The following is a 245,201-nucleotide window of genomic DNA, read 5'->3' on the forward strand; positions in this document are numbered from 1 at the left end:
GGTCAAGCGCGGGCATTTTCGCATACTCATTGTCATCTCCGAAACCTCCATCTGAAGCATCTGAGCCGAACAGATCTGCGTCGTCGTAATTGTTCACATTGCCCGCATCTGAGCCGAGCTCGCTTCCCGACGGGCTTCCCGGTCGATCGGCTGCTGCACCTCGCCCGGGACGACGGACAACATCTTCATCTGAAGAGGACATGTTGGTGTGATGTGTAGTAATCAAGTGTGTTAAACCAGGTTCCGGGGTCGGCTATCAGTTGCCGCGTGAGAAGAGCACTGGCAAGTCAGAGCTTGTGTATAGCGCAATCTTGCAATTGCGTGGCTGGAAAACTTTCAATCCGGGTCTTTGAACGGAAAGCTATTCCGAGTGCAAGCCTGAGCTGGTGTAAAAGAGGAGTCACTCGAGGGACGGAGAATAATGCCGGACTCCGTCAATTGATCGTTGTAACTTGTAACTTGTTCCAGCTCGGAGCACTCCCGCTGAATTGAAGCGGAACAACTCAATGATCCCGTCCGAGCCCAAGTAGGCTTAGTGGAGGGCGGCAGCTCGACGGGCCAGACCGAATGAGGACCGAATGAGGGACTCACCCAACTGAAACAATCGCCCCCCTCCCTCCCAATCACTCACTCACTCCATTCATCTCTCTTGTCTCTCTCTCTCTGTCTTCTCCGTCTGGGTTTCTCCAGTCGTGATTTATTCTTCTGGATTGCCGTCGCTGCTCTTTCGTTTCTTGTTCCTCTTTCCATCCTTGCCTCTACTCGTCGCCTGCCACTTTAGACTTCGTCATTTCTATCATTTTCCCCGTGTTCTCGAGCATACACCGCTTTCCATCATGGCGACCTTCTTCCAGAGCGTGTATGTGGTCCCCCTCTTCCCCTAAGAATGTATCCCGCACGGTCACTCTCCCCTGAAATTCCCTTTGCTGCAGCATGGTCAGAGGCATTCGAAATGATTACGCCCCTGGCTTGCTTATCAAGAGGCCACGCCATGCGCTTCCTCTTTTGATTCCATATTCCTCGGGTTTTCTTTTTCTTTTTATTATTCCACTTGAATAGTTAAAGCAATGGACACTGACCCGCGATTCGATATGGTGTATAGTCGCCAAGGCTTTGGCAGAGGAGGCAATAACAAGAACAACAACAACAACGCCCCGAAGATGAATAATGGAAGTCCTGCTCCGTCCCCGACGCCTCAGGGCCCTCCCGCCGGCCATGTGCCCAACTCCCCGTCGCTCACTTCGAGCTTCTCGGTTGACACCTCTTCCGCCTACGACCCCGATGCTCCCAAGTACTTTTTCCAGGAGAAATATGCGCCCTTGAATGTGAAGGGCAACTTTTTGACGTTGTGTGCCTGCCCCAAAAACGTGGAGTTGGGCGAATGGCTGGCTCATCAGAGTAAGCGGACCAGCTAGCGCTGTCTCTTTTTCTTGCATGGTATGATGCTGATGGTAAATCAAATAGTTGTTGAACAATATCGCCTGCTCCACGGTATGCTCCAGGTCATTCAGGAGGTCAACAGCCTCACGGGACTCCCGATCTGCAATGAGAACACTTGCCCCACCATGTCCGCTGGTCGGTAAGTAGAACGCGACTCGTGACAATATCACCCAGGTCTTATCTGACTGGCATCTCGTTCAACAGATTGACATACACATGGCTTGTCGATGGCCGTGCAGCTAAGATCTCGGCTCCCAAGTTCATCAACCGCGTGGAGAAATGGATCGTCAGCAAGATCCATGACCCCGTCATGTTCCCCACGGAGAAATTTGCGGGCATGCCGGAGACATTTGCGATCAACGAAGTTGGAGGCGCTAGCGCTACTGCTGGAGAGGAATGGATCGGCAAGTCCAGCGGCTTCCCGCAGACATTTTACAAGGATTGCCAGGGCATTATGAAGCAGATGTTCCGCTGCTATGCTCATCTCTACCATGCCCACTGGTTGAACCCTTTCTGGCACATCAACAAGCACGACATCCTGAACATGTGCTTCGTCCACTTCGTCACCGTGGCGAAATACTACAAGCTGGTATCCGACAAGGAAATGGAGCCTATGCAGCCATTGATCGACCTGTTCATCAAGCAGCAAAGAATCCCGCCGGAGGCCCTTTCCGGGGGTCACTGGGGCCAACAACAGCAGGCCTCTAGCTGAGCTAGAGGAGGCCCGTCCCCTCTCACTTGTTTCGACTAGCCTCGCAATTTGTTCGTCTTCTGACCTGGCGTTAGAATTCGGTACTTCCCACTGTTGCACGGCCATGGGATTGTCTTTGGCTGGCCGCTCCATATCCCGGTGTCTTGCGCATTGTTTTGCCAGCCAGGACGCGTAGATGATACCACATACGCACACAACATACACAACACAGTTGGCGTTGAGCATTTAGCATGCGGTGTGAATGTTTATTCTCACTATTACCTTTGCATATTATCTTTCCTGTCTTGTCGCATCGTCTGGCCACGCAGTTGTTATCATCTTAGCTTAGATCAACAGAAGTGCATCACGATTCGGATGGATTTATCTGATGGAAATACCTTAGCGTGACGTGGGGAATTAGTTTCAAGCCACGGAGAATGAGAATCATCAAGGATACACATATCGTGAAGAATCATGTAATCTGGACCGGCGCGGAAGGTCGAGCTCTGATAGATGTGTGGAGTATCGAAGACAAACCAAAGCCCAGGGGCCTTGACGAACCTGTCGGCATGACGAAAATATAGCAAATATTGTACCGGGGCATCTTCACGGGCATTTCTCCATGCCAGTGTGCTGCTGCATCTGAACGTCTATGTATGCCTATTCCAGGCGGCGATTCGTTGGAGCTGCTCAGTTGTAGTGAGCAAAAGCGCTGTCACTGTCGATGGCTTGGTTAAATAGTACAGTTGTACTGACCTTAGTCGCTTGTTCCAGTCCTCAACTACCCTCTTCCTCATCAACTCACCCTACGGGAGCAGATCTGGAAGCTTCATGCTAAGCGAACAGTCTATCGACCACGCTACTTTTGCAAGATGGAGGCGGGACGATGTCGGGCGTTGCGACGACAAGACGTAAACCCTCATCTTTTCCATGCCATGAGCTCGCACTGGACAGACACACGACGGAATCTATTGGCCACGCAACCACGTCCTCGCCAGTGAGAACTGGAACTTCCTGACTAGGACCAACTTCTCCCTTGCCAGGTGGGTAGATGGAAGTTGAAGTTGGATAGAAGGCACATGACAGAACCTGTAGACTTTTCTCTCCCAGGTCCTTATCAGATTGACAGGCATAGCCGTATGTGACGTACACTGTCTTCCATGATGAGAGGGGTCTCATTGGTAGTACATAGGAACACAGAGAGATGGATATCCGGCTGTTATATGGGCAAACTCAGCTAACATTTGTCTCATAGACTACCCCTTGGGTTGGCTTTATAGAGAGAAAGGAAATAGAAACTAGTGGTGTAGGGGCACTTTCTGAGCTGTTTGTACTGTTGCTATGTAACAGTGGAGATCACAGCTGAGCCAACTGCAACACTACTAGCATTCACTACCCCTCTGTGCTCGGATTCCCCAAATAACCATGATGTCGTCCCTGTGTTTCTTTCATCTTGCGGTTGGCCATGCGGCCTCCCCTCTGCCGCATGGATCTCGTTGTAAAAACACGGTTGGGGAGATTGCAGCGCAGGATCACTGAACCGGAGAACCTCACGCGGGTCTATCGCCTTTCGACCACTCTATACAGAGAGTAGAGAAGCAGGCTGAAATGAATATCCTCACACACTGACTATCGTAGATGATCCTTTACTTTGTAGTTGATGTTTAGCTTGAAACTGAACTTTCATGTCCTCCTTGATATCTTTGTTAGTACTCGTATCTCTGTTAACAGATGTGAGTGAATCTTTACAGACGTCTTGGAGAAGATCCACATCCTCTCACTTCTCCTGATGCAGTGTGAGAGATTCTTACTTCGTGACTACTCTTAACTTCTCTCTCTTCTTCCCCCTCCTTTACCTCTCCATCCTCAACACGCCTCCAAGCCTCATCCCCCTTGTCCTCGTCGCGGTCCACCAAGGCTCTTATATTCAGTGTGCTTCACAAGCCTCCCTTGTCTCTTTTCTCTTCTCGTCAGCTCATCGAAGCCATTGAAGCATCTCACAACAGTGAAACTCGTAAGTGTTGTTCTTATCGGCCACGCCATGGGCGTTTGTTTCCTGTGTTTCCCTTCTATTATACAGGTCAGTGCTGACCAGCCGCGATAGCAGTCGATGGCTGATATTCCGGTGGCCTCTCGACTGAGAGAGGACAGGTCGCCAATCTTCACGATGAAGCATTGGCAGATGGCTAGAAGGAAGTCATGGTCTGAAGAAGACACGTCCCCTGAGGACTCACCGAAGACGCCCTTGAGCCCCGATGGTGAAGGCTTCAAAGTGACCCTGGTGAATCTGTCAGAAGAAAGCCTCTCGAACGTCCCAGAGACAGAAGAACTCATTGAACGCCTTGATACTGAGTCTGAGGGATCTGAGGAGTCTGTCGTGTCCGATCTGAAAGAGAGACCTGTTCCCGGCCTCGTGCTTCGGCCCGGTTGGAACATCCTCGACTATCACCTCTATCTCCTTAGCAACGAGCGTGACCGAGACGAGCACGTCCGAAAGAACAGTATGTACATTTTCGATGGGACCGAATGTACCATACGTTCCTATGAAGAACTCTTCGATCACGAGGTGCTGGCTCCTTTCAATGTCGGCGATGATCCTCAGCTGGTGTTCAACATCCTGCCCATCATTAACCGGGACGCCTCGGAATGCCATGCAGGCTATATCCTGGGGTACAGTCATGTGAACAAGATGTTGTATGCTCGTTATTTTGAGTGGATTCCCCACATCGAGGACCTCGACTTTGTGTGGCAGGATGGTTGCAACATGTACGAGGTGACAATCTATGAATTGCTTGGCCTTCTTCATGATTGCTTCGTTCGGAAAAGTTTCTTCCCAGGCGAAGGCATCTTGAGCGCTGGTTACCAGCATGGTCATCACCGCCCATCTCGAAGGTTTGACGACCCCGGAATGGAACTAGTCATGACCACCCTCTTGTGCCAATGGATCAGGGATGCTGCCGACCCGCTGTTTGGTCCTGCTTACTTGCGAATCGGTAACCTCAAGGAACAAGCCGCCTACTACGAGCAGCAATGTCGCTTGATGCTGCAGCGCGCTTCGGCTAGAGCGTGGTTCTATATCCGCGACGGATGGGTTCCAGATGATTTGGCACGCAACTTGGAACTCAACGCGTGGACCAACGATCTGTACACCTATTGTGATTCCATGTACGCAGAGAATGGAATTGATTGGCCCGCCCCTAGCTTGAGGAAATCATCCGAGCTTCGAGAACAGTATGTCGAGACTCACAGAGCCGAAAACTCCGCCGATGTACGTTTCAACAAATTGTTTATCGCAGCGGGTGACAACAACCCTAGACCCGAGAATGAGGCACTTGAGGAGCTTACAGCCATGATCGGACGGGAGCAGGCGCACCACCTGCTGGACTGCGCCGCTAGCCAGTGCCTGGACAATCTCGTGTCGAACGAAGGCGAGAGTGATGATCATCACAACGTCTCAATAGAGTGGCTTGCCCGTCGTCTCGCATATCTCACATTGGACTACCCTGAACTGGATAGCCCCACAAACCGCAGCCACTTTTGCGAGCTTTTGATGAGAATGGGGGTGTCCATGCAACAGCAGCCAGCGGAACATCTGGCCCAGTTGCCGGATTCTCCGCTCAACGGCGACTTCTGGAAATTGGTTGTCGATTCGTCCCAAGCTGACGCTTCGAGCGCTCGTCATCTTCTACCTAGCCCAGTCATTGATTAGCGAGACTGGAGTACACCAAGGACCTGGAAATATCTCTGTAACCCGATCGATGACTGGTGGCTGCCGCTTTGCCTTTTTCAACAATATCTTCTAGGGCCCTGGATCCGTCTGGTCTTCTGGTATTCCTTGATGACCCCTCACCATTTTTGTCAGAGTTTGATATTTTTCCTTGGCTCGGAGTTTCCGTCTTGTCTTAGTCCTTTTTTTTCACTGATTTTTTTCGCTTCGTTTCCACGTCTTCTGATTGCTTCGGCTCTTTTCTTTTCTTTTGCGAAATCTCACTCGACATCAAGAAGTCTTCTTGAATTGTTCCTTGATTGCAGGAGTTCAGCTGGGAGAGATGCAATGAGTTGTCGTCCTTACATACTTGATACCCCCGACCCCCACGCCCCATGCCCCATTACCCACCACACATCATCCGCTTGAGCCCTAGGCAAGCCCTGGGCAAACGAGCAGCATGTCCGACAGCATTTTACCCACTGTTCCGCCACGGACGCAAACCCCCGTTGGCCACCCCACCCGTTCAGATCGCCGGCGATCTGTTCATGATCTATGACCCTTGGGGAAGGAAGCTGGTGCCTTGGCCTAGAGTCTTTGAATCTCCCCAATAACTGGAACAGTCCGAGTCCTTTGGTTTCATGCCCCTGGGGAATTGAGCTTTGCTTTCAGTTTTAGGTAGAAGACGAGGCAGGTGCTGAGCGAGCAAGTGAATGGAGAATGAATGGAAAGAGGGTGGAGATAAGAATCTGGATGCACCAGACGAAAAAGAGAGAAAAAGAAAAGTTGCTTAGATGACTAGGAGATGAATGGAATGATTCCCTAGCACTGATGAGATATGATTGATGTGATGATATGACTCTGATGATGTCCAATGCTCGTGTAATGCCTGCTTCATGTGGAGGGTAGATCGTGTTCCATCAGATGGTCTAGGGTAGACAATGTCATACATTAGGTTCAGAGCAGGATTGTGCTGATTGTAGGATTGGTGACGACAGGGCATTTGTGCACGTAGCATTCTTGTAAGAGGCATCGGTTCCGGATGATGGAGTCGATGGTAGTAGAGGGGAGGAAATGTGGTTCCCGGTGGTTAGTTGGACGGCCGAGGGCGGAGCGGAAGGATGGTGATTACCTATTTAGGAAAGCAGCCTTTCCTACCTCACCTAACCTGGGATACGTAGTACTACACCCATGTACATGTACATAGTAAGTACAGTATCACTTATTGCTTTCTTGTAAGTAAACACATGAGGATCTGAGAACCTATGGAGAAGCACATGCACTAATGCCTCTCATACTCTCAGTTCGAGTGGACAAGCTGGGTATGAGCATTCCTCAGTCCGCATACAGGACGAGTCGATAGATCGCCTTTTCTTGCTCAAGGACCTGACTAAAACGATAGGCACGAACTGATTAGGGCAGCAAGTAGCAGATTAGGCCACCGCATAACGAGGAGTATAAGTTACAGACCGTACATGCAAGTAGGGGGGGGGGAGATTGCGATCCACAGCCACAGACTGGAACCGAATGTGGCTGAGACGTGGGGCTGATGAGTAAGTAGTCGGTCTCGGCGTCATCAGTCCTGGCCCAATCAGGCTCAGTATACAGCGCTGCATTCCATTCCATTCCCATTCTCTCAAAGACTGGATCAGATCGGTTCCCAGACGGAAACCCACCCTCGGTTATAACTGATCACCGATCACTGGTACGAACAGTACGAAAGACACGAACAAACTCAAATGTTGGAAATGATTTTCGGTTAATACCGTGGTTGCGGCTAGGATGATCGTGAGGCCGATGATGCTGCCGCTGATGCTAAACTGATGCTGCTGATGCTGCCAAGATGCTGCTAGTCACCAGAACCGACAAGCCAATAACCAGGAACATGAAAAAAATGATAATGACCCGTGCAAGGATGGGGGCCCTCTCCGTCTTGGTCTCTTGGCCTCCCATAGGGAAAGTCAAGAGTGAATGATGGTCTCGCTGTTGTCCCTCTTACTTTCTGTCTCTCTCTCTTTTCCTCCCCCCCCCTCCCTTCCTAAGTTTCTCAGCCCTGCAGCCCTACTGATTGATTCTGTTGTGCTGCTCAGTACTCAGATCCTCAAACAAACTGAATGACTGGTGCCTTAATGCTACCTGTCGCCGCTCCTTTTGATCTTTGCTCTCCTCCATACTAATCATCTTCTTGACCTTCCGGGACGCGATACTACTGGCCTTATTTGGGATCCAATCTTCGTTCTTTCTACCACCTCCCCCGCCCCGTATCCCACCTCCCCCCTTGACATCTTCCAGGGGATCCGATTTACACCGGAATCCAGGTCTCCCTGTCCTGCGCGCAGTTGTTATTAATCGTCTAATCCCTCTTTCTGGGTCAACCTCTTCTGTCACTCTCTTTTATCTCCTTCCATACTTGAGAACTATCCTGGCAGGTTATCGATACTTACCCCGTCTGCACAACTCGTCGCAACCTCCCTCTAATCTGTAATCACCATATGATACACTGATTTATCCCACTTGTTTTTTTTTTCTTTAATATTTATTACCTATTTTCAGAAATTATCCCCTTGCTGCTTAGCGTGTTGACCAAACTCTTGAACTCTGGTATCTTTGGTATTACCCCGTCCGGCCCGTGACCTCACGATGGCCTTCCAAAGTAAGTTCCCACCTTCAACACTGCCCGACACGCGCTTCAATACTAATGCTGTTATACTAGCCAATGGTGCAGCTCCTGCTGTCAATGGCCACTCTACGGCTTCCAGCACATCCGTGGACGTCATCTGCGGCCCCCTAATTAACTTCAAGAATATGGATGTCACTGCTTCCTCCTCCGTATGGCGAGGAAGCATTCTGATTGTGACTAAGTCTGGGCAGAGCCAGCCTCAGCTGGTGATGCGCCAAGCGGGCCCGGTTGATAGCAGCGGCCGAGCTTCTCGTACTCAACCCAATTCCCAACGTTTTGTGGCTGATGGACTTCGTCTATATGAAGATCCCGAGAAAGCATTCTGGAGATTTTCAATCGCCATCGCCTTAGAAGAGTACGAAGCACGCTGGGAATACACCATCCCGGGGTTCCAGTACGCAAATGGCGAAGAGCTTCCTCCGCCTTGGGACTTTGTAGTGCCATCGGTCCACCAGTCGATGCGTCTGATGTTCCATTCTTGCAATGGCTTTTCCGTCGGCACCGATATGAACGCTTGGGTTGGCCCCAATTTGTGGAAAGACGTTATGCGCGTGCATGGCCAGAAGCCCTTCCATGCCATGATTGGTGGTGGTGACCAGTTGTACTGCGATGGAATCCGCGTTGATGGACCCCTAAAGGCGTGGACAACCATCGCAAACCCTCACAAGAGACGGGCGCATTCCTTTGACAACGACTTGCGAGCCCAATGCGATGAATACTACTATGCAAACTATGTCAGATGGTATTCCATCGAGCCATTCAAAGCCGCAAATGGCCGGATCCCACAGATCAATATTTGGGATGACCATGACATCATTGACGGCTTTGGTTCGTACACAGATCATTTCATGCGCTGCTCCGTGTTTCGTGGGATTGGCGGCGTGGCGTTCAAGTATTACTGCTTGTTCCAGCATCATATCGCGCCGCCCAAATCGACGTACACCACAGATGCTCCGCAAACAATGCATGCTGTCAACGGAACTGCCGGTGCCGATCCGAGACAGCTGGAGAACACCTACGTGTTAGAGGGCCAGTCGGAAGACGATAGTTGGATTGTTGGTAATCGCCCCGGTCCCTACGTCGAAGAGAAGAGTCGAAACCTTTACATGCGTCTCGGCAAGCGGTTTGCGTTCATTGGCGTTGATGCGCGGACTGAGCGCACGCGGCACCAGGTGAACTACCCCGACACATATGATCTCATTTTCTCCCGCCTCGAAGCTGAAGTCTTAGCGGCCGAGGGGGGCATAAAACACCTGATTGTGCTACTGGGAGTTCCAATCGCATACCCCCGACTCGCATGGTTGGAAAATATCCTGAGCTCTCCTCTGATCGCGCCAATCCGCTTGTTGAATAAGCGGTTTGGCTTTGCAGGTGGTCTATTCAATCAGTTTGACGGTCAAGTTGACCTGTTGGATGACTTGGATGATCACTACACCGCACGCCAACACAAGAAGGAACGAAGGATTTTCATTCAACGTCTACAGGACTTTGCTAAGGCTCACTCCATTCGTGTGACGATTCTGGGCGGAGATGTGCATCTGGCAGCCATCGGTCGGTTTTACTCCAACCCGGCCCTCAACCTTCACAGCGAACTCGATCCACGGTATATGGTCAATGTTATTAGCAGTGCGATTACGAACAAACCTCCTCCCAAGGCCGTGGCCAATCTCTTGGCACGTAGAAACAAGCTTCATCATCTGGATCCCCACACGGATGAGACATTGATGGTCATGTTTGATCGACAGCCTGGTGGGCAGGAGAAGAGCGCCGCGTGGAATAAGGTCACGATGCCTTCGCGAAACTTCGCCTGCATCACTGAGATCGAACCCCTCTACACTAATGGAAACACTCCAGTGGCTCCGAATGAGCAGGCCTCTTCGTTTCCTTTGGCCAAAGATGGTCATTCACCTCTTCACCAGGGTGAAGCTGACGCAGGCTCTAGTCATCCCGCGGCAGACGGGTATACTAGTAGTGGCAGCATGCCCGGAGGATTGGACATTACGATCCGAGTCGAGATTGACCCACAGAACAGAGAAGGGGCTACCGATGGTTACGGCTTTAGCAGTAAGTTTGTCTAGTAGAATCGCCAAATCGACCCTGAATGGTCTTGCTGACAGGTCACCAGTTCCCGCATTGGCCTACGACCCTTCGAAAGACGTTTCTCGCCCCACTTCTCGCGCTCGCTCATTGCGGCCTCAATCCCTCCGTCCTCCTTCACGGCAGTCTGCACGGCCTCAAACCGCCAATTGATCGCTGAATTGCCCTTTGCGTGAATCATGCGAGATACTTGGAATACTTTGGCCCGTTCCCCTTCCTGTGCTTTTTATCCACCATGGTGGGCCTACCTTATAGCTGAGTGTTGATGTAGGATAGTTGTTGCTCCGCTTCGTCTGGTCCTCTTTCTTGATTCCCCGATGTATGCATTTTAATCATTACCTTTCTACTTTCGAATACCAGAATTTTGAATATTCATGATGACAGTCTTTCATCTTTCATGTTCATTCACTTTACAGTTTGAGGTCATTGATTCATCCCCAGGTTTTGACTCCCCTCGCTTTCCGAAAGCAATATAGTGCCATAGTGGCTGGCTCATTTTGCCATACTCTATAGCAGACTTTGCCCATTATTCGTCTTCGCACGTTCTCTGATGGACTACAACAGACGTCATGATCTCCACGAGCCATTCCAGGTTTTGCCATGCACAAGGAACCCCGCCTGCCAAGATTGAAGAGCTCTCTCTTCGAGTGCCTCGGAATTCTGCAGCTGAGATCAGAGCCTAAAATCATGGAAACAGGTGAAAGCCAGACCGCATGAAAACCAGGCAGAAGCAAATACATTCGTCTTGGACTGCAGCTTATCTCAAGTGTTCGACCAATCCCAATTCTCGCTGCAGCTAAGCTACAGGTTGCGAGTGCTTTTCGGTATTTGAGGCATGGAACTTATGCAAGGGCGGCCGGTGGAGTGCAGAGATATCACGAGCGGCACCACATAGCGAACGTAATGGGGAATTTCGCCTTCCGTGTCACATCGAGATCGTTGCCTCCTATTCAGCCCTGCAAGGGTTATCCCAGTACGGCGACTTTACTCAGCTCAAGGGGCAAATCCAAGGGCTATGGATATCCTGAAAAGAACCGAGCCAGAGGACCGAGTGTTCTTCGCATCTTGCGAGAAGAATCACGCATCACGGGCACCGCAACGATGGGAACCAAGAAGACGGCAGCATCGCAAGATGCCTCTCAGGACAAGGTCGCAGAGCACGGCGCAGATAGCAACTCCGACGATGACCGACTCGATATCCTCGGCTACAAGCAGGAGCTTCGTCGCAACCGTTCCCTGAACACACTGCTCTTTCAATCGCTTGCGATGGCCGCGATTCCCTACGGCGAAGGAGGTCCTCTCATGGGAGCCATCTACGGCGGCGGGCCGATGTCAATTATTGTCGGCTGGATCGTCGTCTGCGTCCTATACCAATGCGTCGCCCTATCTCTCGCCGAGCTCGTGTCGCGATACCCGACGTCCGCGGGGCCCTACTACTGGTCGCATCAGATCGCGCGCGATCACAAAGCCATCATCTCCTTCCTCACCGGCTGGGTGTGGATCATCGGCAACTGGACGGCCATCCTCTCGACCAACTTCGGCTTCGCATCCATGCTGTCGGCCTCGATCTCCTTGGTCCGTCCCAGCTGGGACCCGAACAGCTGGGAGCTCCTGCTGATCTTCTACGCCGTCTGCGTCGGCACTTTCCTGGTCTGCACCTTCGGCAACCGATTCCTTCCTCACATCGACTTCCTCTGCACGGTGACCACGGCGCTGACCATCATCGTGGTGCTGGTGGCCCTATCCACCACGGCCGCGACCGGCCGCCACACAGCGGCGTATGCCCTGGGCCACTACGACACGCACTTCTCCGGCTGGGGCGGCTTCACGTTCTTCATCGGCCTCCTCCCGGCCGCGTACACCTTCTGCGGCATCGGGCTGGTGACCTCGATGGCCGAGGAATGCGTCGCGCCGGCGCGCATCGTCCCCCAAGTCCTCAGTCTCAACATCCCCGTGCTCGGGCTGGCCGGCCTGCTGTTTATCCTCCCGATCTGCTTCACGCTGCCCCCGATGGACGAGATCCTCGCCGCGCCTGCTGGTCAAGCGCTCCCGTACATCTTCCACCGGGTCATGGGCACCGCCGCGGGGGGACTGGCGCTGACGAGCCTGGTCCTCAGCCTGACCCTCTTCGGGTCGATCAGCGCGACCGTGGCCGGCTCACGGGCGGTTTACGCCTTTGCGCGCGACAACGCCGTCCCCTGCTCACGCTTCTGGGCTCGCGTCCACGACCCCTACGCCTTCTTCGCCACCGCCTCGGCCTCGTCGTCATCGTCATCAGACAGCGGCTCCCACAAGAACAACCCCGACAGCGTCCCCTTCAACGCCCTCCTCGGCGGCACCATCCTCCAGCTGCTCCTGGGGCTCATCAACCTCGGCAGCACCAGCACCTTCACCGCCTTCGTCTCCGTCAGCACCATCGCCCTCTCCGTCGCCTACGCCATCCCCATCGCCCTGAGCCTGATGCACCGCCGCACCGAGGTCGCCCGCGCGCCCTGGACCTGCGGCCCGCTGCTGGGCCCCGTCGTCAACGTGCTCTCCCTGGCGTGGATTGCGTTTGGCCTGGTGCTGTTCAGCCTCCCGACGGCGCTGCCGGTCACGCCCTCGTCGATGAACTACGCCGCCGTCGTGCTGGTGGGGCTGTGGGGGTTAGCGTTCGCGTGGTACGGTGTATATGGACGTAAGGGTTCGTTCTTCCCATTCCCCCGACCCAAACCCCAGCCTCCCCCGCGCCCGCCTGAACGAAATCTATTCTCTCCCTGCGCAGTAAAGCTTCCACATCTCCAACCCCGATTGGTCTAACCTGTGGGTGAATAGTGTATAAAGGTCCCCCCCTGGAATCGACCGGGCTCCGCTCGTCGGAACTCCAGACTATCTCCTAGCTTCAGAACTATAGATGCAGGAGGTTTGCGCTTGGGGTCTGGTTCGATTTGATTTGGTTTGGTTAGAGGGGTGGTAGGTAGGTATCCAGGCCATGCGATTCCGCCTCAACCACACCACCAAAAGGGAATATGCGATGCGATGAAAAAGAAAAAGATATAGATCGATAGAGATTGGGTCTGGTTTTGGAGTTACGGTTTGTTCTTCTTTGAATATTGGAAATCCATTCAGCGTATGCATAACCTGAAAAATACATGTTGTCATGTTTTCATCTTTTTTATGGATGGGGGATAGATTGGTCTGCTTGCCAGAAGTAGGGGTGAGGGTGTCTCTCGTGGACCATACACCAGCCACTGCAACAGAACGGGAGTTGGATCAGTAGTGTACTGAGCTTATTCTATGCAAGCACGCAAGGAGCAGTAGAGTGAGTGTATTGATCCTTCGAGTGACATTATGAACCAAAAGGGCTTCAAGGTTCGAACCGCAACGCACCGCCCGCCCTCAATCCTACATCCATCTCTATCATCCAACCAAATCATGCATTGGAGTACAGTACATGATACAGGATACATGCAATGCCCAACGGCGAATCTACCTCTCCTCCAAAGCCAACCAATAAGTGAACTCAACCTAAGAAGTCGAATCATCCCGGTATTCCAGCTCCCTGGTATTCCAGCTCCCCGACTCTTGAACTCGTCGCCGAGTTCTCGTGCCCGGAATCGATACTGTTGCTGTGCCCGCGCCGTCGCCGGGGCTGGCCCTCGTTCGGGCCCGAAGGTCTACGCAGGATGGTGGTCGTCCCACTCCCGCTGCCACTCCCACTCCCACTCCCACCACCGCCAAGCATCTCCGCGGGTCTGCGCCGCCGCACGACCTGGTACCCTTTGTCCAGCTCGATCTCGATGGCGCAACGGACCTTCAAGGCGCTCACGGCGGGCCAGACGCCGCGCTCGCCCTTGCGCGACCAGTGCGCCAGGCTCTCCTTGCTGGGGTTCTCGAAGATCTTGGTGAAGTCGCGGAGGGTCAGGTCGGGAACGAGGGTGATGCTGGGGCCGGGGATGGATTCCTCGAGGAGCAGGCGGGCCAGCGGCGTGGGGAGGAGGCCCATGTAGTCGAGTTGGCGGAGGCGGTGGCGCACCTCGCCCATGACGAGGCGGGTGAAGTAGCGGATCGGGGGGTTGGGGTGGTCGCCGGGCCGGCGGATGAGGAGGGTGCCGCCGTCGGAGCGGAGGAACGGGATGAGGTAGGGCCGCGCCTGCGAGACGATGAAGTGGTTGACGTTGAACAGCTCGGCGATCCGCGAGAGCGGCGACTCGCCCTCGCTGTACTGCACATGGCGCCAGGAGGCGAAGGTCGCGTCCTGCGAGTGCGGCCACGGGACGATCGAGCCCGTCTCGTCCTTGCAGTAGATGGTGACGGGGCGGTAGAGGGAGGTGTTGGAGGCGTTGGAGGCTACGGCGGCGGACCAGATGAGCTGGGCGAACCTTCTTGTTAGCTTTTCCATACTCCCAAATAATCAAGTGAGCTGGGTGGGATGTTGCGGGTACGTACCACGTTTGGTGCGGTGAGATAGTTGAGGAGATTCGGCGTTGCGTTAGTGTTGGATGTCGCGACAGTGATGTTGAGGATGCGCTTCGATCGGGCATATGCTTCTTCGAACGTCAAGTCTCCTAGGTTGGCCCGCACGCATTCCTCCAAGACTTCGGCGTCAAGAAAATAGCCCTTCTGAATGTATCGCTTGATGCGCCGGAACAGGGTCCCCGCCCAGTTATCGCCGATGTCGAACGGCAGCCATTGGGTTTCGGAGGAGGCGTCTTTGGCCCTCCGACGCCGATCGAAGGCGCTCAGATCGATGCCATCGCTGTCGAGGAAGGTCAACAGCTCATCCTCCGTATGCACCCCAACCAGGGCGGCGATCAGGGCGCCCGTCGCGGTCCCGATGATAATCCGAGGCAGAAGGCCTCGTAGATGAAGAGCCTTGACAACGCCGAGGTGACATAGCCCGAAGATCGATCCGCCTTGGAGCAGAAGCGTTGTCCGTCCAAAGGCCTGTCGAGTGTCATGCAGCAGCTCGAGCTTCGCCTGCGCTCCAAATCCACTGATGTGGACCGGGGCGGTGGGAAGCGCCGTCACCTGCTGAATGGACAGTGCCACCTGGGTGATATAGTCATCGATCAGAAGCTTGGTCCCCGCGTACGCCTGTGTGAACAGCTTCGGTGACGTGATGTTGCCTAGATTGCGAAGCAGTCCGGATCGGAGTAGATTGACCAGCGTCAGGATATCCTCGCCTTCGCGAGCACTCATGAGAGCCTCTAATCTCCCCAGGATCAAGCGGTAATCGTAATGGCGGCTGGTGGGGTTCTGGCGCCTATTATACGCTGTCAGTGACTAACCTCCGTGCGCAGGCTAAAGTGGAGCGAGTTACCAAAGATCCTTACTGAGGATTTCGTCTAGGTCGAAGGCGGCTTCTTCCCATTCCTCGTAGGTTGTTGCAGTAGCGAGCGCATCGCGCAGTCGGTTCCGGGGAGACCGTGTATTCCACCAGGATAATAACCTCTAGGCGGAGAACGTCAGTCTAATCAATTTTAGAGCAGAAAATTCCAATGGAGTATTATGGGGATTGATCAAGCACACCCGATGGGATTGGTGCTGGTTTGAGAGACTATGATGCCGACCATGGGTGAGAAGACATTGAATAGCCTACCTGTTGCCAGAACTGTGCGACGTCTAGGATCATACTGAAGATGGCAGCGAACAACTCGTAGATCACCGCCCAAGATGCCATGGTGAATGAAAGGGGAGGGTAGGGGAGATTTTATCACTGGCAGGTCAATCGAGAGGGGGAAGAATGACGGCACATGTCGAGACAAAACGCCTAACTGGTGCTTTCACATGCTTGATCTCCGACGAGGTCAGGAGGATAGACAAGTTAGCAGCTCAGCAAGGAAAAGAAGCAGGGATTCTTGATCGGAGCCAGAGCCGGTGCATTCAATGCCTTTGATTTCGTACAATAAGGTCGAATCTTGTCGCGAGGAAAAAGAAGAGATGTTGGGAGTGAGAAGCACAGAGGAATTGATTGACTTTGGCGGGATGATGACATACTTGGTATAAGTTAGTTAATTACTCCCCGCAAACGGTGCTACTATATATATATCCACACTTTCTAACCACCACCGCCACCACTGACAGGGGGTGATACTACAAGGCTGAAATTACAATAAAAGATATTCTCGAGCTCAGGATTCATATGCAAATGCAAAGCCTCCATACTTCCAGTAGGGCGTGTGTTGTGATCCAATGGCCTGTGATCCAATGGCCCAACAACAGTCACGGTGGAGATGCTTGCAAAACACGGGGTAAAAAGAACCTGCATTGGCCAAGGAGAAGATGTCGTGGAGAATTGGGGTACATGAATTAGAACATTCTATGGCCGAACTACATACGAGCCTAGGCGAGAGTCACCCAAATGGGGGATTGCACTCTCCTCGAGACAGCAGAAGGCGAGACCAAAAGATTAGAAGAAAAAAAAAGGCCAACCAAGTTTTCGAGTCTCTCTACACGCCACGCTTCGCCAGCGGAGTAAGCAAATGCCAGACAAACCCCGTGGACACGTTAACTGGGCATTTGAAATTCCATAATTTTGGGTTTTAAATTTCGCGTTGCTTCCCTATGCAAGTAGGCGAAAATGTATTCTTCGAACATTCCTTCACTACCCACCAAGGCGGACATTTCCAACCGCTTACTCCTCGACAATGTTACCCCGCTCCGACACGTACAGACCGTCAAGGAACTAGGAAGCAAGAAGGGTTAGTAGGGAGATCGCGCTACTTCGGATAGGGCTAAGAGCCTGCTGCTCCAAACTCACCTTACGGATATCCTTGTTGCGGACTCTGCAGATCTGCTGGATGTCGGCAGCGCTCTGGGAGACACCCTCAAGGGAGTTACCGGAGAGGACGAGCTCATCCTTGACGTTGGTGGAGACGGCGATCTCAACACCGGGCTGGGCAGTCACGCGGCGGACGTACTTCTCACCCAAGAAGTTACTAAAAAGGAATCCGTCAGTCAGAAGATTCCTTCAATACGCATACAGCGACAAGCGACACAGCATTGGCCCCAGGACTAGTTGGAGCAAAAGTCCACCATCTCAATCCAACCAGCCCAGTGACTCGCCGCAATGTCGCAAAAAGGTGATAGTGCCATACCGGATCTCAACTTCGACCTGGCCGGTCTCGGCGTTCTTCTCAAGGTTGACGTTGATGGGAAAGTGAGCGTAGACGTAACGCATCTTGTACTTGAAGCCCTTGGTGACACCGATGATCAAGTTGTTGATGAGGGTGCGGACGGTGCGGAGGGTGGCGATACCCTTGCGAGCACCGTGGTGCAGCTGAATGCTGATGACATTCTTCTCGGGGCGGCCGAAGGTGACGGCGATGTGAGAAAGGTCCTTAACGAGCTTGCCTGAAGGAGAGCGGAAAAAAACTCATGTTAGCGGCCGCTGGCAGTCGCACGGCACGACGAACGGGCCCAGAAGCATCCAAGCCAGCGCTGTAGAAGGTCTGTCTGGTCCGAGCCCATTGTTGAGGATGTGCGTGTTTGTTGGTGGAGTGGTAAATTGCATACCTCGGGGTCCCTCGACGGTCACAACGCGAGAGCGAATGTGAACCTTCACTGTACGACGCAAATTGTATCAGCCCCAGTTCTTTCACACAAACACATAGAAATAGTCGCGCAAGTCTGTATCGTCTGATTCCCTTCCCGCCGCGGAGAGACAGGCATTCTGATATATGCATTGGTTCCTCCTCTTGACTCTTCTTCATCCTCTCCTGCATTGACTGATTCGTAGTTGAGTCGGGTGGGCGCACATCACTGTTCCTCTTTTCCCTGGCTTTATCCCTCAATGCATCATCCTCTCCATGCCTGTCCCTCCGGGGGTGTCCTTCCTCTTCCCACCTCTTGCGAAACCAGCGGACTTTTGCGAAACCAGCGGAGTCGAGCATTCAGGAGAATGCTCAGGAATAAATCGAATTTGCTCACCATTCTCGGGGACGGGCAGCGTTTCCTCGGAGTGAATGTACCGCATCTTGACTGCGTGGGCTGTGGTGTGTCCGAGGGGGGAATTGTCGATATCGTCGTGCGGTCGGTCGTCGAAAGGATCGAAATTCCTCAAGGCAGACCAGAGTCGACAGTGGTGGAGCGAAAATCACGGGTTGTGCGTCGCTTACGGCTCAATCTGGTTTAGGTCTTCCCGCCTAGGGTTGCCCACTTCGGGCTTAGTGCAATTGCTCCCGCCCGGCAGAACAGCAACAATGGAACTGGTCTGTGACTGCTTATCCTTATCAGTCGGCCGCACCGAAGTACAGTATCTTTTCAAGCTTAAACATTGATTTTGATTCATTGCAGTTGTACTCCGTACTCATAACTCGAATTTTGGTCCTTCAAATGGATGGAAGCTGTCAGTACAGCTCTCGCTGTAGAATTGGTCTCTTGAACGTACACACTGGCACCAAGCTACCCAATTACGATTAATCATTTCCTATTAATTATCACATGATCCCAATTATGTACGCAGAATGAAATGCATAAAAGTCCTTATGAGCTTTTTCCGTAAAGAATCCTCAAATCGGTCTGTAACCATGACCTGTCTGGCAGCGATAACCAATACGGAATGTGAAACACACAATCCCCAATGCATGCATACCGTAAATAGATCGAGTCCAGATGCCTGAGTCAAATCGACAAATAGCTTTCCAGTTCGCCAAAACAAATCTAGTCGCTTGAGTCCTTACGGTGGACTTCTTGGACCCACTTACCACCCAGGTCCCTCAAGGTTGATGTCAATTCGTCGCGCCCGTCGAGGGCCGTCACGTCGTCACCACCCCCAATACTCTTGCCATTGACCAACACATTAGGGACAGTCCGACGACCAGTAGTCTCGGCCAACACGGCCTGCAACATCCGGCCATGGGGATGCTGATCCAATTCCACGACGAAAGGCGCAGGGGTGATGGAGTAATGATCCAGCAGAATGGACTTAGCTTTGGCGCTGTAAGGGCAGTACGATTTAGAGAAGATGATGACTGCATTGAGAAAAAAAGACATAGCACATCAGTAATCCATCTCCTGCGCATATCAGAGGGCGAAGGGGGAAACCACATACTCGGAGCCCGTTTCAGGATATCATTCAACTCGGCCACTGCATGCGCATGCGCTTCCGCCTCGGCGTCGTCCTCTGCCTCGACCTGCTGCGGCTTAGACTCCTGCTGCTTTGGTTGTTCTTGCTGTTGCTGTTGCTGCGGCTGCTGCGACTGCTGCTTCTCCTCCAGCCCCTCCTTCTCCTCCTCCGGTTTCTTCGACACGGTCATCTTAGTCCGTCCCGCGATCGGGATCTCTTCCAGGTGGTCTGCCGGGTTGGCCTTGGGGATCGCCGGTGCGATCTTATCATCGGTCATGGGATGCTTCAAATCTTCCTTGATGGGGTTGCGGTTCGGGGCGGGGATGTTGGCTGCTGCGGCCTGGGCTTCCTTGGCCTGCTTTTGGGCATTCATGGCCGCCACGGTGGAGCGATAGAATTGCTGATTCTGGACACTCCGGGCGTCGCTCTAGAGGCGCGCGTTGCGTTAGTCAACTTCGCTATCTTAGAGGCAATTGCGCCCACGAAAGGGAAAAGGAATTATACCGAGTAGTACCAGGCCACGCCGAGGATCACCAGCACGGCAATGACCAAAAGTCTCATGCGCCGTTGAGAGAACATCCTGAGGCGGATTGTACAATGGTAAGTCGGCAGGGGAATCTGACAGCGACGCGATCGATAATCACGAGTAGAATATATGTCCAGCTGTGAGGAGAATGCTTGCTGTCGAGTCAACGAGCTACTGTGCGCATCAGTGCTGGGATGGTTTAACAGTCGATGTGTCGAGCCGACAAGTCATAGATGCAGCTCCAAGACCAACAATGGCTGGACATTGGGCGAGAGCGAGAGGTTAGAGATTCCTGAAGAAGATGGAGCAAGATTGGAAACAGGTGGCAAAGTCAATACTAATAGACAATGCTATCAGTGAGAGATCTAAAAATACGCGCGACCGAATAACCTGAAATGTCAAGAGGTTTCTCCTAGTGTAAGGGGGGAAAGGTCCCATAAGGAGTGGGGAAGAGTCGAGGCAACTGGCAAAGACAAACTCCGGCCTCGCCGGCGCGGCGCTCGGACGGGAGCCTCCGAGCCTACTCTTTACTCATGTGAACACGGCAAGAACGGAGCAAGTATTGTTTCTTCATGGCGAGTCCCATCAATTCTAACCTGAGTTATGCTGAATTATGAATTATATTATGAAATAGTCATGCTATGCTATATCCGGGGTATGTAGCTGAGTGGTATCATGGTTACAACAATAAAAGAAAACATTCAATCAAAGCGTTACGTGATGTCTTTCTTGAGACACCAACATATGTGAGGGCATGTAGGTAGATGCAAACAACTCACGGGTGCAGATCAGAACCAATATAGATCTGGACTGACATGGTAAGATAAGGCCGCTTCGTCATCCCGCAGACCCTGCAGCGGTTCGACTGAGCAATTGACGGGTATTGTGGTGGTGATGATCCTCGTCCGAAAAGCGCAACGTTTCTCCTCCGTTTGACTGGCCTTCGTTTACTTCTCCTTTGTCGCGCGATTTGTCATGGGGATCATAACAAAGATCCAGGAAGTTGGTAAGGACCCAAGCCATCATCATGCTTGAACTGCGATGCCTGAGCGCGTCCCAATAGTCCCTCTACGCTTGCCTTGGACCACAACCATCCAATCCTCCCACTCCTTGGCAATTTCCATCAGCACGTTGCCCATCACCGTAGCTGAGGCCATCAATCCGTGCCCTTCTCCTTCAAGCACACGAACTTCGCAGCGCCGCATAGTCTTCCCCAGCCACTTGACATTGTCGACGGGAACGCGAGTATCTCTGCTACCATGGTGGATCACCACATTCCGAGTGATGTCCACATAGCGGAATCCAATAGGTTGACGACGTTCCAAGCACACCAGTAAGTCCACCGCCGGGTTTGCGTTGGTCGTTGCTAATTCCCAGATCCTGTGGGTGAGCCGATTATCGTAATCCACCTGCCGTTCACGATCTTGAGATGCAGCAAGTGCGGCCTGGTTCGATAGATGTTTGTCAATGGGATGGCCTGCTCCTACGACTATGGGCGTAGGCTTCTTATTCTCAAGGCCTTTCAGACCGCCTTGCTGGTGAACCTTCCCTGGAAGCTGTTGGGGCTTGCTGAGCTCGATAACAGCGGAGCTTAAGATGTCTCTCTGTAGCGCTTTGCGCTTGGCTCGCCGAGGAGATCTTGGGAGACTGGAGGTGAGACTCGCACTTGCTGCGCTCATGAAGCTGGAGTTCGCGACCTTAAGGATCGATGTCGGGAGCGCTCGGAGAATGCGTTGGGTGTAAGGGACGGCATTGGTCGGAACTGGGGCCTTCAATGAGCCAAAGCTTGATAACTGTGAAGGAGGGATCCACGGAGCTAGCAGATGAATTCTCCCTCGAATATGCTGTGGGATTCTCAAAGCGGTAGCTAGCGCATAGATAGCTCCAGCGGAGTGTGCCATGATCGAGAACTTTGTTACTCTGAGATGATTACATACTATCGCAACATCATCTAATCCATGTCAGTCGGCCCTTCTCGTGGAAAAGAGAACGCTCACGGCGTGATCGGTACATAGCACTCACCAGGCCAACTAAGAGGGGTTGCCGGTTCGTTGATGTAAGGTGCGCTTTCACCGACTCCAGGACGATCCAAAGTGACCAGGCGAAGCTTGAGAGACCTTGCCAGCTCGTCATAAAAGGCCATCAGATACCTCGTCAACCCCATGCCGAGGCAGCAAAGAACCACATGACCATTAGGGTCTCCAACCTCTGAAAATGCTATAGAGCGGCCTGACGTGGGGTGAATGACCCTCTGGGTCAGCTTAGCGGCCGTCACATAGCCTTGAACTGCAAGGTCGATGGAGTCAGCGCTGGACGGGCGCTCTTCTACGGCGGTATAAGCTGTAGGGGAACTCGCGCTCGATAAAGATCGAGTATGACGGAAGGGAGACGGTGAGTCGGCCATATGCCTGTGCGTCATTTTCTCAGATGGGTCATGTTTGTCGAACGAATGGATGGATGTAGTGGTTGATCTAGAGGTGAATGGGGGACTGGTGGAGGTTGCAGAGCGGCTTTTGCCCGTTAAAACTGCTGGAGCTGGAGCGCTCTCGTCAAAGCTGAAGCGAGATATATGCCCCGCTTGTTGTAGATCGGTAGTTCCACCAAGTCCCGCAGAGGCCAACGGCTGCGCATCTTTGGCAATGGGCTCTTTAGGTGAGTTCAGGGAGGCGTCATCTAATTCTAGCTCGGTCTTGATCTTCTGTTGCTGGTCCTTTAACTCTTGGATTCTCTTCGTCACCTGATCCGAATCACTGCCCACCCCTGAAACGGCACTGTCCACTTTCATCTCTCTGCTACTGGTAGATGAATACCGGCTATGGCGAGTAGAAGATCTTCGGTGCTTGGAGCTCAAAGAGAAACTATGTCGCAACGATGATTCGCGGGTGGGGATATTGCGCCCGCTCCCAATGCCACCTGGAGTATTGGGCGTACTCTCTTGGTTGCCCTGCAATGAGTTGCGTTCCTTGCTGGGAGGTCTGCTAAGTGAAGAGTCGGTAGTGGTCTCAGTTGGGGATCGAAGTGGCGGGGCACGTCCTTCTTCAACCACGTCGGCCATGGAATGCAGAGAGCGTACACTCGCCCTATTACGCGGTGTATTTTGTCGAAACCCGTCGTTGAAGCTGCTCGTTTTGCGCAATCGATCCAGCTGCCGCTCTTTCTCGCTGGGAAACTCTCGCGATACTCGCTTTAAAATGCTGACTTGGCGTTTGAGGCTTTTCTTGGATCCGGACGAGGCGACACTATTCGCAGTTAAAAGCCGCGGACCTGGCTCGGCGGTGATTGTACCAAAAGCGGAGTCTTCATAGGCCGCCTTGGTGAAGGAGCCCCTTGATGTCGGTCTCCCTGGAGACAAGGGCGAATCGAGGGCAGCTTTGTGTTTGGGGGGTGGCGGCGCGCGGGCCATGCGAATGATCGGAGCAACTGCTGCATCATCTGGATGCAGAAAGGGACCCTGTGACGTCTCCACGGGCGGCTGAAACGCCCCGAGACTCAATCCGAGTTCATGCGCGCTGACCGGGCGTTGGTCCGGAATGTGATGTTTCTCGGGGGCGAAAAAGACGGGCGAGTCGAGATCGGTCTTGGTGTCAATGCGCGGAACGTTGTCAAAGTGCGTCTGGAGAGGTATCGAGATGGTCGACAGAGACGAGATCAGAGAAGAGATGACTTCCGGGGAAGCTGGGTCAAAAGCTGGGGGAGGGCTCGCAGCGAGTGCGCGCGACGGAATTGACTTGCGACGCATGTCGAGCAAAGCCGAGGGTAGGAAAGGGGCATCATCAACTTGGGATGTCGGAGAATGTTCCGTGCGATCCATGGTGGACATTGACAGGGACAGGGAATCTTGCCTGTCCAACAGCAAGTTTCGGCCCCAGCTAGCCAGAGACAGACAGACAGAAGACAATCACCGACGATATATGCGGTCGATGGTAATACGCGCTTGCATGATCCAGTAAGATGGCAGGATAACGTCTGCAAAGCTTAGTAGCTTAACGGTTAAAATCAATAGACCGCGGGCGCTTGACGCATGTGCCAGTCACCATGCAGGCAGGCCCCGAGGAGGGGAGTGGGAGTGGGAGTAGGAGGGGAAGAGAGGGGGGTAACAGTAAGAAGGGCAGTGGAGGATCCAGGGCGGTCCTATCGCTGCCCTTGCGGTATGCAAGCCCAGCGGCCCCCTTGCCGAATGTTTATTGTCTGGAAGGTCGATCTAGACAACCAATAACTTTGTTTGTAGCACAGTTCAGGCACAATTCAGCGGAGACGACAGGGAGAAGTCAAGATTTCTGCGGATAAGAACTATTGAAATTAGACAGTAAAGTGAGGGGGAAAAGAAAAAGAGAACGGAAATAGAAAAAGGGGAAAGGATCAAATAGTTGGTACAAGAAAGAAGGGACGGACCCAAGGAACGATTGCAGCTCGATAAAAAGGGTACTAAGCCCGAAACTGGGAAGATAAACAACTAGCCTGCTGTATCGCGATGATCTGAAGGAGGTAGCGAAGTAGAGAAGAGCAACGCAGAGCGCACGCAATCTAATCTACTGGTGGTCTGGGAAAAGGGTAGAAGGGTAGAAGGGTAGAAGGGAATATGTTTTATGCTTAAGACAGGAAGGAGGGAGAAGGAGTATGATGGAACGATGGAACGATGGAACGATTCCGGTGGAGAACAATATAGAGCAGTTGGTCCACTGATCACTTTTCTTTTCACTTAGGATGAGACTTGCATCATATAGACTAAGTTATCCAGCAGTTTCCTCTCCACTGTATGTGCGTGCGTGCTTTATATGCACTGTATATAGCATAAAAGACTCCCTCAAAAAAAAAATCCGTCCAGGATGGCAAATATGGAAAAATAATAGGTACCAGGCTAAGCTAGGGAAAGGAAAGGAAAAGGAAGACGAGCAGAAGACCAAGCAAAAGCAATCATCAATGGTCTGCGGGTCTCCCGCGGACAATGGGTGGAAGGGAGAATCCACTCCTTCGATCCCACTGGGTTCTTTTCCTTTGCCTTCCTCCGCACTGTTCGCAGATCCAAATTTTCTACCCGTATCAAACTCATATCTTCAGGGGTACAGTCCCTGTGGTTCAAACTCTCTCTCTCTCTCTCTCTCTCTCTCTCTCAGTCTCGGAAGGAGATCTGTCTCTCTTTCGACAGTGTCGATGAAGCACTCAATTTCTGCAAGAGTATTTCCTCGACTCTGGTGATCACAAGGCAAGGTCGTGTTTGGCACTCATTATCGTCCAGCCCGGTCCAAGGCAAACGGGATCCATCTTTCTCGGTAAGAATCTCTAAACGCGGAAACATAGAGACGGAGATTGTGTATGAGGTCCCCACCGAACCATCACAGGCTTGAGCACGAAATGAGGGTCGGTTGTTCTCGATTCGCACTCTCGGTATCTGCGAATTAAACTACGCTCGTGTTGGACCCGAGGCAAGGATGATGATTCTGGCCGCCACTCCTTGAAGCTGGATGATTACTCCCCATGCATTCCTTCGTGATGCATTCAATAATGCAATTGTCGTAGATTCAGATAAGCTAGGAGCTCCATATACAAGAGCGTTGGGGCTATAGAAATTATGCATAGCGAGTGGATGTACGGAGTAGGGTCGTCATCGTTGATTGCCGATGACCCCATGCCCAAAGGCTGGGAGTTCCATGCGACGAGATCACCGCGGATAGTTTTGTATTGTCAGTAAGGGGATACTTGGACAACACAGCGAACTACTGGTATAGTTATATGACGAGGAGATGTTGAATCAGTGTTATGGATGTCAATCTTGCTTCATTAGTAGTCGATCCTCAAAAGTAGTGTCGACGATATGAGAAGTTTGTACAATATTTGCCAGAGCGATAGAATATATATTATCAGCGATCAGCCCCCGTGTGCAAAGTACGAGCATACGTCACACTTGAGACATTCGAAAAAAATCATCTACCAGACGTAAGATATCTCGTCGGACCTGACCTGGAACTTACGGACCCTCTCCTTACCCATCTGGGCCTGCCTGCTATGGTTGCAAGACCATGAGGCACAGTAAGTGTATCTAGTGTGTGGTGGTGGAGGAGGAGGTGGTGGTTGTGAAGTGTTGCGACAGTGTTGTTATCTTGCGGCGGGAGGACCAAAAGCGAGCTTGGCATATTTCGGGGGTGGAAACTCATCTGTCCGCAATTCCTCTCTAACGTGTAGGAGCTTATTCGGGTGGAAGCCCACAACATTGGATCTGGTCTACAGTTCTTCTTTCTATTGTATTCGATTCTCCGCTTCTTACACTATTCTCTTGCTTGGTCACACCCAGCGTGACCTTGAACTTCCATTCCCAATCAGATATGCGGTGACCGGCGATACAGAGAAAGAGCACCTGTCCGCAATGGACGCCTACCCCGAAGACTACGTCACCCACAACCTGCCCTTTATATTGCTCTCCGGTCTCGAGTCGGGATCCGAGGAGACGCTAGAAGATACTCGAACGGACTATCCTTTTCTGCATGAAAAAGGTGCCAGAATAGAGTCGGATCTTCCTTCGTTAAGTGGTTCGGTCGCCGAGGAATTGCGACGTGTACTACTCGACGAAGATGCATCGCGTTTTGCAGGGAGCCCCCGAGAGGAGGGACATATAGACTCAGCAGGAGCCCAGTACAAGATCAATAGTATTGGACGGGTGAGCCATTGCAGTACGGCGCTCCCAGCCGTGCCCCTCCCTCCCCGCGTCATCTCCTTGTCCCTCGTCTAGAACTGTCAAACAGACTGCGCGGAAAGCTGCAACTACCACGCAACTATGCCCCTAATTCACGACCCATGGGCCCACCGCCATGTGCAAAAACTTGGTTAGGCTGATACCCATCTAGTCTTATAGATTACCTCCGCGCAAAGCTGATCCCCCGCCTGTGTCTCCTCCTCCGAGTCCTGGAGCCAGTCAAGACGATGATGTACCGCGCGGAACATCGTTTATACTTCACTCGCCGATTTCACCTTTGACTCCCGCTTCACCTACTTTCCCTGACGGTCTGCTTACGCCTCTATGGGTCACAAAACACCAAGGGCTTGTCCCTGCCGCGGTCATCAACTTCTTTCCGTTCTGCGCGGACCTTAATATGAGCTCCCTGCGTGACAACCAACTCAGAATCGAGATAAATGAACTGAAGAGGCAATGGCAATCCTCCGGCTATAAAACGCGCTTCTTAGTTGTTCTACTGTCCGAAGATAGCGAGGACAGTCTGCACAGGGATGCCGAAGATCGGGTAGCGAGCATTCGGAGAGCAACCAATCTGGATCAGAAATCACTTTTCCTGCTCCCGTCAGATGCCACGCCTATGGAATTGAAGGAGTTTGCCGTCTCTCTATTATCTCATCTTCAGCCATCTGTGATAGAATATTATCGAGATCTGTCTAAGCACGCCAGGAGAAAGCGCAATCGAGGAACCACCCCTCCCCCAACGGCACCGCCAACAAGCGGCACGTCCCAGACCTTATCGAGTCAAGGATGGAATGTAAGGTACGAATTCAAATTGGGAATCTTCGCGGAATTCCGCCGGGAAATCGATGCAGCACTGAGAAACTACGAGAGCGCGTACGAAACTCTATTCGGCCAAGAAGTTTTTGAGTCTATCGCTGGCTGGAATCCTCGATTCAATGATGCACGTTTGCTTGGGGATGCTCTCGCTATACGCATCATACGCTGCCTTTTATGGACGGGCCAGACTACCCTTGCGGTGCGCGCATGGGGCAATCATCGAAGACGCTCACATGACATCCTTAATCGCCGTGGCAAAGGAACAAAAAACTATGGATGGGAAGCTTGGGAGGCTCGATGGTCTATGGTCATGGCGCAGCTCATACGCCAGGCCAGCATCCCTCAATTTACCTCAGTTGGTATCCCGCAAGATCAATTTCAGCAGCAATATTCGATTTTTGTCCCCCTTGACCCTTCCAATTCCACATTGGACGCTGAAGTGCCGTGGGAACAGCTTCATCATGAGGGCTACTGGTTGTATCGAGCAGCCAAGCATGCTAATTACCGGCGCATCATAGCCGAGCAGATTCCTGAGGAAGATCGGATGCCGCCCGGACAGTCTCCTGCTTCCCAGATAGCGAATAAGTCTTACATGTATGACACATATTTGGTACCTGAACCCCATGTTGAAGCACCTAAGTCGGGAACAAGCGGCTTCGATCACTCTGCGTGGAGACTAGATGCGCTGAAAGCAGCATTGGAAGAATTTGCTAAGCGTGATCAGCTACGAAAGACGGAAAGCATCACCTTGGAGATAGCAGAAGAGTATATGCGCGTGGGTTCATGGCAGGAAGCCTATTCGATTCTCAAGCCGTTGTGGCCAACCTTGACATGGCGACGCACAGGTTGGTGGCAGCTCATGGAAAAAGCCGGCTGGGCTCTGAGAGAAAGTGCCTCGCACGTGAATGACGCCGAATTGATGTTGCGGATCGACTGGGAGCTGCTCAACAAAGGTAAGAAAGTCCCTAAATTAGATCACATGGTTAAAATCAGCTCTCAAGCTCGCTATCATCTAGTTTATGCTCACCTTCTGATTATCTACTAGCTTTCACATCCCGGCCTGATTGGCACTACGATATACATAAAAGCCTAGAAGATTTTCCCCTGACGAAACTAAAGCCATCAGTTGCTCTGCTTGCAGAGGATATTGTCTCGTGCGGTAAGATGCAGCTTTCGGGATTGTGCGATCTATTGTGCTAAGATTTGTTCACCAGTGACGGCGTCGTTCGTTTTCCAAAAGCCAGAGGGCAATGTTGGCGAGTCATTGAAAGGACAACTTGTTGTGACATCATGCGCTCACGCATCCTCAGCGCCCATCAGATTCTCTGAGGTCAAAGTTGCTTTCGAAGGTTGCCTGCGTCCAATCAAGCTCCAGTCAGTCAACGAGGAAGTCGATACCGTGACGCAGTGCACAATATCGGCTCTTTCACTGCTTGATCCAAGCGTTTCGGCAGACCAATCGTCTATCCTGTCACCTACCAGTGGCCTGAACGCGTTGACTGGCATCGCAGACCTAACTATTGCTCCATCGCAAACAAGGGTGTATGAGTTGACATGCATCCCCAGAGAGGCGGGAGAATCGCGCGTGGCTTCGATCACACTAGTAATCGACGAGGAGAAGTTTGACCTTGCAGTTGCTATTACTGACATAAACCCGCCTGAATCATTTTGGTGGCAGACTACCTCGAAAGGACCTACCCGTCGTCGCGTCGGCAAAGGTCGGGATCCTGGCCGGTGCAAGATACTTCCAAAACCGCCGAAGATACGGATATCCGTGCTGAACATGCGCGATACATACTACACAAATGAGGAAATAATTCTCAAGATTGACCTCCACAATGAAGAAGATGAGGCTGCAGAAGTCTCAGCGGAAACGAGACTCTTTGGTCACCCAGACTCCAAAGCTAAAATCCGCTGGCTAGATGAGACGACATCCTCCGAAACGCCGAGCTCTGGTCAGAGTACACCAATTGAAGGGGTATCGCATTTCATCAAACGGCCAATAGGTCTGATGGAAAGCTCGAGTCACCAAGAGTTGGCAATCGTCCTAACCGACACCAGTGATGCCTCGAATTATGATCTCGACATATCTACTGTTTACAACCTCGTGTCGGATGTCCAGACACCCATTATCGCAACAACGCGGGTCAATTTGTCCATAATTCGACCATTCGAAGCTAACTACGAATTTCTCCCCCGGCTCCATCCCGAGCCCTGGCCGGACTTCTTTACTGTTGATGATGACCTGCTCCCCAGTGGAGAGGTTTCGACCCCGGGGGGCCTCCAACAGCGATGGTGCCTGAATTCCAAGGTCGTCTCTTTTGCCTTGGAGCCTCTCGTTATTGAGAAAATGTCGGTTGTGATGCTGGGACTCGGTGGGGCTTCGACCTGTCATATCGGCTCGGAGGAGATTGTTAGCCCCGAAGCTGTAGAGATTCAGCCCGAGGAACTTCGGGAGTCCAATTTCACTCTTGAAATCCAGAAAGAGATTCTCGGCGACCGACGACCCACTTCCCTGAATTTGGCGCTTGAGATACACTGGAGGCGCAGCGCAGCCGAAGATGATGGTTCTAACCCGGCTACTACCACTTCGACCCTTGCTATCCCTCGATTCATGATTCCGACCGGAGAGCCTCGAGTGCTGGCCTCAGCGAGACCTTCAAGTGCTCTTTCCGGCCTGATTCACCTGGAATACACCTTGGAGAATCCGTCGATGCACTTCCTCACTTTCAACCTGACCATGGAGGCCAGCGAAAACTTCGCCTTCAGTGGACCGAAGACGATAGTGGTCCAGTTGGTGCCCTTGAGCAGACAGACAATTCGATATAACTTATTGGCATCAAAGCGAGGATTATGGATCCAGCCGCAGCTTGTTGTCGTCGATACATACTTCAACAAGACTCTTCGAGTTCTACCGACGGAAGATATGCGCACGGACAAGAAAGGGATTTTGGTCTGGGTAGATGCTGACGACTAGGTCCAGCTATGCAATTGATCTATGTGGATTGATATATGAGGTAGCTAGATAGAGAAGATTGATATTCAGGTTAGCTCAGCGGAGAATTGTGCGCAGTACGTCCAGGATGATTCATTTTGGACACACTGCGGAATGTGTATAAATCCGATCTGACGATGAGGAAGCTGACGATGACGATGACGACGATGACCCTGTAAGATACAGCCATGCACGTGATCCAAGCCCTTATCACGCATTACCCGCAACGGACTAGTGGCGGCGATCGGAGCGACGCCCGCAGCTCCCCATTCCGTTAAGCGGAGAGCGAGTGAGCGAGTGAGCGAGTGAGCGACTCTCTCTCTCTCACTCAAGTCTCTCTCTCTCTCTCGGAAGAGCTGCGCAGATTCCCTCCTCCCACTTCGCTCTTACAACCTCCCCATCTTCTCACGCTCGCTCCTTACTTTCCGGCGACTAACCGGTCATTTGCCATTTATTTTCCGCCTCTCGCAGAAATCTTTCCCACCAACACCATCGTCATTCCAGACTCCATTTCCTTCCCCTCTTCCTGCTCGTGCGGCTGCTTGGTAGTGCGACTGCTGTCTGTTCGCTCCAATCGCAGCCATGACCCAGCAGGCTTTAATCCTCGACACGATCCTTGGCATGAAAAGGGCCTTGCACAAGGAAAATGATTGTATGTCTACCTCTTCCAGATCTCGGTTTTTTTGTCGTTGACAACCTGGCTAACCCTCCTCCCCTCTCGCTATGGTAGATTCCGGCCCTGACGATCCTATCACCCAACCGACAAACCGAGGCAACAAGCTTCGGGCAAACGCGAAATTCGTTCGAGAGGGAGCACTAGGATATATCCATCCGGAGGATCTTTACAAGCAGGTGAGTCGTTCTTCACTGCGTCTCCTCTCTCTCGATCATCGTGCGTCGAATGATCGTGAGCGATGGAAGGCAGGATGGACACGGAGAGAGCGCGAGCAAACAGGCTGACCGTCGCTGGGCCTGGACTTCATAGAAAATCGAACATGGAGGGTTCACGCGCTACATCCTCCAGCGAAATCCGGTGCGCTACGATTCAGAAGGCGATGAACTCGACGACGACGACGAAGATTCTGAGGCAGATGCCGCGGCAGCGGAAGAGAATCCATTCTCTGAGATCGCGCTGGAAAGTGAGAGACTTCACCCACCCTGCCTACGCCGACCGTGCGACAGAACATGAGTGGCTAATTGTTTCCCTCCGTTTGTTCTCAGATTTTATGTGTCCGTTGAAGCATCCTTCTGAACTCCCTACCCATCCTTCCATGTCGCATGCCTATACCTCGAAAGCAATGTTGCATATGACCCAAGCAATTGAAGCCAAACTTCGCCAGGAAAGAGCATTGTTATGGCGGGCGAGAAATCTGCACAGGCAGTTTTTAGGCGATAGTTCTTGGATGGCGTGCGGTATGGTTGAGACGTCGGCGGATCGCTGGATCTTTGAGCCCCGAGTGGCTAGCACTACGCATAGTCCGTCTTTGAATCAGAGCGGACCGAACGGCACAACTGCACCACTACCGACAAGCAAACCTACAATGGGGACGGATGGCACACAGGGAGCCTCGTCGGTCACAGATGCATCACAGTCGTCTCATGCCGCTCAGAATGAGACCTCGCAGTCTCAGCCTGCTGCTGACGAAGACGTGGAGATGACCGATGCCCAAGATCACCGCGCGAACCAGGTGCATCACCTCCCAAAGCTCGACCAGACTAGGGAACCTAAATCGGAAGAAGTCGACACGCCCGTTGGCGACCTGCCCCATCACTCGGAAACAACCAAGCAAGAAACACAAGTAAATGGTAGTCACCTTGCGAACGGCACTAAGATAGTTGAAGATCAGCTGCCTGATTCCGATCGCACTCTTCACCGGGAAGGGAAGGCAGACTCGAACAGCAATGGTACCGCCAGTGTTACACAGCCAGACCCCGAACATCGACTCGATGCTGCGGGCGACGATACAGATAAGGACGCAGAGATGCAGGATGATGGAATATCGCCGGAGCCTCCTCGACGCATGACAACACGTGCGCAGACCAACGCTGCCAATCCTCACCAGGACGACGAATCGGGGCCTCTCTCCCCTGCCCCATCCGATGACACTCTGGGCAGCCTACCCACACCCCACCCACTGTTCCTCGTTCCCGAGTCTGTCCGACCCGACCCCAACTTCGGCCTACCCCCCAACGAAGCCGAAGACACCCGCCGACTGCTATGGTCCTATGTTCAAAAGCAAGAGGAGACCGTCCGCGGCTTTGAGCACATGCTGGACTGCCTCCTCCGCGCCTGCCGCATGAAGGAAGACGTACTTGAATGGTGCAAAGCCGAAGGCCACGTCGGCGAATTGAGCGACGGCGAAGACTGGTACGACCGTGAGAAATGGGGTCTGGCCGAAGGAGAGGACCTCAAGAAGGGCGCGGACGAGGACGAGATCGAACCTGTCGAAGAAAGTCGGACGTCGAACAAGAGAGGCAGAGGTCGACGAGCTTAGCCTCTTTCCTCGTCTATTTGCTCTTTTCTCTCTCACGGCCGACCTCTTCTTTTTCACCCATCTACGAATGCAGCCATCGATTCTTATATTAACATCATCTTGGAGAACCCATAGCGCGGAGTTGGCGGCGTTCAAACTTTTTGAGGGACTGATATATCCATGACATGATTGTGGACTGAATGATGACCAACCTTTTTCTTCATGTTCCGATTCTCTGCAAGGTTTGCATGTAGCGCACAAGCACACTGCATACACACACCACATACATACATATACTTGATACCCAACCCCCCAATTTACCTACCCTCCTATCATTGATCAAACTATTTATCACGGAGAACAACGGATCACTCAGTAGCGTACGGGCACATGTCAATTCGTACTCACTTTTTCGAGCTATACAATCAATAACCATGAGATCTAGACCGAAGCTCAGAGAAAGAAAATACAATAAAAGAATAGAAACAATTTTATCTCCCCGGGTTTAGTGTAACTCTTTCATCCCCCGCTTAGTCTCTTACTTCCTGTTCGTATGGGCGTCGTCCGACGCCGTTGTTTTCTGCATATTATGTTTTTCTGTTGTATGTATGTCATTTGAGGGTCGAGGAATGGTAGTCATGTATCGTTGAGGAATACTGTGGGTTAGGAGGGCGAATTTTCAAGTCCTCTGGAAGGACTGCCCGGCAAGGCTGTCCGAGATTAGGGCGGCAGTAGTGGGCAGGTTGATGGTGTGGTGGTTCCGAATTCGTGCGAGAGCGAGAAGGGGCTAGTGATATGTTGAAACCGCCTACAGCTCCCTTTAATTGGCGCGTTGGGGGAAAGAGAGCCGCATCGCATTCCGCATTGGTTGATGTATGTCAGTGCCAGGAAAGCCCGCGGTGGGAGGGACACCGACCCCCCCCCTGACAGAACATCGAATATCGAAGTGCCTCTGGAAGGTACTGGCTGAAGTTACAGGTTCTTCTTGCCGCCTTGCTTGCCTTTGGCACGCTCGCGCTCGCGCTTGGCGTAGATTTCGGCAGTGAAGGGACTACATGAGGATGGTTTGTGGTTAGTTGGGTGATTGATAGCGGAGGACCAGTTTTGTGGGGGATATCTCTCCAAATCGAAAATCGCGTCTGGGCTGGGAGTGTTCGAGTGGGACAATGGGGAGGAAGCCTGGGGTTCTGTCGCGTTTGGAAAAGTCGAGTATAGGCTGGCTGATAATTCGCGTGGTATTGAGGTCCCCCGAGCATGTTGTATGAGGAAAGCATGTGGGGGAAGGGGGTGGGCTCGGAGAGAACAGTTGGATGAAACGGAAATACTTACTCCTCCCATTGGAGAGCGAACCAGTAGAGAATGAAGACTTCGGCGGTCAGGAAGAGTCCCGCGACTTTACCTCTGTACAGGGCTACACCCAAGAAGTTGAGGGTGCTTCCCCAGTACATCGGCGAGCCGGTGACGTTGAAGGGGAACCCAGTAACGGGAGCATCCATGAGGATTCCGAAATAGTCTCCCAAGTAGGTGCCGGTCACCCCGAGAGCCCACATGCTGGACAGGACGAGGACCGAGCCGATTGAGAAGAGAAGCCCGCCGAGGACGGGTTGGTGCACTGGGGCATAATAAGGCTGGTCTGCCAGGGCCGTTTGGTAGACGTGGTCGCGTAGGATTCCAATGCCGAAAATGGTGACGGCGAGAAAGTAGCAGCCGTAGTAGGGATTACCACCGAAGATACGAGTCAGGAAGTGATTGCGATATTCTACAAGACAAGATGAAAATGAGTTCCAGTCATTCTGAAAGGTCGCATAGGGGTCGTAGATCTGTGCGAAATCTCGCCAGGCTGGCAGGCGGACCTGATTGATTGGGGAAGAAGTGTGGGGGACCAACCAGCACGTGCAACAATGCTGGATTTGAAATTCAAGTCAGTCCAATCGATAGAAAGCTCAGAAGAGAGAAGTTCTCATCGGCAGTACTTACTTCCAAAAAATGGGGTTGAAGGCAATGGACAACGCAGCCCCTACACAAGAGTGGAGTTGAGAATCACATGCGGGGGAGAACCGGGGAAGAACTCATTGTCAACATACATTGCAGGGATGGTTGAGACAAGTCGACAAAGTTGGATAGGGAGGCCATATTGCAGAAGAAGATGAAACGTGAGACACAGAATGTCAGCTCCGAGAAGAAACAGAAGAGTGAAGAGGAAAGGAAGTGAGAGAAAGAGGGAGAGGGAGAGAGAAGTGAAAGAGGCCGAGGAACAGGAAAGACCCAAAGAGATGCGGTGGTGGAGAAGAAAGAATCCCAAAACGGCATGACGTCGTTTACTGGCATCTCTACTTCTAGGCTCCGAGGCCCCAACGCTTTTTGGTCTGCATTTGTTGATGCCGTATGTGTACATCGTAAGTCTCAGAATTCTTCTTTGTGACGAACCACTGCAATATAGCCTGTACCGATCCATATGCACTTTCTATGCTTCAGATGAACTATGCCTCCTGTACTGATTGTCTCTATGTTTGTGACCAATGCTTACTCCAGCTATGTTGTTGACAATACTCCCAATGTAGTAAAGCCCGTATTAAAGGTACAGTATTGTAACATGCTCTACCATGGAAGCCCGGACTCCGGATTAACCAAACTTCCTCACCGCCTGCATCTTATCATCCCATCGTTCCATGCATTATCTCATCGTGGTCAATTTAACTTGGTTATCTCGACCATATCATAATATCCCCCTAATATTGTTTCACTCTGGGGAAGCTAGTTGAATCTCCAAAAAAAATCATAAAGATCAAGCAACATGTCAACTTCTACGTCTCCGTCTTGTTCTTGTCGTGCTTAACCCGGCATGGCAGTTCGACTGATCCGGGGACAATGGCCCTCAAGCGTCAAGAGTACTTCCTGCTGGCCATCGGTGCTTTCATAGCTTGGGGATTGGTCACCCAGTGGCTGCCTGTGCTCAGATACCTTGTCCATGCACTGGTGCTAGGTGTCTTGCTCACTTCAATCACACTACTTCTTCTTGTTTGTCTTACAACGCGACCTACAGCCTATGCAGCTTCCCCCGCCCTGAACAAGCGCCCCGTCGCCTTCCTCACCCGCCGCCATTGGGACCAAGAAGCGCGAGGTGTCCAGAAACGTTCAATCTACAAACCCGATTCGCTCTACCCTCAGTCATTTGTGGTCTCAGAGGGCATTGACGAAGCTCTAAGTCTAGTCACGCGCGATTTTGTCGCATCATGGTATCAACATATTAGCCCGAACCCCGCCTTCGTGAACGAGGTCGACCGAGTGATCCGAACCGCCGTTGAGAACCTGCGCGAGCGATTGCTAGCAGAAGATTTAGTATCACTTCTTGTATCTCGAATATTCCCCATAATCACAACCCATCTGAAGGAGTTCGATGTCGCGGAGCGATTGGTGCGGGGAAGAAATCTTACTCGGAATGTTACCGAGTCGGACGAGCTGGATCTGGCCATAGCGAGCAAGTATCGGGAGGGCAATATACACCCGGCAGCTAGAGTTTCCTTGTCCGACCAGAAGCTCGTCGAGCAAGAATACCTCCGCAAGATCACCGTGGGGTTGTTGCCAAAACTGTTTCCGGCGTCGGTACTCAATAGCCGCATTGTGTCCGTCATAGTCCGAGAAATCCTCGCATGCGCCGTACTGTATCCTATAATTGCGGCCCTTTCAGACCCAGACACTTGGAACCAGTTGGTGGAGGCTTACGGGCGTACTGCCATACAGGACCGAAAGACGGTCCGAAAGCTGCGGGCGGCACTAGATGAACACGCCTCACCAGCACCAAGATCGAAGCGCGGGAGTCAATTTCCACGTCTAGGTCCTCATGATTCAGAAAGAGCCTTCGAGAGGTTGGTGCGAGCGATCCGGCGCTGCGACAACATCTCCGATGCTAGACGGTTCAGAGCCCTCATTGTAAGCCAGCTGAAGCGCGAATCTATGGTAGAAGGACAAGATGCGACCTATTTACAAAGGTTGGAGACGGCTAAGAGGGTTCTGGATCAAAAAGTAACGAAGCTTTCCACGCCTGCAGGGAGCCGTGTCTCACACGCCTCGGCGGCAGCATCCCACTTCCGGCTCAAGAACTCCGCCCCTCGTGAGGCATCGTTGGTCGACGTGATGCATGATGCCTCGGGACTCTCTTATTTCATGGAGTTTATGGACCGTCAAAAGCTGATGTCTCTGGTGCAGTTCTGGATCGTCGTTGATGGGTTCCGCAATCCGCTGGAAGATGATTTCGGGGACGAGGACTCTCCAACCTCAACATCGTGGACGTCCACAGACCAGAATGATATGGCATTGATTAGCCAGCGTTACCTGAACAAACCAGAGTTGAAAGTGCCGGAAGAATCCCGTCGAGCAGTAAAAGCGTTCCTCAACGCAGGCAAGCGAGCCACTGCGGACCAGTACCGTAAAGCACGGACTGTAATTCTAACGACTCAGTCTGCGGTACTCGAGGAGCTCCAGAGCACCTACTATCCCAAATTCAAGAAGTCGGATCTCTACTACAAATACCTTGCGTCAGATGAAGTTTCACAGTCTGCGTCTCATGTGCCTCCACAATCCCCCAGCACCGCTGATCTTCCCGAAAGACGACCGCTTCCTCCGCTGTTAACCCGTACCTCCTCACAACCAAGCGCCAAACCCAAAGATCTGAGACGTGCAGCTGTGTCATCAAGCGATGTACGAAGTATGGGCAAGAAGCTTGATTACGATGACTCTTCAAGACGTTCATTTGATTCTGAAAGGTCAGCTCCCTTGTTCGACGACGACTACGACACCGATCCCCTTGCCATGTCGACCCAGAGTCTTGGACAGGACTCGCAGAATGGCGACAATGAAGCGAATCAGAATCAGGTAATCGAGACGATGGAAGCTGCCTTGAATGATATTATCACAAATCAGCCCGGAAACAGTAGATTGGAAGATTTGAAGAGCGGAGAGTCATCCCCAACGCGCCTGTCAGCCGGTGATCTGTTCCCGCGCTCTCCGCGCAGCTCGGCCGAGTATGCTCGTGCGGAGAATCGGCTAGACGAGCGGGCTAAACCGAGCATTGCCTCACTTGGACTCATCGATCGATCTTCGCGGCATGGTGTCTTTGACGATGATCTTTTCGCCGACCAGCAGAAATTCATCGAAGATGAATATGAAGAACCTCTGGGATCAGACAAAGACCCGGCGGATGAAGTTCATGAAGCTGCGCCCGGAGACTTAGGACTGACGGAAGCCATTGAGGCGCTCACAGTTGAGATTGAGAAGCTGGGATCGCAAGAGTCCGTGGTCGACACTCTCACTCGGAAAGCCGAGCTCACAAACAACACCGCAGAATTGAGGATTCTGCGCAAATCGAAGGCGAGTATCCAGCGTGAGATTCACCGGAAAGAGATGCAACGGCAACAGTACATCATCCAAGAGAGCGATAATAGCTTGTACGGCCGATCAACGGTCCGGATCAAATCCATCGTAGTAGGGAAGGAGGAGGATGGTCGAGAATTCGCCATGTGTAAGTCCAAATCATGCGGTCCTTTCATAGACGTCGAGACATCGAACAACGAACTGACCAACCCGAAGACGTCATCGAAGTGCAAAGAAATGCCGGGGAGCAAATGCCAGCGGCATCCTGGGCGGTTGCGCGTCGCTATAGCGAATTCCATGAACTTCACACCAAACTACGCATGAGATACCCGTCCGTGAGGCATTTGGACTTTCCACGCCGCCGGGTGGTTCTGAAGCTCCAGAAAGAATTCCTTCAGAAGAGACGCCTAGCCCTCGAACAATACCTGCAGAAACTGCTCCTTCTCCCTGAAGTCTGCCGCAGCCGAGACCTGCGAGCATTCCTGTCCCAGCGAGCAATCACGCAACGCAACGAGACGCAGAGCTCCCGTGACGGGGAGACCAAAGACCTGGTAACCCGGATCTACAATTCCGTCGCCGACGGCATGGACGACTTCCTCGGCAATTTTGGCGTGCTCGACCAGCTCTCTACGGCCGGCCAGAACCTCATCTCCGCAGCCACCAACACCAATCCCAACGGCAACCTCAACACCACAACCACAGCCAGCACTGTGCCCCTCTCCCCTGAAGACGCTGTCTCCGCCGCCGAGGCCGAGGCCGAGCTCAACGCCTTCGAGGACCGCGACCTCGAGCCCTTCATTAAACCCATCTGCGACCTCTTCCTCGAAACCTTCGAGCTCAACAAGGGCAATAACTGGCTGCGCGGGCGCGCCGTCGTCGTCGTCCTCCACCAGCTCCTGGGCGGCACCATCGAGCGCAAGGTCCGCGACGGCGCCCGTTCCCTCGTGCAGGACGACTCCATCCTCCGCTATTTGGCTCTGGCCAAGGACACTATGTGGCCTGGCGGGACCCTACGCCAGAGCAAAGTCCGCACTCCACCTGAACGCCTCCGCAGCCGCACCGAGGCCAGCCTCGTGCTGGCGACCTTGATACCCGACCTGGCGGGCAACGTCGTCGGGCGGGCCAACGCGCAAGCCGCGGCCCGGCGCATCTTCGCTACCTTGAACAACCCGCGATTGAATGTACACCTGGTGTTCACGATCTTGGACGAGATCGTGCTGGTGTTAATCGGAGGTGGGGGTGGTGGTAGTAGTAGTGGGGGTCCTCTCGACAGCATCGGACGCGGACGTTAGACCCACTCACTCTCCATAACTTAATGTCTCCACACTTAATAATGCATTGACGATGACTCGGACTGTGTTTGTTGTATACTTATCTGCATTTGGACTTCTGCACGTTTTCGAGAAATCTCCCCACGCTTTTTTCTCTATCAGTTGCCCCACCCTTCCCTTTCTAATCAATCTGCCGCTGCCAGTTGCATTTGGGTTTAGCGGGCGTTTTGCTTGCTGCATTGTCGGGCCATCTGAGGCTTTTCTTTTCTTTCCTCTCTATTGTCGTCTGCTTCCCCGTTATTGCAAGTAAGCATGTTTCTTTTCTTCCGTTTTGGTGGTTCGTAAGCATGTTTCTTTTCTTCCGTTTTGGTGGTTCTCTGCCTGCATCTAATGCTAATACCTGTGGTTCGCACGGAATGCAATGCATGGTTATGGTCACGGGTTAGATGGATCAATTGTTTCGTTCGTTAGGGGAAGGCATCAGGGTAAATACCGCTTGCATCGTTATGCATAACGACAGATGTAAAGTAGAAGTACATAGCTGAGGTGCCTTCAGATTGTAAAATGTGGGCCAGTGGCGACTGTCTATCACCGTCCCAGGTTATTTCCACCGCTTCCTTTACACGGTAAGATATGAGGCTCTTATGCGAATGCCAATCATGAGTCGTGACAAAAGCGGCCGATCTGAAATTATATAATCCAGTTCTACTTTCACGTTCTCGTACGGCCTTACTGGGTACTGTGTACATAAGGTACTCACAGCAGGTAACTTAGTTGAGGGAGTACGCAGCATGTTGAAGGAAGGTGGAGACTACCTGGTAGCGAATGGACTAGCGCGTGACGCTACGGCACTAGCCTGAGTCTTAGCGATCGGGAATACTTCGATTGTAGTCTATGCCTAGTTTGCCTAGTTACAACCACAACTAAAACCACAACTACATTACGAAATACGTGTCACGGTGGGTGATTAGCTTACGTCTTTCGCGGAAAACCCAAGCGGCTGGTTTGGTCTGGTATGGCATTGGAGTGAAAGTAAATGATGGAAACTTGCGGGTCGAAATGGATTGTACTGTACAGTACTACCGTCCATTTCGACACCCAGTCAATCAGTCAATTGGAAGTTGGTGGGGTGTCACTTTCCCTAGCTCTGTAACACCACGTCGGTGACCCCATGAGGAGCCGAGACACGTCTTTGACGATCGATCATAACGAAAGTGGCCACAAGATTGCACCTTGACAAAAAGAGAGAGTATCTGGAAACACGCGAACATAGAGAGGGTTTCAAATTACAAAGGATTAGATAGCGTCTCCGTCTTGCCTCCCAACTTAACTAACAATGCCTTTTGTCTTTCTCCAGGTACCCTACCACAGATATGGGGGCAGTACACAAGAGAGAAGTCAACCGGACTAACAACAAGGGAGGGGGGGGGGGTTAAGACAGGAGGTCATGGTGGTTCGTTACGAGAGGGTAGAGAAAAGGTGGGTGGGGCGTTACGCATCAAGCCTGGGGAAGAGACCTCTATGCGTCCTCGTTCTTCTTCTTCTTGGACTTCTTGCTGCTGGGCTGGGCCGGGGGACCCTGCTTGGTCTGGTGGACAATGAGGCGTGTCCAGCACTCATCCTTGTCCCACTCGAAACCTTTGAGGTAGGGATCGGTCAATACGTCGTCAGACTGCGTGTGGGTTAGACAAGAGTGTTCCTTTGTACCTTCGTGTGTGAGTGGAAGAGGGCTGAGGACCGACGTACCTGTTTCTTGAACTGCTTGTAGATTGCGTCCAGCGCATCCTTTATCGTGACGCCCTTCATGTTGCGGGCCGTGACCTCCAGGCCCAAGGGGAAGTGCAGGTCGATCTTCTTGACCGGAGGGTTGACGAGGTGGAGTTTGAGGATGTCCTTGTCTTCGACGGTGGATGGGGAGGTGTTGAGCTTCCTGTTCGTCGACAACGGTGAAAGGTTAGATGGAGTGGGACATGGCTTGCTTGATCTTGATGGAAGCGTGGTGATGGAAGAACTCTTACCATCCTGTGCGTTGTGTCTCAATGGGCAGGGTCAATTCGATCTTCTTCTCCTCTGTTCGGACGGTTAGTGAGTGAGCGGAGTGGGCAGGTGAGGTGGAGAGAATGTGATACGCACCGAGTTCCTTGATGTTGTAGACGCCGTCCGCGGTGGACGAGTGACGTCTGTGCTTGGTCTCCTTGGTCTCTTTGGTGTCCTTGGTGACCTGGACTGGTTTCTCGTCCTTGGCCGTTATCGTCAGGCCAGCGACGGCGGAGTCGACCCTGGTGAGTTCTTCTGACATGGTGGACGATGGTATGAGTTTGGAATCACTGGGCTGGTGATATGAAGAGTCGTTTGGTTAGTGATGTCGATGACGATGATGGAAGATGGGACAGAAGGAGGGTGGTTCAGATGGATGAAATGGACTACGACTCCGAGAGCTTTTAAGCTACAGAGGGGAGAGAGGATCAAGTGAGAGGAACGAGGGACAGATGGAATGGGAATGAAGTCAAAGGAAATATCAGGACCAGGGTCAGGGTCGAAAGCTTACCGAACAGTGAATTGGGTGGAAGTAGCAGATGGAATGGGATGGCAGTGGATGAGAGATGGAGAGAGAGAGTTCCAATGGATGAAGTAGGAAGAGAAGAAGAAGGAGAATGGAAGAGGCGAGGGGGAAGTCCAGGAACTTTAAGAGGAGTTGGATGGAGCGGAGGAGAAGAAGAGAGTGGAGGGTGGGCAGGTGATCGCACTGGTTCAACCACTCCCCAGTTGGCATCAAAGCATGAAACCTCTGGGTTCCATGTCTATTGCTCCCATCAACGGGTCATCTACTGATGCGTATACTTTAGTATACCTATAATGTATAGTGTACGGTATGGTACATGCATTGTAGGTAAACATAGGCCCTATGCAGACACTGCAACATCATATCCATCCAAAGAAACAAGCCCAACAACTTCAGCTACCGTCACACAATTCCACCTTAACCCATTACCTGGATGTGTGATCGTAAGTTGTTGTACTGGAAGCCTGGAGGAGTAGTGACTGTACTTCCATCTACATAGTAGTGAGATCACACGAGCAGCTCCTGACGTCGGAAGCGGCCACTAAGAGCTTCCCATTGAACTAAGAGCTGCACCCCGCATTCCCACCGCGGGCGGCTTTGCTCCACTTCCATCGGTCTCGTCTCATTCATTTACTGACTGATAAGTCTGACTGACACTGACACTGACACTGACACCGAGAACAAAGTACTTTTTCCCACTCGACGTACCAGTCAAATCTATGGTTACTTCCACCCACCCCGGTTTTTTACATGACACCACCAATCCAATTTCCAAAATTCACCCTGAAACCAGAGATCTGCTCTCACCCGCTCCTCTTTCCAACCCACCCCCATGTTCCGATTGATCATGATCATCCTTTCCCTAAAAAAATGGATGACTTCATTGTCTAAGTTGCGTGGTTTTCCATCACCAAAATCCAATCAATCGACTCCTGCTTTCCGTGGTACAGTCCACCCTTGGTTTCCGGCCAACACGTGAGCTTAAACGGGACGGGGAGGGGAGAGAATGGATTACCCCCACGACCACGACCATGCCCACGCCCACAAGGGACATTCAGGCAATAATGGTAAAGTGAAAGGAGAAGGAAAGTCAGGGATGCATACTTGGTCGGGGACTGGGTCCCTCGATCAATCATGCCCGGGAGTGGTGGTGTGATGTGTGCGCTGATACCTCCCCTGGCCTGCTCCGGTACCTTCTGCGACAAGCTCCGCCCGGGTCTGGAGATTCTCCAGAATGTCAATCCGAGGTCGATCGTATGGTGAGGGAGGTCTACCATTGGTCTGCAGACTGCCTCAACTTGCAGCACCGGGCGGGGTTTGTCGGGAGCTACGAATCACGACCAGCGACACCTGCGGTTTTACCCCCGACGCTGTCGCCATCCTATGTGCATTGTCTGGCTGGGGGCGAGAGGGGAAGAGGGGATTCTGGACTCATGGCTGGGTGCCTGTCCCGCATCTCCGTGTAGGTGTACAACGCGTACAAACGGATGAGTAAACCTGTAGACTTTGAATGGTGTCGAACAGTGGCCGTCAGCTGAGATGACTGTAAATCTTGTAGCTTGTACTTTGTACAAGAATTAGTCCTCATGAAGGACCGTACCGATATCAGCCAGCAACAACAAAAACAGCATACATTGTATAAGAGCAGGGTTTGAGACATCAACAGTCGAAGCAATCAGCAATCACTCGACCATCTGACCACCCACCGTCCATGCATGCATGAATTGGATAGATCTCTACGTTTTCCTCCAGGCCACTTCAGGCTATCGACTGCCGCAAGATCGGCTGAGTCAGCAGCTAGGCCGGGCGGAAGGCGGTGTGACTCGGCAGGATCGAGGATATTCGAGGATTGTCTTGGAGTCTTGCCCGGACCGACATCGTCGAAAGAGCCTCGCTTCTCCGTCAACAATTCCAGTGCTTCGCTCCCTAGCGCCTTTTTTGTACAACGAGCTTTGCTCCTGCTCCTAGCTTGCAAAAAAGTCAAGCGAGCAAGAATTGTGGAAGCCAATTCTTTGTCTTCATCAGTCGCCTGAGAATCCTTACCTCCAGATTCTGCCGACCGCCAACCAAGCCATCGCGTCTGCTTTTCCTTTTTCGTCTCGCGTATCGGAGCTTTCGCTTTCATCGCCTCCGGCCAAATCGCCCCTTACCACATAATAGACAACCTCCGGAGTTTCCGTCGTCATGTCGCTTTTCGGTAATGTCGGCGCTTCGTCGTCAGCGGGTGCCTCCAACACCACAGGTGACATCTCCAAGGATGTTGCCCTGAACCAACCTCCGGAAGATAGCATCTCGGACATTCGATTCTCCCCGGCCGCTGAACACCTGGCTGTCGCCTCGTGGGACAAGAAGGTGCGCATTTACGAGATCAATGAACAGGGACAGAGCGAAGGCAAAGCTTTCTTCGAGCACGAAGCTCCTGTATTGAACTGCTGTTGGTCACCGGTACGTGAAACCCCCGTCCGCGCGATTGCTTCCTCCGACTCGCGCGACTAAACGCTTACTGACCCTGCCCTAGGATGGAACGAAAGTCGTCGGCGCCGGCGCGGACAAGGCGGCGCGCATGCTGGACCTGGCGTCGAATGCGACGACTCAAGTGGCGGCGCACGATGCGCCGATCCGCAGCTGCCACATGATCCCCAACCCGCAGGGAAACAGCCCGCTCCTGATTACGGGATCGTGGGACAAGACGATAAAGTACTGGGATATCCGGCAACAGACCCCGATCGCGACGGTGGAGTGCCAGGACCGCGTGTACACGATGGACGTCAAGAATAAGCTGCTGGTGGTCGGCACGGCGGACCGGTACATCAACATCATCAACCTCGACCAGCCGACCAAGTTCTTCAAGACGATGCAGTCCCCCCTCAAGTGGCAGACGCGGGTAGTCAGCTGCTTCGCCGACTCCACGGGTTTTGCCGTGGGCAGTGTCGAGGGCCGTTGTGCCATCCAGTACGTCGACGAGAAGGACTCGAGCTCCAATTTCAGCTTCAAGTGCCACCGCGAGACCCCGCCCAACCAGCGCGACATCAGCAACATCTACTCGGTCAATGCCATCTCCTTCCACCCCGTGCACGGCACCTTCAGCACCGCCGGCAGCGACGGCACCTTCCACTTCTGGGACAAGGATGCCAAACACCGCCTCAAGGGCTACCCCTCGGTCGGCGGCACCATCTCCACGACCGCCTTCAACCGCCAGGGCACCATCTTCGCCTACGCCGTCAGCTACGACTGGAGCAAGGGGTACTCCGCCAACACCCCACAACTCCCCAACAAGGTCATGTTGCACCCCGTTGCCCAGGAGGAAGTCAAGCCCAGACCCGGTACTCGCAAGCGGTAATGATTTAAATCCCCTAGTAAGTCTGATGCCCGGGAAGAGAACGAAGAAGCATGGGAGGGAAGGCCCGGTGTGCAGCAATGTTTTTGGACGCATATGTGCGTGTCTGTGGGCATATCGGGGGTCGTTATCTCGAGATCCCCGGAACAAACAACAACAATTTCGATGTTTGAAAAATGAAACGCACGGATTATCACGGTCAGGCCTTATCACGCGCCCCGACCCCTCCCTACCCTTTCTCCATATTTTATGTATGTCTTTTTATCATCATCTTTTCGTGTTCTGGGAATAATGCATCTGAGCGGTTCATTTCAGGTTAGAAATGGTTCTTCTTGAATTCAAAAGTTCGAAGGTAGTAGGAATGTAGTACGTCTGAGTCGTCATGGCATTAGGTATTTTGTAGAGGATTAAAAGTTACGCGGCTGCGGAGGGGATTCTAGATCTTTTGTAGGAAACTCGACATCAATATGTCTATCATGAAGAGTACTGAATAACATCAGTGGGAGACCCATGTTAAATGCCTCGACGACTGTTTGTTGAAAAAAGCAACCCCAGATGGAAGAACCCGAAAACCACATGGGTCAGAACACCTCAGGCCACACACCCACACACCTCCCTTGCCTCTACCCTACCCTACCCTACCCTACCACTAACAATGAAGGAAAACCCGAAGAGCTATCCACGACTTTAAAGCAAGATGACAACAGCAAAAGAAAAGTAAAGAGAAAAAAAAACTTGGAATCAATCTACATCATATCTCGTATCAACTCTGCGCATATGTATATGGACCGAAATGAAAAAAAAGGAACAAAGAAAAAGAAGAAGAAAAAGGCTTCTAATCCAACCGCACCCACAAACAGGACACAAGTCGCTCTAAAGGACTTGCAAGAAGAGACACACAAAAAATGACTTCCAAACTTTCTTTTCCCGGCGATTCTTGAATGCTCTCTAAGGTTTGATTCGGAAGGAAGGCCATTTAAGAGGTGGGAAGAGTCACCTGGGCGACACCGTCGGTGACCTTGTCGACGGCTTCGGTGGAGGACGAGGCATCGGATTTCTCGACACCACCTTTGGCGGAGGCCTCGACGGGTTGGCCGCCAGCAGCAGCAGCCGCGGCGGCGGCAGCCTCCTTGGCCTTCTTCTCCTTCTTCTTGGCCTTGGCGGCGGCGTTGGCGGCCTTCTTCGCGGCGATCTTGGCGGCTTCTTCCTCCTTCTTCTGGCGATCGGCCTGGGAGCCGCCGAAGAGGTCACGCCACTCGTCGGCCTTCTTGGGGTCGATGCGGGAGAAGAGGTACTGGGCCTTGCCGATCTTGTGGCCGGGCTTGACGGCGTCGGGCTTCCAGCCGTCCTTGAGGTCGTCGAGGGCGGGGATCAGGCCGAAGGGGACGGCGAGCTGCTCGTTGATCGACTTGGAGGTGGCGGGGAGGTAGGGGGCGAAGACGCTGGCGAGCAGGTGGATGAGGTTGAGCACGGTGCCGACGACGGCGGCGGCGCGCTCGGGCTCGTTGGCGATGAGCGAGTTGTCCAGGCGGTTGGCCTGGATCAGGCCGTTGCCGATCTCGGCCAGCTTCATGGCGCTGACGACACCGGCGCGCAGGTGGGCGCCCTCCATCTCCTCGACGTACTGGCGCAGCGTGGCGGTCACCTCGTCCAGGGTGGGCTGGAAGGACTCCGGCACGGTGAACTCGGGCACCACTGACCCGTACGAGGCGATCACCAGCTTGATCACCCGGTTGACCAGGTTGCCCAGCTTGGCCAGCAGCTCGCTGTTGTTGCTGTCCACGAAGGAGCGCCACTCGAACTGCGTGTCGCCCGTCTCGGGCCGGTTCTTGAGCAGGTAGTACCGCCACACGTCGGGGGGCACGCCCGTCTGCTTGGCGTTGTTGCCGAAGACACCAATGCCGCGCGACTTGCTGAACTTGCCGCCCTCGTAGTTCAGGTATTCGGTCGTGCTGAGGTGGTGCAGCATCGTCCACTTGTCGCCCGTGCCCATCTGGCAACCGGGGAAGATGACGCTGTGGAACGGCACGTTGTCCTTACCCAGGAACTGGTAGAGCTGCACGTCCTCCGGGTTGCGCCACCAGAGCTCCCAGTCCGGCGTGTAGTTGGCCGTGATGGAGGGGTAGCCGATGCACGCCTCGAACCACACGTATAGCACCTTGTTCTCGAAGCCCTCCAGGGGCACGGGCACACCCCACTTCAGGTCACGGGTGATACCGCGGTCCTTCAGACCCTCCTTCAACCAGGACTCGGTGATGACGCGGGAGTTCTTGGGCCAGTCGCCCTTCTCAATGGCCTTGGCGGACCATTCCTCGATCTGCGGCTGGAGCTTGTCCAGGAGGAGGTGAATGTGTTTCGTCTCGCGGCGGACGGGGGTGGCGCCGTCGAGCTTGCAGCGGGGGTTGATGAGGTCGAAGGGGTCGAGGAGGTGGCCACACTTGTCGCACTGGTCACCACGGGCGTCGTCGTAGTGGCAGCGAGGGCACTCGCCCTCGACGTAGCGATCGGCCAGGAAGGAGTTGTGCGTCTCACAGAAGGGCTGCTCGGCGGTCTTCTCGGTCAGGTAGCCGTTGTCGTACAGTCGCTTGAAGATGGCCTGGGAGATCTCGGTGTGGCGTTTCGTCGGGGTGCGGCCGAAGTGGTCGAAGCCAATCTCGAACCACTCGTATACTTCTTGGTGGATCTTGTTGTACTTGGCACACAGCTCCTCCGGGGTCACCTTCTCCTCCAACGCCTTGGTCTCCGTCGCGGTTCCGTACTCATCGGTACCACAGATGTAGAGAGTCTGGTGTCCGGCGGCCTTGTGGTATCTGGTTGACTGTCAGGTTAGATCGAGAAAATCAGGCAATCGATGAGTGGGCGGGGGGGGGGGAGAAAGAGGGAGATAAGAGGATGAAGGACAAGACGGACCTGGCGAAAACATCGGCGCTGAGCACGGAACCAACGATGTTACCCAAGTGGGGGACGTTGTTCACATAGGGCAGGGCACTGGTGACCAGGATATTGCGCTGACCCTTCTTAGGAAGGATTTTGGAATCGTCGGACGCCATTTTGTGGAGGGGAGAGAAGGAGGGAAAGGAGGACGAGGAGGGGAGGTGAAGATATTGGCGGGGTAAAGTAAAAGTTGCACGCCGGAGCAAAGCAGAGCAGTTTGTGTCTCTGCGCCGCTGCCGGAGGATGATTCATCGCTTCTTCCGATCTTTCTTTCTCCGCAGCGCTTGCTTATCTATTTATCTGTCTACCAATTCGCTATCGTACCCTTCGTTTTATTCCGATTATTTTTTTTCTTCTGGACTGCTCTCCGCGTCAATTATTCTCCTAGGTTGACTTCCTTTATTGCGTTCTCTTTATCTACGTTCGACCTCGTTCAATTGTCTTTACCCACGACCTCCGGCTCTCCCCCCACCCATCAGGAAAAAGAGGGGAAAATTCAATCCGCAATGGACGGTAATCTGCTTGAGAGTCTCCTGGACCTGGAGGAAGAATTCTATCAAGAAGGATTCAACCTGGGCTCCGCAGATGGCGCCTTGGCTGGCTACACCGAAGGAAGTGTTTTCGCCGTCGAGAAAGGGTTCGAAAAGTTCGTCGAGATCGGAAGACTGTACGGCAAGGCGTTGGTTTGGGCTCAGCGAGTAGCAGACTCCGACCCGTCGGTCTCTGCCAAGGCCGTTTCGGAGTCGCAAACGGAGGATGGGACGAGTGACAATCCGGGCGAAGGATTGCTGGACCCATCGCTTTGCAAGGAAATGCCAAACCTGGTGACGAGCTCCAGACTGGCCAAGAATCTCGACACGCTGCTCGAATTAGTCGACCCAGCTTCTCTGCCGATGGTGAACGACGAGGAGGCCGTCAACGATGTGGACGAACGCTACAAGGGCGCTGTCATGAAAGCCAAGCTCATCCAGCGTTCGCTGGGCGAAAAGGAAGACAATTCGGATATTCACCCGGACGCAAAGGAGACGTCGACTGCATCTGCAGGTGACGGAACAGGCAGCATCGAAGACATCAGCTCGTTAAGTATTCGCCATTGAGGACCCTCGTTGCTGCAAGTCTGCACTTACCGTACGACGGATTGCTCTGCAAGGGATGTCGCGCTTTTGCCTTGGCAACGGATCGTTTGCTTTACCAGATCGGAGTTACTCCGAATCATTTGCTCGATCTGCCAAGTTGCAACTAAACCCCCTCAAGCTAAGACTCTTGATAGTCCACAGTCTTACTGTGTTGTGGTTAGCTTGGGTGAATAACTTCAGATACTCGGGCGAACCGCGAGGCCCGATCCCTCGCCACGCATCCCCGCAGCCGAGGTTTTCTATTGTATTCCGGATCGTCCAACCCCCCGCCAAGTCGGTTTCTCACCCACATTTGGCCCTTCTTCACCCCCACGGAATTCTCTCGGATACAGAGAAGTGGGTTCATCGGTGTCGGTGCTGATCCCAGGCACCATTCTCTTTTTTGGGGTCACCCCTCCATTTGGGGATGCATGGTCCTCATCTATAAGTACCAGCCTTGGCCCGCTCAAGTCTATCAGGTTCAATGCCATGAAATTGGATGTTCGGTCTCTCAACGTATAGCTGGGACTACCACTTTTGTTGTCTAGTCCGGTAGTCATCATGCAGTCGATTCTTCTATCTTTAGTCTTCCTTGCCCCCGGACTGGCTCGTGCCCAAACAGGAGTCACACAGCCCATCTCAGAGGACTGCGGCCCCTCTGTGGTATGCATTAATCGCTATGGCAATGTCCTACCGTGAGTGACTCGTGGCACATAGTCCAAATGTAGACAGCCCTTCTGATGCATAATTAGCTACCACTTTTTCCGCAATCTAACTACAATGGATGCACCCACCACGTTTGGTGACACCACAGTAGCCAACGGTACCAAGCTGAACGACATCAAGTCGGCCGCTTTCATTGTGTACAACAAGGAAAAAGGTCTCGAGGCTTTAGGACCCAACCCCAGTTACGAGTATGTCTTTGCGGTGAATGAGGCTGTGCACGAGGCTCCTGTCTATGTAGCGTCACAGAACAAGCTGTATTTGTCGCAGCTAGCTCCTCCCACTGGCTATCTACCGCAGCTTGTGGTCGACCTAAACCAGGATCCCCCCACATTGTCCGAATTCCTCTCCGATCCACCGGTATATGCCCCTAATGGTGGTACGTTCCACAACGGCAAGATCATCTGGGGTGCTTCTGGTGGCAATAACTCCATTGGAGGTTCCGAGCAGCGCGTGGGATTGAGAACCCTGGATCCAGAGACCAATAAGACCGTCAGCTTGGTCAATAACTACTTTGGCTACTACTTCAACACGGTTGATGATCTTGCCGTCCACCCCAAGACGGGAGATATCTGGTTCACCGATCCTCGTGAGTGCACGTCACACCCTTCCTCACACATATGCTAACTGTTTCCAGAATACTCTTGGTTCAATTCCCTAACCGATACGCCTCCTCAGCTGCCCGCTGCCAGCTATCGTTACAACACTTCTTCTGGTGCAGTTGTTGTAGTCGACGACAGTATCGGGCAGCCGAATGGTATCGCTTTCACCCCAGATGGTTCAATCGTCTACATTAGCGACACAGTTGCTGTCAGCGCCCCGGTCGACCCGATGTATGGCCATCCAGGCAGTACATTCAACACGACTCAGCGAAGGTAAATCATCTCAACTCTTCGCTTATCACTTGCTTCGAGTCTCAGGTAACTGACATGATACCCATCAGAACCATCTATGCCTTTGACGTCAGCCAGGACGGAGCCCACGCCTATAACAAACGGCCCATCTACCTCGCACCTGGCTTTGTCCCCGATGGACTGAAAGTGGCCGCAAATGGCTACATCGTTACCGGCTGTGGTTACGGGGTGGACGTCATAGATCCATCCGGAGAATTGCTGTTCACCATCCAGACGAATTACACGGTTCAGAATTTTGCCTGGACGGGTCCGGAATTGAAGACGCTGTGGCTGATGGGGAATGGGGGGATTAGTAAAGTGGAATGGGACCTCGCAGGACAAGAGCTGAAATAAGTCGGGGTACTGGAAGTCTTGCATGAGGATCGTTTTTATGATTGATGTCAATTATGCATGTGAGTTGAAGGACTGGCAAGTACTGCTCCTAGATTACAATGATTTCGAGGCATGTATGCAGTGCATACCCAATTCGAACGTAACCTAAATTTGTTACTCGATCACTGTGCGGGGCACCTGCAGTTGACTCTGGTAGGAGAAAGACGAGCCGCTTTGATAACTAGGAAGGTAGTAAGTAGTATTACTAGTGGTAGTCGTTGCAAACCGAGATGGGTGGTTCTGGTTGCCGTGGGATTGTCAGGGTGGGATGTGGGTGTGTTCGTTCCCACTTGTACTGTACTGGATGTACTCTGCATTGATGATGCTTCCTCATCGTTATATACAAAAGTCGGGCATTTCCATATTCTGTACAAATTAATTCAGACGAATCGCCAAACTGATATGTTCATGCACTGGAATACATTGAGACATGTATATAAACATCGCTGCTTTCCCACCTGTCGTCTCCCGGACCAATCGAGATCTCAGCTAATCGATGCTGACGCCTATAAAGATTGTTGGCATAGCTGAGTAATCCGGCTATGTGATACAATGCGGTTACTAGGCTACTTTACATATCAATATCTTAGATAGTTTAACAACCAAGAATCATACCAGATATACATTCAGAACCACCACAACTCAAATCGCTTTCAAATATAAAGTGTCATGGTATAACCCTCGGTACATATTCCAGCTGCTAACCACTGCATCATTGGCAAAAGGACTAGGATATAAAGCTGATGGCTTTATACTGTGTATACTATATAAGATTATGTTAATTAGAATTCAGATAGGTTTTTAAACAGATCAGATTCTAAACAGATTTTTTGATAGATTTTTAGATAGATTCTTAGATACATCCTTAGGATATTCAGAGTTAACAGGAGCTACACGCACATACTCTAACAGTACGGCCCTCCTTTATTCGGTCAGCCTCTTAGCCGAGGGGGTACCCAGGCAGACACACGGGTATCGGTACAATCTCATATAGCTAGCCCAGTGGTTGGGGGATCGATTTTTGTACATACAACGTTTTGAACCCACAATCGGTGGGTATGGCTTTACATCATGTCTTTACATCATATCATAGTGTAACCCTGAGTAGGCATTCCAGCTGCTAACCGCTGCACCATTGGCAAAAGGACTAGAATATAAACCCGACGGCTTTATACTGCATATATTATATAAGATTGTATTGATCGGGATTCAGACAGGTTCTCAGGCAGGTTAGGTTCTTAGACAGGTTCTTGTATAGATTCCCAGGTAGGTTCTTAGGTAGATTCTCAGGATATTCAGGGTCAACGGGAGCCACACGCTCACACCCTATCATAAATATTCACAGCAAATGCCGAGTCATATTCGAGGTTTGAATCGTGGTCTCCGGGAGGATTAAAAGGGGCAGCAACAACCAGATTTAAACCCTAAGTAACAACATAAATTACGGTCAGCCCTGCCTGGCCTAACTACTTCCCAATAGACTCACATCTTGTCGTTTGCTATTTTGCCATCGCGGAGGTCTGTCACTGAGGAGCTGTGATGCACTTTGTCAGCCCGGCATTTCCCTTCTCGAATATTTCCTTGTATTCTTGTGTTCTTCCAACTCACCGATCGTTTGCCCTGCTGGATGCTCTGGATTCATAGCTGTTAGATATCTGCATGGGCATCTATTTGGGCTTTGATCCTCTTCATAACAGCATCACTGTCAGCTTTCCCTCTCTAGCGTTGTCTTTCGCTTAACTCACTACCAGTCGCTTATCAAGATTGGCTCCTTGATCCACAGGAAGAGCGGCTGCGAGCCCGCAGAGAAGTGCCAGCAGAAGGGCTGGCTGCATGATTTTGGTGAAAGCAAGCTTGTGATTGTTGGAGATTTGTGGTAGGCAAGTGAGTGGAAGAGAGATGAAAGAATTGTCTGTATGAACAGTGGTGCACTGGCAATTCGAGAAATATGTAGGAACATTCAAGGCATACTTATACTTGCAATTCTTGAATTGCATCGCACTGCATCTCGCCGCTTTGGAAGCGAGTTGACCAGCACGCTGTTTCATTTATCGAAATCATACTTCCACTCGCGCATCCACGCCAAATCACCATACCTTGCATCAATCACACAACTATCACCAGCAAGCGACCGGAACGGGCTGGATCTCTTCGCCGCAGGCGGGCGCTCTCCCTGCCTGAGCTACGCGGCCACGTACCGGTGAGTTCTGCAGACCGTATCCCAATAGACTTCGAGTTCTCGACCAAACTTGCTGGATTATGAGATAGATACTCTCGCAAGCGGGCTGAACCGGGTAATCAATCGTTAATTCGAACGCCAGTGCAGAATAATCTAATATTGAGCGGCAGGTGGCTGCATCTCGGGGAATTTCCCCCAAGGATCGTCACCCAACCAGAGATGAGCCGCCACTCATGTCAGCGACAAGCCATGCTCAGCTTCTTTCTCATGGTTATTCTTGGGGAAATGCATGACTCGCAAGAGGCGGAGCGTCTTGCCGCCCTGAGGATTTAACATCTGTGATCTTTGGTTCCACTGCAGCACCGCGGCAGCATCAGATGCGGGCATCTTGGTATGGCTACAGTACTTCAATTATTGATTTGTGATGGACGTCTGAATTGGCACTTGAATGCAGCAAAGCAGGTCCTGAAGAGGCAGTCCCGATGACCTTGATAGGAATGTCGCGTCTTAGCATTTGCGTCTACTTTGCGTCTACTTTATGATGCCTGCTGTCTACGTTGGTCCGGAATGTTGTCTCCCGCTTGACTGAGAGGGAACCCCGTCAGCATGGCAGTCTCAATTTCCTGGTTGGTATTCCAGCTTCCACTGGGCATCTGCTTGACTCTAATACTGCTCGGACAAATTGCATGCCGACCGTGGAGCTCTGCTTCCCCAGACTTATCGAGCCATCTAGCAACGAAACAAGAACAGGAGAGACACAAGGTTCCTGACTTCATCGAGTCATGGGAGGCTTACAAGAACTATACCAACCATCACAGGCTTTTTCCAGGTCACGCCAACCGCCGAGCAACCATTGACGTTCTCCGGTCCCGGGTCCCGGCATCCCGAGTCCAGGAGGACGACGACCCAGACCAAACCACGATTTTCACCGATGGATACCGGTTAGAGATCGATCAGCGAGGGATCCTGGGCCATGGGGCCAGTGGCTACGTCTATCCTGGCATTTTGTCTTCTCTAAATCTCAAGGAGACCCAGGATGTCGCCATCAAAGTCTCACACCGTCCCCATCTACTGTGGGAGGCTCAGCTAATGGACCTCATCCACGGCGATCACCTGCTCCGTTACCTGGAGATCGTAACCATTCCCCAACCAGAAGATGACAAGGCCGCCGATGGGCTGGTCTACGCGATTGTCATGCCGCGCATGCAGGGGAGTCTGCATTCGTGGGCGGCCGGGCTGGCATGGGGGGGAGAGCAAGAGCAGCAGACTCGCTCTGCTATGCTGCAAATGTGGGAAGGCTTGGTCCAGCTGCACGCGCAGGGCTTTGCACATTGCGATGTGAAGCTCGCGAATATGGTGTACAGATGGAACGAGACGGGGGACATTCACGTCCTCCTCTCGGATCTGGATTACGCGACCCCTGCCCGCGAGGTAAGGGGTAGTGCGGGGACTGTGGGGTATTTATCCCAGGGTAAGTCTTTGAAATCAAGGGATCGGAAGCTCTACTGACGCGGCAGCAGAGGTCTTACTCGGCAAGAATCACGATCCCATGAGCTCGGATGTCTTTGCCATGGCGATGTCGTTTCTCCCGCTGGTCTCCAGCAAAATGTTGTCTGATGGGGACTTTTGCATGCTGGTGTGGAAGAGTGTGGTGGATGCTGCGAAACAGTCGCGGGTCGAAACCACGCTGCTTGATTTGTTTGGCAGTAGCTTATCTGTGAGGCAGGCGGAACTGTTAGCGAAAGCGCTGTGCGAGCAAGAGGGGGAGGACGATGGCACATGGAAGCGGCGCATCACAGCCAAGGAGTTTCTTGGTGAGTTGCGAGGGATGATGGATAGTGGGTTATGGTGAGACTTGTAGTGTGTTCCACGCCAGTGTTCCCAATATCACCTTTCAGATACCTATACTAGGTTCCCGGAAATGAACGGGAAAACCCAATCCATGATCCATGATCCATGTACCACTAAATGCGGTTATTATCTGTGTTGTTTGCATGAATCTACGGTACTGTACTTGACCAAGTTCCATACCCGTAGTTACATGCCTGTGTGGTTCATCCACTCACGCCTCTTTCACATTCACATCCTTTTCTCCCCATCTGTTGGCAGATATTCCCTGGCATCCAAGACACCATTCATTGCTTCATCCACCACATCCTTCTGGGACACACAACCCTGGGTTTCTTTCTTACTGTCGTCGCTCGAGTTCTGATACGTATACCTACGGAAAAACAAACAGCCGATTGACTAGACACAGCCTTGTCGACTAAATTACCCCGCCCCCCGCCCCCGACTATGGCTGTGATACACATATCCCTCGGGCTATTCGGAGCCCATTGCTGACATTCAGTATGGACCCCTTAAGCGCCTTCTCTCTCGCATGTAACATTCTTCAAGTCATCGAGCTTGGTCAGAAAACCCTGACCCTGACCCTGAACTACCGCAAAGCTAGCACGGGCGAACCACGCGAGCATGAGGATCTGCAAGTTGTGCTGCAATGCCTGATCAGTCTGAATGTCGACCTGCACGCCTCGATCCCAAATCTCACCGAGCTAGGTAGTCTTACCCCGGCGCTGGCTCGGTTGAAACAGGCCAATGAAGAGTGCCTTCGTCTGTCGATCGAGTTCGTAGACTTGCTGAACAAGCTGAAGCTCCGCACCCCACATGCATTGCTGGAGTCCATCCGGGCAAGCATCAAGACGCTCTGGAATCGCGACCGCATGGAAGCTATGTCTAAAGCAGTCGTTCGGGCTCGGGAAAATCTCAACACCGCACTGCTCTTCTACCTCAAGTATGTCCCTGACCGATGCTTCACTGTAGTGTCACTAAGTGCGTGGTAGAGATACCCAAGCCACCGTGGCGGGCCAGGATCAGATTCTCCAGTCTACGGCTCAGCTAGAGGACAACGTCTTATCTGCACTAGAGGAACGTTGTGCGCTGATCCGAGCGGATGTACGCCAGGTTCTGGAGCAGGTGCAGGCAACCGGCATGAACCAAGCGGCAGAGACTCAGCTTCTTGTCTCGCATCGGCATCAGCTTGACTACCTTCAACGTCAGATACATGGCATTCTCGATCGACAAGAGCATCTAAGGAACCTGGAGGAACAAAGAAGACTAGCAGAAACCCATCAAATGTTCTTGGCTAGCATCCAGTTCCCGCAAATGCAGGAACGTGCACAACAGATTCGAACTGCGCACGAAAAGACCTACCGATGGGTCCTGCACCAGCAAAACCCGAGTTCGGTGGTGGCTTGGCTATCTGCTCCCACGGACACCGAACCGATCTACTGGATCTCCGGTAAACCGGGCGCGGGAAAGTCGACCCTGATGCGCTACCTGGACCAAAATCTGAAATCTGAGGAGCATATGCTTCCCTGGGCAAGTGGGTCCACAGTTATACGAGCCTCATATTACTTCTGGAACGCAGGGAATGCGCTACAGAAGTCCTTCGAAGGACTCGTGCGCTCCTTGCTTGCCCAGATACTCGAACAGCAACCTGAGCTTATAGCTCGCATCATGACACTTGGACCAAAGTACAATCCCCGAACTTGGGGCTCGAGTATTGTGGAATGGACCCAGTCTGAGCTACTGAGTTTACTTCATCTGTGTATTGGCGTCCTGCAAGACCGGTACAGAATCCTCCTTCTTATCGACGGCCTGGATGAATATGAAGGCACCGACGAGTTGCGGCGGGATGTGATCCGGAGTTTGACTGGGTTGAACGGAATGGCGAGTGTGAAGATATGTCTGTCAAGCCGGCCATGGAATGTATTCCGAGATGCCTTCAACAGCACACCGCAACTGCGATTAGAGGACCTTACTTATCAGGATATCAGCACATATATCAAGACCGAGCTTACCAAATCCCCCCGCTTTCGATATCTTCACCTTCGCCAGAAAGCCGAGGCGGACAGACTAATCTTGGCGGTGACTGAAAAGGCTGCTGGAGTCTTCTTATGGGTCCGGCTCGTGGTTCGCGACCTACTTGAAGCTCTCCAGGATGGCGATAATATGGCTGCCCTCTCGCGAAAGCTCAACGGCATCCCCGCTGACCTGGATGAATACTTCCGTAGGATGATTGATTTGATTCCTCCCCTGCACAGACGAGAAGCGTCGAAAATGATCCAGATCGCATTACATGAGGAGACCGCGTTCACCGCACTCCACCCGCTGCGGATGCTTGATCTCTTGTTCATTGACGAATCTGTCCTTGACTTTGCGGACACAAGCCCGTCAAACTACCCCATATTGGATCTGGCTGATCGTGAAGGACTTGAATTCATGCTCGACTCTACGTACCGCAGGCTCAACAGTCGCTGTATGGGACTGCTGGAGTGCATATTTGATTTAGAGTTTTCTGGTTTCCTTGACCTTACTACTCCGGAGTTTCTGGAGGTCTTTGATGGTCATCAATTCAATTCTGCGCTTTGTACGCAGATCATGGAGTCGGCAGAAATGGGACACACCTTTATGCTGACTATCAGCTTCTTACATCGCAGCTGCCGGGACTTTCTTCGTTCTCCCGAGATTCAGGAATTACTGCATCAATACACCGGCGGGCCTTTTGACTCAAGGCGGTACCTGGTCAACGCCAGAATCCACCAACTTCAAGCCCTGATGACTGTTGGAAGTAACCGGGAGTTGGCCTTTGGTATTGCTAGTTATCTGGCGAGCGCACTAGCAGTGCCCGGATGGAGGGAATCCGCCCCAGCCATCAGAGCAGCCCGGATGCTGGACCCAGTCATGGAAGCTCTCCTATCAGCGAGCAATCACGACAGTAGCATGGATGTCGGCTGGTACATAGGCAGATTGGCAGGCAAATGGGCGGACGAACAAAGCTGTTTTCTGACCCTCGCCATCGACTTTGACTTGCGGGGCTATGTCAGGGCGTGTCTGGGTCCAGCGCAAATCCGCAACAAGGCTGGCCGGCCGATCCTGGACCATGTTCTCCGACCGGAATTTTGCCGGCGCCGTGGCTCCCTGGGTATTGGATACTCGTTGGTTAGCCCTGAGCTTGTGCGCCTCGTGCTCGACAACGGAGGCAACCCCAACGAATACTACCGAGGAGGGACCGTCTGGGCACGATTCCTCGCCTGGACCGCAGGCTGTTTGGTTGATTGTCTCATCGCTGACGCCGAGATGATACAAGCCCACGTCGAGTCCATTGCACTGCTGCTGCAGCACGGTGCAACACTCGTCATTCCGCACTCCTGGCTTGCAGGCAGCAGTCCTAGCTGGGCCAAGGTCATGACCCACCCAGACTCGGGCCTGCAGGAGGGCGATCGATTCCGTCGCCAGACATCGCCCGTTTCAGCCTCCCCTCGTACGGCTTCCAGCGTGGACCAGCCATGCTATGCAGTGGTAGACCTCCTGGAAGCGTTCCGGCCATGGTTCGGAGGGCAAATCGACCGGCTGATTGCTCTTGCGCAACGCTCTGCAGCCGCATCTGTCTTGCCGCAGGGTATCACGACCCTGCCTCTTCGGCCTAGGACCGAGCATCTGCGACCGGGAGTAGAATCTGTATAGTGTGCTGGTTAGCGAGTCAGCCTGTTGTGTCGTCCACGCCAAGTCAGGTTTCTTCTCGTATGAGGGTTTGTATCTGATCTGGTATATGTATAGCTGCGATGCTGGGGAATACCTGAGCCTTCTGCGGCAGAGGTCGACGGAGAGACTCCCATGGCGTCAAGCATGATTACAATGGCCAACTACAGATGGAAATATACTTGGAGGTCAGGGTCTGTCACATAATCCGGATTCGAGCATAAATTGATGAGGTGAGGACAGATGAAGACAGGTGAAGCTTGATGTAGCAATAGGAATATTGCTTAGGAAGGTAGGTCGAGTCAAAAGTGTAAGCCAAAGAACATCCGACAAAACACGCTCAATTCTATCAACACGAACTAATAGGTATACTGTCTCATAGCAGAGGTAGCAAAGCCCAGGCTCTGCTTTCTGGATGATTATGATGCGATCTATCATCCCTGAAACACAAAGTCGAGCATCCCCAGCGGCGATCCGGCAGGAAGATGAACCTCCCGCAAGTCAAAGCAAGTATCAGCTTGCTTGATCACATCCGTCCAGTCTTGGATGGTCCGTTCTTTTGAGTTACACGCCACGTGCATCTGCAGATCCATAGCCGCGACCGATTTCCTGACCGGCAATGGAATCGCCAGCTTGTTCTGGGCATCGTCATACTCCGCCGGTACCACGAAATCAAAGACAAGCAGATGATTCCCCGGCTTCAGCACCCCCAGCAAGTTCCGGACAATCTGCCGCACATACTTATCGGACCAGTCATGCAGGACCGACTTGAGCAGGAAGACATCCGCGGGACAACTCTGCGGATCAAAGAAATTGTGAGTCTGGAACGTGATGCGGGATGCATACGGCGTGGAGCTGATATTCGCCTCAAAGGCCGACTGGGCCGAAGCGAGATCCTGGACGATCAGGTTGAGCTTGGGATAGTGTTCGGCGAGAATGACGCTGATATGTCCTGCCGACCCTCCGAGCTATACTGCGTTAGCACCGCCAACGTACAACTCATTCTTTCCCCTGAACCACTGGCAATGGCAAAAACTTACATCCACAACAGTAGCCCCATGCCCCAACCCACCCCAATCAAACCGCCTCAACACCTCCTCCGTCATCACCCCACTCGTCTCGCGCAGTCCCTGCATCGCCTCCGCAAACCGCTTCGCGCGAAACCCCCTCGGCTGCTCCGGCAACCGCTCAAAATTCTCCAAAAACTCCCACAGATCCGCACCGCGCCGCCGCCCATCATGATCCGTCGCCAGCGGGATCGCGCACGCCGTGATCTCCTCCGGCACCTCCGCCCCATGCCGCCCCACAAACCACCTCTTCAACGCCTCCACCCCCACCGTCGCGGCGGGCCGCACATCCTCCAGATTATGCGCGAGGAAGGCCCGTGCGTAGGGATAGCGCGCCATGTGCGCGGACGCGGCGGTGTGCACGACCCGTTCGTTGCCGGGGGACCCTTCCTCGGCGAAGACGAAGATGGTGAAGGCGAGCCGGAGGAAGCGGCGCACGATCGGTTCGGGGAGGTCGGTGGTGCGGGCGATGTCGGCGTAGCTGGCGGAGCCGTGGAGGGGCACTGCGCTCCAGAGATTGAAGGTGTTGAAGACGTCGAAGGTGAGGAGGGCGTGGTTCGGCTTGTTGGGTTAGGATCGAGATTCCGGTGGACAGAGTGTGGAAGGGAGGGGAGGGGAGAACTTACAAACATGCTCTGTTGGAACCAGAAGTCGCTGGGTCCCGTGACTAAATGGTGCAGGGTTTCAAGAGTCTCTAGGAGCTTCATGCGAGCGTCCTGGATTTTTGGGTCTTGGGGCATGGCGGCTGGCGCATTTACTGCGAAGGATGGCTGCGGTTGCCCCGCAGCGTTGAGCTGACCGGCGAGAGAGTGGGTGAGGGCGGCGATGGTCGCGCCCAGGCTCTCGAGGCTGGGTTGTATTGAGCCCATGGTTTATCTGCAATGGATTGGTAAGTAGTGGAGATTGGGGTTGGAGATGCTTGTCTGGATTCTAGGATCTCAGAGAAGAAGAAGAGAACCGCCTTATATAGTCATCTCGCAACACCCTCCGAGGCAGCTTGACCCACTACTGGATAAGATAGACCATGGCATTGAAATGAGGATCCCGGTCAGTTACGGATGATCCCTATAATCAATTTGGGTAACCAATTCGCAGCAGCTGAGGCTTGATTCCTTCGCAGAGCCTCTTCGTATGTCCCGCGCTATGGATCTGTACACGAGCACACGGGTTAAGCGACACTTAGCGCTCCTATCGCTGCGGCTTAGCCCGCAGCCAGTCCACCGGGCACAGGCCCACGCGGCTGACGCAGGTCGGTGCAGCCAGCTGTACTACTATGTATATGTATATGTTGTTATGAGAATGATGACTTAGTATGTAGATCAGCTGCAGCTTCAAGGTTACTGTATTGGGTATCCACATCGGTGACTCGGGGGGACAGTCCCAACTAGTTACTTTTTGAGGTATACGTAGCCCTAAAGCCCCCGGCCCATGGTTCACGGCACAGTGGACAACTTACTACTACTAGGTACGAGGGCCTGAAGTGGATGCACCTTTTCAAGCACCCAAGGACCCAAGGACCCTTTGGAGCATCACCATGCATGTATTGAGCCAGACCTGCTACCTTAAGGTGGGTACACCCCCCTCCGCCATTCGGCTAAGCGCGGTTCACGTGACTACAACTTCGAAAGCCAATCAGCAGTCAGTATGCTCTGGCCCTCATAAGTACCACCTGCCCTGAGTCCTAACTACAGCCTGGTAGGAGGTAAGTTACTCTCGGCTTGGAGCCCGAGTTGGAAAGTTACTTAGCGCTTTGCAAAAAATAAAAAATAAATAAATAAATAAAAAGAAAGAAAAAAGGAAAATTAAAATAATAAAAATAAATAGTCTTCAGGTATCATACTACACGATCCCATGGATAACTGAAGGCATACACAGACTACATAGCTCGGGCTGCTTACCCCCCGCCAAGTATATTGATAATTCCCCACAGATAGCCTCACATAGTCACACATCCTTGACAGGTCATTTGTTTATCCCGTGTCTCGGGTGATGGCAGAGAGGCATTTATTTTCCTCCTTCAGATTGATGAAACCAGTCAAACTGTCAAAGACATTCCAGTCTTATATTACACTTTCCTCTTCCTCTCGTATTTTCCGGCTGTTGTCTTTCCTGATGTCCACTTCTGTGAATATTACAGGGTAAAATTGTCAGAAACAGGTCTAGTCAGACAACTATCAGAGGGGTTTGCACTGTAAAGAGTGAATCACATACTGTATGTACTATTTACGGAAACAGTATACATCAACCTTTGAAAAATATCTTTGTCACCGCCACCAACAAAGACGGCGGCTCGATCTAATTCGGCTCACCACCTTGGGCTGCAAGCCTCAGCGGATCTAGTGATGCCTATCTAGTTATGCAAGACATGTATCTTCACTGGGTAACTAATACTAACTATTGATTTCTAGTCAACAAGCTGTGTGCAAAAGTATCTTATGCGGTGACTGCACTCTCCCAGCTTAGATAGTGTATACGAGATTTACCCTCGAGCAAGCCATCTCGCGAAGCCGCGTTCTTATTTACCTTTTCCTTTCTAGTGCCTTTGTCAAATTTTCATTGCTGTATCAGCATAATGAATGACTGAACGACCCCTGTTTCCATGTCTTTTTAAAAGCGCTGCTGTTCCTCTGCATCCTCTGCATCCTCTGCGGTGTGTTTCTTCCAACGATATTTCTTCAAACAACCCTGATTATCTTCTACGTCGGCTTTCACTACGTACCACGTACCTTGTCTTCTAATCAGACACGATGGCAGCTGAATTGCCCAAAGACAACGTCGGCCTCGACTTTCAATTCTGGGCCAACTTGAAATACTGTGGCAGCGGGTTCGATGACCAGGCGGACTGGGGTGGGTTGTTTACAGCAGTGCTGAACGGACCTGTGGCTAATTCATCCTTCTCTAGAGGACTTTCAGATGCGCTTCTCTGCCTCTACCTCCGGTCCTGGCACACCGCTACGTCCAGGCCTCAGGGTCAGCCAAATTGGCCATTTCGGAAGTCCGGGCCCTCTCGCGGTGGCTGCTGTAGGTTTCGCAGTTCAGGACGAGACCACCCTTCGCGAGACGGAGTTCTGCATCCTGATCATCGTTCCTCCTCCGTCTCCGGACGACCCGCAAGAGAGTTCCGAGGAAACAATTGTCCATCGCTACCTCGATCTCTACAAGAAGCAGGCCTGGGTGGAACTCCTCGGCGGGCTGGAATCGGCCTGTAGACCGGTCGTCACGGCGACCAAGACGGACGAGGCCAGAGACACGTTTGAGTCCGAATTGAAACACGGCTCCCGGCTTTTCCAGCTGGTTCCGGGGGAGGATGCAGACACGCCCGGATTCGAACCGTTTCAGCCGGAGCCCATGAGAGTCGACTGGGGCCTAGTCAAGGAGGATGTCAAAGACGTTCCGGTTTTTGCCTTGTCGGACGTCGAGCGGTTTCGCTTGTTGACGAATCAGGTCCACGAAGTCACCATCAACGGGCGGGCCTATGTCTACAAGCTTGCCAGAGATCCGGAGTTTGTCCGAGAGATCTCGATGTTGCGGAAGCTGGAGGCGTTGAGCAGGAAAGGACACCCCACTCTCCGGGCCCCGAAGCTGGAAGGGCTCATCGGCCTGGATACGATATTCGAAGGGATTCTCATGACGTGCATCCCGTCCCCCCGCAGTCTGGATCGTCTGATTCTCGGTGACTGCGAGATAAGCCTCGCCGACCGTCAGAGGTGGTATGACCAGGTCTCCGAGGCCGTGCAAACTCTGCATCAGGAGGGTCTCTGCTGGGGAGATGTCAAGGCGGCAAATGTGGTGATTGATGGCGAAGGCGACGCCTGGCTGATCGATTTCGAAGGCGGCGCCAGCTGGGGCTGGATCGACAAGAAGCTGAAAGATACCATGGCTGGAGACTTGCAAGGCTTGAGCAAGCTTCACGAGATGTTGGGCCTGGGAGCCTCCTGACTCAGTGCTGTGCTGTTGTACTCCGCATTCGAGAAGTACTTCTCTTGCCTCCTGTGTCCTGTGCTTTATTTCAGCTTTTCTCTCTTTTCGCTGTTCCAGCTCATAGATCTGTACCAACTCCCCTGTCATTTGATTTCCCGCCTTTGATTCTTTTTCTTTGTTTTGGCTGCTGCCCAACCTTTGCCATTGCACCGGCCTGTTGAACCTCATCTTCGTACATTTGACTCTCCACGGTCTCTGCTATTATGCCCGTCTGTTCACTCGTTTGCTTTCGGTTCCAACTCAATGCTCTTTCACTCTATCTCTCGAGAACTATTACTGTGCTCAACTCAAAGATGTAATTGAATCCGGGCATTACTAACAGACATCCCTTGTATGAAAGCTTCCATCGTAGCATGATCTGTCTACACGAAAGTTGACGGCAGCCTGCAGCCTGCAGCCTTGCCTGAGGCTGCTCGTTCACCGCCCATCTCGGTGGCCTCAGCTAGTTCTCGCAGTTAGCCTGACGTAGTCAGAATCCAAACATCTTCCACCTCTCTCAGAGGCGTCATCAAAAGTGACATTTCTGTTGTCTAGCTAATCGAGCCTCAATACAAATCTTCCAGTATGACGTTTCCTCACCGCCCTTATCCTTTGATTCATGATGTGTCCGCGCTTGTCTAAGACTCCGACGTCGCTACCCAGCGTGAACGGACTATCCAGGCGAGCCCGTGTCGATTCTGAGAATGTTTCAAGAGCCATACGCCTAAGTGTAAAACCTTGAGCCACCAGAGCTGTAGCCGTGGTGGCTGTGTAAAAGTTTGTATTGAGATTCGATCCCTCTATGAACACTTCAGGATCCACCGGGGCGTTCCATTGCAGGCTTTGATGTGACAGCCCGGGGTCGGTCTGGATGCGCCCTCTTTCGTCATTCCGGCTCCAATATGATAACTTTTCAGGCAGATAGACCGACTGTAGCATGGACTTGGAGGTCAGCTGTGTGGAAAGGGGACGGGCAGCTGTGGGTGAGGACACAAGACCTTGAACAGTTATTCTTCTCTCTTCCCCCCTCTCCTGTGTATCTTGATCCAGTCTATAAGAGAGCCCGATCCCATCTCTGACGCGGTTATTATCTTTTGCTCGCATATTTGTTGCTCTTTCATCATTTACCTAGCCTCCTTGCAACGCGTCCTTCTGTTTGGAATCACCTCCATCCTCCATATCCCCAACCCAGTCCCAACACATAATGTCTGACAACTCCGAAAACACCGAAAGGATTGCGAGCAGCGACTCATCCATTAGATTTGGGCGATATAAATTGGGTTTCAGGGTCAGCCTTGAGAGATCCCCCTTGGCGAGCTCCTCGACCCCTGAGCCCAGTCCTCCCACCACCACCACCACCACCACCACCACCACCACCACAACCACCAACACTACCACCACCAATACATCTGGTAGTTCTACCACTGAAGGAAAGTGAAGAACCTCGAGCCCTGGTAAGGATGGATTGATTTCTTGCGAGCGACGAAGACAAATCATGCAAAAGCTGATAGATGCAGATCGTGATGGATAGGGAATTCGGAAATCAGAGTAGAGTCTCAGGACTTTGCGACCCTGTCCTACTTGACGGATGCTTGGAAGCGCTGATGGTGATGGAGAGCGGTGCTGTTGTGTTATTGTTATTGTTGTTATTGTTATTGTTGTTATTGTTGTTGTTGCTGTTGTTGTTGTTGTTGTTGTTGTTGTTGTTGTTGTTGTTGTGAGGGGGATTGATATTGGAGGCAGGGGATGCGGCGGTGGTGTGTGCGCTGTTGATTTTCCTTCTCCTGTCAGTAATGACTTGCTCTGGTGTCATCTGTTATTGTCACCAACTTTGACCTTAGGACAGTCAGCTTTTTGGTACAACTTATTATGCTGTTTGTCTATCTTCTTGCCGGGTAATCAATCGCAACGCACGTGTAGCTGTAGGCCGGTAGTTGCTCTGTTGGTAGAGACTAGATACGCACTTGTATTCCTAATCGGATATCTCCTTTTTCTTTTTGCAAGAAGCCCGAGGTCTCGCAAGGTCCTACGTTTAGATTCGGAAGGTGACCTCAACTGATGTTTGCTTCATAAAGGGTGCTCGTTCCCACCAGCTGTACTTCCTAGGTATACAGAAAACACTTTGCACAGTAGGGTAGGTTGATTCCAGCCGGGCCCTTTGGTGCGTGCCTGAGGCTAGCTAGTGGTCTTTCCTCTAGCACTTAGGGTTGATCTGATCTAGTTGCCTTCCCCCCCCCTCGAAAAGACATTCCAGCCCAACGACCCTCCTCCGCGGTCTACCAGTTACACTCAGTTACACTGATAGGAACAAGCTGAAATCTGTTTTAAGTGGACAGTTGGGCAACATATCCCCACACGACTGTCCACACGACCAGTCACCGGATCGAGAAGAATACCACCGCTCCTTGGTTTTACTGTGGGGATTGATGTCTCTTGCTCTGCTACCCTTCCTCCTTAGGGCAAGATACAACGAGATTAGAGAGCAGGGAGTCAGGGAGACAGGGACCATCGTAACCACTGAGTCAAAAGATCTGGTTCTGTCTTGTGTGTTACCCCATCCCACCCCACCCCCCTTTTCTTCCCAATTACACTGAACTTCAGCGGTGAGAGGGGAAAACAACAACAACAACAACAACAACAACAACAGCAGCAGCAGCAGCAGAAAGGTAAATGGCAATTGGCGATACGAGCACTGAGACAAGACAAACCACGCAAGGGCTCTAGTGAGAAGCGTAGCGTGCAATCTTTGACCGCGTTCGAGACCTTTTCCAATTCCCGAAGAGACAAAATAAGGAGGAGCCCAGCCCAGCCTAGCCAACTTGAACCTTTCAGGACTAGTAGGCAGAGCTGAGACATGCGCCTCAGATGGTAGAGCCGGCATGAACGGGGATAGTGTTAGGCGGGCCAAAACAACTTACCTACCTACGGACTGCTCATGTTGCACAAGCAGAGCTACCTAGTCTCATTCTTCCGACTTTCTTTTTCTTTTTTTTTTTTCTTTGTGTCTCAGCAACACGGTGTTACTGAATGTTCAAACGGAAGAAGTATTCCAACTCAAGATGCTTCTTTGGATCGATCCCCCTAAATGTGGGTGTGTAATGATTTAGCACTGGCTACTAGTCACGCTATCAGATGTATAATTTTCCTTTTCCGTGCCGAGGTACCGGCAACCCGGTACATTCCCCTGCCTTAACCTAGTATCTTGTCACGAACGACATCAGCAGTGCCTGGAGGGGTCGGAGCCGCGCTTAAGCTTAAGCTTCAGCTGCGCGAGGTTTTGTACACATATACAGTACGTACGTTTATTGCAGATCAGGGAGGAGTGGATAGTGGTGGATCCGTTCCGCCATCGTGACTGCTAGGAAGTGACCATCGGTAAGATTCAGCGAGCTCCACAGGCTGGCTAATTGAAACATGTGCCCAAGGTGCCATGAAGATGGCTGTTACTGTTAGACGTCGGCATGAAACCTAATTCCGTAGAATGTGGCTCCCTGGAATGGGGCAGAGAAAGCCACTGACTGCATCATGGGATGATATCTTTGCACGGTACAACCTGGGACTGTTCAGCCTTCACAGAAATTGCACCAGAGATTGAGCCTGCAGCCTATGGACCAGCCTCAGCTACTACCTGAGGTATCTCAGGGGAGTATTCTGGTGCAGAATGGGAATGTCACGGCCGTGTCAGATCAGGCTGAGATGCAAACGCTCCTATGCCTCCACCATAGTCCTTCCTCGCCCTGGTCCCACGCTATTGCCCGGTTTCATAGACGGCACACGTTCATGTGTGGCGACAGACCGCGCCGCTGCGGCAGTCTCTGGGCTTTGGAGTGACCACCGTCTGCGATATGACTTGGAGGCGCAGTTCGTGCCGGAGCTGCGCCGTGCAGCGGTGGAGGACCCAGACGCTGCAGATTTCCGGACCGCCAGCCAGCCAGCAACCATCGCGGGGGGTAAGGTTCTGGATTTGAAGGCTCTATCCATGTTGCTGACTCGTCATCTTGTGTATAAATGATTTAGCTGGCCGGAAGTTCTGCTGAGTGCACGTGACCCAAGATGAGACGGTGCGTTGCTCCTTCTACCCATCCCCTTTAAGCCAATGTGGCAGCCCTAACCCGATGCAACCCCCACCCTACACATATAGACACACGCCCTTCTGGCCAGATACCCCGATCTCCGCTCCCAATCCGACATTGATGCTTATCTTGCGGCCCGCCGTCGCGATGCAGATTACATCAAGTTATTTCATGAAGACGGGGTCAGTCTAGCGGTCGAAACCCCCCGTGCCATCCCTCGCTCTGCAGCAACGCATCGTGACCGGGGCGCACGCTCACGGCTTTCTGGCGCTGGCACAACTGTCAAAGTGCTCAAGTATTTCATCGACATGCTAAGGTTGGGGGTGGATGGCATGAGTCATACATTCTGCGAGACGCGCCACCTCCGCAGGAGGTTATCGACGCCTACAGGCTGAATGATGCGTCTGTACCCCGATCCCACAATAACTTGGTAGAACGAGACTAACCGTCACGACCCCCTATCCAAGTGTAAAGACACTGCAACCCGACTCTCAGCTGCCTCGGGAGCGTGACCCATGAAGGACATGCCCTCCAGCAACGCTACGCGCAGGACCCGCGCATTCAGCGTGTGCTTGCCCCGCCCGTCAAGACAGCCTTCTGCGCCTGTATGGGTCTGGCGCGCCCTCCATGCACAGTGGGTTATGCCTACCAAACCGTGCGAGCCCTCAAAGCGGCAGGGGTCGATATCGTGGTGTGAGTTCGACTTTCTTACGCCTTTCTCCCGGTGGCCGACTCCGAGTGGCTGCCCCATTCACTGACTCACGTTTTCGTCTTAGGGAGAGCGACGCCCATATTCCAGCAGTGGGAACCGGATACGGCCGGACGCTACACCAGGAGCTAGGCTTACTGATGTCTGAGTGTGGCTTCACCCCGGCCGAGGCACTGGAAGCCGCCACAGCGACGTTCGCGCGACGCTTGCGCCTGGGCGACTGAGGGAGAATCGCCGTCGGGCTTCGGGCGGATCTGGTGCTGGTCGAGAGAAATCCATAATGTCGAACATTCGTGGCACGCTGAATCTGCGCGGTGCATGGAAGAAAGGCACCTTGTGTTTCTGTTTACAAGGCGAATTAGGGTAGATAGTACTGTACACGGGAATGTCGTCGATCCTCCCGCTCAGGAGATCCGGCGCACAAAATGTGTATTTCTTCGGACTTCCTTTAGAGAATATTGTTGAGAACAATTAGGGTTGAGGGAAGGTATGATCACAAGTCCCTGAAACTATACAACTGACCCCGTCAAGTATCACACTGCAAGCTTCTCCCCCTTCATCAAGAGGCTGGCAACCAGATGGGTCCCGCCACCCACACACACCAGAATGAACACCTTCTGCATGGCTTTGGTAAAAGCCAGGATGGCCGTCATCTTGTGCTCGGCGTCAAGGTTCTGGAATAGAGCACTCTGCGCGCCAGTCACGATGCTCTGGATGTCGGCGGTAGTGTAGCCGGTGCCAGCAAGGGCCGCGGTTAGCCCGCTCTGTGCATAGGTCTGGAAGGCTTGGCCAGCAATAACGAGGGCGATGACGGAGCCGCCAATCTGAGCGAAGTTCTGCAGGCAGAGCGCGCCTCCTTCCTGGCCGGGGGCCTTGAGGCTGGCGACGGCGTAAACCCAGCTGGAGCGTGAGGCCCGTGCCGACCGCGGTGAGAATCGTGAAGCCATAGATATAGCTCTCCCGAGTATCCGGTGTCAGGTAATAGTCAGCAGCACGCTGCCTAGAATGATAAAGAGCGCGAAGACGCGATACACGGGCTGGTAGTACTTGACTCGCGCAATCAGCGAGCCAGCGCCCAAGTTCAAGAGCACCGTTACCACAATGTAAGGCAGCAGCCGCACCGCCGCGTCCAGCGCCGAAATCCCCGTGCACAAACTGGAAATAGATGGGCACATAGTAGACGACAATGAAGAGGCAGGTAATGGTGCTCGAGGTCGCCACGTACAGGAGAATCTGAGACCGAGACCGAAGAAGCTGGACTGGCACGCATCGGTCCTCGAGCGTGGTCAAGATGCACCAGGCCTGCTGCACCCCCCACAACACCCACAGGACCGCAGATACCACGATGGTCGCGATGGTACGCCCGTCGGCCCACCCCCACTGGCCCCCGGCCATAGTAAAGGCCAGGGTAAAGGCTACCCAGGTGCCGGCTCCAAGTACGAACCCAGCCCAGTCGAGACGGCGGAGACGGGCCAGCAGCGGGGTCTCCGCTCCGGGATTGACGGAGGGCATACAGAGCCAGGTGACCGGGATGAACACCCCAGCAATAATCAGATTGATGTAGAAGGAGAAGCGCCAGGTCACGGACAGGCCGTGAAACAGCCGCCAATCACCGGACCCAGCACCGCCCCCAGGCCCCAAGTGATGCCCGTGCCCGTGATGTAGGCGCCGCGCTCCTTAGGGTTGGTGAAGCTGGTGAACAAGTTGAGACAGCCCATATACAGTCCGCTACCCCCTGCTCCTGCAAAGACACGACCAACAATCAGGGCAGCCATGTTAGGGGCCGCACCGCACAGCGCCGATCCCGCCGCAAAGATCACCGTCGACCCAATATAGGACCACTTCATGTGAAAGCGCGCGTACAACACATCGCACGCACCGATCACCGCCACTGACCCCAGCGGAAATCCAAATCCAATCCACGACAGCTCGTCCACCTCCCCAAACTGCTCCACGATCGTCGATTGCACATCTGCGGCGATGGTAGCGTCCAAGCCGTAGACAAACAGCGAGACGTAAAGTGGGATGCATACCCCGATCCACCGTATCCCCGTTATGGTGCGAGCCGAGGAGGGGGAAGGGGAAGAGGTGGCGCCGGGCTTGCTGTCGGATGGAGGCAATGTGCTACCACTTGTGGACTTCGGGAGACCCGTTGGGGCAGACGAGAAACCGGCTTCCTCAGCCGCATGACTGTTGTAGGTATCGCCTGCTTTCTCCATAACGTTGGAATGAAAATGTCGTTGGTAAATGAGCCACCTCAGATGAATAGGCAGACAGCTTGTCTAGGGGTTTGGAGGAGGGGGGGGGTTTGGTTTGCAAATGCGGACACCGAGGAAGGGGATTTAATAAATATACATATATATGTTTTGCGGCGGCAGAGAAGCCCGAGAGAATTCGGAGATTACTGGGTCAATTGGACGGAGGATTTGAATGTTAACCAACATCAGAGCTGAGAATCAATTCAAAAACTCCTGCCACTTGATCATCCGCTGCGAGAGGTCAATCACTTCGCCGTCGGCCACCATGACCCCTTGACCGCGATGATGAAAGACGGTGCCAGGCCGATCCCCCCTTCTGGTCCATGCTTGGACGGGTCGGAGCACCCACATGGCGTACTTGGACATCAGAGTCGTATCCTCCACAACACACTCAATGTTGCCCAAGATGTGCGGAGCATCTATCAAGGGGGGCTCGACCTGGTTTGCGGGGCGTGCTTCGAGGGCGAATCGCTCCCACTTGGTGGGTCCCCCGTCGGCCGCGGAGCAATTCCCAATATCGACCACCTCGGGGGCCATTTTCACTGAAGGAATGGCCAGCACGCATGCGCGATGTTTGCGCAGGCGGGCGAATGAGGCGTCCCAGGGGCCCAGCGTGATGCCAATTAGCGGCGGTGACTCGTGTTGCATCATCATATGAAAGCCGATGGTCAGGACGTTATGAGTCGCGTCACGCAGGGATCCAGTGGTCACCAGCAGCACTGGACCCGGCTCGATCAGGCGATAGACGTGAGCCAGGGGATAGGGGTCAAATTGGACGACCTTGTGGTCCTTGTGGTGGCCTCATTTCGGGGTCATGATTCGGCGAGCTGCGGTTCGGATTCGTGGGCGAAAGAGGAGGGAGAGGGGAAGACTGGTCGAGAAGGCCATAGAGGGACGATCGGTGCAGAAGAGACATCACAAACAACGCAACGGGGGCAAGAAATAGTCCGGAGTGGTGTCTCTTTGTCAGAAAAACATCGGGAGACAACACCCACCTCGAAATATTTCGGGATGGGTCCAGCGGATCGGCTGGGGCCGTGTATATGATATGGTGTTATGCCCACATTGTACTGCTTAAGCATCACTAGTCAGAAAACCACTGCAAGGCTTGCCCCCGCTGCCTTCTGGCTGTAATCCGGTCCATCGGCTCCTGTCGGCTCATTACAGTGACGTTTGTACAGCTGGAAATACTCGGGATACTGCGACTATTTTAACCATAGCTGGCCACTCACTCTTCGCTCTTCGACTGCGACCGCCGTCAGTACAGTACATCTTAACCCTAACTTCTCTCCCGTTATGTCCGCCAAAGAGTCTCCCTTGGCTCAAGCGGCTCCCCGCGCCAAAGGCCCTCTCGGTCGTTATCGTCTTTTGTCTTCCACCGCGTCAGTCCGCGTCAGTCCGCTGTGTTTGGGGGCCATGAACTTCGGTAATGCATGGAAAGACTACAGTAAGGCCCTAAGCGCCCTCTCCCCCCCCCCCCCCCCCTCCCACTAAAAAGTCAGCAACCAAGCGCTGACGACTGTGGATTACAATGGGAACCTGCGATCAGAAAACTACCGAGAGTATCCTGGACTACTTCTACAGTGAAGGGGGGAACTTCTTCGATACCTCGAACAACTACCAGGCCGAGGAGTCCGAGCGGTGGATCGGAGAATGGATGAAGAAGCGCGGCGTGCGCGATCAAATGGTCGTCGCTACCAAATTCTCGACCAACTTTCACGCTGGTCGCGGTGACCAGGAAATAATTGTCAATTTTAATGGGAATGGCACCAAGAGCCTGCACACCTCGGTGCATGCAAGTTTGGAGAAACTTCAAACCACCTACATTGAACCTGGTACGCTTACTTCCACAGCCTGAGAGGAGAAAGGCTGACCCGAGGAAAATGAAAGCTCTATGTGCACTGGTGGGATTTTGCCACCTCGATCCCTGAACTGATGCAGTCACTCAACCACCTGGTCGCCGCCGCAAAAGTTCTCTTCCTCGGGGTGAGCGACACCCCGGCCTGGGTGGTGAGTAAAGCCAACGAGTACGCGCGCAACCATGGGCTGCGTCCCTTCAGTGTCTATCAGGGCCGGTGGAATGCAGCGTTACGGGACTTTGAGCGGGAGATCCTGCCCATGCGTCGAGCGGAGGGCATGGGGATTGCCCCCTGGGGCGCCCTGGGGGGCGGCACCTTCGTGTCTGAAGCCCGGGAGAAGCGCGAGGGACGAGCAGTGGAACCCGGGGAGAACGAGCGACAGGTGTCGCGCGTGTTGGAGAAGTTGGCCCAGCGAAAGGGCACGCTTCTAACCAGCATCGCCCTGGCCTATGTGACCAGCAAAGCCCCCTATGTTTTCCCCATCGTTGGCGGGCGCACGATCGATCATTTGCGCGGAAACATCGAGGCACTCACCCTCAAGCTCTCGGAGGAGGAAGTTCGTGAGATCGAGGCTGCTTTACCATTCGACCTGGGGTTTCCCATGAACTTCCTGTACGGAGGGAGCTCTGTGGTCGAGCACCCGGGGGCCGTCTGGATTCTGCGGATGGGAGGTGAGCTCGAACATGTGCCAGAGCCGAAGCCATTGTCCAAAGCATGATGAAGTTGGATGGAAATCCTGGATTTCCCTCTGTACCCTCAGGTGTAGCACTTCTTTGCAAGCAATGATCAATTGTCATTGGTAAACATGTTGCATACTACTAGTACTTTTGATATTGGCCGGCCGAGAGTTGGCGGATTCGCCGAACCTGAGGCCATAATGTATACGTTAGTGATGGCGGTTTAGTCGTCGTTCCCAGGTTCAAGGTCTCTCGATCTTTGGAAGCTTGTCAGGATTTGGCACAATGAGGGAAAGAGGGGATTTCTACTAGTCCCTACTAGGCAGTAGGTAGTACACACCAGTAGCAACTTATAGTAAGCCCTAACAATTCCTCCGTTGCTCCGGGCGAAGGCCAAAATCAGTGGATGGATAAATGTTGACTTGGAAACTCCACGTAGTGTTTGCGCCGGTGTTTGAGGGACAAATCATGAAGCTATTCTCAATACTTGTCCAAAATTGTCAATCCTATGCACTGACCTCGAGCCAAACCGGCCTTCCGTTTTTAGGGGCAGATGCACACGTAGAAGATATCCGAAACGTTCAAGTATCGTTTGGGGAGCCGAACTGGGGAGCGAGGACTGGAGTATATGACCGCAAGAGAAAGAATTAGAGAGGGCTATGGAGAGCTCGGAGTGAAGTCCAGTCCAAAGGACCGGAGTATGGATCTCATCAAGTGCCCCCTTCCCTTCCCATATCAGCCGCCGTGTCAGGGTTAAAAATGGCATGCCCTGATTTCTCTGATGCTTGACCGGGAATGTACACTCTAACCCCTGGCTAATGCACATTGACTTGATTTCTTACAGTGTCGCTCATAAGTACTGGCGATGTATTACTGTTTGCGAGACAAGGATCGATGAAACATGCGATTCATCCTGCAATAGAGAATACCTTGATTGAGAAAGACTAGCATAGGCTGCGGGTAGTAGTTTATGTGGTAGTTCAAAAAAAGTAAAACCAATGGAATGCTTTAGCCAAGATCCCACACTGCCTCCTCAAATATGCATGCGCAGAAAGATCTCAAGCACATACCGGACAAATCGCACCAACCAGCCCGATGCCTGCCCATTCTCATCCTCCGGCTCATGCGGCCGAGGCCCGCGGCGGTCGCCCCAGTAGCTCTGGCCAGGGCTGACGGGGTTCGAGAAATCGCGACATTGCGGGTGCTCATAGTCCTCGAGGGTGCCCATGGGCCAGATGGGGACCACGCAGACCTCGTGGTCACCGCAGCCACTACACTGCTTCCACGTCGTCCAGGCCAGGTAGTTTACCAGCTCCCGGAAGTGGTCCACGGCGGTTTGGTAGTCGGGCTCCTGCCAGGCGGCCAGCATGGTCGCACAGATACTGCGGGCCACGGAGTGGATGGCAGTGGCCGCGACGCCATCGACGGCGATCTCGCCGGGGAGGAACTGGTGCGCGCAGCGTTCGCGCTCAGCGTCGGTATCGCGGTCGGAGTAGTCGATGAACGGGACCAGCATGGTCTCGATCTCCGCATGCAGGTCCGCCACCGTGGCCACGTCCCCGGACGCGAGGTAGCGGATCTCGCGCGCGTAGCGCTCCACGACCATGTCGGCGATCGCCTGCCAGTCGTACAGGTTCTCGGCGGCGGTGTGGTCCAGGACGAGACGCCGCAGGTCGTCGCGGATGGGCCGCAGCTGCTGCGCGGAGAGGTGCATCAGACGGGGATGCTTGAAGGTCTCGTTCGTCGAGTGGAACAGGTCCAGGCCGTACGTGTAGGCGGACACGAACGTCTCGTAGTTCAGCGCGACGCGGTGGCCGCCGATGCCGCCGTACCGGGCCGTGATCGCCTTCATCCAATCCGCGCCTCCCCCGGGCCCCCTTTTCCTTTCCCCTTTCCGCTGCCCTTCCCTTTACCGGGGCCTCCCGGTCCCCCAGAAGACTCCTTATCCGACTTGACCTGCGTGACACGCACCTCCTTCAGATCCCGCGCGAAGTCACAGAGGATGATCTCAAACCCGGCCTCCATGCGCAGGAAACCGTCCAGCCGTCCTTGGAATTCCTCACGAGCCATGCGGCAGAACTCCACTGCGCGCGCGCGCTCCCCATGCATCGCCCCATCGCTGGGCAGGTTATCCTGGAACAGGATCCGGTCCTCGCCGTCGAGCGTCCCATTGGCGGTCTTCCCTGCTGCCATGCCGTCCGCGTACAGCAGCCGAAGATCCTTGGCTGCGGTGTAGGTGTGCAGCCAACCGCCTTCGGATTCCTGTTGCTCAACCTCCGCCCGCTTCTCTTTCCGCAGATCGCCCTTTTCTCCGCCGTCGTCGTCGCCGCCATCGTGAGGAGGCGGTGGCGGATTCTTAAATGGGCCCGGCCGGGCAAAGACCAGCGCATGCTCGGGCTCAAAAGCCAGCCACTCCGTCCCGTTCACCGGCGCGGGGTTGGCGTTGCCATGGTAGAACTGCGTGCCGGCGGGGACGGTCGCCAGGAAGAAGGACATGCCGTTGTGCTGGAGGGAAGAGCCCCATTGGCGCATCGACGAGTGGATCGAGTTGAAGATGTGGTTTGCATTAGGGGAGAACTCGGTGGTGGTGGTGGCGGCGGTGGTGCTCGCTACCCATAGTAGGGACGACACAAACAGGCGGGAGACACCCATGGTGGTGTCTGGGAGTAGGGGGTGATGACAACGATAAGGTTGGGTCAATGGAGATGGGTGGAGTGACTCGATATATGTATGCCAGGCAAGCGCCAACGCCTCGGAAAAAGAATAGGAGGCAACTTTTGTCTGGAAAACCCGATTGGGGACTTCCTAGTGGGGGATGGTCGGTCTGACGCGTCAGCGCTCAGGCGACAACTTTTACGGCGTACAATCCTTTATCTTGCAAGCCTTGTGGAACGAGGCCCTGGTGTTCCTTGCCTGCAGCAAGGGACACTGCATGGTGAAGTGGTACCAAGCCTGAGTTCGATGACATGATCCGGTCCTCTCAACAGTTTCTCTCTATAATTCCGATATTGTCAAACGAACTGAAACAAAGCTTGAGTACAACAAACTGCACGTCAGATAAGCCGCGGGAAGAGAAAAAAGGAACTTCAAATCTAATCTTATCGCCGAGACCAGCGCGGACCTTGTCGCCCGGACAAGTAATAACGCCCGACCAACCACAAGTATGCCCGAAGACCGAAGCACTAAACCCGAGATTCTCTTGCCATCATTCGCCGCTCCGAGCCCAAACCAAGCCCAAGCCCATCTTCACCAACACACTGACTCCAGCCTTACGAACCATGCCTCCCCACCCCACCTCCGGCAAGTCGCGCACTCTCCTTCTCACGATCGATGCTTTTGGCACTATCTTCCACCCCCGCGAATCCGTCCCCCAACAATACGCGTCCGCCGCGCACAAATTCGGCCTCCCTCGCTCCACCGTCACCCCGGCCCGCCTGCAATCCGCCTTCAAGGCCGTCTTCAAAGCTCATTCCAAAGCCCACCCCAACTACGGTCGCGCCCAAGCTCTGCGCGGCGAGTACGGCGGGCCAAGGCAATGGTGGGAGGAGGTGATCCGGGGCAGCTTCGCCCGCGTTTTAGATGCCCCTAGCTCTACCGCCGCCGCCGCCGCCGCCGCCGCCGCCGACTCCTCGTCCTCCACCCCCACAAACAGCACAGTACCCGACGGCCTCGTCCAACATCTCCTCGACCGCTTCGCATGTCAGGACGGCTACGCCCTCGACGCCAACGCCGACGCATTCTTCACGCGACTCCGCCACATCAAAAGCACCAGGACGCGACTGGGCCCGTTTGACCGTGTCGTGGTCGGCGTGGTGTCCAACTCCGATGACCGGGTGCCGGCCGTGCTGGAGTCGCTAGGTTTGCGGGTGGGGATGTGCCGGGCCGATCAGGATGTCTCGAGCACCCAACTGCCGGGATTCGAGATGCGAGGGCGCGATGAAGACCGGGTCAACAATGCAGAGGGCGACGAGGGGATTTACGATCTGGATATGGTGATCACCAGCTACGAGGCGGGAGCGGAGAAGCCCAGCCCCGTCATCTTCGAGGTGGCCCGGCGCCAAGCCATGAAGCTGGTGGGCGCGAGTGAGGAGGACTGTCATGGCAGCAATAACAGCGGATGGACGTGCGTCCACGTGGGCGACGACTACGAGAAGGACTATCGCGCGGCGACCGAGGCCGGCTGGAGGGCATTCTACATTCCTCTCGGGGAGGACGCGGAACGGCCGTCCCAGGGATCGAAGACGGGGTCGCTAGTGGACGTGATATCCGAGTTGCAGCGGTTCGAGTAGGGCGTAGTGGCTGTACTGTATCCTCCAAGACTTGCTACTCGGTTATGTAGCAGTAATCCATACCAGAGGCGGACGGAAGTAGAGTAAAATTGCTCCCAGTGTGTGTAGATAGCTTTCAACACGCACTCCGAAGCTTTTCCGATTGCACAATGCCCCCCGTCCGGTTCCAGCCAACGAAGCTGTTGGCAATGTGGCAAAAGCCGTGGTTGTGCGCCCCGCCAATTCCGGATGTGATCCCCGCACAACTCAGGAAACAACTCAGGAATTATGCTTCGCACAATACGATTATAGTTCGTTTCCAGAACATAATAATCAGAATGCCCCAATCAGCTAAGAATCCGGGGTCCTCACGCCAAGTGGAGTAATGTCATCCAGGCATCACTTCTCGTCGATCGTTGGGGATTGGGAGCGCTTGGCTTTTGCAAGCGGAACGTAACCCCGATGGAGTGCGGAGACGGGAGTATAAAACCAGCACACAGCCACGATGACGCATGATTCTTGGTACTGAAGAGGCGAAAAACAGCCTTCCCCCAACCAACCACATTGTCGAAGCAGATCTCGATACGGGATCATGTTATTGGCACTCACTGGCACCTGGGCCACCACGGTGCCGTGTTGACGGAAAATCATATGATGATGATGATTGGAAGGTTGGTGGACTGCGATGATGCAATGACCCTCGTCGGGTTGGTATATAGAGCATAGTCTGTCCTACTCTTAACAGTTAGTTTATTACCTCAATTGTTGTCACTTGAAACAAATCTCGTTCTATCAGAGACACAACCACAACCACCTCTTTCCTTCTGCCCTCAATAAGTACTGAAGATATAGCAAAATGGACCTCGTCCAGAAATACGGCCACCTCAAGCGCGACCGCCGCAAGAGCTCCGCGCAGCGCGAACTGGCCGAGGCGGAGAGGCACCAGGATCAGCAGCGTATGTTTTCAGCCTGCAGTTCATCCCGAATATCTCCATGAGATATAGGGGGGATATCGTTGATGCTGACTGACCTGGATATCGTCGCAGGAATCAACGAGCTGTTAGGCAGTTTCGGGGGCGCGGCGAACGATCACCCGGATCGGCGATCGAGCGGGGCGGGGAATATGGCGAATATGATTCAGGAGTTTAATGCGCGGTATGTTTGACTCATTCCTATCGTTTACGGAAAGAAAAGTTTGTGGCAAGTTGAATTGGGAAGGGGCTGATGTGTGAGCTGTAGACGAAACTCGGAGTCGATGGGCGAGGGTCAGCTTGGGAAGGAGGGGACGGAGCATGCTGTGGAGTGAGCGGCACTCATTTGGTTAGAGCAAAGGGGTTGTTACTCAAGGCTTGTTGAGGAGCATATCTGGGATGGACTGTATTTATAGTGCTACTTTGGCATCTTCATGAATCATGACTGGTTTTGATCGTGGGGATTATTTCTGTTTTGCTCTCTCAGTGGTCTTTGGACTTCCTCTGGGGGCGGGAATTCCACGTGCTAGATAAGGTGTGTATACTGTCCCAAGTACTGTAAGGAGATCCGAACGACTTGGGAAATGTGACCCACGGCCCGGAGGGAGTTCGGCATGTAAATCTAGTTCCGACAGCCCGGTTCATAGCCTATCTAGGAGTCTAATCCTTGTCAAAGGAGACACTAAGGTTCAGTTAGATTCTGAAGAACTCCGTGTGAAGACGGTGAAGCCCTCCCTTCTTGTAAAGCTGTACCTCTATCATGGTATAACTATCACAGTTGCAAGCAGATTTCGCCACATAGTGTAGTATTGTGTCTCTAGAACAATCCTGTCCGGAAAGACAAGTTGGGATTCGGAACCTTCGGGAAGCTCTTTTTGCCAGCGGAAAAAGGGTCCCAAATGGACTGATGGGTCCGTAGCGACAACAAGACACGCCAACAAATCAACTGAGACGAGCTCCACTTGATAGAAGCCTTGCTGACAGATCCAATCGGCCTTTCGGATATAGACCTCCATAGATCACTACGATACCATCCCCGTTTGAAAACAGACTACTTGCCTACGTCCCGACACTACTCGACACTCCAACGCATCCCTTCAAAAGCAGATATGTCCACCATCCTCATCACCGGCAGCTCTCGCGGCCTCGGCTTCGAGCTCGTCCAGCAATTCGCCGCCCTTCTCCCTGAGAACGGCCTTATCATCGCCGCCGCCCGGAACATCACTCCCGCGCTGGAGGAGGTCATCGCGCGCGAGAAGGGCCGCGTGGCGTTCGTCGCGCTGGACATCACCGACGAGGCCAGCGTCGTCCGGTCCGCGGAGGAGGTTCGGGGCGTATTGGGGGATCGGAAGCTCGAGATCCTAGTCAATTGCGCCGGAGTGATTGGGGAGACGCAGGACAAGGCTGGGTTGGTGTAAGTCTCGCCTCTCTGCTTCGCCCAACTTCGTTTCCCATAGACCGATTATATCTGAAATATGCGTACTGACCCGAAAACTGAATATCTAGCTCCTCGGCGGACCTCGATTTTACGCTCTCGGTGAACGTGACGGGCACGCATAATGTCACCCGCTCGTACCTGCCGCTCATGCAGGGTGCGCAGGTAAAAAAGGTTATTAACATGTTCGTCTATTCCCTGCTTCCCTTTCCCGTCCACTCTGGTGCTGCCTTCTGGGTAAGTTTGTTCTTGAAGGGCCGATTCTCACGACATGTGTGTAGCTCAAGCCAGTACGGCTCGATGGCCCGCGCGCGCGCCACTGATTACGCCAAAGTGCCGGCGTACAAGGTCAGCAAGGCGGCGCTGAATGCGTTGACGGTGCAGTATGCTCTGTCCTACGAGGCGGACGGGTTCGTGTTCATGACGGTGCATCCGGGGGTGAGTTTTCCAGCGTCCCTTTCTCGTTTGCGGGCGCAAGGCTAATATGGCGGGGTGGGTGCAAAAGTGGCTACAAACCGATATGGGGGGCAGTGGGGCCGACCTTACCGTTTCCCAGGGAGCAAAGGCTGTGCTGGAGGTGATTGTGGCGGCGGATGAGAAGTCGAACGGGACGTTTAGGAATATTCATGTGGAGGGCTCGGAGATTTATCGTGGGGAGGAGATTCCTTGGTGATTTCTGTTAGCATCGTATAGAGGGTATGTTAGATAGAGATACAGAAGGCATGAGCGCAGTTGAGAACTGTTTTGATTGGGGGTACTTGAACAGTACTCCGTGATCTTCCGGGAGTCCGAATGTTTTAGGAAGGTGGGTCTCAGAGACAACTCGAAGCATCAGCCTAGATCAGATATTGCTTCTAAGACTGAAAGTTTAGAAGCTCTTGATTAAGAAACAGGTCTAGCTTGGGGGATCAGACACAGGATCAGTTCAGTGTCCCTCGAGTTAGTTGGTGTTTGATTACGAGCAAGACTTAGAGGGAGTCCATATCTTAAAAAAGTGAGATCTATGACCCCGTATGATAACTTCGCAGCGCGGGCAATATGTCTCACGTGTCGAAGAACTTGGGCCTGAGTAATTTAAAACTTGCTAGAACATGGGCAATTGGTCAAATGCTTGAAGGGTGGATGGACGTCAGTTGTAAGTTATACCTGTAGGTTGTTCACGACCCAACATACCATTCAATCTTGAACGGGATGCGAGGTGTTGATGCCAAGCCTGTCGTTGATTGGCCACTTTGAGTTCATAGATCGACAGAGTCATCGAGCGGCCACCATGACTTCTGCAACCCTTCTCAGTCTCCGTGAGCTCTCAACTCCTCTTACCTCCCTTTATATAGTCCCAGGGAGTGTTAGGCATTCTACTGATCTCAACATCAGCAAAAGTATCCAATCGTCACCCTTCCACCTCCCACCGCAGCGGCAACCTGCACGACTCCTCCTACAAGGAAGCTCTATAGAGAATGAGAAATCGCGAACATGATCCTTTCCCGACGAGTACAACCGAGCCCCCAACCAGCGACAATGAGAAGCTTCAACGCGCCGGTGGTAGGGGATTGCGACGTCAGTCGACAACACTCAATTCCACCCCCGTTGATGATCCCATCGATTACCCCGAGGGTGGACGCGATGCATGGCTCGTGGTATTCGGTGCGTTCTGCGGTCTGACGGCATCGCTGGGGCTATACAACACAGTGGGCGTCTTTGAAGCTGTTGTCTCCAAAGACATTCTACCGAATGTGTCCTCGTCTACAACCGGTTGGATATTCTCGGTTTACGCATTTGTGAACTGGATCTGTGGGATGCAAATCGGTCCCACCTTTGATGCAATGGGCCCGCGGGCACTGATTCTCGCGGGAACAGTCTGCACGCTGATTGGCATCTTCTCGTTCAGTGTTTGTGAAGGTAAAGCCATGTTGCGATTGCGTCCGAGCATCATATCATATCTTAAGCCCTTTAATCCTCGCTGATAACAATTGCACGCAGAATACTATCAGTTTCTCCTCGCATTCTCCATCCTGACAGGCCTCGGCTCCTCCCTTCTCCTCACGCCGTCAATGGCCTGCGTGGCCCACTGGTTCATGAAGCGCCGCGGTCTGGCTAGTGGAGTTGCATTCATCGGGAGCGGTTTTGGCGGGGTGATATTCCCTCTGATGCTGCAATCCCTCCTGCCCCGGGTTGGCTGGGGGTGGTCGATCCGCATTCTTGCCTTTGTCCTGCTCGTGCTGTGTGCCATCAGCGTGGCCTTTTGCCGTAGCCGGGTGCCGCCGCGCAAGGGCGCAGAGACCACCTGGCGCGATACACTTCCGGACCCGTCCATTTTCCTCGATGGAACCGGAGCCATGGCCCTCACTACCTTCGGGGTCCTCTTCACCGATCTGGCCTACTTCCTCCCCATCACGTACATGCCGAGCTATTACATCGACCGGCAGCACCTGTCCCAGCAGGAGGCGCTGACCGGGTCGGCCGCGTTCGCGTATCAGCTTCTCGCCATTCTGAACGCGGCCTCCTGCGGCGGCCGGTATGTGGCGGGCGATCTGGCGGATCGCTTCGGCCGGTACAACACGATGATCGTCTCGCTGTTCTTCTGCACGGTCTCCGTGCTATGCTTCTGGCTGCCGGACATTGTTGTATCCGATCTCGAGAACGACGCCTTGCTCATCGTCTTTGTCGTCCTGTTCGGCTTCTGCAGCGGCTCTAATGTGAGCCTGACCCCCATTTGTCTAGGCCAGCTCTGTGATACGCAGGAGTACGGACGTTACTACGCGAGCTGCTTCACTGTGGTAGCCATTGGGGTGCTGGCGAGCCTTCCGATCGGCGGGGGCCTCCTGAGCGCCGTGACTGCCACGGGCAAGGGAAAGTATTGGGGTACGGCGCTATTCGCTGGTCTGAACTATGTCGTCGCCTTCTTATGTTTTGTCTGGGTAAGGATCAAGATCAAGGGGTGGGATTGGAGGACCAAATGGTAGCTACGACTGTGAAAGGAAAAGGCGTTCCCGGAGACGAAAAGCATAGAAAGAGTATGTAACCTTCTAATAATCTTGGACCCGGACGGGTAGACTGAGGGGTAACCTGTATGTCAAGTGAAGAGAACTGACGGCGGTCCTGAGGCCTACCTCGGTGGCCCTAGCTAGTTCCGCAGATAGCCTCACGTACTATAGTCCAACTCCACCATCCATCCTCGTCCACATCATAAACTGGCAGGGCTCATGAAATGCCTGGTACCATTCTTACTTTCAAGTTTGAAGTTTACCAGGCTCGAATCGAGGAAATCTTACCTTGCCGAGTTCTTTATGAGTAGATCCGTTCTAGGTCCCTCGATGTATGCCCTAGTCTTTACCAAATTTTAGACTAGAAGATGCATGCTCGGCTGGGTTCCGATGACTCATTTCTCCAACGATTAATGATTAGCCAAATCCAGCTCCATGCAGACCTGCTGCTGTGCGTGTGCCGCTGCCCTAGCACCGCCCATCTTTCAAGCTAGTTCAAGGAAAGTCGTTATTAATTCATTCAATATCAGTGAAAAGTACGCATTGCGAGGGCGCCCCCTGTCGAGTGTACTCGTGAACTGACTCGCTGCATGACGCGGCGAAACCGTCCTTTTTCGCCTACAGGATTACAAGAAGAGACTATGATAAACCTGTTCACTGGCATATGTGCTTGTCCCTTGTCAACTCACTAGTGAAACAAACAAAAGCGTCCAATTTTATGGAATGTTATACAAAAAACGAGCTATATGGTACTCAAACTCGTGATTTCTCTGCTGATAGACGGATCCCCCCACCTCTCTCGAGCTGCGGGCATAACGGAAACATGGTGCACGACCATTCGTTCCAAGATCTCAATCTCATAGGATTCAGGCTTGAACCTCAGCAAAAGCAGTCAAGACCAGCATTCCATTGGGATACTGCTCCTTGTCGAGATCATAGACAATACTGTACCCCCATCTGTGGAACTCCAGGCAGTGATATCCGGTTACCGGGCTGGATCCGTGGAGCCCGCGACTGTCCCAGTGTATTCCGATGCATGAAGATTTACATAAATGAGCAGCCGCCTACAACGAGGAGGTTAGGGACGAAGCGCAAGCCTATGTCGCCCCGAGGCTTGTAGCCCAGGCGGTGATACGATTCTCCGAGAGCGCCATCACCAGGCCGGTGGTACTGGACGCCGGCTGCGGGACCGGGCTGGTAGACAGGCTCTTATGACAGCGGGGGGCGCCTCCTCCTCCTCCTTCTCCTCCTCCTGCTCCTCCTTAACATCCTCCATCGCCGCCATCGATGGGACTGACTTCTCTCCTGCCATGCTCGCCATGGCCAGTAAGACTGGAGTCTACCGCAACCTGATCCGTGGCGATCTCACGACTCGGATCCATGTGGTGGCGGATGCCGTGTATGATGTCGTGGTCTGCGTGGGCACATTTACCATCGGCCATGTTGGCTCGCACCCGGCGCTGAGGGAGTTTTTCTGCGTCACTAGGCTAGGTGGCGACGTCGCCGCAACGATTCTGGAGGAGGTCTGGGTTTCCGGAGGCTTCCAAGAGGAGGTTGAAGCGTTGGCCGCCGAGGGCCAGGTGGCTGTGGTCTTCCGGGAGCTAATCGACTACGTCAAGGGCCATTCTGATAAAGCTATGCTGGTGATCCTGAAGATGACCACCTGCGACTGATGATGTGCGGGCTTGTACAGATCAGAACATGGAAGCCAACAGAGAGACACCCGAAGGTTGTTGTGAAGCTCGCCCTTTTGCATAGTACTCAGGAGTTAAGAGTGTGCTAGGAACAGTGAACCATATATCATAAATCAATGGCTGAAATAGTAGGTAGCAATATATCCGTTGCCTAGTATTGTACAACCTTCGACACTTGAGATATCTGTCTATTGAATGGGAGCCCTGCCTGACTTGGCAACGTCCCTATCCGCTATGTATCATCGAGCGACTGCAAGAAAAGAACAAGGTCCGTTCCTCGCCTGTGAGCTTTCTGATATGGCACAGATTCACTCTAACGTGAACCATGGCCTTTGTTGACTGTTTGGCCTCGCAGTGAGCAGTCTGGGTAAGTCTGGTTCATTTCTGTGTGAATGGTAGATTCTCAGCTATGCTGCGACCTGACCACTGAAACGACTACCTGTGGACTGTATCATCAAGGCCCCTATGCGAGAACGCTATCGTCTAAAAAGAGGTTCGAATTCAAAAACGCCGCGGAGGAAAACCATTCTTCAAGATCAAAGGTCGGAAGGGTGGGATCGACTCCGTGCAAGTTTTCCTCCGGCAAGACGTTCCATGGGCATTCCGTGGGAGGCGAGAGTGTTGCTCCTCCTCCTCCTCCTTTTCCTCCCCCTCCTCCTCCTCCTCGTCCTCCCATCTCCTTTAGTCCTCCCTCTTGTATCATAGTCGACACAGCAGGCTCTGCTCCTACGTTTATCTGGTCCGACCTGACGGCCGGCAGCGCTACCGCCATCTCTGCCACTCCCTCTCCCTCTCCCTCTCCCTCTCCCTCTACCTCAGCGTCGCAGCCCTCCTTCTCAAACTCCGCCATATACGTCCCGATCGTGATACCCATCGTCCTCTTAAACACGCGGCACAGATAGCTAGGCGTCACCCCGGCCTCCTGCGCCAGATCCTTCAGGCGGAGCTTCATCTCCGGGGCGCCGGAGGAGGAGGAGGGGGTGGGGGAGGAAAAGCCTCCCGGGTGCACGCGCAGGAGCGCGATGACCCGCGATACGAGGCCCTCCCTCTCCCCGACGAAGCTCGCGCAGTCCGGTTGACAGCGCTTGCACGGCCGGAAGCCGGCGGCCCGTGCCTGCTCGACCGTGTCAAAGAACTCGACGTTGGCTCGCCGCGCCAGCCGCGCCGCGCAGGTCGGGCGGCAGTAGATCTTGGTGGACTTGACGCCGTAAATGAAGGCGGAGTGCGAGGAAGGGGCGCGGTGCGTGAGGGCGAGCCAGCGGGCATGGGATGAGGAGGAGAAGGAGGAGGAGTTACTGCTCTGGAACGACGAGGAGTGGTCGGGTCGGTCCGAGGTGTTGAGGGTTGTAGGTTGCATGGGGGTCATATTATGATACACAAAACTGCGGTGGGGGGGGGAAGTAGTAGCGATTATTTCGTTATTCTTTTCTTTTTTGTTCTCGTTATATTTTATCCCTTGATTGTGATCGGGCGATTGTAGGTATTGCCAGTGGACAAAACTCCCTAAAGAGTTGGTGGGGCAGTTGGAGAAGGAGGGGGTGATTTGGCCTGTAGGTAGGCAGCTAATCGCCTGGGCTATCAGGGGGATTACTGACTGGGTCGACTCCCCTTCCAACTTGTACTGTACGTACTGAACGCAGCTATATGAACTCTTTTCAAGGCTTTAAAAAAAACATTAGCTATGTAAATAGTATTAACCCCTTTCATATATTATATCCATGATCAACTTATATATTTACTAATTACTGCGAATAATAAAAATTAGGCACGACCTTTTACTATAAAACTTTTTTGTCATTGGTCAGCCGCGCAAAGGTTTCTCCCATTCCGCCCAATTCGCGCGGCTTCCGAGTTGCTTCTTCTCATCTTCTACAACCACTCTCATCAATCCAATCGGCCTTATATGGACGATGGAATATGAATTGCAATGTCACAGAGTTTTGCAGTCTTCGATGATATATGATATACTGCCCGCAGTATGTTTTCTACGCTACCCTCTACGTTTTGGCCTCATTTTCTCGCGCATCGGTCTAGACCTTTGGGCTGACTCAATGTCTTAGTGCGATCTATGCCATTCTAAAAAGGTTTGGTCTGGCACTATATACCTAACCATCAATAATGTACTCACACAGCCGGCAGATCAGATGTAACAGACAGAGAAACTGCTCGAACTGCGTAGACGTTGGTGTCGATTGCCAGCGTCTTCGTCGCGGAAGGACATCGCGGAAACGATCTTTCACAAGGTTCGCAACCTCGCTGGCCCACAATTACTACCACGGTCACCGCTAAGTTACTGTTCACTAGTGCCACTGGACCAGCGGAAACAATAATTCGCCTGGAAAGACCCGTAGCTCAGCCTCAAGGGTGCAACCTCTTCCCCAACTCTGGCCTCTATGCCAGCCGGCTGATCAGTGAATAGGGCTAGACAACCCGACCTTGGAGCCAGCTCTGAGATAAGATCAGAGGAACAGAGACTATCCAAGCAGCCACGAGCTGACATGCCGGGCGAACATGAGCAGACCTCCCGTGGTGACCTCAATTCGCCTGCTGGCACCGACAGCTCCAACTATCACGCGGTGCAAGCCAGAAGTATCATTGAAGTAGTACTCGATGACTGTCGACATATCAGCCATGAACAGCAGTCTGTTCTCAAGGCCGCGCTCGATCTAGTCAGTCAGATGGCGGATTCGGTGCCTGTGGAATCAACCACATCTGCCGAAGAGGGGTTTTCTGTAGATCCCAGCATTGCGGTCCCAGAGGCCCCGCCGCAAGAGCTGATCTTCATGCTGCTTCCTGGTAACTATAGTCTATCTCATCTCACAGCATCACCAACTGAATGGTCTTCAGGGTCAACAAGTAGGGAAGGTTATCAGTGGCCCGACCATATCTCAGAAGAGTCATATGAAAGAATGGCTGCGGAAGTACTTGATGAAAACTGCAAGGGCCAGGTGTTCCACCGACTCTCCGTCTGCATTTACGTCAAGGCAATATTCCACTTTTTCAACTTGGCCAGAAGCACAACCAGCTCCACGCTTAAACGGCGGCTCTTTCAATCCGCCTCCATCTACATAGCTGCAGCAGTGCAGAGCATTCACAAACTCGACATCCTCGCTCCTCCAAGCCTTCTTTTCATACAGGCTCTACTGTCTAGCGTGAGTCGTGTGCGCAGGCCAAAGGTGCCACGCAAGATCGTTAACGTGCTCCGCATCTAGGCCCTGCTGATGCAACATCTGGGTCGAGTCAACCAATGTTGGATACTCAACTCGTATTGCGCTCGTCAAATCACAGCGCTCGGCTACCACAGGACTCAAGACAGCCCCTCACCCTCCGCGGTGCAGAAGGATATTCACAACGCGCTGCTGTGGTGCTTTTTCCTCGACAAGTCACTTAGTTCGCTGATGGGCCGACCCACCTCCCTACCGGACCTTCTAGTTCCTCCAACAGATCTCGTCGGCTTCGACTCCTCGCTACCATACGGCTCCCTCTTTCGGACCTGTCTTGAGATTGCTCAAATCCAAGGCGAACTACTCTCCATACCCGCTCACGAGAAACGCAAATCGAACCGACAAATCATGGAAGTCATCGACAGTCTCGAGACCAGGATGCGACGACTCCTCCCAGACTTCCAAGGCGTAAGGCTTTCCACAACCCGCATCGTCACCATTCGACTGACCCCAGGTGTTTACCTGCGCAGAACCGCAGCTCAACCCACAGACCCATCGAGCTGGACTGGATCGGTGCCGATTTCTGCTATTATGCCGTGCTCGTGGAGATCTACCGGACCCGGCTGCGGTGCTCCTTCAGCCCGATGGTCCACAAGGAGACCTTGCTCTGCGCGCGACGATCGCTGGAAGCTTTCCAGTATCTCCAGCAGCACCACGCCGAGATGCCGGGCTTCAACGATCCATACCCGTCGTTTTTCACATGGTGCGTACAGTACCACACCGCCAAAAAGAAAACTATGGCTACTGACTACAGCATAAGGACCCTACTATTCTACCCATTAAGCCCCTTCTTCGTTCTCTTCTGCAACATCATCGGCTCCCTAGACCGATCCGATTACGACCTCGTGCAAAGCATCGTCAAAACCCTGTCGCAGTGTAAGCATGATCCGCACCTCCAGAAACTCCTCGACCTCTTGACGTCGCTTGCGCGTCTGTGCGAGCCGCTGTTCCAGACCAACGATGCTGGGGATGGGGCTGTATCACAGGGAGTGGCTGCTGGCACCTCACCTGTTCGCATTCCATCGACGCCGGCAGTGGCCCGCGCCGCGACGAATGGGGCCATGGAAACAGGTCACACCTCTACCCAGGAGAGCTTCTTGGCGCACGGCATGAACCAAGAGGCTTCAGGGATTCTGGATCCGGGAAACAGCGCATCGAGCGACTGGCTTATGTGGCAGCTGTTCAATACGCAGATGCCGTTGGGTTGGATGAATCCTGAGTTCGCTGCGTACGGGTTCAATTAGGGGTATCGGGGGATGTTATGGAGAGGATGTGGAAGGAAGTAAATTGGTCTGTATGCATGGGTAGGTAGCTAATACTCTTGAAAGCACGTGTGAACGGTGCAGTACCGAAAGTCGAACGTCACCGGGTTCGACTACGCATACAGATTCCTACGTCGGCACTTTTACATCATTCAAGAACAGATCCTTGAGATCTCTCGCTAAGATCGTGACTCCGACAAGCTTCACTGTATCTAGTGGACCTTCATCGATTGACAACGACCGAGGACGAACAGGAAGATTCCAACGCTATTGATGAGGATGACAAGCTCGTTGGAGCATTCGATATTTGAAGGCCTTCTCCCAAAGCATCGCTAGCCGAAGAGGCAAAGCAAACTTCCCCCAAAGACGCCGACGCCCCTTTACCCCCTTGTCCCCTGCCCCCCAACACAACGCAACCTACCCCATCATCCTCACAACAACATAGACCCACCCATCGCCATACGCCGAACACCGCACCAGCTCCTCCACCGGCGCCGCCATCGGCACCGCCGCCCCATGGAGCACCGGCTTCGCCAGCACGGGCGTCCTGCGACTCGGAAACAGATTCGGCAGCAGCGCATGCAGCGCCGACCCGATCGTCTGGATCTGCGGCGTTCCCCGTGCGGCGGCCAGCATCGACTGACTCGCCGCGATACTCATGGTCGACGCGGCCGCGGACGATGCCGACGACGGGGCGATCACCGGCGGGATGGGCGACTGGACCACCTTCAACGAGGGGGAGTCGGAGTCCGGGGGCAACGGCAGGAAGAAGCGGACGGGGACGTTGCGGAAGGGTTGGTTGGGCGGCGGGAGGAGGATGTTGGATATCCGTTGAAAGGAGGGGAGGTCCACTATTCTCCATCTTAGTTCTTCTGTCCAGGTACAGGTTACATATATCAAATGCAATCAGATTGTCTCAAGAAGAAATTCGGGGAAGAAAGGGCAAGCATACCATCTCTCACCGCCGTCCACAGCCCAGCGGAATCCTCCTTCGACAGCGCCATGATCCCCTTCGCCGTACCGTTGCGCAGGAAATCCGCCTCCTTGACGCTGTTGATGAACGCGTCGTGCATGACCATCCCGTCGGCGTCGAGCCGCACCAGCTCCTCGTCGGGCCAGTCGCTGAAATGCACGGTCAGTCGCCAGGGGAGGGGGTCTTCGTCAGTGGCGGAGGGGGAACCACCACCACCACCACCACCATCACCACCCTTCGAGGCCGGGTCGGCGCCCGCGTAGAGGTCATACAGGAGTCCGATGGGGTAGTGCCATTTCAGGGGGACGCCCTCGAAGGAGAACCAGCCTTCATGCGGGCGTGAGGTAGGATGAATCAGGGAAGATGCAAAAAAGTCCCGTAGTCGGGGGAGAAGAGAGGGGAGGTATGCGAGGCGCGGGTGGGAGATCTGTTGGGCTCTTGGTTAGCGTCTTTATCCGTGGTCCGGACAGAAAAAGGATATCCTGGAGGAGAAGTACAAGATATGGGTCTGTCTGGTCAAAGGTCCGGCTTTCGGACGGGGCCAGGGTGATGTGCAGCGGCAGTTTGCCGCTCCAGACGGCTTTCTGGATACTGCTGAGTGATGATGATGATGATGATGCTGAGGATGTTGATGCTTTGGAATCCATGCTTGGTGTGTATGTATCGCGCGCTTCGGCTTTTCGGATCTACGGAAATGTGTTAGCCAGTTGTTTACTTGGGTTTAAGATGTAATAGGACTTAGATTTTCTTGGAAGTATACCTAGATATTGATGATTCATCCAAACCAAGAGGCCGTACGGGACTACAGCGCCCAATCGACTAACAAAGGTGTTTTACCCCGCAGAGTCGACGCATGGCCGTTCAGCAGATGCTGGCGATGATTCGAGCTAGAGCAAGGCCTTGCCCTAAGAGATCCAAGTCTATTGATTTGCACAGCTATTGAAAAACATGTAGCCTCGTGTAGATAGAGGAGAGAGTGATGGTGGAGGTGTTGCGATAAGTTCAACTTACCAACAAGGATTAGGCGCCACGTGAGGGGCTGGGTGCCTGAGGCAGAAGTTGCCTGCCATACTAAGTATACTCTCAGCTAAAACTACAACAATCAACTTAAGTCATGACTCTGTAGTCGATCCATTACTTTGTCGGCTCTTCACATTGATTCTCTGATCTCTCACTTTATCACGATAGCTATCTTCCGGCATTCTCAAATGCCCTCATAGCAGCCAGCCACTTTTGAGTCTCCCACAAAGGCATGCATGATAGCAGCATCCACGGTGTCACGAGCCTCCAGGTTTACAAACCAGCTCGGAGAGACTACTGCTTAGGGGCCTTGTTGTTCCCAGCACGATATCTTGCAGAATACAAGATAGGTCACAAGAGAGTCCAACTATAGTGCGTCATGCTCGTGCTATATTCGCCATCACAAGCCTCCAGAGCCCAGAGCCCAGACCCGTGGCCTCGAGCCAGACCACCCCTCCACCGCAACAACAACAACCATAATGGTGACCAGAGCAGTAGAACTGTTGCCCGCGGTTCTCTTCATCCCACACAACCTCTCGTACACAACTCCGGCTCGTAAGAGAAGTCCATCAAAAGCAGTGATTAGATCCAGCCCGATAACTGGAGCGATCCGCAGAGGATCGACGTCTCGCGACGATGCCTTGCTTTGGGTGTCTACCATTCAGATTTAGGAATTGAGAACACTCTGCATGCTTCTGCAGCGCATGCAGCGGATATCCATGGGGTAAAAGAACGGGCTGCATGCATCCACAGCCCAGATTCCGCAAGATAAACCTGTTGCTGGAGGTGTGCATTGGGTCGGTTGCATACACCCATCTCCAGCCTTCAGGCCTGCATCCGAGGATAGCCGACTGACGACATGAATGGCATAATCAAAGGCTAGCTCTGAGGGGCAAGCCCCTTCTTGATTTGGAGCGAAGCTCTGCAAACGAGTCAGACAGTCTTTGGCCTTATACTGGGAAGGACAAGAGCTACGCCAACCCTCCCGTTGCCTTATCAGTTGCCTTGCATTGTTTTACGGGCTCCACCCTTTTAACTGTAATCTTCTAGTAAGGTGTTGCTCGTCGGCTCCGATCATGTGGGCACAAGCATTCTAGATTTATGATTCAAATGTGGGGCATAGATAGGGATCTACGCGTGTGGTTTGAGTCACTACAGGCTTCTTGGCTTCGGCCTCGCAGTGTATGATTATCTTAATGGTCAAATGCCGGAATTGTGGACGTGCGGACGTTGACAGCTTTGTTATCCTGCAATCGGGCTAAGTTCCTTCAATCGGGTGGACTTCGACAACTGAATGCATGCTTGTCTTTGGATGACAAATGGATCTCCTGCCTTGGCTTGCAGCCTGCTTGAACCCACCCGCGAACATGGATCACGCGCCTTGAAATGTCGAAACGATCAGGTGAGCGCCCATGCCTTATCTCATGAGTCTCCACGATCAGGAACCCTTGATGAAACGGCAAAAAACCGTTATCACATTCTGGGTATCTCACACGAGAAGCGTGGGGTTGAGCCAGCTATGCTGCACTCGAGACCCACTGGCTCATCAGACGAGCCTACTGCGCATTCCGAGTCACTGGCAGCATCGGAAGCCTGCAGATATCACATCGATGTCATCAAGTGCATTTCTCAATCAGTTGTCCAGCACATGCTGCCCATCGTACCATGGGTTTCTGCAGACCGCATCACGCACCAGCCCAGAATCACAATGCCCCCCAGCATGTTGGACTGGCATTCAGTCGAGAGAGCCCATCATTGCTGCATTGCATTTGCATGGATGATCCCGTGTCGCATGCTAGCAATGCTTTCTGTAGACCCGATAAGTCTGATATGGCGTACGTGTGCTGACAGTTGAGACATGCGCTAGCGTAGCGCCATCGAGGTTCACTCTTGAGATTGTAATTCTGGGCCTAGCGAACAATGGCCAGGTATGCCGGGCTGGCAATACATGTTTCATAGCTTTCAAGGGTCGGGCATTAGCGCATTCGTCCATTGTGACTCCGTCCTAAGACGGTAAGAAGAAGCGAAAGTGTTTCGCGCTCGTGAATAAGCAGATGTGATGCACTAAAAAGCAAGCCCCGCCGTTCGTGGAGAATCGTAAGGGTGTATGTACGTATTCAAGGCCGTTAGCTCCACTTGAGGGTCGTCACGAACCATTCAAGGGTCCAGGGGTTGGCTGGTGAAAGGTAGTGGTCAGGGCTAGATAATTCTCAGCCGGATGAACCGGCAAGTCATCACGTATTCGACATTCTTTAAACAGGAAGCGATACGAAGTCGACGTGATATCGGAAGTCGGACCTCTTCGCTTGGAGATGTCTGTGTAACGTGTCTAAGCCTCCCCAACATTAGCAGAGGCTGAGTACTCATTCTTCGCTCTTGAGAACCTTGTTCATTAAGGGGGGTGCTGGTGGCTAGTCGGACACTCGGAGGTTGAAGGGGCCGCGGCTCGGGAAATAACTTATTTGTCTCCTACAAATGAGACCTGTTTGTAGGTTCAGAAAAAGGGAGGTAAATCATTGCCTAAAGTGTATGCCGTGGGTGCATGCCTGACGGGAAAAGGAGAAGATGCAAAGGGCGGAAAGGGAGCAACAAAAATCAGATACGGAGTACTCCGTGCAAATATTCAAAAACAGCCGTCTTAGACCTGCATGCACTTGAAGAACTCATCAGCGTTGGCGTCATCTCGTTCCTGTCGGTTGACGTAAAGGCCTTTGCGCGGCTGTTTCATCTACCCTGCTGCGCATGTAGGCGGGAGTGACGACTGCTTGTCATGGTCATTTGGTGGCGGTTGAAAGGGGCCGCGTGAAAAAGGAACGAAAAAGGCCAAGACAGGATGCTTTTTGCGGATTGAAAAAGCAAAAGCGTGATGTATATGGGAGAGAAATGCAGGAGAAATAATCATCCTCCCGAAGTCCGGCCACGCCGTTTCATACGCTTTCATTTGGACAAGATCGACGAGGGGCGGTCCTAGAGCCGACAAGCGCCAGAGTTGGTGTTATGAGTGCTGATTTGAGTTGACTGATAATCGAGTTCTCAACTCCAAGAGCCACGCAATGGATACAGCCCCTGGCAAGCAGTCGCTCCTTACCGTTGAAGGTCCATACGTTGCTTTCGGCACGGCAGCTGCCATTCTCCGGCTCGGTTCGTAACATGGCAGCGTTAACTCCGTACACGCGAGATGGTCTGAGTGATTTACAGCATCGCCAAGCTCGCAGACCTTTTTTTTTGGAAGTCTTCAGCTGGCTTGGACTAATCGTAGAATCCTCAAGCTTCCCTCGATCACCCTCACAGCAGATAGTAGCTGGTATTATCTCTCAATTTCACCGAGTGAAAAACACACATGAATTCAAGGTTTAGTTAGGCTGGTGGGGACCGCCAGATTCCTGCCAAGGAAAGCTCAGACCGCATGATTATGATGTTGGTGGATCATCGCTAAGAGAGATAAGGTTGCCAGAGCTTAGGCCAAGCATGCCTTGCAAGGGAAAGCAATCCACTTGATGCAGATACTAATCTCGATTAGACAGACAAGGCGTACGGTTATGGCCTTGTAAGAAAGGCAGCACAGGGGTATTATTGTCTGCGTCCAGTTCTTTCTAGGCAGGGGAATCGTCGAACTTGGTAACAAAGACCATGAGCTTGTTTAGTTTCGGGTTCAGGAAAGCAACCCGCTTCAAGGGCAAGCAATGCATCGATAAATCTCTCGGAGCTGCGTCCGAGATAGTCAATATCCCCGCGTTATGGTTCTCGCAGAGCACGGAGACTATTGATTCCGACACCTGCCCGCGGAGAAAGCAGCAAGGGGGTGACCGTAAACGGAGCGGGCGTATTCAGGGGGAGGGTGCGAGATGAACAAGTGAAACACAAAAGAAAACAAAAAACACCAGGAGTAAGTTAGAAAGCCTGTTGCAAGCCCCTTTCGGCTCCCGTACCCGAAAGCCCTGAGTTTACTCAATTTTTGTGCTGTGCACTAGCATAAATAAAGCCTTTGCGACGCGAACCCAGCGTTGTGGTAACTCCATGCTAAGGAGGCAGCCAGGCTCGGGTCCACTTCCGTCGATCGCTGCCGTTCACCAATAAGGTACAATGAGCTCTGTCCATTGGTGCAGGGTTCAGCTCGTGAGAAATCCATAGTTCGCCATTATTTGCTGTAGTCATATCGGGCGCCGGGATTTGCGGCCAATTATAGAACTGCCAATTGCTTTTTTGCGGTCCACCTCAGCTCATTTCTCGCGTGATCCGTCGTAGAAATCCCCTTTTTGACCACCAGAATGGAATGAGGAGCCGTACTTTGAGGCGTACACGCACTGTCCGGCGGCAGCAAGCTAGGGTAGAACGAGGCTTAGCTTTGAAGACTCCCATTCCGGCGCAGCACAATCAATCGTGAAATTTCAGGAGCAACGCTTTGCCAGGGTCGTGATGTCAGCATGACTGGATTCCTTGACGAGGAGGAATGCAGAGAAAAAAAAAATCGGCAAGATCAAAGGTGATCAGTAGCCAAGACAGAAGACAGATAGTTCCGAATTTTCAGCCGACCGAAGAGAGGGCAAAGCTGAGAGTAACCAAGTCACAAAAACGGCGTAGGTTTTGCTCGTCGATGTTCTCTAACCTACAGGCATTGCGGCAGAAGTTAGTTTAACTGCGCCTGCACCCTGATTCATTGTCATCTGCCAAGTCGTGCCAAATGTACGTACGTACATACTTGTAGCCAATGCAATGATACCGTTATTATGTCGGAGGCACAGGGGCCGTTAGCTTACGACGTAGCTAATCGTGGCTGAATAAGGTTAAGGCCGAAAACAAGGTAGGAGTAAGGTGGGAGATGCAGCAGCGTGAGAGAGTCAGGGCCAAAAGGACTGACGTTGCCATCCCCTGGGGCAGTGCGTGATTACTCTGATGGGATCGACCCCGTTTTGACCGTATCGGTGGGTCACAGCCGATTCGCAGAGATCTCAATCCCTGGTCCCTTCTCACTTAGGTGCAAATCGTGTGATCCCTGGTCTAAGACCGCACTCGAGACCATGACATTGATAGTATCTGCCTCAGTACGGAGCGGTCCTTGGCTCCACAAGGCCTAGATCCATGACACAACTTTCTCAAGCGGGGTGCGAGGATCGCATGTCGAGGTTTCAGCCCTTCCGGACCCCCTGCCCGGATGTCTTTGACAGCCAATAACAAGCGTCGTTGACTGGCCGTCATGACCAGCATAGCATCTGAGTATGCATGCTGAATGATCATTCACTCCCTCATTCGGTTCATGTGTCCGATATGCGCCATGCTGACGACCGTTCATAGGTTCCCCGGAGTACGCCTATCGAGCTCAGCCATGCAGAATCCGACTCATGCGTCTATCCTCCCTAAGCTGACTCGGTAATCATTTCCCTAGACGCTGGGGACAACCCGAGCTCTCCCTGTTTTACTTCGTCTGGTTGGACGCAGCAGCTCGACAGATCTCGATCGAAAACTTTAGCTACCATTCGTGGCACATAGGGAGCGACACAAACGGTAACTCCGGGCCCTTCCTTGAACTCCCAGGCCGTTCAAAACCGGTTTGCCTTGCTCGTGGTGAAATCACAAGTCGGTTGCAAGAGACGAACCGAAGATCTGTATCTTCCTATGTCACACAAGTTACGTTGCAAGGCCTCCTCTTTCCATCTTCACGCGACTTTTGTGGCTGTAATCTCACCACTTTCGGTCCCGGGCCGTTGTATCCCAGTTTGCGTCAAAGCCATCCTGGTCTATTTTTGTTTCACATTCTCTGTTTCACTCGTCAGCGTCAGTAAAGCTTGATGCTTGGTGGTAGTCTCGTCGGGTATATAAAGGCAGATTTCAACCGTCCTTGCTTGATATCGTCAGCATCAGCAAACCCCACAGACCTACCTCTACCGCAACACTTATAGCCACACATCACAGTTCATTGACTGGACAATTTTCCTCGCCTTGAGTGCCTGCAAACTATTCCAAGATATCCTTATGCTGCGGTCTTCCATATCTCACATCTGTTACCGCCGAGATCAACCCTGTATCAAACCATCAGCAATGTCTTCCGAACACAAGCAAACACAAAAGTTAGTCATTCATGTCACTCTTGTTGCTCTGCCCATGCTGACAGCTGTCAATAGAACTGGCAACGGAGTCAGCAACAGTCTCAGCGCTGATAATCTGCGCCGCATTCCGGATGGCACCAGCGGAGGTATAGTGGAGCGCTTCACGCAGTCCCCAGCAGCGGATGAGCCATACTTTGCGCGAGCACGAATGCATGATCGCTCCGAGCACGCGTCACGGCTCTCGAGCCAGCTCGAAGCGACAGAAAAGATTCTGGGGAAACGATAGAGATGCTTGATCGCAGGTCACAGTATGATGCGAATATTTGAAACGTGAGAAAGTATGAATAGCAGGAAGATTTGTCTATGTACAGAGTCTATTAGAGATCTTGTTCATCGCAGGGCGCTGCCGAACAGCATATATCGGGAAGATGAGAGAGACATGTCGGGGTCATCATAATAGGGCCATTCCTCTCAGATATTTCCATTTGTCGAAGCATTGAGCTGCAGAAATTCCATCATGTATTGAGCCACATCATCGTACTTTGTGCTTGGAAACTCATGGCCCGCATCGTATGACTTAAAGCTCGCGAGGCCTTGTAGTGCTGCAGTGGCATCGGGCACGAGATCGTCTTTCACAATGACTGCGTCGTGCTCACCATACATGATGAGAACCTTGTCATGGGGAAGACCGGGAATCGCATCCGAGCCGGCCTTCTTCCCCGCGGCAAGCCAGTCTCCCAGCTGCTTCCATACTTTCAGTTGGCGCTGCTGCAGAATGGGCCCAAAACGCATGCTGGACATGAAAGCATGCACAAAACCGGGATGCTCATCCACCTGCCACTTGACTGTGCTGGGGACATTCACATGTGGGTAAGCCCGAGACAATCGCTGCACCTCCGTCGCACCTTGATTGGGAAGTTCTTCGACCAACGCATCTTCTGCGCTGAGCTTCTTGTTCGCAGGCTTGGATGTCAACGGACCTGCGCGTAGGCGACGGCGGACGAAGAACTTCAGTAGTTTCTCTGGTATCCAGTCGTGCGAGTAGAGAAGCTGAGATTGGAAGCTGATCCGAGAATCACGAATCAAACCAGCAGGCGCAAGGAGAACCAGCGAGGAAATAGCCTGAGGATGGAAAGCCGCAAAATTCGCCGCGATACCGCCGCCGAGTGAGTAGCCGACCAGGCAGAGATCCCCAGGCTTCTTGAAGATAGGCGACGAGTTGATGGCAGACCAAATCTGTCGATTCCACAACGTGCCGTCCTGTGGCAGATCCGAGGGACAATCGGAATAGCCTCTTCCGAAACTAGAGGCTCCTGTTAGTAATCCTTATTGTGGCGCCGTTCGGCAGTTCACCTACAGATCGAAAAGCATTACACGGCACCCTCGATCGACCAGGGCATGGGCTAACCCGCCTAATGCAATACAAGGGGTCGTAATGCCGTGGATCAGAAGGACCCTGGGGCCATCCTCCGGGCCCCACTCATATACACGCATTGAGCCACCAAAGCTGGTGGGAACATCCCGGGCCCCGGGAAGAACATCGATAGGCAGAGGAGTTTCACGGTTTTCCGCATCCGACAAGGCCTTAACCTTGTCCAGAGGGGAACGATAGACATTCCCCTCCGGCTGAGAGTCCGATAGAAACGAGCGCAGGATAAAAGCCGCAGTCAACGAGGCCCCTGTCGCGGCCAGGAGGGGAAGTTGACTGCGGTGGCTTGCCAAGAAATCGGAGAGTGAGTCGACGGTCTGATTGTACCAAGCCATGTCTCTTGTCTATGAATGATGTCTATGATATAATGCAAAACTACAAGAAAGAAGAATGCAAGGGGTGGCTAAAAGTGAATAAAGAAATGCAGGCTGAATAGAATGGAAATCGAGCAACAACAAGAAGGTAAGAAGTTGGCAGACATCAAGGATGTGGTGGATGGTGGATGTTAACCACTTGTTGACCTCGAGCTGACTATTCCTCTTCGGGCCAAAGGATTGTCACCGGGACTCCGATAAGAGATAAGCCAAGTCATGTGCCATCCACAGCCGAGGCTTCTTCCACCGGCATCAAACAGCAGTCAATGTCCCTTCATGATCATTAGAGCAGACAAGTCTCTACGGAATACTCAATCAGGCTATCTTGAGAAGAAGAAGCAGTAGTCTTTGTTCTTACCTGAAAGATGTCATGCGAGATATCTTCTCGTTAGTATTCGTCGACTCACACATCATCGATAATATTTATCCTCATACCGAAGCGTAGGTATCCTAGCCAAGAAACATCTAGAGGCTGAATCGGACGACAGGGATGGCTCAATGCCGAGAAATCACCAAATAACTCCAGGCAGTCATAACTTAGGAAAGAAGAAAATCATGTGGAGGATAGATACCCGGACCGACAATATTATTTCAGCACCCCAGTCCCGAGAATATCCATGCACAGTACCATGAGGGTACACCATCCTAGTCAACATGTGAGGTATCAACATTCGCCAAGGCCTTCTTTCTGTCCATGCGCGTGGGTAAGACCAATTCGCCAAGGTTTAAAAGTCATGAGATCCGAGGGCTCTGTGCATGAGGATGTACACCAGCTTGGCAACACGCACAGCAACAGGCAACAAAGACATTGCCGAAGAAGCGCTCCCCATAGAGAATAAGACCAGTCAGCAGCAGCCTCAACAAATTCCCGTCTCGACAAAAACGCGGAGATTACCTCCGTGTACTCCTGAAAAGGGCATTCCCGGCTAAATGGAGATAACTACCCACTTGAACTGGACAGCCGTTAGACGGCTTCTAGCCATAACCGGGAAGCGATCTGCAAGGTACAGCGCCATGGCTTATGCCGGCTCCATCAGACGATGAACTCAGTAGCACCCCTACCTTTTGGCTTGATATACCGAGAAAAATATGTCCTTCTGCCTCGAAACTCCCCCACATTCGCTGCTGTCAAAAATGAGCTTTGAATGAGATCAGGAAATGAAGGGATGAAAGCGGCTACAGAAACAAGTTGTTGTCTGCTGGTTCTCCGACATAGAGCGATGTATCATACCGCCATGAAACATCAAAGTGTCTGAGATGCCAACCCGCAGCCGCCCCTCTTGTCTATTGTGGGGAAACCTTGAAGCGAGTTAAGTGAGATGAGGTGGAATGAGGAGGGGTCCAATTAGAATCGATGCTCCTATCGGCTTTGATCGGAGCCAAAGGCGCCCCCCGTTCAGCCACCTGCAAGACGGATGCTATGCTCAAGCCAGAGGTCGAGGTCATTGATGGAATCTAGTTCCCCGCACTCCGACGATTGACAAGGTCAAAGTGAATCCTGAACATATTGAATTAATTAATTAGGGTCACCGATGCATGAGGGACCGGTCGACGCCCAACCAACGCCACATCTGCCACATCTGCCACATCGCCGTTCGCATAATGATTAATCGAACATCAACCCAATCATTTTGATGACAACCAGGATACAATTGAGACAGTCACCTCGACTCATAGTCCTGCTATCGAGCCATTACAACTTACCTCAGATTGAAGCTTTCTACTTATGTTTCACGGGAAACAAAAACGATCGCTTCTTTCAGTAGAGTGCTGTGCTCAAAGTGAAACTAACCTGAGACTAAACCCGCTCCAGAGACGAAGAATCAGGGTATCAATCTTTCTGGCATGACACTCCGCACCCGATGCGGCCTGAACAGCTAGCCAGCTTGTATAGCAGGATCGAACTCGCAGAACCAGGACATTGCAGGTGACTGAAATAGCTCGGAGTAATCTCCGGCATTGCAATCTTGAAACCCTGTGGATCAAGAAGCCCAGGACTAAGTCAATTGAATTCATCAGCACACGGTACTTGCCGCCTTGGATCCACTTTCCGGACATGGCGAGGCGCTCACTGCCTTTCTATGGGACGGAGGTAGTTCTTGCTGCACGAAATAGGAAAGCAACTATATTCCGAAACATTCTCTCGACGGTATAGCGGTCCGTTGTACCGTTGCGAGACAGATTTGGCATTCAGTACCATTCAAGGACGATGGCTTCGAGCGATCAATAGAGGTATAAAGGGCAAGAAGTTTCCAGTCAAGTCAGTCCAACATCTCTGCAGGACAGACAATCAAGCACAAACAACAACCGACTCAGCGAAGTATCCAAGAACAATGTATCAACGCGCCTTGCTCTTCTCTGCGCTCTGGAGCGCCGCTCGCGCTCAACAGGCCGGAACCTCGACTGCTGAGACTCATCCTGCTTTGACCTGGCAGAAGTGTACTGCTGCTGGCAGCTGCACAGAGCAGAGTGCTTCCGTGGTCATTGATTCCAATTGGCGCTGGGTTCACTCTGTGGAGGGCTACACAAACTGCTACACTGGGAACACTGTAAGTCGTGTGAAAGCACCCGCTCTGTTGCAGCAATTGACTGACACGCTCCGCAGTGGGATGCCACTTTGTGCCCCGATGATGAGACCTGTGCTTCGAACTGTGCTCTGGATGGCGCCGACTATGAAGGCACCTACGGAGTCACCACCAGCGGTGATGCGTTGACGCTCAAGTTCGTCACCGGGTCCAATGTCGGCTCGCGTCTCTACCTCATGGACACCAGCGATGAGAAGTATCAGACATTCGACCTCTTGGACGCCGAGTTTACCTTCGATGTCGACGTGTCCAATCTCCCTTGTGGACTGAACGGAGCCTTGTACTTCACCGCCATGGACGCCGACGGTGGAGTGTCCCGATTCCCGGCCAACAAAGCCGGTGCCAAATACGGAACAGGATACTGCGATTCCCAGTGCCCGCGGGATCTGAAATTCATTGACGGACAGGTCAGTATTAGTTACCCACTGGACTACCACCTCAAACCGAGCTGACGTTAGATAAACCAGGCAAACGTGGAAGGTTGGACCCCCTCGACCAGCAACTCCAACTCCGGGGTCGGCAACCACGGCTCCTGCTGCCCGGAGATGGACATCTGGGAAGCGAACAAGATCTCAACTGCATTCACTCCGCACCCCTGCGACTCAGTCACCCAGGTAATGTGCGAGGGCGACGCCTGCGGCGGAACCTACTCCTCCAGCCGTTACGCGGGCACCTGCGACCCGGACGGCTGCGACTTCAACACCTACCGCATGGGCAACAAGACCTTCTTCGGCCCCGGGAAGACCGTCGACTCTAACTCGAAGATGACGGTCGTCACCCAATTTATCAAGGGCAGCTCCGGCTCCCTGTCCGAGATCCGCCGCTACTACGTGCAGAACGGCATCGTGATTGCCAACGCCGCGTCCGACATCAGTGGCGTCTCCGGCAACTCGATCACCTCCGACTTCTGCACGGCCCAGAAGACGGCCTTTGGGGACGAGGACATCTTCGGCGACCACGATGGCCTCACCAAGATGGGCGACGCCCTGTCATCCATGGTCCTCATCATGAGCTTGTGGGATGACTCCTACTCCAGCATGGAGTGGCTGGATAGCCACTACCCCACCAACGCGACGGTGACCGACCCCGGTGTTGCCCGCGGCACTTGCGAGACCGGCGAGGGTGACCCCAAGACGGTTGAGGCGGCGCACCCCGACGCTTCCGTCACCTTCTCCAACATCAAGTTCGGCCCGATCAACTCGACCTTCAGCGCTTAGATGGCGGACTCGTTGAGTCGAGTGTCGAGGGAGCTCCGCGGCGAACACATCAGGGCCGGCTCCTGATGTGAGGAAAAACAGTCCTACTTCTGGCCGACGAGATTGCCGCCCAGTACATGGCCAATTTTACATCTTCTTTTCGGCTTCTCCGTTCGTTTTCTGTTTTCTGTTCTTCCATGACTTTTCTGAATTTGATCTTCCCTTGGATTCTGTATATACATCAATGGAAAAAGAATTATCCCGGGTATAAGACCAAGGCCAAGTCGAATCAAAGCGTCTAGCAGGAGGGTTTCGGGCAGGAACCTTGCTCAGAAGATCATCATAGTCCGCATCCTGTCACGATAACTCACAGTAGTCTGCTTGCGAAATGACTATTATTTTGATATGTGCGGCAGGATGACATGAATACTCAAAACGGAGCCCAAATTTTAATTGAACTTCTCTCTTTGACTCGAATTTGTATGATTGTCTGTACTGTTGGGGGCTTGGTCATACTGGATTAGAAGTGTGGACTGGGGACAATGGCGTAGACTGACCGGTCAGTTGGCACTATCAGAAGCAATTAAATCCGTGATTCACAATAGAGCTCTTTACCCATTCGAGCCTGGGCTGCTAGTCTCTTGGAGTTAGTGAATATCAATCCAACCTGTTGACTCCTATAGAGCGTTGCCTTGAAGTCAGAGACTGGACTAGAAGCGAATACACTTACCCAGAAGCAAGAAGCTGTCTCGATACCTAACGTCTTGTCCCGTGCCAATGCGCCTGCATCAACACGAAGGCGGCGGTTGCGCGCGATAAGCGGCTTATCAGCCGTCAAGCTACCGGAAGATTGACCGGAAGATCGGTCGGCCCGCCCCCATCAAAAGTCGGAGCTTGCGGCCGGCACCAGAGACAAATCTACTTGGAGGTAGCTCTTTGAAAAAGTCATAAAAGAAAGTCTATACGAGTGGGATAAATCAGGTCCATTGCCTCAATTGCCGACCCGTCCGCACAAAAAAAATGTTCGACACGGTCTGTACCTTGCCGCTGTCGGCGGATCTGTTCTCGCAGGCCATCCACCCAAATGAACCCATCGTCTCCGTTGGTCTTGCTACGGGCCATGTCCAGACCTACCGACTCCCCTCCGAGGAGGCGGACAGCGATGATGACGGGGCCTCGACGTCTTCGTCCCGCAACGGCAAGGGTCACATCGACACCGTGTGGAGCACGAGACGACACAAGGGCAGCTGCCGGTGCTTGACTTTTGCGCTGGACGGCGAGACCTTGTACTCCGCTGGCACGGACGGGTTGGTCAAGGCCGCGAAGGCGGATACCGGAGTGGTGACGAACAAGATCGCGGTCCCCACGTTAAAGGATGGGTAAGTGATCTTTTTTCACATGCCAATTGGGACAATCCGTGTCTCATGAGGCCAATTGATGCTCAATTGTCAGCGCAAGTGCTAACGCAAGGCTTTGGGGCCAAAATTCAGATCCGTCGACGCCCCCACCATTGTACACGCTCTTTCCCCCCAAACCCTCCTCCTTGCCACCGACTCCAGCGCCCTTCACCTCTACGACCTCCGCACTCCGTTCTCCAAGGTCTCCGCCAAGCCGCAACAAACGCACCACCCCCACGACGACTACGTTTCCTCGCTCACCCCGCTCCCCGCGTCCGATACCAGTACCTCTGGGTTCAGCAAGCAATGGGTGACTACGGGTGGCACCACGCTGGCCGTGACGGATCTCCGTCGGGGCGTGCTCGTGCGCAGTGAGGATCAGGAGGAGGAGCTGATCAGCTCGGTGTACATCGGCGGGCTGGCCACGAGCGGGACGAGCCGCGGCGAGAAAGTGGTGGTGGGTGGCTCCAACGGCGTGCTGACGCTGTGGGAGAAGGGTGCCTGGGACGATCAGGACGAGCGCATCTACGTCCAGCCCCGCACCGGTGGCGCCGACTCGCTGGAGACGCTGACGGTCGTGCCGGAGGAGCTTGGCAAGGGGAAGATGGTCGCCGTGGGTATGGGTGGCGGCGCGGTCAAGTTCGTCCGGATCGGCAACAACAAGGTCATCTCGGAGGTCGTGCACGACGAGACGGAAGGCGTGATCGGCTTGGGATTCGACGTCGAAGGGCGCATGGTCAGTGGTGGCGGTCAGGTGGTCAAGGTCTGGCATGAGGCGGTCGGGTCCAGCGGCGCTAATGGATCCCACCTGGGCGACAAGCGCATGTACGGCGACAGTGATGATAGCGATGATGATGACGTTGACAGTGATGCGGGATCCGGCGATGATAGCGAAGAAGAGAGACCCCGCGCGGTGCAGCAGAAGAAGCGCAAGAAGGGCAAGGGAGCCAAGGGAGGACAGCAGATCATGGCCTTTGCCGATATGGACTAAGTGATACCCCCGCCGACCAAAAAGATGGTACTGTATGGTGACATCGAGTGGACAAATAAAATATAGTGATGCTCGCCTCAATGACCCCAAGATGGTCGTGAGGATGTTATAGCAGAAAGACCAAGTATACAACGCTTTAAATATGAATTAAGCTATCTTTCCAAGGGTCTACGCCGCTTATCGGTTGACTCGGCTAGGATCAGACCTAGCTAGTCCTTTAGCTTCATAAGCGCTACTCTTAGCGTGTGCCCGATACTAACGACCGCCCGCACTGCCGCATCCGGGAAAGAAGAAAGGCAGAACATACGGTACATTAGCAACGTTTGCCTTTCTGCTGGTTCACGCGGTGTCAGAGATGGATGACCCATTGGGGAGAAGGGTTTACAAGTATGGTGTCCCCAACTTGGCAGTGGTGATGTGAGTGTATACACTGAATAGACATTCGACATTCGGACTGGTGAAGAATGATGAAGCAGCTGTGAGGGAAGACTGCAGTGGGCGCAGATTAGCGGCAGCGATACTGTCTTGTCAATTCACTGGATCGTGGCTACGGTTGTTGCTCCTCAGATGCGTATAGTCTAAGCGTCAGTGCTTGACATTGAGGATGTCTGCAGTGCACCGTCTGTCTGGCGCGACCTGCCACGGGATAATTCCTTGCCGATATCGGCAATCCATCGTTTGTCTTGTTCATCCCTTTCCTCTAGTGTATAGGCATGGATTGGTTGTAAGAAGGGTAAACAACAGTTGCAGTACTGACAGTTGCATGTCTGGTTGATGTTGATGTAGCAGTCAACAAGATAACCAATTCTCTCGAGAAATGGTAGAGTATGGGGTCGTAGTCGGAGTCGATAGCGGGCGAATTGCCGAAGCCCTCCACCTTCGGCGCGGGTGCGACCCACGGCAAAAGCCTTTGCCTTAGCCGCCCCAATGGCTTCGTGACGTTGACGACGGAAGTGGTGGGGTGTGGGGGAAATACCTTTATTATTCATGATGATCAAGCTTCGGATAACTCCCTGAGACTCGGATCCAGGCACATCTTAGACTATTTATATCTATCAGAATCACCCCGAACCCTCTAATCTCTTCCCCGCTATCTTGCAATCCCGATAAACCTGCGCACCATCCACCTCCAAACTTCCACTCACAATGGATGCTTTCGAATACAACTCCAACCCCGGCCGTGTCATCTTCGGCAGCGGCACGCTCCAGAAGCTCCCGGATGAGGTTGCCCGGTTAAATGTGAAGGCCCCCTTGGTGCTTTCGACCCCCCACCAAGTCAGCCAAGCCGAGAGCGTCAAGGCCGTCCTCAACGGCCAGATCGCGGGCATCTTCACCGAGGCCACCATGCACACCCCGACCCACATCACTGACCAGGCACTGGAATACGCGAACGCGCAGGGCGCGGATGCCGTCATCTCCGTCGGCGGTGGTAGCACCATCGGCCTCGGAAAGGCCATCAGCATCCGCACCGGACTGCCGCACATCTGCATTCCGACGACCTACGCCGGCAGTGAGATGACCCCGATCCTGGGCGAGACCGCCGACGGTCTGAAGAAGACTCGCTCCGATCCCAAGATCCTGCCGGGCACGGTCATCTACGATGTGGACCTGACCATGACCCTGCCTGCCGCCATGAGTGCCACGAGTGGTGTGAATGCCATTGCGCACGCTGGTGGGTTTCCAATCTTTTCAGCCCCCAAATTGATTTTGAGAATCTGGATGCTGATTTAGAACTGCGACGCGACAGTGGAGGCGCTTTACGCTCGGAACACCAACCCCGTCATCAACCTGATGGCCCTGGAAGGTACCCGTGCGCTGGCCTCCGCCCTGCCTGAGATCGTGGAGAACCCCAGCTCCTCATCGGCGCGGTCGTCCGCCCTCTACGGCGCCTGGCTGTGTGGTACGTGCCTGGGCAGCGTTGGCATGGCCATCCATCACAAGCTCTGTCACACCCTGGGCGGGAGCTTCAACTTGCCCCATGCGGAGACCCACACCGCGGTCCTACCGCACGCCATCTCGTACAATGCGCCTAAGATCCCCGAGGCCATGAAGAAGCTGGCCGAGGCCCTTCCGGAGAGCAACGGGGACGCCATCCACGGCCTCAATGTGTTGCTGTCCAAGCTCAAGGTCAAGCGCGGTCTCAAGGATTTCGGGATGAAGGAGGAGGATATCGACAAGGCTGCGGACATCGCGGTCAGCAACCCCTACTGGAACCCGCGCGAGATCGAGCGGGAGCCCATTCGTGAGCTGATCCGGCGGGTGTGGGCTGGTGAGCCGGCCCGGGCGGATTTGTAGATGGATAGGGTATCTTTCTGTATATATTTATTATTGTAAGAGAATTAAGGGTAGGCATGAGACGGCCATTGAACCCAGGTTCTATCTATGCAATTATGGTTAACTGTAAAAAAGTTGTGGTGAGCATGGTTTGTTGCTTTAATTCTACTTAGTATGTATGGCACCACAACCAAGTAATCCTCCTGAGTGCGATTGGCTCCCCTGCGGATGGCGGGGTGAAGGTGGGGTGGAAATCCGTTGGATTTTCCTCGCAGTCAAAAATTCCGCCCGATTTCCCTCCCCACCACCTTCATCAACACCATTCTCAATTGCCAGCCCTGGGCTGCTCACGATTCTGCAAAACTTTGCTCTACAATACCTCTCACCAAGGCTAACGATATGGAGGCAGCCCCCGTCCTCTCCACTCCGGATGATCGCATCCTGGAATCCACCGACCCGGTTGCGTCTCAGGAACCGAATCGCACGCTCTCCGATGAGGAGCTCTCGATTACCTATGACATCGAACGCACACTGAAAGAGATCCGCCAGGCACGGTATAAGCGCATTGCGCTCCAATTTCCAGATGAGATGCTTCCTGATGCTCCCCGGGTGTTTCAACTCCTCAGCCGCGGCCTGGACGTGACCGATGCCCCCCCTCAACCACCCAGCAACGAGCAAAGCAGCACCGACGGTGCCGAGCAGCTAGCGGACTCGGTTGGCCAGCTCAATGTCGATGCGACTCCCGCGCCTGCCCCGAAACTATATATTCTGGCGGATACCTCCTACGGTACATGCTGCGTGGACGAGGTGGCCGCGGAGCATGTGGATGCGGACGTCGTCGTGCACTACGGCCGGTCGTGTCTGTCCCGGACAGCCAGGCTGCCGGTCATCTACGTTTTCACACAAAAGCCTCTGCCTCTCGAGCCCGTGGTTCGCGCATTCAAGGAGACCTACCCTGACCCTGAAACCAAGGTCATTCTGGCGGCCGATGTGACCTACTCGAACCATGTCCCGACCGTCTACTCGCGTCTCGTCGAGGAGGGCTATACCAACCTGTTCGCCACGGATATCGTCCACAACCCTTCCTCTGCTATTCCCAACCGCACCGTCCCGGACACCGTCCTAGAGACCCCGCAGTCACTCTCTGACTGGCAACTCTTCCACATTTCCGACCCACCCACGGCTTTACTCCTGACCCTTGCGTCTCGCGTCGCCGCGATCCATATCTATCCCACCGATGACGTGACAAAGGAGATTGTGAAGCCGTTACCCGCGTCCACGGCGGCTGCCCTGCGTCGCCGGTATGCCATTTTGACCTCTCTCAACACCGTGCCCATCTTTGGTATCCTCGTCAACACGCTGAGCGTGAAGAACTACCTCCACATTGTGGAGCATGTGCGTGATCGGATCGCGGCCGCCGGAAAGAAGAGCTACTTGTTTGTGGTGGGCAAGCTCAACGCGGCCAAGGTGGCCAACTTCAGCGAGATCGGCGGTTGGGTGGTCATCGGATGCTGGGAAAGCTCCCTGGTCGACAGCAAGGATTTCTGGAAGCCAGTGATTACTCCATCGGAGCTGGAGCTCACGCTCCAGGGCGATACGGAGCGGGTGTGGACTGGAGCCTGGCGGAGTGACTTCCAGAGCGTCCTTGACCAATCCAAGGAAGAGGCGGAGAATGCGGACCCCGCGGCGGACGAGGATGGGGAGATGTCGGAGCCCGAGTCCGCACCACCGGAATTCGACCTGCGCACCGGTCGGTATGTCTCGCACTCCCGGCCCATGCGGAATGCTGCACCCCGCGTTTCCGCTTCCTCAGCAGAGGAGGCCGTATCGGCCGCTAGTGGGCCGTCGGCCGCGCGCGCTTTAGCCAGGCGAGCCAAGGGCGATATTGCCATGATCGGCGGGACATTCTCCCCAGGGGCGGAATTCCTGCAATCCCAGCGGACGTGGAAAGGTCTGGGAAGTGATTTTGACATTCAATACGAGGAAGATGCGCCGGATAGCACGCTGGTGGTGGAAGGGCGCAAGGGAATCGCAAGGGGGTATACTGTGGGCGAGGATGGTGATCGACACTAGGATAGATGATAGACTTCTTGTGCCCTGGGCGGTGCACCCAAATCAAGTTTCCTTGTTGTTGACTGATTGTTGAACTGGGCCGGTAGATAATGCGGATCTGACTGGTCAAGCGTGCTTTCATGCCTTATTGCTCCTAGCGGCCCAAAAAGAGATGTTGGGTGAGGTAAGTTGCAAGTTGACTAACTAGTCAAAGTCAGGTACGGAGTACCGGTAGTCTAGTTGATGAAGATTCAATAAAGGCGGGAGAGTTCAATCACTACTGAAAGAACCATGCTGAGGGAACAATAGTTTCCCTGTCCCTTTTAAGGCTTTTCTTTTCCTCACCCTCCTTTCATCCCTTACCCTCCTCAAGGTTATTATTTTTCTCTCTGATTATCATCCGACCTCAGGAAAATCCGCATCATCATGCCAATCGATAGCATTTCCAATTCAGGCTCGTGATGGTCGAAGCGACCTATCACATGATGCTGGGCCGGGCAGATCCCGGCAGCCGTCGTTGGATTTTGTCCCAATCCCCAATCTGAGGTGAGTTGGCAAAGCCACACACACCCACACATACCCACCACACCCACATTCACTCACGTACTCACTCACTCATCCCCATCACATCACCTCACCTCACCTCACTCTCGTTTCCCTTCTTCTCTTTCTTCAGTTCCACCCTTTTCCCACCTTAAAAAAACCCTGTTGTGGTCTTCTTCCTCGGCTTCTCTGCCTGCTTGGTCTTTTCTCCCTTGGTAGACCTCCCTCATATGATGTTCAGCCTTGGGATGTAAATCCGTCCTCCTTGCGCATAGTCGCCCTCTTTATTCCCCTTATGATGGGCGGTCATACCCGCGTTCTCCGCCGTGCTCGCGATCCCGCGACACTCTACCCTCCGACTCCGTCCCGGACTCAATCCATTGACCAAGTCATTCAAGACATAGAAAAAGATCAAGCAGGAATTTCGGCCTCAGCGCCGTCGTGACAGACCGACATCCTCCGGTAGCGCCCTTCGTATCACTATCACTATCGACGATAACGATGGACGGGGAGAAGCACAACACCGCCGGCCCGAGCCAGCAAGTGCTGGTGGAATCCGCGCTGGAGCAGTCGGACATCCACGCCCAACACTCTTTATCAACGTTCGAAAGAGTCCTCACCACTCATGCGCCCATCCTCGAATCCCTCCTTTTGCAGACCCCCACCGACTCTATTCTCTCGCTCTATCACACTTCCCGCTACCTCCGCTCCTTTCTCCGCTCATACCCAACAGCATGGAAGTACCTTTCGTTCCGGCTCCTTTATCCCTCAGGCACGCCTCCCCCGATTCGCGTGGTCCTCACCGGTTCCTCGGAGGCAGTGGTGCCCCGTCAGTCGCGACCGTACGCTCTCGATCAGCTGCTGATGAATGTGGTGCTTCCGTTCAGCCCGTGTTTGCGCAGCCTGGAGTTGGATAACACGGCGGTCTCGGGTCAGATCCTTATCTCCACAGTCCTTCATGCTCGACGGGAGACACTGGAGCATCTTTCTGTTCGGGGGTGCAAGAACGTGTCACTCAAGTATCACATTATTCCTTACTTGACCATGTTTGGTCTCCAGTACGATGTGAACATGGAACGAAATATCGGTAGCTCTCCTGCCACCAAACACCTCGCTCTCAAAAGTCTATACACCTACCGATGTCGCCACCACCGCCGTCGCCCCTACCTCACGTCATCGTTGTCGCGAAAGGATTCGGATTCCGAGCCCACACATGAGCTGGTCAACCTCTGTCACAAACTGGGCATCTGGACGGATACGGCGTGGTGCTCGACCCCGGCCGGGCGGTGCTTCCGCAGAAGAGGGTATGTGTCGATGCGGGTTCCCCAGGGTTCGGCCGAGGTCTGGGTCGTCTTCGATCGGCTGTGGAGGTCGAAGAACTGGATCGGACCGATCGACTCGGGTAACAGGCCAGCTCAGCGTGACGGCAAGCTGTGGGAGCACAATGAGACGGGCTATTGCGGCGAACCGCTGGGGACGGGTGAGATCGGTGATCTTGGTGACGGCAAGATGAAACCGGCGCATCTGCGTCAAAGTCACGCGCAATTTGTCCAGAACATCCGCTGTGATAACTGCTGCGAAGTGATCCCGGAGCGGTGCGAGCAATGCAGCATCTTGATGCACTGCGTCGGATGTCGAAAGACTCTGTGTGCTAGCTGTGCATACGATCGGCCTTACATTGCTGGTCATTTGGAGCCCTCCTCGACCAAGGAGTCGAATCCGTTCTGGTGGGCCCCTGGCGCAACAGTTTCGCCGTGTTCGATGCAAGACCCAGTGGAACTCACGGATCATGAGGCACTCACCACCAACCCCACCGCTCCCGCCGCTTATCCTGCCCTCAAGCTGCACTGGTGCTGCACGGAACCCATTTTCTCCGGCGGAGGCGGGATCAGTATCGGCACTTCCAATCGGGACGTAGATCAAGTGCGCGCGGTGCCTTTACCCAGGGGACAAGGCTGGGAGGACCTCGAGATCTCGGCCCAGGAATGGAGCAAGACGTTCCCGCGCGACGCTTACGGAGACCCACGCAAGCCGGATTACACCCTCGAGACGGGACACATCGCCATGATGAAGTGGCTGCTGGGTCCGCCTAACCGACAACCCACGGCTTGTCCCCGGAACTTGTGCCAGGATTGCTACGACACGCCGCAGTGGAAGGTGCATTGCAAGAGCTGCTCGAAGCCGTTGTGCATCGAGCATGATCTCCGTGGTCTACGGCTGAGGATTTGTGGCTACCGGGACTTGACGCTGGAGAAGATGGCGATTCAAAACCACGCTGCATCAGGCTCTCGCGGCTACCTGGCCCCGCACATGGCCTATCCCCACTCCGTCCCTGAGTTCGAGTTACCGTTCCGGACCCAGCGGGTGATCGACTCCACGACGAGCAGCTTCACCGAGGACCATGGTGAGGGGGCCGGGGAGGTGCGCAGTCGCGCTCTGCCCGAACCCCCGGGACCGGCTTCGCTGATCCATCGCCGCTCCCGAAGTCTGTCCCTGTCCAACTCCAACCGATCGCGATCGTCCTCCCCGTCTTCCACCTACTGTGACTCGCCGTCCGAGCAGCTCCGATGGCAAGGCTGCCAATCCTTCTTCTGCCCGCAGTACCGTGCCGTCGGCGACCAACGCCAGCGGTGCGCCAGCGTGCTCCGCGAATGCACGAGTTGCGCCGTCTACGTGTGCCAGGACTGCGTGAAGGCCAACCCCCCCTGCAAATGCTCCTTCTGCGAAGTCAACTACATCTGCCCGAACTGCGTCAAGGTACGCGAACGCGAGGGGACCTGCCGCCGGTCGGCAGAGGAGAAGGCCCGCCGCGAGCAGAAGTGGAAGGAAGACATGCGTATGCTCGAGGGGATCCTAGAGGCGAAGCTCGCGAACGCGACTGCCGAGTATGCGGGCCAGTTCTTCGGGTTTTTGGAAGGTGGTGAAGTTAGTAGTAGCGCGGCGGCGGAGGTGGAATCCGATGTGCCGCATCCAGAACCGAGCTCGACGAGTTTCGACCCGAGCGACCTGCACGGCCTCCATGAAGTCGATCTTTTCGGAGAAGAGATTCTAACGGATAGTACGGAATGACGAAGATGATAATCGGATATGCTGGTGGTGGTACACGGGGATCCATTTCAATGGCGTTTAATGGGATATGTGGGAGCATTTCCAGCTTTCTTATTTTCCTTAGCATTTGTGCGAAACCAAAATCTTACATTCTTGGGTGGGATGGGGGAGAGGATGGAAAATGGTAATCTTGTTCGTGTTGGTGGCATTTGAGTGGGTATGCAGTCATGATGCGCAGGAAGCATGGAGACTGTTTAGTCGGGGGAGTGTTTGCCAGGGGTAGGGTAGGGTAGGTTGTTGTGGGGGTTTTGGGACATACGCAAGGCATATAGGGCATAATGATCTGTTTGTGACGCTGTCACATCTTCAACAGTTAGCAGAGCCAATATTCCACTTTTTCTTGAACTTAATCGAGAGAGTATGGGACCTCTTTTGCGTACTACATATCCATAGAACGGTAATACTTGCAGTACCAGACCAACAGCAACCAAACCCCAATAAGCTCGACCCAAACCAAAGCCCCGCAACGGACGGAAGCTACTCGAACCGCCGCAGCACCGCTCCACCATCAAATAATTCCCCCGCAGCTCTCTTCTTTTTCTCCAACGTCCTCAACCACTCCGATCCCCAGCAACTTCTTGAGGTACTGTACGGAGAAGCTATCCAACTGTCTCCCTCCAGACCCACCAACAAAAAAAAAACACTAACACCCCCTCCCAAATACCTAGAAAACAGGAGACAATGTCGGAACAAGAACCCACCCCCGCCGACCTCGCCGCGCGCGAAGCCGAGGAACACGCCCGCAAGGCCGCCGAGCAGGCCGAGCAGGCCCAGCTCCCCTACAAATGGACGCAGACCATCCGCGACGTCGAGGTCACGATCCCCGTGCCGGGCCACCTGCGCGGCCGCGATCTGGATGTCGTGCTCACCAAGACCAAGATCAAGGTGGCGGTTCGGGGGCAGGAGGCTGTTATTGAGGTTTGTTCTTTCGCCCCTTAGGAGGGAGGGGGGGGGATCTACAGTACTGGCTCAGGGTTTGGGTGCTAATAGTCGGAACCGCAGGGCACCTTCCCCCACCCGATCATCGTGGACGAAAGCTCCTGGACTCTGGAGACGACCGCGCACCCGCCGGGCAAGGAGGTGGCCGTGCACCTGGACAAGGTCAACAAGGTGGAGTGGTGGCCGCATGTGGTGACGGGGGCGCCCAAGATCGACGTCACCAAGATCACGCCCGAGTCGTCCTCGCTGAGCGATTTGGACGGCGAGACGCGCGCCATGGTCGAGAAGATGATGTACGATCAGCGGCAGAAGGAGATCGGGGGCATGACGAGCGATGAGCAGAAGAAGATGGATATTCTGAAGAAGTTTCAGGCGGAACATCCTGGTTAGTTTTGCCTTTCTTTTTTTGGGGTTGTGGGGGGTGGAATTGTTATGCTAATGGTTTGCAGAGATGGATTTCTCGAATGCGCAGATTGGTTGAGTTGGGGGTGAGGGGGCTGGGTGAGGGTGATGTGTATGAAGTAATGAAAGCATGCGTTGCTGATGTTTGATTCTTGTACGCTGGACGCTGTACCCCGTACTCCGTACTGTGGTTGCAATGGGGTTTTCAGGACATGATGCATGAGAATGATGTTGATATATTGAATACGAGGGTGCTTCTTCGGGACTAGCGTGTCAGCCTTACTGCGTCGATGGCTTCCATCGCTGGCTTGTCTTCCCCTCATTGTTACCTATCCCCATGCCTTGTCATTGTTGCAAGGTTTCTGAATCGAACCAGCAGGGTGATCAGGGTTCAACTATTCTTAGTCATGATCAATCACCATGTCTCTCCCCGCAGGTCAGGGAATCCTCCACCTCCAACTCCCCTCCTCCCAACCGGAGCGCATCTATCATGCCCGCCGCGCGCATCGGAAATCCCGCAATGGATGCTCCAAGTGTAAACAGCGCCGAGTCAAGGTACACCACACCCTCTTTGCCCAGTACCAGCCTTTTTCTAAGGATCTCAGTGTGATGAATCGAAACCCCACTGCCTTCGCTGCCACAAACTCAATCTGGACTGTAGCTATGGACCCAGCAGCAGCAGCACGGACCCCAAGAAAACAATGACCCGGTTCCTGACCAGCTCGCCGGACTCCAGGGCCTACAACCTAGCCCAGGACACCGTAGGCACCCAGCTCCACGACCTCCTACAGCTACCGCAGGGAGCCTCGCCCTCTATCCGCGTGGAGGCCCTGCATCACTTCTACGGCCTCTCCGACCCGGCCCTAGGGCCACAAGCCCCGCAAGCCGAGTACCAAAGACGGGTGATCCAGCTCGGATTCGAGGTACGAGCCTCTCTCCCTACCTACCCTCTTGCCCTATTCCCTGCCAACCGCCCCCCCCCCCCCAAAGACTAACCACCCCACCCCCAACCACTAAACAATGGGTATCAACAGTCCCCCTACCTAATGCACACGATCATCGCCTTCGCAACCTCCCACCTCCGCTACACAACCCCCACGAAACACCGCCCCTACGCCCTAACCGAAACCTACCACTGGCAACAAGCCATCACGCAGTACTCACAGCAACTGACCACCATCGGCCCGCACAACATGGACGGCCTTTTTGGGGCGTGCCTGCTCCTAACGGTGCGCTCCTTCGAACTCGACCGCTACGACCCGCACAGCTCTTTTGTTTTCGCTACATCTCCAGAACATACCGCCACCGCGCTGACCTGGCTCACCCTGCAAGTGGGGCTGCGGCGGCTGCTGGAGGCCACCGTCCCCTGGCAGCGGGGGAGTATGTGGTGGGAGGTCTTCATGGCGTCGGCGGCGCAGTATCGCGGGATTTTTGACGTCGAGGATGATGATTCTGAGAGGGTGGTGGCAGGGTGGGGGCTCGATCCCGGGCTGGCGGATCTCTGCGGCATCCATGCGGGGAGTACCCCCGCCAATAATGTGTATTACGAGCCGGTGCGGATATTGAGTGGGTTGGTGCACCTGCCCAGGGGCATCCGGAGCTTCGGGGCGTATACCGGCTGGATGGGACGGTTGGAGCCGGCGTTTTTTGAGAGGTTGGTCTGCAAGGAGGTTGCGGCGTTGGTGGTGTTGCGGGGGTGGTTGGAGTTGTTGGGGAGTGTGGATTTGTGGTGGATTGGGGTGAGGGTTAGGTCGGAGGTGCAGGCGATTAATTGGTTTCTTGGGGAGGTTTGAAGGTGGCGTTGATGGGGATGGGAGTCGGGTGGGAGATTGGGTGCGTTGTTGATTGGGGATTTATGGTCGGTCGGTAGGGGTAGGCTGATTTATGTGTTTAGATGTGGGATATGGAAAGGGAGGAGGGAGAGGGAGAGGACGAGAACGTCTCGGGTGACTCTGGGGCATCTATCTGCTTGTTGCACGGCTACATACACTGCGCGGTATATCTGCATCTTCATCCTCCGAATCGGTCCGTCAAGGGCGAGAATCGGAAGGGCTAGCCTTCCAGCTCAAGTCTAGACCGCTCTACCCAAAGGATAACATAGGAAAACGCCGAGGTTGTCTGGGCCCAGTCGACGGCCTGCAGACAACTTTTCTACAAGAATGCTGAAGGGGGTGCATCATCCAGCTAAGAATGCGGGGGCACTGGATAGATCGTCAGCGTCAGACTGGCTACTCCCACCGTTTTGGACCCATGTCACTGAGAGACTACCACAAAAGACATGCGTGATATGTCTTAGCCCTTATCATCTGTGTGGCGGGTTACTCATTGAGGCATTATTCTCCTGCAGGGGGGGAAGATGGACTCTACCGCTTCCATATCCTCTCAAACTTTATGATATTTGATGCTGCACACCCCCGTCTTACTCCCACCACACACCAGAGAAATGTCCAACCCGAAAACCCAAGTGGCCCTCTCCCACTCGGAGAGCACAGTCACCACCGACCTGACACAGTCCCGCCAGGACACCGAAACTGACAAGCCATGGCAATGCTCGGTGGAGGCCGCCAAGGCCGCAAACACCAGGGAGCACGCGATGTCCGTCACGCAGGCACTGAAGCTCTTCCCGTGGGCCGTCGTGTGGTCGCTCGTCCCCTCCATCGCCATCGTCATGGAGGGCTACGACACCATCCTCATCACCAGTTTCTTCGGCTACCCGGCCTTCCGGACGCAGTTCGGCGAGGAACACCCCGGCAAGGGATATCAGGTCGCCGGATCCTGGCAGTCAGCCCTCGGAGCGGCAGGGAACCTGGGGTGTATGATCGGCGCACTGATCAATGGCTATCTGATCGAGCGGTGGGGCTTCAAGCGGGTCTTTCTGCTGGCCCAGGTGCTGATGGGTGCTTTCATCTTCATTCCGTTTTTCGGCGACACCGCCGGAGTGCAAGTGGCGGGGCAGATTCTTTGCGGGTAGGTTATTTGGCGGTAGAGCTTGAAGGCTTCTTGCAATGGGGCTATGTGGTTCGGCCAAGCTGATAATTCCGAGGTAGACTCCCGTGGGGCATCTTTGCGACCCTTGGGCCGGCGTATAGTTCGGAGCTGTGTCCGATGGTGCTGCGGCCGTATCTGACGGCGTTCGTGAACGTGTCGTTCGTCATCGGCCAGCTGATCAGCGCCGGCGTGCTGCAGGGGCTGATCGATCTCCATAGCCAATGGTCGTATCGCATCCCCTTTGCCCTGCAGTGGGTGTGGCCGGTCCCGTTGTTCGTCTGCGGCTGCTTCATGCCCGAATCCCCGTGGTGGCACGTCCGGCAGGGCCAGTATGAAGCCGCCGTGCAGATCGTCAACCGGCTCCTGGCCGACCCCGACACCGACACCGCTCACCAGACCGTTGCGATGATGGTGTACACCAACAACCTGGAAAAAGAGATCAAGGGAGGGTCCTACCTAGACTGCTTCCGCGGGCCCAACGCCCGGCGCACGGAGATTGCCTGCATGGCGCTGGCCGGACAGGTGTTCACCGGGCTGGTCTTTGCGTACTCGCCGACCTACTTCTTCGAGCAGGCGGGCATCAGCGACGACGAGTCGTACAAGCTCGGCCTCGGCGGCGCGGGGCTGGCCTTCCTGGGCACGACGGTGTCGGGCCTCGCCATGCATTTTTTCGGGCGGCGCACGATGTATGTGGGCGGCCTGGGGCTGATGAGCGTCTATCTTCTGGTGAGCGGATGCCTGACGCCGGCAACGACCAGTTCCAACCCGACGGGGGCGGCGCTCTGGACCCAGTCCGTCCTCTGCATCGTCTGGATTTTCACCTTCTCGATGACGGTGGGACCGATCGCCTGGGTGATCCCGCCCGAGGTGTCGTCCACGCGGCTGCGGTCGAAGACGGTGGTCCTGGCCCGGAATTCTTATTACATTGCGTGCGTGGTGGCCAATGGGCTGGAGCCGTCAATGGTGAACCCCACGGCTTGGAATTGGCGTGGATACACGGGGTTCTTCTGGTTTGGGACGGCTTTCTTGACGTTTCTGTGGAGTTACTTCCGGCTGCCGGAGACCAAGGGACGGACTTATGAGGAATTGGACGTCATGTTTGCCCGAGAAGTGCCGACGCGGCAGTTTGGGAAGTATGAAGTGGATGCGTATGAGGGGGAGGATTCCGGGGGTGGTGTTGCTTAGCTTAGGTGTTAGCGCTGCCAACTGGCAAGCCAACTGGCAAGGCTGTAAGTGGGGACGGAACTGCGGGACACAGACCAATCAGCAGTGCGGGGAATCTGGATGCCTGGGAATTGAGGTTGAGGCTGTGTCAGCCAGCCTTTTTACTTGCCTTCTGGTTCTACTTCTTGATTTGACTGTCGGTCTGTCTTCCATCAACCAGTCGAGGTGACACCGTGGACTAAGTTACTACTTAGTACATACCTCCATTGTTTACGTTGACTTGTTGTGATCGATCTGTTCAACTCGGATGGTTATATACCTGTCCATCTTACTCAATCAATCTCACCCACCAATTTCCCATATACTGTCCTCCTCTCCCTCTCTATCGATAAGTTAGCACTTATCATCTTACCCACCGATAACGCGATAGCCCACCCCCTGGACCACCACCACCACCACCACCTGCTGGAATCACCATCAATGTCCCCCCTCAGCGCCATCACCAGCTGGCTCTGCTGCATCCCAAGCCCGGATCCCAATCCTCCACATCCACCTCCACCTTTACCTTCAGCCTCATCTCCACCATCAAACCATTATCGCGAAAACAACGAAGGCTACCTGCCACCCACCCCACCCCTCCCCGCCTACACCCCCCATCCGCACACCCCAACCGAAAAGACCCTCGCCCTGCACCGTCGCCCATCCTCGTCATCATCAACATCATCAACATCCTGGAACGAGAAATCCGGTGCAGCAACCACATCATCCCCCGCAGCCGCAGCCACACCCGCACCAGAAACAATAGAAACCACAACTCCCTACCCACCACCACCCCCCGCCGCACCAACCCCCCCACCCGCCCCCCTCTACCCACCATACTACCACACGGCCACCGGGCTCTTCGACCCAGACCCCAACGACAGCGACACCTCGTCGACGCTCTCCTTCCCCAGCACCAGCAGCTACGGGAACACCTCGACCGCGACGCGCGAGACGCCGCCGCCGCCGTACTCGCCCCGGAGTCTAGGGATGTCGTCGCGGACGATGTCGCCTGTGCCGTCGTTGATGTCGGATTCGGGGAGAAGTATTAGTAGTGGGAGTAGTGGGAGTAGTCGGGGAAGTGGTGGTGGTGATGGGTCAGGCAGAAGATCTGAGGAGATGGTGCAGATTGCGGCGCCGAGGGCGGTGGTGGTTTGGGAGTCGGCGCGGGGGAGGGAGAGGGAGAGGGGGTGGGGGGATTTATATGATTGATTGGTTTGGGTTATTGGGTATGGGTATGGGTAAGGGTAAGGGTAAGGGTACTATAAGGGACTGGGAGTTCGGGGGTGGAATGGTGTGGTGTGGTGTTTGGTGTTGGTCGGGTTGATTTGTGATGCATGGTGAGTTTGAGTTGAGCATGTGGAATGCGTTTGTATATCAGGCAAGCAAGCATGCCCCTTTAATATACGACTGATTAATCTCAGGTCGAACTACTAATGATGGAGTGCGTGCGGTATAGCTTCAATATAATATCGGATAACTATTTTCAGGATTACCAACATTTCAATATACACAACCACCGCTATAAACGACAGCAGCCCTATATCTCTCTTGACCCCTGCACCCCTGCTCTCTCTCCCTGTCCCCACCCCAACTTCTCTTCTACTAAAAGTGCAACCTACTGATAACTAACCACCAACTTCTCACTACTCACAATCTCCGGCACCGCCTGCACACTGGAGCTATACGTATCCTGAACCGCATACAGCGCCGCCCCATCATCAAGATTGTAGCTCTGCCCATCCGCCGTCTTGGCCACACAGCCCGTAAACACGGCATCGTCAAATCCCACGAGTGTCAACCCATCCCCATCCACCGCCAGGTCCTCGACAATCCACTCCGCATTCTGCCCCTCCAGCTTAGCACTCTCACTCGGCGCCGTCGCATGCATCGTCACCTTCTTGCCGGTGGTTAGGTTCTCAATCACGGCCGTCCCCGCCGTGCTGCTCGTCGCCTCGACGGAGGCGAACACGACATCCCCGATCGAGAAGTCCATCTCCACGTCCACCGAGTTGAGCGGGTACCACTCGTACCACGCCGCGAACGAGGTCTCGTTGTTACTGTCCACGTAGATGTCCACCCCGGTCTGCCAGATCGAGTTGCCCGCCGTCGCCCCGTCGATCCCCACCCAGAACGAGACGGCTTGCGTGTCGGAGCTGCTGGAGGCCGCGGTCGGCGTTACGCTGGGCAGCGTGAAGGTCGCCGCCACGTAGGTGTAGGTGGCGGTGGAGGCCGGGGCGGATTCGAGCACCGCGCCTGCCCAGTTCTCGTTGATCTCGTAGTCGGCGGCGGTGTTGGTGCTGGTGCGGTGGTTGACGCTCGCGGTGGTGGTTGGCGCCGCGGCGCTGGGGTTGGCGTAGTAGCTCGTTGGTGCGGCAGTTTGGGTCGGTTGTTGTTGTTGTTGTTGTTGTTGTTGTTGTTGTTGTTCGCTGCTGCTGGCGCTGGCGCTGGCGCTGGCGCTGGGGGCAGATGCGCCCCAGTTGAACGAGGGCTGCCCCTGGCCTTGGTTTCTGCCGCCGCTGGTGAAGCCGTTCACTGCTGCGCCGTCGCCGGGGAAGCCGCTGCCGAATTGACGGCGCTGCTGGCGGGCCTCGTGGGGCGCGGCCAGAGCGGTGCTAGCGGCCAGAAGAGCGCTGACTGCGAGGGAGGTGGTGAGCTTCATACTGACTGATGGCTTCCGGTAATGTCAAATGGAAAGTAATAAAAGAAACAAAGTTAAAAGAATGTATGCGCTCCAAGAGGTCGAGTAGTCTAGATAGAGAACGGAAACGAGCACAGCTCCAAAGAAAAGGAAGGGAAAGGTATGTTACACCTCAGATCACAGATCTTGGTTGATGAAGACCAGAAAACCATGGCGCTGGTGCCCGGGGTGCAGACCTTGCAAGTTATATGTCTATTGTCTGAGTCCAGTCACTTAGGGCTCGGTTTGGGATTGATTGCGGCCAGACTCCGGATGAAACCCGTTAGTGGCCCCGGGTGGAGTGGCGCTGCCCCGTCGGGCGTTTGACACTCGATCACCTTCATTTCGGGGATGGGGAGGGAGTGGGATTTTGGTTTTTTTGCGTCGGAGGGGCTTTTGGATAGGGGGTGATGGGTTGATGGGTTGAGGGTCTGGGAGGTGGTGTGGGTTGTGGTGGTGGTGATGGTGGTGTATTGTACTCTATCTGGATAATAGGCCGTCCACTTCATGAGGGCCATAAGGAGCTACTGAACCTGTCCATAACCATAGTCGAGGCTCAGGAGAGTCCCACGACGATGGAGTCTCGTCGTCGACAAATCCATGCCTCCCCCATACATTCATGTTGTTCACCGTGGCAAGGGGAAAGGGGCAGTCTAGATTTCACATAGTGGCATAGAGGGTTAGTCGAAACAGGCATACTTAAGCATATTTTCAACACCCCAATCAGGAAATCCACAGCCGAGACATTTCCAACAGATAGATTGAGGGGCGTCGACTCAAGCATGTTTTCGCTGCCAGCGTCAATCTCCGGATATAATGATCGTCCATTGTCATCAAGACTATCTCGGTACCTCTCCGCAACTGCCTAGTCTACAGTGCATTATCTGTTATGAATCTACTTTACTCAATTCTTTCCTCCACGATCATATATTGAAATAGCTTTAAAAATAGCACCATCTCAACAATCTAAGCCGGCTAGACTTTTTGTATATCCACAACTCCAATATGTACAAGAAGTCAAGAAACTAACCTGCAAGTCTATACACCTCTATCGTCCTCTAATTCACCATGTTCGGGCACTCCCCCTGCGCCCGCTTGAACGCTCCCGCAAACAGATCCTGCATCGCCAGGTAATGGAACAGAATCCCGCCCAGCACAGCAAGGTGCCAGATGTTGTGGCTGCCTCCCACATAGTCGAACAGTCCGGGCCGCCACCGCTCCGGCACCTGAGACGCATACACACACGCCCCCACGAAATACACCAGGACACTCTTCACCACCGGCGCATAGAAGTACAGACACCAGAAGAAGCCCCGGGTGTAGGTCAGCTGCGCCAGCGGGGCGAACCCGGTCAGAGCCAGCGACACATAGAAAGCCACCCGTGCCCACGCCATGTCCGCCCGGTTGAAGGTGGGGTGCCACGGCAGGATCACTCCGCCGATACCCAGAGACATCGTCAGCAGGATGTAGATCCACCGCGACACTGGCTCGCAGTAGAAGGCGGTGTACTCGGTCGTCACAATCGAGGCCGCGACTAGCATCGAGATACCCGTGTAGTCCACGCACGCGAACCGCTCCATCAGTGTCTGGCTGGCAATGCTGTTCATCGTGTGCCACAAGGTGCTGCATACCAGGCACTTGCACGCCGCGAAAAAGAAGACTGCGGCCACCAGCACATCCGTCTTGGTGCTCAGGTGGAAGTTGGGGTTCAGCGGGTAGAAGTAGAAAGCCACAGAGAGCACGATGAACAACCCGATCAGATGCGACCAGATGTTGACAAGCTCGTTGGAGAAGGTGAACATGGAGGCCAAGCACTCCACCTTCGAGTGCGTGAACCGGTATCCCTCAAGAATGTGGGGGTTCACCCGCCACGGCTGCGGGAGGTCCGCATAACCGATCAACCGCTTCTCCTGGGCCAGCAGGATCGCCCGGTCAATGTTCTCCTTCATTGCCTCCTTGGCCCGACGCGCTCGCTCCATGCCCTCGTCGACCACCTCCCGGGCATGCACCAAGCTCGAGTCCATCGCCTTCCACGCCCCATCCAACGCGCCGTCTAACCCGCGGTCCCACCCGGCGTGAGCACGAGACTCCAGCTCGACGAGAAAAGATTCCATGAGGCGGACACCGGCTTGGGCTTTCTGTTCTAATGTTTCCTTCGTGGCGAGAGCATCCTTATAACGGTCCTCCAAGGTGTCCACCAGGATCTTGGCGCGCTTCTTGCCGCTGCCCATGAGCTCTCCGGAAGCGTGAGAGCACGAGTCCCGCACGGCCTCCAAGGTAGCGTAGCCGCGACGGAGGCTGGCATCGATCTGATCCATGTGGGATTTGCCATATTGCTCAATCCACAGCATTCGTCGCTCCAGCTCCGTCAGGAAAAGTTCGACCTAGACCCCGTCAGATAAAATCCCATACACCAAAAGAGAATTCTGGCGAGTGCATACTCTCAGGAACACCGCATCTGCGTCATAATCTAAGGACAGCTTCCGAGCCGTGTGGAACGAGTGACGGCGCCGACGGTCGCGGAGTAAGCTGGTCTCCTCGGAGGGGGTTGTTGAATAAGCGGATGTGTTTGCCTCGGGATACGACTCGATGGTCATGGATTGCGCAGAGCAAGCCATGGTGTTCCGTATACCGTCTCAACCGTCAATTAAACCCGTAGCTAGTCGAGAAGATCGAATCGCATATCCTGGAGGGAACAAAGAAATAACAAGGGGAAAAGTCAGTGAGGGAAAAGACCAAGGTTGGGGGTGGAGATCGGGACGATCGGGAATCGGCGGGACGACCGAAGCAGAACATACAGCTGCAAGTTGGACAAACTAGAGAAATTCGGGTGGCTGCAAGGGACAAGCGCCTAGGTGAGTTGAGTGGAGAGGAAGAAAATGGAAAGAGAAAACAGAATAGTAATGATAATGACCCCAAAAGAAAAGGAGAGACACCTCTTAGGAGGAGAGGGAATTAGGTATTTAGGGGAACGACCGGAGGAGATAAAGAGAAGAGAAGAGGAGAGAAGAAGGGGAGGAAGAAGAAGCAGAAGAAGTAGTTAGTAGAAGAGGGGAACCCGAACAATATTAATCCCATCAATAATACTCTCTCTTTCCCCTCCCCACCAACCCTTCAGTTACTACTTGGTTCTCTTACTTGGCAAATGTCCACTTTTTAAGGCTGAACTGCTAAGAACTACTCCGTATCCTTGTTCATCCAAGGATTGGCTCTTCTATTCGCCGCCTTCCTGCTGTCAGTCTTCACTTCAGCCCATCAGCGCCCGGCTTGCCTCCACGTTGGGTCATTCTTATCGCTCTCGCCACCAGCCACCCTTCAACAAACCACCCACCGTACTTCGCTTTTGCAGTGGCAGCCAGCTGTTCCTTTCACCTGACGCACAGCAATCCCCTCACCATGGCCATTCGGGACATTGTCGTCAACGCGTCCCTGCTGCCGGTGCTCAATTTGAGCGCCGAAACCCGCGACCAATGCATGCAATTGCTCGCCGTGCTCGACCCGTCGGCTGACTCCTACTCTGACTCCGAAAAACGCGCCCTAGCTGCGTCCAAGGAACAGAAGCAGCTGTTTGCTCTTCTGGCTCGCCTGCGCGGGCTCAACCGCGATGCTATTCTACGCGTCCGAGAGACGAAGCAGGCGACCGCAGAGGCCCGCCAGGAAATCGACCGTTTACACCTGCAACTTCAGAATCTCTACTACGAACAACGGCACCTGACGGGGGAAATCGCTGCGTGCGAGTCTTATGAGTATGTCCCAGCGTAGCCACCAAAAGAACTCGCCGGATGCTGACCTCACTGTCACAGTCACAAATACCTTGCCCTTCCATTGATCCCGCTCGAAGAATTCCTGGCGTTGCACCCCGAGCATCGTGAATCGGACGAACACGATCTCATGATCGCTCGCATCAACCACGAACATGCCGAACGGGAGAAGCTGGAGCAGGCGCGACAAGAGCTTCTGAAGCGGAAACAGGCTTTGATTGCGGAAAACAACAAACGGAAGGAGGATCTGGCCAGTCTGGACCAGGATTTGGAGCGCTTTATCGACGTAAGTCTCTGTCCTAGTGAGTTTCGGACGATGTTGCTAACCCCTGGCAGGCCGCCAAGCCCATTCAGAAGATCTTCGAAAAGGAGTATTAGCGGTGGGATTATTGTCTTGTAGTTTCTTGCATGGATTGGCGCATTGGATAGATACCCAAAATGATTTGATTTGAACCAAACAAGATCTCCCAGTACGTAGCCATGCGTTTCGTGGTGGACGTGTTACATCGTAATCCTTGTGACCGCCGCCAACTGGTGGCCCCCCCTCCGCCTTCCGCCCGCCTCTCCGCAACTGCAGCTTGCAATTAACTCCAACAACTCCAACTCCCCTCCCACTCTCTCCCATCTGGTCCTGTACCAGGCTACGTTCCCTCTTCAAAGCATGTCCTGGTCATGATTGCCAAGAATGAAGACCTGTCATCATCACAGACCGTTGATACCAACCCCGATTATACCATGACCGTCAGCACCCCCTCGCCGCGTCCGCCGCCCCCGGAGAAGCCAGAGGCTATCCGGACGCGATTCAAGGTCATTGCAGCCTTCTGGGCGGTGATTATTCTTCTGGGATTCCCGATCTGGTGGAAGACCACATCGATCTTTCGAGCTTCCTTGCCCATCCCGGAAATGATTGATTGGGCCGATGGAAAGGTATGTAATTCCTGGTCGTTGAAATGCATACCTGGCTGACTGGTGTCTCTTCAAATCTAGACCTGTCGTCCTGTTTTCCCACTTCAAATCCGAGTTGAGACGCCTCACCTACCTGACGCAGAGGCCCAGCACTTGCTCCGGACGACACAACATACGCTCGATGACTTGAATGAATTCTCCGCACATCATCTGCGGCTGAAGCTATCGAACGATAATGCTGACGAGCCGTTGACTGAACCGGCAGACACGGCCTTGACAGTGCGCCTCATACCACAAGACGATCTAATCAACCCCAAGTCCGAACTCCAGCACGATATCACCCAGCTCGACGTCTTTTACTCACCAAACCAAATACCGCCCCTATCATCATCCAACCCACCGTTGTCCGCTTACATTGCGGGTGAACTTCAGCAGCTGTTCACAGAAGAGAAAGCCATCATCGCGCAAGTCCTGTCGAACACCCATGCATCAAGTGCGACAGCCACCACTCAGCCGCCTTCAGCTATGCTTTCCTCCGTGTCCCCTCAGCTCGCGGATAGTATAGCCAAGCGCCTCCGACGCTCGATGAAATACGCCGATACCTATCACCTCGCCTTTTCCTTGTTCACTCCCGGCACAGAGCCCTCCTCGTGGGACATTCAGGCCGCTGTCCACGACTATATCACCCCACTGCTGCAGGCCTTCTCTCCAATCAGCAATTTTACCGTTGACACCCAAGTTCAGTTATATGCGACGTTTGCACCTACGGCTCCGGCGCCCGAGTACGACGAAAGCCACGCAGCTTGGACCCTGAAGCCCGAAGACCTTAGCGCGTTCATCAACGCGGCCGAATGGCCTCTCAGCCCCAGCATCGGCCCGGGCCCAACCATCAACTTTATTCTCTATGTGCCTGATGCAGCGCAATCCCCCTTGGTGGTCAAGGACAGTCTCGCGACAAGCTGGGTCGTGCCTCAATGGGGCGGTGTTGTTCTTCTCAACCCTTCCAACGGCACCCAACTTCAGCATTTATCGCGCGACTCGCTTCAGGCCCCCTTTCTGACCTTTTCCCACCAACTCCTCACTCTTCTGGGCGCCCCTTCCACCCCGGCTGCGCTGCCTTTCCGACTGCAGACACTCACTCGCATTCGAGCCGCGAGTCTGCTCCTCTCTGCATCCTCTACCATGGGCTCCCTCGCCCGTCTCACCGAGTCACTTCCCTCCATCCCCATCCCTGCTACCGTGGCTGCCTCCGTGGCGACGACCCTCTCGCATCTGACCTCGGCCTGTGAGCATCTCCGAAGGGGCCGATTCCAGGCCGCGCTAGCGGATGCACGAATCGCCGAGACGGAAGCGGAGCGTAGCTTCTTCGAGAAGAGCATGGTCGGCCAAATGTACTTCCCGGATGAGCACAAGGTGGCCGTGTATCTGCCTCTATTGGGCCCCATCGGCGTTCCTCTCATTGTAGGCTTGCTAAAGGAGGTCAAGAAGGCCATAGCCTTGCGGAAGGCCAGGAAGGCTCACTGAATGAATCCGATTTGTACAGTACATAGTTTTATCCAATCATGTCTTTTCTTTCTTTCGTTTTGAGCAAAACGCACCAACATAGAAGCAATACCTCGCTAAAAAGCATACAACCAGAATTATTAATTAAGTCATGCAAAAGGCATAACCATGCAACAACGCATACCTGTCCAAAAACAGGCCCAAGGCCAAAAACCAAACGAGAAAATCGCTATTATACTCGAAAACCACCACAAAATCAACAGTATACATACATACACTCAAACATACAACCAGAAAATCATCTACCTCCGCTGCGACCCCAACCTCGAATTCCCTCTACTCAACCCACCACCACCACCACCACCCGAGCCCTCCGGGTCCTCCGAAAACGCCTCCATGGCCCTGGGATTCGTCGGATACGCGTCCGGCTTCAGGACCCCTGTGGTCGCAAACACGCCCGGCGGCGTATACACCCGAATACTCTCCGTCCGGGGCAACGCCGGGATCACCGGCGGCGAGCTGTAGGTCGCCACGCCACCTTTCCCGTCCTGCTGGGACTGCTTCACCACGAGGTTCCCGTTGATGTTGAGCGGCAACGGCGGCACCGGCACGGGGACTCGGCTCCCTCCGCCTTTCTCGGGCACCAGCGCCGTCTCGACGCCTGCACCACCGCCAACCCCCCTAGCGGTGGTGCCCTCCCGCTGGTACACGGGATTGTGTGGGTTGAACAGACTCCGGACCCGGCCGCTGGTCTTCTGGATCATGGAGCGGGATCGGGACCGCGACCGGGACCGGGAGCCGGTGGTTGTGGCCTTCGAGGCTCGGGATTGCGTCCGCCGGAGGAGGAAGTCGGTACGGTAGGCTGTCTCCTCCGAGGGCATGGGCGAGGAGATCCCGATGAGGGTGCCCTTGGAGGAGCGGTGGGTGAATTGGGCGATCTTGGCGGACGGGGGCAGGTTCTTGCGGCGGTAGTGGCGGTACAGGAGGAGGGAGAGGAGGGTGGCCGTTACGCCGAGGAGGGCGCCGGGGAAGAAGCCGGCCAGGACGGCTGCTGTGGGGTACTGCGGGCATTTTAGCTGTGTTGCTGTTGCGCTGGTGGTGGTGTTGGTGTTGTCCGCGGCTGAGGAGGTGGAGACGCGGGGGTCTGTGGCGGAGATGGCGGTTGCGAGGGAAGATGAGGAGGAGGAGGATGTGGTGGAGGAGGTGGTTGAGGAGGTGGCACTGGATGCTGTTGCGGTGGATGCGGTGGATGTGTCCATGCTGCAGAGCGAGTCCCCCGTGCAGGTGTAGCCGAAGGGACAGCATTTCGAGCCACATTTGGCCAGGCTATCGTCGAGGCGGGTGGTGTGCACGCTGTTCTTGGGGTGGGCGGTCGCGTTCTGCAGCTGTACGTCGCAGGTGATGGGCTCGATGTAGTCGCAGCTCTGCCCGGCTGGGCAGCAGATGGCGGAGCTGGCGTCGTCGAGACTGATGCAGGTGGAGCTGCTGGGGCAGCAGAAGGTACTGGGAAGACCGCTACTGGAGCATTGTGTGTAGTCGCTGGGACAGGTATCGCTGCTTCGTGGCAGCAGGATGCCAACAGCCTGCGTTGGCGATACCGTTGAAGCGAGCAACCCGAATAATAGTAGTAGTCGGGACGAGTTGCCCTTGTGCGAGATCATCGTGATGGTTGGCACGAGAGAGGACCTGGCAGAACTTTCTTGCAGTAGGATGAAATGAGAGAAGAGTCAAGAAAGAAGAGTATGAGAATTTTTGCTGGTATATCGGTTGGGCAAGGGTCGGGTGGTAAGTCAAAGAGTGTTGTGCTTCAATGAAAGAAAGTGTCTAAGACAAAGGGTTTGAGAGTGGAAGAAACGATGAGACGAGCCAGTACCAGACGAAGAGCGCTTCGAAGTGTCTTGCAGGAAGAAGCAAGTCCTGAAGAAGATCTCCCTCCCGTTGCTCGCTACATGCTGCCCAAACCTCTCTGCACGCATCATACTATCAGGATCTAAGGATCCAGGACGGTAGGTAGCAGGCGCCGAGTCCCAGAATAGCGACGAAACGTGGGGCTCATGGCCGACGGGCTAATGATGAAGAGAAGTCTAGGCGCCTTAACGGGGCCTTTGGGCTCGGACTGGATGAGAAGTCTGAATGACTGTTGCAGATTACCAGAAAGTCCGGCGCGTAGGCAGTGTGTACATTTCTATTTGAATGTTGTTGTTTCAAGCTGGGCGGTTTGATGCAGAAGTAAATCGCGGTCCGCTGATTGGCCGATGTTGGCGCCTGCTTACCTCATTTGGTCTAAGCCGAAAAGGGTAATCTCTCAATCTGGAGCGGAGGAAATTCTGCTGTTTGGAATTGCTGCTGCTTGTGTCAAGCACGACCTCCCTTAACATATTATTCCACCCCCAGATCATCATGCTGAACCGACTCCTCCGGCCGCAGTCTGCGCTGCGTGCAGCCTCCTCCCTCACTGCGGTGAGCTCTTTTCTGTGTTTCCGGCTGATTAGGCGCCTTAACTAACAGTGCGGACAGAAGCCCGTCTCCGCGCTCCCACGCATCCAGAGCCGTGCAATCCACCGTGTGCCTACCCTCGCCTACGAAGGGGAATACCGGAGCAATGGTATCTCGGATTTCATGTCACCAGAGGCGTTCGACTTCTCCTGGACGCAATACCAAACCCTCCTTGTCGACAAGCTGAACCTGTTGACGCAGGGTGAGTGCCAGCTCCGCGGACCTTGCTCGGCCCATGAAACACGCTCGGACTCTAATAAATATCGGGATCAATAGACACCATCGATGCCGACGCGAAGCCCGGAGAACTGCTGGTCAAGTACTCCCGGCGTCCGGAGATGGCCTCCGTCTTCAACTACGCCTCAATGGCTCACAATAACCACTTCTTCTTCAACTGCCTGGTACGACCCAGACCTTGAGCGAATCCGTCCTTAGCACAAAAGACACAAAGCCTAATCGCATAACAAACAGTCCCCCCGCAAAACCGAGATGCCCGAGAAGCTCGAGAAAGACATCACAGAAACGTGCTCGTCAGTCGAGTCACTGAAGCTCGATTTCCTGGCCACGGCCAACGCGATGTTCGGTCCCGGTTTCGTCTGGCTGGCCAAGAACCTGGAGCGCGAGGGGATGATGCACGTTTTCTGCACGTACAACGCCGGCTCTCCTTACCCTGCCGCGCACTCGCGCCGCCAAGGCGTCGACATGGCCACCCATACGCCTGACACCCCGCTGGGCAACCAGTACGCCGGCGCGATGGGCGCCCACGCGCCCAACCAGAAGAGCATGGCTCCTGGAGCCATCGATGTACAGCCTATCCTGTGTGTCAACACCTGGGAGCACGTGTGGATGATGGATTACGGTATCGCCGGCAAGGAGGAGTACCTGGAGCGGTGGTGGGACCGGATCAACTGGGAGGTGGTGGCTGACAACTACAACAAGATCAGCGTCAACCGGGGGGTGCGCAACAATAACACCGCCTGGGGCCGCAGTCTGGGCATGATGTCGTAGTTTCTTCCTTTTACCCCGTTCGGATGATGGTTTGATAAATTGTATTATACACATGGGTTCTCTTTCTTCCCTTTTTTTTTCTCTTTGGCATTTATGGTCTAATCAAGTACAAGCATTTTCCTTGGAATATAGACAAAAGAGAGTCTCCCTTGATTATATCTTATTATGAGCATGAACACCCTCTCTTCTATATGTGTCTAGTATCGTCATGAGATCCTGGTATCAACAAGTATCACCGTCCAACCACCTCCCCCATCCTCTTCTCGAACGCCTCTATCATGACCCCAGCCATTTGGCCCTCAACCGCACTCATCATGGTAGCATGCCACTGATTCTTGAACTCGAACCCAATCTCCAAATGCACCCTGGTCATGCTCTTTCCTCCACCCATCTCCGCAGTGACATCCGCCAACTCCCACTTGGTACTCAAATACTCGAAGATGCCTTCCTCCGCCCCGGGGAACCCAAACCCACCACCTCCTCCGGAACTCACAGCCTGCCCGTCCTTCTTCGCCACGCCAAACCGCGCCCCACTCTGCGCCGTGACCGTCAGCCGCTGGGGATCGCAATCCACCTTCGAGGTGAAGGTCTCGCTGAGCGGGCCGTAGCCCACCGTCAGGAAGGCGCGCGTCGGGTATTGTGTCGTGGGGTCGCGGTGGGTGACGGTGCTGGCGTTGAGGAAGGGAAGGAAGGAGGAGTAGGACTGGACGTCGGAGATGACTTCGAAGAGAGGGGCGGGCGAGTAGGGGAGAGTGCGGGTCGCGGTTAGGCGGCGGGTGCGGGAGGAGGAATCGTTATCGGAGCCATTGGAGCCGCTCCCCGGGAGGAAGGAGGAGAGAAAGGTTCGACGTTGTTGTTGGTTTGTGGGGTGGGATGGTCGGGGATGGATTGTGAGGGTGTTGGTGTTGCCGGGTTGTGTAGTCGTAGTCGTTATCGTTGTGGTGGCGGTGGTGGTACGGAGAGAATGTGTGATCAGTGTTGATAGTGGTTGTTGGGTGCCCTGGAGTGGTAGCTGGCGAGGGGTGGGCCTGAGGTGCCGCGTGGTGTTTAGGAGTGATGTGCGCATCTTGTTGTTCTGGAGGTTGGTGGAAATAATTGATTATGGACTTGGCGCGATGGGCGAGAAAGTTGAGGATGGGTCGCGGCGCATCGGTGCTTTTTTTCTGGGGTGCTGTAACTACAATTTGCCCGTTTGGTCCGCTTCCGAGGCGGATTTTGTTCCGCGGTTTATAGTTGCTACTGCAGTATGTAGTCATTCAGCTACTGTAAATTTGAATAAAAACTTCCCATTGAGCTGACTTTCATTCTTTGTGTCTCTTCTCATAATAGATGGGCGAGTTATTTATCTTAACATGGTTGATCTCTGTATGTCTTCCGGATGGTAACTTTGCACCAGCTTACGTCTCACACCAAATCTATATTCTGCTCTAACTGCTGCTCATCAATGCCCATCTTGGTGATCTATTTACGGCATCTTTCTATTCTCTCACAAGAGCTTTAATCAAGAAAGTACACACATTAGTACCTAGAGACTTTAGGTTCTCCTTCAGGATCATTGCCACTACCTCAACAACAAAATATATCTAGAGACTATTCACGCAGGGTGGTAGCCTCTGTAGGCAGAATTAATAAGAGAGGTCCCCCTCACTTCTTAGACTCCCTTCATTTATCCCATGTATAGAACTACAATCGAAATACTTGCCGTAGTGATCCGTCGACTTTTCCACCCAAGCTTTTGTGGCGTGGGCAAACCATGTATAGAACGAGCTCACGAGTGTATCGGACTTATTGCGGAGATAAACGCCGGGCTAGTTATCGATGGTAAGAGCGCAAGCCACCCACTTCGCCATCACAAGCTCACCTCATCTTCATCCTACCGGAAGATGTCTACATGTCATACAGAACGCCTTAACTTCAAACGACATACTTTCCTTAAATTTATTATAAGCACTGCCTGCAAAGGTACCGCCGCTCAAGATGACAGACCTACATGACGCTCTCCCCGTCCGAGAAACCAAACGCACCCGTGTTCAACTATCTTGTACAGCATGTAGAGCGCGCAAGCAAGTGTCCCAACGATGGCATCCACATCTGTCTTTCAGACTCTGTAATCTCATGAGTAGTTACTAATGCCTTCCACAGATTGAAGTGCTGCCGCGTTCACCCCTGCACCAATTGCAGGAAGCGTGGCGAGGCCAACTCCTGCACCTTTGTTGGCCGCGGACCGCGAGGCAAGGCCTCGCAAGGGCGCGCGAGTCCCACACATGTCCAGGATCGGTTGCAACACCTAGAGAACCTGATATTATCACTAACGCAGCAGAAGATGCTGGAGCAACCCACAGAGACAAATGGGGATGGCGCGGGAACCGGGGGAGAAGAGGTGAACTTCGCCGCTCTGGAATCGACCAACACAGGAGAAGCACTCTTCGCGAACTCGACCCGGATCCATACGGATGATACTGGGACTGATGAGAGTCAGCGCATACCACCGGTGGGGCTGGCGTCAAGGCTCCATCCTCTGACACCGGAGGAATCGCCGTCTGACCCCCCGGGGAAGCTTGTGGCCCAAGAAGCTGGAACGAGGTACGTTGATGGTGCTCACTGGAGAGCTGTACTGGAGGAGGTATGTTACTTGGTTCCTGACTATAACCTGTTGCCCTGTTCCTGCCTCTTTGAGTAGACCCAGCTAATTGTTGGGTAGATCAGCGAAGTGAGGGAGTATTTGCGCGAACAAGATGTACACTCAGACGATGAGCTTGCTCAGCAGGATACAAAGAGCGCGACTGCACCAACTTTGCTGTTAGGACTGCACAAACCGCTCAAAAAGGAGGAGCTGCTGGCACAAATACCGCCGCGGCCGGTGACTGATCGCCTGGTGGCACAGTGGCTTAATAGCAAAGAGCCTGTGATTAGTGGGTTCTTTGTTCTTTCACTATGTCCAGAGCAATAGAAAGCCCTACTGACACTTGATTGCTAGGCATCACGCACATTCCAACGTTTCAAAAAGAGGTAAGTACTCGGGAGGAAAAGTTTTGCTTACTATCGCAACTGACAGCAGCAGTACAATAAGTTCTGGGACCGCCCGCATGAAGTCTCCTTGCCATGGCTAGCTCTATTATCTGCCTGCATCGCAATGGCGCTTGCCTTCAATCAGCGTAGTGGAGACCCGACGCCCCTATCACCTCAGGACCCTGCTGAGGCTCAGAATTCGTTCCGCAAGCTCACAGCACAATGTCTTGTTCAGTCGAATTATACCGCGCCTGCCAGGTACAAAGTCGAGGCACTGTTTCTCTACACTATGAGCGAGTTCCTCCGGAGTGACGACGCACAAGTCGGGGTTTCCTTTCTCCTCGGTATCACAATCCGCCTGGCCATCCGAGCAGGCTACCATCGAGACCCCAAGCACTTTCCCGACATGTCGGCCTTTGACGGCGAGATGCGTCGACGCGTCTGGACCATTCTTCGACAAATGGACACTCTAATTAGCTTCCAGGTTGGCGTCCCCAGAACTATCCAAGACTGGCAACATGATGTGGAATTACCCCGCAACATATCCGACGAGGACTTCGATGAGAGCACCGAGGAACTACCCCCTTCCCGCCCTGATGAAATCTTCACGTTGATGTCCTACACCCGTGCCAAGTCACGCATCATGACTATATTCGGCAAAATCTCAGATCTAGCATATTCGCGCGAGCCCGTTATTTACGAGGTGACCCAGGCTCTCGACCGTCAACTTGACGAAGCGCACGATCAGGTGCCTTCCACTTTCAAAATGCGACCTATCAACCAGTGCATTGCGGATCCCTCCGACCTCATCTTCCGGCGATACACTGTGGAGCTACTGTACTTGAAGACGCGGTGTGTGTTGCACCGGAGGTATCTGGGCGAAGACCACAACAACCTCCGCTACGCCTACTCGCGGTGGGTGTGCATGAGCTCCTCGAAGGATATTCTTCGCCACCAAGCAGATATTCACCATGAAACGCAGCCAGGGGGGCTGTTATACCGGGATAGACTGTTCCCCAACGCGCTGCAATATGCAGACTATCTGCTTGCAGCCATGATCATTTGTCTGGAGCTGTCACATCAGCGCACAGGGACGCCGCCGCTCGGTGTAGGCACGAATGATGACCTCGCGGTGATAGTTCGGGGTCAGGAGGAGCTGTTGTCGGCGTTGGAGATGTCGCATGAGATATTCGATAAGATGCGTCGACGCTCAGCAGATGCGCAGCTGGGGTATGCCGCAATGACGATCATGCTTCGTTGGGTGAAGCAGCAGCGTTCGGGGCCGGAGGATCAGCAGCAGCCGCAGCAGCAGCAGCCAAGCATCTCAGGTGAGTACGCCAGGAGCTCCTGGATCCTTAAAGTTGCTCTGACAGAACAATGTAGCATGTCCCCCGGCATACGGAAGCTGGCAATTGGAGGGTGCAAACTCGCTAGATGCGCTGGACTTCCAGCCGATGGACGGCGTAACTCCGGGCTATGCTTCTCTGGACGTCATCGGCAATATGTTAGATACGCCTACGAACATGGATTGGGTGAGTTTAGTCTTTTGGAGAGTGATCGATGTATAGTACTAATTGACGTAGCGCCTGTGGGATCTACAGATACAGGGCATTGAGAGACCGAATCCAGGTAGTACATGGACCCAACCGGAGTTCAACGATACGCTTCAAGAAGATTAGCCAGCTACATACCACTGCGAAGGGGCAACTACAAGCCTGATTATGACTCCTCAGATAACTTGAGACGAAGTGATATAATAAGTTCTATTGCGGGAAGGCAAGCGCAAGCCAACGATGCATGACTCAGTTTAATTAAGGACGAAGGGCAGCCCTTCCATCGAACTGTAAGCGGCAGCTTCACAATTCAACACTGGTATCCTTGTAGTTCGATGATTTTGAGCTAGACTTGCCATTGGCGTAAGGTCGTATACGGATGAAGAGACAGAGCTAACAGCCTCTTGGCAGTTGGTGAGACATGCAGTCTCCAGATTCCTCGTGTGCTGCCACTCGATCCATTGGGTAGTGAGCCCGGCCACGAGAGTTGTCCTCACTGACCATACGAGACTAACCCAGCGTTCTGAAACATCCTACACTTTCACAGAGGATGAATGCCCTGCTAATGCACACCGCTATTTCTGGTTGTCTCAAAAAGCTCGCACGGTTTCGTCCCATCCCACTACAGTGCTGTTCGGCGGCAATCGCTCGCTACCTCGCTCATAATCTCTAATCTCTTCAGTCGACTGCTTCTGACTCCATGCTCCTGAAAGCATTGTCTAATATGATGCGATGCAATGCTCAATCTCAAAGATCAGCGATCGGGACCGACTCAACATCGTTCATGTTGCTGGCACAAAAGGGAAAGGGACCACCTACGCTTATGTCAATTCGATCCTCCAGCAATATCGCATGTCGTATGGAACGCCCCGTAAGGTTGGACTGTTCACCTCTCCCCATTTAATCACTGTGCGCGAGCGAATTCGTATCAACTCCGAGCCCCTGTCGGAAGCAAAGTTTGCAAAGTACTTCTTTGAGGTCTGGAATGCTCTGGAGCTTACCGCAGCAGCAGCAACACCGCGGGGCGGGCCTGGTAACACCCCTCCCAAGCCTTCATACGCTCGACTTCTCACCTTGATGTCATTCCACGTTTTTATGCAAGGGTCAGTGGATACGGCGATCTACGAAGTCGGAGTTGGGGGCAATGGGATTCACCAATGTTCTCGCGAACCCCGCGGTTACGGGAATCAGCTCCCTCGGAATCGACCATGTTAATGCGCTCGGGAATACGATTGATCAGATCGCGTGGCATAAAGCAGGAATTTTCAAGAAGGGTTGTCCGGCCTTCACGGTACCTCAGGTCCCAGAGGCGATGGATGTGCTGCAGGAACGAGCCATCGAAAGGGGGAACTCACCTTAACATTGTTGTAGTACTCGCTTCGGTCCACGGCCTTGACATCAAGCCCGCAGAGCATTTTCAGAGGCAAAATGCTTCTCTCGCTGTTAGGTTGGCGGAAACTGTGCTCACAAGGCTCGGGATCGCCGCCGCCGATGATTGCTGCGAGTCCGACAGACTTCCTGCTTTGTTTGGTCAAGGGCTTGAGAACCTGGATTGGAAAGGGAGATGCCAGGCCTTGGTTACGGGTCAGCAGCACTGGTATCTGGATGGTGCTCACACCCACGAGAGCCTTGAAGTCGCCTGCTCTTGGTTTGGACGGGTATCAGGGACCAGAAACCTGCCACAGGTGCTCATCTTCAACCAGCAGCATTCATCAAGGGATCCTATCGCGCTACTCAGAACTGTTCATCGGATCCTATACACCAAGCTTGGTTTTGTCTTTCAATACGCGGTTTTCTGTGCGAATAGCACGTACAAAGACCAGTCTTGCAATCTTGGTGTGTGAATGAACTCTCCCGTTGGGCAGGCAGGACTTTGCAAGAAACGACGCTAATAAGCATGGTCTTAAAAAGAGTTGTATAACCACAATGTCAATCCTGATGCACTTCAGAGATTGATCCTACAGAAGAAGTTAGCGACAGTCTGGAAAGAACTGGATCCTGACTCGGAGGTGGCGTGGCTGCCCTCGATTGAAGATGCCGTTGACTATGTCAAAGAGATTCACAATGGAGCTTTCAAGGAGCCAGGGGCAGAGATTTTGGTTACGGGTAGCTTCCATCTGGTTGGGGGAGTGCTGTCACTTATAGAAGGAGTGCCACGTATATTGGAAACAGCTGTGGAGTATTAACTAGTTAGTAGTAGGAGTGAGTGGTGTTGTCACCATCATCGACCATTTACTTTCGGATAGTGATTAGTAGTTATTTCTTGCTCTTTGCTAGATATTGTGTAACCACAGTACTCATGTGCACAGTACTGTACCCATAGTGTTGAGCATATGTCACATGATCGAGACCCCTGGTTTCTTTGTTGCTCTTGTTTCTTTGTTCCTGCGCACCCCCGCTATTCCTCTCTTCCCTTCTCCCAATCCAGTCCTAACTGATCCTTTTGCTAGTAATTTGCTGAATGGAGCAATCCTCACGGCCTACAAAGCAAGCAAAGCACTGCAATCTTCTCCTAAGGCCCGGCTTTACTTCTCGATGAGAGCACACTATGATGAGGCGCATTAGGCGGCCTCTACTGCAGCGATCGAATCCACCTGGATTAGCCTGGGTTCGTTGTGCTCGCTTCTCTTTACCAGCGCACTTGACGACCGCCAAAGAATCGTACTCAACCATGCCTTCCAAGGCCGATATCACCAGAGTGTGTTGCTTGGCTTCATCCCTGCTTGACGACGGGTCTTTCAATTGTAGATGTGTGGATATAATCGAAGGAAAGTCCCACCGGGCCTTCCTGCTTACCATGGATGATGGGCGTGAAGTTCTTGTGAAGACACCTCGGACAGTTGCTGGATCAGATTGCTTCGCGATTGCCTCTGAAGTGGCGACGCTCAAAATCTGTCTGCTCCCTCCTCCCGCAACGCAATATAGATCCCTTTCATGCTGACGTCCCCTTTCAAGTGCGTCAGTTGACGTCCCTGCCGGTTCCACGCGTCCTTGCGTGGAATGCAGACTCGGCAAACGAAATCGGGTTGGAATATATCATCATGGAGAAGACTCCCGGGGTCGGCTTGGATGGGATCTGGGAGGGGCTGAGCACTCTGCAACGGTACAGTATTATCGAAAAGGTCGTCGCTATGGAAAAGGAGCTTGCCTGTCTGAAGTTTCCGGCTTATGGAGCACTCTATCTCCGGGGCTCTGAGCCTGCTAAACTGAGGTATCATCCCGTCTCGGACGCGCTAGACAGCCCAGACTCTTTCTGCATCGGACCGTTGTGTAATGCGCGCTCAAAGCAGGGTAATGTTGAATCATCCCGGGATTCAGGCACTTCCGGCCCCTGTTAGTGGTCTCTTCCTTCCGCCCCCCCCCCCCCCCCTTTCGGTTCACCCTGACATCCCCAACATCTCTTAATTGTTGTTGTAGGGGCATCACTCGCAGAGTTTGCATCATCGTCAACTCAATTAAAGACAAGGATAAAGCAAACCTGTCAAAAGGATGACGGGGGCGAACTTCAATCCACCATGCACGAAAACCCCGACCTTCCGGACCCAGAGGGCCAGGACTTGCTTGAGAGCATTTCCATCATATTACCTATTTTATGCTCGGATCATCGCATTCTGAAGGTCTCCAAGCCCACCTTATGGCATCCAGGTCTATCGCTTGACAATATTCTCGTTTCGGCCACTGAGCCTACAAGAATTCTTGAGATAATCGGCTGGCGGTCCGCCGCGATCCTCCCCCTGTTTCTCCAATCGCGATTCCCCAGGTTCTTAGCAACCCCTCCCAACTACCATCCTGGCGATCCGCTTCCCAGCTTAGCTGGGTTCGCTTCTTGGAGTCCGGAGCAAAAGCAAAGCGTCCTCCAGGTACAAGATATACTGGCTCGTTCCAGGTATTACGAGATGTGCATAATGGAGCACGACAGTCACTTGACACATGAGGCGATGAATCTGGATCGCAACCTGAGTGGCCTATTTCGATGTCGAGATTCATTGGACCTGGCTGATGGGGACTCGAAGCTCCGTAGCCATTTGAATTCTATAGCTGCCAATTGGACCGGATTAGGCCTGCCAGGGACCTGTCCTGTCACGATCCGCGGCGGGAAGAGCAGGCAGTGCAGCATGCGGTGGGAGGGGGTCTCACGCTCTTGACGCCTGTTATGGAGAAAAGCTCGGGGGACTCCCTTAGAGGCAGTTGAATGTCCTGCTCAGATTAGCTAGTAAGTAATGTCGTAAGGGCGTTGCTCCCCATCTTTTGCCTTCTTCGTAACAACCGGCCCTGGAAGAAGTTTCATGAGACTTTTTTCAGGTTTCGATGCCAATAGCCTTAGCTAGCTCGCACTGGATATAGAGTCTTTCACAATCTCATTGCTTTCAAAATGGTGAAATCGGCCTATACACATGACTTGACCCTGTAAATAGCATGCCGAATCTCTACGGTACATTACACCAAGGCTCTTTGTGATTCGAAATCTAAAACCTTCCCTACTTTGTCGCATGTAGATTGCGGAATATTTACTATGCCCACCTAAGCACGTGCCCTTACCATCCTCGCACTTTAGATGCGACTTGATACCGAACTTTGGTGACTGACTGAGCCAGCAGCGGGGAGTATCGTAGACCGAAACTCAGCAAAGGTATTTCCTAACTATTTTCACGAGGTTCAGGAACACACTGCGTGCCATCTTCTAGAGTACGAGTAGTAAAGTGGATGCATAATCTCCACAATGCCATTAGGAATCATCCCGGATCTTCAACTGCCAACCGTCACCCGCGCCGGAAGATCCGTTCCCACCCGTTGCACCCATTCCCACCGGGTATCATCCCAAGGCCGGGCGGTGATCATATACCTCCTTAAATTACGATATCGATATGTATCGATCCACGTAGGCTTGATTCGCATGCAAATGGAACTGAGTAAGTGTTGTGTATCTACAGAAGAACCAATCATCCCTCATCAATAAAAAGAATACTGTATATCAATGGCCCGAAGCACGTAACCCCCCCCCCCCCCCCCACCAACAAAAGAAATCCCAAATCCGGCTCCGCTGGCCCTCAGCCAAACCCCGTAAAATTGCTCAACAGGGAGTCCCACTGGATGTCATCGACGGGGAAGATATCATCCAAGTTGTCGTCGCCGTAGACAGACGGCCAGATCTGGGGTGGTGGTGGAATGGTAGCCTCATTGGCGGCGTCAACCGCCATCATCGACGGATCCTGCCTTGAGTCTGTGGGTTGGTTAGAGGGCACAGTCGCACTGCCCAGAACAGCCCGGATCTGGTAGGGATAGCACCGGGCGAGAAGCCGCATTTTCAAGCACAGGCTGCCCGTGACGTCCGCCTCTTTGGCTGCCGTCGCCATGCCCTCGAACTGCGTGTCCAGCGCGTTGGCGAGCTCGGTGATGAGATTGGGATAGTCGGCTGCGCCGACAACGGCCTGTACTTGGGGTTCTATGGCGGAGTCGTTGTTGGTGGGGCCACCGAGGGTAGTGGTAGTGATGAGCCGCAGTAGGGTAAAGACGGCGGTGGGCACGTAGCCGACGGCGGCGCATACATGAGCAGTTGTTGCGATGTTCACCTGGGCGATCTCCGACACGGGCAGCTGGCTGGCCGTGCGGATGAGCTCCTTGCTTCGCTGGATGAGGTCCATCAGCATCGTCGTCCGGACTGCGCTGGCGGGCTCGGCGGTCCACAGGTCCTCCCGCAGAGATAGTTCCTCGAGCCGCAGCTCGGCATATTCGATCTCAATGCGGAGTGCATTCGCTGGGGTCGGAGGTCTGTGTCAATTTCCATCGAACTACCCCCGAAAGACATATGAGACGCACCTGTCGATGAAGGGTAGCTTGAGAGATCCTTTTCTATGCCCGCGCTCAGGCTATCGAATTGCCGCCGTAGAGCGCCGCGCGTAACCTGGACAAGCATACTTCCACCGCTCGCTTGTACCGAAGCGTAAACTTCATCCATTGTTAGCAAGAAGGACTCTAGGCGGATGAACGGCGCAATCCACCGATCCGACGGATGCTCGGCAGATGCTAACCCCGCGAGGCACTCCTCGGTTCGACTATCATGCTTCATGGTAATGGGGCGGTCGAGCGTGCTACAGACACTGATGTAACGCAGAGTCAGCCAAAAAGAGAGCATTCAACCCGCACAGACAAGCTCACCCAACCGATACCCAGAACGTACCGAGCAGCGCCCGCTGCTCATCGGCACTTAGGGCCGGCTTCCTGTGCAGTCCCAGATCATGCACCATCGAAACACAAAACTGGATCAACAACAATAGACGCGGATGGTTCTTCTCTGCCGGGTACGAGTACCATGCGCAGTGCACCAACAGACCGCGGAGCAACTCGAGATTCCGCTCGGAATGTTCCACGACCCTGCAAGTGACGTGCTTCATGATCTCCGCGGCGACAGCCTTGCGCAGCGGATGCGCACTGCCGATGGTCGCGGCCACGACGCACAAGAACAGGAACGGCTCGCGGGCCCGGAGGCAAGCGGCTGTCTCGCCGTGGGCGAGCACGACAAAGGGGAAGGTGAGCACGAAGTCGCGCTGGAAGGTCGTGACCAAGCGCTCCGCCTCGGCTGCACTCAAGAGTCCTCGCTCGACGAGGGACGGCTGGCCCGCCAACGCAGAGCCGGTCGGCGGATCGAGGCCGTGCGAGGCGTCTTTGGCCGCGTCTAGCATCGCGGCAATGTCTGTCGAACCCAGATCTGCATCTGCATCCGCTTCCCGAGATGAGACCCCATCGTGGGTGGTGGTGGGCGTAGTAGTCGACGTATCGTCCGACGATGTGTGTCTGTTCGGTTGAGTCAAGGCAACCAGCTGCGACATCAGCTGTTCGACCTTCCTCTCTAGCACCTCCACACGGCTGCATCCATGGTTCTAATGATCAATACCCGCGAGTGCTATAGTTATGTATGTGAGGAGTGTGGGTGGGGGGAAGTGGGGACATACCTCGGTGCAGCAGCCTTATGCCTCCGTTTTGTCTGCGGAAGGTCTAGATACGTGCATGATTTGCCTAAGCGAGCGCATCGCTGGCACATGTTGACGGTCTGCGGCGTGCATTTTGCCTTGGCCGCGGTGCATGTTACACATGCTCTTCTCTTGACTGCAGGTATCGTGGCGTTCATCATGTCACGTAAGGAGGACAGGGAAAGGAGCGGCCGGTCGAGTTGGATCGACCGATCCCTGCCCGCCCGTCCGTCTCAGCTTGCTAAACAATTGGTCCGGACGGAAACGGATCGTCCGGTCGGAGCGGGTTGGATTCCCGCCCACTCTATAAGCATCACAGTATACGAGAACCTAAAGAGTATATAAGGAAGTGAAATCGAAACAAATTCACACGATCATATCAACAGCACATCGCACAGCAATCCCACCCATTTGAGCAAAGTCATCTGAACAGAGCATCTCCCCATTCCAATCGAAGAAAATGGCTTCCTACGCTATCACCGGAGCCTCCAAGGGCATTGGCCGCGAGTTCGTGCGCCAACTCGCCGCCGATACAAACAACACAGTCCTGGCCATCGTGCGAAACCCCGAGTCGCCCGAGATCGTCGACCTGACCTCCAAGCACCCCAACGTGCACGCCATCAAAGGCGACGTCACGGACCCCCAGTCGATCCTCCAGGCGGCCGCGGCCGCAGCCGCCGTCACCGGCGGGACGCTCGACGTGCTGATCCACAACTCCAATGCCGTGGATGCGGCCTCCATGTCCTACACCCCGACCCAGATGCCCTTTGATGCGCAGGCCATGCGGGCCAGCTTCGAGCCGTCGCTCAGTACGAATGTCTACGGCGGTCTCTGGGCGACCAACGCCTTCCTGCCCCTGATCGAGAAGGGCACCCAGAAGAAGATCGTGCACATCTCCACCGGGATGGCCGATACGGCTTTCATCAAGAAGGCCTCTGTCAGCGTGGCGGTCACGTACTCGATCGCCAAGGCCGCTGTGAATGTTCAAGTCGCCAAGTACGCCGTAGAGCTGGCGCCGAAGGGCATCAAGGTGGTGGCGGTGAGCCCTGGCTGGGTGGATACGTGGGAGGGTAAGTAGCTTTGCCCTTGCTGCAGACAAGATAGATCACTGATATACCATCATTGCAGGAGAGAAACCCGCTCAGGTGGTGGAAGCGGATAACTTCTTGCTGAAGCAGTTCCAGGCAGCAAAGCCTGACCTCGAGGGAAAGATTCTGCCGGAGGAGAGTGTTAGAAAGGTCCTTCAGGTGGTTGAGCATCTGGATATTGAGGATAGCGGCTTATTCTTGAGCCACAATGGAGATCAGGAGAATTGGTTCTAAGTGCTCCGGATAGTGATGAGATGAGATGAGTGGCATCCGGGGGACTGTACAGTTTGTACCGTATTGACCGATTCTTTCTCGTGTCGATACTTTCCATTGAGTAACATGCATTTGCTCCGTCCTACCTTGTACGCATAATATTATCAGGATAGAGGGCCACATTAATTGAAGTATATAACATCATGCATGAATGTGTCGACTGTGTTGTTACTTGATCATGTCGTAGTAGTGATAAATAGATAGGACGGAACAATGTGGCTCCGACCCGGAGGAAAGTGATGGGTTGCAGAGCAGCCTCCGATAGCTTCATTCCATCTCTCTGATAAACAACGATCCAGTTTCTTTTTTCGGATCGCAACCCCCGTCAATCGTCATGTCGTCCTTACTTGGAGCTGGCTATGAGTCAAGCGACGATGACACCACTCCCTCCGCCCCTCAGACCCAACCCCCGGCGCCGTCTGCGACCAAGATTGTCGCCGCGCCCGAAGTGAACACAGAGGTTTGGTCCCTTGAGATCCGTCTCTCTGCTGGATGGCCTTGGAGGAATTCGAACCCTCCTCGCCACCTTACAACACCTCCAAAAACCTCGCATTGCTAACAGTCCTACAGGATCAAGCACACATGCAGATGATGCTGGCCAATACCTCCTCTACCGCCCTGACCTACAACGCCACATACGATGACCTCTCCCGACCATCGCAAGGCCCGGCCAACCCGTTCAAACCCATCGGAGGGGCCAACGGCCTCAAGCGCAAGAATGTTCCCACCGGATACGCCGAAGAGGCCGCTATCAGCGAAGCGACCTTCACGGCGCAGCACCGCACCTTCCAGAGTCTCGGCTACACGCGCAACCCGACGCAGCCCGAGCAGTTCGTCGGCAACCTCGCCCACGCCGCGCAGTTCGGCGGCCGCGACGTGATCCAGATGAAACCGTCCAAGGCCGTCTCGGCGGCGCTGCGCTCCAAGCGGCAGCGGAAGGGCGACCCGAGCATCGTCGAAGGGGAGGGCGCCTACCTCGGCCCGTGGGCGAAATACCAGTCGGACGACCACTACTACGACGAGCGGGCCGTGGAGGGCGACGAGGCGGAGGATCGCGAGCTGGCCAGCGACGAGGAATACGTGTACGAGGACGAGGTGGACGCAGCCCAGGCACCCCCCGCGCACATCCCCCCACCCATGGACAAACTGGCGACCGACTACCAAGACGATTCGACCACCGCGGAGACGACCGAGTTCCACGGCAGCGAGCAGTTCGACTACCAGGGCCGGACGTACATGCACATCCCGCAGGATCTGGACATCGACCTCCGGCGGGAGCCCGGCAGCACGAAGAACTTCATCCCCAAGAAACTCATCCACACGTGGAAGTCGCACACCAAGGCGATCACCTCGCTGCGCTTCTTCCCGCGATCGGGCCACCTGCTCCTGTCGGCGGCCGCCGACGGCAAGGCCAAGATCTGGGATGCGTACCACTCGCGCGAGCTGCTGCGGACCTTCTCGGGCCACAGCAAGGCGATCACGGACACGGACTTCCACCCGACGGGGACGACCTTCCTCACAGCCTCGTACGACCGGCAGATCAAGCTCTGGGACACCGAGTACGGCAAGTGCGTGGGCCGGTTCTCGACGGGCAAGACGCCGCACGTCATCCGGTTCAACCCGGGCCCCGACCTCTCCCACGAGTTCCTGGCCGGCATGTCCGACAAGAAGATCGTGCAGTTCGACACGCGGTCCGGCGAGCTGGTCCAGGAGTACGACCACCACCTGGCGGCGATCAACACGATCACCTTCGTCGACGACAACCGGCGCTTCATCTCCACCTCGGACGACAAGTCGCTGCGCGCGTGGGAGTACGGCATCCCCGTGCCGATCAAGTTCATCGCCGAGCCCTACATGTTCGCCCTCACCCGCGCCACCCCGCACCCCAACGGCAAGTACGTCGCCTTCCAGTCCGGCGACAACCAGATCGTCGTCTACGGCGCCACCGACAAGTTCCGCCAGAACCGCAAGAAGAGCTTCCGCGGCCACAACAACGCCGGCTACGGCATCGACATCCGCATCAGCCCCGATGGCCAGTTCCTCGCCTCCGGCGACAGCGCCGGCTACGTCTGCTTCTGGGACTGGAAGACCGGCAAGATGTACCACAAGATCCTGGCCGGTGGGAAGGAGGGCGGCGCCACCACCTGTCTCGATTGGCATCCCCAGGAGACCAGCAAGGTTGTTACCGGTGGCTTGGACGGGATTATTCGCTATTGGGATTAATTTTCTTTTATGGGCCTTATCTATCTGTTTTTTATTCTTTCAAGGCATACAAGGAGTTTATGGTATAATGTTGCTTCCATATGAAGGTCTTTTTTTTTTTTTCTCCTCTTTTTCCCATTGTCACGTATAGGTAACCCCACTAACTTATGTACTATGTACTGTAGAATCTGCAACGCTTAACGTCCATAGACTTTCTTCCTCAAGTTGCTGGCTGGCCTAGCACGGAGGGACATAGGAAAAAGAAAGATGTATACACCCAACTGACAGCCTTAGCCACTTGCCTGAATGACTCCCCAACCAATTCTCACCGCTAACAGGCTAGAATATATTCCGAGTAACTGTACATATACACACAAAGTAGATGCTCCGATCCACCCTGACAACTACCCCAAATCGAACTGCAAATCCACACTGACGACCGACTCAACTCAACTCGAACAGCAGACTCGAACGAGACCCCTAGAAACTCGCCATCTCGATCCAACTCGCCACGAACGCCAAGGTGCGGCCGCGATCCATGGCCATGCGCTGCGCGAACTCCTCGAAGTTGAGCTTGGCGCCGCTGCCGCCGCGCTCCTTGGCCTCACGCTCAATCCTGTTCAGGTACGCCCAGCGCGACAACGTGACCGGCGACGGGGGCAGGGTCGGACTGGGTCGTTTCGGGAGGGTGGAGGACGGGGGCGGGAGGGGTTGGATGGGCGACGGGGAGAGTTTCGGGGCGGTGGCCTCGGCGTCGGGGGAGGAGGCGGGGAGGTGGGAGGTGGGCGCTGGGAAGGAGGTTGAGCCGGTGGGGTCGAGGCGGAGCTCGGTGGGAAGGTCGGTGCGGTGGCGGGAAAGGAGGGCCGGTGATGGGGATGGTGATGGGCTGCGACTGCGGCTGATGGTTTGGTGGAAGGTGGTGGTTGTCGTGAGGAGGTCTTCCTCGTTGGGACGGTGGTGGGGGAGTGTAGGATCGTAGTATGATGCCGCGGCGGACGAAGGCCTACTCGCTGCTGCTGCTTCTTCTTCTTCGGAGGCAACAGAGGAGGCAGAGAGGGAGGGCGAGGAGGGAGAGATTGCGTGAGGCGGTATCCAGTCCTCGTTGTCCGGAGATTCCACGGGCATATTCAATGGTGAGGCCAATGCTGCTGCTGCTGCTGCTGCTGCTGCTGCAATAGGTCTTGTCTCGGTAGGGTCGATGAGTGACTCTACCGAGTCATCAGGGATATGCAAGTCTGGCGTCGGAGGAGCCAAAGCCTGCACGTTTTCTAGCCCCTCGACGGCGTATCCTGCCCGTTGGAGGAGGTCGTCGAGCGAGCTGTCACGGAGCATGTTCTGCATGGCTGCCTCTGCTCCCTCCGGCTCATCGGCGTCCTCATCGGCTTCAGATTCCGGCCGCACAACGGGAAGGTCTTGAGCAGCCTGTTTACCATGCTCCATCTGTTCGGTATGCTCAATCTCACGGGCCCAGATTTTACGCTCGGCACGAGTCTCGTAGACCTCCATGAGCAGGTCCTCCTTCTGCTTGAAGAGGATGTCGAGCAATTCGTTGAATCCTTGTTGGGTGACTTGATACAAGATCTCCTTTCCAACGTCCCTTTCCACTTCAGGAATTTCGAAGCCGCCCCATCGCTCACTCACGAGAATGCTTCGCGATGAGGTCGATGGGTTCGATCTCACGTCGTAGTCGTCCGTCAAATCATCCTGGAATCGCACCTTAGATGAGGAGCGAGAACGAGGGGACGGGGGGTGTGATTCCGATGCGGCTGCGTGTGATTCATCGCCCTCGTTATCTTCTTCTTCCTCTGAACTAGCCGCGTCCATGTCGCTTTGATAGCCAACAGGGGCGGTGGCACCATCTTCTTCGTCCGTATAGAATCCCCGCCGTCTCCATCGGTCATGAACTCCCATTCGGCGCCTGACGTGGAGACGAACTTGATCCGTTGCATACATCCTGTTGTATACGGCTGTGCCGATGCGAGCCCGATCAACAGGATCTGTGATCTCATGGACCGGAACATAAGCTCCGAGAGCACTGACGATGTCCTCATTGCGGATGTGCTCCGGAGGAGGCCAGCGGTCGCTGGCTCCGGACGAACTGGACGCATCATCAGCTGCAGCCCCGGCTTCTTCAATATTCGTCTCTCTTCTCGGTTGGCTTCCAGAAGCATGAGCAGAACCGGCAACAGAGTGGCGCGTCGTCGGCAACACCGGCCGTGTGACGCCATAATAGCTTCGAACGGCAGCATCGCCAATCACCGAGTAGCGGTCCCCAGTATCGGTCCCATCGAGACGAAGTACACCCTCGTTGTCAACAATCTCGAGATCTCCGTCATGATTGACTCGTTTCCCCTCGCCCGTCCGTGAGGGTTCCCCATTGGGAATGCTACCAGGAAACGCTGAACTGATCGGCTGGCTTCCAAGAACGACATCCCGAGCGCCGCCTTCCAGGAAATCATCCTCCAAGCCGGCAACCATGTCTCTGGTCAGCTCCCTGCTGAGGGCGTAGTAAGCTCGGAAAATCCGCAAGAAATCCTTCCGCTCAACGAAGCCATCATTATCGATGTCATAGCCCCGGAAGACACGGCGAAGCCGTTCGTCATTACTCTTATTATTCAGACTCGCAATCCCCTTCAGGAACTCCTCCAGCCCAATCAGCCCGTCATTGTTAGTGTCGTAGAACGCGAACATGCGATCATAAATCAGACTCGGGGGCGGAGGCCTAAGAGAAGTGTTCGGCACGAAGCACCGATCGAACGTCTTCCGGTCGATAGCCATATACACCTTGTTCGGATCGTCCTCCCATTCGTGATTTGCCAGACACCGGAACTGATCCCACAGCGCGTCCAGCTCGGTATTCTCGAACCCGGTTTCCTTCATCAGCCGCTTGAACAACGATCTCGGCAAGCTGCGCGGCATCATCGTGGGCTTCCCTGGATACCACACCGGCTGCGACTGACGTGGACTTCCAAGGAATGGCGCGGGGATGCGCACCTTGTAGAACATGTGCGTCTTGATATGGACTTGCATGGCTTCACACGTCTCACACAGATCATAATCGATGCAGTTCGCACACCGATACCGGATGCCCTGGATCGGCATCGCACCGCAGCTATTACACGTCACCCCGCGGTGAATATACCCATCCCTCCTCGCCTGGTCTTCCGCGATGTGATACAGCAGGTTCAGCAGGTTCTGGCCCTCCCGCATCGGCGCCGCCTCATTGTTGTGTTCCGCGCCATCGCGCCACGAGAAGACGCTCTGGTCATCCACGACCGTCTCATCCCCACCGTCCGCCAGCGCAGTATTCGGCGCCGCGGCCGTTGGCGACTGGCCTTCCTCGGTCTCGTACGGAAAGCTCGACGTCGACAGCGTGACTCGCTCGCCATTCTGCCGTCGTCGCCGCAGATCCGCCCCGTAGTTATCGTCCGCATTGAACCGTACCAGGGCCCGCTCGATGCCCGCGCGTGAGATCCCCCGCCGCTGGAGTTGCTCGATCAGATACTCCCGCTCGGGGCTGCCTTCGTCCAGACGGTGACTGGACGGAAAATCCAGCGCGAGGAAAGACTCTAGAAAAGTATCTTCCATCATCTCCCGCATCCGTTCCGCGTGGTCCTGGGGCACCCCGACCTGCTCCATGAGCTGGTCTCGCGTCGCTAGGAGAGAGGGGAGGAGGCCGCTTTCCACGCGGCGACCATCTTCGGTCTCGATTCGGAAGGTTCCGTAGACACCATTATGGCGCTCGAGTTGTTCGAGGTGCGCGATGGCGCGCGATGAGGGAGTGTCCGCCGCGGCTGAGAAGGGCTCATCAGGGTGTTCATTGTTACTGCTGTTGTTGCGTCGCTGGCGGCGCACAGCGCGGCGGCGATGAAGTCGTGAGCCACCAGGAGAAGGATGTGCGCCAGTATCCCCGGGGTGAAGGAGGTGTTGCCGTATGTAAACGATTGCGTAGGCTGCTGCTACACCGGAGAGAAGGTAGAGAATTGGACGGTATCGTGACAAAGCCAACCTAGGGCGGGCGTCCGACATAGCGGCCAAGGAAAAAAGCGGATTATTAGGCGACCAGAAGCATTTCTGTCGATATCAGCCTGCTTCGGTAATGAAATCTGCAGGGTACGGGATCAGGTGAACAGAATTTTGACACGTAGTGACACAAGGTAGACAGATTGGATGATGCGGGCTTGTTGAGGTTCTCCGGCGACTTGGGCGGGCGGAAGCCGCGGTCATGACCGCCTTTGGGGTACGGAGTGCCCGCCGAGTTCGAGAATGCTTTGTCTACAATGACCGAGAGGACCATATTTCTATAAGAGCCTATTGATGAGTACGGGTTAGTCATGACCATACCTGACATCCTAGAGGTCTACAAATCATGCCAAACTACCCCATCCGAGCCATCTGGAGATGGATGGTACTGGAGATCACCTAGGGTATCGTACGCTCTTCATTGTCACACCGCTGAAGGTATATACAGCATTATTGAAGACATCAACAAGGAATATAACAATATCAGAGAGCCAAAGCAAAATAAAGCAAATCAAGTTAGACACACACACACATAGCCTCAAGGACCAAGGCCTTGACGCACGATAGGAGGAAGCTCCTCCATCATCCACTCCTCGAGTTCGGGATTAAAAAAGCCAAAACCGCAGTAGCTCAAATTCACCTTCACATTGTCGTTGTCGTCAATGATAATCTTTCATAGTCACGTCATACACAAGTTCTCCTGCTGCAGGCGCCCGGTCGCATCGAATGCACCCCAGCGGATATCTGCAGTGTAGCGAATCCAACCCAATCGGAATGCAGCAGCGAGGTTGATACTTGCAGAACAATGCTTCATCCAGGCCGTTTCAACGAAAGGACAAGGCTTGACGCCCCGCGATACATTAGCCCGGGCGGCCGTTGCGCATCGCGTGGTCCGCCTTGTTGCGAATTCAGTGCGACTCGTCGCGGATAAGAGCAACGATCATGCTGTAGAGGTAGAAGAAGAACATGATCAGGTGGAAGCCCAGCTTGATGAAGGATTCCTATAGTTGTATGATGGTTAGGGGCACTTCGCCAAGAATGTGTGACGTAAAGCCGATGGGCGAGGCAAACCGACCTTCTTGTGCACGTTCAGCTTGCGGAAGATCTCGGTCGCATCCAACAAGTGCTGGTTCTCGTAGATCCTGTGGCAGGGGAAATGTGGTTAGCGAACATGTCGAAAGACCCGTTGCGCCTGCGAAGGCGGTGGTTGCAGGAGTAACGCACTTCTTGGCATTGAACGCCAACAGAGGCAAGTTAAGTACAATAGCGACCCAGTAGCCATTGATGACGAAGAGGATGGTAAGGAATGCATGAACAGCAGCTTCGGGGATAATGTAAGCGTTGAGACGGTTGCAGAGATCGATCGGGTTAATGTAGTCGCTGTAGAAGAAGAGTCAAGTTAGCTGTCGCTCTTCGAATAGATTCCGTCACGATGCATACGCCGAAGCAGTCAGATCACAAGCCCGTCTTGGGTTGATGCCAGTCAAAATGTGCAGGGGATTGAGTTCTTACCATTCCAAGTCGCTGTACATAATCGTGAAGAAGACTTGAAGGAACAAGTTGACGGCGTTGATCAACACCGCCAACAGATAGAGCCAGGCTTCACCGGACATGGTGGGCAAGAATATGGGGCTGGGAGAAAGCTATTGAAGACCGCAAGAGCAAAGACTCAAAAGAATAGAGTAAGAGACGTGCTAAAAAGCAATAGAGGCCGACGGTAAGCGCTATTACGAGAGGAAGACCAAAGGAAGAGAGGAGAAAAGAGTAGTAGGGGAAGGTGGAGGATGCGAGCAGGTGGTGAAGTTCATAAGTGAGTCGGTTGTGGATTCGCCCCGATAGGGAAAAGCCGCGAAGGGAAGCTGGCCAAGGCGGTGAACCGGTCTGGGGAAACAGTTGCCGCTTATGGCATCCTCAGCATGTCGCCCGGACTGACGTACCAGTATACTACGACTGCGAGCCTGGGGAGCAGAGAGAACGATAGATCAATTTTGATGAGAGGAAACTGTATCCTTCTTGCAATCTCATCCAAGCGACTTTATTCTCAGTCAGTTCTTCCACATCTACCCCACCTGTTGGGTCCGAACCCATCTCAATAATCACGTGCAAACTAGCCTGCCATGATGCTTGCTGACTGCCAATGACGTGGGGGAACACGTGCTTCGTTCCGCAAAGGGATGGCTTGCTACAGGGTCGATCAGGATCAAATGAATAACCATTCGTCTATATACAGTATACTGGTCATTGACAGCTTGGAGTTCATGACTTCGAAAATAAAATTGAGAACGACGAAAGAGAGAAAAGGTCGCATAGAAGAGGTCTCATCAACGTATTCCATCATACAAAGTACATAACGCAAGAAAATCCTAGAAACAAACCCTCCAGACAATATGCGACCGCATTGAGGCCACACCTAGGATTCCGCTTGAGTGAGATATGCTGCTGTCACCGCTTCTCAACAAGTAAGATATGCATCGCGCCATATGCAATCACAATGAAGGCGCCGGAGATGACGGCCAGCCCGATAACATCCTTCCACAAAGCAAGGGTATCGAACCCAAAAGCACTCAGAATCGAGGCGCCCGGAACTTCTATATCCAATCCATACTTGTGATCGATTAAGGTCAAATACGTCACTTCGTTGACAATCAATGCCTCAAAGCCGTAGTGGAAAATAGATAGCTAGACGAGCGGTCAGCAGAGTACAATGAGGAGATACTTATTGGATTGGTGGCAAACTTACCGTTTGTAGCCACAGAGCAGACTTGGGAATCGCGTCGTGGTTGAGCAGAAGACCAGCAAACAGGAGGCTGAACAACATCACGAGACTTCCGATCAAGTTGGCCACTCCTCCGTCACGGAAGATAATACCAATGAAAAGACAAATGTTGGCGGCGGCAAGATTAAAGAGCACCAGCACCAGAATGAACCGGAAGAACTCGCCCCAAGCTGGAATCAGACCCGTCATTGGGTACACAATCATTCCCATAATGATTGGTGGCAGAAGTCGGAGAGGTACGATGTCAAACACCACTTTAGCCGCAAAATAGGTAATCGGGTGGTAGTAACCATTGGCTCTCTCACGCACGAAAAGAAGTCGCTCCGATGAGAAGACGGTAAGACTAGTAAGGGTACTGAAACCGAATAATGCCAGGATGAAAAAGAACAAACCCAGTCGGTTCTGGAAGCCCTTGATGTCGTCAGTCAGTCCATAGAAGAGGTAACCACACAGGACAGCAAGCAGAATGGAGATCGCATAATGGGTAAGCATCAACATCGGATTGCGGTACAGGTTCCTCCAGGTCCGCTGCGAGAGAATCAAGAACTGGCGGAAGAGGCCAATCCGAGCATAGCCCTTAGATGTTGCAACCTGAGGAGCAGACAGAGCTTCCGGGTTGGCAAATCCGTTGGCCGCCCGAGCATTCTGGATGGCGGCCACAATCTCGTCATGCACAGAACGGGCAATATCCGACGAGATGTAATTGGAGACCAGGATATCAAGATCTGTCTGGCCTGGAGCAACGGGTGGCAAATGATCTGGGTCTTCGGGAGTCTGGTTCGGTATAATAGCAGGTTGACGGGAGAGACGTAGCCATTGCTGAGTGTTGTCCGCCACATCATCCATTTGCACATCCTCTTCATCCGTTTTGGGTGTAGAAGGTGTCTCAGGATCCTTTTTCCGTGAGTAAAGTTGCCTGTCCTGTCGTTGTTTGAGCGAGACTCGCCGTTGACTCTTTGGCCGTCGGTTCGCTTCCAGGGTGCTGCTAGAATTATCCTCCAAGCTTACATTTGAGGCGCTTGCGACAGATTTAACCGCTCTCAGACTGCTCGAAGCTGTCTTCGGTGGATCCATACGCGCATTCAACAAAGGAGATCCGACTTCGTCACTGTAAGAGCGAGAAACACTGGCGTGCATCGTCAAATCAACCAGGTAATCAGCGATGTTGAAGCCCGGAGGGCAAGAGTATCCCGCCTGGTCAAAGTATTGTTGACATGTCGAGAATGGGCCAGAATATACAGTTTTTCCTTTAGCCAGAAGAATAAGACGATCGAATAGAGCCACGATGTTAGATCTTGGCTGATGAATGGTGAAAACGACAGTCCGGTTGTACGTCTTTGCCAGAGTGACCAGGCATTCCACAACATTGAAAGCATTGAACGCGTCCTAATTGAGCATATAAGCGAATGCTGCATGTATTGGGGCTCCATAACTTACCAGTCCACTAGTGGGTTCATCCAGAAAGAGTATACTGGGGCTTGTGACAAGCTCGCAAGCGATTCCTACTCGTCGCTTTTCACCGCCAGAGATGCCTCGGCCTTTACCTTCCTCGGACCCGATCAATTGATCTTTGATGTGTGAAATTCCAAGCTGCTTCTCGACCTCGAATACTCGTTGTTCCTTTGCAGCTCGGCTCATGTCCCGAGGAAGCCGCAGCAACGCACTGGTGAGGATAGTCTCATGCACGGTCAAAGTAGGAAGCATAGTGTCCTCTTGGTCGACAAAACCGATCATAGACTTGAAATCATGGTCGCTGATCTTCTCTCCATTGATGTAGAATTCACCACGGACCGTGCCTCTCTTGTTCTTCCTAGCAAGGATGTCAAGGAAAGTGGTCTTGCCTGCTCCTGAAGCACCCATAATAGCCGTAATTTGACCCGGTTGGGATGCACCCTGGATCCCACTGAGAATTTCCCTCCCGTTTAGATAGTATGAGACATTGTCCCAGTACAGGGCTGCTGGCTTGTGCTCGGCTAGGAGTTTGGCCGCCTCATCATCCGAGTCGTCGGAGAGGGGCAGTTGTATGCGGCCATAAGATCTGCGTGACAAGTACCATACTGCTAAGATCACGGCCACGACGAAGAGAGCACATCCTGCAATGACGCCAGCAATGAGAGGGGTGTTGATCTGTTTGACAGGGCGAGTATATCCGGGGACGTCTGTCCTATACAAACACTCTCCTGAGTTGCAGTTCAGCGTGATACTCTTGTCGCCAAAGACTGCCTTGATCAAGTCATCCATGGCCGGCTCCTGGAACTTGCTTCCATCGTCGGGACTACCCCCCACGGTTGAGACGGACGAGAACGATGCCGGACCTGCGATCGATTCTCGGAGGAAGTCGCCAATGTCAATGGATCCCTCCTCGCCACACAGCATGCGTCCAGGAATACACTCGCAGTGGATGTTTTGGCACGTGTAGTGAGTCTTGTTTTGATTGTGAGTCGTCTCCAGTCCCCACTGACACGTATCCAGGCCGCAGTAGAAGGACTCTACCTTGCCAACCCAGAACTGAAAGTTGCACGTGTTGTCCTCTGCCTCGCAGGAGAATGTAACCTGAGGCTTGCGATCCTTTAATTGGTCAAGAATCTTGCGGTTCGTCACATCGCACATCTGGAAATTCTCCTTGACAGTAACACCTTGCTTGTAGCAGACGCCGCCTTCTCCTTCTGGCATCATGGCATTACAAGCATCGTCCGTTTGACAGACGTTGCAATTGAGACCTTCCCAGCCATCCTTACATGCGCACTGTCCATCCTTCGGGGGAGACCTCTGGTGGCCATCGGCCAACGATCCACACAACGGCTGTGCACAATCATCGCCTCCGAAACCGGGCGGACAGACACATTTTCCTGTAAACCTATCGCATGATGCAAACTGGGCGCATTGGAAGGCGTCTAGTTGACAATTGAAGCACGGAGGGCACCCGTCTGGCCGATCGCTGAAGGTGGAGAAGAGCGGAGGTATTAGCTCGGCTTCGGAGTAGTTGCTCCGCGCTGCAACAGCAGATGCAGATAACGAGAGCCCGAAGGCCAGAGAAAGGTGTAGTATTGAGGGAAGCCTCATCCTGACCTAGAAAGAAAGCAAATTTGTCAGCGACGGTGTACCCTGAGAGAAAGCGAGCTTGCTGGCGAATATCGATTGAGGTGCGCACCGGAGAAAGGGCCAATGCGGAGTAACTTAGTGACGAGCAACGCCGAAGTAATCAAGAAGCCAAGTGGTGCATCGGGCTTCCCTAACAGAAGAAGACTCCTCAACAGGCTGGGCAAGAAAGAAAAGTACCAGGAAGAAGGACCGAAATTGCTTGTGTGGATGGAAATGAGAGGCACAACAAAAACAAGCAAAGAGGCGGTAAGATGATGAAGGCGAGAGAGAGATGAGGAGGTCGGAGGTTGGAAGGGAAACCGGTTGGGGCGATGACGAGGGCGGAGATGCGCTAAAGCCATGGCCTGACAGCCTGGGGCACCAATGATAGCTCCGCATAACTCATTGTCCTGTCTCGGGAACCTACGTAGCACCGCCAGCAGGTACACAGGTACCAGGAACGGTCTTCAAGGTTGTCTGGAGCCCCTTCTCGATCAACGCATTCCTAATTTCGTCTAAACTAGTATCACAATACTTGCTTCGATTGTAAATTCAAACTTGCATTGTGTGAGGTCAAATTCCTGTCGAATCTTACCTTTCCTTTGTACCTGTCTTCCGAAAATATACTTACTACTGTAGTTTCTGAACAATCATCATCCGTCAGATACCCCAAGAAGCGTCATAAAGTCTTTGTGAATATTTGCCATGCCATGTTTCCCTTTAGAATAGGGATATTCCATCGAGAACGATCTTCGAGGGATTGTGAGTCGGCCAAATTGTTCGTGCGCGCCCCTCCCCAGGAAACTGTACACTGGGGACCGAAGACACGCATAGACCCGAGTGCTAAGTCGCTGGCACACGCCCCCGCATTAGGTACGCTGCTCATACCGCAACTACGAGGGTCTAGTGGTCAACAATCTGAATCCTAGAATCACCTTCAACGTGACTGTTTTCTGTCGCACCCTCTAGTCTATGGCCTACCCCAATAACCAGTCGGAGGGCCCAGCTTGGTCCACCTATCACTTGCTGGCTACAGAATGGTCACCCTGGCTTGGCTCTGCTCAAGAGTGGTGGCGAAAGGCCACTCCAATGGCTAATGGTGCTCTTATTATTATACCGAGGTTCACTAAAGGCAAAGGATAAATATGACTATTGTTGCTGTCATGCTAAGCGATCCAAGCTTCAGAGACCCACAGCCGGTGGAATGGAAATACAACTGGAGGTCCCGGGGGGCTCCGCAAAACTATTCATGGCTGCCATGCTAACGCGATCTCGTTGTTCGAGATGCCTTCGGTGACAGGGTCACTTACGGACAAGGGTTATTGTTCGAAGCTGGTTAGTATCCATGCACAGCACACTCGAGTAACATTCAGAACGCCTAAATTGCTTGGCCACGTGAAACCTAGGCTGAAGTAGCGGACATACCGTAACTGTAACAACTCCTCCTGTCATATTTTCCTCGGGGAAAAAGTGGTCGATACTAAGCAGAAAGCAGCAAGGCGAGGTGCACCGATAACGTGTCTGATTTCTATCATCAAATCGAGATAGTATGAGATCCAGTGGAGTCGATCAATTGATGGGATCGGTGATGTACTGTAGGTGGGTAAGCTACCGGGTTATTGGTGGATTGGTGGGGCCTCCCCAACTTTAAACCCCCATACATACCGGAGAAAGTTCATCCAATGCATAACTCTGCATAGTCTTCCAGCCGAGGTATGAACCGGTATGAAGTCTGACGTTCATTGTCTGGCCCCGTTTAACCATGCGCTTTCTGAGGAATGGATACTCACCCACCACCCCTCTTTTCCTCCTTTGATACCTTCATTGCCCCCATCTCCTTACAATTTCTTCTGGCTTCTGTGCTGTTGGAGTGTCGTGCGAGATTTCAGGTCCTCTCCCCCATTCGGCCATCCCAACTCCCCAGAGCCCTCGTCACTTGTCTAGTGGCTCGGCAACATGCTCGAGATCCCTGGTGATTATGCTAGAAGATTGAAACGTATATGGTTTCAGATCGCTGACTTAGCTAGACGTTCCTCTGTCTCTTGCCGGGCCGGCGGTGGTCACTACTCTCGCTTATTTGAATGCGAAGTACTCGCTCTTCTATGATCGCATATTGATTAAGGTTCTTCTCAAGATTGCCTTCAATCTCCGGTCGGGCGAGCGTCGCGATAAAGTCAACTTATTCTACAAGCTCGAAGACCAGGCCTTGAACCCTAAAACAAAGGACCGGCCGTTTCTTGTCTACAACGGCCGCACCTGGACTTTCCGAGAGACTTACACTACGGCATTGCAGTATGGTGCCTGGCTCAAGAATGTACATGGCGTCAAGGCCAGGGAGGTTGTGGCCATGGACTTCATGAACTCGTCAACCTTCATCTTCATCTGGCTTGGTCTGTGGAGCATCGGCGCCATCCCCGCTTTTATCAATTACAACCTATCGGGGAAGCCTTTGACGCATTCCATCTTGACCTCATCCGCAAGGTTGCTGCTGGTGGACGAGGAGCTGCGCGCCCAGATCCCTCCTGAACAGCTTGAGAACCTCGCCTCTCCAGAGTTTCGAGAAGGCAAAGGATCTGTGGATGTGATTTTCTTCACACCTGAAGTGGAATCGCAGATCCTGCACATGGAGCCTACTCGAGAGGACGACGAAGTCCGTGATGGCATCAGGATGCGGGATACAGCTCTGCTTATCTATACAAGTGGGACTACTGGTCTTCCCAAGCCTGCTATTATCGGCTGGAGAAAAGCTTGGAGTTCAGGTATCATGATCACGAACTGGATCGGTCTTCAGAGCACGGACCGATATTATACAGTAGGTTATCCCCTTCCCTGAAGAGTGATTGCTGACTTGAGGCAGTCCATGCCATTATACCACTCATCGGCCTCTCTGCTGGCTGTCATGCCGTGTCTTTGGGCTGGCTCCACGGCCCTTATTGGCCGCAAATTCTCTGCGCGCAACTTCTGGCAAGAGGTACGGGAAAGCGATGCGACAATCATCCAATACGTGGGTGAAACCCTGCGATACCTCCTTGCTGTGCCTCCCTCTCTCGACCCGGTCACTGGGGAGGATTTGGATAAGAAGCATAACCTTCGCCTGGCAGTTGGCAACGGCCTCCGTCCGGACATCTGGAATCGTGTGAAGCAGCGCTTCAATATCCCTACCATCGCCGAGTTCTACGCATCTACTGAGGGTACATCGGGGTCATGGAATCTTTCTTCGAATGATTTCACCGCCGGGGCTATTGGTCGGAATGGAGGGTTCACTGGATGGATTCTCCGGCGCAGCGTAGTGGTTGTCAAGATTGATGAAGTCTCGCAGCAGCTCTGGCGCGACCCGAAGACTGGCTTCTGCAAAGCGATGCCTCGAGGTGAGCCTGGAGAATTGCTGTGGGCGGTGGACCCCACGGACCCCAAGGAGACCTTCACCGGATATTTCAACAACTCCAAGGCCTCGGATAGCAAGCTCGTTCGGGATGTTCTGCGCAAGGGCGACGCCTATTTCCGGACTGGCGACCTAGTCCGCTGGGACAAAGAGGGCCGGTGGTACTTTAACGACCGTTTGGGCGATACATACCGCTGGAAGAGCGAGAACGTGTCGACTGCCGAGGTGTCCGAAGTGCTAGGTGGCCATGCTGACGTGCACGAAGCGAATGTTTACGGGGTGGCGCTTCCCCACCACGATGGCCGGGCTGGTTGTGCGACGATTCTTCTCCAACAGCAGACCCGTGCTGAGGATCCTACCGCTCTGATTCCTCCTTCCCAGGACACACTGAGCAGCTTGTCGGCGCATGTTTTGAAGAACTTGCCGCGTTATGCCGCCCCGCAGTTTCTGCGCATCACGCGGGCTATGCAGACGACAGGGAACAACAAGCAACAAAAGCGTGTTTTGCAGTCGCAAGGGGTGGATCCGTCACTGGTTGCTGCAGACGACAGATTGTACTGGCTGCAGGGCGGCCAGTACGTTCCATTTGAGCGCAATGATTGGAGTCGATTGCAGGCTGGGAAGGTAAAGCTGTGAGGGCGGATGGCAGGATATGTGTTGGGCACATTCCGGGGATTCTCCAGAGTACAGTACATATCAAGGTATACCATGTCTATAGTGTCTGCAATTTTCATAAAGTGTTCAAACAGTGGGCTTATTGAGCTGAACGGGAATTTAGTCGAGATGCCGAAGAGATCCACTGAGTGAGTGGGTCCTCTCGGAAGATGGCTGGCTTCTCGAGGCTATCTGACCTTAGGGGGACTGATGCGCTGGTGCGGTACTTCATATGCTGCAAAAAATCGCGAGAAAGACATACACCCAGCCCGATGCTCACGATGATGAACAAATTGAAGCTTACTCCACACTGAAGTGGTCGTGTTATTGGGTTACGTATCTGGTCTTTGTACCCAGGTCAAACGCTGATCTCGAGCATAACGGCTACTCGGAAAGTGCCCGGTCTCGGAAAGGCTCATTGAGACCGAGGTATAAATTGGCTCTCCCCGCGCCATCCAGTTGGAGATCTCCCCACTTACTCGCCATTCCTCATTCTTTCTTTCACAACATTAAAAACACCCAACACCACGACTTACCCAGTTCCCACCATGTCCGTTTCCATGACACGATGTCCCTCGCTCCGATACCTCCAAATCAACAACTGCCTCAATAAAGCAAGACCCAGCCGCCAATTCTCCACCCATCACCCTCTCCGCACGCACTCCAACACCTCCACCTCCACCTCCGCATCCGCCATTGCAACAGCCTTCCTCTCGCGCTTCCAATCCCTCGGCCCACAAACCCGCACGCAAGTCCTCGACGCCAACCAACTCCATCTCCTTTCGCTCACTCTCAGCCGGCCCTCTCTCTTCCCGGACTCCCCATCCCTGTCCAACGCCTCCACGCCGCTACCCACCGGCACCCCACTCCCGGCCGGCTACCACCTCGCCTACTTCACCCCGGCATTCCTCGAGACCGAACTCGGTATCGACGGCACTGACACCTCCTACAACCCAGCCGCCCCCTTCACCCGCCGCATGTGGGCCGGCGGGGAGGTGCAATGGCCGCGGGACGCCACGACCGGCGAACCGAATCTCCTCCGCGTGGGCCAGGAGGTCCACGAGACGACGCGGGTGCTGAGCGCCTCGCCCAAGGTCATCGGCAAGACGGGCGAAGAGATGATCGTGGTCGGCGTGGAGAAGGAGTTCCGCAATGAGGACGGAATCGCGGTTGTAGATCGGAGGTGCGTTCGCCCAAATTCAAACCCATACCCCAATCTCCCTATATTCTCCTCTGCACAAAGTCCCCCAAGATCTCCAGCACTGCACTCACCTCCCCTCTCCCTCTCCACTCCCCATCCCTCAAAGCAACATCAACTAACCAAAAGGCCAAAAAGGAATTGGATCTTCCGCAAAGCCCTAACATCCCCCTTACCACCAACCCGAACAGCCACCCCACCACCACCACCACCCACCACAACCGAACTCCCCAAACCAGCTACCACCACCACCACGACAACAGGGAAAACCCACACGCGCACCCTACGCCAGACCCCCGTCACGCTCTTCCGGTTCTCGGCCCTGACCTTCAACCCGCACAAGATCCACTACTCGACGCCGTGGGCGCGCGAGGTCGAGGGCCATAGGGATATCGTGGTGCACGGCCCATTGAACCTGATTGCCATGCTGGATCTGTGGCGCGATACGCGATCCTCCCGAGAACTGTCGCTGCCGGAGAGGATCAGCTACCGCGCGACGAGTCCGCTGTATGTCGAGGAGGAGTATCGGGTGGTGCTGGATGAGGAGGCGGCGGATGGGGTGGGGCGGGTCCAGATCTTGGGGCCGGGGGAGGTGGTGGCTATGAAGGCTGAGATTCGGTAGCTGCTTCTGATTCCTCGCCTTTGCTAGGGGTGTTTTGAGGATACTATATAAGTATAAGTAATGAGGGGGGGAGGGGGTTGCTGAGGAACCTGCGCCTGCATTTCTTCCGTCCATGTATATAGTATGTCGGCGCTCTGTGGGCGTTGCTTTTTGGTGTGTCACCAGAGGATGAGCTTTAGAGGTCTGAAATATTGACTGGGTCGAAGCTAGGTACCAGCTCTCGAGTACCGTGGTTCTGTCTGTAGACACCTCCTGATCTCTGACTCTCGCCTATGGCCACCAGATACAGTAAATAACTTGCAGGCTTTGTACGACATCATATCCTCTATAATTGAGACATATATTCATGAGCCCGTCTAAGCATGACAGTGACTATATACCCCTAAACCCCCCTTCTTCCTCACGCTGAGAAAACCAAAATTCTCACCGAACATAGCCAGGGGCATATTCCATAACCACCCCCCTCCATCCCCACAAACCCGTAAAACAAACATATCCCACGGACAAGCAAACCCAGCCCACCACCTCACCTCGCCAACCTCTTCTCATGAATAAACAAACTCGAGACAAACGAACAAAACACGACCCCCACTACAAAGGCAAAGCTCTTATTGGTCGCCCAGCCGTAGCAGCTGCGCACCACCCTGGCCACGGCGGGGTCCAGCGTCTTGATGAAATCCAGACTCTGGCGGACGCCGGCCACAATGCGGTCAATGTCGTCGCTCTCGCGCAGGGCCCACTGCAGCCGGTCTCGGAGGACCTGCTGCACGACCGTCGAGGAGAGTGAGAGGCCGATGACGGAGCCGAGCGAGCGGAAGAGGTACGAGCAGGCTGTTACGACGGCTTGGTCTTCGGGGGTTGCGTTTGAGACTATTCCAGACAAATCAGCGGTGAGGGGGGGGGTTTGAGGATTACAGGGCTGGCTTACTCAGGCTGATCAGCGTGGATGTGACGCCGGTGCCGTTTCCAAAGGCACAGAAGACCGTGCCTAGGACCATGACGGTGGTGTTCTCGAACGCACCGCCGGAGGCGAGGGTGATAATCATCAAACCTAGCGTGAGCAGCGTGTACGCGAACACCGTCAGCCAGTAGAATTTGCCTGTCCACTTCATCACGAAGCCGGCGAAGAGCGAGCCGCTGACGCCGGCGAGGATGCTGGGCAGCAGGCGCAGGCCCGCGATCGTGGCCGAGACGCCGTCGACGGCCTGGAAGTACAGCGGGATGTAGAAGAGGGCGGCCAGCCAGCCGCCGAAGCTGAAGAAGTTGCAGCCGTAGGCGGCGAAGAAGGTCTTGTTGAAGATGATGTGGCCCGGTGCGAAGGGCTCGGCCGCGTAGAAGCACTCGACCACCACGAAGAGCACGAACAGCGCCCCGGACACGCTCAGCGAGATCACCGTGATCGGGATCGTCCATGAGACGTTGCTGCCGCGGTCCAGCCCCAGGAGGAACCCGAAGACCGCTCCCACCAGAACGATCGCCCCGGGGAAGTCGATGCGCCCGAGTTTCGTCCCCCAGTGACTATCCTCCACGGCTGGCAGATGAAGCATCAAGGTAACGGCGACGAAAGCAAGGGCGCAGAGGGGTGCCTGCGCAATGAACGCCCTGGCGACTTAGGGTTAGAGGTCTGTTTTTGTTTGTCTGAAACAAGATAGTGGACTCACCAACGCCAGCCGATGTAATCGGCCAAGATGCCACCTGCAGTGACCGGTCAGACGAAAGCACAAGATAGCAGCGCGAAGGTCTTACCGAGAGGTGCGCCAACTCCAGCACCGGTCGCGTAAATCATGTTGATGATCCCTTGCCACACACCCCGTTCGCGGAGAGGCACGATATCGCTCATAAGGATGCTCACTACAGTCGTCATACCGCCGCCTCCGACACCTTGGAAAACCTGTAGTAGGGTCTCTCATTAGCATATAGCAAATACGAAGGAAAAGGATCGCTTACGCGTGCAGCGATGAGCTGGTTGATATCCTGCGCAAGACCACAGAACAGACAGCCGATCCCGAAAATGGCATAGGCAAACAACAGGCAGGTTTTGCGACCAAAAATGTCACTCAGTTTCCCGTAGAGAGGTTGGAATGAAGTCAGAGTCAAGAAATACGAAGTAGCGATCCAATTTGTCAGATTCAGGGCCTTGAGATCGCTACCAATTTGACCATAACTGGCCATGATGATGGTCTGGTCGGCCGCAGACAGGAAAATCTAGCCAGATGCATTAGCACTATGTCTATTTGAATTACAAGGAAGGATACATACCCCTATAGAGATAGCGGGAAGAATATACTTCAGGTTTGGGCGTGCCTCCGACGCAAGTTTGGTCTGATTCTCCTCCTCGTCCCGCGCGGGGAGCTGTTGGGTGCCAGCCTCAACATCGCCGATATTGGAGATAGTCCCTGTGGATTGAGTGTTACTTTGAGACCCCAGCAGCGGAGATGTCTCCGTCGGGGTTCTTTCCGCTGACATCGTTGACTCCGACACTTTCTCCACTGATCAGAGACTAGCAAGCCAATATGCGCATGAATTGCAGGAACAAGAAAGGAAAAAAAGATGAGACGAGGGAGGCTTTTGGACTATGAGGTGCTTCATAGTGCTGCTCACGTGCTGATAAGCCTCCCCACCCATTCCTGACAAATCACCGTCGGATCAGGCTGCCACCCCCACTTTGCCTGAGGCCCTAATCGTGATAAGATGCATTACTATTCCCAATCAAGGTCCGACCGTCGGAGGTTATCCGCCTGCCATTAGTTATCTGCTATCATCATTAACTATTGGTTCTGCTCCTTATCCATCTGCCGCCCCATCCATCGCCGAGGTTGTTGTTCGGGCCGGTTGGGGTTGGAAGTGAAGCCATGCTGTAGAGAGATGACCAAGATCCATGGTATTATAGGTTCCTCCAAGAGAATAAACGGAAAGCTGATCATAATAGTTGTGGCTATGCATGTCTTCCAAGTATCACAATTCCAAAGGAGTGACGCCAATATCAAAGGACAGAAAACACACCGATTCGTTTACATGGACGTTACAGGATCTCTTCATGAATGCTCTACTCTATCGCCGTCTCTCTGACAACAATGTGAAAATCATGCGTCTGTCTTGGGTTCCTCAGCCACGGGAATGGGAATGGGGCCACCAGGCGAGTCCGGCAGGCGAGCGGTCAGGACCTCCACGCCATCCTCTGTCACCAGCAGCGTGTGCTCAAACTGAGCCGACAGCTTGCCATCGGCAGTGGAGCTGGTCCAGTCATCCGGCCACGTACGGTCGCGGTGAGTACCCAGGTTGATCATCGGCTCGATGGTGAAGCACATGCCGGGCTTGGCCGTGCCCACCGCCTTGTTCTTTGCGTAGTGGGGGACGTTGGGAGCGCAGTGGAAGAGCTGGTTGATACCGTGACCACAATAACTCTTGACCACACTGCAGTCGCGAGACTTGGCGTGCTTCTCGATCACATTACCGGGGTCTCGGAACAGCATGCCGGGCTTGACCAGCGCGATGGACTGGTCCAAGCACTCTCGCGCGGTCTCCACCACTCGCACGGCGTCCGGGTTAGCCTTGGCCTTGTCGCCGACGTAGTAGGTCTCGTTGATATCGCCGTGGAAGCCGTTGTGGTACAGGGTCACGTCGATGTTGACAATGTCGCCGTCCTCCAAGGGGCGCTGATCGGGGATACCGTGGCAGATGATCTCGTTGATTGAGGTACATACCGACTTGGGGAAGTTGACGTAGTTGAGCGGCGAGGGGTAGGACTAGGCCGCGTTAGTTTGAAGGTCACTCAAGCAACGCACTCTGTAGCATCCTTCGCGGGCAGACAATGACACCACTTACATCACGCTCAACGCAAGCCTTGTGAACCACCTCATCGATGTAGTCGGTTGTGACACCGGGCTTGATCTCCCGCGCAGCAATGTCCAGAACCTCACGAGCCAAGCGACACACTTTGCGCATACCCTCCTGCTCCTCCTTGTTCAGGATAGTGATGTTGTGACGACCAACGAACTTCTGCTCGGACCGGGGAATACCATCCTTGGCGTAGTCGGGGTGAGGAATGGATTTGGGGACGGTTCTCCGGGGGGACAGCGGGTATACGGGTCTCAAGTCTCCGGCGAAAGGATAGGAAGGGAAGGGGTTGTAGAGCCCCGTGGCTGGATCTGGTTCAGAAACTACTTTGGGTGTAAAGAGGTTGCTCAGGAAATTACTCTTCTTGTGAATCGTCTTGTGTTCGCTCTGTGCAGGGGGGATTAGCCATAGTCGGAGGACGAGCGTCGCAGAGAGGCAACAGGAATCCGTACCCAGCTCTTCTTGAAACAGTCCTGCGAGCAGAAGAAGCTATCCGTCCCTTGTTTAAGGCAAGTCGGACACTGTAGCGTTCCGGCATTCTTATCGCAATCCACACCGATGCATTTCCGGGCAGCGACTTCGGCAGTCATCTTGGATATGTCTAGAATGCAGAGAAGGAGGTAGAGAAACAGAAATAGCGATGCTTCCGAAGGGATATGGAAATGTTCCGCAGCGCAAAGAGGGAAAAAATGGGACAATCCCCCGCGGCTGAGCGGCGCCAATCGCCGTTCCGCCAACCCAGGCAGAAAACTAGGTACCATTCCAAAGACAGTCTAGCGCAGGACATGGGACCGCTATCCCGACAGAGACTAGCGGCTGATCTAGAAGCGCGCGTCTACATCACGTGCCTCGGAAACGTAGATCGGAGAATAGTGGCTGATTGGAGGAGATGAATGGCAGAAAACGGCATGTGGGGCTCCGCCGTCTTTTCTTCTTCCGAGTTTGTGACGCATCAAAACCAGTCTGGAACCAGTCAACATCTCAATTTGTAATCTGTTGTATCACGCCACACTGTGACTTTTCGAGCCAAGAGCTGCAGAAGCACAGAACTGCCTGAGGTTGTATACCTACATCTCTAGGGTCTGTGACCTTTGACTTCAAAAGCTGTCGTGAGATTCTTTCTTTCTGACTCACCCATTGATCGTCACTTCGCCCCCCGCCATGGCACATTCCACACCTGCCAAACAAAAAGTTGTCATCGTGGGCGCAGGCCCGGTGGGGTCCCTTGCAGCTCTCTATGCAGCAGCCCGAGGCGACGTTGTTGAAGTATATGAGCTACGTGGAGGTGAGTCTGTCGCTATCGTTTCTATTTGATGCATTTTCCTTGTCACAAATTCGACCTGTGTTCGCCGTTTCTGCCATATGGCGACCCTGATCCACTTCTTATCGACCCCACTTCGACATCTATAACTGCGCTCTCATAAGCCTCAACGACTCGGCTCAATAACATGACCTACAGATCTGCGTGACCCGGCGACTATCCCGTTGAACTTCACCAAGTCTATCAATTTAGCACTGTCGGAGCGAGGCATCAACGCCATGAGGGAGTCGCACCGCGATGAACTCATCGACCGGGTTCTCGCGGATTCAATCCCCATGCATGGACGCATGATCCACGGCCGGACGGATGGCAAGCTTTGGGAAGCTGCTCAAGCATACGATGTTCACGGCCGAGTACGTTGCTCCCCTCCATGCCCTACATCCCCGTCCACATGCCCCTCAACCAAACCCATCCAGCATCCAGCAAAAGCTCCCGTCTAACAACACATCATCAGGCAATCAACGCAGTCGACCGCGGCACCCTGAACAACGCCCTTCTGGATGAGTTGGAGCAGACCCCCAACGTGCGACTCTTCTTCAACCACAAGCTCGTCGGGGCCGACTTCCGCGCCAACCGGGCCTGGTTCGAACGGCGCGACCCCGGGAGCAATCCCTACGACAAAGCTACAGAAGTCGAAGCGACCTTCGACCTCCTCATCGGCGCGGACGGGGCCCACTCGGCGGCGCGCTACCACATGATGAAGTTCGCCCGCGTCGACTACCAGCAAGAGTACATCGACACGCTGTGGTGCGAGTTCCGCATCCCGCCGTCCCCGACGACCAACGACTTCCTCATCTCCCCGAACCACCTGCACATCTGGCCCGGCAAGGAATTCATGTTCATTGCCATCCCGTCGGCCGATCGGTCCTTCACCTGCACGCTCTTCGCGCCCGCCGACCACTACGATACCCTCTCGGCCAGCTCCCCCGACCGACTAATCGAGTTCTTCGACACCAACTTCCCCGGGGTGTGCCCGGACCTCATCACCCCGGAGGCCCTGCACGAACAGTTCACGACCAACCAGCACCTGCCCCTCATCAGCCTCAAATGCAAACCCCACCACTACGACGCCAGCGTCGTCGTCGTCGGCGACGCCGCGCACGCTGTCCTCCCGTTCTACGGCCAGGGCCTCAACGCCGGGTTGGAGGACATCCGGACGCTGTTCGACATCCTGGATCGACACGGGGTCTACAGCAACAGCTTCAGCCCGGGGATGCAGGACGACCCCGAGCGCCGCCGGGAGGCCCGCCGGCGCGCGCTGCAGGCCTACACGGACCAGCGCGCGGCCGACACGCACGCCATCAACGACCTCTCGAAGCAGAACTTCCTCGAGATGCGCTGGGGCGTCAAGTCCCCGCTGTACAGGCTGCGCAAGGCCGTCGAGGAGTCCATGGACCGCTACCTGCCCGGTCTGGGCTGGCAGACGCAGTACACCCGCGTCAGCTTCAGCAACCAGCGGTACTCGGAGGTGGTGCAGGCCGTGCGCAGACAAGGTCGCCTGCTGGGCTTGGGGCTCGGCGCCGCGGCCCTGGTGGCCGGTCTGTCGGCGGTGGCGGTGAGTCTGCAGTTCTGGAGGCGACGGCCGGCTCCCCGCTCGCTGTGGGCGGTTCTTCGCAATGTCTGGCGCGAGGCAGGAGCGTGGCTTTGATTTTTCGGTTATAGACGCTTCCTTCCCACTCCCCTCATTTCCCTGGCCTTTGTTCCTTTCCGAATCTCTACGATCCCTGCTGCTGCGGGATGCTGATGACTGCGTGATCTATCTGTAACATTATTCTCCTTTTCTTCCCCATTTAGATGCTGATCTAGAGGTCTAATTATGAGCAATTTCCTATTCATGCTTACAGCAGCCCCCCGATGAAGCCAGTTTTCTGCACAGCACCATCATGTACCTTTCGAAGCACAGCACACTTTTGCCTTGCACTTCAGCCATACCATAGAATCAGATACGTATTATTTGGACACTCTGAGGTGCTTAGAAGTCCGGTAAAGACAGCTAGCCTCGTTCACGGCCCCAGCCGCCTGCCTCTTGGCTATCTCGCTTGCTCACTGACTGTATGTCCTTCTGTCCCAAATGTACAGTACACCTAGATTGCTTTGTCTTCGTCCTTCTGTCACGCACATTCCAGACATAATCTTACTGTGCGCGCCCATTACCAATTAGCAGACAATACATCGGGCGTCCGTCTAGGTTTCTAGACAAATAGAGTGATAGAAAAAAAGAAATACATCCATATTCTGTGATAAGTCTCAGTGACCCCGGGTTTATGTTGATGGACAAGAGGAGTTCCTTCCGCCTCAGCACTGAGAGACACAGCCGGTCTTAGACTGATAGGCTAAGGCACGGGGCTTCAATATTTGAAAAAAAAGCTGGTAGGATGGAAGCCAGCAACATGAACAATTTGAACTTGAACCCACAGAAGGGCAAGAATGGCAAGAGGCAAATGAGAAAGCCACCACAATCCACCTGAAGGGTGTAGTACAAGACAAAGTGAACAGAAATATGCAGCTCGGGCTGATTGACAATAGCTGTCACCGAGTGAAAAGTCAAAACCGAAAATTGTTTCTCACATGAACAACGGAAAAGGCCGAAATGAAAAGAAAAGAACGCATATAGGCCGTAATCATGATCAGGATAGAAGAGAGTCCTAGTCAATAGATGCAAAGGGCTGTGAATACTCTTGATCGCGTAAAGATTTATCAAGTAGCGGCATAGTTTCATCCTTATCATCAGGCCAAGTCAGTCCCCAGACCAAGGATTGTCTGGGAATGGGAATCTCTAGTTGGATTTCGGCCGCCGGTGTCATAGCTTTGCTCGCATAGACCGAATTCAGGTTCACCACTTCGGCAAAGTCACTGGGGAAGGGTCCATAAGGTCCATGAGAGACGAACGCACGTGGCTCCTGGAATAACTTCCTTGGGCTACCCTCCAATGGACAAGGGGAACGCCTGACGGAAACGGCAGAATGGCTTTTTCCAGCCGGATGGGTCTATAACATGGTGGAATCGTGGCCACGGCCAAAAGGGAAAACTCATTAACATCATCACTGAGGGTCCAATATCCGAGGTCAAGGGCCGGCAAATTTCACTCGACGACTGCGCCGGTCCTGAATACGCTTCTCCGTGTCAAGATAAAGATTGTCAAGGTACTCCATCGCAGCGGCATCCTTCAAGATTTTGGCCACCTGCGTGCCGGCGGAGATAAGCTGAAGGACGTTGCGATCGTCCTTGATGGGCCTGGATTGATGCTTGGCAGCATGGCGCATCTCCAAGGAGTTCTCCAGTATGGTGACTAACTGCTTGATCTGGCCATTATACAGGACCCTGGCGGGGATCCGCCGCTTGGTGGCCAGTCTTTTGAGGAGGTATACCCACTCAGTCCATTCACGGTCTGAGGGAACTCTCACCTGTCTCTTGTCAGGCTCCAGTGGGATTGGAAACTGGTACTTTGCAACAAAGTCAAACGCGCACTGCGATAGTCGGTCGTTCACCGAGGACAGGATACGATCTTGTTCTGAAACATCAAGATTAGTAGGTAGATGAGGCAAGTCCCTTCCTTGTGCCGCGATCACACGCGGAGAGGGAGGCTCAAGTAATTGGTGGGGGCCATCAAACTCATCCCGGTTCGATGGTCTTCTCTGTGAATGATATCGGGTTGTGCCCTTAAACTTTTCACCAAACCGTCGGCTGTTCCTCTCAACCATGTATTCCGGCGTCTCGAAAGACCTGGCAAAGTCAAATTCCCGTCTCAAAGACTCCGCCGGCAAGCGAGCAGGATGATCCCACTCCGGATAATGAGGGGCGGGGCGTGGTAGTGAAGTTCCTGATGGTGCAGCTATATTGGCATTGATCTGGGAAGTCACTGGCAGCCCGCTGTACGGCATGGAGAAGTTAAAATCCGGTGAAATAGGTTTGGGGCCTCTAGCGGCAGCACTCGGGACGTTCATGGGTCCGCGTTCAATGTGGGGTGGTGACATCCTTGTAGCGCTGCTTATGAGTGAGTTTTCCCTCGGTAAACAGTGCTTCTGGAGAGGATGATGAATGGTAATACAAGATGAATTGGTACCTTGGGTGGTAAATGATAGGACTTTCGCTCGGGGTCCCATACATCGGCGGCTGTTGGGGCGCAATCCCACTGCAAGAGGTGAGCTCTACACATGACTTACATGTCTCGACAAAGACGAGATACAGATCTCGGTTCGTGCTAACCTGTGATGGGACCAAGAATCATCGCTGCCAATGGACTGCGTACAAGAGCCACTGCTTCCTGTTACCCGCGAGAAGTAACTGAGGCCCGATGACATGGTGATCAATGGAGGCGAAAGAACAGATGGCATGAAGTTCAAAAGCTATAGTGACTGGTATCAGAGCGTGACGAACTATACTGGGAAGCTGAGTGGTTGTGGAAGTGAAGGACGGTGGCGAGTCAGTCCAGACCATCGGAGACTGAATCTAACAACAAATAGAGAAGACGTTTATAAGAATAACCCTGACTTGAATGAATTGCAGGTACAAGAACAATTTGTTGTAGGCGCCAGATAAGCTTTTTATCTCTGGACCGCGTGAGGTACGAAGAAGGAGAGGACATGAAGAGCTCCACAGCAGTGGCAACTGGGAGACTCCATCAGCCTGGAAGGCAACCCGTCCTTGTCAGAGAGCAACCGCGTGCCCACTGGTAGTCATATAGGTCAGTTGTATATACGGCGACAAAGGATCTATCTCGGACCCATATCCAATCGAGGTTCGACCCCACAGTGCTCCATTCGATTGACAGGGCAAGCTAGTAGGATCGATTGAGCCAGAGACGCCCGGCACGGCTAGGTCGACGATAATTAGGCCATGGTAATAAGCAAAGCGGCATTCACGACAATAAAAGCAGAGAGAGTGGGGAGCTGCACAGGCACATTGGGGTACAGGGCCATGGATGAACCCGGCTGCAAGAGGCAGCCAAACTACCCATCAGCAGGCTCTCGCCAACTCTCATGCGCTGATCTCATCCCCAACCGTGGTTGTCAAAAGTAAACGTAAGAGAAGAGGAGTTGAAGGATTCGGTGATGCGTAGGGTTTTGGGCAGCAAAAAACCGGCCGGATTGCGCAGGGAAGATGCATCCACTCGATGGAGGGAGGACGACATATCCAGGCAATTGACCCAATGCAGGTTCTAGGTATTCAATGGCAGTTTGGCGCGGGAAACTGCTTCTGTTTAGAGTTCCTGGGCACAGAGTGGATGATCCCATTTGGTCCCTCTTTCGTCTTGCCTGTCGCCAGCATTTCCATTGTCTCCACTTACGTCGAAGAGGACTAGAGTGGGTGAGTGGCTGGATACAGAGCATCTAAAGAAGAAGAAAAAAAAGGGGGGAAGGGGGGGGAGCGGAGATGGGATGGTGGGGAGAAGCACGGTGTGTACTCCATAGTTGACAGTTTGAGGATGATTGCACACTGCAGCCACCATCCCTTTCGGGAAAGGGCAATGGAGTGGATGCCTCAGTCCGCCGACAGCCTGCCTGCCTGCATGCCTCGCCCTGAAGCAATATCAGACTACAGTACCTACTAGGTACCTACCTAGTAGTCATTGTCGCTGAATCAAAGCAAGCAATTGAAGCAAGCAAACCAGCCAGCTAACCTGGTACAATCCCAATCCCCACCATAGCCTGATATTTCAGTTCCCCATTACGGTCTCCGTCTCCACTGACCATCTATCTATTCATAGATCCTTCATTGCCAACCCGCCGATAACTATGCAATCTATCCAGGCACTGACCTGAACGCCATGATAGATAACCACAGTCATCACCAGCATTGATTCCACCAATACCACCACGGACCCTCGCTGGGAGATTGCTTTGAAAGCCTTTCCATGTAGCATTTAAAAACGACCACGGCGCACGCAGACTACCCTACAGCACAAAGCGCAATGATAATGAACACACTAGAAATACAATGAGGGGTGGGTCGGAAGCAGATATCAACTGCTGCTCCATACCACACGGGTGGCGGCCCAACAGTCGAGGTTTGAGTGTGGGGAGGGAAGCTTGCAATTCTCAACCTGACTGCCATTGATCCCTCGAGGATGTTGGGCAGACACTTTGCTGCACGCCTGGTCGCCCAAGCCCAGAGCGGATGTGTTGGCCAACCCTCTATTGGCGCGGGCAATCATTTTGCGGCCGCAGTGCTCGCCTAGGCCACCGACACGCAGCAATAGCTTCACTGAGTTATTGGCTATAAATCCATGCTTTTCTGATCCTGAAAGACGGAATGGAGGCATCTCATACTAAGGGTATCCTGGGATCACTGACAAGATGGGTAGTGTCCGTAACCATCATTACCCATTGACCCCGGTATGGGTGAGGTTGGCATTAGCAGGAGATCCTCAATCCGAACATCATGATGGTGATCGAGAATCAAGGAAAACGCGAGAAGGGAACGAATAAGCTCTTGTTATCCAAGTTGACCGATGATCCGATCGATTGATCCAGACGCCAATGGTGAGACAATGCCGGAGTACGGGATTTTTCAAAAATGGTGTACGTTATTGCGACCCAACGAGAGGTCGCTAAAGGTAACTTGCCGACAAGGGAGCGAAACTGATTCGTGGGTGTGCCATTCCCGGGCAATGAACTTCTCCTCTGCCATGCTTAATGCCAAAATCAACTGGAGCCTCCGTCTTATGTCATTTCTCTTACAACCCCCAGTTTCACTGTCCTACATATGGCCAGCCTTCGATAACTCGTTCCGCAAGGAACGATCCGTTTCCCGTTGCTCGAGTCAGTCAGCAGCATGTCGAGTCTCGGTAGATACGCATTTGTTCCGAAACAACCACCGCAGGTCGAATACGGGACCTAACACGAGCTCCGTAATACAATTATCGCCTCGACCTGTCGACGATCACGGCAAATACCAACTGGCACCACATCTACGAGCGTCTGGTGGCGGCCTAAAGCTATCATTCCATGAAATCTCACCGGCATCACCTCCCGACAACAAACTCCCATAGGCTTGGCTGCTATATGGGCGGAGATCGAGCGACACTACATTCCTAGGCTGCTTCGCAAGACAAGGAACCTCCGTCGAGCCGGGCATAACAGGCAGACTGGCTGATGAGACGTTGCGGCATTAACAGCATGCTACAGCCGGAATGAAGAATCCAGAACAACATAGCCGGTCCCGACGGGTCTATCCGATGAACAACTGTTCAGATGCTGTCATGTACCCAGTCATAAGACTGGAAGCGATCGTAGAAAAAGTTTCTCTAGTTTCAAAAGCAAGTTGCGATCAGACGACCTCTCGCGGGGTCCGAGATTAGCCCAGCAGCAGAAAAAGAAAAGAACCATCGTCCATACTGAAGCAGAGAAACAACAAAATCCCGAGCTATGATGGTAGAACAGATCTCAGCAGACTGGTCCATAGTCGGTTATCGTGTCTTTTGGGCTGCATTCGGCCAATCGCAAGTGGTTGAAGACAAAGCAGCGACTTTAGCAAGCACATGGAGGCAGCAATGCTAGATGCTATCGATTAATGAAGTCGCTAAATACATAGTCCAGAGACAACCCAGAACAACTCAGCGGGCGCCTTCACAGCTCATGGCTGCCGGATTGTGCATGGCATGCGATGGTCGAAGCTCGCCAGTCGCATGACTTCTAATACACACCCGGAATCAGAAGGATGACCGACTCGAGTACTGAGCATCTTCCAGTGCCTGCTGACCAGCAGGCACCTCAGTCCAGACTTCGATCGCCTGCATCGTCACGATGCGACCCATAAAGAGAAGCTCGACCGAGCAATATAGATAATGCATCAAAGGAAATGAGTTATGTTACTATACAAGGTATCCAACAGCAGTCGCAAATAATAAGAAAATATGAAAATACACGGCATGCGAGGAGACACTGCGACTGGCCAAACTCCGGTTAAAATGCAAAGCCCAAGCGACTCTCAGACATGGAAGCTCTTCTTCACCCTCCCAGCTTACTTGATCCGGCACAGGACCAGACCGCCGCTCTTCTTTTCAACGCACTCTCTCGCCTCCATGATGCCCTTATCCGTCGAGATGTATAAGCTCTCACCCGGCGACCGCAGACCCTCGATGTAGGGAGTGTTGTGGCCTTGGACCACGCGCCGAAGATCCTGGAGCTTGGCGGTCACTCTCCGTTTAGGCGTGCTGATCATCTTCATCTTGCCCAGAACCGGCTCGCTGCGCCAGTACTTCATTCCGAGCCAGAGACGTCTGGTGGCGACGTTGGCTTGAGTCACAGGTTCGATGTCCTTGGAGCTGGGGTGGCCAAGGAGCTCATGCGGAGCGGGGGGAGTCGGGCCGCCACGAACAACGGTAGAGATGAATCCGTCATTTTGCAGCGCAAGGCAGAGCTTCAGGTGTAGCTTGGTGTTGGGGATCGAGGTGAGACCGAGGCGGGCCTTGGTGACATTGTTTAGGTGGGAAATAACGTGAGAAAGGTTGGAGAGAGACATTTTGTATCGTGAGACCGGATATCGGTGGTCGATTCCCAATGCAAGACAGGATACACGGTGCGGGAAAGCAGGATAGACCGCTGGCGGGGAGAAGCGTGAGCGACACAGCACGGAGCACTACCACAAGGTGAATACCGGGATGAATCGTACCTGCGAGAAGCCAAATCGAGGATTGGCGTCAAGACTGATGCGATGGTAAATTGATCGGGCTCTGCTGCAGTCAGCCAAAGGTATGGTCGTCAATCGCGTTCGCGGTAACCAGAGTACATGCGGCGGGAAGCTCAGATGAAATTTTCGGAGAAACAAAATCACGGCTTCCGGGTGGTGCCTGGTGAGATGCCTGGGGTTCCAGGCATACATCTAAGGTACCTATACACAAGTTGCCGAAGCGGCAACCAATTAAAGATCGGAGGTAGTACTTCTGTAGCCGCCAGGCTTCTGCACGCTGCATCTCCTCACCTTGTCACAAGCCAGTCAGGTCTTCCCCTCTGATGGGGTTTCCGATGTTTAAAATGACGCCCACTGCCTTGCACTTAGTCGATGGGCCTTCTTTCCCCTTACTTTCATCTACAATTGACCTTATGGTGTATCACTTTCTCTTGAACTTAGCAACATCGACATCCACTAACAATGCCACCACTGCCGGGTGAGGAGCGAGTGCTGACAGTGTAAGTTCAAGCTTGCGATGTTTCTTACCCCGCCAATTTTGCCACTAGCAATCGTATGAATGAGCTGACGCGCCTGTAGCTTCGCCGACATCCATTACTATTTCGCGCAACCAAGTCCAAGGACTCGTCGTCACCGATTCGACAAAGGTTCCTATCTATATCTCTTCCAGAGCGCCGCCCAGCGCAGGATCAGAATTGAAGTTGCGAATAACCCGGGTACCCCGGCCCAAGACGCTTTCAATGGAGGTTAGCTAAGATTGCCTCCTTTCCACGCTGTGCTTAGATTTACTGATCGGTTCGTAGCTCTGGATAAAATCCATGTGCGACACTCAACCCAATTTCCGACCCTATGCACAGTAACGGTAGACGGACAGTCGCAAGCTGCGGCGCAGAATGCACCTGCTTTCCCTCCCCCACCAGGCACTGCGGCTGAATGGGAGCTAGTCGAAGATGATACGCAGAATTTGATGCGCCTGCACACGCTGGACATCTACTTCTGGACCGTGGAGGATGCGAACCAGTTTCTCGATATCATTGAGCGGGATTTACCCGCGGCGCAGATTGAAACCGATCGACACCCATATCCCCCTCCGCCTCAGAGTACCGTCAGCTCGGTAGTCCAACAGCTGGAGACAGTGGCCATCACTGACCCCGCATATCAGAACGGACAGACGCGCAACTCTCAGGCAGAAGTGGTCGCCAACCCTGCGTCAAATTATCAAGCCATCACCCCGTCAAGCACTCTCCCTCCTCCACCTCCGCTGTCGTCCACCCTTGCTCCCACTGGCTCTCACTTTGCTGCGACTGAACAGCAACATCAAGACCCGGCCCCTCAGTCCGCCCCCCTTCCATACAACCCCGCCGCGCCCGCCGCTCCGGAGCCGATCAAGCACCGTGAAAAGACTCCGCCTCCAGAAGACTACGCGAATGGCACGGGTCTCGCGGCTGCCGCCGCTGCACCGGATCAAGGATTCCCGTTCCCCTCTTCTGCTGCTCCAGCGTCACCGGGACTTTCTTCTCTGATCTCTTCGCCTGCGTCACCAGGCCCCCACACTACCATGCCAGGAACCTACGCATCTCCACCCCCAAGCACGGGGCTGAGCTTTTCTCCCTCGGTGACACGATCCGCATCCATCTCCAGCCCCCCTGGAGTCCCGTCGTACACCACAGCCTTCCTCTCCGGCGAAAGCCCGGGATATCAGCACCAGCCCCGCAGCTCGCTCAGCAGCACGGGCTCCCTCCCTGGACCGCCCGGACCGCCGCAAGCAACCACCATGACGTTCGCACCACCACCCACCACCGACGCAACAGCCCAGAATGCAAACCCAGCTGCCGCTGCAGCCACCATGAGCTTTGCACCTCCTCCTACCGAGCCCCTCTCACCCCCTTCACAAACTCAACCCCAAACCCAGCCCCCGTACACAAACCAATATCAGTACCAACACCAGCACCAACACCAACACCCCCAGACCACCCCACCGCCTCCCATCCACCCCGCCGTAGCGATAGCCGGCTACTCGAACTACTCGTACGAGCAACCGGGCGCCGTGGCTGGCGGCAACGCACCGGCCGAGTACGACATCCACCGACAGATGTACCGGCCCACGGAGGCGGAGGCGACCTCACGCCACCAGAAGTACGCGAAGGAGGCGATGAAGAACCCTGGGGATCGGCCGCAGACATTTGTGAAGAGCGCGTACCGGGTGGAGAACAGTGTGAACCGGTTTTTGAAGAAGTTGGAGAAGAGACTGTAGCTGCTGCTGCTGCTGCTGCTGCTGTTGTAGCCGGTGCTGTTGTAGCCGGTGCACGACCCTATCCAAGGGTGTGATTCTGGTTGGGTGGTCGGTGTATATTTGCTCCTGTCATGATCGGATTGGGTTGTACGGTTATTTCGGCTGTTCTACGGTTGATATTATGCTCTGGAAACACCTTTCCTCGTATGAAGTTGAAAATCGAGAACAATGTATAAAAACGGACCCACATATACAATACGACCCCCACACAACCCAACCACAACCCATATCGACAGTAGTACGTAGTATATACAAACACCCAACAACCCAAAAACCCTACACACAAGATAACCCCCCTACTAAACCCCCCCAATCCACACCCAACCCACCAACACAAAGGGTCCTCCCCCACCGTCCCCAATCCCATTGAAAGAAAACACCCCTAATCCCTCTTCAACCCCACCCTCCCCGTCTTCCTCAACCCGGCAAACCCGACAACCGTACAAACAACCATAAACCCAAACATGGTCCAAAAGCTCGCCCGATAGCCCGCCATCAACGCCTGCTTTTCTTCCCGGGAAGAATTCTCAGCGGCCACCACCGTCGAAATCACCTGCAACACGGCCATGCCCAGCGCACTACCAAACTGCGCCGAGGTGTTGAACACCGCGCCGGCCAGCGCCTGCGTCGTATCGGGAAAACTATCCGTGATAATGATCAGACCGACGGTGTACAACGCGTCGAAGCTGACGGGCTGCAGGAGCTGGGCGATGAAGGCGTTGGCCCAGTAGGGCCAGGAAGGCTGGATTAGGGCCATAAGAAGCGGGGAGCCGGCGCAGAGGATTGAGGTCACCGTCACGATCCAGAAGGCGGGGACGCGGTGGACGAAGATTCCGATTACGAAGTTCATGAGAACGCCGATTACCAGGCTGGGGAGGATGCGGATGGAGGCTTGAAGGGCGGAGAGGGATTGGATTTCTTGGAAGCTGTTTTTTTTTCGGAGGGGAGGGGTTAGTTGTTGTTGTTTTGGGGGGGGGTGGAGGGGTGGACTTTGAGCATTGCTGGGTTTAGGGGGCTAAGGGGAGACGTACTATAGACTGGCGAAGAGTTCCATGGAGTTGATCACTGCGTTGGATACGGCGATTGTCACGCTGATGCTGCTGAATGACTTGTTGCGCCAGAGGGAGTTGGGGATGAGAGCCGGTTTGTTCCGCTTGACCTGGTGGTGCATCCAGTAGACGAACGCGGGAAGGGCGACGGCCGCCACGCAGAGGATGACGATTGCTTCGGCGGAGCGGATGCGCGATGGATCGGCGCTCAGGATGCTTCGGAAGTTATGTAATTAGTTAGGTGTTGGGTTGAAATAAAAGTAGATTCCAGACGGGGGCCCGGCAAGTTACTCACGCCAACAGATAGCACACCAACGCCATAAAGGCCGAGGCGAGCCCAGCGCCAACCCAGTCAATCTGCGTCTTGACATTGTGCATCAAGTCCGCGTGTCGATGGGTCTCGCTCTGCGGGACAGCCCACAGACCGACGACTGCGAAAAACAGGGTGATTCCACCGGCCAGATACCAGCCCGCACGCCAGCCGATGGTGTCCACGAGTACACCTCCGACGACCAGCCCTAAAGAAAAGCCAAGGGGCTGGCTGAGACCCAGACAGGAGAAGGCGAGGTTGCGGCCCTGGCCGGGAGGCAGGAGCTGCGTGATGATGGAGATCGACGAGGCGAGATGGAACGCCAGCCCGACGCCCTGCAGGGCGCGCAGCACGACCAGCTCGTCCCCGTTGCGCGACAGCCCTTGCCCGATCATCAGCAGGCCGCTGGCGAACGAGCCGACGAGCTCAACCCATCGTGGGCCGATGGCATCGGCGATGGACCCCGCCAGTAACAGAGTAGACGCGGTGGCCAGGCTGCTCACGGACGAGGGCCAGAAGGAGAGCGAGGACGGCAGCTGAAGGTCCTTGGTGATCGTCGGCAGACCGACCACGACCAGCCCATTGATGACACTGGCGGTAAGCGTGACGGCCGACAGCTGGGCGATCACCACCGACTGTTGGAGGCGGAACTTCCGTGCAGTGGGTGAGCGTGTGCTATCGTTCTCGGAGGACAGGACATCGCTACCTTCCAGCAGCACCGACTGTGCTGGAGGAGTCTTGGTGATGGTGGTGGTTGCCATCTCGGTGTGTGTCGCAGTCAGAGCGTAGAATGCTGGTTGCTACCAGGTTCTTTTGCACACAAAAGGTGGAGTAAGTAGATTTTTGACTCTGGGGAAGCGAGGTGGACTGGTGGAGTCGAAAACCGCTTGATCCACTCTCTCAGGCTCACGGATCATAGAACGACCGAGCGAATCGAGGGTGGATAGCACCTGAAGAGAATGTGCGCTGTTCACGAAGCAGACTCTCTGAATCCATGCGAAATGCCCTCAGACTCTTAGGTGATGGCGTGAACAAATTTCTTGCGATTGACCCACCGGGCCCATCTTCCCCAGCCAGAACCATGATTCCTTGCTCTCGGATCAGCCTTCCTCCCGCCATTGTGCTAACCGATCCAGGTAGGACACCGGCGAATAAGTGAGAACAATAACCCAGCCTGTGCTGCTTCGATGGATTTGAGGTAGAAGATAGGAAGTGAAATGCTCGAGCTCTTGAGAACAGGAGAGAGCAGGCAGGAACAAGTCAACTGTTTTTTGTTTTGGGCTCCGGGCCATTTCGGCGCTAAGCCCTATCTCGATCTTATCTTGCAGGAACCCCAGGAACCCCCGGGCCCCAACTGGAACATTCCATTTTCCACAACTAATGTACTCCTCTAGATTAGTGCCTTCAACAATGATTTCATGTGGGCAGTAAGTAGAGTTATTTTGGTGGAACAATTAGTAAAAATACAGTTGATTGAAACTCAGTCCAATAATTCAACATAGTTGCTAAAGGCTTCCTACAATCCACTACCAAACCGAATACGCAGCACGAGCAAGATCAAAAACCTGTCGGAAAACCCCAGTACATATGCAAGACGCAGTACTCCGTACACAGCGCTAACTATCAAGAGCAACGAATCCCGAAACAACTCCACCGGACAATGCTCCGACATGCAACCATCGTCGGTCTTGCTCCTTGGAGAGAAACAAGAGGCTCGCTGGAACCGAAAGAAGAGAAGTAGAAATGAGGAATGGGGCAGGGGAAAATCAAGAAGAAAAAAAACAGATGATGAACTATTGAGAAGACACATGTGAAAACATGCACATGTGCCTAGTCACATCGCAATTACCAAGGGTATAAGAAAGGTATGTCAGGAGAAAAGAAGAGTAGATTGTTTTATTCGACCCCGGGGCAGCTACCGTGCATCGTTACGACGATCGGGATCATGGCCCTGCCTCAGTTGAGGGCAAGCTTGTCCATGTCAAGATTGACCTCGTTCGAAGCCTCCAGGAGGATCTTCTCAGAAGTCTCGGTAGCAATGTCCGCAGGAGTCTCGATAGGCACAACCTCATCAGCCAGATCTTCCGGCTCAGAGGCGTCCTCTGTGGCTGGCTCAGCGGAAGAGACAGCGTGATCCTCTGGAACGGAAGAAAGAGGCTCAGTAGCGTGCTCCTCGACAACAGCTGGCTCCTCGCTGGCCTCGTCGCCATTGGGGGTGGGAGTAGTCTCAGCAGGTGCTTCAGTCATAGGAGCAACCACCTCTTCAACCACTGACTCCCTAGCCTCCTCAGGCTCCTTGGGCTCCTTGGGCTCCTTCTCAACGGCAGGTGCCTCAACAGGAGTCTCTTCGGGAACGCTGGGCTCGGGCTCTGCAAGCTTCTCCTGAAGGGCCACATGCGAAGCCAGTGTTTCCTTTGGAGCAGCATCCTGCTCTGGCTTGGGCTGAGGCTTCTGAGGCTCTGCAGAAGCTCCACGCTGCTTGCCATGATCAGGCTTAGTCAGACGGGGTGGGCGACTTTCGAGCTTCGACGGAACACGGCGCGGAGCTTGAGCAGTCCGGGTGGTGCGGGGCGGACTCTTGATATCAACCTTGTCGTGCGACTTGCTGGCAGAACTTGCCGTCGGGCGCATCATTCTTGCCAGGAAACCCTCATCCACGGGCTTGGAGCTGGTGTTGCTTGTCCGTGAGTGCGGCCTCTCGGGAGGAGAAGCACGAGGGGCTTGTTTGCGAAGGCTCGCAGCCGTTGGGGTGATGGCGCGGCGCTGGGTTGTGGCGCTTGCATTCTTCAATGTAGATGGCTTGCGCGACAGAGGAGCAGAGGGTGCTGCGGTAGGTTCCTTCTTGGCCGTTGTAGATGTTGTCGATGTGGTTGCCGCAGGCCGAGCGGAGGTAGACACCGTTCTAGTAGTGCGAGAAACGCTCGACGCTGTCGGCTTAGTCAAGTCCCGAGCCGACGCAGAAGCACGCACAGTTCTGGTAGCAGGCTTAGCCGTGGGGTTCAGGGATGCCCGGCTCGGCTTCTGTGTTGCAACTTTCACGGGCTCATGCGGAGTGGGCTTTGCGGTGGTAGATGGCCTAGACGCCCGGGTAGTCTTGGCTGTGTGATCAACAGTCTTGGCTGGGGACGTTGGCCTACGGGGGTGAGTGGGCGACTTCGTAGCAGGCTTCACAGGAGACGACCTTTTCGCCACCTGGATCGCAGCTGGGCGCGGGGTTGCAGTTTTCTTGGGAGAAGGGGGGTTCGACGCCGCTGCTGTGGGCGCGGTGGTGTTCTCGGCAGGGGTGTTCTCCTTATCTTCCAGCGGCTTGGCCTCCTCTACTAGAGGCGTAGCGACTTTCTCCATGGTTGGCTTCGGTGCCACCTCTGACTCCGTCGTTGATGGAGCAGAGGTCCTCCATGGGAAGCCATTGCCCGTGGGTGACAAAGGGCTCTTCAAACCACCTTCCATGTCATCCGAATGAAAGCTCCGCACTCTAGTTGGGCCGGCGGGGCTGTCGCTGCGCACACTGACACTGCGCAAGCCTGCGAGAGGGTTGGGCTGAGTGGCACCGTCAACAGCGACGAAACTCGCACGGATTTTGGACAGAGGCCGAGCAGAGCCCGAGTTGTCAGAGCCGGCAGGGGATCGACCTCGCGAGGGTGGTGAGGGAGCGCTGGTTTGGTTGGTTTCGAACTTAGCAAGCAGGCTCCGCACGCCTGGATGACCACCGGTGTCATTCATGATGAATTTGGGTCGGTAATAAAGGAGCGCGGGCGCAGAGTGTCAGGAGAGAGCTGGGGTGCGGATCGTGCCGGACCGGATGCCTGGGGATCGACAGAGGAGCGGAGTTGACTGAGGGGAGAAAAGGGAGGTAGGCAAGGGCGTGAACAATATTTAGTGGCGATCGATGGCGGAGGGGTAGCAGCGATGCCACCAAGTAGGGAGTTCAGACGCGCTCCTGAAGGGGAGGGAGAAGAGAGAGAGCGTGTGACGTGATATAAACAGAGGCCAACAACAAAAACAAACGGGAGGGAGACGTGGTTTGGTTTGGGCTGGTGGGGGGGGTCAAAGCTAGTGAGACAGGTCAGAGGTGGGAGGAGGAGATAGAACCATGGTGGTGAGCAACAACAACACAGAGAGTAGATGCAGAAGAGGAAAGCATTGAGTGATTTGGGCCAGTAATCAAGGGCGACTATATCCAATAACCATGATTTGAGCTGAGGAGTGAAAGAAGAATGTAAAGAAGGAGGAGGAGGCCTGGAGAGAGAATAGAGAGGAGAAAGAGGAGAAAGGCAGAAACAGCAGCCGAAGCAGCAGAAGAAGAGGAAGAGAAGGAAGCCAGAAGGCGAGAACGGGTCGAAAAGTGGAGATGACTGGATGACGGCCTCAGGCACAGGCTTGGTTTTCAGGGGTCGGATCCGCGGCTTCACTTTGATTGAAACAAGAAACAGAACAGAACAGAACAGAACAATTATTATTATTCCAATTATCACTTCCATCCATCCCTCTCTCCTTCTTCTTCCATTTCTTCCTTCTAGTGGATACTCCTGCATAATAGTTCCACGTACTATTGACCTCCTCAGAGAGTAAAATCCCAACGGTGCAGTGGTTAACAAACACATTCATATGCAGGCGCCTGTTTATTCTCACACTTGTTCCTCGCCCTTGAATCAGCCATCAATCGACAACAATGATGGCGGTGCGCCCTTGCCAACAGTCTTTTTGCCTTTCCCTACCAGAACTTTATTGCTAACGCAGATCGAAGCAAGCCCGCCTGAAACGACCCCTCTCTGGGGGGGCCCCTATGAAACGTCAACCAGTGTGCTTGGAACTTGAACCAATTTCTCCCTTTCTTCCTGTCCCAAACAAGGTTGACCCTACACCCATTGTCACATCCTCCTGGTTTTTCCCTTCCCCTCCAATCCCCGATAGAATCTCTCGATACAGAGGCGCGCTATCCTCTACGTACTTCGCACTTGTACTCAGTATTACTCACTAGTGGCCGAGCTCCCTGCAATCTCCTGCAGTCGCGCCGAAAAGTCACCCCACGCCCCTAGACTAAAGGCCAGCTTGCAGCTCCCCACGAGCGAATCAGCGGTTCTGGGCATTCACCACTGCCCGAAAGGCACACCATGCATAGGATCCCAGCACTTGCAGACAACTCCCGAGCCAGCATGGCCTTTTGGGAGGACAAGTAGTCTGCCGCAGGGTGATCAGGAGGCATGTGCGCCCAAACGCTCCATAACTTCTGTATCGACATCGTTGGCAGTTGGCACTGACTGACAATGTGTCTGTCTGTCCGTCCGTCTGCCCCGTCCCGCATGGCTTATGCATTGCAGCTCACTCCTCCCTCCATCTGCCATCGTGTCCCTGCATGGAAGAGGGGTCGCAGGAATTAGGACCAACCGATCGGGGGGGAGGGGGGAAGACGATCGTAATACCATTGACACCGGACTGTGCTTTAGCGCTCTTCTAGAATCATTCGTGGAAGGACTCTGCTGGCTTAGTGCTTCCTCTAGTTAGCTGGGTTGTCCGACCCCGGTCGGTCGGTGACATGACTTACCTGTAACTATACGAAGAAACTCCGCATCCCCTTTTTTTCCGCGCTGTTTGCTGGCTGCCTTGTCCACCGACCTCTTGTTCGTTCGCCCAGTGCAAGGTCCTTGTATGCCACGTGCTATAGCATTCATCACTGTTCCTGTGTTGACTTGAGTCAACTTAGACAGAATTGACCTTCCTAGAAGCAGACAACCGTAATTTGCCGGGGCAACCAAACCCCCCAACAGTCGGGGCAGGGACACCTTCCGCCCCCACGCGGGATCAACCTTATCCTAAGGCATGAACGGCTTCTTACTATGTACTATACTATTGTCTATACTGATGCTCGAGCTATCTACAGCGCTTATTCTTGTAGTGCAGGAAAATACTTAATTCATCGCTATGTTATTCCCAGCTCGTACGACCTGCAAAGCCTACGGCTCACAGCGTCTGACTCAAATGTTTTACACGTGGCCAAGATGAGAGCAAAGGATATATTCCGAAACAAAAACCAGACCCCATTAGCAAGACACCCAAACAGGACCAAAACACAGATCGTATCATCCAAAACCGAACTGGTACACGCATGCAAGTCAGACGGTACATAGTCTAGCTGTAAATAGTGTAGTGAATGGACAACGCTCATAGGTCAGCCGGGTCCGAGGGCAGCAACATCTGCATATCCGCGCCCGCAGCTGCATCCTCCTCGGGCTCATCGGTGAGAATCCCAATGCCACTGTCCAGACGCTTACGGTGCTCGCCCCGTCCGGCCTCCACATCGATAAATCTGGTCATGCTGACCGGCGTGATAGGCTCGCTACCCAGTGTGGTACTATCCGACTGCAGTTCATCAGACTGAAGCTGCCAATTGGCGGCTCGGACCTTGGCCTTGCGGCGTTCGTTGCTGACAGTTTCTTTCATTCGAGCAAATGAGCGTGCTTGCTCCGCAGCCCATGTCTCCAGAAGAGTATCCCTAGCTTCGGTCTCAAGCTGCAGCTGGTGCTCCAAGCCCACGTTGCTCCGCCGTAAACTATCGATCTCTGACTTGGCACCCGCGAGCGAGGTGTTGAGCTCTGCAACGACAACATTGAGGGTTCCGATTTCCTTCTCACATTGTTCAAGTTGCTCAGCCGCTTCCTGCTTGAGACTTTCAATTGCCTTCTGACGCTCCAACTCCAGCTCCTCCACTCTGACGCTCAGTTGGTACGATCGAGCACGGTTTTGTTCAACAGTGTCTTCCAATTCGCGGATGCGGGCTTCACGCTCCGCAACTGTGCCTTCAGCGACGCGACGCGCGTTTTCCTGTTCTGTGACTTGCAGTTGAAGCTTCGACACCTGTTGACTGTAAATGTCGCTGTTCGTGACTTTATCTGATTCTAACTCCGTGACAAGTGTTTCTAGGCCCCTGATCTCCTCGCGATACCTGTTGAGCGCCGCATTGAGTCTGTCAATACCTACAGCTTGCTCCTCCCCTTCCTTTTCTAGCTCCTGCATCCGCATTCGTGTATGGAGCATGTCGCTAGCAGAGCCGGCAATAGACTCTTCAAGGCCGCTGATCTTCCTGCTCGCATCTTCGTAGCGAGCCAGGAGCTTATCGAATTGAACACGAAGGGCTCGTTCCCTATCACTAGATCCCATAGCCCTTGCGCGCTCATCTGCTAAGTTTTTAATCAGGATCTCAATTCTTTTGATCAGAGCACTAAGAGTCGCGCAGCCGTCATTCAAGCCTATATTCGGTGTCTCTCCAGGAATCGCTCGTTCAAGACGCAAGCGTGCGGAGCGGAACTGATTGCGCATATCTGCAATGATCTCTTCGGCATGTACTCCTGGAAATCCCAATTCTGACAGCTCCTCTTTGATAGAATTTAATGACTGCGTGGCATCCGAAGCTCGACCAAGGGTCTCAGCCAGACTTGGTATCAGTTGATCCACGAAATCTGGCGGTGGGGACGCCCGATGAAGATGAGGCTCAAGCGTGGTTCCACCAAAGGACGCAATGCGAAAGCGGCATGCTTCGAACAGGGCGCGTTTCTCTTTCCTAGCAGTTTCAAGGTCTGCGAAGAGGGCATTGATTTCTGCCTCTGAGTCATGGTCAGGAAGAGACAATTGGGTTTCCGCATCCGCATTCGGGCTCCCGCTTCGCAAGAGTTCACAACCATCTATGCCAAAGCGTGGAGTTTTCCATAGAGATCTGAGATCAGGTGAGTCCGAGATAAGCATCGTTTCTCCGTCAAACCCGCTTTCATTGACGATGATCGTGTCGTTCTCGGTGTTGGCCACACTGGAGCTGTCTACGAGATCATCTCTGGAAAAAGATAGCTCCTGTCTCATTCGATGAGTCTCGGACTCCAGACGCTCGGCTAGTGACCGAGGGGAATCGCACGAGGGTCCGTCAGCCGGTTCTAGCGATACACCTTTCGGCAGGCGCTCGATTCGCTTGACCGAATCCAGCTCTTGCTTCAAAGAGTCACGTTCCCGCAGCAATGTCTGCAAGGTTCGCTCATAACGTGCTGCGTCCCTCTTCTCGCGCTCCAACTGGTTGATCTCATCACTCAACCCAACTCGCCGGATTCTTCGTTGCGTCCGTGAGTCCAGAAGCTGTCGAAGTGGCGTGAATTGAAACACCTGTTCCACACCGGCGGACGAAGAGGAGGCCGGGGAGTGAGGCTGAGAGCGGGTCTTCCAAAGTGGCGTGGAATGGCGTCGCGAGCGGCGACTTGGGGAGCTAGTCAAAGGATCTATATCCGCCCGTTCTTCAAAGGAGGTGCGTAGCATGGCGGGGGTGAGTCCAGTTCCATAGTCCGAGCCGGCGTGTAGCTGAGGGCCTGGATCGGAGAAGCGGACCTTCTTTCTAGGCTGTCGCCGATTCTTGGAAGGAGTAGCTATGGCATGAGAGTTATTGGACTGACGAATCGTTTGTTGAGTGGAAGCTGAGAGTTGAGGCTCTGGACCGGAGACAGAACCGACCCGGCGTTTGCGCCCGGACTGCTGTCTTGTTTCAACGACCATTGCGTCTTGGCCCGGCGGGGTACAGTACGCGCTTAGGTCGTACAACAAAGGAAGATCAGTAATATAGATATAGTATCTACCAGTAGGTTCCGCCCGGACAGACTAATAATGATAGAAACGTATTGCAATCCGAATGAAAGTGCAGTGGTGCAGTTGAGTGCATGAAAGGCGATATATTACCGAGCAACGAAGGGCAACAAAGCGCGACAAAGTATGGAACCGCAACCTGGAGGCAACAGGGGCCAGAGTATATTTTGATATGATTTTTCTACATTCGGCAAGGGGTCGATCGTGCCGAGGGCGAGTGCGTGCCTTCCTTACGCGTGATGGACCCAGGGCCATGTCTCAATTGGGAAAGCGTAAACAACATCCCGAGCTGGGCTTAGGCTGGAGCCTGGAGCCTCCCGGGGATGCCTTGCGCCCGTCAGGTGACTGTCTCTGTGCCTGGCGATAGAGGCGGTTTTGGGGTTGTGTGTGTGTGTGTGTGTGTGTGTGTGTGTGTGTGTGTGTGTGTGTGTGTGTGAGACATGTGAAAGGTTCACAGCCATTTGCTCGTTCATAATGACCGCAAGCTACTGTACTGACTTCAGTTATCACTTCTGCGTCATCAGTTCAGCTCCATTGATGGATGATTGCAGTGGATCAACCATAGTTCGGGCACTTATCAGTCCTAAGCCTGAGGACAAAGGCTTCCCTCCCCCTGTCAGACTACACACTCTACCGCGGCAGTGCGGTAGTTGCTATCTTATCGCTCCCAGGGAACGAAATTTGGCTCTGCACATCACACTCTCTGGCCGGAGTAAATGACCGTCGTTCCCAAACTTCATCCCAAAAATCCCAACATTTGGGTTCCTTTCCATGCGAGACACTGCAGGCTACCAATTGATCAGGCTCCCTTACTTCTCCTGACTCAAATGTCCCAAATGTCCTGGTAACAGCGTTGCACGGTCTCTGCTGCGTGGATGATGAGGTGATGCGGGCCTGCTGCGGGTGATGTCATGCGATCTGACTCTCCCCTCGCCAGTCGAAGAAGCAACAATCCCTAACACTAACTTAAAACATGCAGATCACCTTTGTCTCGATATCTTTTTCCTCCCCGGCACCCTCTGCGAGCTGTCATTTCTGAAGTTGACTGCGCCCTCGACACACGCTCCACAGTCCTTCTCCACGCCTAAGCCACTGCGATGGCCACTGCGTCAGCCAGTTGGTATTCGAGCCAGGCTGCTTTGGGCGAACCACGACAGACTTCAACAGAGCAGAAGAACGGGCTACAGTCCTCCATAGCCGACCTTACCTCCGAGACTGAAGACATTATGGAAAGTCCCATCCTAAAGCTCCCCCCAGAACTCGTCCAGCAGATTCTGGCTTACCTGTCAGCCCAAGAGCTTGCTCGTGTAGCCGTTACCTGTCGCTCTCTCGCGGATCACGTCAATAACGAGCTACTGTGGTTGAATCTGATCAACTCTTACTTACCCGAGCCTATTCATGACCCTGGCCTTTTCGACTCCTTCCGTAGCCTCTACATTGCCCACCATCCCTGCTGGTTTATTCCTAAGCATAAAGTCTGGTTCTCCGACACAGAACATACAGGAAATCTGATTCTGGCGCGGTACGATCATCGACGCGGAGTGATCGAGGCATACCGGGTCATCGCAGAGCGACGCTCTCACCAATTCCAAATATGGGACTGGAACCCAGATGTCATCATACAAAGCTTTGATCCGAGGGTCAGTCTATGGTTGGACGACCCTGTCCTTTTGTTAAAGCCCCAGCGCGAGGGGCGGTCACGCTATCTGCAGGGAGAGATTCGCATGCCCATGGCTCTTGAGATGCAGCATGTCTTCAATGCCTTTGCACCCTGCTCAAAATATCTGCCTCCAGACCTCGGTGGCAGTAAGCAGTGGCCACCACCAACCATCCCGAGCGATCATCGAGTCTATCGGGATGTCGAGCAACAACTCCCAGAGTGGGAGCGCAATCCTCGACAGCTGGAGGAGATGTCAGAGTATGGTTTCCGGATCCGAAGGTGGGCGCATTTTCGTCTGGGGGTTCCCATATTCGCCGCAGGTCGGAATGAGACCCTCTCGACATTTGCCACGCTCGACCCTGACGTGTACACGCCAACACCGCGCAAGCCATACCAAGGCATTTGGGTTGGCGATTATTCGGCGCACGGCTGCGAATTTCTACTTGTTCTGCAACGCGACCGCGATGAATCGCTCGCGGCGGCCGAGCCGACTGATAGCGAAGCGACGCTACAGGGAAGCCTAGAGGCTATCAAGCTGACCGGTGACCCAAACGTACCACGAGGGGAGATCTCCTTTGCAGCGGATGACATCGGTCCTGGCGGCCTGGTGCGGATTGCTGACGAGGGCCTTTTCCAAGGAGCACGAATTGTGCGCAGCCGAGGCCATGTGGCGGGCCTTGGCTTCCGTGATGGTAAGAACCATCATTCCGAATCAAGTGTTTGTCTACTCTGACCCGAGTTTCTAGATACTTTTATCTCGTCCCAGCTGATCCTGCTCTCAACCGACTGTGTGGCTCACTATTGGGAAACAATGGGCCACATCTCTTACTACCGCCGACTCGATGTTGATGCACTACTCCAGACGTGAGGCTGAGTTATCCCAAACATTACGTATGGGCGCATCATGTCATTTATCTACTTTTCTCCAATCTTGAAACCTACCCAATAGCATTGCTTTGGTGTCTTACATTGAAGCACGTTGCCACTTCATCAACGGACGTGGGCCAGAGCTCAGCATCGGGGCGGCGGAGTGATCGTCCCCTCCATGGCAGAGCAACCATTGGCTCTTGGGATGGGTGGCTCAAATCTCACAGTGGTATCGCTTGCATTCTCAGCCCAGCCGCACTGCGAAGGATGACTGTAGTCGAGATATGCATCGGTTGTTGCGGATGAACCAGGCGTGGTACGATAACTGTTTGCTATCGACATGAGTTTATGTACATTGGTAATGTCAAGGAGAGCGCCAGTGTCAAGTACACGAGTGAAGAGACGACTCAAGGTGCACAGATAATGAAGGATATTCCTAACGCCATGATTTGCTGTTGCAACACCAACCGAGCGGGATCCCCGCCGTACCATCACCATGCATATAAGAAACCGAGCCGGACGCGTGGAGGATCACCCGGGCTTGACGGGGAAGAAGGAGGGGGGGGGGGGGGAGTTCGTTGCTCTATCCTGCCGACCACAACCGAAACAGGCATGTAAAAGGGCGCTGCAACCGAGTCCGGTATCGAAATTCCAAGTTCAACGACCCTGTCACTTCATCTTCGCCGAGACAGGAGAGAAAGAGGGGGCAGCCGACTCAGCCGCCGACGATGATCAAAACTCTACCGTCTCCGCTCGAACCAGCTGGTCGACCCGAGAACCGCAACGGACTGGTCCATCACCCACTCGCCCACCCCGAGATACTTGTCGATCCACTGCTTGAAGTCCTTGTTATCGGTGATTTTGTCGGTTTCGAGACTGGGGCTGTGAAGAACCCCCACGCACAACCCGGGACAGGGGCAGGCGTGAGGAATATGAGTTAGCGTGATGTACGAGGTCGAATACAACCCAGCCTCAATCCTCGGAGGTTGAGGTTGCGCAGGCTTGCACATGCGAGGGAAGCGGGACGGGGATTTATTACGTTAATCCAGTCGACCGCTTGATGCCGGCCAGGAAGGCGGAGACTGATAGAAGCGAAGGCGGGTTAGCATCTTTTACTGTTTGAGGGCAATCGCATCCGACTTGGGAACTTCTGCCTCCTGCTTGGGTCACGAGGAGAGAATGAGAAAGAGAAACGTACTGAGCACCGCATCAAAAGCGTAATGACTGAGACGACCCAACTGGTAGCCCCGACCAACAGGTCATAAATCAGTACACTTATCTCCCCGGTTCGCATATGCTATCCCCCTGTTTCATATCTCGGCGAGTAGGAAGATAAACCCACCATCTTGAATTGTGCGTGGGTGCGTGGTACGGTACGATCGAAGTAGCGGCTAGATAGATCGACAATCGACAATCGACAACCCGGGAGAGAGAGGGGAAGACACTGGATATCTGCGCCGTTAGCTACACACACTCTCTCTCTCTCTGTCTCTCTCTCTCTCTCATCCAAACAATACCCGAGTCCACTCACAGTACTAAGAAACGTTGGCTGAGAACTCAGGCGCTGCCTGTAGGCTATGCTATCGGGTAAGTTCAGCAGTGGACGGTACTGCTCGGAGCGGAGAAATGAGGAGTTGGAAAGATGGTGGAGAAAGGGAACTGCAGTGGACGGGTTCACGTGCTTCGAGGGCACATGACGTGGGCGAGTGATTTGTCCAGACTTCTACTGTGTAGTGGTTTAGGCACCGGTGGAAAGGCGGTGAGGAATCGGAGGCTGGGTTGGGGGCTGGTTCACACTTCACCTACTGTTGGTGGGGGGGGGGTTTGGCTGGGAGATGGGTGGCTGATGGCTATGGCTGAGGGAGGGAAGGGAGGGGTTGTTGTGGCTGTGTCACTCGCTTTTGTTGGTGTCTCTTTGGGGGGATGGGCTGCAGAGGGGGTGGGGTTTGAAGTGAGGTAGGTATCTTGATGTGTGAGATGTGGAATTCGACATTAAGATGCTATCAATTGTCTTTGGGCTGCTTTTGATCGAGGAACTGAGTGTTATGCTTTACAGTACATTGCAGGAGTCTTGTAGACAATACTTTGTACGGTATCTCTTGTCTGAGAGATTGGGAAAGTTCGAGTAGGTCTAATGGAAAACCTGCACTGATGCACTATATCAACTGTGATCAGGAAGACAGCTTAGTATAGTACTGTGGTAAGTCAGTAACTGCCCGCTGAATACAAGTGCTTGATGGGCAGTTTGGGATCCTCAACCGAGAACCTAGGAGGTTGCGCTGAACCAGACAAATGCGCCAAGAATCAATAAATAGAACGCAATACAACTCATGAGGGATCCGTTGCTCTTATCTTCCATACGAACTACATATGGACTGACAGGCCACGAATACCTTCGCCAGACACCAAGACTACTGACTACAGTGTTAGTCCACTAATCTACGCAGTACAAACCAAGACGCAATAGCTCACTCCCATCCCAAACCCAAAGACACCCGACGGAAACAACAACCACCTATCTCCGAGTCCAGATCCAACTGCAAAGTAAATACACCCAACCTGTGTGGACCGGAGTAACTGCCGTGCGTGCCGGACAGACAAGAAACTCCGCGCACGGAGGCTTAAAGTCTCTGAACGGAGAAAGCCAAGTGCGGGCCGCCGCGGAGAGTATGCCGCAAAGTGCCTGAGGCAGTTTGCGGCCTGGTCTCTGAGGCAACACAGTTAATGTGGTTTCAATGGGTTCACCGGGAGTCCCGAGTCGGCAACCGAAGCCTGGGCTCTCGCTATCAAGACATCGGAGATGCCTGGTTGGCGAGGTTCCTCTGGCCAATCGGAGTTGGATGAGTATAGATGATGTTGAGGACGGAAGTACAGTACAGCTAGCTATACACAGTACGGATGTACATAAGTATGATCAAAGAATGAAGTAGTGATGATCGGATGTGCATGGTTGGCTTGCGTAAGGAGACGAGACACCACTAAACGGCCATGTAGATTGATGCTGCTCTTGGTCGCCCGAGAGTGTGGGTGACGGAGGTCTCCGATCACCAGTTCCCGGAACGGGAGTCACACACACGAAATCTGTTTGCATGCCATCGGACACGACCATGTTTTGAAATTGGACTGATTGTGACTACTGAGTACTGTGCTGAGGCATATTGTTCAGCCCTACGGGTTTGGTCTCATCCACTTCGGCTCCATGTTCCCAGCAAAAAGATGGGAGATTCATCCTCTGCGGCACCTGATTGATCGAGGTGATGGGCATGGTGGGGATGGAGTCTCCTCCAGTCGTTTTGTCATGTGGTCCATGATCCATCGGGGCAAGCTGGTTCAGGACGGAAAGCACCAAGAGACAATTGTTGGCGATGGACTAGGAGGATACTACGGAGTTGATAGGGCAAATATCATGGATCATGGATCCCTCAACGTGGAACCGAATTGGGAGAGTCGCCGGGGAGGTGTGCCTGAGGATTCCGCTCCGGTTGGCGGCGGGGTTCCAGTACAGATTTACCTAGTACTGGATGTACACTGTAGCTGGCAGACTGGATGCTGGTCAAGCAAAGGATGATCCCTGTTTTATGAGATTTACATATGTGCTCGTGGGCCGTAGATAAGTTAGAGTTGCCATCAAAAACAACAACCAAAGCCATTAATAATAGCAATGAGCTCAGTTACGTAGAAACGAAGGGGCTTGGGGCAACTGGAAGACCAGCTACCCGTGGGGAACCGACCGAGAAGCTGAAAAGGGAGCTGGCAAAAACGGCTGCCAACATTTTTCCAGACCGAAGAACGGACCACTCATCCTCACCCACACCCCTCTTGACCTGCTCTGCTCTAGTCGGTCGGTCACTCACCGGATCCGCCGCTGTTAATCTTTTCTTTCCTATCTTTCCTCCCACCCCACCCCACTCTCTCTTCTTCCCCTTCTTGCTTCTTCTCTTCCTCTTCTTCTCTTCCTTTCTCTCCAAACCTCTCCTCCCTCTCCAATTTCACTCACCTCTTCTGATACTTTTTGTTATCCCGGTTCAGTAGAGACACTTTATTCAAAATGGCCGCCAGTTCCTCTCTTGACCATCTGAGCAACCGTATGAAGCTGGAGTGGCACTCCAAGCTCAACACGGAGATGGTCCCCTCCAAGAACTTCCGCCGCACCTCCATCATCGGAACCATCGGTACGCTCATCTCCCAGGCGCATTGCATCGATTGTCTTGCCGTAGAGCTTCAGCAACCATGATTTCGTCGGTTACTGACATTGCCCCGCTTCTAGGTCCCAAGACCAACTCCGCCGAGAAGATCAACATGCTCCGCAGAGGTACGTTGGATAGCATTCGACTCGGGGCGCTCCTGAGAATTAACCTGTGATCCAGCTGGTCTTAACGTTGTTCGCATGAACTTCTCCCACGGTTCTTACGAGGTGAGTACTTGGTCTGCAGCCACCGCTCGGTCCTGATGCTGATTTTGACAGTACCACCAATCCGTTATCGACAACGCCCGCGAGGCTGCTCGCACCCAGGAGGGCCGGCCTCTGGCTATTGCTCTCGATACTGTAAGTGCTTCTAACCAGGCTTCACGATCAACGCATCTGACCCGACCGTAGAAAGGACCTGAGATCCGTACCGGAAACACCGTCGGCGACGCCGATATCCCCATCAAGGCTGGCCACGAGCTGAACATCACCACTGATGAGCAATATGCTACTGCCAGTGATGACAAGAACATGTAAGTCATTCCGCCGTGGGTGATCTCCGCGAGTCATCACCACGTCATTTGTGGGCACCCGAGTCAACGGAGACTGATCTGCATCCCCGTAGGTACCTTGACTACAAGAACATCACCAAGGTGATTGCTCCCGGCAAGCTCATCTACGTCGATGACGGTATCCTGTCTTTCGAGGTTCTGGAGGTCGTCGATGACAAGACCCTGCGCGTCAAGTGCTTGAACAACGGCAACATCTCCTCCCGCAAGGGTGTCAACTTGCCCGGCACTGATGTCGACCTTCCCGCTCTGTCCGAGAAGGATATTGCCGACTTGAAGTTCGGTGTCAAGAACGACGTCGACATGGTCTTTGCTTCCTTCATCCGCCGCGGCAGCGACATCCGTCAGATCCGTGAGGTCCTCGGCGAGGAGGGCAAGGAGATCCAGATCATTGCCAAGATTGAGAACCAGCAGGGTGTCAACAACTTCGACGAGATTCTCGAGGAGACCGACGGTGTCATGGTTGCGCGTGGTGACCTTGGTATCGAGATCCCCGCCCCCAAGGTGTTCATCGCCCAGAAGATGATGATCGCCAAGTGTAACATCAAGGGTAAGCCCGTCATCTGCGCCACCCAGATGCTCGAGTCCATGACCTACAACCCCCGCCCCACTCGTGCTGAGGTGTCCGATGTCGCCAACGCCGTTCTCGACGGTGCCGACTGTGTCATGTTGTCCGGTGAGACCGCCAAGGGTTCCTACCCCGCTGAGGCCGTCAAGATGATGTCCGAGACCTGCTTGCTCGCCGAAGTTGCCATCCCCCACTTCAACGTCTTCGATGAGCTTCGTAACCTTGCTCCCCGCCCCACCGACACTGTCGAGTCCATCGCCATGGCCGCCGTCAGCGCCAGTCTGGAACTTAATGCTGGTGCCATCGTGGTCCTGACCACTAGGTAAGTGTCGCGCCTCGGTTGGATCGAATAATGTGCTGACATGCGATGTAGCGGCCAAACCGCTCGTTATGTCTCCAAGTACCGCCCCGTCTGCCCCATCATCATGGTCTCCCGCAACGCCAAGGCCTCCCGGGTAAGTCCATGTGTTCTGTGTGACAAGCATGTGATTTGTGCTGACTCGATCCATCGCAGTACTCCCACCTCTACCGTGGTGTCTGGCCCTTCCTCTTCCCCGAGAAGAAGCCCGACTTCAACGTCAAGATCTGGCAGGAGGATGTTGACCGCCGTCTCAAGTGGGGTATCAACCACGGTCTCAAGCTCGGCATCATCAACAAGGGCGACAACATCGTCTGTGTCCAGGGCTGGCGCGGTGGCCAGGGCCACACCAACACCGTCCGTGTGGTCCCTGCTGAGGAGAACCTTGGCCTGTCTGAGTAAATTCTCGATCCCAGGATACCGGCACTCGACCGGTGGATGATGCGATGAACGACAACGATTGGATATTAACGCGCCAAGGGTGTTGTGCCTCTGGATATATCGTAGCACACGGTCTTCTCTCATTTTCAAACGTGACGATGACGCACGACGGAAGACCCCGAGTAGTGGACACCCGACCGCGAGTGTCCACTGGGTCGGGGTTCGTTTCATGAGTCGGGGCGAGGTATGACCGAGCCGCACCTGGAGTGCGTGTCGGTTTTTGCTAGACGCCTATTCTTCTTTTGCTCCCCGACCGCGCGCACTGGAGTGGGAACCAGACTGGAGGTATCAGTTGTAATCTGCCTGCCATCTCTTTTGACCAGATCGAAATCTTAGCCAGTTCATATTCGGGTGGTATTTTTCGCTTTGCTCCAGATGCTGCGATCCCCAAAAAGCTAGAATTAATGAGTTCCTTCTTGCACATGTCAATGATTGATCTGCTTCAGTATGATGCATTCTTCTTTCCCGTTATTCACTTGTAGTCGATCGAGCTGCGTGTGTGTTAGTATCCCACCTGGTTCCTAGATTAGTATTCAACAAGGAAGAGCAAGCACGCTGCATCTCACGCCAGCTTCCAGGTTCATATCCCGAGGTGTATTGGGGATAGTGAGAAACGGAAAACACAGCAGGACGGTAGCAGTTGCAGTTTAAGAAAGAATGTAAGAATAGAAAGATGAACTTGCGGGGGGCACAAGAATAAGGAAGGGGCGAGGGGGGGTTTGATTATGGAAAACCGATTACCCCGAAAGACCGAGGCCAATTTGCCAATCCCACTCCCATTCTCAGCTTGTTCTCTCACATGGAAACATTCGGGATGTGGTTAGTATGACTCCTGAGTATACGGGTGGTGGTGTACGCGCCCCCGGGGGCATGCAAACACACATCCATACCCAGAAATCTCAGCAGCAAAGAACGAGGTGAACGAGACAACGGAGAGAAAGAACCAACGATTGTCAGCAAGTTGACAATGCGACAAGGAAGAAAAAAGAAAAAGTTCCCTTGCATGTGGGTGTGGGTGTGGACGGTGTTGGAGGGGCAAATCAAATTCCCGCGTTGATGCAACCCGAGTTTTCCCGGGATCAGCCGGTAAAAGGTGCCTGCGCACGTTGGAGCAGTCGGAAGAACGGAAGTTTTGGTTTCGGTCACTGTAGGTTTTGCTGCTGGCCCGGCCCGGGGCCCGGTTGGGTTGGGAGTGAACTACCTACTAAATCACCGGTGAAGGGATTCTTCAGTCTTCTTGTCATAGTAAAGTACGACGTGGATTTAGGATTCTATAATAACTCCTATGGTAGAAAGTAGTGTTTCATTCAATGTTCATGATCATGCCCAAGTTGGTCGCTGGCTAATCTATCAATATTACATTAAGGAGAGGGACCGAGTCAGTCGCCCGCTTGGGGCGAGCTCGGGTTATATGCAAATGCAAACAAAGCCGCTTCGTGTTTTCCATGCTCAGTCGCTCACATATCATAGCAAACTGAATCAAAAAGTAGGTCAATGCGGAAAGAAGGCAGTAAGTAATGAAGAAGGAACGTCGGCTCTTTTATACATCACTTCGTGTCGTATCGTCGTGTCCGTTATGTATGCATGCTGGTGGTAATGTTCATATAGAAGGTGATGCGCAAATAGATAAGTGTTGTCGTTCTTAGGAAGCTGGCAGATCGGTTCAGTGTGGCGTTTCGTCAGCGGTCTCACCGTCGATGACTGAATGACTGGCCTGGTTCGGGTAGTGCTCGACCGGAGCGTATCTGAAGGCCTGGGGTTGTTGGAATTGGTGCCAGCAACTGTTAAGCAGTTAGCATCGTCCCGCGAGCATGATCCCAGTGAACCGTAACCTACCTCGGTGCTTGAAGTACATAGCGGGCCATCGCCTCCCTGAAGCGACTCTTATACTCCTTGGGACTGGTGACAGTAGGTCGGTTTTTGCCACCACCGGCAAAGCCACGATCCTTGATCCAGGATTCCAGCTTCTTGTCCCACGTGTAGGTGCGAATGCAATCGATGACTCCAACAACCAGTTCCGACCGATTCTCGTCGATGGCGATCATGAGAGAATAGTCCATCACATTTTGACGACCCAAAAAGAGGGTATCGTTCCAAACGCTTTGGCTAAGCAGCTTCTTTGAATGCTCACGGACAAACAACGGCGTTTCATAGATGAAGTCGACCATGTTCTCGTCGAGAAGCACCTCGTTGCGTTCTCCGGTGCTTTGCACCTTGCGGTTCCTCATCGAGCCCTTGAGGTCGAAGATCCGCGTAGGGACTCGGTCGTAGAACAGGTTCTCCATCAACAGTAAGAACCAATTGAACTCCGTCCCCGTGGCAGGATTCTTGATAATCACCTGGTAGAACCCGAACATCTTGGCGATTGCGGAGGGCAATTCGTGGAATAAAGCCTCAGACATGATCTGGAAGTATGCAGGGGCGAACTTCAAGAACGCCTGGGTTTCAATCGGCGACAATGACTTGAGGATGAAACGGTCATCAAGGGTCTTCAGGAACAAAGACTTCGTCTTGCCTCCTTTCGAGTCCCACTTCGCACAACGGGAGAGGGACTCCACGATCCGCTCCGCGACACCGCACTTTCTCCGGAGCGCGTCGAACTGTTCGGCGTAGAAGATTTTACAAAGCATCTTGGCCTGGCCTTCTTGAAATTGATACTTGAGATGCGTGCCGGTAGACCGCAGCAGGGCGTGTTCCACCCTGGTTTCTTCAAAGGCCTCTATGCCCTGTTCTTCTGGGCTTGCGCCCTTCTCCTCTGGTTCCTCAAAGCGTCGCTGAATGGCCGTGAGCTTCTCCTTGTAATCGGACGAGTCGAGCGCGAACGCTATCAGTGAGCTTGGTTCATCCTCACGAACGATAATGTCACAATCAGCGAAGACATGGTCGGACATGGTGAGTGGGTAGTCGAGCGGAGTCCATCCACTGGCAGAGCGCTCGGACCAGAAGTTCGTCAGCATTTTTAAAAGAGTGCTTCTTTCATGTTTCGGGAACTCCTTGAGGTCCATTTGCTCATCTTCAGGAGACCCCTTGATCTCGTCATTCGAATCGGTCCGCTGCAAATCATCGGTTGATGCTCCTCTATCTTCATCACTGTGCGCATCTGCTTCAGCGTCTGACAAGTTGTGCTCCTCATGAGTACCATCCTCAATGCATGGCTTGGTATCAGGAAGCTCCTGAGAAATGGAGTCTTTCCTGCCATCTTCCAATTCCTTCCCGAGTATGTCTTCACTGTTTCTGCTTGACTGGTCCAGAGGAATGCGCGACAAGAGCTCGTCGCCTTCGCCAGATGGCTCCCGCTCCTCTACTGCTTCCCTGACGTTCTTATAGACTTCCACGATGGGCTTGGAGGAGGCCAGAGGGAAAGCCCGGGAATGCGCTCCTTTAGCGGCACGCTGAGCTCTTTCACGTTGACGTTCCTTTTCGAACTCTCGGCTCAGTTGCTCAAAATGCCTCGCCAGGTTTGAGACCCGCGAGTTTCTCCGATTGGGAATTGAGCGTGGAATGAAAGATGGCCCGGGTGTCATCCTCCCGTTCCGCATGGCGTTGAAGCCAAACAATTTCTTGTCTCCGGGCTTGAACTTGGAATCTAAGGGAGGACTGGGCGTACCATCCAGCGGGCTCAACTTTCCCAGCCCAAGCTTCATGCCCCTGATAGGAACACCGTCGTACGCTAGCTCCTTTTGCGGCTGAACTGGTTGTGTTTGAGAGCGGAACAAAGGCGGAGAAGCTGACTTCCCACTACGCCGAAGGAGACTTTCGGCCGGTCGTGGAATTGCCGACGGCAATCGGCTCGGAGGAGTGACTTTGGATACGTCTTCGCTCTTCTTCCTTGTGTGAGTGTTTGATTCATCGGGAGGTGGAGTCTCCGTCGGTATCGCATCTGTCGCTGTGGGGATGACCATAGGAGGATGGGCTTCCACCGTCTCCAAAGAGCTTGCCACAGAAGGCACCAAGACTGACGGTTCAGGCTGAGCCAATGGCGTTGCGAGATCGAGATGTTGGACCTCCTTTTCTGCCGCGAGCTCGGCTTGGGGAGGAGAGAAACGTGTGCTTACGGGGCTAGTTGAGATAGCCGAGGAGTCAATGTCCTCTCTGCTTAAGTCACTTCCCTGGCTGTGAGCAACATCCTTTCTGTTCGAGTGTTCCTCGACAACCGAAACGAGAACGTCCTGAGCCTTCTCGGGGGAAAGGGTCATGCGACGTGCTTGACGGATCTTTTCTGATTCGGGACTTTGTCCGCATTCGGTTTCGGTTGGGGTTGTTGGAGGCTCTTCGTTAGAGGAGATGGAAGTAGCATCCCTATCCAAGAATATTTTCTTGAGCTGCAAAGTTGCTAGACGTCGGATATCTTTCTCCGAAGGGAAGAAATTCTTCTCGAATTCGGCGAAAGCTGTGTCCCATTCAACAACCTTTTCCTGGACCGCTCGGAGGACTTCATTCAGAGGTATGACCTCCCAATACTGGGAATTGGTGTACTTCTCTTGAAGCTGCTTGACAATCATGGCGCTATCCTCATTTGCCTTTCGGTTCAGGTTCTCAATCTCCTTCTTGCAGTCTTCCGCCAATTTTGGAATCACGCTTTCAACGTTGATGCCCTTCAACCTGGCCTTTACCGAGGTCATGAATCTGCTGATGCGTTGCTCCATTCTTTGATAGATCTCGTTCCTGAGTTTGAGGTCGTTGTCCACTTTCCAAGTGACCCGAGTCCGAGGAACAATGATCTCAAGCAAATTAATGGTATCGTAGTGAATGCGGATGGCAACATCCTTGAAACCGAAGAAACGGAGATGATCCCGCTGCAAGTCATGAGGGCAAACGCCCGCTCGGGCATGCAAATTCTTGTTCCAGAATGAAAGCTCTAAATATTTCCCGAAGGAATACTTCCAGGTGCTTTCGGACATGGGAAAGACCTGGGTTTCATTGCCGCAGATCTTGCAGCAGCTCCACATCAGAATGGTGTCCTGAAGGCCGCGGAGCTTCGAGGGATATGGCTGGGTGAATATGCTTATCTGGGCCTCGCCGTGAACGTACTGACGGTGGTGCTCGAACATCCTCTTCTCGCAGCTGTTTGCAGTACAAACTGCGTTGGCATGTAGACAGATATCCTCTACATACTGCCCCAGCGTACAATCCGGTTCGAAAATTGCGTCACCGCCATGTTCATTGTAGTATTCCAAGGCGAGAAGATCTGGACCAGAACACGGAATCGATGTCGTAGTGCAGACAAGGCTGAACAGAACGACGATGTTCTGGTGAGCATAAGGATCAAAAAGACCGACGCTGCCAGCAACATAAGCCTCCCACTGTCGTTTCTGTGTTTGATAATGGTGGAGCGCTCGGTCATATTCAGCATCATGGGCTGCGCGCAAAACCTCCTTGACCATTAGCGGAGCTCCTTGCGGTGCTTCGTGAACCATTTCGGGAGTAATGAGAATAAACTTTTGCGCCTTGGCCTTTTCATCTACGGACAATCCGGAGTCGGGATCTTGGTCGCGGAGACGCTTCAGGTAGGCCAGTCTGCGCTCCATCTCCCGAGCCCTCGCGAGCAAATAAGGAGGCTCAAATTTGACAAATGGCGAGGCAGACAAGATCTTTGTTTCATGGTCGTGGATGATCTCTTCGTAGTACGTCGGCATGGGAACATCATCTGGTACTTCGCTGACCTCGCTAGGAGCCAACAATGCTTCTTGCGACGAATTGCTGGATTTCTTCTCGCCAGAGTCTCGGTCAAGTTCGCTTTTCTTGTCGGTCTCGGTATCTGGCAACGACGGCATCTGCGCGAATTCGTCTCGCATCAGACATGTTTCGAGCTTGAGGTTGTAAACAACATATGCCATAAATTCAGTGATCCGTTTGACCTTGGCAAGGACATTTCCGTCTCCCCCTCGCAGGACAATCGTACAGCCGAGTTCTTTGCGGCAGCCCGACAGGTACATGTATGTCTTCTTCCGGCCATTGTACACATAAGTCTTGACGTCGAAGCTGCCACAGTCACTCGTCACAGGTGTGGTCACAAGCTTATCCATCGAAGTTATGATTCGCGTTTGAGTACAGCGAGAAACAGCTTCGAGGACCGACGATTTCACATTGTACGCAGTTGCGATATTGGCTTTGTCCAACAGTTCGAGAGCCAGCCCAGACACGTTCTTCTCAACAAGGAGCAAGTTTGGTCGGAGAGCAGCAATGCGACTAACAAGATTCTCGAGGAACTCCCGTTCTTGACGAATCACGGGCTCTAAGCTCATAAAGTGCTGTTGATGCCGTGCGTACTCCAGTGGAAACGCGATAATCAAGATTTTAGGTTGCGGGATGCTTCGAGGCATACTCTTGAGTGCGAGGTTCTTGGTGAAGACGAGACCCGAGACATATGAGGTGTCCCCGGGCCTACCACCTGAGATCTTCTTGAGCTTGATGTAGTGACGAATGTCCATATCATCGCCACCCTGCACATCGGGAACAACCTCATCAGCTGCCTTCAAGAGGATCGGTAGGAGTGCAGTTTCCCACTTTGACGCATTCGGCACCGAAGCATCTTTCAGGAGTTGTTGTAGAAGTCTTCGAACGTGGTGCAGACTAGCCTTGTTCAATTCAACCGGCGGCGCCCCTGCTCCCCTCATGGAGGAGCTTCTCGTCATTTTGAACCCACTTGGAGCAATCCCGATGGAAAAGACATGAGCGACATTTGTCGGTTCATGTGGGTTGAAGACACTGTCTTTGGATGCTCTCGGGGAGTGACGCTGATGAACACTACTCGCAACGCTCAAATTGCGACGCCGAGAAGCCCGGGGCAAATTTACGGCTCTCGAGCTACTGAGACTTCCTTCATCACCGTCACGGTAAGAGAAATTCAGATTCGTGGTGCTTCGATCTCCGAAAGCAGACCGGCCCTTTTTCATCGCGGCGAGTAGCCCGCCAAAGGTGGTTCTCTCGCTTTCACCGCCGCTTTTAGACAAGGATCCTTCGGAGACTGCAGACAATAAGTTGGGCTGTTCATCAGCGCTGGAGGCGTCATCAGAAAGATACTGTGCCAAGTCTGGATCAATGATATTATCTTTATGGAACGCGGGAAGACGCTGTTCGCGGGTAGAGTCATCTGCATGGCGTCGTTGAAATGGGGCTCTATCATCATGAAACGGTTTAAAGTTGCGAATATATTGCTGACGCGAGTGATGGCGCTTGTGGCCCATAGAATGAGGTCTTCCGCTCAAGGTAGACTTCAGCGATCTCGAGGAGGTAGGCCTAGTCAGTGGCCTGTCAGAACTAATCTCAAGAACGGCAGAGCGGCGGTTGTGCCCTTCGCCTGCACGTCTCGTTGCTGGAATGGCCATGGTAGGAGTCTTCATGACATGTTCGATGGACTGAGAGACTATAGAGGACGTGTCGTCATCCTCCGGCGGCATGCGTGAGTATATACTCGCACCAAGCTCAGAGACCCGAGGATTTATCACAATGGGGCTTTGTTCACTATCTGAAAACTCCGAGGAATCATCGTCATGACCATTGATCATAGCCTCACAGGGTTTGCAGACACGAATGGTACCAGGTTGACCGAACCTGTCACCCGGAATGAGAAGTGTACATTTCGAATCAAAGATCTGGCCACAGGTCCGACAGTGATGTTTGCGTCGGAAAGTGGAAAATGTTTCTCCACAATGGAAACAATCCTTTGCATTCTCATCTCGCATCCAAAACTCCTTGCTGAGTAGTTTGCTCCTTAGCTGAGACATGACGCCGTCGCCTCCACCGTGAGATCGTCGGCTTCGCCCATCTTGACTGGAAACTCGTTCCACGCCCGTATTCAATGGAGGTAGTATGGGCGTCCCAGAGGTAGACTCTGCTGTTGAAGCCTGAGAAGCCACATAGCCGGGTAAGCGACTGGCGCTCGATATAGAGAGCCTGTCGCCGGGTTTCTGTTTGACAGTAGCCTTCGCTGGTTCTTTTGACTGGGAGCTACCATCAGTTAGAGGCACTGAGACGTTAATGCCCGATGGCAATTTCCCTTCGGTCAGAGATCCTTCGCCGTGATTGGAGACTTGGCTGACGCTGTTTGTCCTTGATCCAGAGGCAACAGTTGATCTTTCAGGCTTGAAAGAAGCGGCTGAGTTTGACCTCAATCGTTCATGGGGCAACGATATCCCATCTGGACCAAGATCAACCGACCTCTTAGCCTTACGCAATGGGCCAGGTAAGTTGGCTTCTATATGTCCCTCCGACCTTCTGAAATAATCAGGGGGTTGACTGCCCGCTGTGGAAGATCTGCTAATTTCCGGGCCATCGTAGGCACTAGAATGCGACTTGATCTGCATAAGCGGGGAGTTAGGCAGACGTTGGCTCCAGCCTGACGAGCTTAGAGATGCAGTGTGAAAACCTTCTTCCTTGTCCGTACCAGCGGAGTCAACTGTCTGCAAACTGTTGGTAGAGAAGTTGGCTGATGCATTACCTGAGTGAGGTGGTTCTTTGACAGCGTTGACATGAATCTCCGTGACTGTAGGGTCGACGGCCAATGCACTGCCTGTGGTCTTCGGCAAGGGCGGAACGGGAGATTTCAGAGCCGGTTGTGGTAAGATGGAAGCTTTTGAGGATATACTCGTTGTCTTAGATGAAACCTTGGAGCTCTTCGCCAGTCCCGACGGGGGCGGACCGTTTTGGGCGGAGAGGTTCCCAGGCACCGGCGAGTGTAACCTTGACCCTTGAGATGAACCCGGATGGTACTGCTGCGACTCCGCGACCGAGTCCGGGGCCGATCTGGGGAACGAACGTTCTGACGGAAGCGGGCTTTTGAGGCCAGAGTCTTCGGCCAAAGTGTTGTTCGATGTTTTGCCCACCCCACCAACAATCCCACCCACAGATGTTCGGAACCTAGTATACAGTCCACTCAAACCTCCTTGCAGCTCGCCTGACAAGGTCTTCTCGTCGACGACCGAAGTCGGGGCTGGTGGACTGGTGAAGTCGTTGAAGACGGTGAGGGTATCGGACTGGTAGGCGGCGCTATGAATTTGATCGAGGGTCGCATTTAGGCTTTCGCGTTCAGCCTGCGTTGAGATAGATGCTCGAGAGCCTCGGCGACCCAGAGGAAGAAAGACCGACGATGCAGATGGACTCGACGTCCCCTGGGATCGTTGGGACGCCATCCAAGCTCCGTCACGTCTACACACACACACACGGGCGGCACAGAGAAAAGTATCTCCCGCGGGGGGAGCTTATCGGGTTGACCTCACAAGTTTAGGAGGAGTAAGGGGTGGCAAACATTGGAAGTATCTTGCTGGGGCGGAGCTGGGTTGCTCGGTGATCGGAGTCTGTGCGGTGAGGATCCATGCATGAAGAGGTTGACTCCACATTATCTGGAGATGTTTATAACGAGTGGGTTTCTCGGGAAGAGGGTCGGACAGTCAGACAGTCAGACAGTCAGACAATTCAGTTTCGCGTTCAGTCGAGGGACAAGAGGCAGACAAAAGGCAAAGTTTTGACTTTTGCTATGACAACGGGGGGGGGACAGGTGGAGAAGGCGACTCGGGAGGAAATTGGAAGATAATTCGGTGATTCATTGTCTAGACTCGGCGACAGAGAGACAGAGAGGAGGCACAAGCAGAAAAGCCGCAAGGATTGGGACGAAGCCCATGACATGTGCCGCTGCCCAATGACGTGGTTTGTGGCACCGGCACCGGGAGGGGCTGTGGCTGGTGAGTACCGTACTCACTACGTACTCCGAGCACAGTAAGATTCAACTGATAAGTGTGCGCCATATGGAAGGCGGTCAGACGCGTCAAATCGGCAAAGCTCGCGTTACACGGCGATCAAGCTTAAAGGAAAAAAAAGCATGGTTTCTAGGAGAAGGGGTGTTTGTCGTACTGCTCTCGACTTTTCAATCTCATATGAGCTTAATGGCTGCTGCTGTGGACCTTAGTGATTCGGACGGCTCAGTGACTGTCACGCTACTTGCATATCTAAAGCATTCCCGTATGCAGACACCTAATGCCAGTTCTTTTGTTTGATTTGTATCACCGCCCAGACTACTATGCGCTGCTGTAGCAGCACACTAGACGAGTATCCTCCTCCATGATGGATACCCCGACGAAATGGATAACCTCGACGATTGAACGCCTCTTGGGCTCCTATTTGAATAAATCTTCGATCAAAATCCCTTTTGAGAACGATCAGAGCAACCTCCGCTTCCGCACCGATGTCGTCAAGAGCGTTCTGGTGAACAGTGTGAGCCCAGCTTCCACTTTCTAAATTTCGCAGCACTAACAAGAAACTCTTCCGGTAGTGTACGGAAGACCGCCACTTTCACAAACTCAATGTAACCGACTCGGATGCCCAAATCGAAGCGATCTTTTCCAGAGAGGCGCTGGAGGACTATCAGAAGAGATACCCACAGCATCCGTTCAGCAAAGAGGAGGTACGGGGATACCGTGTTCAGCTGGAGGACTTTGAGCTGGTCTTAGAGTATACCACGGCCACCCCGAAGGTTCATCTCTATGTTCAACGTTTCAAGGTAGAATGGGGCTCGGCCAGGGTCAAGACCCCCCCAAAGGGGAAGACCCTTCGGAAACATCCGGTTTATAAGTTGATGCAAGATGCGTCCAGAGACGCCAAGCAATCACTGCAGCATATTATGGCGCCTGCCCCTCGACGCAATGATTCTTTCTCTTCGCAGACCTATCAACCGTTCCAGTTGCCTGCCTCGCAGAATGGCTTCATGTCCCAGGTTTATCCAGCTCCTCAGGCACAGGCTATGCAGCATCCGCCTCACCCGGACAGAAGTGCCAGGGTCTCTACTCTACTTGCAATGCTAGATCAGCGGGCTGGGATTAACATTCCATCGGATCAACTGGGTCGCGTGCCTTCCCTCCCTCCGATTCCTGATCACCAGCATGGAATTGCGGTACCTGCAGCAATGGCAAACATACCATCTGCCAGGTACTATACTGCAGAGCCTTCCAGGGTCAATATAGACAACGCGCCTTTGCCCTTTACCGTGCCGAGTGCAGCCGCGCAACCCGTCCCGCGCCCATCGAGCAACCAGTTCCTTCGGTTGGCTTCGCAGCCTCCTCTCGCCAAGGACAGCGTATCTCTGTCCAGAGTATCAAGGAACTCTGCGCCACCACATAGTGAATTTGAAGCGGAGCGAATGCCACAGCTAGCAGGTTTGTCTCAAAAAGGCACGGAGAAACAAACTAGTTCCCCACTACAGATGATCCAACAACCTCACAGGGCTGTAGTCAAGGAGAAGCAGCCGTTAGAGAAACTGGGACTTTGCCTTGAAGACCCTTGGAAGGACTTGACGCGGATTGAGGAACGGGATATTCGTATACCCAAGGACCAAAAGGATTTACTAGGGTTATATAAGCGCCGCTGGATACCACCTCTACCCGGGGAAAGCAAACCACAAGGCCACGTACCACCTCGTCTACTTGCCCAGTGGAACACTATTGTGACGCGAAGAAGCCGGGCCGCTGGCGAAAGGTCACTGGAAAAAGCAAAACCGGAAGCGCTTCCATTAGAACGGCCTTCACTTGGTCCTCCCAGTCCTACCCCTCGAGCCGATTCAGACTCAGAAGGCGAACCTTTAACGTCGCAGTGGTCAGAAAGCTCCCCTGAACAGACTATACGTCGACGTCCAGCCCTGCCTGAAGACAGTAGCCCTATAAGAGGGAGCCCGCGCAGGCTAGGGCGCAATGTACCGGTGGCAGATAGACCTAAAGTGCAAGCTGATCGTATCACCGAAGAGTCTATTCTAGAATCCGATCAGCGTGCTCTAAGCACGGTATCTGAGAAACCGGCGGGCATTGCTGGCCAGGCCAAAACATGTATACATCCTGCTAGGCGAAGCATCACAGTCCGAGCCCAAAGTCTACGAGATGACTCGGATGGCGACAGCGATGACTCCATGATGGATACCTCTGTGCCCTGTCCACTAGGGGTCGAGTTATCTCAGTCGCAGTTTTCAAGTCAGTTGGAGCGGGAGATAACCAGCTCAGGTCCGTCTCTTCCTGCGCCCGCTACACAGGATCAGGTGCAGGTCGTTGATACTCCCGAGACAAACCTTGGACGGTTCCGCCATTCTCAACCCGAACTGGGTAGCAAAGCCCCGGGAACGCAGCCCTTTAGTACCCAGTCACCCAGCGTAGACAAATCGTCGTCTCAGTCACGCATCCTGAATTCAGTTGGGAGTAGCACCAACAAAGTGTCTTCCTCTCAAAGTCTTCCACATGATCAATCTAGGGGCACTAACGCGGAAATCCGGGTAGATATTGCTGGGACACAGATGAGCAATCAAGACCTGTCAACGCAGGACCCGACACCCGTTTCTACCGCGGACATGGTTCTAGATTCAAGTGCCCCAAGACTGCGTGAAGCGAGTGAGATCATGGAAGTCGCAATGCCCTCATCTCTACCGCTCGAGACCAGTGGTCAAAAAGAAGCTAGCTCCGAAGTCCTGGCGCAGAGATCGTCAAACAGGCATTCCGTGGGAGTGATCTCGAAACGTTCTGCATCTGCGCTCGAAGACGAGGCATGTGGTCCATCCAAACGACATCGAACGCAGCCGCCTGAAGCAGCTCATGAACCAGCTTCCAGCGCATTACATCGAGAGAGCCCCCGCAATCCCGCTGATAGCTGGGAAGCTCAGCAGATTTATGGGAAGTTCTGTCGGAATTATCCAAATTATACTGGCGAGTTTCATCACTTCACCACGCTCTGCTCCAAGCTTCAGGCTGTGCGAGCCAAGGGGCACCTGCAACGGTCGTTCTTATGGGATGATTTCATTATCAAGCATCTCGAAGAGTTTCCCGGCTATATACAGCAAACCCAGATGTCAGAATCCAAGTCCATGGATTACGAGGACTATTTTGCATCTACGTTTTCCCGACCTGTTTACAAGAAGCGAAGCCTGACAGTGCAGGGTATCGCGATTGCAGCAGCACAGGATGACTCAGCCAGGGAAGACCAGGAGCCTGCTCCTGTACATGCTTCGCCATCCAGACCAGACACTTCGTTCACCGGCAGCCTTGTGAACCGCTTCACTAATCTACATGCTCACTCTTTCGAGCCAGGGAGTCAGGCCACCTTATCCGACACTGACATGGATATATCGTCTGTAATGTCGTCGCCCACTCCCCATCGCCAGCCCCAGTCTGTCGCCCAGGAAGGCGATTGGAATATGACACGCCATACAGAGCAAATGCTCACCGAGGAAGATGCGTCTTCTGACCTTGCGTCAGCAGAGCGGCTCGTAATACCTACAAGCTCGGCCAGCGCTTACGAGTCTGCCCTAGAATATGCCCCCATACACGAAGATATTACCGTCTTCGAGAAGGGGGATACCTCGGAGTCTAGTGGCCTAGAAGGTGGGGAGATAGCTGAGGCAGCGACACCAACTCCAGGCAACCAAGTTTCAGCGGTTGGAACTGCGCAGCACGAACAGCATACTGGGAATCATGACATGGATGATCGAGATACCACTCAAACACCAGCTGACCCAACTACCGTGGCTGAGTCCGAGCAGCACGCTTCGCAAGTCGAGGAAAGTTCGATGGCTGTTCGCGACGCAACTGCAACACCCGCAGAACCGATGACAGTGGCTGAATCCGAGCAGCACGCTTCGCAAGCCGAGGATAATTCGATGGTCGATCGGGACGCCACTCCAACACCAGCGGAGTCAGTCCCTGTGGTTGAGTCCGAGCAGCATGCTTCGCAAGTCGAGGATAGATCGATGGCCGATCGCGACGTCACGCCAATACTAGCGGAGCCAATTCTCGCTGTTCAGTCTCAGCATGAATCGCAAACTAAGGGTCAGACTGTAGCGGACCAAGCTGCGGAGACAACAGTGTTCGAGCATGTGGAGATCAGCCAAATAGACGAGCTTGAAGGCAACCAAGATGTCTCAATGGGCGAACCGGAAAGCCCAGATGGATCGATCATGGAAGATGCTGACAATATGGTTGGCCAAAAGTCGGAACCGGTGGCCCCAGAAGAACACCTGGAAGTGATCAGTGCAACGAACGCAGCACCTTCAGCGCTTGAGGCGCATGCCAAGGTACCTGCTGAAGACGCCCACGCCGCCGTCGATCAAGGGGTAGAAGAAATGGACACAGAAGAACACCCGGCATCAGTGATTGCACCTAAAGAAGTTACTCTGGAAGAACAGAACGAGTTGATTGTGGAAGACATCCCTGACACAGTCGGCCAGGAAGCCGAAGAAATTGACTTAGCGGAGCACCTCCCACCCGTCGCTGCAGCGGACCAAGCAGGGCCCCCCGCCGTGGGGGAACAGGATCAACCTCAGTCCCACGACACACCTGACCAAGAAAGCCAAGATGTCGATATGGCAGTAGAAAGTCAAGAGTCGTCGATTCTAATCACGCAAGATCCTGATGGCCATGGAACTGCGCCATTGGACTTAGCAGAACAGTCACAGGCTATTCTTGCAGAGGACCAGGCTAGGTCTCCCGAACCAGAACAGCATAATGGGTCGACAGGGCAAAGCTTACACAACACTATTGACAAGGAGGTCGAAAGAGCCAGTTCAGCGAAGCACCTGCTATCTCATGCAGCAGGGGAGCTAAATCACTCCCAGTCGGAACAACAAGATGCGCCAATTAATCAAGACGCTCCCACAGTTGATCACAGAAGTCGGGCCTCCAAAGAACAGGGAGAATACGACAAATCGGTCATCCAAGGCATCCAAGACTCATTTGACCGAGAAAATGGAGCAATGGACTCAGCAGGAACCCTGCATTCTATTGTTGCAGAGGATGGAGTAAGGCTCGCCCAGCCGGAAGTGCAAGAGGCGCCCTTTGCTGGAGGCACCAATGATGTGCCTGCTCAAAAGGCGGATGCGATAAATTTGGCTGAGCTAGGCGCTGTTGTTGCAGGAGATGAAACAGTATCTGCCAAGCAACCTCTGCTAGAACAACCGGAGCCTTCGGACGCTGAAACTGAGAGCGCGGACGAGGAGCCGCGCTACCCCATGGTTGCGGTCGAAGTAAGAGCCGTCGAAAATCGTTCAGTTAAGTCAGAAGCGCCCTCCGATGCTGATGTGGAGAGCGATGTTGAGCAGGTGCACTCTGTTCTTATAGGGGATGAAGCCAGCGCTGCCGAACAAGCTTTGCCAGGTCCAGCAGCACACTCGGATATTGATATGGAGAGCGATACCGAGATTCTGCCCTTTGTCCTGGCGGAGCACGCAGCCAGCTCGGCCGAAGATGCTCTAGTAGAACCGGCCGAGCACTCAGATATTGTTATGGAGAGCGAAGTGGAGCTGCTGCTCTTCGACGATAAAGAGGACCATGCTAGCTCAACTGAGCAGGCACCAGTATCTCCACAAATACATTCCGAGATCGAGACTGCGGGCCCAGCCGATCCCAACGCGACCACCGAGTCCGAGTCCGAGGACGACGAAGAAAACGATGATTCCATGGACATTGGGAACCACCACGAGACCGCCAGCATCGAACTAGGCGACGAACCGCTGTCCCCGCCGCCTACTACTCGACCGCCGGCGCAGCCCGAGACCGTATCCGAGTCGGAGAGTGACACTGATGATGATGATGAGATTAACGAGAATTGGTTCCTGTCCCTCCGCCATCTCCGTCCGACAGCACCGGTCTGGTCGGACGACCCCAACACCCCTTTCAAGCAGTGGGTTCGAGCCGACCAAGCGATTCTGAGCGAGCGTGACCGCCGCGGCGGGGCGTACCTTCCTGTCGATGCGAAAGGGGTGATTCAACGACCGGGCTATCGATAACTTTGCATTTTCGCGGGCTTATCTTCTACTTTTCATTTCGGGGTCTATCTCTTACTCTCCTTTCCCTTTCGGTGTACATCATTACGTGGGATTTATTTGTTATTCTGCTGATAAAAAGCGGGCGACATGAATTCGATGATGATCCTCTGATTCGTTGAGAGAGTTTAAGGCGGTTTAAGTTCGGATATGGATCCAGGTTTATGACTACTACATATTGTATACTATTGAAATGCTGCTGGTTCGCATCGCACCGACCAGATCCAACCGGAATGGCCCTCAAATGTCTGTAGATTTGAGCTCCAGGAGTATTCTACCGCTGTTCTAGCTGCCAGTTGGCCTTCAACTTTCCCATGAAATACCTGCTTTATAATACTTCTGGTCGGTGCAAATACAAGACCAGCGCGTTAGAGCTGTAAGGCGTATTCCTCCTGTGTCTTTGTATTCAAACCCATGAAAAGGGGAAGCACAGAATCGGATAGTGAGACTCCTCACAATTTTGACATGCCTCTCACTAAACAGGAGCGCTGCTAATCCGGCCACACATTTCTCCATCCACGCATGGTCGGACATTGTGTCAGGCTGTAGATGTCAAGTTTTAGAACTATCGCGATGGATTACTTCATATCTAATATCTTTTGTTTCAGCTTGAAATAATACTTTCGTGCGGTTCTGCAAGAATTGCTGACTGAGAATGGTATAATCCGAGAGAAAAGTGAGAAACAGAGCAAGGTCGACGGTCAAATGAGGGGATTCGTGGCTCCGCGAGTTGCTGGGCTATTAATCTAGTTATTTGAAGCGGCGGCGCCGCACAGTGGGCAAGCCGCGTGTATAGCCTCATATCACAAAGTTAGGGTAAATCCTTCTTGTCATGATTGACAGAGCTCGGTTTATCGAGTAAGCCTTTTCATGTAACTTTCGGGCATGATCAACTTACCACTGACATCCTGCATTAGTGTATGCGGCAGTATCACAAGTCTGCATCTTCTCAAGAACAGGAATTGCTGCACCCCGAAGAGTTCGATACCAAGCGACCAGTGGCGCAGTCCGCTCGCTGGAGCTCCATAGCCCTTGACTCATGGTTCTACGAAAGTGTGGCCGTTTGCTTTAGCATTGCTTGCCTGATAGCTATCGTCTGCATACTGCTGGTCTACGATCAGCAGAAAACACCGAGCCTCTCCTACGGACTGACCTTGAACGCGATCGTATCTATTCTGGCGACCGGCGCCAAATCTGCACTGCTGTTCTTCGTGGGCGCATGTATTTCTCAGCTTCGGTGGATTTCGTTCAAAAGGCGCTACAGACCACTCTCCGATGCTCAAGTCTATGATAGTGCGAGCCGTGGACCCTGGGGCTCACTGATCTTCTCAGAGATCAGGGACGCTCGTTTGCCACGCTGGGAGCCCTAGTGACGATCCTCAGCCTCGTCTTTGATCCCTTTGTGTAGCAGATCCTGACGTATCCGGTTCGAGAAGTGAGACACAATTCATCGGCCGCCGCCGTGCAACAGAGGGTGAAGCTGAGGCTGTCGGATAAGGAGAAAAGAGTCATGCTCCGACAGGCTTGGAAGGGGCAGGGCATATCGGCCACGGATAGCAGTGTCTCAAGTGCTGCCCATACTGTCGGATAGACCGGCCACTGATAACACGACGTAAGTCCTGTTAACTTTGGATGCAATGCGCTGCACCCCTCTGCCTGGTTCACCTCGCTCTGGGCCCTGCATGATGGCGAGCTGGCCGAGAATACCGAATATGCGTCCTCACGAGGCGAAGATGACGTGCGGCTTGATTAATCATATTATAATAACTAAGCTATAAAATATATTGTCAGTATATAACGTGTGGAATCAAAATACCCAAATTGTAGTTGGGCCGTGGATACTTCTTCTCCATAATCAAGGCGATGATCGATCATGGTCTGGCCGCTTGCCGGATTCCGATTCCGGATTTTGATGCGGTGCGGAAGATCCGTGCGCAAGGCATCGATAATGAAGTAAGCATAAAGTCCCAACTCTGAGCCGGAACAGATGTAAATCCGCTTCCGTAAGCTCCGTCGCCAGCTCCCCCGGGCCCTTCTCCATCTTTCCTTTTCTCCCCATCTCACCTGCATCCTCTCACTTGACAACATCCAGCCCACATAAAGGAAGTATTTGCTGCTTGCTGTTCTCGCCGCCAGGCCTGCCATTCCTGTGTTCTCATAGGACTCTCTGATTTCATTTATTGAATTCAGATTGGGCACGTTCTCGTGACCAGGCCGCAAGAAGCTTTTACTCCCTTTATGTGTCTCATTTTCGTTGTTGATTTCATGCACGTATTTCGAGTCAGGGCTGCTCACTTGCTTTCCAAAGCCTGGGTGGGAAAGGGCAAACTCGATTCTTCGAGGGTTTTCGTCTTCAAAGTGATTTATCTTGCAACGGCAGCACCATGACCGACTCATCATCGACAAATCCGCCGTGGGCCACACGTGTGAAGGCCGTCCTGGTCTCTTCATCTACTCGCGAGAATCCCTCTGTTGCTGGTTTTCGTCTTGCGTATGATAGAATTACTAACCAAGGATGCATTTCTCTCAGTATCAAGGCAAATCTATCGAATCGTCCGAGCGGCGAAGAAGATACGCTGATATTGAGAATCCCTCCCGAGTCAGTCAAGACATGTAGCTTAATCTCGGCGAGCGACGAAACACTCTGTTCGGATTATTTTGCTTCGAAGCTTCCGACAAGAGTAAAAAACGTTCGAGACGTCTCAACACTGACACTGGAACTTGTACGGGCGCCTGCGGAGGGGACGGTTCTTTGCTCGTCTGAGATGTCATCTCTACTCCCTGCGGCTCATGGAGACTGGAACTTCGCTGCTTTTGCAAGGGTTTGTGAATTCACATCTCTACGTATCCACTTTGCCGCGCGACAATTCGTGGGTGGTGAACTCGGGATCTTGAAGACCTTGGTCCGTGGCCTTGAGACAAGAAGCCTTAGGGCAGTATCTTTCGATAACTCTCGCCAAGGTCTGGTGGAGATAGTTTGGAAGGACCTGAATGTGTCGCTTGAGCGACCGCCAGATTATGAGGAGCCTGCGCCCGAGCAGGTCAAGCAAGTGGATCCACCCCCATATAATGAGGAACCCAAGTCAGCGCATGTAGGCGGGAAACGGGCCCGAGGTATTCTATCATCTTGTAGTCCTTTGTACTTTAAACCTTGTACAACAGCGTTGTTGATTGTATATAGACTACTCGTTAATGCCATCATCCGAGGATGACAGACGAAAGAGACCACTCTTTACCTCCCCGGAACCGCCCTGCTGTCCCACCGAAGTCAATACGCCGAGTACTCTCCCCCCGTCACCGGCCTCAATTCGTCCCACCGAGTTCACACGCCGTTCCTCTCCAAGCCGTACAGAGCGTGACACACTTGCACGTCTTGAACATATGCTCAGTGGTGCTTCCGCTGACCTGATCCGCAAACTATTGATTCGATTAGCATATCGATGCCTACAGGCTCCACCTGGAGACCCCGAGGATCATCTGCTGTCTGACTTCGAGAAATTTCCTTCTGCCCGGATGGAATCCATGGAACGCCGCCTCGAACGCATTGTCGAGGAGAAGATGAAGTTTTTCATCGAACCACACATCCTCGATGCGATCATCGATAGTGCTGTAAGCGAGTGCCGGGATCAGTTCCTGGATGAATGCCACCTTCACGAGACCGAGTTTCGCGACCAGGTCGAGGACGGTAACGCCGAGGTTCGTATTACAGCCAACGACTGCATGAAGGAAATGGAAGAACAAGCCCAACGGCATCTGGAGGAGATCAGAGAGCAAGCGCAGCAGCATATGCATAAAATCGAGGACCAGGGAATAGAGGCGGAGATATCCGTGGAGAACAAGGTCGCGAAATTAAAGCATGAGTTAAAGATGTCGGCGCGGTCTTTACCCGGTCGCGAGGCAAGGCTTACTAGCCAGGAAATAAGTAGCCCCAAGGGCAGACGCAGCTCTATTTAGTGCCTTGGTTAGTAGGCATGCATGCATCACTTCCAGTTAGCATTGTTGTCGTGGACTTATGTTTATAGGCTCACTGGTTTGTTGGTGAAAGGGCTAGCGGGGGCAGCATCCAATCGCAAAATCCCATCTCTTGTTTCTATCTGCCAGATTATAGGAGGGATATCCGAAACTCGAGATTGATGAATGTCTTGTAAGTCCAGGCCATGGGTACTGGCTGCTCCCTGCAGTTCCCGCCAATTATACTACTAGGTAATGGATCTTCCGGCTAGCCCTAAGTAAAACATGACGACTAAGGCCTAGGATGTTTAAAGCATACTATAAGCAAGCCTAGAGCCTAGGTGCCTACTACCTAAGTACTCTAATGAATCTCGGGTTTGCTCGCTGCGCGTTTAGAAATCAGCGTTTTAGGAGAAGTAGGCTCTGGTGTGGAAGGCATCTTTGCAACAACAAGAAATATATATATTGAATATTACGCGCTCACGGCTGTATAAATTCAATACGTAGCTTGATAGGGAAGGCGGTGCGTGGTGGAAGACACACCGCCTAAAGGATTCAAGTCCCTGCACCTTCCTACCGTACTAACAAAATCACCAGGGTCAACCGGAGTATACTAAATAGCTTTATAGCTGCCCGTTTCGGCTTCTGCGGCGAACTCAGGGGAGAGGGGGGGGGGGGCGGGTGTAATGAAATCCTGGCCTCCTCTTTTTAGCTGGGCAGCTCGCCGCCCTGGTCGCCCACGTAGTTAGTTTCTCGGTTTCTTGGAGATCGTCTGAACCTATTCCTTCTTCACGCTCCATCAGTTTCCGTTGCTAACAACACACACAAGAATGAGCCCTCCTCAGCTGAGCATGATCAAGACGCTCGCTGATCGTCACCGGGAAGGTTCTTATCATCCGTTCCCGGATCCAGAGATCTCGGTCCCGAGATGCGCAAGCGACTCCGCCAACTAAGCCAGTCAAGGGTTATCTGACGGAAAAGATCATCCTCTCGGCCCCGATCAAGCATATTCGGTCCCGAACTGCCTCCCCCATACTTCCGCACAAGCCGTCTTGCCGTTCCCTTCGGGATTTAGAATGATGGGACGAGACTAACTTCCGCGATGACGACTACTAGAGCAATCGATATGAATAATCCTATTCGGGCAATGTTGGCAGGAATGCTCCAAGGGCATTCCGCTCTCTCCCATGAGTCGCATCAACTCTTTCCCACACACGGCTACGGTGACGCTCCGACCTGACTGAACTTCTTGACGCATGCGGCAAACATCGGCCAAACACAATCTTCGGAACCAGTGTTTGCTCTTTGCTCTAGGCGCTTGCAAATAGGCAAAAGACAAACTGGACGGAGAAATTTAGAATAAGAGACCCTTTGTAGCGACCCCTAAACTTTTAGTCACGAGTTCAATGGTGGGAATGGCACCACGACTAGTAAGAGAACAGTCGATAGTTCGAGGATTAGGCTTCTCTAGGTATTTTGGGGTCACTCGGGCCGCCCGCTTTGCTTTCGGGCCCGAGATGCCGACCTTACTTGTATATAAGAACCTAGCCAGTTTACCCGTTTGCCTTTCACATGCATTTACCTACCATTGCAATTTTTTTGGTCATATATCATCCTGGCTGATACGCAAAATGTCGCTCCGAACCAAGGCTTTGAGCGCTACGCCTCCAGTCATCATAGTGGGAGCCAGTCTAGTCGGTCTTTCAGCAGCCCTATCCCTAGCCACCAGAGGCATTCCCACCATCACCCTCGAACGCCATGAGCAAATTTGTCCCCATCCACGTGCCCTTGGATTTACATCCCGAACAATGGAAATCTATCAATCCCTCGGAATTGCTCATCAAATCCCTCAAGCTCCCGCAGACTTCAAACTCCTCCGTGCCCATGTCCATACCGTTTTCGGGAAGTGGCACGAGCAAACCACATGGAACGACCCGGCCAAATCCGACAAGGACAACAGCAGTGCCTCTGAAGAAAACACGGCACCGATCGCTTCAAGACACCCAAAAAGAGAATACAGCCCCTTTCCCGGTGCTGCAATCCCGCAAGACACTCTCGAGCGCATCCTTGAATCCACGGCCATTGCACGGGGAGCCGACATTCGTCGCGGCTATACCGCCCTTTCCGCTACAGAGACGCCTTCTGGAGTCGAAGTGACCATCAGGGCGAACTCCAACGAGGAAGGCCAAGCGACGGCCACTATCCGAGGAAGCTACCTCATCGCCGCCGATGGCAGTAGGAGTCTGATTCGATCCATCCACAACATCCCTCGACACGGTCGCGGTCTGATTCAGACCATGCGAAGCGTACTTTTCCGCTCTCAGACTTTGTCGGATCTCCTCGCGACTTGTGAAGCCAAACAATTCCAAATCGAACAAGACTCCCTCAAGGCATTTTTGACGACTTATACGGACGGACGATGGGTGTTGATGTTCTACGACGACGTTGACCGGTCAGAAATCGAGCTGTTGAATGCGATTACCCAGGTCCTTGGAAGGACTGATATCCCAGTGGAGATCATCGCGACCGGACGCTGGGATTTAGCCGGGCTGGTGGCCGACAGGTTCCGTGCCGGGAAAAGAATGTTTCTTGCGGGGGATGCGGCGCATACCCTCCCACCGAATCGTGGTGGGTACGGGGCTAATACCGGGATCGGGGATGTGGACAATCTGGCATGGAAGCTTGATATGGTACTTAGGGGACAGGCTGGGGAGAGGTTGTTGGATACTTATGAGAGCGAAAGAATGCCGGTCGCGTGGTTGAGGCATGATCAAATATTCTGCCGAAAAGACTACAAGGTTCAAGTCGCGGCTGATCAGACACAATCAGGACTAAACCTGGCTGGCAAAGCTGGGAAGGAGGTCTTGAATGATCAGGCTATGGAGTTCGGGCAGGTTTATGTATCGAAGGGCATTATCGGGGGCTTGCAGGGAGAAGGAGAGGAAGCTATTATGGCTAAGCGGCCGGAAGAATGGGCTGGTCTGCCTGGCACTCGAGTGCCGCATATTTGGTTGGAGACCGAGGCCGGTGAGAAGATTGCTATCGGGGAAGTTGTGGATGGAAAGGGATGGTCGATCCTGGCTGCACAAGAGACCTGGGAGGAAGCCGTTGCGGAATACAACCAAAAGTCGCAGATCCAGTTGCAGCATGTCACTATTCGGGATCTTGATTTCTTCCGGACTGCTTTTAGTGTTGAGGAGTCTGGAGCAGTGCTGGTTCGTCCGGATGGTTTCATCGCTTGGAGAACGACAGAAAGACCTGAGCAAGCCACGCAGGCCTTGGAACAGATCTTGGCTCAGGTTAACTTCACGCGATAATCCTCTCCCCACACGAGAATGAGATATAATTAGGCTTTCTCAGCTAGCATCCACTCCTAGCGTGCCCTATCTTCTCTTTTAGCATGTTCTCTACCTGGCGTTCATGGCTAATGGGCCAAATGTTGACACTAACTTAGAACTAACTAGTATATATTATCTAAATTCCTGTGCACGTGAGCCGTGCCATTCTCCACAAATTCTGCTTCAAAGAAATGGTCAATATGAAAATCCACTCTTCACGCCAAGTTTCAAGCTCAGGCGAGATGAAATACATGTAGTAGTCATAAGACAGAAACCAGAAAAAGCGATCCTGCAGCAACCGAGACCTGACTCGGATCTAGCTCAAAAAACATAGTCATGACCCCTTAAAACCTCGCGGTAAATATAACCTACACGTTACTCGCTCCATCAGTAGCTGGTACTATTTAGACCAGAACCGAGCAAATTGAAGGAGCTCCTGCCGATCAGATTCTATACCGGGCACAAGGTTGGCAGATAAACTGCGGGCATTTTAGCAGACGGTGCTCGGCCTCGGGACACTTAATCTTCCAGATAATTCAAGCAGCGCTTGATCTTTATACCTATAGATAGCCAGAATCACTGGCTCCTACTAAATACTCAGTAGCGACGTAGTTCAACATTTTCGCCAAGCAGTAGGGTTCTGAACACGTCGCCGTGCCGCAATATCGGAAATCTAAGTGCAATCCTCGATAGAATAAGCAGGCGAACTAGGAAGCGAGCTGGTACGATTGCGCACGAGAATCAAATTACATCTTATTGCATCTGCCCCTTTCTCTGTTCTCAGAGATTAAGAAGCTTTGTATATATTCATTCAGGTCTAGATTACTACTAGAAGGGTTTACTGGCACAAGTGAAATAACAGTACTCTAGGGAGACTAAAGGCCCGATTGAAAGTAGACTTGGGATACCAGAGATACTCTAGAGAGATCCTAAGATAAGAAGTACAATATACATCGCTGTGGTAGGTTAACTATCTCGGTCCCATTCAAGTAAGTCGGAAGGCTCCAGCCCCTGGACCTCAATGTTCGTCAAATGGGGATAGCACGAGTATTAGAGACTGTACAAAAATAGACGCGTAGCTGAAAAATACACAAATTGAGGCATATTTCAACCGTGACGGGTTTCCTTCTTCTTCTTCACGAAGGATGTGAGCATTCATCGCTTACTGGGGAGTCTCCCAGTATCGCAGAAGCGAGACCCGGGACCGCGCGCCGAATCAGTATAAAGTTCCACAGTGCCAGTTCTGGGCCTCGTTGACGTCGCCGGAGCCCGAGTACTGAGCCAGCTGAGGGTACGGGCAGATCGGCCGCTGCTTTTCTACTCCATCTGCCGGGTTGTCGTTCTCGTACTTGGTGGGAATGAGATACGCGGGGGCCGTGCCGTTCTCCACCCACGCCATTATAGCCAGCACCAAGTCATGCTTAGGGTCGTTGAAGCCCGGCACGCCGAAAACATTACCCGTCAGGGAATCAGCTTGGTCACCACCGTTCATAGAAGGGGGCCGCCTGGTCGGTGGGGATATTGGTACAGTGCTCCATTCCCGGCACGAGGAAGAAGCGGTAGAAATCATCGAGATTAATGTCTTGCGGCTTCAGGGTTTCCTCGATGTGGTTGTACAGGTAGATCGAGGAGCCCGTGGCAATAGAGGGGTCGGCGTATCCGTGGTAGTGAATAAGTTTCCTGCCTTTCTGGTAAAAGGGAGCGATGTCGAAGTTATCAGCCGTCGCGTTACCGGGATTCAAGCGATCCGACAAGGCGATCAAAGACGGGTTCCAGTCCTCCCACGTCCATTCACCCCCAACTTGCAGCATATATTGGATATAAGTCACGAAGGTAGAAGAGATCGAGGGGCTGCCGACCTCGGTACCCAAGGTATAACCGGGAAAGACATAGGTGTCGTTGGCCTCAATCCACGGCGAGAACAGCTTCTTGACCGTGGTAATCTGCGCCTGGGTCAAACAGGTCGAGTTACTGGTCGCCCCACAGCTCAGAGTCTCTGGCCGGAAAACGCAGCCCAGTGGATTCTGCAGGATATTGTCAACCACACCGTCCTGTGGGTCACATTGACGTAAGACCTCTGTCGCCACAGCCGCCATCTGGCATGTTCCAGATGCCCGTGACCACGTTCCAGAGCTGCTGGTGCGTCATCCACCAGGCGGGCGCCCCCGCAATCACCCCGTCAAAGTCGTCAGGGAACATCTGCACCTCCTTGAATCCTTGCTTACCAGCTGCGGAGCAGCCGCGGTAGTAGCTATACGCGATATCGTGGTTATAGTACCCCCGAGTCACCTTCTTGCCGTTGACCACCGCGTTGTGCAGCGCACGATAACCCCAATTGGCCAATGCCGCCTCGTTGTGGTAGCCGAAACTGCCATTGTTGCCCTCATGGCCGGTATCGGTGGAGAAACTCGCGAAGCCGTACCACATGGTGTTGATGATTGCCGACCAGCCTACCGAGCCTGAAAACTCCCCGTTGCCTACCGCCATAAAGCGGCCGTTCCAGTCATCCGGCAGGACCATGCCCACGCTGTGTTGGGTGTTGTTCGGCAGGGTGAAATTGGCCTGCGCGATACAGCCCGCCACTGGGATTTCGTAAGTGCTTATGCCGGACTAGTGGTCGATCCATAGTTCAGATCAGCAGGAGGAGTGAAGTTAGCCCCTTGGGCGTAGTGTTCGGCGTAGTAGACAGTAGCATTTTTAGGCAAGAAGGCGGAGATGCTGGTCACGCTGCAGTTGCGCGCGGGGGACAAGGCGCCGGCGAGGGCGGCAGTGCCTAGAATGATCGCAGGAGACTTCATACTCCTTGAGAAGGCAGAGCTTGTCGATGGACTAGGGAAGAAATCACGCCGTCCGAAGAAAAGCAAGGTGGTCAACTTCAGGAATGAAGGTGCATTTAAGCTACCTTTATATTCGGTAACCGCTGGCCAAGGCAGCAAGCAAGCATGAGAGCTCAACGCAGGGCTACATACTGCAGGAGTACAGACTCTTGCGGGTGCTGCATGCACTTACTACACAATCCCTGATAAACAAGCGGCTTGTGTCAGCGCACTGACGCATGCCATGATGGAGGACGCGCAAGTGACGATGATTGCGCTGCGGATCACCCCGTTTTCCGGAGAATGGCAAAGTGTGGGACTAGACTGGATTGCGTTTAGTCTCCGCATCCTAACGGGAGTTTAATCAAAACAGAATTTATTCACGGCACGAAGACTGGCTTTTCCCGTGTCCCTGAAGGGTCAGAGGTTTGTCTATGGTCCGATAGTTTCATCAACGGAACGAGCCCTGCAAGGAACGCCGCATAACATTACCCGCAAGCGAGCCACAGACCCAAATGCGCCGAAGATCGGAGCGATTGGGAGTACACTAGGGTGAAGACCGACAGCTGCCGAGGTTACAAAGACACCTTCATGTTTTGACCTCTTAGCTGATTCAAAGAGCCAAATCTACGTCAGGAGACGTATCTTCTACAACGCTGTGCGCGCGAGGTAGGATTCCCATTATCTAAGTCAAAGCCCTGTGCGTGAGGCAACTAACTCTCACAACCGTTGAGAGCGGGCGGTTACTCAATAAGAATGGGCCCGAAACGGCGGCTTACAATCCAGCCCCACATCTCAGATACGCACGCTGAAACGCCCGCAGCGGATCGGCGGTCACTCACTCCACTTACAGGCAATAAGCCTGTTCATGGGGCAGATTTAGCATGAAAGAGAAAGCTTAGCCTACTTGCAAGGATGATCACCGAGATTTACAAGGTTAAGTATGATGTTTCATACGATACATACAGTAAATTCTAAGGACTTCAACGGTCCATCCAGATTTTCCCTGCGAAATGCAGCAACACGAAGCTCGATAGAGTAGAGTATTCCTTCCCACGGTACAGGGAAACAATTTCCGTCAAAATAAGTTTCCGCTACGTTGACTGTTCAAGATGTGAACCGTCAGTGGAGCTCTCTAGCTTCGGCTGACGACTACAATCAAATCACCATTTATTTGTAACCCCAACAGCACGACACTCTCAACTCGAAAAAGCTCATGGAGTCTGTAGAATCAGGGATATGTAAACTCAGTCTCCCGTCCCAGAGACTGCTGTATCTGATTCGTTTCCCATCTCTTATTGTGCGCGCAATTTCCGTTACATTCTTTTCAAAAAAAAAAAAAGTCCTGTTCAGCAGTTACATTCTTTGACACGTTGATTGTATACTTCCCGCAAATATGCCTTCTCCCCAGACCTTCACGGCTGGTCTGGTAGCTCTCGCCGGGCTCGTTACTGGGGCGCTCGGTCAAGTCAGCCTGCTGTCAAGCAGGCAATCCGTGCAGGTTGCCGAGTCCACGGGCGTCTGGCCATGGCTGCAGTATCAGACGGAGCCCTCCTTCAACCCCCCTCAGCTCTCTATCTCTTGGAATGGAGAGATCCTCGAAGAGGGAGTGATTCTCCTGGAGCCTCGCAACTTTGACGGCAGCAAAGCCGGTAAGCAGGCGGGTCCATTGATCATGACCTCCTTTGGCGACCTCGTCTGGAACGGTCCCAAGGGCAATCTCTCGGGCACGCAGGAGTACAGCAACTTCCGCATCCAGGAGCTCAATGAAACGCAATATTTGACCTACTGGCATGGAGTTCGTCAGGAAGGACTGAACGCTAGTACCGGGTACGGCAAGGTCTCATTTCTCGACTCCTCCTATGAGACGGAATTCACCGTCTGCCCTAAGCTCGGCCTTGCCACGATCGACGGCAAGGAACACGACTGTGAGATCGACTACAATGAGCAATTCGTCACCCCTTGGGGAACCCTGCTGGTAACCGCCTACAACCTGACCCAGGTTGATCTGACCTCAGTCAACGGCTCGGCCAATGGCTGGGTGCTGGACTCGCAGATCCACGAGGTTGACATTGCCACCTCGGAGTCGGTTTGGAAATGGAGCGCTTTGGACCACATCCCCCTCAACGCCTCGGGCTTGCCCCTTACCAACGGCGCCAGCACTCCCGCTGATGCTTGGGACTACGTGCACCTAGACTCTGTCTCCCCTTACGGCGACAACCTCTTGTTGAACGGCCGCCATACTTGGGAGGTGTATGCTGTGGAGCGCCCCAGCGGTGAGGTTATGTGGACTTTCAACGGTGAGACCGGTGGTGACTGGGGTATTATTCCCGAGGAGTCTTCTTTCGTAAGGATACCTTTACCCCCCCCCCCCCCGGCTTGGCCGCTGATCGATTTTTCCTCGAAGCTTGAGGCTGACCAATCTCTCCCCAGCGCTGGCAATATCACACTCGGGTTCGCGAGATAGGCGACGACTTCGTCATCTTCTCCATGTTCGTTAACCACAACTACGAAGGCGCCAACGCAACCTCTGGCACCGCTCCCACCGTCGGTCGCGAATTCCACCTCTCCCTGCCCCCAACCAAGGATATGTCCCCACTTACTCTGAACACCTTCAACGAATCCGTCAGCCTGTGGAGCGACTCCTTTGGCTCAATGGACTACGTGCCCGACGTCCAGAACACGACCACACGATTTATCAGCTACGGTCAGCTGCCCCTTCTTCGCGAGTTCAAAGTCGGCCCCGGCGCCAACGTGACCGATCTCAAGTGGGAAGCCCGCTACGGCTCCGACAATGAAGTTGTGGGCTACCGCGCCTACAAGGGAGCCTGGACTGGTCTGCCCTCGGCGGCACCCAAGCTCTCTGTCGAGGCTAACGGCACCGCCTTTGTTAGCTGGAACGGTGCCACCGCGGTCACCGCTTGGAAGGTCTACCAGGCAGCTGACCGTAACGAGACTGCTCTGACCGAGATTGGAATCGCCCAATACCGCGGCTTCGAGACCGCTATTGATACCGGAGCAACCGGCTGCTTTGTGGTCGAGCCTGTCCTGGCCCTGAACACTACTGGCGTCAACTCCACCATGGTATGCTCATCCTAGGGTGAGGGGGGGGAGATATGAGCACTTTGACCTGTTTTATCCGGCCGGATTTATGATCCGCGCGCATAGCGGACTATTACCTCTGAGGTGTCAAAGATTTTGTTGAAGTAATATGGTTCGATATCTAGATTACAGTCCCGAAGCCACCAACGCCCGGCCTGGAGACGTGAGAGAAAAGAATAGAAAGGATGGGGAAGTGTGGAAACCAAAGAATTTATAGGCTCTACTTAATACTTCGAGTCAACCCAATCCACCTCTATATTACACCCCTTGCTTGACCTAGCTTGTGCATTCGTATCAGACAGTACCCATATCCCGTCTTCTCTTGCCTTGTTATAGCCGAATGGTACCCATTTATCTGGTCACTCCTGTGGGATAAATCTTCATAGACTATCACCAAACTCGATTCTAGCGAAGAGCCCCCCAACGGTGTACACTGTTGACGCATGCTAGCCTGGGGAATATTTGGCTCCTTTTCCTGCACGAAAGCATTTCGTTCGGGAAGCAGGATCACCAGACTAGTATATATTTATTAGTGATCCTGGAAATCGACTCGGATTAGGCGAGAGATATGATTGTTAGCCATGAAAAAGTAACTTTCTTTCAATAAAAGGTTTTCTCGGTGTCAACATTGCTACATTTAGGAACCACAGCCAGAAACAAATTCCGCGAAATTGCCGAGGTACGACTGAGCAAGATCGTGAGTATAGAGGAAAGGTCGGTTGAGATGAAGAACCTGTTAGCAACTCAAACGATGAAGCTCGCTTTGGGGCTATTGAATGAAGGTTCCGGTTGGAAAGATATTAGAAAAATTAACTTAGGCCTTGAGCTTGGTCGGACCTTGGAGTTGACAACGGCATTATCACTGAAGCGAGATAAGACTTTCGTTACCGTAGGGTGTGGGATTCTGTTTGCCTGTCATTCTCCGCAAGCGCCTGCTTCCAGCTCCAGTATTTTTCTCACCCATCTGACCTGTCGGGATTTTAACAGACTCTAAACCAAAATTCTGATTCAATCCGCCACCGTGTTGGTTCATTTCAGACATGTTCGTTCTATACCATCTCCCTCTTGAGCGCTTTAGACTAGAAGCTGGGAATGAGGGAGTTTTTTTTTTTTAGAAAAAGGGAAAGAAGGTGCGCCGGGCTAGGTAATGGGATCCTTTTGTCTGTACAGAGCGGCCAAAATTCCCTTCGTCAGCTTTGGTATACAGCTTAACGAGCAAGCCGTCGAATCTATCGACATAAGGCTCAGCTTGAAGTCTATCTACACCATGAAGTCTTCTTGCACTAACTAATATAAAACCATCATTCTCACTGGTAAACTCGAGCTAGGATCCATAATCCATGCTTTCAAACATGCTATATTGCAGCAGCTGCCGCCAGTCAATTTCCGTATACTCAGGCAACCCAGTCCATATATCGCCCCTCTGTGCATCCGGAATCGTTCCAGAACCCGGATCCATGCTTTCGAGCGGTTGCCTGCACGTGCTTTGACTAGCCCCAGTGTCACCTTCATGGGCTGTGGAAGTGTTCTGCGTCCGCGGATCCTCGGTAGACTCCTTGCGAAAACGTTGGCGCAGCGGCACTACAAACTCCGGAGGTTGTGCCAGGCGTCCTTGTCGGCGCTCGGCCTCCTCATGCCCGTCCCACGCCGAGAGAAGCATATTTGAGATGGCAGAATGTAAGGGACTCTGCATATTGCTGCCGATTTCCACATGATTAAAGTATTTACGCAGCGCCTTCCATGCGCGCTCACATAGCTCGCCCGTAGTGCGTTGTCGGAGCTCACTCGCAAGGAAAAGGTAGCCGGGCATCGGGACATGCATGTACAGGTACCAAAGAAAGCCTGAAAGGGCTTTGTTTGTACAGATCTCAGTCGTGTGTTCTAACATTTGAATAGCGGCGTTGAAGACCTGACCGCGCTCCGTCCTATCCAGGTCGGTCGTGAAAGGCCCTCGAGACATGAAGTCGACCACGCGTAGTCTGCATAGTGACAGACGTGTCATTAGAAGTGTGAAGAGATGGACTGGAATGGCGGGATCGCAATTTTCGAGGTAAGTGGTTTCAATGTACGCCCAGAACCCCTCCAGATCGTGCGGGCGTGTTAGGCCAGCGGCCCGTGGGTCTCGACTATGCCGCGTACCGCTGGGTGACAGTTTCACTGTGAGTTCGGTACGTGTGAGACTGAAGGTCGTCTCTGTTGCGCCGGCATGGGCGGTTGGAAAGGCCTTAGCATGAGGACTGAAGTCAGCGTCGTTGACATTCAAGGGCAGTGGGCAGTCTGCGATTGGGGATAAAAACGTGGGATTCATCAGCCCAGTCATCTCTGCAATCCGGGTATCAAAGATGGTGATCTGCCACCACAGTCTTCTCCGCTGCTCGGTTTCAAATGGCGACAAGCCGCCAGAGGGTTCATTCCGATGCAGGCCCATACGGGTGGCTATGCGAACCGCAATTCCAGTGAGGCAGGAAAGAGATCGCGGATCCATGAAGCTTCTCAGGCTGAACTGTACGTGGGTATCGAGTTAGTTACAGCATAAGATACCAATGCACCAAATAACTCACGAGGTATAAAAGGTAGGCCTGAAGCACCATCAGCTCACTCGACCTCATAAAATCAGCATTTACCAAGGCTTGCTGAGTTGTCCGCCGGTATTTGTTCAGAAGAACAGCCTTGCTCTCATCAAACATTCTGTGAGCTTCCTCATCGGCCAGTGAGAGTATAGACATGGAATATATCCCGAACATGAGAGCTTCGAGAGGTTTCGAGATTTTGGTTGTATCAGCGCCGGCGCCAACGACTTGCGCCTGAAAAGTTGGCACATGAAGGATCTTAATAAGAGGGTCGACGTTGTTGATAAAGATTTGCCATAATTGGAATATCTTGACTGCCGGCGGATGGACGCTGGTGACGGAAGGTGGTGCACTGCTCATGACAAGAGGGAAGCCATCCGTATTATCATACATCACATCGAAGGACTTTTGAATGGTCGAGCGGCCAGACTCATTTGTGGCAGACTCTTGCATGATTCTTTCGATGTTTCGATACTAGGCAGTACGTTAGGACAGAGCTTGGATTTGAATGTAGAAAAGGGTCTGGACAGGGACAAACCTCCTGGGAGTATGTATACCGTCCCGGACTACTGAGAAGACTTCAGCCCTGTTCTAGACAAACAGTGGTTTCTCGTGGCCTGGCAGATTATAGTACCTTTCTCTGCGGCGTTGAGCGCCACTGTCTGGTAAAGCTTCATCAGGACAAGGAGACTGGTGAGTATCAATAGCACGCCGCGGAACTGCAGAAACGTCTTCGATTACTCCGACGCGATCGAACTCAATCCCATGTTGAGACAGTAAAGTTTCACATTTTCGTAGACGTTCGATAAGTTCATGGCTTTGTAGTTTCCTTGCTCTTCTTCGTGGCGGCGCCGAGGGAACCACCCTGCACTCGGTCCGAGCCTTGACACAGTTGGAGCAAGGCTTTTGGTGGTCACAACGGACTTTGCGTTGATGGCATAGCACGCACGAACGGCCTCTAGTAAGCATCATATAGGTGCCGATCGCAGAATCAAAATAGGGCGGCAAGAGAGAGCATCAGTTTCGTCCGTTTTTGTCGTGTTACGACCCCTGGCGACGTTCGTGGCATTTAACGACTTTCGGTCCCGTCGAGCAATTTTTCCGGTACCGAAATGAAACCTCGAACTCCACTCTCGGTCTCTCGGTCCCGCGCGAAGAACCAGACGTGAGGAATATGCTCATAGTACGTAACGTTTATACCAGCTTCCCGAAACATATTTAGATGCGCTTCTATCGTCTCTTACTGAAAGCTACATCACTCTAGATACCAAATAAAACAATGTGTTCTACGGCACAGAACAACATACCTGATATGGAGAAGTCAGAAGCATCTTCGACAAAGACAGCATCGATGCCTGGAGGAGCTGAAGAACAAACAGCGAACCTTTACCGGCCTCGGACCATTAAGTTCTGGCTGGTGACCCCCAGAGCTTGAGCCATTTCTCGAATTTGAGCCGTTTCACACTCGTCTATCCCATCGAGGACGACATAGTACGCCCGCTCTTTGGCCATTCTCTTGAGAGGAGGAATTGCACAATTTCAATCGTGTCCAGACACTCACACTCCTGCTCTATCGAGAGCAGATCATCGTGACTACTCCCTTCAATCATCAAATCAAGCAGCTGGCGACAGATGCTGCCGACGATGTTTCGCGCAGAATGAAATGGTTGGTTGTCTGCTTGACAGAAGAAATGCACAACAGTCTTTTATCACGTCGTGCCGAATGTAGAAATGAGACCACATTAAACATCAGAGCAGTCTTTCCCATACCCATGGTCCCAGAGCACCCAAGATTAGATGTTTCTGGACTGGCCTTCCATTCAAGAAATCCGTTGTCATGCACTAACCACTCGGCCGTCGATTGGACTCGCTGCTTTAGAATTCGTTTCCAAGGTGGAATGTGGTCGACGGGGGACAGATGCTGTCGGATTTTGATCTTCAAAGACGCCTTTTCTCGCTTTATCTGGTTGATCTGCCACTGCCTCCCCTCTTCTTGGCGGTGGGCTGAATCGCTGAAACTCTTCAGAGCAGATGACCTGTACGAGGAGTTTTCCTTGCGCTCATATTCCAGCAGCATTTTGGCCTCTTGAGCAGCCCCTTTTGAGGCAAGAGAGACCTTCAACATCACCTGCTTCCTAGATGAAGCCAGTCACTCCAAATATGGATTGCATCGGATTCGAAGGGATTCCAAATCGAGGACATGGTTGAAAGGCTACGCCTCGGCGAGACACCTCAATGACCTTGCTACATAACTCGACTATCACGGCATAGTATTCACACAATGGACGCTGAAGACCGAGATGTCCGTGGTATAACTGCCCAAACCGTTGGATGGTCGGACATGCAAGACCAATGTCCTTGATCATGTTGGTGACCTTGTCGAAGTAAGAGGCGACATTGCTAGCCACGGGTTATGGCGGTTCTAATTCCACCCCATATTAGAGCCGCCGTCTCCGGATCGGAGCTGACGAAGGTTTCAACAGCCCCCGCAAATTGCTGCGTTGCGGTCAGGAAAGTACATAGTCGGGGGGCGATGCTTCGCCTTGTCTTGCTCGCGTTCTCAGCATCAAGCTGCGCAACAAAAAACAACACACTTCCCGCTTCGGGGACTGACGTGTTGTCTTCAAACTGTTTCCTCTACTCCGTCGTTAGGACTTGCTTGACACTGGCCAATGCCTTCATCAAAGGCTCCGTTGGATTCTCAGTTTCTCGGCGTTGTTTCCCTTTTCGCGATGGTTGGAGTTGGAGGGCCATGTGCGCGATCAGGGGCAAGCAATGAATAATCAAACTGACGACCCCGGCACAGCAATTTCAGATGCGCGACTCTCTCTGGGTGGCTACTATCTGATGCGTGTACAATAGACTTGATCGAGCAAATATTCGTGGGTAAAGGTGATGGGAAGGCATCGTCGTCGGGTATTCTCACCAGGTCGCGTGGGGGCGGTGCAGTCTTAGCGCCTCCTACCACCTTCTCGTTGAGCGAGGTATTTGAGCTCCTAATACAGGCCAAAATGCCGAGTGCACACCTGTGAGCTTTGTGTGGCTGTGACTAGGTGGTTTGCAATGAAGGTAGGATTACTGGATCGTAGATCTGCATGGCACAGCTCTTCGAATTCGATAATGAGCTCGATGGTATATGAAGCTGTCCGCTCTGATGTGGCTTTTGCCAGCGCCGGCGCTGTTAACGAGCACATCCAGCCGTCCTCCTGTTCGGTGCGCAACAGTATCGACTCGACAGATATCACTTCCATTTCGATGATCTTGATACCAACGATTCCAGCTGGCGATCTGCCCTTGGCTTGGTTGCACAGCTGACGAAGACGCGGAAGCCCTTCGACTGGTAGACTTTAGCTATGGCCGCTCTGAGGCGCTCATCGCTACAGCTGGTGATCAGAACCGCTTTGAGAATTCCACCACTTTGCGCAATGATGTGTGAAGATGGTAGAATGAGTCGAGCTGAGGGCATTGCTGGACGGCGCAGGCAGTAGGAAGTGATGGACGGACTCTGAAGAGTAGAATCAGTTGATATGGGCAGAGTCAAATTGAGAGAGTGAAGCAAGCGGAGGGCTTTCCACCGGGATAGGTCCATCATGGATGGATATTCACATCAACTGAAGAGCGCAAGATGCTGGCCCATGGGGTGGTGGATGAGCACCAGGGTTAAATCGAATCTGCGGAAGTTTGAGTGCGAAGGAGCGGAGGGAGGGGGGGTTTATACTCAGTCGAATTGCGCGCCTTCCTGAATTGGCACTGCCCGCACGCCCCGCTCAGCCAGTATGGTTGTACGATGGGAAGGAGCTAACTTGTGAGAGTGAATCCTTCATTGTGATCTTCGTGACGCCTGCCGAGGGACGGATCCAGACTAGATCATAAAGGTATAGAAAGTGATCACTGCAGCAGACTGAAACGAAGCTTCTAGCGTTGAAAGACAACAGACCCAGAAAGCCAGAGATATGCGTCTACCGACTTCCACGAGACACTACGAAACAACTCATGCGGTAAGATTCAAGTTTAAATTTTCCATCTATAGGCACAAAAACAATGCCGCGGAGCAGCAGGTATCACAAGATAAAAGCAATTGAAGCAATGTACAAATCAGAATGAACGTGAGGAGATAAGAAGTCTAGAGCGTATCAACCCTCAGGAGCAGATGCAGCTTGCATTAACGTCATTAGACCAACATGAGCCCCAGTCAACAGTTGACCAAGAGGCTTGTCGGCATGTCATCATGATGGTAAGAGGTCATTATCTCCGGATTCTTGCCACCGAAACGCCGTTTTCCCAGATATCATTCGATGAACGGAAGATAGAGCTTTGCAACGCAGCTTAGACGTGACGGAAAGGCTCGTACGCGTTAGTGCGGCCGTTCTGCTGCATGGGAACGTGGCCCGGGGGAGGAGGGGGCGGGTAGGCGGTGTTGGTGTAGGCGGGCTGCTGGGGCTGGCCGTAGGGGCCGAGGGGCTCGTAGGTGTAGGGGGCCTTTTCGGCCGTGACGGCGCGGGCGGTGTTGCGGTGGTTGTAGGGGGAGCGGCCGGAGCAGCAGCAGGTGCTCAGGAGCCAGAACAGGGAGGCACCGAGCGAGAAGGCGACGGCGAGCCAGGTGGCGACATACATGTTCTTGCCCATCTGGCCCTTGACGCCATATGATTCCAGCTCGGCCTTGAAGACGCCCTTGAGGACGGCGAACAAGGCGGTTGACGTCACGGAGGCGGCTGTCGTGAAGAGGAATGCGACCTGCAGGCGGATTGGTTAGTGGTGGGAAAGGAATGGAAGGAATGCGTCAGAACATACAGCTGAGACGAGAGTGGTCACGCAGCTTCCCCAGCGACTGCAGATGGCGAAGACACCCACGACCAGTTCGACGATGGTAGCGATGAATGCGATGATGTAGGCGATGAACATCCACTTGGAGACACTCTTGTAGACCTTCAGTTCCTTCTTCACGCTGCTGGAGAGCGCATTCTCGAGACCGGACTCTTCCAAGTTCCACACCTCCAACGGGTTGAACCAGAATTCAGCTTCGGGCTTCGAGCAGTTGGTCGTCTTGTAGTCGTCGCCGTTGGTGATGTTGCCCGAGCAGTAACCCCACAGACCGACAGTGTAGAAGTCCTGGATGTTGTACTGCTCCTCGATCTCCTCCAATGCGGCCGATAGGTCGCCATCCGAGACACCGGCAAGATCGCTGATGGCCGAGGTGATTTTCGCGGTCGTCGATGAGGTTCCGTTTGTGATGTTTTGGAGGTTGATCTGGATTGGGGTTAGTCTGGCATATGTAAATGCATGCAGGCGCATGGTATACATACTCTGAAGAAGTAGAGATTATCCAAGGTGCTGGAGCTGGATTTGGTACAGCCCAGCCCCACCATGATAATACATATTAAGGAGGCGATGGTGAGGACATATGGGGTGAAGATACAGACAATGCGACCGCCTTTACCCATGGTGCCGTTGACTGTTTGAAAGTGTGATGCTGTTTTTGGTATTTGAAAAACACTTGTCCAGGGAAGGTTGAGAGTGGACAGAGTTGGGGCAGGAAAGTTGATGAAAGTAAGAGAGTGAGAAAAGGCTGGATTCAGCGGACAGAGGCTGGGCTTTAAACAAGTAAATAAACGGGTGAGCCGAAGGATCGACGGGGATGATGTAGAGTTGAGAGAGAGAGAGAGAGAGAGAGGCGCAGTCAGCAGCAAGCAAATAATGCGGATGGTTGGGAGCAAATTTACAGCCAAGTCGATCAGCGGACCAATCACGAGATGTGCCGCACCAACTACGCCACGCTTGTTTCTATTTCAATAATGCAATGTTTCCACCGCAACACGGGAAGAGTGGGTCCCTTCACTGCTTTTTTCTTTTCTTGAGGGCTTTTGACACCGCCAGACCCTCGTGGCGGAGACTCACCAGCCCTACCGCCACGTCAGTTGTGGCTGCGTTAATACGCGTCTTATGGTCAGTCCTGCTTATCGAGATGTAGCAGACCCTGCCATTGTACAAGTACGGATAGCTAGAAACGGACTGCCTGGTTTGGGGGGAGCTCGAACCAACCCCCCAAGCCCTAGCTTTTAGCACAGTCGCAACACGACACTGCCAAAGTCAAATATCACAGACGAAGGATCCGAGCCCGCCCCAGAAGGTCAAACTTATCTGATACACAGTGGATCGGCTCCAGCGATCATCATGTTGATGAGTTTATTATTCATCGACCTTTCCACCCACATTTCACCGGAAGTTGGACGAGTCAGCCCATTGCCCAAGGCCCAGGACAAGCAAAACAGGAGTTTTAGGCCTCCCCGTTATCCTCTTGGCAACATTAATCTCGATGGTCACAGATAGACATCAACATTTCAATCCGGGGAGACGTACGTACCCCTCGCTGCAGATTCTGCGTCTAAGCCTCGACACACGCACCTCGCGTCTTGGCTTCATCTGCGGCGTTCCATGGAACCCAACAGGAACATTCGCCTGACTAAGCGGGGAGGATTTCTCCTGCACAATAAGAGAGCTTCAAGGCAGCTCGGCTCCAAAATTCCGATTTATTGCAGGGAACATGAATGCTTTCAACTTTCAGATATTGACAATGATGCTATGACAGGGAAGAGTCGTCGAGACCATCAGTGGCTGATCGACAAGCCGGTTACTGCCCTCCGGCAAACTTTGGCTGTCACCGGGAAGCTTACGTTGGCTGTCTCAGGCCGATGCCCTGGTTTAATGACTTCTATTCTGGGCACCTCCCCTCAATTCGATCCATGGAACTACACCCACATACTCAAGAGTTGTCTTCACACTCAAGAGTCAAAAGAACCAGCAGAGCTCAACTTCCCACCGAGCCAAGCTAGAGCATCCTTCCAGTAAGGCTGACAGGCTATGATGTCAGTTCCTTACATAACCATTCACAGGTCAACGCCAAGAACTTCCTTGAATATGTACAGCACCTCGTCCTCTACACCACGCAAGCTCACCCCAGATACGGCTCCAGAACGTCCAGCATCCCGCTATAAGCCGGCCCGCTGGGCGGCTCCATGCTGAACATGTAATCCGCCCACCACGGGCCAGCCGCCCACCAGACCGCGCCCTTCCACACGTCCGTGTTGTTGGCCATGTACTCCAGCATCCCCGCGATGGCCGAGCGACAGACATCGTTGGCCCCGCCGGCGTACTCCCCCAGGATGCCCACCTTGCCGTTGTCCTTCAGCCACTGCGTGGCGGCCTGCAGGCGCTCCGCGCCGATCGTCTCCGACACGCAGACGCCGGACGTCCCCGAGCCGTCCGAGTCCAGGTACTGATGCATCTCGTAGACGAGCTTGTCCTGCGGGTCGGTCAGCGCCTTCATGTTGTCGTTGATATCCGCCCAGGTCCACGCCCCGGACCACGAGTTGCCCTCCGCGAAGATGTACTGGGAGGTGGCGCCGGCGGCTCGGATGCCGTCGATCGCCGCCTGGTTGAGGTCCAGCACCAGGGTTTGGTCCATGGTGTTGTATTCGTTGTCTGTGATGTCAGTACGGACCGCCGGTGTGAGGGAGGGGGTGCTTACTCGTGTCGAAGATGACCAGGTCGTTGTCCTTGAACTGCCCGGCGAGGTTCTGCCAGAAGGTCTGGAAGTCCGCGGTGCTGGAGATGATCTCGTTGTTGCTGGGGCGGTTAGCGACGTTGGATTGCGGGATGAGGAGCTCGTCACTCACTATCGTCCATAGTTGTGAGGGTCTACGATAGCATGGACGCCCGCAGCCGTGATTGAGTTCACCACCTAGCCCTATCAGCCTCGACCATCATGGAGTGCTTGCTCGAACCCACCGTCGTGAGATTGTTCAGGTATGCCTCGTCATACGACCCCGTCATCGAGTTCGGGACCAATCTTTCCATCATGAACTGCACGCGGAAGATGTTCATGCCCTTGCTGACGAGAGTCGCGATGGCGGAGGTATCCGGGAAGATGTAGTCGATACCCTGGCCCAGTCAACGGGGTGAATCTTGTCATGGGGAGTGAACGCACCCAAGTTCCCGGAATGGCGGTGCCGAACTCGGCGCCCGACTCATTGGATCCGATCCCTATCGTTATGAGTACTCATCAACTGGGAGTATCTCTGGATGGGGACAACACACATTCGAAAACAGAAGCCCGCTTCGTGTGTTCGTGGGTCGGGGCCGCCACTGCACCGCCGGCCGCGGCAGCGGCAACAAGTAGGTTAATCAGCTTCATGGTGCCTGTCGACTGTGGAATCTTGTTGCTTCCGCTCCCAACAACACAACAGCGTCCGACTTTTATACTTCCATTCCGTGCGGATTCTTCCAAATGTAGAACGGAGCAGTCGACGGAACCTCTACCGTTGCACATCCATCAGTACCGCAACCTGACACAACGATCAGCGTGCCTGCAGCTGTTCAATGGTGCTGGTAGAAACTTTGGTCCTCGACGATCATCGGTGCCATTCCCGCCTTGGCATCTGGGCATTTGGCATCTGGGCCGGGCATCTGGGTTGTGAAACAGGCACGGAGATTACCAGTGATCCTTGTTCGCGGAGGTCCGTGGCAGTTCAGGCATGGATGTGCAGGTACTTAGTAACATGAGCGCATGGCTATAGTCTAACAGACTTGACAGAGAATGCCCAACAGCAGCTATATACTCATCAACCACCCTCTCCCTTCCTCTCCCATCCCATCCTCAACAACCAAACCCCAGCAACGCAGAAATGAAACACACCTACCACCCGCCGAGAACCCCCAAATACTTCTTCATATCCTCCGCCTGCAGCAAATGATACTTCATCCCCGGATGATAATTATTCCACCACACACAACTCACCCCATCATCATTGATGCACGTCGCATCCGGGAACCCATACGCCGTCGGATCATCCAGGATCTTGGTCATGAATGACCACGCGTCGTAGAACACGGTCGTGACCTACCCCCATGCCCCAGTTAGCCAGACCCCTACCCTCACCCCTCCCCCAAAAACCCCCCCTGAAGGAACAAAAAGAAAGAAAGGAAAAAACATACCCCCCCAAACTCCCCCCGCAACCCCTGCACCATCGCCTCCAGATTCCGATTGAACGTAGCCAGATACGCCGCATGCAACGCAACGGTGGCGTTTCCCTCCTCCAAAAACAACGGACTGCGGCTGGTGGGCGGGACATTCAGGAACAAAAACTTCCGGCCGCCGGCCGCATAAATCTGGGCGACTTGCTGCTTGAGGCGCGCGATGAGGCGCGGGGTGTAGGTTGCTGCGTCGGTGGTGGCGTAGACGTTGCCGATACTGTTGTTGGTTATCAGTATATCATACTGACTATCGAAGAAATGGGAGTGGGGGTTGGAGGTTGGGGGTTGGGGGTTGGGTACTCATTAATCCCAATCCAGATCCCAAATACCGCATCGCGCGATGTCCACGGCGCACTGGCCGGCTTGTCGCTGTAAACGGCCTCAAAAAGCCGGAGCTGGGCTGCGAGGTCGCCCGGGTAGGCGGGGACGAGGGCGTTGTCAATGGTGGCGCCGCCGGCGGCGAGGTTGTAGTTGAGCACGAGGGAGGCGTTCTCCTGCGTGGTTAGGTAGCCGATGTAGTTGGGGCCGTTGGTGGTGGTGCCGATGCCTTTTTGCGTTAATTCTGGTTTGGGTGGTGGTTGTGTATAACAGGGAGGAAGATGGCTGAGCTGGGATATACAGACATACCTAAATCCGGGTTCCCCATCGGCGCCGCAGCAGACGGTTGAGTCCCGGAGGCACTGAACCCGGTTTGGGAGTAGGAGTCGCCACTAGTTGCATGGTTTCAATCTCTTAGTATGCAGTATTTCTCAACCAGACAACAACAGCAACATACAAAGTGAAGAAATAAGTCGGACTGGTCGTCCCCGCGCGAGGCGATGGCCCGGCTCGAGCCGTGGCGAGCATGGCTGCTATCCCAAGCAATAACTTCATGGTGAGATGAGCTGGCTTATATCGGAGATGACGATGAGGAACGATTATCACCCCGAATGCCCTACATGATGGGTCGCCGCTGTCTTATATGCAAAGTGCTGTGGCTTCCTCTCTTCCCCTCGGACGGGGGGGGGGGGGGGGCTGCTCGATTGCTATTATCCCGAGACTACCTTGGCAGCTTGCTGCTGCTGCACAAGTCTGAACTGCATCGCACCACAAAGGCTGGCACTCAAAAACTGAATTTAACCGGCAACCCAACCACTTGCCAGCTCAACTCCTGCAGCTTTTGTTCCTGGGTGCGGGGTTCAAGCTCTTTGATCTGCAAGGGATCCCTGCGGTGAGGATGGGCTATACCCCTTTGGCTACGGGAGGTCCGTCTGGCATGATTGCTTGGATACGGCAGTAACGGTGGATTTCATTCCGTGAAATGTATTTGCTATGTGTCTAATTTTCTATCTCAAGGTATATGTGCAATTCCCATGGTAGCTGATTCTACACCCGCAGATCCAACATCTCCATGCCCGCCCCGCACACAACCAGTTTGGCTGCACCCGATACCTCGTCGTAGATGATATCCAACGACGAGATGTCCGCCACGCAGCTGTACCGCTCCACCGCTTGGTAGATCTGGAGCGTCTCCCGTCCGTGCCGGCGGGGGTCGACGTCGATCCACCAGATCTTGACTTGGTGATCGTTGCCCGAGGACGCAACGACGAACCTGCTAACCCCATCACCGTCAACGTGAACATGCTTGAGGACGCGGACCGTCGTGACGCATGCTGCATGCGCGTCGGGAATGGTCACGGTGGATGTCGCGTCGCTGGCGCCGGAGGTGTCCAGCAGAGTCGCGGTCACGGCGTTGTCGTCGCCACCGGCGACGATCAGCGCCAACGTGGCCGACAGGTCGGCCAGATCCATGGCCTTAATGCTGTTCCAGTGGATCTGGTACCGGTTCTCGCAGGAGATCGTCTCCGGCGCAATCGATGCTTCGCGGATGGCTTGCTTGAGGAGGAGCGGCGACGCGATGGTGTAGAATCGCTCGAGAACGGAGGTCAGGTTCCACAGGGTGAAGTATCCATCCGTCGCGGCCGTGATGAGATTCAAGGTATAGCCTTTCAGAAGGAATCGAGCCTGGGTGAGACAATTGCTCATATAGGTGCCACTGGCGAGAAGAGTGAAGCAGCCCTTGTCGGTGGACGAGTAATGGAAGATCTAGATCATTAGCACAGTGCATGAGGGATAGGAGGATAGTAAGTACCTTAATGGTGGAGTTGGAGTATGTCAGGCAAAGAAGGAATCCATTCTCCGCCTCTCCCTCGTCCACTTCTAACGTATCGAAGCTCGTCACCCGCAGATCGGAATTGGGGTCACTCTTGGGACACTCTCCCGCCAGCATGGTTCCCAGACCAAATCGGGGAATCGAGCACGCCCGCCAGACGAAGAATTGCTCATAGCCTCCGCTGGTAAAGAGGAATTTGCCATCCTTCGACCAGTTCACGCTTTGGATTCCAGTATGATGCATCCGCAACAGCCGGAGGCATTTGAACGCACCCCAGCGGGGCTCTGATCGCGGGTCTTGAGGTGCGAAAATCCGCACGTTGGTGTCTTCTGAGCCAGTCGCAAACAAGGGGCCTAGACCATCCGAGTTCTGCGTGGCACACATGTCCTTTACTTCCCGGCCATGGCTTCCGGAACGCAACGTGCGACTGGCGTCAGGCTGTATCGACAGGGCAGTCAACCCGGACTGAATCCAGATGAAGGATCCCGCCCAAGCAACATCTTGGCTGGGCTGGAACGCCCAGGATCGCCGGCCTCCGTTACAGTTGTGTCTGGCGACCTCCGTCTGAGCTGACTCGTTCCAAAGCACAAAGTCCATCGGCTGGAACCCATAGAACATCAAGTCTTTGGAGACATTGTCGATATAAGCGCCTGCTATCTCACAGTTGAACGCAAGGGAGGAACAGTGGAGCGTTCTCAAGGAGACCGAGGGGTCCGGGCCTGTGGAAAAGACCAGCTCATGAATGCTATACGTTCCATTCCGACCACAGGTCATAAAATATGGCAGGTCGGATCCTCTATCCCCGTAAAGCGATGCAAATGAAGTGATGAAGCTGAGTCCTTCGCGTCCGTGTACCTTGCACGAAGGCATGACTGGCTGCAGAATTTCTGACACTCGCACGGGATACACAGCAAAGGAGCCCGTCAAGGATCCCAGCGCGAGGTACTGGTCATCATGGATCAAGGCTGCAGTCGACACACCGAAACCGTGGGGCAGGTCAAGCTTGACCCTGTCCACGCATGGATCTGCGCCGTCTGCCATCGTAGCCAAGAACAGATCGGCCTTCTCGGCTTTCGGATAAACTGCGACGAACGACAAAGTTGCAGATTTCTCGGTCGTGCTGGACTGGTAATCGAGAGCGTACAATCCCACCGGCCTTTGGCCAGCATCGACCACTTTGGTGAGTGCTCCGGTACTGTGATCATATAGTCGTATTAAGCCTCGGGCGTTACCCAGGAGAGCTATTCCTTTCTGTGGCAAGCCCGTGATGACTGAATACGAGCGCAAGTCTTCTTCAGCCGTTAGAGTCTCTTTGAGGATATGCTGTGTAGTTGAGTTCCCCGTCCCAATCCGTCCGATTTGGATCTCACCGCGCACGGTCGTGGCGACGAATGAGTCCTGCGAGACAAATCCGAACCCTTTGATTGAAGTCTCGATGCGAGGTTCAGGACTAGAGGCATCTAGCGATGTTGCGATGCGGTTACGGAGATTGGGCAAAATGACATCTCTATCGCCATGTAGTTCGATGGTAAAGCTCTTCACGGCGCCATCAGCACCACCAGTATAGACAACCGTTTCCGTGTCGGTATGACGCATCTCAAGTGCCCAGATGTGCTTGCCTGTGTGTTTGCGAATAGACATGGTCTCCACCAGTTTAAATTGAGGCTTTTCTGTCGAAGACGGGTCCCAGGTCAGGTCCCAGAGCAAGCATGTAGCATCTTCGCCACGCGACAGCAAATTAACTTTCCCAGGGCCTTGCTTGACAGGCAGGAAATGAACACCCCAGATACGGGCCAAGTGACCAAACGCACTCGCAAGAATGGACTCGGACCCGAGCCCATTGTCACCAGCTCCTGCACCGAATCCTGTGCCGCGAAGTTCGAACCCATCGGTCGAATAGGCGGGAGTGTCGTGACGGGAAGTACGCTCGCAATCGGAGATGTCCCAGATCCTGACAGTCCTGTCGTCACTACAACTAGCCAGCAGTCGTCCATCACGACCCCCGTGCAGGGAAGGAATCAGAGGAGAAATCTGGACTCCAAAGATCGATCCTTCATGGCCTGTGAAAAAGTGGTGAATCGACCCAGTTGCACTTGTCAAATCATCCTCAGCCAAGAAGCACGACCAAACTATAATCTCGCCAAAAACCGTGCCAGCCGCAACAAGGATGTGGGAGTCGGACAGCGAAAGCACATTCGCCGAATAAAGAATAGACTTGACACCAGCCACAAGTTGGCGGATTTCAATCCGTTTCTCATAGTCAGCCCCGGCCTGCCTGACAATCTGCACACCCAAGAGCGCATTGTGGGCAGTCAGCATATAAGCATTTTCGATTTCGCCATCCGTATCAGGCGCGCATCCGGCCAGGATCCAATCCGGCGCGAGATACTCTGGGCTCACAGCTTGTACACTTGCGCTCGGCTCCTGGCTGTCGATGCGTATATTGAACGCTCGTACGGACTGCCCGCCCCACGCAAGAAAGTCCGCATGTTGTTCTTGTTCTGAGTGACCCAGCGCAACGATCCCATGCACGTGGTTTCGTTTGAACAATTTCAGCTCGGCGAGCAGACGCCCGCTTTCTTCATGAATGAGCCGGACATAGGTCCCTTGACTCTGGAGAAGAAGTTTAACATCCTTCAAGACCAGCGCCTTCAGCGCAGTTACCGGGACGCATGTGTCAATGTGCTTGGACGCATATTAGCAAACAGCCTCCGTCGCCGACGCAAAAAAAGAGCAACCACTCACCTCGAGGGAGGAAGTCATTGATGCTACCAGCGCGACACATTGGTTCGCTTGGTTCCAGATGGCTTGTCACTGACCTCTACCTTAAGCGGTGGCTTTTCCCCGCGTGGAGAATCATTTCCTCGCTCAAAATTCCAGAATTTCCACCCATTGGGAGTATGCTTAGGTAAGCCGTGCGGGATGCCCACTTTTCCCTATTGAGACGCCATGGCACGTGATGTGCTGCTGTGTAGGAGGACTGAGGATTCATCTCGTTCATTCATCCCTGAACAGAAACAATGAATCGATCATGTACCTTGCGCAAAGCCTGAATGTAAATCTGATGCTACAGGCTGCTTTCTCGGCTTCCTGTGCAATACAAGGTGTTCTACGATTTCCGTCATGCGCAAACCAATTCGCTTAATATGCTCCGTCGACCGTGGGGTCGTGCTTGACCTTGTCTTAGAGGATTTACAAGCTTTCTGAGGGATTTTCCGTGGCCTCAGTAATCTGGCAACTTAGGACGCAAGGAGCTACACATGCTTGCAGAACTAAAACTAATCTAAGACATGCGCGGATTGTCCCGAGAACTTGAAGACACTGATCAACAGGCACAGGGGGTAAGCATGCTGATCAAAGTCTCGCTCACAGAGTGCTGGGCGCAGTTTTCAAGCAGCAGATCTAGTGGTCTCGGTAGGAAGCCAAGAACTATCCTCTAGATAGAAATTGACTATGGGAAGAATAGAATGGGGGGTTCTCTAATTCCATCAGCTTTACCTCCAGTGCTAAGCTGACGCAGATAAGGGCTCTCCGGCAAGGTCAGATTGACCGCTTAAAGATGTCATCGGCGCCAGTCACTGCGAAAAGGCACATCCCCAGAGGCGCTGCTTGAACGGATGAGGACAACGAGGTACAAAACTCAATGGCTACTTCTCCTGGATCTTCACATCATAGCCTGCATGAAGGGGGAAAAATCATCTCTCGTCATGCGTCAACAACTAGTGATACCACCCCACCGTTCGTCATGATGTTGCAGTCCCGATTTTTTTTTTTTTTTTTTTTTGCCGCCAAGCAATGCGATGCCAGGAGATCGGTTCTGAATGGTCCAAATGCGGAGATGGTCGATCACTGCGACCAAAGAACACTGCATCTGTGCGTGCGGTATACGAGCTTAAATTATAGACCCGCATGGATCTGAGACTCGCAATTTATCTCGAATACTCAGTACTCAGTACTCTAGCCTCGCGAGCACGGTTTGGTGGGTAATTGTAATTTGTGGTCCGAGAGTCTCCATGGGGCTGGGAAGCACTGGATACACACTAGGTCAAGATTTTCCTGTTCTAAACAAACCGGAGGTGAAACCCATACTATTAGGCAGCCATGCAAACCTTGACTGAGTTAGCTTCCAAGTCGGTAGAGTCTGATTGCATCGTGCAAACTCTGAATTTGCAGCTTCATCTTCAGTGTATCGAGAGCAAAACGATCGATGACATCAGATATGGGGAAGGCGTTTTTCGGATCGCGATGACGTCGCGGATGGGATGATGGGGACGGAGGGTGGTATATCAGCCCTTCCTCGACGGTTTCGCTTTTTGTCTTTCCACTGCTTGTACCTCTGATCATTCTCATAAATTAACAGTGAGCATAACTGAGTGACTCTTCAAATTGCACGCTGTGATTTGCCAATTCGCCCTTCGATCAAGCTTCTTAACAGTATACGCACTTGTAGGTCGTTGGACTCATTCCTGCCCGACCGAGCTCAGCCGAATCGGGATTAGAGCGTTGTCTCCGCAGTCTCGACGTCACCAGCCTCCCTAAAGCGTTGCAATCACACCCACCTCAATTCTCTAGTGCTTCTATCTTGCACCGCTCGCACCGTAAGGGGAGATCCTCAGGACCCAGAGCGCCAGAGTGTCATCGATCCCTCCTTAACAGATCGCTTAACCGGTTAGTGTCTCGCTCAACCCACGGCTTTTAGTCGATCATTAGTCCACTAATCCAGATCTCGAACAGGTTGCAGTTCCCACCCATCCTTCGTCGGTCTCTCTTCCGTCGCATCCCGTCGCACTCAGTGCCACACGTCACTCCTGCGCAAAAAAAAAAAAAAGCTCTATCTTAGAAAGGATCCCGACCGTCCGATTCTCCTGCATTCCTTCTCCGCGATTCCTTCTCCTCACATCCTCACTTCGCCCTATCCTTTTCACTTCCCTTGAGCTTTCACAACAACAGCGAGCAACTTCGTCACCATGCATCGCACTTATTCTATGCGCCAGTCGCGCGTTCCCACCGCCTCGCAGATCGAGAACCCTCCCCGCCATTGTCCTCCACCAAGTCGAACAGACTCTCCGGAAAGGGTGGCTTCGGTGCGTGTTCTTCTTCACTTCGCATGGTGGACTGCCCATCCTGCT

At 53.6% G+C, this 245,201-nt stretch overlaps 85 protein-coding genes across 85 annotated transcripts in view; 47 read left to right on the forward strand and 38 right to left on the reverse strand.

Moving 5' to 3' along the window:
- Positions 1 to 475, reverse strand: part of ASPACDRAFT_113486 (Paf1-complex subunit LEO1) — a 1,976-nt gene extending 1,501 nt beyond the window's left edge. Inside the window, exon 1 of the mRNA XM_020195724.1 lies at positions 27 to 475. Within this exon, the coding sequence (XP_020059284.1) occupies positions 27 to 202 (176 nt within the window). The 5' untranslated portion in view covers positions 203 to 475. The remainder of the gene's footprint in view (positions 1 to 26) is intronic.
- Positions 476 to 640: 165 nt separating this feature from the next.
- Positions 641 to 2,584, forward strand: ASPACDRAFT_76044 (Mob1/phocein family protein). Its single transcript, XM_020204623.1, has 4 exons — positions 641 to 859; positions 1,103 to 1,398; positions 1,465 to 1,579; positions 1,645 to 2,584. The coding sequence occupies exons 1-4, from the start codon at positions 837 to 839 to the stop codon at positions 2,150 to 2,152; spliced, it is 942 nt and encodes a 313-aa protein (XP_020059285.1). The 5' UTR covers positions 641 to 836; the 3' UTR covers positions 2,153 to 2,584.
- A 1,714-nt stretch (positions 2,585 to 4,298) lies between these two features.
- On the forward strand, positions 4,299 to 5,840 carry ASPACDRAFT_40262 (uncharacterized protein; the record flags this gene model as incomplete). The annotated part of the gene is made up of 1 exon (XM_020200722.1): positions 4,299 to 5,840. The coding sequence occupies one exon, from the start codon at positions 4,299 to 4,301 to the stop codon at positions 5,838 to 5,840; it is 1,542 nt and encodes a 513-aa protein (XP_020059286.1).
- A 2,637-nt stretch (positions 5,841 to 8,477) lies between these two features.
- ASPACDRAFT_57919 (uncharacterized protein) lies at positions 8,478 to 10,767 on the forward strand (the record flags this gene model as incomplete). Its single annotated transcript, XM_020203297.1, has 3 exons — positions 8,478 to 8,490; positions 8,563 to 10,581; positions 10,643 to 10,767. 3 exons carry the CDS (start codon positions 8,478 to 8,480, stop codon positions 10,765 to 10,767), a joined length of 2,157 nt encoding a protein of 718 aa, XP_020059287.1.
- A 347-nt stretch (positions 10,768 to 11,114) lies between these two features.
- ASPACDRAFT_76047 (putative amino acid permease) lies at positions 11,115 to 13,590 on the forward strand. The gene is made up of 2 exons (XM_020204624.1): positions 11,115 to 13,297; positions 13,429 to 13,590. Exons 1-2 carry the CDS (start codon positions 11,518 to 11,520, stop codon positions 13,491 to 13,493), a joined length of 1,845 nt encoding a protein of 614 aa, XP_020059288.1. The 5' UTR covers positions 11,115 to 11,517; the 3' UTR covers positions 13,494 to 13,590.
- A 343-nt stretch (positions 13,591 to 13,933) lies between these two features.
- On the reverse strand, positions 13,934 to 16,247 carry ASPACDRAFT_76048 (triacylglycerol lipase family protein). Its single transcript, XM_020204625.1, has 4 exons — positions 16,196 to 16,247; positions 15,917 to 16,047; positions 15,043 to 15,859; positions 13,934 to 14,965 (listed from the first exon to the last, which is right to left on the reverse strand). The coding sequence occupies exons 1-4, from the start codon at positions 16,226 to 16,228 to the stop codon at positions 14,135 to 14,137; spliced, it is 1,812 nt and encodes a 603-aa protein (XP_020059289.1). The 5' UTR covers positions 16,229 to 16,247; the 3' UTR covers positions 13,934 to 14,134.
- Positions 16,248 to 16,871: 624 nt separating this feature from the next.
- On the reverse strand, positions 16,872 to 18,652 carry ASPACDRAFT_76049 (60S ribosomal protein uL6). Its single transcript, XM_020204626.1, has 5 exons — positions 18,526 to 18,652; positions 18,112 to 18,159; positions 17,694 to 17,949; positions 17,357 to 17,534; positions 16,872 to 17,281 (listed from the first exon to the last, which is right to left on the reverse strand). Exons 1-5 carry the CDS (start codon positions 18,569 to 18,571, stop codon positions 17,231 to 17,233), a joined length of 579 nt encoding a protein of 192 aa, XP_020059290.1. The 5' UTR covers positions 18,572 to 18,652; the 3' UTR covers positions 16,872 to 17,230.
- A 258-nt stretch (positions 18,653 to 18,910) lies between these two features.
- Positions 18,911 to 20,617, reverse strand: ASPACDRAFT_113502 (glutaredoxin). Its single transcript, XM_020195725.1, has 3 exons — positions 20,168 to 20,617; positions 19,649 to 20,090; positions 18,911 to 19,568 (listed from the first exon to the last, which is right to left on the reverse strand). Exons 1-3 carry the CDS (start codon positions 20,240 to 20,242, stop codon positions 19,258 to 19,260), a joined length of 828 nt encoding a protein of 275 aa, XP_020059291.1. The 5' UTR covers positions 20,243 to 20,617; the 3' UTR covers positions 18,911 to 19,257.
- A 235-nt stretch (positions 20,618 to 20,852) lies between these two features.
- ASPACDRAFT_76052 (uncharacterized protein) lies at positions 20,853 to 23,717 on the reverse strand. Its single transcript, XM_020204627.1, has 2 exons — positions 22,212 to 23,717; positions 20,853 to 22,140 (listed from the first exon to the last, which is right to left on the reverse strand). Exons 1-2 carry the CDS (start codon positions 23,242 to 23,244, stop codon positions 21,215 to 21,217), a joined length of 1,959 nt encoding a protein of 652 aa, XP_020059292.1. The 5' UTR covers positions 23,245 to 23,717; the 3' UTR covers positions 20,853 to 21,214.
- Positions 23,718 to 26,462: 2,745 nt separating this feature from the next.
- On the forward strand, positions 26,463 to 30,851 carry ASPACDRAFT_76053 (uncharacterized protein). Its single transcript, XM_020204628.1, has 4 exons — positions 26,463 to 26,841; positions 27,029 to 28,646; positions 28,739 to 28,852; positions 28,908 to 30,851. Exons 1-4 carry the CDS (start codon positions 26,551 to 26,553, stop codon positions 30,668 to 30,670), a joined length of 3,786 nt encoding a protein of 1,261 aa, XP_020059293.1. The 5' UTR covers positions 26,463 to 26,550; the 3' UTR covers positions 30,671 to 30,851.
- A 354-nt stretch (positions 30,852 to 31,205) lies between these two features.
- Positions 31,206 to 33,472, forward strand: ASPACDRAFT_76054 (uncharacterized protein). Its single transcript, XM_020204629.1, has 4 exons — positions 31,206 to 31,340; positions 31,419 to 31,540; positions 31,674 to 31,827; positions 31,910 to 33,472. The coding sequence occupies exons 1-4, from the start codon at positions 31,271 to 31,273 to the stop codon at positions 33,181 to 33,183; spliced, it is 1,620 nt and encodes a 539-aa protein (XP_020059294.1). The 5' UTR covers positions 31,206 to 31,270; the 3' UTR covers positions 33,184 to 33,472.
- Positions 33,473 to 34,134: 662 nt separating this feature from the next.
- ASPACDRAFT_57925 (bifunctional phosphatidyl-N-methylethanolamine N-methyltransferase/phosphatidyl-N-dimethylethanolamine N-methyltransferase) lies at positions 34,135 to 35,295 on the reverse strand (the record flags this gene model as incomplete). The annotated part of the gene is made up of 5 exons (XM_020203298.1): positions 34,135 to 34,213; positions 34,492 to 34,921; positions 35,050 to 35,066; positions 35,140 to 35,179; positions 35,247 to 35,295. The coding sequence occupies 5 exons, from the start codon at positions 35,293 to 35,295 to the stop codon at positions 34,135 to 34,137; spliced, it is 615 nt and encodes a 204-aa protein (XP_020059295.1).
- A 735-nt stretch (positions 35,296 to 36,030) lies between these two features.
- rgsC (putative intermediate filament protein (Mdm1)) lies at positions 36,031 to 39,824 on the forward strand (the record flags this gene model as incomplete). The annotated part of the gene is made up of 2 exons (XM_020202349.1): positions 36,031 to 38,680; positions 38,749 to 39,824. 2 exons carry the CDS (start codon positions 36,031 to 36,033, stop codon positions 39,822 to 39,824), a joined length of 3,726 nt encoding a protein of 1,241 aa, XP_020059296.1.
- Positions 39,825 to 41,322: 1,498 nt separating this feature from the next.
- Positions 41,323 to 42,102, reverse strand: ASPACDRAFT_40273 (uncharacterized protein; the record flags this gene model as incomplete). Its single annotated transcript, XM_020200723.1, has 4 exons — positions 41,323 to 41,475; positions 41,550 to 41,733; positions 41,822 to 41,873; positions 41,937 to 42,102. The coding sequence occupies 4 exons, from the start codon at positions 42,100 to 42,102 to the stop codon at positions 41,323 to 41,325; spliced, it is 555 nt and encodes a 184-aa protein (XP_020059297.1).
- Positions 42,103 to 44,550: 2,448 nt separating this feature from the next.
- sonA (putative nuclear pore complex protein (SonA)) lies at positions 44,551 to 45,706 on the forward strand (the record flags this gene model as incomplete). Its single annotated transcript, XM_020200724.1, has 2 exons — positions 44,551 to 44,811; positions 44,885 to 45,706. The coding sequence occupies 2 exons, from the start codon at positions 44,551 to 44,553 to the stop codon at positions 45,704 to 45,706; spliced, it is 1,083 nt and encodes a 360-aa protein (XP_020059298.1).
- A 973-nt stretch (positions 45,707 to 46,679) lies between these two features.
- ASPACDRAFT_23488 (methionine--tRNA ligase MES1) lies at positions 46,680 to 48,753 on the reverse strand (the record flags this gene model as incomplete). The annotated part of the gene is made up of 2 exons (XM_020199203.1): positions 46,680 to 48,513; positions 48,614 to 48,753. 2 exons carry the CDS (start codon positions 48,751 to 48,753, stop codon positions 46,680 to 46,682), a joined length of 1,974 nt encoding a protein of 657 aa, XP_020059299.1.
- Positions 48,754 to 48,865: 112 nt separating this feature from the next.
- Positions 48,866 to 50,039, forward strand: ASPACDRAFT_76060 (Yae1 family protein). The gene has a single exon (XM_020204630.1). The coding sequence runs from the start codon at positions 49,144 to 49,146 to the stop codon at positions 49,732 to 49,734; it is 591 nt and encodes a 196-aa protein (XP_020059300.1). The 5' UTR covers positions 48,866 to 49,143; the 3' UTR covers positions 49,735 to 50,039.
- A 32-nt stretch (positions 50,040 to 50,071) lies between these two features.
- ASPACDRAFT_76061 (SMP-30/gluconolactonase/LRE family protein) lies at positions 50,072 to 51,863 on the forward strand. The gene is made up of 4 exons (XM_020204631.1): positions 50,072 to 50,447; positions 50,505 to 51,064; positions 51,113 to 51,350; positions 51,419 to 51,863. Exons 1-4 carry the CDS (start codon positions 50,314 to 50,316, stop codon positions 51,720 to 51,722), a joined length of 1,236 nt encoding a protein of 411 aa, XP_020059301.1. The 5' UTR covers positions 50,072 to 50,313; the 3' UTR covers positions 51,723 to 51,863.
- A 2,683-nt stretch (positions 51,864 to 54,546) lies between these two features.
- On the forward strand, positions 54,547 to 59,466 carry ASPACDRAFT_40278 (uncharacterized protein; the record flags this gene model as incomplete). Its single annotated transcript, XM_020200725.1, has 4 exons — positions 54,547 to 55,411; positions 55,461 to 55,754; positions 56,338 to 56,731; positions 56,781 to 59,466. The coding sequence occupies 4 exons, from the start codon at positions 54,547 to 54,549 to the stop codon at positions 59,464 to 59,466; spliced, it is 4,239 nt and encodes a 1,412-aa protein (XP_020059302.1).
- Positions 59,467 to 59,915: 449 nt separating this feature from the next.
- Positions 59,916 to 61,613, reverse strand: ASPACDRAFT_1853532 (uncharacterized protein; the record flags this gene model as incomplete). Its single annotated transcript, XM_020197315.1, has 3 exons — positions 61,175 to 61,613; positions 60,522 to 61,109; positions 59,916 to 60,449 (listed from the first exon to the last, which is right to left on the reverse strand). The coding sequence occupies exons 1-3, from the start codon at positions 61,415 to 61,417 to the stop codon at positions 59,916 to 59,918; spliced, it is 1,365 nt and encodes a 454-aa protein (XP_020059303.1). The 5' UTR covers positions 61,418 to 61,613.
- Positions 61,614 to 63,461: 1,848 nt separating this feature from the next.
- Positions 63,462 to 64,487, forward strand: ASPACDRAFT_76062 (uncharacterized protein; the record flags this gene model as incomplete). Its single annotated transcript, XM_020204632.1, has 1 exon — positions 63,462 to 64,487. One exon carries the CDS (start codon positions 63,462 to 63,464, stop codon positions 64,485 to 64,487), a length of 1,026 nt encoding a protein of 341 aa, XP_020059304.1.
- Positions 64,488 to 68,169: 3,682 nt separating this feature from the next.
- Positions 68,170 to 69,514, forward strand: ASPACDRAFT_40281 (uncharacterized protein; the record flags this gene model as incomplete). Its single annotated transcript, XM_020200726.1, has 5 exons — positions 68,170 to 68,458; positions 68,562 to 68,569; positions 68,650 to 68,954; positions 69,056 to 69,274; positions 69,358 to 69,514. 5 exons carry the CDS (start codon positions 68,170 to 68,172, stop codon positions 69,512 to 69,514), a joined length of 978 nt encoding a protein of 325 aa, XP_020059305.1.
- A 309-nt stretch (positions 69,515 to 69,823) lies between these two features.
- On the reverse strand, positions 69,824 to 71,509 carry ASPACDRAFT_57935 (uncharacterized protein; the record flags this gene model as incomplete). The annotated part of the gene is made up of 3 exons (XM_020203299.1): positions 69,824 to 70,190; positions 70,447 to 70,670; positions 70,904 to 71,509. 3 exons carry the CDS (start codon positions 71,507 to 71,509, stop codon positions 69,824 to 69,826), a joined length of 1,197 nt encoding a protein of 398 aa, XP_020059306.1.
- A 237-nt stretch (positions 71,510 to 71,746) lies between these two features.
- Positions 71,747 to 72,630, reverse strand: ASPACDRAFT_50405 (flavin reductase family protein; the record flags this gene model as incomplete). Its single annotated transcript, XM_020202350.1, has 2 exons — positions 71,747 to 72,337; positions 72,544 to 72,630. The coding sequence occupies 2 exons, from the start codon at positions 72,628 to 72,630 to the stop codon at positions 71,747 to 71,749; spliced, it is 678 nt and encodes a 225-aa protein (XP_020059307.1).
- A 449-nt stretch (positions 72,631 to 73,079) lies between these two features.
- ASPACDRAFT_1853534 (uncharacterized protein) lies at positions 73,080 to 74,183 on the forward strand (the record flags this gene model as incomplete). The annotated part of the gene is made up of 2 exons (XM_020197316.1): positions 73,080 to 73,337; positions 73,439 to 74,183. The coding sequence occupies 2 exons, from the start codon at positions 73,080 to 73,082 to the stop codon at positions 74,123 to 74,125; spliced, it is 945 nt and encodes a 314-aa protein (XP_020059308.1). The 3' UTR covers positions 74,126 to 74,183.
- Positions 74,184 to 75,117: 934 nt separating this feature from the next.
- On the reverse strand, positions 75,118 to 76,736 carry ASPACDRAFT_40287 (uncharacterized protein; the record flags this gene model as incomplete). Its single annotated transcript, XM_020200727.1, has 2 exons — positions 75,118 to 75,930; positions 76,056 to 76,736. The coding sequence occupies 2 exons, from the start codon at positions 76,734 to 76,736 to the stop codon at positions 75,118 to 75,120; spliced, it is 1,494 nt and encodes a 497-aa protein (XP_020059309.1).
- Positions 76,737 to 77,362: 626 nt separating this feature from the next.
- On the forward strand, positions 77,363 to 78,373 carry ASPACDRAFT_40288 (uncharacterized protein; the record flags this gene model as incomplete). Its single annotated transcript, XM_020200728.1, has 1 exon — positions 77,363 to 78,373. The coding sequence occupies one exon, from the start codon at positions 77,363 to 77,365 to the stop codon at positions 78,371 to 78,373; it is 1,011 nt and encodes a 336-aa protein (XP_020059310.1).
- Positions 78,374 to 79,208: 835 nt separating this feature from the next.
- ASPACDRAFT_40289 (uncharacterized protein) lies at positions 79,209 to 79,658 on the forward strand (the record flags this gene model as incomplete). Its single annotated transcript, XM_020200729.1, has 3 exons — positions 79,209 to 79,308; positions 79,399 to 79,507; positions 79,592 to 79,658. 3 exons carry the CDS (start codon positions 79,209 to 79,211, stop codon positions 79,656 to 79,658), a joined length of 276 nt encoding a protein of 91 aa, XP_020059311.1.
- Positions 79,659 to 80,015: 357 nt separating this feature from the next.
- On the forward strand, positions 80,016 to 81,588 carry ASPACDRAFT_113531 (SDR family oxidoreductase). The gene is made up of 4 exons (XM_020195726.1): positions 80,016 to 80,737; positions 80,830 to 80,943; positions 81,040 to 81,196; positions 81,264 to 81,588. Exons 1-4 carry the CDS (start codon positions 80,433 to 80,435, stop codon positions 81,429 to 81,431), a joined length of 744 nt encoding a protein of 247 aa, XP_020059312.1. The 5' UTR covers positions 80,016 to 80,432; the 3' UTR covers positions 81,432 to 81,588.
- Positions 81,589 to 82,028: 440 nt separating this feature from the next.
- On the forward strand, positions 82,029 to 83,721 carry ASPACDRAFT_50408 (uncharacterized protein; the record flags this gene model as incomplete). The annotated part of the gene is made up of 3 exons (XM_020202351.1): positions 82,029 to 82,147; positions 82,305 to 82,657; positions 82,739 to 83,721. The coding sequence occupies 3 exons, from the start codon at positions 82,029 to 82,031 to the stop codon at positions 83,719 to 83,721; spliced, it is 1,455 nt and encodes a 484-aa protein (XP_020059313.1).
- Positions 83,722 to 84,953: 1,232 nt separating this feature from the next.
- ASPACDRAFT_1886006 (uncharacterized protein) lies at positions 84,954 to 85,572 on the forward strand (the record flags this gene model as incomplete). Its single annotated transcript, XM_020198407.1, has 1 exon — positions 84,954 to 85,572. One exon carries the CDS (start codon positions 84,954 to 84,956, stop codon positions 85,413 to 85,415), a length of 462 nt encoding a protein of 153 aa, XP_020059314.1. The 3' UTR covers positions 85,416 to 85,572.
- A 266-nt stretch (positions 85,573 to 85,838) lies between these two features.
- Positions 85,839 to 86,965, reverse strand: ASPACDRAFT_113535 (uncharacterized protein). The gene has a single exon (XM_020195727.1). The coding sequence runs from the start codon at positions 86,800 to 86,802 to the stop codon at positions 85,900 to 85,902; it is 903 nt and encodes a 300-aa protein (XP_020059315.1). The 5' UTR covers positions 86,803 to 86,965; the 3' UTR covers positions 85,839 to 85,899.
- A 969-nt stretch (positions 86,966 to 87,934) lies between these two features.
- Positions 87,935 to 89,904, forward strand: ASPACDRAFT_40293 (fungal specific transcription factor domain-containing protein; the record flags this gene model as incomplete). Its single annotated transcript, XM_020200730.1, has 5 exons — positions 87,935 to 88,232; positions 88,284 to 88,588; positions 88,649 to 89,068; positions 89,131 to 89,363; positions 89,421 to 89,904. 5 exons carry the CDS (start codon positions 87,935 to 87,937, stop codon positions 89,902 to 89,904), a joined length of 1,740 nt encoding a protein of 579 aa, XP_020059316.1.
- Positions 89,905 to 90,339: 435 nt separating this feature from the next.
- Positions 90,340 to 91,726, reverse strand: ASPACDRAFT_1886008 (autophagy protein 5; the record flags this gene model as incomplete). The annotated part of the gene is made up of 4 exons (XM_020198408.1): positions 91,656 to 91,726; positions 91,393 to 91,581; positions 90,875 to 91,322; positions 90,340 to 90,773 (listed from the first exon to the last, which is right to left on the reverse strand). Exons 2-4 carry the CDS (start codon positions 91,540 to 91,542, stop codon positions 90,340 to 90,342), a joined length of 1,032 nt encoding a protein of 343 aa, XP_020059317.1. The 5' UTR covers positions 91,543 to 91,581; positions 91,656 to 91,726.
- Positions 91,727 to 97,951: 6,225 nt separating this feature from the next.
- Positions 97,952 to 98,245, forward strand: ASPACDRAFT_40295 (uncharacterized protein; the record flags this gene model as incomplete). The annotated part of the gene is made up of 2 exons (XM_020200731.1): positions 97,952 to 97,980; positions 98,035 to 98,245. 2 exons carry the CDS (start codon positions 97,952 to 97,954, stop codon positions 98,243 to 98,245), a joined length of 240 nt encoding a protein of 79 aa, XP_020059318.1.
- A 185-nt stretch (positions 98,246 to 98,430) lies between these two features.
- On the reverse strand, positions 98,431 to 99,723 carry ASPACDRAFT_23252 (alpha/beta hydrolase; the record flags this gene model as incomplete). Its single annotated transcript, XM_020199180.1, has 2 exons — positions 98,431 to 99,262; positions 99,317 to 99,723. 2 exons carry the CDS (start codon positions 99,721 to 99,723, stop codon positions 98,431 to 98,433), a joined length of 1,239 nt encoding a protein of 412 aa, XP_020059319.1.
- A 2,372-nt stretch (positions 99,724 to 102,095) lies between these two features.
- ASPACDRAFT_23767 (glycoside hydrolase family 7 protein) lies at positions 102,096 to 103,564 on the forward strand (the record flags this gene model as incomplete). The annotated part of the gene is made up of 3 exons (XM_020199224.1): positions 102,096 to 102,311; positions 102,368 to 102,754; positions 102,815 to 103,564. 3 exons carry the CDS (start codon positions 102,096 to 102,098, stop codon positions 103,562 to 103,564), a joined length of 1,353 nt encoding a protein of 450 aa, XP_020059320.1.
- Positions 103,565 to 104,512: 948 nt separating this feature from the next.
- Positions 104,513 to 106,104, forward strand: ASPACDRAFT_113549 (WD40 repeat domain-containing protein). Its single transcript, XM_020195728.1, has 2 exons — positions 104,513 to 104,922; positions 105,034 to 106,104. The coding sequence occupies exons 1-2, from the start codon at positions 104,564 to 104,566 to the stop codon at positions 105,929 to 105,931; spliced, it is 1,257 nt and encodes a 418-aa protein (XP_020059321.1). The 5' UTR covers positions 104,513 to 104,563; the 3' UTR covers positions 105,932 to 106,104.
- A 762-nt stretch (positions 106,105 to 106,866) lies between these two features.
- On the forward strand, positions 106,867 to 108,317 carry ASPACDRAFT_113551 (maleylacetate reductase). Its single transcript, XM_020195729.1, has 2 exons — positions 106,867 to 107,603; positions 107,679 to 108,317. The coding sequence occupies exons 1-2, from the start codon at positions 107,078 to 107,080 to the stop codon at positions 108,224 to 108,226; spliced, it is 1,074 nt and encodes a 357-aa protein (XP_020059322.1). The 5' UTR covers positions 106,867 to 107,077; the 3' UTR covers positions 108,227 to 108,317.
- A 25-nt stretch (positions 108,318 to 108,342) lies between these two features.
- ASPACDRAFT_113552 (2-(3-amino-3-carboxypropyl)histidine synthase subunit 1/2) lies at positions 108,343 to 110,598 on the forward strand. Its single transcript, XM_020195730.1, has one exon. The coding sequence runs from the start codon at positions 108,605 to 108,607 to the stop codon at positions 110,276 to 110,278; it is 1,674 nt and encodes a 557-aa protein (XP_020059323.1). The 5' UTR covers positions 108,343 to 108,604; the 3' UTR covers positions 110,279 to 110,598.
- A 292-nt stretch (positions 110,599 to 110,890) lies between these two features.
- On the forward strand, positions 110,891 to 114,232 carry ASPACDRAFT_76070 (uncharacterized protein). The gene has a single exon (XM_020204633.1). The coding sequence runs from the start codon at positions 111,302 to 111,304 to the stop codon at positions 113,867 to 113,869; it is 2,568 nt and encodes an 855-aa protein (XP_020059324.1). The 5' UTR covers positions 110,891 to 111,301; the 3' UTR covers positions 113,870 to 114,232.
- A 241-nt stretch (positions 114,233 to 114,473) lies between these two features.
- On the forward strand, positions 114,474 to 115,690 carry ASPACDRAFT_76071 (NudC domain-containing protein). The gene is made up of 4 exons (XM_020204634.1): positions 114,474 to 114,491; positions 114,576 to 114,826; positions 114,911 to 115,232; positions 115,297 to 115,690. The coding sequence occupies exons 2-4, from the start codon at positions 114,590 to 114,592 to the stop codon at positions 115,326 to 115,328; spliced, it is 591 nt and encodes a 196-aa protein (XP_020059325.1). The 5' UTR covers positions 114,474 to 114,491; positions 114,576 to 114,589; the 3' UTR covers positions 115,329 to 115,690.
- Positions 115,670 to 117,042, forward strand: ASPACDRAFT_40303 (Zn(II)2Cys6 transcription factor domain-containing protein; the record flags this gene model as incomplete). Its single annotated transcript, XM_020200732.1, has 3 exons — positions 115,670 to 115,804; positions 115,855 to 116,172; positions 116,284 to 117,042. 3 exons carry the CDS (start codon positions 115,670 to 115,672, stop codon positions 117,040 to 117,042), a joined length of 1,212 nt encoding a protein of 403 aa, XP_020059326.1.
- A 650-nt stretch (positions 117,043 to 117,692) lies between these two features.
- ASPACDRAFT_40304 (uncharacterized protein) lies at positions 117,693 to 119,422 on the forward strand (the record flags this gene model as incomplete). The annotated part of the gene is made up of 2 exons (XM_020200733.1): positions 117,693 to 118,216; positions 118,297 to 119,422. 2 exons carry the CDS (start codon positions 117,693 to 117,695, stop codon positions 119,420 to 119,422), a joined length of 1,650 nt encoding a protein of 549 aa, XP_020059327.1.
- Positions 119,423 to 119,881: 459 nt separating this feature from the next.
- Positions 119,882 to 120,652, forward strand: ASPACDRAFT_40305 (uncharacterized protein; the record flags this gene model as incomplete). The annotated part of the gene is made up of 1 exon (XM_020200734.1): positions 119,882 to 120,652. One exon carries the CDS (start codon positions 119,882 to 119,884, stop codon positions 120,650 to 120,652), a length of 771 nt encoding a protein of 256 aa, XP_020059328.1.
- A 406-nt stretch (positions 120,653 to 121,058) lies between these two features.
- Positions 121,059 to 122,102, reverse strand: ASPACDRAFT_57951 (A4/G1 family peptidase; the record flags this gene model as incomplete). Its single annotated transcript, XM_020203300.1, has 1 exon — positions 121,059 to 122,102. One exon carries the CDS (start codon positions 122,100 to 122,102, stop codon positions 121,059 to 121,061), a length of 1,044 nt encoding a protein of 347 aa, XP_020059329.1.
- Positions 122,103 to 123,178: 1,076 nt separating this feature from the next.
- On the reverse strand, positions 123,179 to 124,738 carry ASPACDRAFT_50416 (hemolysin III family protein; the record flags this gene model as incomplete). Its single annotated transcript, XM_020202352.1, has 2 exons — positions 123,179 to 124,504; positions 124,562 to 124,738. 2 exons carry the CDS (start codon positions 124,736 to 124,738, stop codon positions 123,179 to 123,181), a joined length of 1,503 nt encoding a protein of 500 aa, XP_020059330.1.
- Positions 124,739 to 125,222: 484 nt separating this feature from the next.
- ASPACDRAFT_1879144 (uncharacterized protein) lies at positions 125,223 to 128,425 on the forward strand. The gene is made up of 5 exons (XM_020198154.1): positions 125,223 to 125,866; positions 125,924 to 126,167; positions 126,542 to 126,808; positions 126,869 to 127,280; positions 127,311 to 128,425. Exons 1-5 carry the CDS (start codon positions 125,517 to 125,519, stop codon positions 128,309 to 128,311), a joined length of 2,274 nt encoding a protein of 757 aa, XP_020059331.1. The 5' UTR covers positions 125,223 to 125,516; the 3' UTR covers positions 128,312 to 128,425.
- Positions 128,426 to 128,592: 167 nt separating this feature from the next.
- Positions 128,593 to 129,951, reverse strand: ASPACDRAFT_1886019 (uncharacterized protein; the record flags this gene model as incomplete). The annotated part of the gene is made up of 1 exon (XM_020198409.1): positions 128,593 to 129,951. One exon carries the CDS (start codon positions 129,949 to 129,951, stop codon positions 128,593 to 128,595), a length of 1,359 nt encoding a protein of 452 aa, XP_020059332.1.
- Positions 129,952 to 130,683: 732 nt separating this feature from the next.
- On the forward strand, positions 130,684 to 131,942 carry sod4 (mitochondrial 37S ribosomal protein mS42). The gene is made up of 4 exons (XM_020204635.1): positions 130,684 to 130,750; positions 130,808 to 130,988; positions 131,063 to 131,187; positions 131,258 to 131,942. The coding sequence occupies exons 1-4, from the start codon at positions 130,691 to 130,693 to the stop codon at positions 131,792 to 131,794; spliced, it is 903 nt and encodes a 300-aa protein (XP_020059333.1). The 5' UTR covers positions 130,684 to 130,690; the 3' UTR covers positions 131,795 to 131,942.
- A 7-nt stretch (positions 131,943 to 131,949) lies between these two features.
- Positions 131,950 to 132,860, reverse strand: ASPACDRAFT_1886021 (ubiquinone-binding COQ10-like protein; the record flags this gene model as incomplete). Its single annotated transcript, XM_020198410.1, has 1 exon — positions 131,950 to 132,860. One exon carries the CDS (start codon positions 132,858 to 132,860, stop codon positions 132,027 to 132,029), a length of 834 nt encoding a protein of 277 aa, XP_020059334.1. The 3' UTR covers positions 131,950 to 132,026.
- Positions 132,861 to 133,771: 911 nt separating this feature from the next.
- On the forward strand, positions 133,772 to 136,371 carry ASPACDRAFT_23759 (putative C6 transcription factor; the record flags this gene model as incomplete). Its single annotated transcript, XM_020199223.1, has 6 exons — positions 133,772 to 133,863; positions 133,937 to 134,429; positions 134,622 to 134,706; positions 134,772 to 134,803; positions 134,853 to 136,131; positions 136,238 to 136,371. The coding sequence occupies 6 exons, from the start codon at positions 133,772 to 133,774 to the stop codon at positions 136,369 to 136,371; spliced, it is 2,115 nt and encodes a 704-aa protein (XP_020059335.1).
- Positions 136,372 to 136,777: 406 nt separating this feature from the next.
- On the forward strand, positions 136,778 to 138,542 carry ASPACDRAFT_50421 (uncharacterized protein; the record flags this gene model as incomplete). The annotated part of the gene is made up of 5 exons (XM_020202353.1): positions 136,778 to 136,824; positions 137,115 to 137,459; positions 137,548 to 137,674; positions 137,760 to 138,192; positions 138,268 to 138,542. 5 exons carry the CDS (start codon positions 136,778 to 136,780, stop codon positions 138,540 to 138,542), a joined length of 1,227 nt encoding a protein of 408 aa, XP_020059336.1.
- A 233-nt stretch (positions 138,543 to 138,775) lies between these two features.
- Positions 138,776 to 140,713, forward strand: ASPACDRAFT_1853562 (uncharacterized protein). The gene is made up of 3 exons (XM_020197317.1): positions 138,776 to 139,250; positions 139,312 to 139,689; positions 139,774 to 140,713. The coding sequence occupies exons 1-3, from the start codon at positions 138,905 to 138,907 to the stop codon at positions 140,499 to 140,501; spliced, it is 1,452 nt and encodes a 483-aa protein (XP_020059337.1). The 5' UTR covers positions 138,776 to 138,904; the 3' UTR covers positions 140,502 to 140,713.
- A 647-nt stretch (positions 140,714 to 141,360) lies between these two features.
- Positions 141,361 to 143,571, reverse strand: ASPACDRAFT_113576 (uncharacterized protein). Its single transcript, XM_020195731.1, has 4 exons — positions 143,307 to 143,571; positions 142,513 to 143,220; positions 142,174 to 142,454; positions 141,361 to 142,111 (listed from the first exon to the last, which is right to left on the reverse strand). Exons 1-4 carry the CDS (start codon positions 143,483 to 143,485, stop codon positions 141,405 to 141,407), a joined length of 1,875 nt encoding a protein of 624 aa, XP_020059338.1. The 5' UTR covers positions 143,486 to 143,571; the 3' UTR covers positions 141,361 to 141,404.
- Positions 143,572 to 143,674: 103 nt separating this feature from the next.
- On the forward strand, positions 143,675 to 144,646 carry ASPACDRAFT_1886024 (SDR family oxidoreductase; the record flags this gene model as incomplete). Its single annotated transcript, XM_020198411.1, has 2 exons — positions 143,675 to 144,394; positions 144,453 to 144,646. Exons 1-2 carry the CDS (start codon positions 143,785 to 143,787, stop codon positions 144,644 to 144,646), a joined length of 804 nt encoding a protein of 267 aa, XP_020059339.1. The 5' UTR covers positions 143,675 to 143,784.
- Positions 144,647 to 144,973: 327 nt separating this feature from the next.
- ASPACDRAFT_113578 (WD40 repeat domain-containing protein) lies at positions 144,974 to 146,995 on the forward strand. The gene is made up of 2 exons (XM_020195732.1): positions 144,974 to 145,145; positions 145,256 to 146,995. Exons 1-2 carry the CDS (start codon positions 145,020 to 145,022, stop codon positions 146,906 to 146,908), a joined length of 1,779 nt encoding a protein of 592 aa, XP_020059340.1. The 5' UTR covers positions 144,974 to 145,019; the 3' UTR covers positions 146,909 to 146,995.
- Positions 146,996 to 147,010: 15 nt separating this feature from the next.
- ASPACDRAFT_113580 (EF hand domain protein) lies at positions 147,011 to 151,059 on the reverse strand. Its single transcript, XM_020195733.1, has one exon. The coding sequence runs from the start codon at positions 150,914 to 150,916 to the stop codon at positions 147,368 to 147,370; it is 3,549 nt and encodes a 1,182-aa protein (XP_020059341.1). The 5' UTR covers positions 150,917 to 151,059; the 3' UTR covers positions 147,011 to 147,367.
- Positions 151,060 to 151,489: 430 nt separating this feature from the next.
- ASPACDRAFT_113581 (cornichon family protein) lies at positions 151,490 to 152,923 on the reverse strand. Its single transcript, XM_020195734.1, has 4 exons — positions 152,423 to 152,923; positions 152,135 to 152,290; positions 151,986 to 152,052; positions 151,490 to 151,911 (listed from the first exon to the last, which is right to left on the reverse strand). Exons 1-4 carry the CDS (start codon positions 152,521 to 152,523, stop codon positions 151,819 to 151,821), a joined length of 417 nt encoding a protein of 138 aa, XP_020059342.1. The 5' UTR covers positions 152,524 to 152,923; the 3' UTR covers positions 151,490 to 151,818.
- A 53-nt stretch (positions 152,924 to 152,976) lies between these two features.
- ASPACDRAFT_113584 (putative ATP-dependent permease ADP1) lies at positions 152,977 to 157,065 on the reverse strand. Its single transcript, XM_020195735.1, has 4 exons — positions 156,838 to 157,065; positions 155,124 to 156,755; positions 153,651 to 155,072; positions 152,977 to 153,589 (listed from the first exon to the last, which is right to left on the reverse strand). The coding sequence occupies exons 2-4, from the start codon at positions 156,747 to 156,749 to the stop codon at positions 153,353 to 153,355; spliced, it is 3,285 nt and encodes a 1,094-aa protein (XP_020059343.1). The 5' UTR covers positions 156,750 to 156,755; positions 156,838 to 157,065; the 3' UTR covers positions 152,977 to 153,352.
- A 1,658-nt stretch (positions 157,066 to 158,723) lies between these two features.
- Positions 158,724 to 160,902, forward strand: ASPACDRAFT_1853569 (putative long-chain fatty acid transporter; the record flags this gene model as incomplete). The annotated part of the gene is made up of 3 exons (XM_020197318.1): positions 158,724 to 158,739; positions 158,795 to 159,579; positions 159,625 to 160,902. 3 exons carry the CDS (start codon positions 158,724 to 158,726, stop codon positions 160,783 to 160,785), a joined length of 1,962 nt encoding a protein of 653 aa, XP_020059344.1. The 3' UTR covers positions 160,786 to 160,902.
- Positions 160,903 to 161,297: 395 nt separating this feature from the next.
- Positions 161,298 to 162,929, forward strand: ASPACDRAFT_1853570 (hydroxyacyl-thioester dehydratase HTD2). The gene is made up of 2 exons (XM_020197319.1): positions 161,298 to 161,986; positions 162,140 to 162,929. The coding sequence occupies exons 1-2, from the start codon at positions 161,352 to 161,354 to the stop codon at positions 162,621 to 162,623; spliced, it is 1,119 nt and encodes a 372-aa protein (XP_020059345.1). The 5' UTR covers positions 161,298 to 161,351; the 3' UTR covers positions 162,624 to 162,929.
- ASPACDRAFT_1896282 (putative MFS multidrug transporter) lies at positions 162,930 to 165,151 on the reverse strand. The gene is made up of 6 exons (XM_020198707.1): positions 164,883 to 165,151; positions 164,571 to 164,828; positions 164,370 to 164,514; positions 164,285 to 164,318; positions 163,552 to 164,225; positions 162,930 to 163,493 (listed from the first exon to the last, which is right to left on the reverse strand). The coding sequence occupies exons 1-6, from the start codon at positions 165,087 to 165,089 to the stop codon at positions 163,150 to 163,152; spliced, it is 1,662 nt and encodes a 553-aa protein (XP_020059346.1). The 5' UTR covers positions 165,090 to 165,151; the 3' UTR covers positions 162,930 to 163,149.
- A 182-nt stretch (positions 165,152 to 165,333) lies between these two features.
- On the reverse strand, positions 165,334 to 167,163 carry ASPACDRAFT_113588 (methionine aminopeptidase MAP1). The gene is made up of 3 exons (XM_020195736.1): positions 166,913 to 167,163; positions 166,449 to 166,847; positions 165,334 to 166,369 (listed from the first exon to the last, which is right to left on the reverse strand). The coding sequence occupies exons 1-3, from the start codon at positions 167,048 to 167,050 to the stop codon at positions 165,707 to 165,709; spliced, it is 1,200 nt and encodes a 399-aa protein (XP_020059347.1). The 5' UTR covers positions 167,051 to 167,163; the 3' UTR covers positions 165,334 to 165,706.
- Positions 167,164 to 167,621: 458 nt separating this feature from the next.
- Positions 167,622 to 169,429, forward strand: bna4 (kynurenine 3-monooxygenase; the record flags this gene model as incomplete). The annotated part of the gene is made up of 3 exons (XM_020199238.1): positions 167,622 to 167,745; positions 167,920 to 168,134; positions 168,236 to 169,429. 3 exons carry the CDS (start codon positions 167,622 to 167,624, stop codon positions 169,427 to 169,429), a joined length of 1,533 nt encoding a protein of 510 aa, XP_020059348.1.
- Positions 169,430 to 170,846: 1,417 nt separating this feature from the next.
- Positions 170,847 to 172,082, reverse strand: ASPACDRAFT_50432 (uncharacterized protein; the record flags this gene model as incomplete). The annotated part of the gene is made up of 3 exons (XM_020202354.1): positions 170,847 to 171,765; positions 171,845 to 171,913; positions 171,988 to 172,082. 3 exons carry the CDS (start codon positions 172,080 to 172,082, stop codon positions 170,847 to 170,849), a joined length of 1,083 nt encoding a protein of 360 aa, XP_020059349.1.
- A 3,661-nt stretch (positions 172,083 to 175,743) lies between these two features.
- On the reverse strand, positions 175,744 to 176,244 carry ASPACDRAFT_57968 (mitochondrial 37S ribosomal protein uS8m; the record flags this gene model as incomplete). Its single annotated transcript, XM_020203301.1, has 1 exon — positions 175,744 to 176,244. One exon carries the CDS (start codon positions 176,242 to 176,244, stop codon positions 175,744 to 175,746), a length of 501 nt encoding a protein of 166 aa, XP_020059350.1.
- Positions 176,245 to 176,874: 630 nt separating this feature from the next.
- ASPACDRAFT_57969 (uncharacterized protein) lies at positions 176,875 to 178,666 on the forward strand (the record flags this gene model as incomplete). The annotated part of the gene is made up of 3 exons (XM_020203302.1): positions 176,875 to 176,912; positions 176,992 to 177,158; positions 177,216 to 178,666. 3 exons carry the CDS (start codon positions 176,875 to 176,877, stop codon positions 178,664 to 178,666), a joined length of 1,656 nt encoding a protein of 551 aa, XP_020059351.1.
- A 421-nt stretch (positions 178,667 to 179,087) lies between these two features.
- Positions 179,088 to 180,825, reverse strand: ASPACDRAFT_24266 (putative MFS transporter; the record flags this gene model as incomplete). Its single annotated transcript, XM_020199257.1, has 3 exons — positions 179,088 to 179,631; positions 179,737 to 179,970; positions 180,050 to 180,825. The coding sequence occupies 3 exons, from the start codon at positions 180,823 to 180,825 to the stop codon at positions 179,088 to 179,090; spliced, it is 1,554 nt and encodes a 517-aa protein (XP_020059352.1).
- Positions 180,826 to 181,744: 919 nt separating this feature from the next.
- ASPACDRAFT_76084 (uncharacterized protein) lies at positions 181,745 to 183,933 on the reverse strand. Its single transcript, XM_020204636.1, has one exon. It carries the CDS (start codon positions 183,785 to 183,787, stop codon positions 182,021 to 182,023), a length of 1,767 nt encoding a protein of 588 aa, XP_020059353.1. The 5' UTR covers positions 183,788 to 183,933; the 3' UTR covers positions 181,745 to 182,020.
- A 2,032-nt stretch (positions 183,934 to 185,965) lies between these two features.
- ASPACDRAFT_76085 (uncharacterized protein) lies at positions 185,966 to 188,717 on the reverse strand. Its single transcript, XM_020204637.1, has one exon. The coding sequence runs from the start codon at positions 188,591 to 188,593 to the stop codon at positions 186,227 to 186,229; it is 2,367 nt and encodes a 788-aa protein (XP_020059354.1). The 5' UTR covers positions 188,594 to 188,717; the 3' UTR covers positions 185,966 to 186,226.
- A 794-nt stretch (positions 188,718 to 189,511) lies between these two features.
- On the forward strand, positions 189,512 to 191,577 carry ASPACDRAFT_113603 (F-box protein). Its single transcript, XM_020195737.1, has 3 exons — positions 189,512 to 189,563; positions 189,660 to 191,032; positions 191,087 to 191,577. The coding sequence occupies exons 2-3, from the start codon at positions 189,778 to 189,780 to the stop codon at positions 191,206 to 191,208; spliced, it is 1,377 nt and encodes a 458-aa protein (XP_020059355.1). The 5' UTR covers positions 189,512 to 189,563; positions 189,660 to 189,777; the 3' UTR covers positions 191,209 to 191,577.
- A 206-nt stretch (positions 191,578 to 191,783) lies between these two features.
- On the reverse strand, positions 191,784 to 192,457 carry ASPACDRAFT_113605 (DUF1748 domain-containing protein). Its single transcript, XM_020195738.1, has one exon. The coding sequence runs from the start codon at positions 192,215 to 192,217 to the stop codon at positions 191,948 to 191,950; it is 270 nt and encodes an 89-aa protein (XP_020059356.1). The 5' UTR covers positions 192,218 to 192,457; the 3' UTR covers positions 191,784 to 191,947.
- Positions 192,458 to 195,255: 2,798 nt separating this feature from the next.
- On the forward strand, positions 195,256 to 197,290 carry ASPACDRAFT_24103 (pyruvate kinase CDC19; the record flags this gene model as incomplete). Its single annotated transcript, XM_020199252.1, has 8 exons — positions 195,256 to 195,379; positions 195,475 to 195,519; positions 195,575 to 195,621; positions 195,673 to 195,753; positions 195,805 to 195,926; positions 196,019 to 196,852; positions 196,904 to 196,985; positions 197,045 to 197,290. 8 exons carry the CDS (start codon positions 195,256 to 195,258, stop codon positions 197,288 to 197,290), a joined length of 1,581 nt encoding a protein of 526 aa, XP_020059357.1.
- Positions 197,291 to 198,624: 1,334 nt separating this feature from the next.
- On the reverse strand, positions 198,625 to 206,504 carry ASPACDRAFT_76096 (1-phosphatidylinositol-3-phosphate 5-kinase FAB1). The gene is made up of 2 exons (XM_020204638.1): positions 199,166 to 206,504; positions 198,625 to 199,110 (listed from the first exon to the last, which is right to left on the reverse strand). The coding sequence occupies exons 1-2, from the start codon at positions 206,458 to 206,460 to the stop codon at positions 198,993 to 198,995; spliced, it is 7,413 nt and encodes a 2,470-aa protein (XP_020059358.1). The 5' UTR covers positions 206,461 to 206,504; the 3' UTR covers positions 198,625 to 198,992.
- Positions 206,505 to 207,388: 884 nt separating this feature from the next.
- ASPACDRAFT_40335 (uncharacterized protein) lies at positions 207,389 to 214,866 on the forward strand (the record flags this gene model as incomplete). Its single annotated transcript, XM_020200735.1, has 5 exons — positions 207,389 to 207,538; positions 207,597 to 213,050; positions 214,031 to 214,324; positions 214,408 to 214,517; positions 214,731 to 214,866. 5 exons carry the CDS (start codon positions 207,389 to 207,391, stop codon positions 214,864 to 214,866), a joined length of 6,144 nt encoding a protein of 2,047 aa, XP_020059359.1.
- Positions 214,867 to 215,169: 303 nt separating this feature from the next.
- On the forward strand, positions 215,170 to 217,467 carry ASPACDRAFT_113624 (uncharacterized protein). The gene is made up of 2 exons (XM_020195739.1): positions 215,170 to 216,227; positions 216,295 to 217,467. Exons 1-2 carry the CDS (start codon positions 215,498 to 215,500, stop codon positions 217,065 to 217,067), a joined length of 1,503 nt encoding a protein of 500 aa, XP_020059360.1. The 5' UTR covers positions 215,170 to 215,497; the 3' UTR covers positions 217,068 to 217,467.
- A 1,180-nt stretch (positions 217,468 to 218,647) lies between these two features.
- On the forward strand, positions 218,648 to 220,583 carry ASPACDRAFT_113626 (uncharacterized protein). Its single transcript, XM_020195740.1, has one exon. It carries the CDS (start codon positions 218,696 to 218,698, stop codon positions 220,379 to 220,381), a length of 1,686 nt encoding a protein of 561 aa, XP_020059361.1. The 5' UTR covers positions 218,648 to 218,695; the 3' UTR covers positions 220,382 to 220,583.
- A 1,035-nt stretch (positions 220,584 to 221,618) lies between these two features.
- On the reverse strand, positions 221,619 to 223,200 carry ASPACDRAFT_40338 (uncharacterized protein; the record flags this gene model as incomplete). The annotated part of the gene is made up of 4 exons (XM_020200736.1): positions 221,619 to 221,875; positions 221,931 to 222,453; positions 222,524 to 222,984; positions 223,014 to 223,200. The coding sequence occupies 4 exons, from the start codon at positions 223,198 to 223,200 to the stop codon at positions 221,619 to 221,621; spliced, it is 1,428 nt and encodes a 475-aa protein (XP_020059362.1).
- Positions 223,201 to 224,614: 1,414 nt separating this feature from the next.
- On the forward strand, positions 224,615 to 226,317 carry ASPACDRAFT_40339 (arylsulfotransferase family protein; the record flags this gene model as incomplete). The annotated part of the gene is made up of 2 exons (XM_020200737.1): positions 224,615 to 225,565; positions 225,652 to 226,317. 2 exons carry the CDS (start codon positions 224,615 to 224,617, stop codon positions 226,315 to 226,317), a joined length of 1,617 nt encoding a protein of 538 aa, XP_020059363.1.
- Positions 226,318 to 227,644: 1,327 nt separating this feature from the next.
- On the reverse strand, positions 227,645 to 229,862 carry ASPACDRAFT_23646 (uncharacterized protein; the record flags this gene model as incomplete). The annotated part of the gene is made up of 3 exons (XM_020199209.1): positions 227,645 to 228,823; positions 228,882 to 229,347; positions 229,492 to 229,862. The coding sequence occupies 3 exons, from the start codon at positions 229,860 to 229,862 to the stop codon at positions 227,645 to 227,647; spliced, it is 2,016 nt and encodes a 671-aa protein (XP_020059364.1).
- A 3,026-nt stretch (positions 229,863 to 232,888) lies between these two features.
- On the reverse strand, positions 232,889 to 234,424 carry ASPACDRAFT_76100 (SUR7/PalI family protein). Its single transcript, XM_020204639.1, has 3 exons — positions 234,194 to 234,424; positions 233,682 to 234,137; positions 232,889 to 233,624 (listed from the first exon to the last, which is right to left on the reverse strand). Exons 1-3 carry the CDS (start codon positions 234,329 to 234,331, stop codon positions 233,217 to 233,219), a joined length of 1,002 nt encoding a protein of 333 aa, XP_020059365.1. The 5' UTR covers positions 234,332 to 234,424; the 3' UTR covers positions 232,889 to 233,216.
- Positions 234,425 to 235,839: 1,415 nt separating this feature from the next.
- On the reverse strand, positions 235,840 to 237,081 carry ASPACDRAFT_23338 (glycoside hydrolase family 5 protein; the record flags this gene model as incomplete). Its single annotated transcript, XM_020199189.1, has 6 exons — positions 235,840 to 236,369; positions 236,416 to 236,513; positions 236,564 to 236,628; positions 236,676 to 236,828; positions 236,875 to 236,930; positions 236,985 to 237,081. The coding sequence occupies 6 exons, from the start codon at positions 237,079 to 237,081 to the stop codon at positions 235,840 to 235,842; spliced, it is 999 nt and encodes a 332-aa protein (XP_020059366.1).
- A 501-nt stretch (positions 237,082 to 237,582) lies between these two features.
- ASPACDRAFT_1853589 (SGNH/GDSL hydrolase family protein) lies at positions 237,583 to 238,793 on the reverse strand (the record flags this gene model as incomplete). The annotated part of the gene is made up of 6 exons (XM_020197320.1): positions 237,583 to 237,627; positions 237,685 to 237,786; positions 237,882 to 238,137; positions 238,221 to 238,467; positions 238,548 to 238,630; positions 238,696 to 238,793. 6 exons carry the CDS (start codon positions 238,791 to 238,793, stop codon positions 237,583 to 237,585), a joined length of 831 nt encoding a protein of 276 aa, XP_020059367.1.
- A 416-nt stretch (positions 238,794 to 239,209) lies between these two features.
- ASPACDRAFT_76101 (tRNA (34-2'-O)-methyltransferase regulator RTT10) lies at positions 239,210 to 242,945 on the reverse strand. The gene is made up of 3 exons (XM_020204640.1): positions 242,818 to 242,945; positions 240,052 to 242,757; positions 239,210 to 240,005 (listed from the first exon to the last, which is right to left on the reverse strand). Exons 1-3 carry the CDS (start codon positions 242,833 to 242,835, stop codon positions 239,286 to 239,288), a joined length of 3,444 nt encoding a protein of 1,147 aa, XP_020059368.1. The 5' UTR covers positions 242,836 to 242,945; the 3' UTR covers positions 239,210 to 239,285.
- Positions 242,946 to 245,201: the final 2,256 nt, after the last annotated feature.

Source organism: Aspergillus aculeatus, assembly GCF_001890905.1.
Source record: "Aspergillus aculeatus ATCC 16872 unplaced genomic scaffold ASPACscaffold_3, whole genome shotgun sequence".
NCBI lineage: Eukaryota > Fungi > Ascomycota > Eurotiomycetes > Eurotiales > Aspergillaceae > Aspergillus > Aspergillus aculeatus.

Excerpts from the sequence above, each read along its gene's own strand:
- ASPACDRAFT_1853562 (XM_020197317.1), top strand. The coding sequence starts at position 138,905 with ATGATGAGGCGCATTAGGCGGCCTCTACTGCAGCGATCGAATCCACCT. Across the intron at positions 139,251-139,311 it reads AGTGGCGACGCTCAAAATCT|TGCGTCAGTTGACGTCCCTG; the intron begins GTCTGCTCCCTC and ends TCCCCTTTCAAG. Across the intron at positions 139,690-139,773 it reads TTCAGGCACTTCCGGCCCCT|GGGCATCACTCGCAGAGTTT; the intron begins GTTAGTGGTCTC and ends TTGTTGTTGTAG.
- ASPACDRAFT_113549 (XM_020195728.1), top strand. The coding sequence starts at position 104,564 with ATGTTCGACACGGTCTGTACCTTGCCGCTGTCGGCGGATCTGTTCTCG. Across the intron at positions 104,923-105,033 it reads GTCCCCACGTTAAAGGATGG|ATCCGTCGACGCCCCCACCA; the intron begins GTAAGTGATCTT and ends GCCAAAATTCAG.
- ASPACDRAFT_113552 (XM_020195730.1), top strand. The coding sequence starts at position 108,605 with ATGGAGGCAGCCCCCGTCCTCTCCACTCCGGATGATCGCATCCTGGAA.
- ASPACDRAFT_113578 (XM_020195732.1), top strand. The coding sequence starts at position 145,020 with ATGTCGTCCTTACTTGGAGCTGGCTATGAGTCAAGCGACGATGACACC. Across the intron at positions 145,146-145,255 it reads CGCCCGAAGTGAACACAGAG|GATCAAGCACACATGCAGAT; the intron begins GTTTGGTCCCTT and ends ACAGTCCTACAG.
- ASPACDRAFT_76048 (XM_020204625.1), bottom strand. The coding sequence starts at position 16,228 with ATGATCCTAGACGTCGCACAGTTCTGGCAACAG. Across the intron at positions 15,860-15,916 it reads ATCCTCAGTAAGGATCTTTG|GCGCCAGAACCCCACCAGCC; the intron begins GTAACTCGCTCC and ends AGCGTATAATAG. Across the intron at positions 14,966-15,042 it reads ATCTCACCGCACCAAACGTG|CTCATCTGGTCCGCCGCCGT; the intron begins GTACGTACCCGC and ends AGGTTCGCCCAG.
- ASPACDRAFT_76044 (XM_020204623.1), top strand. The coding sequence starts at position 837 with ATGGCGACCTTCTTCCAGAGCGT. Across the intron at positions 860-1,102 it reads GCGACCTTCTTCCAGAGCGT|TCGCCAAGGCTTTGGCAGAG; the intron begins GTATGTGGTCCC and ends TATGGTGTATAG. Across the intron at positions 1,399-1,464 it reads CGAATGGCTGGCTCATCAGA|TTGTTGAACAATATCGCCTG; the intron begins GTAAGCGGACCA and ends TAAATCAAATAG.
- ASPACDRAFT_113588 (XM_020195736.1), bottom strand. The coding sequence starts at position 167,050 with ATGACTGCCGAAGTCGCTGCCCGGAAATGCATCGGTGTGGATTGCGAT. Across the intron at positions 166,848-166,912 it reads ACTGTTTCAAGAAGAGCTGG|AGCGAACACAAGACGATTCA; the intron begins GTACGGATTCCT and ends CCCCCTGCACAG. Across the intron at positions 166,370-166,448 it reads AGGCTTGCGTTGAGCGTGAT|TCCTACCCCTCGCCGCTCAA; the intron begins GTAAGTGGTGTC and ends AACGCGGCCTAG.
- ASPACDRAFT_113626 (XM_020195740.1), top strand. The coding sequence starts at position 218,696 with ATGTCGCTCCGAACCAAGGCTTTGAGCGCTACGCCTCCAGTCATCATA.
- ASPACDRAFT_76101 (XM_020204640.1), bottom strand. Across the intron at positions 240,006-240,051 it reads ACTCCAACTCCACCATTAAG|ATCTTCCATTACTCGTCCAC; the intron begins GTACTTACTATC and ends CTAATGATCTAG.
- ASPACDRAFT_113624 (XM_020195739.1), top strand. The coding sequence starts at position 215,498 with ATGACCGACTCATCATCGACAAATCCGCCGTGGGCCACACGTGTGAAG. Across the intron at positions 216,228-216,294 it reads AGGCGGGAAACGGGCCCGAG|ACTACTCGTTAATGCCATCA; the intron begins GTATTCTATCAT and ends GATTGTATATAG.
- ASPACDRAFT_76054 (XM_020204629.1), top strand. The coding sequence starts at position 31,271 with ATGACCCAGCAGGCTTTAATCCTCGACACGATCCTTGGCATGAAAAGG. Across the intron at positions 31,341-31,418 it reads CTTGCACAAGGAAAATGATT|ATTCCGGCCCTGACGATCCT; the intron begins GTATGTCTACCT and ends TCGCTATGGTAG. Across the intron at positions 31,828-31,909 it reads CTCTGAGATCGCGCTGGAAA|ATTTTATGTGTCCGTTGAAG; the intron begins GTGAGAGACTTC and ends GTTTGTTCTCAG.
- ASPACDRAFT_76084 (XM_020204636.1), bottom strand. The coding sequence starts at position 183,787 with ATGAATGACACCGGTGGTCATCCAGGCGTGCGGAGCCTGCTTGCTAAG.
- ASPACDRAFT_76071 (XM_020204634.1), top strand. The coding sequence starts at position 114,590 with ATGTCGGAACAAGAACCCACCCCCGCCGACCTCGCCGCGCGCGAAGCC. Across the intron at positions 114,827-114,910 it reads GGCAGGAGGCTGTTATTGAG|GGCACCTTCCCCCACCCGAT; the intron begins GTTTGTTCTTTC and ends TCGGAACCGCAG. Across the intron at positions 115,233-115,296 it reads GTTTCAGGCGGAACATCCTG|AGATGGATTTCTCGAATGCG; the intron begins GTTAGTTTTGCC and ends AATGGTTTGCAG.
- ASPACDRAFT_113576 (XM_020195731.1), bottom strand. The coding sequence starts at position 143,485 with ATGATGAACGCCACGATACCTGCAGTCAAGAGAAGAGCATGTGTAACA. Across the intron at positions 142,455-142,512 it reads ACGTTCTGGGTATCGGTTGG|TGTCTGTAGCACGCTCGACC; the intron begins GTGAGCTTGTCT and ends GCGTTACATCAG. Across the intron at positions 142,112-142,173 it reads AAGCTACCCTTCATCGACAG|CGAATGCACTCCGCATTGAG; the intron begins GTGCGTCTCATA and ends CTCCGACCCCAG.
- ASPACDRAFT_113584 (XM_020195735.1), bottom strand. The coding sequence starts at position 156,749 with ATGAGGCTTCCCTCAATACTACACCTTTCTCTGGCCTTCGGGCTCTCG. Across the intron at positions 155,073-155,123 it reads ATGAACCCACTAGTGGACTG|GACGCGTTCAATGCTTTCAA; the intron begins GTAAGTTATGGA and ends ATGCTCAATTAG. Across the intron at positions 153,590-153,650 it reads CTGCTCTGTGGCTACAAACG|CTATCTATTTTCCACTACGG; the intron begins GTAAGTTTGCCA and ends CCGCTCGTCTAG.
- ASPACDRAFT_1853570 (XM_020197319.1), top strand. The coding sequence starts at position 161,352 with ATGTCCGTTTCCATGACACGATGTCCCTCGCTCCGATACCTCCAAATC. Across the intron at positions 161,987-162,139 it reads ATCGCGGTTGTAGATCGGAG|GAATTGGATCTTCCGCAAAG; the intron begins GTGCGTTCGCCC and ends AAGGCCAAAAAG.
- ASPACDRAFT_76053 (XM_020204628.1), top strand. The coding sequence starts at position 26,551 with ATGGACGCCTACCCCGAAGACTACGTCACCCACAACCTGCCCTTTATA. Across the intron at positions 28,647-28,738 it reads CTGGGAGCTGCTCAACAAAG|CTTTCACATCCCGGCCTGAT; the intron begins GTAAGAAAGTCC and ends ATTATCTACTAG. Across the intron at positions 28,853-28,907 it reads AGAGGATATTGTCTCGTGCG|TGACGGCGTCGTTCGTTTTC; the intron begins GTAAGATGCAGC and ends TTTGTTCACCAG.
- ASPACDRAFT_76060 (XM_020204630.1), top strand. The coding sequence starts at position 49,144 with ATGGACGGTAATCTGCTTGAGAGTCTCCTGGACCTGGAGGAAGAATTC.
- ASPACDRAFT_113535 (XM_020195727.1), bottom strand. The coding sequence starts at position 86,802 with ATGACCCCCATGCAACCTACAACCCTCAACACCTCGGACCGACCCGAC.
- ASPACDRAFT_76049 (XM_020204626.1), bottom strand. The coding sequence starts at position 18,571 with ATGCGGTACATTCACTCCGAGGAAACGCTGCCCGTCCCCGAGAATG. Across the intron at positions 18,160-18,525 it reads GCTGCCCGTCCCCGAGAATG|TGAAGGTTCACATTCGCTCT; the intron begins GTGAGCAAATTC and ends TGCGTCGTACAG. Across the intron at positions 17,950-18,111 it reads GACCGTCGAGGGACCCCGAG|GCAAGCTCGTTAAGGACCTT; the intron begins GTATGCAATTTA and ends GCTCTCCTTCAG.
- ASPACDRAFT_1879144 (XM_020198154.1), top strand. The coding sequence starts at position 125,517 with ATGGCCATTCGGGACATTGTCGTCAACGCGTCCCTGCTGCCGGTGCTC. Across the intron at positions 126,168-126,541 it reads ATTTGGAGCGCTTTATCGAC|CATGTCCTGGTCATGATTGC; the intron begins GTAAGTCTCTGT and ends CCCTCTTCAAAG. Across the intron at positions 127,281-127,310 it reads GTCGAACACCCATGCATCAA|CTATGCTTTCCTCCGTGTCC; the intron begins GTGCGACAGCCA and ends AGCCGCCTTCAG.
- ASPACDRAFT_113531 (XM_020195726.1), top strand. The coding sequence starts at position 80,433 with ATGTCCACCATCCTCATCACCGGCAGCTCTCGCGGCCTCGGCTTCGAG. Across the intron at positions 80,738-80,829 it reads CAGGACAAGGCTGGGTTGGT|CTCCTCGGCGGACCTCGATT; the intron begins GTAAGTCTCGCC and ends CTGAATATCTAG. Across the intron at positions 81,197-81,263 it reads TCATGACGGTGCATCCGGGG|TGGCTACAAACCGATATGGG; the intron begins GTGAGTTTTCCA and ends TGGGTGCAAAAG.
- ASPACDRAFT_76096 (XM_020204638.1), bottom strand. The coding sequence starts at position 206,460 with ATGGCGTCCCAACGATCCCAGGGGACGTCGAGTCCATCTGCATCGTCG. Across the intron at positions 199,111-199,165 it reads TATGTACTTCAAGCACCGAG|TTGCTGGCACCAATTCCAAC; the intron begins GTAGGTTACGGT and ends ACTGCTTAACAG.
- ASPACDRAFT_113551 (XM_020195729.1), top strand. The coding sequence starts at position 107,078 with ATGGATGCTTTCGAATACAACTCCAACCCCGGCCGTGTCATCTTCGGC. Across the intron at positions 107,604-107,678 it reads GAATGCCATTGCGCACGCTG|TGGAGGCGCTTTACGCTCGG; the intron begins GTGGGTTTCCAA and ends GCGACGCGACAG.
- ASPACDRAFT_76070 (XM_020204633.1), top strand. The coding sequence starts at position 111,302 with ATGGACGGGGAGAAGCACAACACCGCCGGCCCGAGCCAGCAAGTGCTG.
- sod4 (XM_020204635.1), top strand. The coding sequence starts at position 130,691 with ATGCTGAACCGACTCCTCCGGCCGCAGTCTGCGCTGCGTGCAGCCTCC. Across the intron at positions 130,751-130,807 it reads CAGCCTCCTCCCTCACTGCG|AAGCCCGTCTCCGCGCTCCC; the intron begins GTGAGCTCTTTT and ends CAGTGCGGACAG. Across the intron at positions 131,188-131,257 it reads ACTTCTTCTTCAACTGCCTG|TCCCCCCGCAAAACCGAGAT; the intron begins GTACGACCCAGA and ends CATAACAAACAG.
- ASPACDRAFT_113603 (XM_020195737.1), top strand. The coding sequence starts at position 189,778 with ATGGCCACTGCGTCAGCCAGTTGGTATTCGAGCCAGGCTGCTTTGGGC. Across the intron at positions 191,033-191,086 it reads GGGCCTTGGCTTCCGTGATG|ATACTTTTATCTCGTCCCAG; the intron begins GTAAGAACCATC and ends CCGAGTTTCTAG.
- ASPACDRAFT_76052 (XM_020204627.1), bottom strand. The coding sequence starts at position 23,244 with ATGGCCGACGTGGTTGAAGAAGGACGTGCCCCGCCACTTCGATCCCCA. Across the intron at positions 22,141-22,211 it reads AACCCCTCTTAGTTGGCCTG|ATGATGTTGCGATAGTATGT; the intron begins GTGAGTGCTATG and ends GACATGGATTAG.
- ASPACDRAFT_76100 (XM_020204639.1), bottom strand. The coding sequence starts at position 234,331 with ATGGGTAAAGGCGGTCGCATTGTCTGTATCTTCACCCCATATGTCCTC. Across the intron at positions 234,138-234,193 it reads ATAATCTCTACTTCTTCAGA|ATCAACCTCCAAAACATCAC; the intron begins GTATGTATACCA and ends ACCCCAATCCAG. Across the intron at positions 233,625-233,681 it reads TGACCACTCTCGTCTCAGCT|GTCGCATTCCTCTTCACGAC; the intron begins GTATGTTCTGAC and ends ATCCGCCTGCAG.
- ASPACDRAFT_76085 (XM_020204637.1), bottom strand. The coding sequence starts at position 188,593 with ATGGTCGTTGAAACAAGACAGCAGTCCGGGCGCAAACGCCGGGTCGGT.
- ASPACDRAFT_113580 (XM_020195733.1), bottom strand. The coding sequence starts at position 150,916 with ATGTCGGACGCCCGCCCTAGGTTGGCTTTGTCACGATACCGTCCAATT.
- ASPACDRAFT_113581 (XM_020195734.1), bottom strand. The coding sequence starts at position 152,523 with ATGTCCGGTGAAGCCTGGCTCTATCTGTTGGCGGTGTTGATCAACGCC. Across the intron at positions 152,291-152,422 it reads ATGTACAGCGACTTGGAATG|CGACTACATTAACCCGATCG; the intron begins GTAAGAACTCAA and ends CTTCTTCTACAG. Across the intron at positions 151,912-151,985 it reads AGCTGAACGTGCACAAGAAG|GAATCCTTCATCAAGCTGGG; the intron begins GTCGGTTTGCCT and ends ATACAACTATAG.
- ASPACDRAFT_76047 (XM_020204624.1), top strand. The coding sequence starts at position 11,518 with ATGGGGAATTTCGCCTTCCGTGTCACATCGAGATCGTTGCCTCCTATT. Across the intron at positions 13,298-13,428 it reads CGGTGTATATGGACGTAAGG|TGTATAAAGGTCCCCCCCTG; the intron begins GTTCGTTCTTCC and ends GTGGGTGAATAG.
- ASPACDRAFT_1896282 (XM_020198707.1), bottom strand. The coding sequence starts at position 165,089 with ATGTCAGCGGAAAGAACCCCGACGGAGACATCTCCGCTGCTGGGGTCT. Across the intron at positions 164,829-164,882 it reads TTCCCGCTATCTCTATAGGG|ATTTTCCTGTCTGCGGCCGA; the intron begins GTATGTATCCTT and ends GCATCTGGCTAG. Across the intron at positions 164,226-164,284 it reads GATTACATCGGCTGGCGTTG|GGCGTTCATTGCGCAGGCAC; the intron begins GTGAGTCCACTA and ends CTAAGTCGCCAG.
- ASPACDRAFT_113605 (XM_020195738.1), bottom strand. The coding sequence starts at position 192,217 with ATGTGCAAGCCTGCGCAACCTCAACCTCCGAGGATTGAGGCTGGGTTG.
- ASPACDRAFT_113502 (XM_020195725.1), bottom strand. The coding sequence starts at position 20,242 with ATGTTCTCTCAACGGCGCATGAGACTTTTGGTCATTGCCGTGCTGGTG. Across the intron at positions 20,091-20,167 it reads GCGTGGCCTGGTACTACTCG|AGCGACGCCCGGAGTGTCCA; the intron begins GTATAATTCCTT and ends GCGCGCCTCTAG. Across the intron at positions 19,569-19,648 it reads TATCCTGAAACGGGCTCCGA|TCATCATCTTCTCTAAATCG; the intron begins GTATGTGGTTTC and ends TTCTCAATGCAG.
- ASPACDRAFT_76061 (XM_020204631.1), top strand. The coding sequence starts at position 50,314 with ATGCAGTCGATTCTTCTATCTTTAGTCTTCCTTGCCCCCGGACTGGCT. Across the intron at positions 50,448-50,504 it reads CGCTATGGCAATGTCCTACC|CTACCACTTTTTCCGCAATC; the intron begins GTGAGTGACTCG and ends ATGCATAATTAG. Across the intron at positions 51,351-51,418 it reads TTCAACACGACTCAGCGAAG|AACCATCTATGCCTTTGACG; the intron begins GTAAATCATCTC and ends GATACCCATCAG.